General features: G+C 40.1%; 17 protein-coding genes across 25 annotated transcripts; 8 read left to right on the top strand and 9 right to left on the bottom strand.

The window, feature by feature from the left end:
• The first annotated feature begins 8737 nt into the window (after positions 1 to 8737).
• On the top strand, positions 8738 to 25672 carry LOC137605971 (transmembrane protein 164). Its single transcript, XM_068330960.1, has 6 exons — positions 8738 to 9521; positions 18109 to 18158; positions 19745 to 19811; positions 22018 to 22096; positions 22912 to 23012; positions 24295 to 25672. The coding sequence occupies exons 1-6, from the start codon at positions 9084 to 9086 to the stop codon at positions 24499 to 24501; spliced, it is 942 nt and encodes a 313-aa protein (XP_068187061.1). The 5' UTR covers positions 8738 to 9083; the 3' UTR covers positions 24502 to 25672.
• Positions 25673 to 27384: 1712 nt separating this feature from the next.
• ammecr1 (AMMECR nuclear protein 1) lies at positions 27385 to 40562 on the bottom strand. 2 transcript variants are annotated; one of them, XM_068331358.1, is made up of 6 exons: positions 39751 to 40562; positions 35479 to 35589; positions 34323 to 34437; positions 33574 to 33664; positions 33378 to 33474; positions 27385 to 32273 (listed from the first exon to the last, which is right to left on the bottom strand). In XM_068331358.1, exons 1-6 carry the CDS (start codon positions 40224 to 40226, stop codon positions 32159 to 32161), a joined length of 1005 nt encoding a protein of 334 aa, XP_068187459.1. In that variant the 5' UTR covers positions 40227 to 40562; the 3' UTR covers positions 27385 to 32158. The 2 variants fall into 2 exon arrangements, with proteins under 2 accessions (XP_068187459.1, XP_068187460.1); XM_068331359.1 differs by lacking the exon at positions 35479 to 35589.
• A 43-nt stretch (positions 40563 to 40605) lies between these two features.
• On the top strand, positions 40606 to 57847 carry kif4 (kinesin family member 4). 2 transcript variants are annotated; one of them, XM_068331105.1, is made up of 31 exons: positions 40606 to 40789; positions 45757 to 45891; positions 46004 to 46118; positions 46411 to 46601; positions 46720 to 46809; positions 47005 to 47171; positions 47888 to 47982; positions 48092 to 48211; positions 48527 to 48702; positions 48881 to 48942; positions 49042 to 49174; positions 49324 to 49382; positions 49555 to 49660; positions 51813 to 51914; positions 52003 to 52179; positions 52292 to 52395; positions 52523 to 52667; positions 52784 to 52894; positions 53029 to 53112; positions 53263 to 53376; positions 53652 to 53807; positions 53897 to 53994; positions 54089 to 54218; positions 54299 to 54469; positions 54553 to 54669; positions 54774 to 54842; positions 54959 to 55060; positions 55708 to 55866; positions 56065 to 56190; positions 56424 to 56534; positions 56693 to 57847. In XM_068331105.1, exons 2-31 carry the CDS (start codon positions 45769 to 45771, stop codon positions 56894 to 56896), a joined length of 3717 nt encoding a protein of 1238 aa, XP_068187206.1. In that variant the 5' UTR covers positions 40606 to 40789; positions 45757 to 45768; the 3' UTR covers positions 56897 to 57847. The 2 variants fall into 2 exon arrangements, with proteins under 2 accessions (XP_068187206.1, XP_068187205.1); XM_068331104.1 differs by lacking the exon at positions 40606 to 40789 and adding an exon at positions 45141 to 45280.
• Positions 57848 to 64020: 6173 nt separating this feature from the next.
• Positions 64021 to 70489, top strand: adssl (adenylosuccinate synthase, like). Its single transcript, XM_068330946.1, has 13 exons — positions 64021 to 64296; positions 64597 to 64699; positions 65121 to 65189; positions 65321 to 65371; positions 65449 to 65515; positions 65610 to 65717; positions 66205 to 66286; positions 67102 to 67228; positions 67300 to 67454; positions 67965 to 68089; positions 68198 to 68295; positions 69221 to 69370; positions 69474 to 70489. Exons 1-13 carry the CDS (start codon positions 64063 to 64065, stop codon positions 69524 to 69526), a joined length of 1422 nt encoding a protein of 473 aa, XP_068187047.1. The 5' UTR covers positions 64021 to 64062; the 3' UTR covers positions 69527 to 70489.
• A 5836-nt stretch (positions 70490 to 76325) lies between these two features.
• Positions 76326 to 85769, top strand: LOC137606185 (potassium channel subfamily K member 4). 3 transcript variants are annotated; one of them, XM_068331316.1, is made up of 8 exons: positions 76326 to 76396; positions 78257 to 78386; positions 78659 to 78935; positions 81914 to 82028; positions 82139 to 82299; positions 83216 to 83402; positions 84387 to 84526; positions 84610 to 85769. In XM_068331316.1, the coding sequence occupies exons 3-8, from the start codon at positions 78747 to 78749 to the stop codon at positions 85213 to 85215; spliced, it is 1398 nt and encodes a 465-aa protein (XP_068187417.1). In that variant the 5' UTR covers positions 76326 to 76396; positions 78257 to 78386; positions 78659 to 78746; the 3' UTR covers positions 85216 to 85769. The 3 variants fall into 3 exon arrangements, with proteins under 3 accessions (XP_068187417.1, XP_068187418.1, XP_068187419.1); XM_068331318.1 differs by lacking the exon at positions 76326 to 76396 and adding an exon at positions 77932 to 77996; XM_068331317.1 differs by lacking the exon at positions 76326 to 76396 and having other exon boundaries at positions 76405 to 78382.
• A 4137-nt stretch (positions 85770 to 89906) lies between these two features.
• Positions 89907 to 105340, top strand: esrra (estrogen-related receptor alpha). 2 transcript variants are annotated; one of them, XM_068330641.1, is made up of 8 exons: positions 89907 to 90161; positions 91883 to 91982; positions 98135 to 98518; positions 98633 to 98749; positions 98868 to 98981; positions 100614 to 100781; positions 101148 to 101417; positions 102218 to 105340. In XM_068330641.1, exons 3-8 carry the CDS (start codon positions 98140 to 98142, stop codon positions 102469 to 102471), a joined length of 1302 nt encoding a protein of 433 aa, XP_068186742.1. In that variant the 5' UTR covers positions 89907 to 90161; positions 91883 to 91982; positions 98135 to 98139; the 3' UTR covers positions 102472 to 105340. The 2 variants fall into 2 exon arrangements, with proteins under 2 accessions (XP_068186742.1, XP_068186743.1); XM_068330642.1 differs by lacking the exons at positions 89907 to 90161; positions 91883 to 91982 and adding an exon at positions 94771 to 94926.
• A 965-nt stretch (positions 105341 to 106305) lies between these two features.
• On the top strand, positions 106306 to 109184 carry prdx5 (peroxiredoxin 5). The gene is made up of 6 exons (XM_068331372.1): positions 106306 to 106507; positions 107998 to 108132; positions 108223 to 108354; positions 108556 to 108594; positions 108677 to 108741; positions 108834 to 109184. The coding sequence occupies exons 1-6, from the start codon at positions 106412 to 106414 to the stop codon at positions 108937 to 108939; spliced, it is 573 nt and encodes a 190-aa protein (XP_068187473.1). The 5' UTR covers positions 106306 to 106411; the 3' UTR covers positions 108940 to 109184.
• A 522-nt stretch (positions 109185 to 109706) lies between these two features.
• banf1 (BAF nuclear assembly factor 1) lies at positions 109707 to 111685 on the top strand. Its single transcript, XM_068331096.1, has 3 exons — positions 109707 to 109782; positions 110474 to 110638; positions 110737 to 111685. Exons 2-3 carry the CDS (start codon positions 110513 to 110515, stop codon positions 110881 to 110883), a joined length of 273 nt encoding a protein of 90 aa, XP_068187197.1. The 5' UTR covers positions 109707 to 109782; positions 110474 to 110512; the 3' UTR covers positions 110884 to 111685.
• A 144-nt stretch (positions 111686 to 111829) lies between these two features.
• On the bottom strand, positions 111830 to 140597 carry si:dkey-175m17.7 (uncharacterized). Its single transcript, XM_068331679.1, has 7 exons — positions 140290 to 140597; positions 127584 to 129670; positions 126918 to 127220; positions 125088 to 125347; positions 119859 to 119941; positions 115968 to 116067; positions 111830 to 113604 (listed from the first exon to the last, which is right to left on the bottom strand). Exons 2-7 carry the CDS (start codon positions 129652 to 129654, stop codon positions 113476 to 113478), a joined length of 2946 nt encoding a protein of 981 aa, XP_068187780.1. The 5' UTR covers positions 129655 to 129670; positions 140290 to 140597; the 3' UTR covers positions 111830 to 113475.
• Positions 140598 to 148758: 8161 nt separating this feature from the next.
• On the bottom strand, positions 148759 to 164320 carry slc8a4a (solute carrier family 8 member 4a). The gene is made up of 7 exons (XM_068331369.1): positions 163028 to 164320; positions 162354 to 162871; positions 153210 to 153316; positions 152519 to 152637; positions 151419 to 151518; positions 150363 to 150635; positions 148759 to 149416 (listed from the first exon to the last, which is right to left on the bottom strand). Exons 1-7 carry the CDS (start codon positions 164318 to 164320, stop codon positions 149037 to 149039), a joined length of 2790 nt encoding a protein of 929 aa, XP_068187470.1. The 3' UTR covers positions 148759 to 149036.
• Positions 164321 to 175129: 10809 nt separating this feature from the next.
• Positions 175130 to 186720, top strand: cnih2 (cornichon family AMPA receptor auxiliary protein 2). Its single transcript, XM_068332206.1, has 6 exons — positions 175130 to 176676; positions 178826 to 178894; positions 182085 to 182132; positions 183528 to 183640; positions 183718 to 183861; positions 183968 to 186720. Exons 1-6 carry the CDS (start codon positions 176596 to 176598, stop codon positions 183993 to 183995), a joined length of 483 nt encoding a protein of 160 aa, XP_068188307.1. The 5' UTR covers positions 175130 to 176595; the 3' UTR covers positions 183996 to 186720.
• A 6972-nt stretch (positions 186721 to 193692) lies between these two features.
• Positions 193693 to 201810, bottom strand: tm7sf2 (transmembrane 7 superfamily member 2). Its single transcript, XM_068331619.1, has 11 exons — positions 201771 to 201810; positions 200923 to 201005; positions 200614 to 200810; positions 200052 to 200106; positions 199475 to 199669; positions 197790 to 197893; positions 196609 to 196728; positions 196323 to 196491; positions 196156 to 196236; positions 195932 to 196054; positions 193693 to 194087 (listed from the first exon to the last, which is right to left on the bottom strand). The coding sequence occupies exons 2-11, from the start codon at positions 200993 to 200995 to the stop codon at positions 193927 to 193929; spliced, it is 1278 nt and encodes a 425-aa protein (XP_068187720.1). The 5' UTR covers positions 200996 to 201005; positions 201771 to 201810; the 3' UTR covers positions 193693 to 193926.
• A 383-nt stretch (positions 201811 to 202193) lies between these two features.
• Positions 202194 to 207803, bottom strand: vps51 (VPS51 subunit of GARP complex). The gene is made up of 11 exons (XM_068330721.1): positions 207202 to 207803; positions 206703 to 206832; positions 206463 to 206609; positions 206140 to 206359; positions 204938 to 205853; positions 204595 to 204810; positions 204413 to 204496; positions 204145 to 204279; positions 203911 to 204032; positions 203273 to 203360; positions 202194 to 203200 (listed from the first exon to the last, which is right to left on the bottom strand). The coding sequence occupies exons 1-11, from the start codon at positions 207391 to 207393 to the stop codon at positions 202940 to 202942; spliced, it is 2511 nt and encodes an 836-aa protein (XP_068186822.1). The 5' UTR covers positions 207394 to 207803; the 3' UTR covers positions 202194 to 202939.
• A 48-nt stretch (positions 207804 to 207851) lies between these two features.
• Positions 207852 to 216681, bottom strand: frmd8 (FERM domain containing 8). Of its 2 annotated transcripts, XM_068330722.1 has the most exons (11): positions 216300 to 216667; positions 215769 to 215868; positions 215342 to 215509; positions 214965 to 215066; positions 214176 to 214234; positions 213826 to 213992; positions 211367 to 211582; positions 211142 to 211265; positions 210892 to 211041; positions 210109 to 210337; positions 207852 to 209996 (listed from the first exon to the last, which is right to left on the bottom strand). In XM_068330722.1, exons 2-11 carry the CDS (start codon positions 215857 to 215859, stop codon positions 209884 to 209886), a joined length of 1419 nt encoding a protein of 472 aa, XP_068186823.1. In that variant the 5' UTR covers positions 215860 to 215868; positions 216300 to 216667; the 3' UTR covers positions 207852 to 209883. The 2 variants fall into 2 exon arrangements, with proteins under 2 accessions (XP_068186823.1, XP_068186824.1); XM_068330723.1 differs by lacking the exons at positions 207852 to 209996; positions 210109 to 210337 and adding an exon at positions 210346 to 210777 and having other exon boundaries at positions 216300 to 216681.
• A 492-nt stretch (positions 216682 to 217173) lies between these two features.
• Positions 217174 to 220726, bottom strand: rom1a (retinal outer segment membrane protein 1a). The gene is made up of 5 exons (XM_068331493.1): positions 220590 to 220726; positions 220150 to 220383; positions 218741 to 219171; positions 218242 to 218488; positions 217174 to 218010 (listed from the first exon to the last, which is right to left on the bottom strand). Exons 2-5 carry the CDS (start codon positions 220297 to 220299, stop codon positions 217795 to 217797), a joined length of 1044 nt encoding a protein of 347 aa, XP_068187594.1. The 5' UTR covers positions 220300 to 220383; positions 220590 to 220726; the 3' UTR covers positions 217174 to 217794.
• A 1253-nt stretch (positions 220727 to 221979) lies between these two features.
• On the bottom strand, positions 221980 to 229354 carry si:dkey-273o13.3 (hornerin). 3 transcript variants are annotated; one of them, XM_068332027.1, is made up of 8 exons: positions 228816 to 229354; positions 228095 to 228361; positions 225186 to 227988; positions 224807 to 224835; positions 224457 to 224630; positions 223969 to 224029; positions 223725 to 223829; positions 221980 to 223495 (listed from the first exon to the last, which is right to left on the bottom strand). In XM_068332027.1, exons 2-8 carry the CDS (start codon positions 228238 to 228240, stop codon positions 222707 to 222709), a joined length of 4107 nt encoding a protein of 1368 aa, XP_068188128.1. In that variant the 5' UTR covers positions 228241 to 228361; positions 228816 to 229354; the 3' UTR covers positions 221980 to 222706. The 3 variants fall into 3 exon arrangements, with proteins under 3 accessions (XP_068188128.1, XP_068188129.1, XP_068188130.1); XM_068332028.1 differs by having other exon boundaries at positions 221980 to 223402; XM_068332029.1 differs by lacking the exon at positions 224457 to 224630.
• Positions 229355 to 230906: 1552 nt separating this feature from the next.
• zfpl1 (zinc finger protein-like 1) lies at positions 230907 to 234655 on the bottom strand. Its single transcript, XM_068332026.1, has 8 exons — positions 234508 to 234655; positions 233339 to 233446; positions 233139 to 233250; positions 232808 to 233001; positions 232569 to 232647; positions 232279 to 232455; positions 232052 to 232175; positions 230907 to 231932 (listed from the first exon to the last, which is right to left on the bottom strand). Exons 2-8 carry the CDS (start codon positions 233438 to 233440, stop codon positions 231746 to 231748), a joined length of 975 nt encoding a protein of 324 aa, XP_068188127.1. The 5' UTR covers positions 233441 to 233446; positions 234508 to 234655; the 3' UTR covers positions 230907 to 231745.
• Positions 234656 to 244549: the final 9894 nt, after the last annotated feature.

The following is a 244549-nucleotide window of genomic DNA, read 5'->3' as shown; positions in this document are numbered from 1 at the left end:
ACACAACATTTCATTTTTCACTTTCATCCGCTTATCGTTTAGGTATTGTGATCATCTCTCTAGAAGTGATATCAACCTATTTCAGCGGAGTAAAATCTATCCATGTCTACTTTGACGTCTTTCCTTCTGAGACTTTGACACCACGCTTAATCTTTACTCCATCTATCTAAACATGAGATGCTGCCCCTGGTGTACGCTGCTTTTGAGCGATTACTTCTCTTGAATCCTGACAGTTGGGCTGGATTTGTTCAGACAGGCTTTCTTAGCTTTGTCGTTAATTGGGTAGCTCATTGTGTTTACGAGACGATAATATTCAGATTGTCTCCCTATTCAAGGTTAAAGATAAAGACACCTTTCATTTGGTTATCTACTGCTGTAACTTCCAGGAAAAAGTCAGAAAATTGTACGTTTTACTTTGTTTTTTGGGCTCAAATCAAATTTTGTTATCTTGACAGGGGGAAGTAAACATTACAATCTTTTTTGTTGCGTCATCTCTTCTTTGGTCATTTTATTTTACTATTCATTGCACTGTCATTGACTGATGGTGCAAACAAGCAACAAGAATTCCACTTTTACCTCTCACATTCTTGATTTTACCTTTTCACACAACCCAGAGAATCAGCCTTTGATAAGAAAAATATTTTCTTCACTCCGTTGAGAAACTCCAAATGGTGTTCATTCTCCAGTTTCCTTCAGCTGCAATCAGCTTGTACCAGAGTCAGATTTTACAGAGGTGCCTTAAATGGCTGAGGTATATGTTAGTTGTCAAAAACAGTTGATTAAAAGAATCTATTGTTTGTTTCAGTTGTGAAACAAACAATAGACTTGTTCTCTGATGGTTGATGGTTTGTCATTCTATCTGCCGGGGAAGCAATTGCCTGATAACATTACGGTGAGTTATTCATCCTCTTTTCAGCTGTGGGACTAAACACTGCTGCTGGAACAAGCGAAGACCCCCATGGCTTCAGACTATGGATGACTAATAAATTAATTTAGGAAATAAATGATGTCATGATACAAACAAAACTTTGCATGAAGAAATGTTTACTTGTATAAAGTTGCTTCTAATGAGGATGACAATCCAAGGCAAACTTTTTTGTCATTTTCACAGTTGCATAAATCTTTACCTTTCTGGCATACAGACAGAGTGACATTATGCAACTCCACTGAAACCCACGCAAATACTTTACATTTCTTGATAATTTTCCTTTTAGTTTACGCCATGGATTAGTGCTTTGGAATACATATTGCCATGTTTGTGTAGCTGTTAGCAGTCATGGTACATTAGGTTAGCCTGGGAGCCGAAAGCTTAGTTGCCCTGCAGTCAGAATGTGACATCCTTATGGTGAAAAAAAAACTCGACAGCTGGACTCATACTTGTGCAGATAGCTCCATGCGTGCAGAGGAAAGAGAGGCAGAGTAGACATCTTGCCAAGAGAACATTAAGTGCATCATATTGCAGGTTGAATTTCAATACTTCTATCTTGTCTTAACAGAAGACATGTGTCCTTCTTTGCTGTTCATTGGCGGCCTCAGCAGACATGGATGCGATGTGGTTTGGTGAGCTATGTACCAATTTACTGTTAGGATGGTGTCAACAACTTCAGATGAGGTTGTATTGTTTGTGTGCCTGAAGACAGAACACATAGTATCTTCTGATAGACAATACATTGATGTACTTGTCCTATCACCTCACCCCCCTCTTCCTCTACCTCCCCCAGGAGATGCATGGATGATCACACCGATTCTCCTTGTGGGGTGTTCCCCATGCATGACTGATGTTTAGATTAATATCCTTGACCGATTCCTGCTCTGCAGTGGAGAGAGAAGTACAGATGCCCCCTCAGGACTCCATTGATTTTCACACCATTCTTACAAACATAAACCTCCAAGACCAAAACACTTAATTCTGTTGTTCATTTAGACACCATCTCATCAAGCTCAATGATCCACATGCGCTCCTCAAAATAGATTGGATTTTCTGCGTGTGTATTTGCTGAATCTGATTAATTATTGATGTCATTCATGTAGAAATTACCTATTTAAAAGTGTGCCATATGACTGACAGACTCATACACCAGTTAAAAAGTGTGCATATTGCTTAAGCGTTTGCTTTTATATTCATGTTTGTTTGGAGCTCCCGGTAGCTTCTTCAGCATCTCCAGTCTTCCTGCAGTCCACACAGAAAAACATATCAAATCAATATTTCATAACAGAAACTCTATAACATTAAAGATCAGCAAGAAACATAATGAAATAAATGAAAGCAAAATCAAATCAAACAAAATTAGCCCAACCCTTTCTGTTGAACTGCAATGACTTGTATTGATTAATGTATAATGAGAGATCTAAATGTGGTCTCGCAGCTGCATGGTGTTGACTTGGCTTTAAAACCTTTGTGGATTTGCAAAGGTACAATTATTCTGCAACAATAAATTGGTGTTTTTATTCCTTAATATTAGTGCCCATGAACTACATTAAAAACTGCAGACAACTGGTTTGTAATTTGACTGAAATTACAAAGTGCTCTGAGTTACAGTGAAGTGTTGCTTTTCCACCAAATAACCTACCAACAGCCTCACAAAGAATAAATGCTGAAACCCACACAGGGAGGAAAATGGTAACATCGCCCCCTGGTGACAATAACAGCTATGAAAAGAGAATTGCATTGCAGTATGATTCCAAATTAAACCCAACTACAATTTAACAGAGAGAATAATGTTTGATGATTAATCTAACAGTTTGCAGAGCAGCACAGTAAAGATATCCCAGATAGCACCAATAGTGTTCATGGGGATTTTATTCATTTCTATCTGTGTGTTTGTGTCAGACATAACTTATTTTATATTTGAACAGGGCTGACTCCATTGCAGTTACATGAATTTACACAATAAAAACCAGCTTTGGATCCAAACACTTTTTTAGATTCTGATATGACTTGTAATCACATTCCTTGAAGACAACTTGTATTTCATGGGGATATTAAATTTCCCCACTGTGGGACAATAAAGGATTATTATCTTATTTTAGCTTAATAATAAAGTAATCTACAGTTAGTGACTAAACCAATTATTACATCACTGAAGGTACATGGAAATGAATGACACATAAATATGAGTGTTTCAAATATCTTCTAATTATTGCAAAATTACAAACCAATATACTGCAAAAATAAAGTAAATAACAACACAACCTTGTGTGACAAGTGTTTTTGTCAAACAACATTCCTATTGTGTAATTTATACGTACAGTATTTTCTGCACTATAAGGCACACCCTCAATAATTTGTTTTATAATTTATTTAATATATAAGGCGCACCGGATTATAAGGTGCACACAATAAAAATAAATAACATTTATTTGATAAACTGCAGCGGCTGTAGTTGCGCAATCCGTCCACTAGATGGAGCCGCGCTGCTCAGGCAGTCATGATTGCATTCATGACTTCCTGACTACCTTTGAATGGCCCCTATTGTTATGTCAATGAGCCACTCTGAGCCTCATCAAGGAAACCTGATCACTTGATCACTTTGCCATCTTAGAAAGAAGTCAACACGCATATTAAAAAACCTGACATTAAAAACTGGTAAAATTCATTACAAGTGCAGTCAGTGCGAACAGAGCGGATTATTTCCTGATCTGAAGATCGAAGCAGATATTTAAGTTCCGACGTTCGTCTTCCTTTATCAATTAAATATTGTTTCGATCGATCGGTAGTCCAGTCGGAGGTGAGGTGCAGCTATTTGTTGCTGTGTGTCCTAAAAAAAATTTAACTAGTTTTTAATGTCAGGCTGCTAATTTACTGGCAAATGTGACGCTGTTTTACTCCTAGAACTGACTTTAACGTCGGTGTCTCACCACCGTGAATCTCACTGCACGTCGCTGCAGACAGAATACACAAACCTAAATGCGCCCCTCTGCCACCCGCCCAGAGCTATCAACTACATTTGTACATCAATTGCAGCACACCTGTTGGCACCTTTGTCCAGCAGTGACTCTGCTCTTGAAATTTCAGAAAAGGCTGGAACTTCAGCATTGAGGGTCTTTCATTCACCTTTATGCCAGTTTCTCCGTGTGTTTCCACAGACTAATAGAATGGACCGTCACTAGATTCCAGATGACAGCACAATGGCATTTTTAAGACCAATTAAATTTTAAGTGGGTTATTTCCGATGCCAAACAGTTAGGAAATACTGAGATCAGTCAGTCAGTCAAACTTTATTAATAGAATTGTTGAAAGTTCCTTATGTTTTGCTACGTAATCACCGGTGCTCCTACAGTCTGCTCTACCGTCTGAGAGCAGCTCAGTCAGAGCCGGGACTTCGGTGACGCCCCTTGACTACCATTGTTAGGGGGCGTGGTCCCGAGTGCCTTGTGAGGGAGCTCCTCTGGTGGCGGAGTGCAGCATGACTGGCGGCCAGACGGCCGGCTTTTTTTCAGCGATTACGTTTTTAACCAATATTAATATGAATATTAATCCATATATAAGACGCACCGGATTATAAGGCGCACTACGGGTTTATGAGAAAATTTTAGGCTTTTAGGTGCGCCTTATAGTGCGGAAAATATGGTACTTATTCTTAAAGAATCACTTGTATTCTTCTCCAGAGAAAACTGAGTCTAATGTTGAAAAATGTCAGCTTGTATTTGTAAAGGATTGTCAGAAATACTGTATTCTCCACAGACGGTGATCTTCTGTTCTCTCTGTTTCCTAATAAACAACACAGCATTCAACCAATAAGAACAAACATTCGTCTCATAAAGAAGTGAAGCTGAGCTGCTGTTTTTCTTTCCTCAGCTGTTCTTTCCTCTCAATCTTCAGCTAATTGGCCTTTTTTTTTTTTAGCAGGCCTATAGGGTCTTGATTTGACTAAGTTGCTCCTATCTAAAAGGGTTTTTTTTTCTCCAGTTAAGCATCTGGAGCCACAAGACTGACTTGCTCTTTATCCCTCAGGCTCAAAAGCCGAGAGGCCAGTTAATCTTTAGCCCTGCTTCCTTTCCTTTCCACCTCCTGAAGCAGACCCACAGAGGCCATGGAGTGTTTTCCCTTCTGGGAATAAAAGAACATGCTGTACTACCCTTTTAAAAATGCTGAAAGTGGGGTCCGTTTTATTTTCCCAGGCAGCAAGTGGTGGTAAAGAGGTTTGCTGATGAGACACTCTGCTGGGCAAGCTCCTATAGACGAAGGCTTGAATGAATGACTAACCTGTATGACATCTTTTAGACTGACCATTAGACCAACCATAACTTCAATATCCTATTACAGTTATAAGAAGTGCAGTGCAGAGCAAACCTATGATTGGTCAGATCAAATCATGCCACTAATTCTGTGGTGTCACTTGTCCATCTGCCTCTGAAACAGAAGGCCATGGTAATATCAAAATCATTCACAGGCAAGGTTATAATTATTGGACACAGTCTAAATCATGTTTATTTATTATATAAAACTAGTGATCTCTGTCTTAGGGGGCGGCAGCGGCTCCGTCGTATAGCGGACGCCTTATGATGAGACATCGGCGGTTTGATTCCCCCTCCCGCCAGCCATCCTCAGAGAGTGAGCTGACAGTGGGAGGTCTCAGCTCACCTCCCGGTCACTGCCGAAGCGCCCTTGAGAAAGGCGCTGTCCCCCCTACAAGCTGCTCATTTGGGGCGCATCCTGAAGTCGCGACCCGTCATTCTGCCTCCCCATGTACTGCTTGTTTGTACTAATTGCAAGCCTTGTGTTTGTTTCAGGGGCCTGTACACAACAGTGTATTGTATGCATTCTGACACATATGCATGTAGAGTGTAAAGATAATTTCCCTGTTGGGGATAAATAAAGTTGACTTTCTTCTTCTTCTTCTTCTTCATAGGAATATGAGCGTTTGTACGGAGATTTGCTGGATAAATTTGTGGCGCTGTGATTGCATTCCTACCATAAATGTTAATTACAGTATTTATGTCTGTGTTGATTTTTAAATCACCAGATTTGTTGCTTGTGGGTTTTGTTTTTCTTATCAGGAAATCATCATCATCATCATCATGCATTTTCTTGCCTATCCCAGCTGGCTATGGGAGACAGGGGGGGGATACACCCTGGATGAAAGGCCAGCTCACTGCAGGGCAACAGGAAAGAAACAAACATACACACACACTCACACCTATTTTCAATTTGGTGTGTGACCAATTCACCTGTGAGTTGCATGTTTTTGGAGGTGGGAGTAAGCCGGACAACCCAGGGAGAACCCACGCAGACATGAGAACATACAAACTAGGGGGTGGCAGTGGCTCAGTGGTAAAGCGGGCGGTAGAGTGGGTCATCCAAAGATCTGAGATTGGTGGTTCGATTCCCGCTCCCACCCAAAAAATAACACCCGGAGGTGAGCTGACAGTGGGAGGTGTCAGCTCACCTCCGGAGCACTGCCAAGGCACCCTTGAGCAAGGCGTCCCACCTCACAAGCTGCTCCTTTGGGCGCACCACGAAGGAGCTGCCCGCCACTCTACCTCCCCATGCATGCTTACAGGCCCCCTTGTGTGTGGTTGTGTGAATTACAGGGGCCTGTACACACTAACATGCATGCGTGTGATTTGATCGACTAACAAAAACTAGAGTGTGTGTTCTTAATTTCCGTTCGGGGATTATAACAGTGTATAAAATTTAATTAAAATCAAACTATGGGCAGAAAGGAATCGAACCCGTAACCTTCTTGCTATAAATAAACTGTTCATGAATACGTAATTCTTCTTGTGTATAAAGCAGACTGGAAACGGAGTACTTGTCTTATAGATCAGCTTCTCCACGACAGACAAAAATATTTCCTCAATGTGCACAGCAAATCAGTTTTGGACACGATTACAACATTGCAACATCATTTATATTTCACACTCAAAATGCTGGATGTGCTTTCAAACAGACCTCACACCGCAGTAAGTGCTGTACACACCCTAATAATAATGGAATCATGTCAGCTTGTGGTTATTTCAAAAACCTAGTACTGGCCGACCAGCCAGGCATCGTGGGAGAGACATTAGATCTCTCTCTCTCACTTGTCTCACATTTTCTCATCACTGTCCTCCATGCCATTTCCCTGCATCCGTGTTCAGCCCACTCTGTCTTCCCTAGAGCATTTGTGAAAAATATTTGCCAAATATGACGATGAGACTGCCATGAGCCAAATGAACAAGCATGGAACCAGCTTAAAAATGAATCCTCCGAGGACTTTGATATTGCCAAATATATGTTTTGTAATTCACTTCAGTCAAAGTTTGTTGCTTTTTACACAAACGAAGAGATTCCAAAGAAAATGTGCCTGTCAGAGTTTAAATCAGACAGGCTTTGTATTGCTGCGGCCTCTTGTTGTGATAGCACATATTTTCCGGAACTCGTGTGATCCTCCAAAGTCCTGTTGTTCTTTGTTTTTATTTTTTACCTCATAGACAGCAGAGCAGTATGACACTTATTACCTCTTTTTTTCAGCTGCTTTTATTTCAAAAATTCAAAACAATATTTGTTCAAATGACAACACAAACTGACATTGAAGCTATGGCCACCAAAGATCAAGGTCAACTATACGGCATCACTCTCCTCTTATCCCATGATAGTTCAATAGCACATGGATTATCAGAGGATTACAACAATACAGCAAGTGCATACATTACAATGGAATATAGTGACTTCTGCAGCAGCATAGACCTGGACAATTCTGTCTTCAGTCCCATCTATTCTAACTGTAGATTGCTCCATGTACTGTATAGTATAAACAGATATGCGCTATTGGGTACGCACAAGTGAATGTTGGTGGATGTAATGTAATATGCAACTTTTTTTATTGGTTGGACCTTCAAATGAAATATACAGTAAATGCAGGGCAGCAGATCAAGTGAACCTGATGCTCAGGAACACTCTTCTTTTGGACTGACAATTTGACAAAATCATTAACTAATTATAACTGTAATTTAAAAAGTTAATGTAAAAATCATTCACACATTGCAGATTGTTCAATAAGAGAAACGTCTCAAAAAGAAACTTTGACAAAACGCGTAAAATGAAGGTAATTGATGAAACTCATTCTACAGACATCCTGTTTCTGATCTGTGCCACTTTAATTTCATCTGAAAATCGTTTTTATCCAAAACTTAACTGATCAACTGAGTTTCTCCAACTAGATGCAGAGCCATCAAAAACAGTAGAGTTTATTATATAATTATTCCTAGAATGCAGAGTGAACTCACTCAGTTTCCGTCGTTTCCGGACGCGCCACCCCGAAGCACCGCGTGCGTTCAGTGGCCCGCCTTCAAATTGTGGGTTTTTAAGCCCTTATTTTTACCTTTCAGAATAGGTAGAACGCGTCTCAAATAAGGTTTCACTAAATGTAAATACCATCTTTGAATAGCGTTGGTATTAATTTACTCATGTTACACGTAGTCATGCTGATGCGAATCACAAAACAAACTATAATGAACAATAATGTTCATTTCAATAATGACAATGTAAAGTACATGGTTGTAATAATGTAGACTACCAGGGAAAGAAGGAAAACGAGCCTCATTTGCTCATTGTTAGTAGTTATTTGCCCAATTATGAACAAATAGTATTATGTTCTTATTATGTTCGTATTTTCGCGTGTCGTGTACCCTGTGAAGACATTTGGACTCGACCTGAAAGAAAAAAATTTGGGTAAAAATTTCCCATGAACCGCACTTCAGAAAAGTGGGCTTGGTTGCTAAGCTAACCCTAACTATCTTGTATGTACGCTGATGCTAACACACGCAAACCCGTCCTTTGAACTCATTTCCGGTTCGGTATCCATTACGAGCGCCGGTCATGATGATTGTATGCCTAATATAATACAAATATAAATGATAACGTTCACGTTAGCCATCTTAATTTTCGTGTAAGGAGCCTGAGGGAAGGATGCTTTACCAGGACCACCACTAGCAGCCGCGCGTAGTCTCGATATTCCTGCTGCTAGCTGAAGTTCCTCATTTGTCTACGGATGGGGCATGTAAGTGGTTTAGCTAACGCTAGCTTAAATACCCTCAGGTGGTGGATATATGCCTACCCCTCAACCGTGACACACTGCGACAGGAAACGCTAGCAGTTCATGTTTCGCCAAAAAGACAGTGTGACGTCTTTTATTCCATCTTGTTCGTATCTGTTCCAATACGAGAAGAGGAATATGTCCCGATATAATATATACAGCATGTTGGACTGGGTTTACGGCGGGGTGGACCCGAAGTTCGAAGGCAACGGGGGGCCCGAATGTGCCGCCTTCCTCACCCCGCAGCAGCGCATCAGTGAAAGTCTGATCATCGTCCTCATCTCCCTGGTGGAGATTGGCTTGTCCTTAAAGAAAATCAACATCTCGAAAGAACTCAAAGTGCTTGGAAAGGACTGCATAAGAGCAAAGGAGGACAGTTTAGCGAAAAACCTGTTGCTGGTTGCACTTTGCATGACTTTTGGAGTGGAGGTCGGCTTCAAATTCGCGACCAAGACCGTGATATACCTGCTTAATCCCTGTCATATCATGACTATGGTTCAGGTAAGGAATGGCCAGGGTTTGTTTTGGGGTTTTTCCTGTTTACTTGAAATAAACACTCATAAAATGTGTTTTAAGATATATGTTTGTCAAAGTTCAGAATGTGTAAGTTCATTAATAGTTTGTGGACCTGCGCTGTAACTACTGTACTTTAATAGTACATCAACCACGTATTGTCCTCATCCGTAGATAATATGGTCAAAAAGTTTATTTACTTGAAATTAAATTTCATTTTTTAAATATATGAAATTCAAAAGTTACTCAGAAGACAAAGGTGAAGGTAAGTTGTCTTTGTCATGTGAGTACAGTTTTTTGCTGCGTTTGCATATGGTACAAAATATTTTCTTTTTCATTTCCAGATCCACTCAGACAGGGGTTTGGTCTAATTAAAATCAGGATGTAATGACAGAGTTACAAGGAAGGGATATATCTGATCGTGTAGCATGTTTTATGTCACTTTAATTCATGATGATAATAAATAAGAATAACCACAGTAAAAGACTAAAATCAATAAAGAAAGAGAAAAAAGTTTTGCAGTGAATTAAGACCTATTACTTTGGCAGCAGCCCTGGATGTATGAAGCAATAGCTGGTTGTAACTTTTATGATTGTGCGTCACTGGACAAGGAAGTTGTTTGAAAAAGCTTTAAAGCCTCAAGATCTGAATTGATATTTGCACCCTGACTGAGTGATGAAGCGTGGCAAATGAAGTGGACGGTGTAATGTTTTTGTTTTGGCACCCAGTGCCATTAGAACATTGAGTTCGTGTATGTATTTGCATTACATCTCATGGTCGTGTGGCCTTCATGGTACGTGATTGCATACCGTGGGTCAAGGGGACAGGTCATTGCCAACTGTCTTTGTGTTTGTCAGAAACATGATGAGCTATGGAAAGCAAGTATGACTGATGTGTTGTCATCATTTGTCATAAAATGGTAATTTTGTGATGGCAAGACTGATAAATGACTTCCAGTGATTGAAAAATTGAATGATTGTAGGAAAGTATCCTTGCTGTAAGGTGACAAAGGTAAAGGTAATCCCCTGTGTGTATTCATAATGCCTGTGCCTTCAAAAGTTAAATTAAATTAGTAAGCAATACATTTTTTTTCTTTAAGGGAAGAGGTGTCTAAAAGAATTTGGAAGTTTTTTATCTGACGGACTGTTGAAACAGAAATAATTAACTTCCTGAGGAATTTGCACCTTGTTGAGCACATTAAAAATATAGATGATATTGTATTAACTAGATTTAATAACAAATGTTACGCTCACTAGGCCTGTAATTGGCTGGCAGGTTAGGGACTGGTCATTTCATTATTGTTGTGAAACAACATAAAGGACATGAAATAAGAATAGTTGTAAGTTTACTAATTCATATATGAGCTAGGTTGTTAGTCAATGAAAAAACCCATTTTTTGTAACTGAGTCAAGTTTTGTTGTTGTTTCACAAACAATTGCGAGTGTGATCCTATATTTTGTGCAATGGAAATACAGGTTTCCTTGTTTTATGCAATTTATATTAATTTTACGTTGACAGTGTTGAAATTCCATATCATTAAACTGGTTTTGTGTCCAGGAGCTTATTTTTTCAGGGTTGGAGACTAGGACTTGATAATATGTGATATGAGAAAAATATGTGCAACAGGAAGTTATTTTGATGTAGCAAAATGGGCTTGTTTGTGGTCATCATGTTACTAGGATATCTAAATGAGGACTGTATGGAGTTTCAGTACAATACAATACAATACAATATTTGACAGATTAGTTTTAGTGATAGTTCAGAGGAATTCTCTTCGACTTACTGCTTATTGATTAATCATCTGATTGGAGTCCACACAGTCATTAGAGATGTTGGATTTCCACCTTTTGAATCATTTTCATTCCCATTATAGATAAAACCTTTCATAATTAATGCAGATATTGGCCGGTCCCTGAATCCTTTTAGCTTGTTCGCCCAGCATCATTGCAGAAAAATGCATGTCATTGCTGCAAGCTTCCTGTGATGCCTGCTTATTGTGGTGGGAAGAGTCAAGTGTTGCAATTGACATTATTACTGTCTTTGAGTAATCACTCCAGGCATCCGTTTCACCTAAGTGTTACTAAAAAGAATGGAACTGCCTGACCGTAATGGTGTGCTGAAGCAGGTTACTTACCTGTAGTAGCATTATAAAGCTACCTTTTTATTAATTGTCGGTATTTTTGAAACATATTTCAACAGGGTACCTTGCTGAAATATTTTTTTACGCAAAGCTGCTACAAGGGGGGAGCACTTGCAGAATGCATACATTTTAAAAGCATCAGGTGATCAGGTATCACTCATTACAAGGTTAGTGAAAGCCACTCGGGGTGAAGGTTTGAATGACTGATAAGTTGGTACTCCACATCTGACAACACGGTTGTCTGTTTTCCTCCTAGTGGATGGAACATGAGCAACATCACCAGATGTCCAACTGATCGCTGCTCAGTTTACTGCCACGTAGACTTGTTTGTGCATAGAGGATGTGGCTCAGGCTCTGTAAACAAATAAATCAGAGACAGATGTCACATGGTGTTGAAGGGATGAACAAAACGGGATATGCTGATATTAGCTTAGCTCTGTAATTCCACAATTATACCTTTCAATGGATTAATCTTTCAGTTCATAGGTTCATAGTTTAGGTTGATGGGTGATCATATACAATATTATATTAATGCAGAGGGAAACCTTTTTTTGTTGGAATGCAACATGGGAGCAGTGACATGCTAACAAGGAATGCCTAGACTCCCGAAAATGGATTGAATTTCTCGATAGTGCTGTAAGGCAAACAAGACCTCTCTGCTCTGCCTTTGTCTATTTAAACTTTGTGTGTGTATTTTATATAGGGTACACACGTTCGTTCCACAGGCAAAATAACACATCAGCATTTAGTGTGATATTTTTGAGTCGTGCTGTGTAAACATTGGATTAACACGGCTACATCAATCTCCTGATCCCATCTTCTGTTTGGAGCATAAGGAGCTCCTTGGTCTCACCTTGTCTCCCCTTCTGTGATTCATTTTTTTGAGTTAACCACTAATTGCTACAAGCTGCTTGTTAAAATCTCAATGTTCATTCAGCTGACAATTTTTTAAATTTTACTTTACTGCCAAAATGGTGTCCAACACAGTAAAGCAACATGATAGACTAATTAAGCAAACTGAATGTCTCCATAGTGTCTATATGGTGTTCAGATTACATATTCTTCTTTTTTTGACAGGAGAGATTTTATAGGTAAGCTATTGTCAGACACACAACCCTTTTATCAAGTGAACTTTCTTTCCTCGTAGGTCGTACCAAATGTCCTATGAAAATGAATATCATTGAAACTTGATAATATTGACCCAGGTTACAGCAAACAAGAACTTGTTCCTACTTAAACAGGTCACATGGAATCCTATAGCAGCTTTGAATAGGAGTTTAAAATGCTGTTTTTTTGCATGCCGGATAATTTAAACATTAAAAATGTGCTTTTTGTGTTGCGTAGGCTGACAGCCTGCCTATAAATTGAAGTAACTCTCTTTTAATTTGAGTGTGCAGCAAACGTTAGCAATCGATATAACAAGCTACCTTGTCAACATAAGTGTAGCCACTCATATCATCCGTAGCAGTAACACACAGCACAACAGATCGCCCACACAAATGTTCAGTTTATGCTGAAGGCACCACCCTGAATCAGTTTGTGTCTAATTATGTAAAAATAAAATATGAGTTAATGAAGAGGAAACTAGAAATGAGGATTTTGCACCACAAAATTCATTATCCATTCTCACCTGTATTTTTATTTTGAAACAGAAATGTTTTTGTTTAGTTGAAGGTCCACCAGGTAATGAAGTTGATGAGAGGTAACAAATTATATTTAAATGTTTTTTACCTTAAAATTACCCTTTTTTTAAATTCAAACAGAGCATGTCCACTTCCTCAGACTCCATCATTTTTCCCCACAATGTTTCTACAGTAACCCAGAGCAGACAAACAAAACAGTAGCACTTGTATACAATGCTGTAAAATAGTATTTGACCCACTCCTGTTTTTTTTTCCTATTTTCTATAGATTTAACAAAAGTGCCCCTATTTAACCCCAAAAGTCTTTGGGAAAAGACTAGTATTTATCATTCTTTATTTTTGACTTCTGTCCATCTTTTTGAATGACTGCTCATTTTGCAGCCAACTGTCATCACTTGTAAGGTTATGAAATAGTTTTTATTCATATTTAAGATCTCTACCAAGCCAATTACACATGTATCGCCCAAAATTAATAGGAAAGGATGACAGCATTATGTCTCAGCCAGTTAGATTTATATTTTAGCTGAGAATTAATAGGGAGAGACGAGCATCAGAAGTAATGGTGTCTATTATGCTCGTTCAACAGCGTCAAGGCTGGTTTGACTCTCATAACTTTGTTCGTGCGTGTCGAGGCCAAACCATTTACTGCAGCCGTGGAAACCTGAGCACCATGATGAATTTGGTCGACTACTAAAATATTTTTGAATGCTTGTGTTCGTTCTTCACCCTTATCTATTCATCCATCCGTAAGCAAGCAAATGAAAACAAATTTACCTTGAGTGTCAAAAAGTGAAACAAATGGAAAACTTGTCGTCATTACATGTTTATTTTCCACCATGAACTGGTTGGTATCATTTTGAATCACTGACATTCAAGTCCATTTATAAAGATAATTGAATAACACATTATGATATACAGGTAGTCCTCATCATATGAACACAATTGGTTCTGAGAAGCTGTTTGTAAGTTGAATTGTTAGTATGTCGTTATATATTTATTTAAATGCCATTACTACTAGAAAAACAAGAATACTATCCTCAAAGACTTACCAGAAACAATGACAGGTACAGAGACTTACCCTGTTCAGCACTGAACTGGTGACCAATTCCAGCTACAGTGTTAAAACAATTGCCCAGTGACATCCTCTGCGTTATCTTGTCCTCTTTTGCATTTGTCTTTTGATGGCCAGCTGTCTTGTTGTACTTGAATGAGTTTATGATGTTGTAAAAATGCAATATTCTAGAAATCACAGATCTGGACAAAGGACAAAGGTTACCCCTTTTTCCTTTACAATATGTTTCAGTATATATGTAACTTAAAATGTGCTTAAAATGTTCTTTTACTCCTGTTTGAATAGTTTCAAGGATATCAAGCAGTGACTTTGTTATTTCAGAAATTACAGATTGTTCTCTAATCTTGATCTCTAGTGCATCTTGGCATATCTTTTAGACATGGACACAGTCATACCAGAAATACAGATTACATTGAGTCCGGGTTGGACAGGATGGTTTACATGATACAGATTCTCGTAATATCATGTCAGCTAACAGGAATACACTAGACAGTATTCGTGTAAGCCTTGGTCACGGTTGCCTCTCAGCTCATTATTATTATGGGAGTCTGGCCTCTCCCCATGACTCATGTTATCTGTACCTCCAGAGACCAGGAGTCTGTTCGCATAAGTATGCCAAGTGTGACGGACAGTAACCATGTCAGTGCACAATTTAGCATTCTTGTGGGGAGCAGAGCAATACATTCATCTATAATCATAACACCGGCCCACAATAAGGTATTTTAAACATTTTATAACGATATTTTGGGACCTCACACAAATCTTTCCAATATAAAAAAACAAACAAAATAGGTCCTTTTCTTTTTTAGAGAAAACATTTCTTGTGTTCGTTTCAATAAGCTCCATGAAAATTTGAAGTACGACAGATGTCCGTGTTTCACCTGTAATACTCTTGCATTCACTCCTCAACACTTATCAGCGCTGTTAGCCTAATGACAGCTAATTACACACCCAGGTGAGAGCAGTGTTCTCTAACCGATCTGTTTAAAAGAACCACTGCCAACCTATATGACAGTAACGTTTGTTAATTACTTCTATGACTCAATTAATGGAGAGACCCGAACATAATTAACATGTTTATTAAGATTCATGATGCTGAATTTCCTGTATCATTTTAAAGTCAGTTTTTGTTGCTGCTTTAATTCAAGAACCCCCTTGTAGTGAGGCAACAGTGCTAATAAATGCAGTTGGCAGTAACTACGGTATATGATTCTGTCCTGGGACCTCCCTTGTTTTCTACGTGCCTACATAAATGATCAAGCCTTAATTCAAAAGGCTAAGCGTCAATGACATAAGAGATATGAAGTCAGGCATGGCATGAAAAGGAAGAACGGAGGTGGAAGCGGGTTGCTATATGGCTTGCAGAGAAACCAGAAATAATAATACTGACAACAACAATAATAATGGCCGCTGTCTGAAATTTACCAGTTGGATGAATAGAAGGGGAAGTAGTTAAGCCAATTGCGGGCTGATAGCAGCTGATGTAGCTGAGAATGACAACTGAGTTTGATTTCTGTAGCCTGCCCAATCTATCAATACCCTACATCACAGGATTCCAGTTGTGTGCCGTACATGTAGTATTACTCACCAGCAACCCACAAATGCATTAATATGAAGTCTAGCAGTAGGCTGTTGAATCTGGTAACTCCATTCGGTTTTCACAGGTAGCTTTTGGAACGGTCACACATGGATTGTTTGATCGGTTAAATCGTGACTCGGCACACCAGTCAATCAAGAAATGGATGACTCACTCATTTACAAGAGTGAATTTCTGAGTCTTGTACAGAAAAGTTTAAGAAATGGAGAACTTGTTACCACAACTACCCCCAGTAGCAGGATGCCTTTTAAGCATTGCTCCAATTACTTTTTAACATAACATTGGTAAATATTAATGTTAAAAATATGAGTACAATAAACTGTTTTCAAGGTCCAATACATTCAGTGTAGGATAAGCGATAATCATGAATAATGAAAAGACATGAACAGCAGGTGCCAAAGTCATTCTAAATTAAGTAACATGTTGCTGTTACTGACGTGCAGTTTAATGGAGAAGTGACAGGTAGCACAATCACACACACACACACACACACACACACACACACACACACACACACACACACACACACACACAGAGTATGCCAAGGGAAATGCCATTCCCATGAATTTGCATATACTAAGAAGGCACACCAGGCAGCTTTAGCAAATGTTTATATCCTTTCCGGCTGGGCCCGTTTGCATCTCCACGAATACAATGAACACATTTCAACTACATTTGACATTTGTCTTTTAGGGGCCTGAAATGTCTCAGAATTGTTTGGCTCACTTTGATTATTTTTTAGAATTTAGGGCAAACTTGAACTTTGTCATTCTGCTATGATAAAGATTGTAGTCCTTCCACTTAAGCACAAATTTTACCAAGAGTGGTTGCATTCGTGTCTGTGGACACATTTTGTCCTCAAAAAAATGGAATAGGATTTTTTTCAGGTTAGAGAGGACCACTATGTATATGTAGACACCTAAAAAAATGTGTTTTTCATAATAGGACCCCTTTAATGTGTAATTTCATGTGTTAGAGATAAATATGAACATTATTATTTCACAAACATTGGAAGAGTTCACACTAAAAATCATTCTTTAAAATCCATTGAACTGAAGGTTCAGAATTCTGCATGTAACTCATACAATAAAATTTGAATATGTATTCTCATATTTCCTATTAAAAAGAGCTGGAGTGTGTGGTTGGCCATTCCTGAGACATATCTTCTCACCGGTGGGTGGATGTACAAAACATCTCAAAGAAATTGCTTTCTTGTAAAATTGTTTCCAGCCTTTGCTTTTCAGGCAAACCAGCTTTTTCTTGTGTCAGATGGTGTTTGGAACCAATTCTTGTATACAGTCTCCCCCAGGCCTCAAGTGCACAGTCACTGAGCACAGATGAGATAATATGCACATTATTACCTCTTTTTTCATTTAACTGCAGAGCCCACATTAACATGAACCTCTTTGACAGAGGTAAGCAACTGATTAGCTTCTTCTTTGTTCTTATATGCATAAAATATATGGTAAATACCAGCAGTCCTCACTTGGGACTCTGAATTTACAGTCTTATCTAAACCATTTGTGGTTCTGCTGTAAATAAAACTTGATGTCACAAGTTCAAAGGTTGTCTTCATACCGCCGTCATTATCATAAAGTTAATTAAAAAACCAGACTAAAGCAGGGTGGTGTCGACGTTAAGCTGTAGGGAAGCAGCAGTCCGTATCTGATACACATCCATGGACCTAATGCAGAAATTGATTACTGTACATCCCTCCGTCTGTTCAGGGAACAGTGGAGTGGAGAAGGTTTCAATCAACAGCCCCGCTTCAGATCGGGCATCAGTATGCATCAGTACCGTATAAGGACTTATATTCTACACGAAGGACCATATTCTACACGAAGTGTTTCACTGTCCTCCAGGGTGCCTTCTTAACTATGTGGTTTGTTTTTTCATTTGAAGTAAGATGCACTGTACAGTTGCCTGTGGGCTTCTCTTTCCAAGGCTCCTACTGTTATTATATTAATATTAAATCAAGTCAAACATATTTGTTCAGTTTTTTAACTTAAAGCACCGGGAGCTGGAAGCTTTTGAAGTTGCAATGATTGTAATTTTATGTATACTGTGTGTATATATATATATATTTATTTATTTTTTATTTCTCATCTCTGTTTTTCTCAACAGATCTTCCTGTTGGCGTGCCCACCATGTAAAACAGCCATGGTTGTGTTTAGGTACGTTTCTCCAGCTCTGGCTCCTTCCTGTTTTTAGTGTTTTGTTATACAGGACAGTGTGTTGTCATCATATCGATGTCCAGCTGACCAAACTGTTTAATGTTCACCTTTTTTTTTCCCCCGTCAACTTGGTTTCAGTTATGTAGTGCTAATTTACTAGGAAAGGTGTCCTTCGCTCCTTCTTCTTCATTTTTCAATAAGAGTTACCTTTTTTTTATCTAAAAACAATTGCAGTGTATATTGTGACTGCTTGTAGGCCTCATCGGAGTAATTTGAGGTTCCATCATGCTTTATTGTAATTAATTTGTAGGGGTTTATAGCCGCCTCTCCACAAAAACAGGATGGTTTTTTTTTTTTTTCTAATGGGCACTTAAAGTTGAATTTACTCAGAAACAAACAGTGGGAAGATTGTCTTCGGTCAGCCTTCTGGGACCAACTGAGTAGGCGGCTGTAGTGTGCATCAGAGCCACTGTTAAAGCTATCCCTCATAGTATGAATAAATATATTGGGTATTTCTAAAAATTATCATTCATGCAGCTTGAGGAACAGCAGCATCAATAAAAGTTTTATACAATATGAATTATGCAAGAGCAATTAAACTGAAATTCAACAAGCATTGTCTATTTTAATGTAATTATAATAGTATGGTTTTGATATTTTGAGTTTTCCTACAATTACATAGTAAAAAACATACAACAATACAGACCTCTAGTTGTTAGCAGTATAGTACCTAGTGTGTAGAGCATGTGTTTAATGGCAGAGCATACAAAGCAGCGTGCATTCATACCTCTTCAGTATACCTGGCTGGAATCTCAAAAGTTAGAATGAATGCATTTGCATCCATTTACAGATGTAGAACAAAAAAATATTGTCATATTAAATGAAAGGTGGGAAACCAGGCAGAGATTTCTACTGATCAATAATTGAATCTGAATTCGAATGGAGCAGACTTTTTTTTGTTTTTTTTAAGTATCCGGAGGCCTTCGAAGTGACGGCTGGCCTCATTTGATCTGACATTACTTCACCACGACGGTTTTCCCCGTGACCTTGGCTGTCACAATAGTTCATTTAACAAAGTGAGCTGTCAGACGGCCTGAGGATATAGATGTAGGTCCACGCTTTTGACACCTCAGCTCATGGACCGTTCTGTACAATCGCTCAATGGATAATAGTTTAGAAAAAAACATGTTGCCTCATGGTGGATATGCTGACACTCCGTCTATTGGAGCAAGTTGTGTGGATACTGACCATTTAATGAGGATGAAGCTACAGAGGAGTGGATTGCAGCTAGATGGGCACTGATCAGGGATGAATGGCTGGGGTTACGGATTTGTCTGAATCCTGACAGCAACTGGGTGTGACTGCATAATGGATCCTTCAAGTGGTTTCTGAAAGAATTGGTGTCTGACTCCGTACATTCAACACTTCTACCCAATACAGAGCTGAGTCACTGATGGGAGCCAGCTGCTGCTAACGTGAAGGAATATACAGCACTGATGTATTCAGTGTTGAAATGATTGCTTTTAGGATTTATCGCTTCAATGATGTTTTAATTACTGGCTTATGTTTTTCTCCTTATGTTTCAGGCTGCAAGTCCACATGCTGAATGGTGCTTTACTGGCCCTCATGTTCCCTGTAGTCAACACTAGACTGGTACGTAACCAGTACAGGGAGATCTGATGCGAAGCTTTACAAATTAAAATGTCTGCTCTGATCAAGTTCTTGCTCTCTGACAGATGGGATTATGACCGTAGTCCATGCATTGATTTTCTGCACCACAGCAGTGGTGTTTGCTTATAAAGATTCAGCTGTAGGTACTATAAAGCGGAAGTAATGCTGTCTTAAAGATGTCCGCAGATTATTTTGGAATGTCTTAAAATCTCAAAAGCTTGTTTACTTCTGCATAAGAATGAAAGGACAACTGTAATTATGTTTTATTTTGAAGATTTATTTCAAGTATGATACATGATGTTGGACAATTGCAAAGCGGCAAATTAATTTTTGTTTTTTGAAATGATGTTTTTGGGAGAAAGGAAAAAAACAAGGGTGTTTATGTTTCAAAATTATTTTTTGTTTTATTTTGAAAAAAGAAGGACACCAAGAAGATGATCGATATAACTCCGGGGGTTCTTACACATTTTTCTTTTCAAAACTTGTAACCTTTCCAGACTCCTCTGTAGAAACTTCTTACCATAGTTGACATTTCAGTACAGATAAAAACAAGTCCTCCTACTACACTCAAATGTAGATTCAGGGCCTGTCATGTAAATTTCATTTAAATGTATTCTTACCATATATACCTTCAGCCCTGCAGTAACAGAAGGAATGTTCGTGAGGAAAGTAGAAGAGAGACAATCAGTCTTAGATTAAAATCCAAAAGCACTTGTAAACACTGTTGTAACAAATGCCACATGACTAAGTAGAGTAAAATAATACTTCAGTCATAAATTAGAAGAATGCCTGAGGTCTTCACATAACAAAGAAGTTAAAATGAGTTTTGAGAAGGTAAAAACAATCTGCATTCCATTTACTCTTAATAAAACCTACAGTACTTGTTCTGTCAGAAGACAAAGAGCAGTTTGATATACATTGAACACACACACACACACACATCAACTCAAGTAATACATCAGTAAAGTGTTTACAAAAGCTAACATACAGTATAGAAATCTTGGCACTAATACAAATATTGTGGGGTATTCTGAGTCCTGGCAGCATTTCTTAAAGGTCACAATACACACCGATGCACACACTCACATGCAGATATATATGCACTCAAGCATGTAGTGCCACAATGTTTTTAATTACAAGAAAGAGACGGAAAAGATCAAAAAAGATGACAAATTCATTCGTATAGGATGTCTGGTCAGAAAAAGGATTCCCAGGTGTACACTGTTGACAAGAAGCTAGCATTAACGCTACAAGATGTACATAGTCAAGTCATTACTTGGACGATCACTAGTGTTTTTCTCGCCTTTCAGACTTCAAGATAACATTACAGTATTTTCTGCTCTGTAAGGCGCACCTAAAAGCCTTTTTTTTTTTAAAAAAAACAAAACGACAGAGCTCCTTATAATCCAGTGTGCCTTATATGTGAACAGAGTTTTAAAAATAGGTCATTCATTGAAGATGAGTTCTCATGTGTAACCTCAACCCCCATGTTGTTGCTTATCTGGTCAGCAGCCCAGACAGAATACACAAATCTAAGGTGCACCCTCCCCCCCCCCCCACACACACACACAGTTACCTGTTGTTTCAGGTGTCAACCATATTTGCAAATCATTATAGCATGCCAGGCTTTTTTGGCTAGCAGTGACTTAGCTTTTGAAATTTCAGAAAAGGCTTCAGAAAATGAGTCGTGAATGCAATTTCTTAAGTGCAGCTCAATCTAGTGGATGCATAACGCAACCACAGCCACTACAGCAGTTTCTATTCTATGCGTCTTATAATGTGTGTGCCCTGTTCTGGTGAAAACGGTTTTAAAAGGTGCACCTTATAATCCAGTGCGCCTTAAATTGTGTGTACAGCATTTTCCGCACTATAAGAAAGTGTCCATATACAGTATGTACAGCTGAAAAATACTTTAATTAAATTCTATGCTTTACCATAGCGCATAGTCGCCTGAAGTAGTGCATTGTTTTCCTTGTCATTGTCTTATCCATATTGTGCACATCTCTAACATTCTGTTTTGAAAGAGGCAAACATGTCTACTGATCCAAGGCCAGCTGTGGCGTAATAACATGTCCAGACAAAGACTGCAGGAGTCTAAATATTGACATTTTTACTGAAGCCTTCAGAACAGCTGCTAAACGCATTATTAGTGTGTGAACTAAAATGAAGTCATTTGTTCTCTCCACAGCTCCCATTTGAAAAGGAAATCTACTATATCCAGCATTCCATGCTGTACCTGGTACCTCTTTACCTTTTCAGGAAAGGAGGTACGTTTGATCCCTCTCTGTTCACACTGACAGCCATCATGACTTGACACGGCCAAATACGTAAGATTGTAACACAAGGACATACTGTATTTTTTCCTTGGACTTCCCTTCATCATTGATAACCTAACTGTTAATGTCTTGACTGTTACTGCTCATGTTATAACAGATATCTGCAATCAAGTTCAAGAACATTTTTCTGTAGGTTTCCTTCCGATGCTCGACAGGTTATTTAGTATATAAGTGAGGGATCCCACTCCTCCTGGGGGGACGGGTCATAAAAATACAGCTTGACCTTCAAGTAGAATGAACAGCACAAGAAACTCTGCACCAGTGTTCAGGGCATTTATAAGACCTCTGGGCCGTGTTGCCATGTCAGCATGAACCACATTTTGTACCATAACGTTGATCTAGTGTGATACAGAGTAATCAGACCTGTGCCTGCAGTGCCTCAGTGTCCATTAGTTTTGTGATGCTGGAGCCACATGAGGAAATCTTCATTGCTCATGTCCACCTGATATAATCTCCGCACATTTATTGCCTTCCTCTGGTACTTCTCCAGAAAACACCAGCAGCAAACAAACAGGAAAAGCGAGTCTGATACCACATCCTGCTAGGAACCGTAATGTGGTCGCACAGAGTCCAATCCGTTGACTCAACCAGTGTCTTAACAAAAGGAAATGAACTGGAATGGTTTTTGTTTGACTACATGGACATGTCTCGGGTAAACAACTGCGTTTGCACGGAGACAACATCTATGCGTTCCGTCTCCTTTTAACCCCATGAGCTGATTCAGATATGGTGTGTTCTCTCTGCAGGGGTGTACAAGCCTGAACCGCTGGGGGACATGTGGTGGGCGCTGCTTTCCAGCGGCTTACTGTTCCTCTATCACTTCCTCTTCTTGCAGTTCCTTGGCCTGGTAAGACAGAGCCCCCTGCTGGGTGGTACGAGATATTTCATAACGTGTGTGCTGTAATTACACCACCATTAACGTCTATGAAAAAAAACCGTACATAATACAAACCACAGTGTGTGTCAAATAACAGCAGCTACCGTTTACCATTCCAACAGGAGATGGTTTTCTAAATCAAGAAGCGTACATCAAACCACTGGGGTCTCTTGTCCATTTTGAACTGCAATTCATTAAATGTGTTTTGTAGATTAGCAACATATTACTGGTTGATGGAAAAACGAGGCACAAAATTGCCAGATGGTTCTAAGAATATTTCACTCTTTTGTTGAAGTTTTACTCAATCAGCTTTAATGTGTTTTGCTTCCACTGGATTCATACTCTTCAGGAGGCTGCTTCAAAATTAATATCCTGTTTTGTGTGACAGTCACACTGTTATTTTGTCTCCCTGCTGTCCTTTGAATGTAGTGGCTCAAGAATACTAATGAGAAGTCTGAAAGTAAAGGGAAATAAATACATGCATATATGGATATTAATGAAAAATGGGGAAAATGTTGGCTTCCTTTTCAAATTAATGCATGGTAGCTAGACAATGTTTCTATACCATCACAATAACAGAGAGCGATCGCTGTTTTGACAAAGAGAAACAGTGGTCATACTGTATTACTGTAGAACACTCTGAGGTGAGCGTCATCAGCCTCACACAGGCTATACGTGCTGCAGAGCTGCTGCATAATGTCAAAAAGTTTGCTTAGACCAGTGCTGTCAAACCCGTTTGCATTCTGGTTCACATCAGCATTTTGGTCGCCCTCAAAGGGACGCTTTTAATGCTAGGCTATATAAATAAATCTACTTGTCATCATATTACATAATTGCCTCTGCATTCAACTATTTTTGGTTTTTGTTATAGCTCAATAATTAATAACCAGCTCTGAACACAGGAGTAACAGCAGGCAGATATTACCCATGATGCCATCGGTTCACCTTCACCGCTTCAAAAGTCACAACATTAGGATCCATACAGTTATACCGGCCAAATTATGTTCTTTGTGGGCCTATTAAGTAAGGTTGAGGTCCAGATTTGACTGTTTTTAGACAAGTAATTTGACCAGCGTGAGGATTTACTCATCATTCAGGTGATTGAGTTCTAGCATTTTTGGAGCAGAACTGGATGGATGACATCAGCCAGGGCATTTGCCAAACCTCATCATCCAGCTGCGTTAGAGCACTTAAATCTGATTGGTCTCAGCATCATGTGAAGCTTCAGTCTCTGTTTCTTCCCTCCCTCCAGGTGACTGAGGTCAACCTGAACAACATGCTGTGCCCGGCCGTGTCCGATCCCTTTTACGGGCCTTGGTATAGAGTATGGGCGACGGGCCACCAGACCCTGCTGACCCTCCTCCACGGGAAGGCCCTGACACTTCTCTCCCAGCACACTGGCTCAGTCTGCAGATACCTGCTGGATACACTCCGACTGCGTAGCAAGAAGGTCGACTGAATTTCAAAGTAGATGCACTTGGACTTTTTTATTTTAATGGTTATTTTTATTGCATCTTTTAAGGCTTCCCTACTGTGATACTGCAAAGTGAACATATCAGCTTTGGTGAATCAGTCTGTTTTCTTTTTGTTGTTTTTTTTTGTGCTGTAGTTGGCTTGCATTAGCACACATTCTCTATGATGGGCATTGTTGAATGTTAGACTTGTTGATTTGAACAGATTTAGCCTCTTTTTTTTTTATTCAATCTCCTAAAAAATGTGTGAATTCAAGGGGGGGGGGGGTTTCCCATGCTGCCTTTCTGTAGCTGTAAAGACAGAAATTAGGAATCACCCAGATGTGACCACTGATTTGCAGTTGTTACACTTTCATTTTATGTAGTCGTTCTGCTTGATCTGTCAATTGATAAAGCTGCCATTTTATTTGTCTCAAGTGCGTTAAAAAGCTTTTGAATGTGAGCTGTTGTCAAAGTGATTGCTCTTTTGTGTATGGAGGATTTTTTTTTTTTACATGTATGATCAGTTTTCAGTGCAGATAGAACCTTATTTATGGTGTCGCTGTGTTTCCACCTGATACGCACATCTACAGGTTAAGAAATGACTATAATCGTATTGATCTCCAGGCCATTCTGATCATTCCAGTTGTGATAATGAGCAGAGATGATGTATTACATGTTAGAATTCAACAAAGTGAAGGAGATTTTGTGTATCTACACCCAGATGTCATTACAGCAATCAGGGAGTCAGCGTTGCAGTCTTGGCGTCATTTCGGTGAAGTTCAGTGCGTTGTCAGATGAATTAGGATGAAGATGGAATTGATCTTCACAAAACTCGTGTGGGCAGATCTTCATTCTTACCCCTGGACAGGACGTGTTTCATTTCACAACATTGTAAATCCGCTCCAAGTATTGTGGCAATGACAAGTCACCGCCTGTCTTTTATTTCAGGAATGTGTCTTTATGAAGCCGGTCTCTTCTTGGCTAGCTAATGGAAAGTATTATCTTGCTGGTCATTGAGATGTGTCATTCATAGTGTTAATATTTAAGTGTGAGGGATGTGTGCGTTACTGTAGCATATACTGTACCTCATTGTACAGAAGGGAAAGAAACATTTGTTTTCTATGGGATGTATCGTGTGTGCTTGTTGTATGGACAAATAAAAGTGATTTCTGTTGATTCTCTTGTGATGTGAAATCTCTGAATATTTTAATTCCAAATTCCTTTTTAACATTTTGACTGTTCTCAGATTTTATTCCTGTGTGGTGCTGATACCTTCTCTTATTGCATCATTAACATGTCAACATTAATTCTTTTATCTCATTGTTTTTATTGAAATGCTCCCAACCGTGACACTGATAAGAAACTATCAGTTTAAACCTCATTTCATCTGTTGGAGAATCAAATTTATCGAACCATTTCTTTTATGCACACATGACCAGACAAGATGTGATACAGTCGGTGTATTTCATTACATGTGATCACAGCCACACCAGATTAGATAGACGCTCATATGACATAATCTATCCCACTGCCATCTGCTGCTGCTTCGTATTTACTGAACAGATTGTGATTGTAAATGAGTCCTATTCATCTCATCCGACTATAGGCAAACAATTTTCAAAATGTTGAGCCATTCCTCAAAAAAACCCTCCAGTCTCTGCCTGTCTGGAGCGTTTGCATTCGTTTAAGCGGCTGTTCCTGGAAAAGGCTGGGCTGGGGTGAAAAGCTTTAAGTGCAGAATATCGACTGAAGCGAGCTACAGTGTTTTCACAAGCCTGTAGTGCTTCATCATTACAAACAATAAAGACAAGAGGTCAATCTAACACCACCTCAGTGGCTCCAGAGAGGCCTCGATGTGACCGACCCCAGAGAATTATGTTGGGTTATGCTGCTCTTCCCTTCAAGTGTTAAATTCCATTCTTCACAAGAGAGGAGAATCTTCTGTTCAGCATTAACAGCCAGAGTAAATGCTTTGTGATGTGTGGTAATGGATAAAACGCCCAAGACCGTATCAATCTAGGTGAAATAAAGTGAACTGGATGGAAAAGATGGCACAGATATTGAACCCGTTCACCGATCAAAGTTATTGATCCAGACAGATGGAAGCCCAGAAGCCCTGAGTCAGGCATGAAAGCTAAGTGCTCATTTGATCTCAAAGCAGTAGACAACTGAACCGTTCACTGTCTATGCTAGAAAGTCACGCAAGATGAAAAAACGAACTCCAATGAACTTAAACATCTGTCACCCTAAAGGCATTTTAAAGCCATCAAGTTTTAATGAATTTTAATCAAAAGCAATGTTTGTATTTTTAAAGGATAAATGTAAAACGTGCGAGCGTATTTTAACTAAATATTCAATGATATTCATTGAATATCATTGTATTTTACAGTATGCCCAATCATTTTGCTGCTTGATTTTGTTTTTCAAAATCTTTGTTTCAGCTGTTCCAGAGCTTTTAATTATATCACATGATCATCAGCAGATGAAATTTCCCCAAGAAAAAGACAGATTATTATTCTGAGGACTTCTTTTTTTTTAGAACTGAGCTTTTTTATTTCTTCGGTTTGAGCCAATCTCTGAAAAGAAGTTCTCACGTCTTCATTTAATTCTACCAGTGTCCAACAGCAGAGGTGACTCTTATAACTCTCTGCCATCAAATCCATACTGCAGAAGTAAATAAAAGTCCCCGTCCTACTTGTTTCAAGTGACTGAATGGGTAGAAATAAGGTTTCAATCAATTTATATGCTGTGGAAACAATCAAGTGAGTGACTGGCTAAATTACTGTGTTCCAACGATAAGTGGAGACATGACAGAAAATATCTTTCACAATTAAAAAAAAAGTTTGGATGTAAGTGGAGAAAGAAAGTAGGACACATTTTCTTCTGAGTTGCTTTTGTATTTTTTATTGAATAAATGATTTTAAAAGGTAATAACAATGTTTAAAACTACATTATCTTCACATCCATTGCTTACATACTCAGATAACCCATCTATATATTCTTTAAACCCTCCTTCCACTTTTTAATTTTTTTCTGATTTCTTTCATTTGCCTTGTTTGTTTTTTTTTTCTTTTTGAGTTCATACTATCATAATAAATGCCCATTTCAAGTCGTGTCACACTAACAGCAATTCAATAGGAAAGGAGGAAGGGTCTAGCTCTACAGGGGATAGATTTGAAGTTCCCAGTTCATATTATTCCATCAATATTTTTCAAATTACTAAAGCAGAAAAAAAAAACAGATCCAAAAATTGAAAGGAAAAGAAACAGAAGTTGGTATGAGGAGTTACACCAGGCAACCCTCCCAGCCCATCAGGCCACTGCAACAGAAAAAAGTCCTTTTGTACAGTGACATGTCTTAGAAGTCAGTGTGTCAAAAAATTCAGAACATAGAAAACCACTAAAATAATTTTGAAACTAGATCCAAAATTTATTTTGATGTACAAAAACAGTCATTTTCTATTTTTTTTTCTTTTTAAAATATTTTTTTAGTAAAACTTCCAAACACAAGTTTATTGTAGTTCTTTCATTTGTCATTATCATCATTATTATTATCATTATTATTGATTCATTTATTCTGTTTTTTTATTCATCTATCAGTGCGATTGTATACCAGTGCAGCTACTGGATCCAGAATAAAGAAAACAGGCTTTTTTTTTTCTTTAATGGCATAAAAAATAAAGAAAAAATTATCTATTATACAAAGTATAACTGCTGGTCTTTAGGGAAAAAAACATTTATAAACCCATAAAGCTAGGAGGCACACCATGGGATTTTTATTTTTGTAAATAATAGCAATAACAATACTAAAAGTAATAATACTAATCATCATAATAATAATAACAATAATAATAATAATAATAAACAAAAAAATAACAATTCCACCTATTTTTAACCATCCTTGATGCCAGGTATGGCTTCAGAGATAGGCTCAATGAAAAATCATTGAAAAATTGGGTTGCTTATTAAGTCGACAGCTGAAAAAAATCACACAGAAAAAAAAAAAGACACACAACATTATGTCAATTGCAGGGGTGTCTTTTGGAAGGACAGGAAGCCAGGCCTACAAAGCAGCATTTGGGCGTGGCCGCTGGCGTCTTTGGTTCAGTCAAACATACAAAGGTAATATGAGCTTGAGCATTCCATGAAATATGAGAATGACCACAGAGGGAATGCTGAGGCTAAACTCTAACCCTGGTATGGAACCAAAACACAATCTGCTACAACAAACTACAAAAGTTGTTCCGAAATATCCCATGAGGTATCAATGCTTTAAACAGTTTATCAGTACAGAGGCAGGACTATTTTCTGCATCCTCTACGTAAAACATTAAACTCTGCGATCCCCACTGAGGGGGAGACGCTCGCCTTCAAACGCAGTCAAACCGAGGCTGCTGGAGCCTCGGACGACGGGACCTTTTTCGACCTTTTTCAACAACTCAAACTTTGCCATTTCAGAGGTCAGACGATTCAGCAGCTAAAGGAATAACAGCGGATGTGCTCGGAGACACAGCAGCCTAAATTCCAGGGGAGGAAACAACCACTACTACTACTGCCACCGAACGACGCAAATCACACCTTGACAAACGAGTCCGGCCACGGTGTGTGGTTGGGGGGTCGGGGGGGAGGGTGAGGCTATGTATGACTTCTTGTCCTTTCAAACCTGCAAGGGCATTGATTTGCACTGGTAGGAAACAAAAAACACCTGTTCAACAGATCTGCATATATCAAGAATAGTAAAGGTAACATGTAGGATTTTCTCTCGAGAAATTGCTGTGAAGTTAACAGTACATTCCATGCCCCCCCCCCCCCATACGGGTTTGCTGCTGACACTTTTTCCTCTTCATATCACTTCTACGAATATCCATCTGTTTTTCCCATAGGGAACTGATCCCAGAGTCGCTCACATAGGACTTCATGATAGCTCAGATTCATGAGGCTACGGTTTAGCATCAGTCACATCCTTCAGTAGAAAATGGGCTGCGGTACCTCGCTTCACAGCAACACACCCAAGAGTTAATCCTACATGCAGCATCTTTAAGTATGATATGAAAAAAAATGAGTCCGCATGACCAGTCACGAGTTGTGACCACCCCAATATGAGGTCTGATAGCACCATATTTGTTTTTTTAAATCTCTTAAACGTTAAACAAGAGTTTCTAAGCCATAGATCAAGCATATCATGGATAAAACCATAGGTCTCATACTCATACATACATGCAACAAAATGCATTGCATGTGTATACAAAGATATATGTAAAAGAGCATGGTCAATTTGGTTTTGCAGCAGAAAAATTCAGGTTGTGCTGTACTAAATGGACCAGGAAAGGCAGCCCTGACTGCTCCTCTCGGAATCTTCCGATGTAGTGTAGAACAAATGCATACACTTTACCAGACATGAAAGTGTCCTACTGTAAAGTGTGTCTGCTTTCTGCTGAATAAGACATGAGCAAACAGGAGACTGCAGGAGCACAGGAGCCTCTGTATGTCTAAGAAAAGTACTAGCAATAGCACTGAAATGTGGAAAACTTTATAAGGCCCTTTCCTGCACTGTGGCGTGAAGATGGAGGTGGGAAAGAGTCGAGCGAGGAACCCTCAGAGCGTCATCTACTGGTCCACTGCTTATTAAATCATTCATTTAAGGCAACACAACTTAAATCTAGGTCATTTCGGGTTACTGTGGATGGAGTGCCAAAAGCCCTTGACATTTTGCATAAAGAAAAAGAACGTGTCGTTTAGTAAAAGACTGTTACGCAGATATTGGTCAAGTAACAAGAACCTCTCAAATCTTCCAGTTTGCAAAACTTTAAAAAAAAAAAAAAACTGAACCTCAAAACAAGTGGATCTTAAAAGTCGATCCTCATTCGGTGTTAAACATTCTGGAAAAGTGAATTCAACTAGCCTTTGTGTGTGTATATGAGTCACAAGATGTAATATTAGGATGGGACATGGCTTCTTCAAGTTCCTACAAAGCCCTGGCTTTTTATTTGTTGACCTTAACTCCCGGTGATTGGGCCCCATACGAAGATTCTGCTCTGATCCGACTATTTGCTCTCCAGACAGGTGACCAATACAGATCAACAGGTTATAGTTGGACAGCATCAGAAGAAATCCACGGTAGTAAAGTTTCAGCGACTAAACCTATAAGCTGTACCGATAACAAGGACATGCACCTTAAAACGATACTAACATGTTGGTGGGAGCTGTGCGTCATCCGGCAGAGTGTCGCCATTCAAACTGACATTAATGCATCATAAATACTGTGATGAAAAGACAAAAGTTAAGATATATTCTGAAAAGGCCAAGATGCTGTTTCCATTATGACACGCAAAACAGACACGACGTCTGAGGAATGCGCGAGTTTGAAACACGTCACAGATGCAGCCTCGCCTGAGGCCGGCTGGTGTCAAGTTTGCATTCAGAGGTCGAAGCTCCGGTACGTTAGGCTACCAGGTTAGTTGCAGCAAACGCAAACACTTCAAGCCAAATAGCACAACTCTTGCAAAGTGTGGAATAGAAAGAGTATATGGCTTCAAGTGTCCCTGTCAGGTGACTCCCTGCCAATAAACTCAGGATCCCACAAGTTAATTTAAATGGAGGATTGTTCATGGATGTAGGGTTTCTGTTCCCGCTCTCGTGAGCCATGGACACGTCTGCTACTCCCTGTCCAATGCGGGGAGATCAGATCCATTCGTGGTTCAATTTACATAGGCAAAGAGCCACTCACCTGCGCAGACACAATGGCTTCCTCCAGAATTTTAACAAGATAAAGAGGGAGCACTGCGGTAGGTAAGCTCTGATCAAACGAACACACTTTAAGGTTTATGGGTTCCACCAGAAACATGACAAACACCAGGGAGGAGGTTTCCAAAAACAAAAAAATTTCAATTTGTAATTTACTCTATCGGTTTTTCCATCTTGTCGGACCAAACATCTACATCCACACGCAGAAAGACACACACACACACACACACACACTACCAGCAAAGGCTGGCCGAAGGGCATCACAATCCTACTACCTACACTTTGGAGTATACAGATCCCGATATATAGTTTAAACTACAATAATACAAGAGTGAGCGAGGCGACAACAAACTTGACAGTCAACCTTTTTTTTTTTTTTTTCAAGAGGGGTCGGAATCGAGACAACACAGCCTTTGACAGCTGTAGTTGGTTTGCTACATGTTATATGTCTGGATAGGACATAAAGAAAAATCAGAGTAAAAGAAGGTACTTTTTTTTTTTTGGTAAATGTAAAATAAAAGCGAAGCATAAAAATTAAAAAAAAAAACAGGAGAAAGACGAATCCATCATAAGAGACTTCCTTCCATCCACAGAATCAAACACCTGATTAGGTTTGCTGAATAAAATGTAGTATTCAATTTTCAAACATAGAATGAATGGGGGGGGGGTAGCTAAAGGTATAAGTATGCTGCAAAAACTTAACCACAGGCGAAGAAAATAAATTGTGGACTTCTTGCCATTATCAAATGATGCTTCGTTGCCACCCGTTGCCATGTCAACGTCTGGGAGACGGCCAGCATGGCAACGGAAACTATCATCATAAAATGGTACAGTAGTAGAAATAACTAGACCAGGAGGGGGCGGGCTCTCCTGGGAAAAGGTCCGCGGAGAGGTCCAATGATTGGTCATGCGGCTCGCTGTCAGGAATAATGGTTGTAGGGTGGTAGAGGGTGCCCGATGCCGTTCTGGTAGTGATGGTGCTGGCGGTGGGCGATGTACTCTGCATAACCCATTGTCATCTTCTCACTACGGTACCTGGGGATGAGAGGAGTTGCGTTCAAGTTCCTTTTCCGTACAATGTCCTTATTTAACCCCCAGATCCTCCAACAATTCATCTGGAGATGTGGTTGTGACAAGAGAAGCAGTTCATACCAACACCGCCTGGAGGGGCGTTCGTTTCTCTGTTTAATGTGAATCATGGAACGCCTTTTTATTCGGTTACAGTATTTTCCACAATTAAAAGCCTTTTAATTTTCTCAATAACCCACAGTGAGCCTTATAATCCTGTACGCTTTATATTATGACATAGGCCGCAGAGTCGTGAATGCAATCCCTTTAGCACAGCTCAATCTAGTGGGTGCATAACGCAGACACAGCCACAACAGCAGTTTTTTATTCTATGTACCTTACAGTGCTGGGCGCTCTATTCTGGTGAAGTTTCAAAATAGCCCATTCATTGAAGGGGTGCCTTATAATCAGATGTGCCTTATAATCCAGTGCACTTTATATACATATATATTTTTTATTTTATTTATTTTAAATAGGCCATTTATTAAAAAAGGTGCGCCTTATAGTCCAGTGTGTCTTATAGTGCAGAAAATACAGTGCTGTCAAAATGACTTTAGCAGCATAATTAAAACACCTAAACACTGCTGTGTGTGTGTGTGGAAAATCTTCTTTTTTTTCATATTAGGACCAAAAAAATGAAGGAAGTCAGTTCCTACATCTATTTCTGGAACTTATTGATACCCAGTTATCTGTAACAGATCAAACAAATCTGTGATTACAATTACTGCTCTTTACTTTCAATGTAACATACCGGTCTCAGTGGAACGTGTTTCAGGTTAGAGGACATCCATTCCTTGAATGTTTCAGCCCTTGGGGTAAACATTGTGGTTTCAACAGTATGACCAGTTCATTTAAAAATTCATGTTACCTATATACAGTCAGCTTTACCAGTGCTGCTCGGGAACTAAATTCTAACACGCAATGCATTTTTTGCGAATGTTTGGTCCTGTCAGGTCTAGGTTTATATTTAGAGACATGGGTTTAAATGAAAAACTTTGAGCAAACAAAAAGGTACAACGATATCAAATCAATATATCAGAATGTCTGTGGGAAACAGAAGAGAACTCTCACCTGGTTAGCTTTATAGTCTTCCTGAAGTCATTTGTGATGGGAGCTTTGTAACCTCCCTTTCGTAGTAAGGAATCTATGGTTTGAATGTGGTCCCAACCTTCATAAATATAAAAGATAGTATTTAATCTCTTTTCATTCAAGATCTACTTCTACATTCATAACTTTATATCAACACAAAGCTATAAATTGGCCTCACCTTGCTCCTTTGCAACCTCTGGTAGGTAGGTGGCGGTGCGTTTTGATCCTTTTTCATTGAAAAACTCTATCCTAATACCGTGAACACCCACCTAGGATTCACAAAAACAAAACCATGTTATACAATCCTCAACCCAAGAAACAACAAAAAAGATGAGGGCCATGTTTTTCCAAGTGAAAGACAATATCTGCGTTCGTTGCTTGTCATATATTCATGACTGACAAGTTCAGCATGCAGCATTTTGGGCTTCTTAGGCCTTGTTCAGACTGGTTGCCAATATCCGATTTTAGCCCATCTAGATTGATATCAGATGTCTCTTTTGTAGTCTGAACAGTCACGTACCACGTGAGATCCAATTTTCGCGGGACGGATTGAAACCAAATTCCGGAGGTAGTTTCGTATCGGATATGAACGAATGCGTCTCAATCTGAACGGCTCCAAACACACTGATCGGATATGGCGGTCAGTGTGACATCATATACAGGACACAAGAGCAAGGCGCCAGAAGGATCCTCCATGTTCAGCGTTGTTGCTGCCACTGTCGCAATTATATGACCTCACACATCACACTCCGCCCTGACGTCGCAGTTACCACAGCCTGATCAGCCGATAATGTGGCCAAGCCTGAACAGACCCAGATCGCATTTGGACATTTGCTAAAAACAGTGTGAACAGTCAGCCCTAGAAATCGGATATGGATGGAAATCTGATTGGTATCCGATATGCCTGCAGTCTGAACGCAGCCTTACCTCCCAGTCAAGGTAATCACCGACGTCTTCAAAGTTGGTGAGAAGAGACACTGAGCAGAAGAGGCGAGGCAGCTCATCCCTTGTCATTGGGGGGAAGCGGCTGTCTTTAAGGGCACTGCAGACACAGGAGCACATGAAAATCACATTACAAGAGGTGATTTGGAATACGGTTACCGAAGTCAGGTGTCAAAAGCACAAAGGGTTTGACTACCGAGCCTAAAATTTGAATGTGATGCACACAAGACTTTTTGATTTTAAAGGCAAATTTCCACTCGTGTGAAAAAGGACCAACAAAACAGATGCCCTATGAACGTATGGAGGCCAGCGTGATTGCAGCGTGAACCTTGATCTCGGCTTTTCGCCACAGTTCCGAGCCGGTTGGAATGAGTGTCTATGCAGCTGCCTGTGTTTACATGTCAGGTCAGCTGTGAGGTCGACAAACGATAAACGAAGAATTTCTGCACCAGGAATTTACAACAGAGCCTGTTTGCATTCACTCTTTTGAAAAGATGGTTTACTGCCAGGTAGCAGAGTACAGTGTTAGTGATAGGTGCATGAGGTAATGATTAAGTATCAGTATGACTCGCAGTGAATTATAGATTTCTGATTGAAACAAAAGCTATTTAGTCAGCATTGTTAGAGCTACCAACCGGGTGATCCATTCAGCAATATGAGATTAACTAACATGTATTTTTTTCCCCTAAAAATGATATAAGAGCACGGGGTTAGCACAATGTAGCTGCCAACTGTCTGACACATAATGCTAACAGATATACAGTAAAAAATAAAAAAAAAAGAGAGCCTGTAAAAAAAGAGGTCTTTTCAAGACCCTTAATGGAAACACTGAGTCAAACACATTTTTAACATCTTACTTTTGAAGCCTCAGGATCTGTAATCAGAGAAACAGATGCTCCACAGCTCCAGCGTTTTAGAATGTCAAAGGAAAAACTTCAAGAGAAATTGTCTGTTGTAGTCATATAAAGGCAATCTGCTGGCTCTGAGGCTACTTTAGTGATACTTAAAGGAGAAAGTCACCCTTGACATGAATCTTTATTCCAATGCCCAAGTTGTTAATTTGAATTTACAACAAATATTCTCTTTATCAATGATCATTTTCAGTCACTTCATTTGGGCTACAGCTGGAACAATAACTCACCTGGTAAGGGTGTACTCCCTGAGTCCTGAGTGCAGATTCATGGCAGAAAATGTACCTATACAACCCCTCAACCGCTTGTCTCTGCCTATTTTCCATGTGACAAACAGCGGGCTGAAAAAAAACAAGACGCCATGTTAAAAGAAGAGTGATTTTAAAATCAAACACAAAAGCTAATCACATGTCCAACACACAAACAAAGCATGTTCAGGACAAATATGACACATAATGCCAAGCGCTACCCAAAATATCTCAGCAGAGTCAATGGTTTTAAAGTTCATTACTTGGGTTTGTATGAGTAATGTGCAATGAGTAAACAGCAGTACAATACGTGGCAATGTTTGTAGTCATCGCAGTCAATCAAATTGTGGGAAAAGAGAACAGTTGCTCTGACAAATGCAAATCTGAACAAATAATTGCACTTCAACTGAGGCCAACTGTAACCCAAAGTGTATTTCTTATCATTAGCAGCAGAGGATTCCAGCAAAGTAGAGATATTAGCCTTTAAGAAGCCCAACAGTGACAAGAGGCCTTCCTCCGAACTGGGTGTTTACTAGTAAATGGCAGGTCTCATCCTAACTTCAAAGTTGTAAAATGAACCTGGATTATCGGTTTCATTACGAACTAACCAACAGAAGGTGTTGTTCTCACAGAACACTGGAGGCCTACAAACTACCATCCTCTTACAAACAGCATCAGTCTAATTTTAATATAGAAATATTTAGCATGAAATCACACACAGACATTGTGTGCTTTTACAGAACAGTATCAACAAATACCATTATTCTTGGGGACATTTTTAGTTTCTCTCATTACTCATGAGAACGGAACACATTTAAAAATGTATTAAGAGAGAGAAAAAAATATTTATTTTCATTGACAAGTGTTCAAGAACCAATACTAGTTGGTCTACTTTGACATCGTATCATAAACTGTTCTTGTTTTTTTGCCAAGAGTCTCAAAACAAAAATATTCTGTTAAATCAATCTCAAATTCTATTTTAGTTTCTTCACAGATTAAACAACTATTGTACCAATTTCCAATGGAACAAAACACTGTCACTACAGATTAATGAGACACTACAAGAGTTCTAAGCTACTAGAGTTTTATGTCAGAAAATGTTTGCATGGTAACCTTTCGTTGGCTTCAGTTTTAATCGAAACTTTTCATCTCCTCTGCCACTGAAGACAGCAACAATAGCTGAAAGTCTGTGTAGGTTCTCAGTCATCCACGTCAAGGTAAACCAAGAATTGGAATTGAGAAGACTTTCAGTATACTTTAGATGAAGAAGACTTGAGAAGACTTAGAATTGTTAAGGGTGGTTGAAAACAATCTTAAACCAACCAAACAACTTTTTTTTTTTGGTTTAAGATTGGTTGAAACCAAGGTTTAACCAACCATCACAAACCAGGACAACACAAACTTGTACTTTCTGTGGGAGTTTCCACGTTGCTAGGGACGACTCTCTTAGATTCTTGTCTTGATTGACTGGTTTGGTTATAAGTTGGTTTCACTTAGGCAAAGTGTGGCGAGGCTAGAATTTCTGTGCTCAAAATACTGAAACTACATTCAGGTGGGGTTTATTTCTATACAAAATATTTCAATCTGAAGGTTTAAATGTGCTCAAATCAGTCATGATGTAATTATGTGTGAAACACACACTGTCAGAGCCTTTGGTGAACATTTCTCCATGTCTCTGCTTTGAGAAACTTTCTACACAATTTTCCAGGACAGGAGAATACTAAATTAAAAATTACTGCATAAGTGTGCATAGCAGTGAGTGCTGTTGAGCCTGTTTCTTGAACAAAGCCATTATTATGATCAAATGATAATATTAATGACATGAAAGCTATTGAAAGCTTGTTATTTTCTGCATGAGTAGCAAAAACTCAATTTCATCAAACTAGTCTCCTTCACACGACAGCTGAAAAAAAAAAAACATTTTCTATGCTGTCTTTGTTCCTGGAACATAATGACTTTAAAGAGATGTGGTTTTGCATAGCATGCCAGCATTCCTTCACCAAAAAGAGGGGCTCAGCAGCTCATGTACCTTCTGCTATACTTAAGACATACATTGAGCAGCGATTTGAAAAAGTAAAATCTGATGGCAGCAACATTAATTATACCATCCATGCTATATGCCCTCTGTACACAGGGTAAGTAGCTCCCAGACCTTACATCATTTCCAGTTTAAAGAAATTTCAGTTCAATTGCTTGGTGTTTGAGTCAGTTGATAAGTGCTACAGGCTGCTTTTACAGTCATTCTGGTTGAAAGTTGGGAGACATACTACATCTTTGAAATATCACACCTACACCCTGTTGCCATGGGGATTCACCCATTCACATAGAAACCATTACTGAGCCATGACTACAAATTATGTGGATCATGGAACAGAAATTGCTTATACACAAATTGTATTAAAAAACTATAAAAGATATATAATTACACAAGTTACATTTGACATTATCTTAGTATACTCATAACAAATGAATTCAGAGAGTCCTCAGTAAAGTTATTGGCCATTTTGTTCTTACTACCATGTTCGTTTTTAAACTGTCTTTATTTAGTCGGTCTAGCTTACACCAAAAGGCACGATTCAGTGAGTCGTATCCACCATGACTGGGACAAATCAAACTATTTCTCATTATTTGTCACAATACTGTGACTTTGACGGACTCCCACAACTGAATGTGTGAGGGCTTTTACCAAGAGATTACAGATCTGATTTTGACAGGATTTGTCAGCTTGATCAGTTTGGATGATAGAAACGGAAGCTCCATCATTACAGTACATTCTTTGAAAGGAATAAGTTATGAGGTGTGTGTGAAGGAACGTTTCCATAACAGATTGCGATTTTCAAGAAAAATGTTGACCGTGACATATTCACTCTCCATAACACATCACATGCATCTAGAATGAATGCAATATTGTCTTTTTGGGACTTAACGGTGCAAGCCTGATTCACACTTTAATATTAGAAGTTAATTCATCAGATGACAGTGGAAAATCACGTTTAAAAACACAACAAATATCCCTTGTGAGGGAACCACTATCGTGGATTCATCGCCCATAACAGGTCAAAACACTGGAACGGCCGCTTACAGCCGAGATCACCCTTTCTGGCCTCAGATTGTTGGTTCAACACCCATCTAGTCAGATCACATAACACAGCTTGTCTAAGTGGAGGTTTCTATAGTTTCTGTGGAGTGTGGTTACAGGAACAAAAAATGCATTAATTATTCCAGGAGTTAAAACAGTCATTCAACAAGACTTTTATTCAGTGAATAAATTGTTTTTCTTCGTTATGTCTGTTTTGAAGATGCTTAATAATACTACTTTAATTCAGACTTAGTCGTAAGGAATTCTCCAACTTGCCTAACCTTAGTGCTCAACAACTACATTTCCTTTGTTGGTTGATGCTAAACCAGCCGATCCAGTAAGTTTCCCACCATTCGACTGCATATATAAATAAATCTATATTCAAGATATGCTCCAACACGATCGAATAGCTTAACAACTTATCTGGCTGTGACAAAAATGACACTTTTTCATACATTTACCAATAATTTCTGCCAGCTCATTAGCACTTCGTTGCTAAGCTAATGTAGCTTGTAAGCTAACAAAGCTAAGTCTCCAGAGTTCATTGAGGGCAGATGAAAAAATTAAACACTACCGTTAACTCACAATGCGTTGTATTACAGTAGTTTTAGTTGTTTAACCTAACTACAAAATATTAGACTTTGCCAAAAAAAAAATAACCGATTTTAAATTGCTTGTTCCACACTCTCTTTTCGATCAAGTGTTCACAGCAAGCTAATATTAGCGCGTAGCTTTAGCTAACGTTTGTTAGTGTTATTCCGAGTTGGCTAAACAGTAACGCCAAATGTCATTTCGTCCACTAAGGATGAACAATCGTGGTGACAACGGTTCATCATTAATTAATATACAAGTTCGCTTGATAATCTCAAACAATTCATTGTAATATAATCCATTGTTCATTGTAATGTGAAAGTGTTAACTGCGGGCCGGCGGTTGCCACTCTTCAACTAGGCCCGAATTTCAACTTAACTCAAATCAAGCAAAAGATCGGAAGTTTTTTTGCTCACAATTCACAATAAGTACAACATATTTCCACATGACAGTCTATGTTCCTACATCTGAAACATGAATCAAGTGTAAAATCAGTCGAAAGTCCTGTAAAAGACACGTTGATGAATGAATACATCAGTGAGCTTTTGAAATAGAGCAGAACAACAGAAGACAAAAACACTCACTAGGGATCGTTTGTAAACCTGGGTGTTCTCGGAGGTTGGTATCCGTACAGATGGCAATAAAGCACGTCAAAACAGAAGCAGCACATCTCCGCTGAGACGACCATTTTTCTGCCTCCACTTCCCGAGCCGGGACCCGAGCTGAGATTCGGGGAGAGGCCGGATGAAGTGTAACCGGTCGGCGCTGGGGATAGCGCGTTCGTGCCGCTGCTACCGCTACTACTACTACTGCCGCTAACGTTACCCCCAGGTCCCCCCAGGCCGTTGGCTCTGCTCACGTTCGCCGCTCCTGCAACAGACGCCGAGGAGCCAATCCCCAGCTCCGAGCCACAATGTCCGGTTCCTGCCACCCCGCTTCCCGCCCCCACCCCGCCGGGACCCCCCGACCCGGGTGATCCCGACAGTTTCTGCTTCTTCACCCCGCAGCACCCGGCCGCCATCTTGGAACAATCTGCACCGACACACCGCTTCCGACCCATAACCGTCACCGCGGGAAGGGTGGGGGGGGGCGCCGACCAGACGTAGAAATCCCACTGCGTTGAGACGTACGACGGACAATACTCCACTTTCACTCTTTCTCTTTCTTTCTTTTTTTTTTTTTTTTTTTTTGTCGGGTGATGAAATAGCCGATCTGGGGGGGGGGGGAGAAGAAGACTGCAGAGTCACCCTAACGTTGCCTTTAAAAACGCACGACTTCGCTACGCCAGACCCATTTCAGGAGAAGCGTGGTTTTTTTTTGTTTTTCCATGAGTAGTCAACCAGTCCGGCTTTGGACCAACCGTGGATCACCGATAACGCCAAGTTAACCCCCACCCCCCCACCCCCCAAAAAAAAAAAAAAAAAAATATGCACCCCCCGTCTCCCTAAATCAACACCATCCGAAGCGATCTCGGTCACTTCCCCGCAAACATTCACAAGTTCAGGGAGTGAACAGCCGGAACAGGCCGCAGATGACAGTAGCCAGGCGGTCCAGATGTGAAGCCGACAACCAGTGCGCCGTGGCCCCGCAGCACACCTCTCCAAGTGGAAGCCGGGAGCTTGAGTACGCAGGACCCATAAGCTTCAGCACAAATTGCGCACAATATCTCGAGCAGCGTAGCTTTTCATTCCACCAGCTTGTTTACTACTGCCTTCACGAACTTCTAATTATACAACAGGCCCAGTATGTAGGAATTCCAGACGATGGGATAACGCAGAGTAAAATGGCATCTGACAATGCGGGGTTGGCATCGCACAATGAAAAGCGTCAGCGCCGAGCAAGTCATTTCAGCAAGGCTTAGACCACAGTTTGCACCTGCATCATGTCTGTTCTGAGACCTCTTAGGAAAAAAAATTTTAAAAAAAATCCCAATATCAACCCCCGCGTCAAATGGAGAGCTGAAAGTTTTCGGTAGACCTATAGGATTGTTTGGAGGCTGTCATCCGCTTATGGGGATACATATAGAAGCGCATTCTAGTCCGGTCAACCGTGAGAAATCCTCCGGTTTTGTCAACCCTCGCTCCGCACCCCGTCTCTCAGCTGCTACCATTCAGTGCTGTTCGGGGAAAAAAAGCCCTGTGATCGGTCTGTGGGTATCGGTGTCGTCGGCACTCCGGAAGCGGATTCAGAAAAGGCGTTACGCACAAGCTGCTACGCTTTGTGCGTAGCTTCTGTTCTGTCAAAATTGCAATTCAGAAGAAATGTGCGGTGCTGTGGAAAGCATGCGCGCCCACCACGACCAAAAAAAAAAAAAAGTATCGGTGTCTCTCAGCTATAAAAGGCACAGAGTCATCCAGGGTCTGGCCTTTCTTCCCTCGACCCATTTAGATTTTGCAGGCCAGCTTTAGTGCAAATACAGTAAAGGGAATTAATTTTAGAGTGTGTTATATTTCACCGCTTGAAACGAGATTCTCGTAGGACTAATGGTTCTACAGGCTGAGTCATCTCACTTTGAAATGGTTTATGTAAAACTTATTTTAATACAGGTTTGATGATCTTACAGACATAAATATTATGGTTTCTGTTTTTTTATTAAGGTATAGATAGAAATTCTAGACCCCGAACTGCATGACCCTGAAATAAATATAAGCGCTGTCATCCTGTCACAAATATCTTCTGCCCAATCCAGTCCCTCCCTGAATGCTTTTCCATGTCAATCAGCACCACTTCTTTTTCAGTCAGAAATAAATGTGTATTAGAGGAGAAAAGTGACCATTGTCTAATTAATATTTGTTATAAGATCATCTGGAGATGACTTGTCTTTGAGTCATGGTGTTGCAGTGAATGTGATGCCAAATAGAAATATAGTAGACCGAGTCTAATGATCTGAGTAGAAATCTTGACCAGGATGATCAATTCAACACTGAACTTACAAGGGTTTATTTTATTATTTATTCATTTTAATTTATTTTAAGTTTATTTTATTTTATTTCTGTTTATTTTATTTATTTTAAGTGAAACACTGACATTCTTCTTTGAGGTTCATGGTATGCTGCATATTTTGGACAGAAAATAACTGCAAAGCCCCGAATAGTTTGAATTAGTCAAAACACCAGACATAAACCCTCAGAATGTCATCTCAGAAGAATGTTAGTCCAGTTGTGTAACTGTTAAAGCCTGGCTGGCAGCAGAGAAGATGATGGGTAAGTTCAGATTTACAGTGTGTGATAAATTCATTCTTATAACAAGACTGCTGTTATTAAAATTCCAGTAACGTCCATTATATTGAAATGTCAAAACAGGGCAGTGCTTATATTATAGTTATCTGAAGGTTAATAGACTCAGTGTCTACTTGCTTTATCTTTAATCCCATCCAGACATGAATTGACCTTATGAGCTGGAGCAGAAAGCCCTGATCATGAGACGTCGCTGAAATGAAGTGTGTCACGACTGACTCAGCATAAGGCTCCAAACTTGTTTTGAACAGCCAATTATTTTTAGACCTATCTGACTGACTATTTTTCTGCTAAGCGACCCTTCTGATTGTTCTAAATAACTAATTTAAAGCAAGGGATCATCTGAGCGAAATCGTTATTTTGCATTCCTGGAAAATAAACCGACAAATCAATACAGGTCTCTCAGAAACAGATGCCTGGTGTCTGTTTACTGGTTTGAGGCTGAATGTGAGCTTCTATCAGTTGTAATAAATGCACTGTTGTGAAAATCTCATTTGACTAAAAGTAAATCTATCATGCTAAAAAAGTATTCCTCTGCTGAAGACTTCGTGCATGACCGTCCACACATGTCAGCCTCATGTAAGAGTAAGTATTTACCCCTCAGTGGCTTGTTTCTGTATTCAACCAATGCTGTATACTAGAGATCATCTAATTATAGCCAGGACTAATGATATAATATGACTTTCAGCATGCTTTTCATTATCTTAATCAGTGCTAATTTTAATGTCATTGCTAAAGAAATCAAATTAATGTGAAAATACACAACTATGTCTGATGCAGGATGTAATCTGCAGTTTGTTCAAACTGTACAAAATATATATCATGTGTTGACTGTCTTGAGATGAACTAAGATATTTGTCATGCCTAACATCCCATTGAATCATTTTACAGTCACAGAAATTGCATAAGATTCCCTTTCAAGTCAAAAGAAGAGTGAGCTTTGATGCGATACGACTATTCCAATGCAAAATACTTTCATTTAGTCTATTTCATCCACTTTTGTTCACGTTAGATGCTATTTAGCTACTTGAATGACAATTATTTTGATTTTATATCATATTTTCCATATGGGAAGCTATTATAAAATGTTTAAAGCATGAAGTTGGAAAGTACAAATGTCTTAGAACAGCTGAACAGATTGTATGCGCTCCAAAACCCCGCTGGCTTTTAGTCAAGGGTGATGTCATTGCAATGAAATCCACCCAGTTCAAATGATTTTCTGAAACTACACCAGAGAAGGGCTGAATTTCCTTCTTTTCCAGCGACAGTACACAAGTGAGAAATGTTAGGCTGCCTTTTAGAAAATCCAGCTGGCTGAGTTAGGATCGTTCATGCTGGAATTACAATCCTTCTATTCAAAGTCATAAAATCGCACGTGGACAGCCATCATTTCAGGAATATGTATGGAAAGAATAGGTTGGTTTGTTCCATTCATTACTGTCTGTGCTATTCTTGGGAGCAAAGATAATCTGGCGTGTTGTTATTAGACCACGTGGTGGTGTTTCCTGCCACAGCAGGACACTCTTCCCTCTCAGACTCTGTACAGAATTTCACTGAGGACAGGATTCAAGCTATGCCGACAGAACAATCATTTAAATAGAACCGGAAAATTCAGAGGAACTGCATAAGTGCTTTTAAAAGTGACAAAATAGCAAATAACAGCGAAAATGACATTTCTGGTTAAACAAAAAACATTTGAATTAGACTAAAGGAAACTGGCATTCTACTCCCTTGTATTTACAGTATAATGAATAAAAGCAAAAGTAGATTTGAGCAGCCCACAAATTTCAGGATTTGATGTCTGTGACATTTTGCATCACAACATAGGACGTGTTCAGTAAATAACGTGATAGCTGATTGACATTGACAGCTGATTATTTCTGTTTGTTTATGTTATTTGCACATAGTGTCCATCCCAGAGGGGGTGGAGGTTGTGTCGTGTTGTGGAAGATAAGCTCTATCAATATTTCTGCAGCTCCCATTAGTGATAAGGTTGTTAAAGGTCAAAAATCTCACAGGATCCAATTACAATTGTAATGTGGGGGCCCAATTCTCCTGTATGTCTGCAATCCTTTGCAGTATTGTCAGATAATTTTTTAGTCTATGAAATTAATATTTTGGAGGAATTCCTGGAAACATAAATAGTGATTATCAACAACACACAAATTCTAAACGTACTCAGGTCATCTCAAGCACTATATTTCCTCTCTTCCTGGCAGAGACCAGGAAGGCTGTAGTGAAAAATAAAATAAATAAATAAAAAAAAGTTTTTTCGTTTCCAGGCTTGGTGTGGCTACCATCAAAATTACTGAAAAGCGCAATGTTCTCTTTGCAGCATGGGTTTGATTCTAACTCTTTTCATGGTGCTTCATGTTCTTGATTAATACACAGTATTTACATATGCTTCTTCATAAAGTATCAACTTCTCTTATGTTCTTGAAAGAAAAATAATAAGTTATCAGTGTTAAGAAGACTTATTGTCTTTAAAAGATTTTTTTTTTAAAAACACTTTCATTTGGAGTCGCATACGTGTTGTGTACACGTAGAGTAAAAATTAGTCTTTGCTGAAGAATTATCAAAACTGCATTTTTTCTTATTTCCTGTAGAGGTCAGTAGCGCTGCAGATTTGCGTTGATTCTACCGTCAAATAAGAAGCCGAAGAAGACGGAGGGGGCGGAGCTTTGTGTTTGAAACTGGCGGGCTGTTATAAGTTTTGTATTGATGCTTGTCTGTGAACCCGGATAGACAACAGGCGTCTGTTAATTTAGTAGCAACCAGTAAAGATTTGTGTCCGATGTTAATACCAGTCATCATCAAATAGAGCCGCTTAATGTCTGTTTATTGATTTAACACTTTGGTCCGCCAGCCAGCGAAAGAGGTAACGTTAATGTCACCAATGCTAACACCATTACTGTAGCTAGCTAAGGTTCAGTGGTCTTAATTCAATCAGAAAACATTTTTATCCTTTGGTGATCACAGAGTAGTTTGCTTTACAATGCTTTTTTTCATAGGTGATGTTAAATCCAAATGAATCATTGATATCTTGGCTGTACACTTTATGTCTTTTGTCTTTTAAAATGAAGAGGGATAAATTCTACAGATAAATCGAGTTAGTTCATCTGACCGATCGGACATTGGGGAAAGTAATCAACAAACCTGTTGATTGAGTGTTAAATAGCAAGCAGTGTTATTGTTGTTTGTTTTGTTTTGCTTTTTGTCAATGGTGGGTAAAGTAAAAATTTTCTATACAGTACAGTACTGGCAAATGGAAAAGAAATACTGTGCTAAGCTCTGCTTTTCTATCAATAGGTAATCATAGCTGTCAATATGATAACCCCCTGTGTTTCTCTGTAGGAGTCTTACATCATGACAAATGAGGCTGTTAAGGTGATCCCAGTGAGGGTTGCCTTACGATGTCGCCCTATGGTCCCTAAAGAAATACTTGAAGGATGTCAGTCCTGTCTCACGTTTGTTCCTGGGGAACCACAGGTCTGTGTTTAACATTTAAGAAAATACTTGTCTTTGTCTAGTATATCAATGTCTTCAAAGCACGTTGTGCAAAAACAATATGTCTAAAATTTGGTAAATTGTTAATTTGCAGGTGATCGTTGGCACAGAAAAAGCGTTCACCTACGACTATGTATTTGATCCGACTGCTGAGCAAGAGGAAGTTTTCAGTACAGCTGTATCCTCCTTACTGGATGGGCTTTTCAAAGGTGGTTGTCAATTTTAACATGATTGATTGAATCTAGTGGGAGAAATATGTGTTCAATGTTTTTGGTAACAATACAGATTCTGAGACATCAGAACTGTACAAATTTGTGATATTAGTACACTTCATCCGGCAATACTTACCACCAACAGATTGTGAATTGGAATTAAATATCTTATTGACAAACTAGAATTAAATGTACTCTAATTTTAAATAATTGTAATACAAAATATTTTTCAATTATATCATTTGCATTATTTTTATCATTTGACTTATTTTTCATCATTTTTTTGTAGGTTATCATGCTACCGTTCTTGCATACGGACAGACTGGTTCAGGGAAGACCTATTCCATGGGAGGAACGTACACATCAGCTCAGGAAAATGATCCTTCTGTTGGAGTTATTCCGCGAGTTATCAAAAGAATCTTTGAGGAAAGGGAGAAGAAGACAGACATAGATTTCTGTATGTCAGTATCCTACCTGGAGGTTGGTAGAATGTTGTGTAATCTTTTTTTGTAATGTAATGGCATATTCATTTGGTTTCCTTTTATCCATCAAATGTTATTTGATTTGTCAGTAGTAACATACTTTTTCTTAATTGTAGATTTATAATGAAGATATATTGGACTTACTGTGTTCATCAAAAGATAAAACTGCCATCAACATTCGGGAAGATCCTAAAGATGGTATTAAGGTGATTGGCATGTTTATAAGAATGAATTCTCATAGACAGTTACTACATTTCTCTGAAGATTACTATGTATTCATGCATAAAGATCAGATTTCATTAAACAGCATCTGTCAAATTTTATACTGTATCTAGTTAGTGCACTTTAAATCAGAAGTGTCATTTTTGTTTTGTTTTACATAAATATGCTTTTTTTTTCAGATTGTGGGTTTAACTGAGAGGCAGGTACATTGTGACAGTGAGATGGTAGGTTGTTTGGAGCTTGGAAATTCTGCTCGCACTGTGGGATCCACGGCGATGAATGCTGCTTCATCTCGCTCACACGCCATCTTCACCATCACGTTGGAGCAGCGCAAAGGGACAGACAAGTCAGTCTGATGTTTTCTCTCATTTCTGCTTACGTCAGTCCCTTTTTGACTTGAGCATGCAGAATTTTGAGTTTACACATAATGACGCTTTAGTGATGACATGCAAACAGAAGAATACAAGCTTAAGCTCTGTCAGTCATGCCTTTTAGCTATGACTCAGGCTGCATTATTTGAATTACACCATCAGAGAAAAAGCATTAATTTGTTCCTGGCCTGTGGATCTCGCAGTCAGTTGCAGATGCCTTTATGATCAATCACTGAAGTCATCACAGTACAGCCTTCTTTTGTGTTGTTGGGGGGTTTTTTATTTTTGTTTTTTGTAGCCATAAGGATATGAATGTAACAAGTGTTCTCTTTTGGGCTGCACATCTATCATGAGATTTGGATTTACTGGAACTTCCAGGGTGGGACAGCTGAATATCCTCATATTCATTGAAAGAGGAAGCCCAGGGGAAGGGTGGTACAGTAAACTAGGATAGATAAATATAAACCAAACTAAATATGTTTAAAAAAAATTAGAATTTGCAGCTTGATGAGAGAGAAATGGGGAATATAGATTGCAGAAAACAAAAGACATTTATTTGAAGTGATTGCCATGTCAATGCTCCTTGTCAACAAATGCAACATGCTTCTGTACCATCAGGCTCGTGTGTAAATAAGGTCCACATACTATGGCCCACAAAGCACCATTGTGATGTTGAATATTTTTGCTGCAGATCCGACTCCATTATTTCCAAACTGCGCCTGGTGGATCTGGCTGGTTCGGAGAGGCAAAAGAAAACCAGAGCAGAAGGAGAGCGATTAAAGGAAGGTAATGATAAATAATGATATATTGTTTACTTGAGCAGTTCTGTGTTGTCCCTTTGCATTGTAGGACTATGCCTGATGACGGTTTTGATGTAATTCAATTTCATCCTCAGGCATCAACATCAATCGTGGTCTTTTGTGTTTGGGTAATGTAATCGGTGCCTTGGGGGATGAAAGCAAGAAAAATACCTTTGTTCCTTACAGAGACTCGAAGCTCACCCGCCTGCTACAAGGTAAGCTTTGATTTCGATGTTCAAATTGTTGCTGTAGTAAGAATTAGGGTCAGCTTGGATGCCATCCTCACTTTGAGGACCTTCAGAAAGGATCAAATATTATTTAGAAACCATACATTAGTCTCCACTTCTCTTTGATTTTTTTTCATCTAATTGAAAGTTATGTATAACCTTGGATTTTTGTTTTGTTGTTTCACACAAAAAATGATATTGCTGATTAATTTTCATGAAACAGCTCCATACTCAAAGCACCTATGATGCAAAAGAATCATTTCACGATACACTTTGGTGATGGTTTCTTTTTGTTTTCATCAGATTCTTTGGGAGGCAACAGCCACACTTTGATGATTGCATGCGTCAGTCCTGCAGACTCTAACATGGAGGAGACCATCAACACATTGCGATACGCTGACAGAGCTCGCAAGATTAAAAACAAACCTGTTGTCAACATTGACCCCAGAGTCGCTGAATTAAACCGTCTGAAAAATCAGGTAGCGACATTTCTGTTGCCTGAAATAACAATTCTGTAAATTCATTGCAGTCCAGTCATAAATGTTTAGAAATTTCTTTTTATACTGTTGAGGAAAGACATTCAAGATTGTTAGGACCAATAATATACAATATGCACTTCACTTCTTGACATAAATATAATGTAATTTTTTTTTTTAGGTTAGAGAGCTGCAGGTGATGCTACTTCATGCCCGTGGAGGAGTAGCTCCAGTGCTTTCTGGGTAAGATGAATTTCCCATTAGACTGTTTCTCATCATAGAGATGCATTCAAAGTTACCCAAAACAAAATCCATGACAGTCACTCAGCCCCTCTGTCACAGACCAGAGTCGGCAGAGAACGTGACAAAGCTGTTGGAAACCAACCGTGCCCTGCAGGACGAGAACAACAAGCTAAGCAGGGAGCTGAGTGAGGCAGCCGGACAGACGGCAGTCATGTTTGAGAAGATAATAACGGTGAGCAAGTCCAACCTTTACTCATCCTTCCCCTGCAGATAGAAGTAGTCATCTATTCAAAATATGAAATGGTTAAAAGAACTGGAATGACATGCATTCTGTCTTTTCTCACACTTTTTGATAATGTTACTAACATCATGATTATACAGGCAGAACAAGCAAATGAGCAACTGCAAGGTAAACTGGAACAACTACAGCACCATGCAGCGTAAGTTCACAAAGGAATAAAGCCAATCTACCCTTACAAAGCTTAAAGAGACTAATAAATACTTTCTCATACCGGTTCTATATATTCTGATCAAATATTGGCCTCATTTCTAATTCCTTATGTTCATGTCCACTTCATACTGAAGCACATTTTTCATGCACCTTTTCTTTAGGTGTACAATTGACCTTCAGAAATTGTTGGAGTCACTGGAAGACCAGGAGTTGAAAGAGAACATTGAGGTGATGAAAAACCTGCAAGATATCATCTTGGAACTGAAGGTATGCAAGTCAGTGTGTACTTAAACTGGCATGTGGTAGCACTCCACTCGATTGTTGAGTTTGCCTTTTCTGTGTGTGTCGCCCTCCTTTGGGCAGCAAGTAGCAAGATTGGTTACAAAGCAGCAGAGTGCAGACCTTATTGGACTGCATTCAGGAGCAGACTTGCCAATCACTACACATATCGGTCAGTACCGATGCATTCAGACAGCAAAATAGGAAGCTGGTGACACTTTTACAGGTGCACTACAAATGTCCAAATGCAAGAGGCAGCATAATGACTGCAGAAAGCAACGGAAGAACAGTTGGATCATTCTTGGTGTTAAAGCGGAGGTCATTGGTAAAGTTAATTGGCTTCAAGAAATTGATCACAACCATTCAGTTTTATTTCTTTACTCTTCCGAAAGGGATGGGCATAATTTTTCATATATTCAAAAATTCATGAAATTATGCAATTAATTGATTTCAACAATCTTGTCACGTAAAATGTTTTTACCTGCTCCTGATTTTAGTGACTACTACCAGAAGGTGGCGATAATTCACCTACAGGCTATTAACAAAATAACAGTATGACCATCAGGTAGCACCAGCGGGTGTGTTTCGTTTAGTACTTTCACTGATTACCATAATATAGTTTAGTGTGCATAATGTGAAACTGGGCTTCAGTTTCCTTTGAACTGACATCAGAACTTGATGTGTTTTGTTTTTAGTTCCCTCTTTACATGAGAAATAGTTCATTACTGTTTTGTTCCGAGCTTGTTGCTGTTGAATACCTTCATGCGGCGGTGAGTTGGCCAACGGCTGCATGTTCATCCAAGTGAAAGCATGTGAGCTTCACTGTTGTGTTATCATTCTTCTCAACTTATTTTGCTGTATTTTGTTGTTGTTTTTTAAAGAAAAAGTTTCTATTGATAATAGTCTGAGTTCAACTTTTTTTTTTAATCCTCGAGCTGATAATGGAAATACCTGAAGAGCGAGACATCCCATCTCCTTTTTATGTCTGAAAGTCACACATACGCTCTAGTGAAGGGGAGACTCATCACAATGTTACGGCTTCAGTTTCTTTGTGATTTCTGTCTCATTCACACTCAACACTGGAGCTGCTTCAACACAGATGGATGGAAAAGTGTTTATGTGCCAACTTTCGTTTTCAGCAGGTCACAATGTTATGATGGACAATGTATAAATCAGCGTGTTCATGTTGACATCATAGCCAATCAGAGCCTAGGAATAAGTGACATTACTGCAGTGAATATTGATTGTACATTTTCCCATAATATACAGTATTAGTGGGATTACTAATTTATTAATAGTATCATAAACCAACGGAAGCAGATTTGTTTCCATATGATCTTGTCATTTCCAATTTATCCAAACCATTTGAACCTGACAGCTAATTAATTTCCTATTCCTTTAGAATGTTCAGAATAACATTACCACAGTGGTCCAAAAACGATTTGCTGTCTCATAAAGAACTTAATACATTTGTAGTTATTCTGGAGACAGTCCTGCAAACTTTTATGACAATGTGAACCAGGGTGACATAAACATATAAACCTCATAATTCATCATTAAACACCATATTCCGTGTTTTTGCTGCTAACGTGTTGCCATGTGGGGCTGCCTGAGCAAAAACACTTATTTCAGCCGCCTGATCCACCCCCACCCCACACCCCCAACAGGCCTGAGACGTGGTGGTTATCGATGCTCAGTACATTTATTCTCCCTGTGAGACACGATGATTTTTTTAATTCAAGTTATGTCATGCTTTTTTTTTTCTTTTTTTTCTTTTTTAAAATTAAAAATCACAGCCCAGGTTACTGAAAGAGGGACACATTTGTCTGGAGTATTGGAAAAATAACTTGGAAGATCAGCTCTGACGTTACTGAAATCAAAAGTTTAAAACATTCCTAAAAGAATTTTAGGAATTCATTCAGTCAAGTCTTTTTTGACGATGGTGTCATTCATCGTGTGCAGAACTGGTGCTGAAATTTATATTGATCATTATATTTGATATTTTTCTAGATCAAATTGACTAAGGTAAATAATTGATATGGCCGCATAATGCATTTACTTTTTTAATCACAGCTTCTGTGGCAAATATATCTTCATCAAATACTCCATTTTTTATGGTGTTTATTTATTTTTGTCTTAGAATGAAAGTGCAGGCATTGCTGCCTCCATTGATGCAATTGCTGCAGGCGAGAATTCATCGGAAGTGTCCGGTAGTAAAAATGCACAGGATGAAGCCTCACTGGTATGTTGTAAAAGTAAAAAGTAAAATTTAAAAAAGTAAATTAATATGCAAAATTAAGATGCTGCTCACCTCCAACACATTTGAACAGGACGCCACCATTGGCAAGGATTCCCCAGAGGCCTTTACAACCCGCCACGCGCTGCGGCAGGCACAGCTGTCCAAAGAACTGATTGAGCTGAACAAAGTGTTGGTCCTGAAGGAAGCATTTGTGAAGAAAATGTGCCAAAATGACACACAGTTGGAGCCGATGCAGTCGGAGCATCAGGCAAGTACAGTTTGTCTATGATGATTAACACTGCTGCTAAGTTTAAGTAGATTTTTCTGTATAATGATCTTGTCAGCCATGTGATAACCCTCTGGGTGTTTTATCTTTACAGAAAAATGTACATTCTCTTCAGTTGGCAGTGGAGTCGCTGCAGAAAGAGAAAGAGGATCTGGTTTTAGCGCTTCAGTCTGCAAAAAAAGACACAAACCAGGCAAAGTATGAAGTCTTTGTTTCTCTATTTTGAATGTCAAGTCAAATTATCTTTATAAAAAATGCAAAGCGATCTCGATAAGCTTTTACCTCTGGCCTTTTCTTTTATATGTCGTTGTCCATCTGCTCCCAGGCTTAGCGAGCAGCGGAGGAAGAGGCTGCAGGAGCTGGAGGGTCAGCTCGGAGACATGAAGAAGAAGCTCATTGAACAATCCAAGCTTCTGAAACTGAAAGAGACCTCTGTTCAGAAAGTCAGCAAACTCATGCATGAAATCCAGGTAACCAGTGATTTACGTGCACCAAGCATGGATAATCTTGAATGCAGGTTATTACATGTGCGAAACAAAGAGGCCATATTCAAGCATGTTTCCACATTCATCTCATCTTCTCATAGGCTATGAAGTCCCAGCGCACGCAGCTGATGAGACAGATGAGGGACGATTCTGAAAAATTCAGAAACTGGAAGAACAAGAAGGACCGAGAGGTGCTGCAGCTGAAGGAGAAGGTATGAACATTTTGTTCAGCCAGCATTTGGTTGCTAAAGTCACTCATCCAATGTTCTAAATCTGCGAAATGCTTTTCTTATTAATTGTGATTCTTTAGCTTCACAAACCCCATATTTCATCTTCTGTTTTACAGGATCGTAAACGCCAGTATGAGCTACTTAAACTGGAGAGGGACTTTGAGAAACAGGCCAATGTTCTGCGTCGTAAAACCGAGGAGGTGAATCCTGCGATCCCCAAAATAAATATTAAGCATCTTAATAATAACGTGTATTTAAAATTCATGAATATTTTGATTTTAAAGGCGTGCGTGTTGGGAGGATTTCATAGCATCTTATTAGAAGCTTTTTTCTTTTCTTTTTTCTTGTAGGCTGCTGCTGCAAACAAGCGACTGAAAGATGCTTTGCAGAAGAGAAGTGAGGTAGCAGAGAAACGCAAAGATGCTCAGAACAAAGGGATGGGAGGAGCTGCTGCAAGAATTAAGGTAGTAAAACTTGTTTCTCGGGCACGTCTGTAGACATCGAACGCTTTTATGAGGTCTGTGATTAGTGTGAAATGGGCATTATTTATTACTATGGATGGACAGCTCATCAGTAGCTTAACAATTACTGGCTGGAGTGGAGCAGACGGAGTGTTCAGTTGATTGCTTCTGATAAAGACGACCATGCAGTAAACTAGGAATGTCACATAAACCCTGTTAGCTCGAACATTTAGGTAAATAATTGGGTTTTAACACTTTGACTGGGTTTGTGTGATCAGGCTTGGCTTCTCAATGAAGTGGAGGTGATGGTCAGCACAGAGGAGGCCCAGCGTCACCTCAGCGATCTGCTGGAAGACAGGAAGGTTTTAGCGCAGGAGGTCAACAACCTGAAACAACAGATGGAGGCGGGGGACCGACCCGCCGCCAAAATCAGGGTGAGATGTCGACTCTACTGATGAGCACCACAACCTGTGAGAATATGCACAAAACTGTTTCTAACCAATCCACCCCCGCCTCCATGCAGCGCCGGACGCTGATCATCTCTGAGCTGGAGACACGGGGGGCGCTGGAAACACCTCTGTGTAAACAGGTGGAGAACCTGGAGACGGAGATGGGCCTCAGGTGAGACGGCCCGAAGCTCAGTCAGTGTGTTCACAGCCGCTTTACCGTCTCGCTGCAGGAAGTGTTCAGGTTTGATGGTTTTCTATGCGAACAGGAACGCCCAGATAGCCGACCTACAGCAGAAAGTCCTTGTCGCAGACGGCGAGGGGCGTCTGAAGCAACGCATAGATGGCATCACCAGCATAGTCGACGCCAAGTGTGCCCTGAAGTTCCTGATGTCTGAGGTGAAATAAACGATTAAACGTAGCAACCGTACGTTCATTTGTTCCCGCTTTATTTCTAAGACTTTTTTCCTTCTGTTTAGCTGGTTTCTGCTAAAACAGCAGGTTCCAAGCTGGAGAGCGAAATCAAGCAGGAGAAAGGGAACGGGCAGGATTTACGGAAGATGCTGGCCGACGAGAGGAACGTGATGTCGACCATGGACATGGAGCACCAGCAGCAGCTCGTGGACCTGGAGCAGAGACATCAAGAGAAGGTTCTCATCACATTTACTCAGACACAAAGTTGCTCTTTTTGGATAGAATTTACAAAACTTTCAATGCGTTTGTCTTTTCGCAGGTTCTTTATCTCCTCAACCAGCTGCAGAACCAACCCATCAGGGAAGAGTCGGACAAAATGGAGAACGATGAAGAGAGTTCAAAGGAGAAAGAGCTGCTTGAGCGTCTCAAACTCCTGGTTCGTCTCCACCGGTCGATGAGTTTCATCAGACTTTGACTAAGGAGAAAGTCTGCTGAATCATGACAGAAAGTTAATCGTGAATTTGTTTTACTGCAATTTAGGAAGGAGAACTGCAAAAATTGAGTGATAGAAACAAGAAACTGGAAGAACAGAACGAGCAGTACAGACAGGTGAGCGGTCTGACATTGAGGCCCATTGGTTTTTTATGGTTGCATGAAAACTGATCCACTCGTCTTCATTTACAGAATGTGTGTAGCTCAGATCAAACCATTGTTATTTCTTCCAGAAACACCCGTTGCTTCACCTCGCAGGTTCCAAGAAAATCCTTGCACCTACAGCCAACAAGCAAAACGACCCAGATGACTCGTTCGAATACATTCCTCCAAAGGTACGTCGTTACGGGTGTTCTTCCTGCCTGTGCATGATGTGGGGTTAAACTTTTTGTGATATTAATCTGCTACTAGACAATTTTTTTCCAGCTGAATGCCATTAAATTTAACGCTGATAGAATGATAATCGATCGTTTGCAGACAAATCAGTTCTTTACGGAGATATCTTCCTAAAATCACACCTGTTCTTGCCTTTGCTCGAGAGAAGAGTTATTATGAGATTAATTTTTTAAAAAAGGATGATTTTTGTTCACAAACCAAGGATTCATATTACAGAATATAAAACAAAACGATAATGAATATTTTGTTTTTACTAAATGCCAAGGCTTATTTCCTCAGCATCACTGAAAATATTTTATTCAGTGTTTAATGTAAGACAAGTCTTGCAGCTGGATCTTTGTGAACTGAGATGTCATCCTCTTTCCTTTTTTCATTGTGTTCAGAATTTATGTTGTTGATATTTCAACGCTGGCTTGACTAAACCTCTGTAGATATCAGGTAGGGATGTAAGACGTTAGGTCACAAAGTCCCTTTTTAAAGCAAAGACAGTCAAAATCAGTGAAGAAAAATAGAATTAAAAAAGGAAATGCCTCATGTAGACTGTTTTTAATGTGTGGATTTATTTTGCTTGTGTTCTGTGCCAAAGCCTAAAGCAAAACGCTTTACCACGGCGAAAGCACAGAAAGAGATGACCATCGACGTCGTAGAGCTGATGTCTCCCAGTGACGATGAGGCTGAAGGGGAAGAGGAGGAGTGGCGTCCTGAGAAGGAACGCAGAATCTCAAAGAAACCAAAAGCAACTGGGGTAAGACTGGGGATCCGGACTGGTTTATTACACCAGTAAGATCGTAGACCGTCTGGGAGGGTGAGGGTGAAAAGGAATTCTAACCAGGGAATGGCTTCTTCATGCTAAATCTGTAGATGCTACATTTCAAATCAGGATAACAGGATAATTTAGGATCTAAATTTAAAATCCCTGATGACAAACGGGTTCTGTCTTTAGTGTGCATGTCGAGGTCGCTGCATCAACAAGCAGTGCAGGTGCCGCAAAGGAAAGATGGCCTGTGGGGAGAACTGCAGCTGTGATCAGGTGAAATGTCGAAATATGGAAAAGCTGATGCCTGCTGAGGTAAGTTATCTACAGACAGCTTTTGTGTGAAGTTTTGTTCAATCCTACACATTTAATTTAGTGTGTGAACGACTTTATAATGACTTGTGAATGTTACAGTTCCGAACAGTCGTCACATGTGGCTTTGTTTCCCTGGTAACACAGCTGTGATTTACGTTAGTTCATGAAAAGCAATGCAGAAAAACAAACGTCCTTCTGAGTGGTTTTTTTTTTTTTTTTTTTGCTCTTTTCAGGAAACAAGTCAGATAGAAAATGTTTCTAGAGACTCTCTTCAAGATCCAACATCTGTCAGTCCTGACAACACCACGTTCTTCAGGCCGCCATCTTGTACGCCCACTAAGAAGGTGAGTCCGATGCTTCTGCAGTCTGTCACAACATTAAGAACATCACAAAGCCACAACGTCAGAAAAGACAACCTGAGAGTCTATTCAAACTCTTGTCGGTGTTTCTGCTTGTGACATCTCATCTACGCTGCTTCTGGACGTTTCTTTCCGTATTGTAGTTACTCAAAGAGATCGATGACATGGGACATACAACCGCAGACCTGAGGGTGATCAGGAAGCCCAGCTTGACAGCAGAAGAGGAGGACGAAGAGGAGGAGGCGGAGCGGACGACTGTCAGCTTTCTCAAAAAGAAGAAAAAACTCTTGACGAGTTTTCAGAACAGTTTTTTTTCCGGATGCACCCCCATCAGGGAGGAATCATAAAACAGGGCAGAGGAGGCCTTTTCAACACCTTAGGTGTCTCTGAATGTGCCTGAATGTTTATCATGTCTGTGTCGGGTTTTGTTAGACTGTTGTGTGGCTGCTGATTTAAAACATCTTTGTCTGTAGAGGGTAACAAACGGCTGAGAATCACTGGATCTTCACTGTTTGACTCATGCCTGTGGATAATGTAGTTCAAACTACTGTCAGATACTTCTCATAGAGACACAATGTCCTTTACTAATATGTCAGATCGGTTGTGAAGTAATCATAGAGGTCATTTGTCATTTAATTAAAAACATTTGGAGTGTAATTCTGCGTTACACTGACGCTAAAGATGAACAAAGCGAATGGTTCTGTCTGGTTAAAACTATTTATTTCACTGTTTTCTCTTCTTTGTTTCTGTGAGGGCAGCAAAACAGAAGTTTAATGTCCAAAATATTTCATACAGATATTTGAAATCCAATTTCAGTGAAGTGGCTTTAATTTCTTTGTTCCCATTGATCTTGTTTTTTCCCCCATTTGGTTTAAAAAATAACCAGAACCTCAGATTCAAATGTTTTTAGTCAGTTTAACTTCTGTGTTTTTAATGGCAACGTAAGAGTCTCTTAACACAATTAGTAGTCACGTTATGGTAATAACCCCTTTTTAAAAATTGTTTTTATGAAAATAAAAAATTAAATTTTACTCTACATCTGAGCCCTTTCTGTAGATAACTGTTTAATGGTTTATGATCAGATTCTTCTTAAATAAACATTGCAGTCCTAACTGGTTGATGGTGTACTATTTTTTATTGATCCATTTATTCTTTTTCATGCGGAACATTTATTAATCTTTGCAATACTAAAAAGTCACCTGAAAGAAGGATCATTAGTCTGGCTACATCAGTGACGTCACTGTGGTCGCTTCCTTTCCTTTGATGGCTCAGGCTTTTCACAGAGAAGATGTCTGTAGTGTTTTCAAGCTGGGGTGGATTTCACAGATAATAAAGCATTCAAGATATTTTGTTTTTCTGTTTTTCATTGCTCGTGCCCTAGATCCATAGCTCCAGTCTGACCCGGTCCACACAGTTTCCTTCCGAACAAAAACATCCTCACAAAGTTATTTTTATGAATTCTTATCACGGCTTTATTCTTCACTAATAAATTTTAAGCACATGCTGTGAAAGCAGCGGCAACTAATATGAAACTGAAAGGAATCTTTCCAGCTGGGGGTGTGTGATGAGCAGAGCAATAAGCTCTACATGAGTACATGTCTGAGTGTTGGTTGCAGCTGCTAAGCCTTTGAGTGATTTCCAAATGATTAAAAACAAAGGTTTGATATTATTGAAACTCTAATGCTCAAAAAGATGAACAGTCGGCTACTAAAACTGACTGGTGGTTTTTTAGATCTCACAGACACTCACATCTGCGTGCCTTAGAATTATGCACATCTTTTTTTATCAGGAGGTTTTTTTGCTTCATCGCTGCTTAAGCTGCATTAGTTGTCAATTTCAGAACTCCTGGGTAATGTGTTATTCAGTCAGAGGGGCCCTTGTGCTGCTGCTGTGGTTATGATGCGTTGAGGGCACCAGTAGAGGTCAGAATCCATCCTGCACGGCACATACAAATATACCTGGAGGGGTCACCGTGGCTCCGGTGTGGAGGGTCAGCAGTAAATTAGATAGATGGGTCACAGGAGCCACCCGAGGCTACGGGTAATCACAGGAATTCTACCAGCCCTTCCATGTTTGTACTGCAATCACAGAATTTAATGAATAATTAAAAGTTTGGTCCTTTTAACCTGAAACAGTTAAGTCGAGGATTAAACTGCTTATTGATGGAAACCTGATTCTCATTGATCTCATATAAATGTAAGAACGGTAAGACAGTCTCTATTATTTTATTTGGAGTGTTATTCATATTTATCTCCCAGCGCACATGAAAATTTGAATAACCAAAACAACTTCCTTATGAGCTTTTTGTTCCTGTCTACAGCTCAAGTCGTTCACATTAAGTTACTGAGTTCTGATGTTGCTCAGACTTCTTGGGGTTGCAGAGAGATAAAAATTTGTTTGCTTTTATTTTTTCCCCCAGACGTGTTGCTGCTGTCGTCTCAACCGTCTCCTACCTGCAGAATCATCCTTTAAACATGTGGTAGTGGCTGATGTTTGTTGCTGGTGTCTGTATTTGCAGACAAACGACGATGTTTAGTGACTGAATTTAACGCCCGATTCAAAAACTTGGGACAGTTTCATGTGTATTTTTAACAATAAAACTGAAAATTTGGAGAGGATGTTTGACATTCATGCTCCAGTTACTCAGCAGGTCTCTGTTGTGGTTTCTGGATTCCCATGATGTTCCACACATTTCCACTGTGCAGAGAGGTCAGTCTGGTGCCTGAACTCCTTTATTCTGAAGTCACTCCGATGTAATGATATGGCATCGTGTCTCTATTTGTATTTGAAGGTGCAGCTGCAAACTGTGCCAATGTCCATTATACAGTCATGTCAGTTTTCAATGCAGTTCCACCAGAGGGTTCCAAGGTCAGGGGCGTTCATTGTAGGTTTTTACGACCCTGCTTCTTATCCTCTGAGAATTCATTGGACTCTAAACAGTCAGGGATAAACAGCGTTCAATTAGAAACATGCAAGAGAAAAATACGGGTAATATTAAGCACCAGAATGAGATAGAGAATAGAGATTGTTTTGACAGTAAATCAGTAAACTTGGCTCAGACACTGACAGATAAAAAAACATGAACACCCCCAGTGGAGTCTGTCAGAAGGGAGGACGTCATGTGATGAGCTCAGCTCAGATTTGAGGACTCCATGTGACATTTACGCAGATAAATTCATGCTCAGCAGACTGATGTTGTTATCTAAATTGCAGCAGAAATTATTATGACCACGTCAATATAAAGGAGCAAGAAATGATTTTATCTGTGTTGCAGATTCATGCCGTGCACATTCTCTCTCTCTTAAAGACAGTGGACTCTGCACTCAGGTATACCAAACCCTTGAAGAAGATAAGATAGCCCAAGTTTATGAATAAAAGAGCAGGCAGAATATGTAAAAGATGATATTACTTGGAAGAACAATATTGATTTTTCACCTAAAGCAGCGATTCTCATGAATAAATGTCCACACGGTGACAGAAAATCAGATGAAGACTCTTTCATATTGATATACTGAACGTTCTGTTAGAATATGAATCTGTCAGTGAGGCTTAAAATGCTTTCGGTTTTGTCGGCCTGCTGGATGTCACCTCGTTTATTTGCATAAAACAGATCAGGATGGAAAGATATTAAAATGTAATTGATGACAGAGAGGATTCTGATGCACACATCAAGACTAAGAATGAATAAAATATCTTGTATTGATCTTCAAAGATAGCAACTGTTTTAAACTGGATCAAAACAGTGAACTTTAAGTATTAATATTAATTATTAACCTTTTACTGTTGGTACTTTGTGTCACATAAAAGTCATTTAACGGTTGCTTTAGGGTTCATGCAATTAGTGCTCATCATTTAAGCTGATCAGATATTACTTTAAATATTCTCAATTCAGTGTTCAGATCACCTTTTTGATCACCATTATTGGTTTTTGTTAAATTATTAATATTCTTTAAGAATCAAAGTGCAGTCTGCACCCTCTTAAACACACCGTTCAATCAACATTTGATTGTGAGCTGTTCTCTCTGGTTCTGTCCACGCTCTTTCGCTTCCTCCTGCGCTATTGCTTCATCGTCTCAGGAGTCATATCTCCCCCATTCCTGTAGCGTGGGCGTGGGTGTGTGTGTGTGTGTGTGTGTGTGCGTATGGCACAAAAATGAACAGTAAATGCAGAGTGGGCTCACGTGCTCACACCTCATACATCACACTGTCGTTCGTGTCTGCATTCATGTCTAAGAGAAAAGCAAAAGGAAATGATCTGTTATGACACGGACCGCTTTGGATATGATCAGATCGGATGAAATTGATGATAAGTTACCTCTTAGATCTAAAATAACTTGAAATAATTTTTCGACTTGGTGAACCACTCTGAGTTCTAACGCAAATTAAAGTCTGAAGCATACGTCTCGTGGTGAGTTTTTTTTTTTCTGGAGGCCTCACGAGGCTTTGAATACATATTTTCTGCAGGGGACAAAAGGGATGTGCTCGACGCCGGCCCTACCCTCTGTGTCAGTCAGTCTGGAATCAGGATGTTGGACTGAGGGGCAGGGCGCTGTGCCTGTTAAATATTGACCGCGAGTGTAATAATTAACCCTCCACCAACTCCTGATCTCTTAAACTGGCTGCTCTGCCTCGCTGCCATTGCTCCGCAGTCATCGCTGACCTTTACATCAAATTGTGCCTCTTTCCAAAGCTCTTGACTGTCAGTATCAACTTTTAGTGTTTTCTTCTGTCTCGGTCTGTCCTCCTATGCTCCTTCTCCTCCGTGTTTCCCCCCCGTCGCCAGTCGGTCCCGACTCCCCCCCACGCTGCAGCTCTTCAAACCTTTGGCCTCGTCCCGTGGAAGCCAGCAGGCCATCGAAAGGTGAGTGCAGCTGAAAAGTGTGTTCTCTGTGAAATGTACAAGATTAAAGCAATGTACAAGGGCGACAATGTTTCACAAAGAATACCTGACAAAAGTATTTTACTGGTTTTTTTTAAAAGTGAAAATGGCTCCATGTCCATATTAACACAAGATTTTTAATTTACTGAAGAACGTAAAAAGCAAATTTTGAAATATTTGTGTTGATAATTTGTGGTTCAATTATTGTATAAAAAAGAGAAAGTGTGTGATATTCTACTAATTTCCTAAACTTAAGGTTTCTCCCTTCGAAGAGGCAGAAAGCAGTGGCTGTAATCTGATTGGTCAGTTCAGAAAAATAAACATCCCCCGAGTTCAAGCGGAGGTTTAACAGAGCTAATCATTTAATTGCTTTATTTCTCTGTTTCTCTTTGCATCATTAGTACAAGGCAAAGTCTACAGAGATATTTACTCTGCAAACGGAGCATGATGGGATGAAAATGAACAGAATTGAAAAAAACCCAACAAAAAACAACTCTGTGAGGCCCAAACCAATAAAAAGTCAGGCAAACGTTAAAGTCAATCTTTTAGTAGTTATGAGGAGAAATGTCATTGTAAGCAGGAAATGCAGGGCCTGCCCGTACATAGGTCAGACACACCCATATATTCACGTATTGAAAAGCGCCCTCGTGTTGACAGCTACCATAAAGTCGGTGTTATCTATACAGGCCTTGGCCTTTTGGACGTGCTGTTGGAAGAGTGTGAGCAATGATGCCGTTTACTTCAGGCAATAAAACTGGGAGGAGGAAATTGCTGGGTCAAAGTCACTCACGTACTCAAGCTGCTGCCTGAGTTAACCTCTGTTCTCTCGTATTCCATTAGCCTGTCTCGCTATGTTTTTGTCTCAGGTATTTCCGACAGCAGAACCCCTGCATGCAGGGCGACCTGTGAAGAAAGTGACCTCAGGTTTGGACTGGAGACGGATGAACCTGTTGGTGCTCGCTGGATGTAACAGCAACTCCATGTGGAAGCTGTGCCTGTTCCAGTGGAAGTGCTGTTACCTGCAGAGAGCCGCCACAACCCCAATGCTTAGACTCCTTTCTTACTGTATTTTGTTTAATGTTTCCTCATTTCTGAGATTTTGAGGGTCTCGATGGGACACAAGGTGATGACCTATGAATTGACAGCCAGAGACTGCAACATCTGCCTGTCAGTTTTGTAGGCCACTGCTGTGTTTGTCCCTCTGAACGGTACAGATGCTGACAGTCATTTTCTTCAATGGTCGTGTGGTAAGCACGAGCTGAGACTATTACAGTCATCACATTTATTTTACGTCTTTTTTTTGTACAAAGAATAAAGTCTTCATGTGTTATTTGTGTCTGAATGAATCATTTGTCTCATCTTGGTGTCATTTCAGCCTAGTGGAACCACACTGATGTATTATATTTGTCATTTTGTAGGGCCCTAACTCAATAATTAGTCTATGAACCTGACCATGTACAGTATATCTAAAAAATAAACTGCCAAATTACCATCTGATGACAGTGATATTGATTATTTCCACAACAAATTATTTTGCAAAATGATATGTTGCATGGGCTTAATTGAAATGCAACCTGCAAACGAAATCAGAATGTTTACAGAATCATCATTAAATATCATTGATTGATCATGGCCTTTCACACTTACGTTCTGTTTTATGAATAATTCATCATTTTGAAAAATGACACATAATCATCTAACTCTTAAGCGACAGTGAGGATTAATAATTTAAGCAAAAATATTAATAGTTCACAGCAGCTAATTTGTCTTTGAATTATGTATTAGTGTTTCTCAGTCTGGTTTAATGTGCACCAGTGGATAAATAATGATGTAATATGTTACTGCATTTATAAACCAATGCTCAGAAAAAAAATTCAACTATAATATATTCAAAAATTTTAAGTTTCCTGCAGTCAAAAGCATAAGGCAATAAAGTCACCTGATGTAAAAACCTTTGGAAGTGATGAAGATATTAAAATTAAACACTGTGATTTATAGATAGAATAAGTGTTGGGTATCAGAAGGAAAGCACCTGACCCGACACAATAAGGTCAACAAGGTCAGTTACCTAAATTTTAACATAATGACTTTTTTAAATGCCTCTGCCATAGGTGATGTGCGGTTTCATATGGCCAAAATCATAATTTAAAATGAAATTTTCAATTACACAAAATGAATCCATGAAATAAAATAATATGTCGACATTCGGTGAACTAAGGGATGAATTGGTACTAGGTTTGTAAAGACCAAAGAGTATGCAGGCAGAACCAAACCGTACTGTTTTAGCCAAAGCGAAGAAGGAAATGAAGGGCAGTGAATCATTTCAAACGTTCCCCGCTTTTTCTGAACGGTAACATCTTCAGCAGCGATACCGCTAATTTAATGAGCGGCTTGATTTTAAGACACCCATAAAACCACAACGATTATGTATCAGTTAATCAATTATAATCTTTAACCAGGACACATAAAGATAATAGATCGATAATGTCCAGAAGATAAACGTGACTTTGTATGTTCAGCGGAACCATGATCAGAGGGGAAACACTGCCATCTACTGGTGAGGCGACAGACCACCACTTCCCGTGACGCAGGGAGACGCGGTAAAACGATTTTCCGGTTTAAGTGGAGAACGGCATGGCATCCGACGGCACTATGGATAGCGTTAACGGGCAAAAGGCCGTCTCCCTGAACGGAGAGCCGGTGGTGAAGCGGCCGCGGGAGAGCGCCTCACAGGAGCCGCCTCTCCGCGTCCCGAAGGAGCCCCGGAACAAAGTGACCGTAGTGCTCGGCGCTCAGTGGGGCGACGAGGGCAAAGGAAAAGTTGTGGACTTGCTCGCAATGGATGCGGATATTGTCTGCAGGTGTCAGGTGTGTAACAACACGGTTAAACAATCAACACCCGAACCTCTTAACTCACACGATGGCGTAGTTATAAAAGGTCCCGAACAAATAATCCTATTCATGACCTGTTCCCCTCGTCAACAACCTTGTCTGACCTCCCGGAAGTAGACATGCTAAATTAAAGCTAATGATGCTAATCGACCGGAAGTACCCCCCGCGCTGCAGCAGGAGGAGAAGCCGTGATGTTGTTAAGATGTTGGATTACGTGTTTCTAGTGTTATGTCTACCAGGAAGAATAAGTAAGTTTAACGTGTGTTGTGTTTGCAGGGAGGAAACAACGCGGGTCACACGGTGGTGGTGGACTCGGTGGAGTATGACTTCCACCTGCTGCCCAGTGGAGTCCTCAACACGAAGGCCGTCTCCTTCATCGGTACCGGACAGTCCTGGTGGTTTAATCTGAGACAAGTAAACTCTCAGTGAAAACCCGTGTAGTTTATCAGTAATCACATGTATATCTGAAGTATATTAGCAAGATATATATATTTTTTTAAAAATCGAGCTAAAAGTTAAAGCAACCTTCATGATGTTGGTGTACTTTGCAGGGTTGTTGCATTCAAATGCATGCATTGGTTTTTATCCAGAATGTTTCTCATAACAAACTCACCATTGAAATTTAAAGTGGGATTTTGCAGCAATGCTGAAAAGTAAAACCATGACGAGAAGACAAAGAAAGGCTTTTGTATGAGTCAACCCTCCGGGAGAACATTAACTGTTTGTTATTCAAAGGAAATAACGTTTTTATAATGAATGAACTTGTGTCTGATGGTGGTTGTTGTTATTTTATGTTCCAGGAAACGGAGTGGTGATACACCTACCGGGTCTGTTTGATGAGGCTGAAAAGAACCTGCAGAAAGGCAACGGTAAAGTTTGAAAACCAGGAAATATCTTAGAATAACACATTTTGTTTTGTGTTTGTTTTAGTCGTTCGTTTGGGTGTTCATGCTTGGTGTGTTATTATATGATAACATGTGAGTTGCATTCCTAAATGAAGGATTACAAGGATGGGAGGAGAGATTAAAGATTTCTGATCGTGCCCACATTGGTCAGTAAAGATTCAGTAAATCACATTGTTGAGGTAGAAATAGTTTTTTATGGACAGTCCCTTCTTTCCGCCTCCAGTGTTTAACTTCCATCAAGCTGTTGACGGTATTCAGGAGCAACAACGGCAGCAGCAAGAAGGGAAAAAGTAAATCTTCTCTAATGAGTCTGAATGACAGAACTGTTTTCCTATCAAAATTATTATTAAGATAATTAATATTGTATTTTTATTTGCTTTTTAGCTTGGGGACCACTAAGAAGGGTATCGGTCCTGCCTACTCCTCCAAAGCTGCTCGCAATGGTCTGCGAGTTTGTGATCTGGTCTCAGATTTCAAAGTCTTTGAAAACAAGTGAGTTTTTATTCTTTTTATTCTTTTTTTTTACAAGGGGCCACATGAGAAACCTGAATTGTGTCCACTTTCTTCCATTGTAAAATGCACAATATAAAATATTTTGAATGGCCGGAGAGGGACATGCAAAGGGCTGGATGTGGCCCGTGGGCCACAGTTTGTTCATGTCTAGACTAGTGCCACTAGCAGCTGTTTCAAATGGCTTTTTTTTTCCTTCTGAACGTGATTAATAAAATTCCAGGATATATTTTCAGCATCTTGTGGGGGAACCTTATTATATTTTGGTGTGCATGTGATCTCATTGTAAGTGGTTTTATTTAAATCAACTAGTGTCTTTACCTTCTTCGGCCACTAGGTGGCAACACCTAAACGTTATACCCCATTGACACCCTACATTCAGGAGGCAATAATAACCTTTATGTCCCGGGGAGGTATTCGTGCACGGAGGGATGCAGATGCACCTGACTAAAACAGTCTGTCCTTGCAGGTTCCGCATGTTGGCAGAACACTTCCTGACGATGTATCCGAACCTGAACATCAACATCGACGGCGAACTGGAGCAGCTGAAGGTGAGGACAGACCATCTTCAGCCAGGAAATACTGGCAGTCACATAAGACAGTATTTTTGTCTCAGTTGCTTGGCGATTGTTTTGTGACAACAGAAGTTTTTAGTTGAAGACATTCTGGCATGTCACCGCAGCAAATGAGCAGGTGCAAATAGTAAAATAAGAGACGGCTGAGGTTCACCCAGCAGTCTCAGTTTCAGGGTCGCAGTTTTGTTCCTGTCAGCTCTGTGTGGCTGTGTCATGATTTACTGGGATAATAAACAGTCATTTGGAGATTGTGCATTTAACCACTCTGCTCCAGTCAACTGGGACTGCTTCCCAGAGGACCTGGAAGTGTCAGCATTTGTAAATGAACACCGAACATCACCTGTTCCATCTGCCTTTCATGTTTATAATGTCATGCTCAAGCATTTATAGTTCATCACCGTATTTTGCCTTTTCAAAGTATTTATTTTTTTACAGCAGTATCTCATACTGTTCTTTAATTTTTAAAAAAAAATGTATTCATTCTTTATTTTTTTTAATACAATAACTATTTCTTTACATAATTTTTCCTTGAATGGTTATGAAGCACTGACTCTGAACTGAATTGTTTTAAATTTATTTTTCAATTTTATTTGTTTGAAAGGTGCTGTAAATAGTTTAAATTCGTAAAGTTAACAATATTTTGCATGTGGTATCAGTTCATCCACGTAGGTTGATTACTGTGACTTACTGGGAAAGCATATTTAACTTGATGTGTTCATTTTAAAGATACCTAACGGTGATCCAGCTGTTAGTCAGGGATGCTCTAATTTGTTGATAATGCTGTTTTTCAGGCGAATGCAGAGAGACTGCGCCCTCTGGTGACTGATGGGGTGTACTTCATGCACAAAGCGCTTACTGGACCCAGTAAGAAAATCCTGGTGGAGGGGGCCAACGCCGCTCTGCTGGACATTGACTTTGGTGAGCACAGATAAGTTGTTGTTATTCATTTTGAGGATGCTAGAGGCATTAACAGATATTTACCCTCTCAGGGACGTATCCTTTTGTTACATCTTCCAACTGCACTGTGGGAGGAGTGTGTACCGGCCTCGGCGTGCCTCCGTCACATGTTGGCAGAGTGTACGGAGTTGTCAAAGCGTACACCACCCGGGTGGGTGTTGGTGCGTTCCCGACCGAGCAAGATAACGTGAGTAAAGCGATTTGGGGGGGGGGGGGGTGACATATGCTGATATAGGAAAACTTTAATGCATCATAAGCTGCCACAAATTCTCCGTCTTTTTCTATTTCGCCATCCTCTGTTTCCGAACTTGATCAGCCGTCATTACGCTAAGTTCCTTGATTAGAAGCCTGATTTTCACCGACAGGCTCCAGCAGACCGCCCCCCAGCCCTCCCTGTTTAAAAACATAATTGACATCTATAGATGTCATTGGAAGCCAGTGAGTTAAATTGAGCTGAAAAGTTGTCCTGATTAAATTATCAAATTTATCACTAGTGAAGGCTTCAACATTCACAGTTTATAAATCTGAAACAGATCAGAACTGTGGCTTTTTTTTTTTTTACATCCTAAGAAACTTAGCAGACAGATGTGTTTTTGCATTTATTCGTGTTTTACTCAACTTTCCCTTTGCACTCTGGGTGTTGTAGGCGTGATCTGATCACTCAATTGACGGCGCTACTTGTGTGTTGTTCTTTCAGGAGACCGGTGATCTGTTACAGTCGAGAGGGAGAGAGTTTGGCGTGACGACGGGCAGGAGGAGGCGTTGTGGTTGGCTGGACCTGATTTTGGTCAGATATGCCCACATGGTCAACGGCTTCTCTGCGTAAGGAGGAAACCTTCGTACCATTTCAGAATCACGTGTGGGGTTACAGTCCAGGCGTGTGTGCCATCATCACCCTGACTATCTGAACAGAGACTTGTGATTTTGCAGAATCGCCCTGACCAAGCTTGACATTCTGGACGCGCTGCCGGAGATCAAGGTGGGCGTGGCCTACAAAGTCGATGGAAAGCCTCTTCCGAGTTTCCCTGGTAGGTCATTCCCATATAGATTTACAAATGTAGATGTAGCTGTATAAAGCTGTATACGTGTGGACACTGTTAACCTGTGATGTCATAACAGCTGTAATTATGGGTATTTTTCAAACGGGAAAAACAAACACTGAGTGAGATCAGCCGTATAACTTCATCAGTCACACCCATGGTCTTGGACAAGGGCCTCTGTGGCCCCGCCAAGAAGATCCAGCATTTTAACAGTCAGCAGCGAGCATTATCTTAATGACATCAAATAAAGTTTATTGTTGTCATGAAGAAAAGGGCAGTTTGATGACGGTCAACGAACGATTATTGTCATTATCTGTCAATTGTGTTTTACATTAAAACCCTAAAATGTTTCAAGAATCTCAGGTTAACGTCGCTTAAAAAAAGCTTCATGTGTTTGAGCGGCAGCCCAAAGGAAGCTGTTGGACAGTGAAGCTGACATGGAGGGTGTGTCACCTTATATTTACACAAAGGACATAAATGGATGCATTAAGACAGACGTTGTTTGTCTAGACTAGATCAATAACATGCACTGATTCATGTGTGGTTATAGTAAACATGTCATGCTGGGGCCGTTCTGTCAGAGCTTCTTGCTTTTAGTTGAGGAAACTTGCTTTTATGCTCAATAATATTTTGCATCAGTCAGCCTTTACTAGCAGGAAATGCTCCATCTAATGTTTTTTTTTAATCATTTCAGCAGAATGAAGGGACTTTTTAAGTGAAGGATGGTAAAACGACTTCCCTTTTTCTCCTAGATGTGACGACTCAGCTGTTAACATTGATGTCGATCATGTCTTTATCATGTTTTGTTGGCTAACCTGCTGGATGATTGATCTCTGGGTGTCTCATCAATGAAACGTTCGTTTATGAACGAGAAAATGTCTTCGTCTTTCACTGATTCTCGCTTCTATCGTAGCAAACATGGACGTCTTGACGCGTGTTTCGGTGGACTACGAGACGCTGCCCGGCTGGTGCTGCAGCACCGAAGCAGCTCGGAGCTTCGAGGAGCTGCCACCGCAGGCCCAGAGTTACATTCGGTTCATCGAGGACTTCTTGCAAGTGCCAGGTTTGTGAAGAGGCACTTAACATTATGGAGAGACAGGCTGAAGCCAAACTGGTGCTGGCGCTGCCAAAGCTGCCACTCACATTCTGTCTTCTTCTGATTTCAGTGAAGTGGGTTGGAGTCGGGAAGTCGAGAGAGAGCATGATCAAACTGTTTTGATCCCTCCGTGGACCCGTAGTCATCCTCAACAGCAGTTCAGATATTGATCTCAGATTTCGATAGTATTACCAGAGGGATTTAAAAAAAACACCCTTTAACCTAAAGGAAATACTTCACCAGCACGGCTATTTGTAAAACTCAGATTTGCTGCTTGGCTTTTACATTCACAATAATTTTTTTTTGGTCTTTATTCCACTGTGTGAAAATGCATCACATTCCAGCTGTGATCTAAACACGTGTCAGCAGCTCTCCACTTTGCTCTGCTTAAAATGTGTGTGGTGTATTCTGGAGGCGCTGTGTCAGTCCAGTTAGAGTGGACCAAGCCAGACAGGAAGTTTGATGCCGGCTTCCTTCCTGAATTTTCAAAATAAAACTCTCTGATGACACATTTTAAGAATGGATGAGAAAGATGTGAAGTAGCGCTATGCTGGGTGGAATCAAGTCTTTGGGTTTAACGTATTTCAAATCTATGTTTATGTACAGTAATTATCTCCTGTAATTTTATTGATAGCGGTGTTTTTAAAAGTAATGATTTGATGAGCTATCTATGAGATGATGTAGAAAAAAAAATTAATTGTGGAAAAACAGCTGAACTCTGTCAAGCCATTAGCGTGACTCTGAGTTTTTTTATATTAAACAATTTTAAAAGGCTATAAAATATGAATGTTTCCGAGTTTATTCTGAAACCGCTGGAATCACAGCAACATTTTTAAATCGTCCCAGAGGTGGATAAATACAGGCCAAGCATGTGTTTAAATGTTTGTTTTTTTTAATCATGGAAACCTTATTCCTTATTCACAATTTCAGCAGTTTATGTAAATGTAAAGAATATAGGCAATAATGTATTAGCGCACATCTCAGTGTGTTTCCTGTGCCATGTCATTCATTTTGTATGTGAAAGACTTGCTCTGCTTGCTGTTGTCAATAAAAAGAAATCGTACCAGGTAACAGTCTGTTTTTAATAAAACATCCCACTATATTTTTATTTTTAGTCACAGCTGTTTAATTCATGATAGCATTAAATATAAATTCATGCTTTGCCTTGTGATATATTGAAATTCTACTCATAAAATATTTTTATAAGGTTAAAATTGCTCTTCATACTACGTGTGTATAAATCATTTTCACTGTAGTAATGGAGAATACAATTTTACTCTGATGCATTACTGTAGGGTTTGTGTTCATCTTTAGGTGTCCTTTAAAAATTCCAAAATATTCACAGAGCAGGTTTTGGAAATAAACCTTTTGTTGCTTCCTGTGTGACAGATTCTGTAATGGAGATCCACTGGTCACTCACACTAACAGACACTATGTACACATGAACGACTCAGCTAATAAACTACAGATTGATTAATTAAAAATCAGCAGACTGGTAGAGGTTTCGATGCAGACATTTCCAAAATGATTTCCTCTGACAGTCGGCCAGTTCAGCCAGGACTGAACTGCATTCAGCTGTTATTGGTTTAGAAAAGGATGCATATTATTTGCACTTCACACGTCTTTCAGCTTGTAATGTGTTTCTCTCACTCTGTCTTTACACTCTCCTTACTTCAACTTCCTCTGTCAACTTAAAAGCTTCTCAGGAGTGGGAGGGATTAGATTAACGTGTAAAGTGGATTCCTTGGTAGATCGATTGAAGGTGTAACAGTGCACTGGAGCATCTCAGATATTTTAATGTCTTTGTAATGCGCTGAAGGCCTTGAAGCGCCCACGCAGGTGTCAGACCCTTGCTCAGGCAGAGATGTGTTCAAAAATGACTACATGTCATTAAAGCCTGCAGAGCAATAGAAATACCAAAGGTCAGAAGTTGATGCACATGCTCAAAACTGATGGGACAGTGTGTCTGCATCCACACAGGGTAATCAGATGAAATATTAATAATAACTGAATGCAGACAAAAAGGTAGGAGGCCTTCAAACGTCTCTCTTTTTCATACTGTATACATTTTTTAAATTTTTATAATTTTTATAATTTGAAAAAAATCTTTAATCATAAAGACATTGTTGAAGCAGTGTTGATTTGAAAACCATAAATTTTAATGAATTATTGAATGCTATCCAAAGGAAATCCATACAATCATCCAATTCTGCTAAGAAAACAAACAAATGGAAAGAGATTGAAATGAAGGGATAGTGATAATAATTAAAGATACATTTCAGTTTAAATATATTATCTACAAATATAATTTGTACAAATCAAGCTTATTTTTGGTAATCTGGTATTATTGGCAAAGCCTTTTTGTTTTTCTGTCCTTTAGTAAAAAATTTTTTTGCTGTATGTTAATAGTCCATCTAACACTAAATAAACAAAGATGCAGACGCTTGCTTAAACGATCAATTTCCAGTCCAAGAAGTCCCTGCATCATCAAAAATGTCCGAAAGTGGAGCTTACAGTACATGCGTGAATCCTTAATTGAAAATAAAGTGCTCATAATAGCAGCTAGCCAGCCCCCCCCCCCTTCCATATTTCTGTTCTCCTACCTCCCTCCACTACCACCTTCCTAATTGTGAGTACATTTATGATCAGGCCAATCAATTCAGGGTTTTATTCTAGTCTAGCCTCTCCTTAGTCGTTCAGTCTTCTTCAGGTCGCTTTCCAAAATCTTCCTCTTTTTCTCCAAAGGTTGGATGTATTCATTTGATCACAACCGATAAATCTGAAAGTGGGATTTAAAGGACATCTGGATTTGAAACCATCAACCTACAAGAAGTAAGGGTCCACGAATTTATCAATGTTTGTGCATGCGTGCCTGGCAGCTTGATGTTCTGCAAGAGAGATTTTGTTTTATATGGTTTGATATGATCAGAAGACAATAAAGCAGATGACAGAATTAGTATTAAAAATGTTAGCAAACAAAAGTTTCAACCTGGGTGTGTGTGTGTGTGTGTGTGTCACACAGAGCCATCTGGTGAACACTAATGATTCCTTTTCCCGTTTTTGCAAACCTTCCACCAGAGCGACACACCACCTGTTTCATCCTGTTTCATTGTGGTTGGACTGCTCTCACTTTTCTTAAAGGCAGGGAGACAGCAGCTCTCAGATTGAATTGAGGGAAGGAAATGTATTTACCAGTATGTTTGGTAAGTGCATTACATAAATCTGATTCTAGTGCATAAGCACAGGTCAACTTAAAGTATTTGCTGCAAAAGATGGAGAAAAAGGCTTATTTCATCCAAAACATTACGAGGAAAATTATTGCCTTATTACTGTTTACGTAACACTTTTTGCAGTGTTCGTATGCTACATGGCTACACCTTATCAAATTAGAATAAAGCTCCATCAAATGCATGTCAGATGTTAATATTCTTAATGTTTGATAATTGTTCTGAAGTTATTTTTTTCTTTATGACAAATCATTATTTTCAACCAATCAATGTCACTATCTACTGCTGTGCTCCAAATCCAGTAAATTGACCCAGTGATTACACAAAAGTGACTAAAAGCATTTCTGCGAAATTTGGGGGCCAGAGATGACTCCATTAATTTTAGATGCAGCTCAGAATAAAAAGCCAGATCCAGTATTTTTTATCCACTTTCTTTGGCATTGTGGGATTGGATGTCTTTAGTTATTTTCTTTGATTTCCCAGACAGCTAGAATGACACTCATTAGAGTGCATACCACCGCTCAACAGCTTCCTTTAATTCAATCACGGCTTTTTCAAAATCAAATTCATAGTCTGGTAGCTATAATTTACGGGCCAGACTATCCAGTGAGAACATTTTCTGCTCGATAAAGTTTTTAATTTCAAGCTCAAAACATATTGTTAATTGAGATCCACACACTACATGAAATCTGACCTCTTTTTATTCCTGTAAAGCGGGAATAAAATGTTGCTTACTCGTCTCATTGAGGGATGTGTGTTAAAATCAGATGTGATAAATGGATCTGCTGCGCTGATCAATAGAGCTATATATTGTTGGTGATGTATGTCTTGGCTGGGATGTTGTGACTTCACTCCCCAAACAGCTGCGGTTGTAAAAACTTTATGTCAAATAAACACAGCAGTTTATTATTATTATTATTATTATTATTATTATTATTATTATTATTATTATTATTATTATTATTATTATTATTATTATTATTATTATTATTATTATCAATAATAATAATAATAAATTTTAATTGAATTTGATGAATAGAGAACCAATACTACTCATGTAACTAAACATAAGACAGTATAAATAGTTTCTTCATATTATTATCATATGGCAAATTACCCCATTGTAGGAATAATAAAGTCTTTAGTATTTTTTTCAAGTCCAAATTAATAAATTACAAAAAAAAAAATCTTGAATAAACTAACAGTCACTCTACTGGGAAAAGTGAACTGCTAACGTCATTCCACTGATGAAATACTTCAAATTATCAGCCATGAACTTGGAGAACGTGCTAAGAAGTCCTTTAAAGCAAAGTTGTGGTCCTTACTGTTCAGTCCTAACTCAGCTGAAAAGCTAAAAAGCATTTTACAATTGGGTTGAAAATGATTCAACCGCATGTTATATTTTATTGTTGAAATATCCTAGAGAATAGCTTTTTGTGGTAACTATATTAAATGAAAGTTAAAATGGCCTCACAAAACAATATGAATGTGTTAATTTCCACTTTTCCTGACAACTGGAATCTACAACTTATTCAACCTTTGATGCCAACATCTCCAGTACTTTACGGAAAGCATTTAGCTGCTATGAGCTGCTGCAGATGGTCCACATCCAGAATCCAGCTCCTGCCAACAGGAATCTCAGCCCACCAGAGCTAAAAGCCTACAGTTCTGGAATATTCATAGGTTTATGTGCTGCAGCAATCTTTTTAAAATCCCTTGTTTCTTGGATTTCATTGAATTTAATCGAATCACATCCTTTAGCTACTGCATGTTTCCAGTCACCTCTATTCCTCATGCTTCAAACTTCCATTACAAACTTCTGATACAAACTGCTGATCCACAGGCCTGAGAAGTTACAGTTCTGTTTCATGGCGCCACAGAACAGCATTCAAAACTCACCCCGGTGGTTCTGAGGGTAAAGAAGATAAATGTTTTATGCATTTTGGCCAGAAGTGGTTTTCATACATCTTGAGGTTTGGACATGAAGCCCTGATGTAAATCTGAGCGTCGCAGTGATGCAGCAGACCGACCACACACACCTTCATCACCGAACAAGTTTACTAATGAGAGCACTCAGTCCGACCGACCGTGACTTCTCCACAGACGCCACCTCCCTGTAATCAGTACACACTGCAGAATCCTTCTAGCCGATTTCTCATTTTCCTCACCATTGCACAAGTTAATAAAGACGTGTCTGCATGTGGTTTTACAATCTCGAGCTTCACTCCACTATCTAAATTTTGCTTGCGAGAAAGATGACATTTACAAATTGAACATTTTCTCTTGGATAGCATATCTGACTGAACATCACTGAAGGGGAACATCCAGATAGTTAAACTGACTATTGATTAGTTACCTTCATCTTCACTCCACAGCCATCAGTTTTATTCTCAGACTTCTGATCTTGTTTGTGGTCAGAAACACAACATCATTGATTCTGTCTGAGACAACATGGCTTTAAACAAAAGCCTCAATGCGCAGCTCAGGATCTTTAAACAAGAGTGACTTCCATGTTTGATTACACCGATCAGAGCATCAGCTAACCGTTACGTCTCTGTTGGTGTTTTTATTCAGAATGTTTGTAAAGCTGATCAGCAGACTAATGTGTATTGATCTCTGCTGATACTGATAGATGGTCCTGACTGAGCAACATTTTGCAGTCAGTGAAGCTGGAGAAGTTAATTTAATGTTTTACATTCACAAAAGAGTGAGAGGGTTTGACACCAAGACATGTACGGATGAAGAACCTCATAAGAATATGACACTGACTGGAATCGACACGGCAACGTGAAAATTAAATGTCAACATATTTTCCTTGTTTTTGTGTCAAAGGTCAGGACAACCTCACATCCGTCCATTCATTGTCAACAGGACATCAACTTGATGGTCAGAGGTCAAAGTTCACTGTCATCTGAAAGACTATTTTTGTCCATCCTTCAAAAATAGATGTGCTTATATGTCACATAAGTACAAAAGGATTCAGAGTTCATAATTTTTATCCAAAAAATAAAAGCTCGGCTGTGTTCTGATGAGCAAAGACACTTTTCTGGACCTCATTTAAAACCATCTAACATTGAGTTGAGTAGCTGATATGAATCTTTGGCGTCCACCTTAAAACTCCACTTATTGGACAGATATTTAGCGTTGCATAGTCCGTTACAAGATCAACGGTTCTGCTGAAATTGAGGTGATCATGGTTGCACTTGTGTGTTGTATTGATGCAAGATTAACACAGTTATAGCTCACACACCAGCACACTCACACACACACACACACACACACACACACACACACACACACACACACACACACACACACACACACACACACACTTGGATCACAGTGAAGAATGGCTATCACAGCTTCTCCCTGAAGGGTCTGCAGAGAAAAACCAATCACACCTCCATGAATCTCAAGCATTGATCCGATTGACAACATGCAAACATCACTGAAACCAATACTGCTGTGTAAGAGTAATGAGTCACTGGAGGAAACCGTGGAGTAAAACCGGGCCTCTGAAGAAACTGCACAAATCATCATCATCATCATCTCAGCTCCCCTCTCTCTCTATCTAATTCTCTCCCTCTCCCTGAAGTCGGCTTGATTGAGTGTCTTCTTCTCTGTTTTGCGCTGAGCAACAGCCTCTCCCTCCACACCCACAGTCATAACACACACACACACACACCTCCCTGCATGCGGCTTCCTCAACTCATGAAACACTCTGCATGAGGCGATACTGTGGATTCTTATGATCGTTCATTTTGAGGTAAGCACACGGCTGGATGGTCTGGCGTGACGGTCAGTGTGATAAATGTTAGAGACCCTGAAGGACTCTGAGCAGTAATAAAAAAGGATCACCGTGGCTCGGACTTGGCTGCAGCAGCGCTGTTGGCTTTTAATGCAAGTCATATTACAATTTTCTTTTTATAACCTGCCTTGTGTTCTGTGTTAAAGCTGAGGTGGTAGATTAAAAGAGTAGACTAACTGCACATTGCATGCTGTAGTCTGGGTGTATTGTTTGTTATTTGTTGATATGTTGGAGGAACAGCTTACACATTCATATTTTCTTTTTAACTTAGACCAGAATATATGACTATAATACTTTTTTTTACAAACAAAAAATATTGATGACTTTGTTTTTATGTTGTCATTTAAGTCTTTTTTGAGGCTGTTTTCCATATGCATTGATTAAATGCGTTAAATGATCAGTGCAGTAAGTGAGTTGCTTTTTTCTGTCTTCCCAGCAGCTGTAAAACTGCTTGCAGCACAATTCTATATTTTGCTGTCATTGTTTGACAGCTAATTGCTGTAATTTTGGCTGAAGGCCCACAGATCCTTTGATTAAAAAGCTGGACTCAATGATTTTTAGAAGTATGGAGTGTCTTTCTTTAATTCTGGCTCTCAGTCCAGTGACTTAATGCATGTGTTGGGCTTTTGGAACCAAATGATAAAATCCTCCCGTCCGCTCTAAAACTTTCGTGGATGAAGGGTGTGCTTGAAACATCAACCAGCTTCTCATCTAGATTTCTCTAACAAGGTGATGCTCAGTCCTGATGAGTTAGTTTCAGTGAAATAATTCAAAGTAGCCAAAAAATATTTCTAAAAATCCTAAAGTCTTGTAAACAAATAATTTCAACATCAAAAAATATTTGTTTAAAGTAGAGATAAATTAACTAACATAATAATACCGATTCCGTAAAGTCAATTGAAACTAAATACATATTTCCTTAAAATTATTTAGACTTCAGTTATAGATTCCTCGGAATTTAGTGACAATAAACTAAATACAATTTTTTTTTCCACAAAAGAAATTCTTGTGTTCTAGTTGTGACTCCAGTCTCTGTGTTGGTTCCCCTTTTTTTTCTTTTTTCTTTTTTGCATTATACCATTTTGCATTAACGCAATAAAAACACTCATATCTGACAGGACATATCATTTAATCAATCAAACTGAATCGTTTTAGTTGTAACACCAACAACTACGACCCAGGAGGATGTTGATTCAGATACTTAATGGTGGAAAGTGGTGCAGAATGGATTGAATGGTATGTTTGAATACCGTAGAGACTTGATAGTACATTAAGATGGGTCTCAGGTGTGTCAGCTGTAAGGCTCAGCCACGCCCAGGGACACACAACGAGACCAGGGAGGGGAAGGCAGGCTACCATGACAACAAGCCTTCATCTCCACATGATCACCGGTATGTCTCATCTAAGAATCACCGTGTAGCCGTTCAGCAGGGACCTGAATAGACCCCCTACAACAAAATATGTATTAAAAAATGTCAATCTTAAAGAAAAGCCCTTGACCAGGAGGGTTTACGCTCTCTGAAAGGAAATGAGTACAATGGAGTCTGGAATATCCAGGGTAAGGCATGAATATTCATCATGATTTGGAACTGCATCGCTAATCATTATAATGAAATGCTAGTGCCTTGAAAATAACTGGGACACACTTTGTAGCACCATCTTGTTGTCATATTTCATCCTTCATCAAGGATCATCAAGCAACTTTTGCATTTCTGAGAAAGTTGAACTATTGCTGTTTCCTACTATTTGAGAATCATTAACAAAACTCATACTGATGGTGAATCACATACAAAAACAAACATATTTGTCTCTGTCCAGTGTCCCCTCCGTCAGAGTGTGAGGTGGACCGGCTCCCCGTTGGCTACGGATCCAGGGACTCCATCATCAAGCCTGGGGAGAGGAAGGACTGGAAAAGACGAAGACGTGGGCAACTGAGGCGGATTAGTAGGTAAACTTAAACATCATGGTGCACCTTTGAATTCATGCATGTCACAAATGATTCCAGTCTCACAGGCCCTCATGCAGAGAGGCCACATAACACATTTTATTGGGGATGTAGCATTTACCGTGTGTCAGCACTGTGGTGAGGCCTGAGTCCATTTAATGCTTTGAGGTGAAGCAAATGGCCATGCTCCTGCAGACGTGCAGCTGGCTCGCTGTCAGGGGATGTGGTCACAATGAAATCCTTACGCTACGTTTGTGTGGTCGCTAATGTTTCAGTTGCAGCAACTGGGAGTCAGAGCATACCCACGCGGAACCTGAAGGAGGGAAACAGCAGCCTTTGTTCGGACTCGGTGGAGGTGCAGCCATGCGCTGCTCCACCCTGCTCGGCATCCTGACGGGGGTGCTTCTCTACTTGGTGCTCGGAGCCGTGGTGTTTCGTGCCTTGGAGGCTCCGACGGAGGAGGACAAGCACAGGCAGCTGCAGGGAACGCGACAGGATTTCTTGCTGAACTTCACATGCGTCGGCCCAGACAACCTGCAGGACCTCATAGAGGTAGAGCCAGTCTTAAGTGTGTTCCATGGACATGTCAATGTCACAGCAGTTGGATTTATACATGATTTTATCAATGTTTCAGTGACAAATGCGTACTCAAAAAGCTTCATTTTAATTATTCATTATAACAAGATGTTTAAAATTAAACTGGAGCGTTCTTGGCTTGTCCAGCTGGGAGCAGACCTCAGGACAGACCCAGTACCAGGTAGAGGGATTATATCTCGACAGTGGCTTGGGAAGGCCCCGAGATCCCCCCAGTCAAAGCTAGTTGATATGTTCCAGGAAAACGAAGTTTGGGGTTCCCTGTTGAAGCTGCTGCACCCCGCGTCCTGGCCCTAGATGAGTGAATGAAGATGGATGGATGGATAGTGAGACAAAAAGCTGGCATCGATGAGGCAGAACAGAAACACAAGGGCAGACTTGAGAGACCTCAAAACCACCAACACCAAATATATTTCTATATTATATACCTTTATTTCTGAGATTGAACATTTTTGGTATGAATTTTACTGAATATGTAGCAGAAGTGTGTGTGTATTTAGACATTTGTTTTCATGCTTTCTCCCTCTTTAAGTTGAACTTAAAGTTCCATTGAAGTTCATCACAAACAAACCACAGATATTTTAGAAATGACTGTGACACCTCCCCCACCCTCGTACTGAACATCCCACAAGGCTCGTCGATGACAGCGTTCCTCTGAGCATCTGGGATATCGGTGATCTGAGTCATCCGTGGAAATGATGCTCGAAGCCGTATCACGTTTTCCAGCCACGCCCTGCTGCCGTCTGACATGAGATACAGAAGCATCCGCTGCCGCTCCACCAGACCACTCCTTCTTTCCAGCCGGGTGGAGTCTTTTCATCTTTACGTACTGTAAAACCATTTTTGTGAGGCTACAAAGACAGAATTCTTCCGTTACGTAAATAATCCATGAGCTGAAATTATATTATGGACTCTGTCCATTCAACGTATGTTCAGTCTTTTAGGTCTTCAGGATGAAAATCTATCTTGTAGAGTATTTGGCTGAGGATGTGAAGCTGTGTGAGCCTGTGAGGCGGTGGAGTGTGACTGTAGGCCAGGCAACAGGTGTGGGTAGATCAGCTAGGTCAGGGTGGATGTGTCACACACGCACGCACGCACACACGCATGCACGCACGCACACACACACACACACACACACACACACACACACACACACACACACACACACACACACACACACACACACACACACACACACAACACACACACACACACACGTGTGTGTGGAAATGCATGAAAGCTGGTCTATGCACTGGTTGACAGCGACAAGTCAGGTCGTCGACCTGTTTGCTTTATCTTGCAAAGTGACCCAGAGATGCACCGGTTCACATTTACTAAAAGGTTAAAGGTTATCGGTTATCTATCCATAGATATATAGGTAGATATAAAAGATACATTCATAGCTATATCTGTATGTGCGTATTAGGTAGATGGATGGATGGATAGATAGATAGATAGATAGATAGATAGATAGATAGATAGATAGATAGATAGATAGATAGATAGATAGATAGATAGATAGATAGATAGATAGATAGATAGATAGATAGATAGATAGATAGATAGATAGATAGATAGATAGATTGATAGATTGATAGATTGATAGATTGATTGATTGATCTAAACGTGCCGTTCAGAATAGATTATACGAGCTTACACTTTAACACACTTATAAAAACCTGAACACGTGATCGCCCTGTGAGCCAATAAAAGCACTGATGTATTTTAAACCCAGGTATGCAGGGCAGCTGCTGTGCGGTCATTCTTCATATGTTGTTCTGTTTAACAAGCAGCATTATAGCTCAGGTTACACTGAAAAAATGTCAGCAGGTCTTCAGTGGTTCCCGTTCTTGTTTCCTACTTGAGTTATAGAGCTGTGACATCACAATGTCGCCATTGGTCACATTTTTTACTACTTCCTGTTGGTTGATCATAAGTATGTACAGTTATTGTGTGATATAGGAGGTTCTCTTCTCACCCCGATTGGCAGATTAAACTGTTAAGTGAATTAGATGAAACTAGGATACATGAATATTACTCTGTTAACTACATCTTTTCTGTTTAGCGGTGGTGCATTGAAAAATAGCCAGCTTGAAATACTGGTCTATTTTAAGACATGGTTATAAGCCTTAAGGGATTTCACGCGTTACCCCTCTACAGTATCACTTGATTGATTGACAAAATGTGTTTTTACTGGCTTCCAGTTTTTCTCTTGCCGTCTTACAGCCAATGAAATAAAATTGTTATCTTTCTAGTGCACTTTCTCTTGTGACATAAAATAAGTTGTTTTATTACACTTATTTTTTAATTTTAGGATGATTTGTACAACATTTTCCAACATTTACTAGAGAAATTATTATGTCCCATTAAAACTGAACACAAACGTTTCTCTGACACTGTAATGTCTAATTTATTATAGGTAATAATAGCGTCTGTGGAGATGATATTGAATCGCAATTCCATTAAAGTCAGTTTTAAATTCAGACTTGATAAATGTCTGTAAATACTATGAGACACATAACGCATAATTTGATTTAGATTGGATCGGAATCATATTATCTGCGCTGGCAGCCGTTCCACACCCGGGACAGAATGAAGCCTTCGCAGCTGAACATCACCGGTCCCTTCTCTGCTGCTGATGCAGTGACAAAGCATTTTCTACAGTACAGCTTTTCCGACAGAACTGGTGGACCTAAAGCTCTGCAGCTGCTGAGGAAGCAATAAATGGGTGTCCAAAAATATTGAGTAGCTACCACAAAGAAAAGAAAGAGGAACAAATGATGAGGAGATCGTTAAACAGAATGAACTCACCGACAGTCAGTTTTAATCCAGTCAGGCCTCAGGTAGAATCTGTCTGTCTATCCATCTATCTAGACTTGTTTTATATCTATCTACACCTGTTTTATGGTTAACACATGAACCTGTTCTCTTCCCAGGATGTGGTGGAGGCCGTTGGAGCCGGTGTGGATCCAAGCAGCAACATCACGTATGTCAGCCGATGGGATTTGGCCAGTGCCTTTTTTTTCTCAGGGACAATCATCACAACGATCGGTGCGTCTCCAGAAAGAGTGTTCACGGAAACAATTTCTCTGTTGTGTTCGTTTCACATTTTTACACTTCTTGTGTTCCACTCCTCTCTATCGGTTACCCTGCACATACAGGTTTTGGAAACACCTCTCCAAAAACAGAATGGGGGCAGGTGTTCTGTATTTTCTATGCGCTGGTGGGCATTCCAATGTTTGGTATCCTCCTTGCTGGAGTTGGAGACCATCTGGGTACGGGGCTGAGGAAAACCGTTGCCAAAATAGAGACTCTCTTCCTGGTGAGACCCTAAACCAAGCATCTAATACCCTCTTCTGTTATAGTGTGTGTGTGTGTGTGTGTGTGTGTGTGTGTGTGTGTGTGTGTGTGTGTGTGTGTGTGTGTGTGTGTGTGTGTGTGTGTGTGTGTGTGTGTATATATACTGTATATACACATACATACAGTATACAGTACATACAGTATATATACAGTATGTGTGTGTGTGTGTGTGTGTGTGTGTGTATATATATATATATGTATATATATATATACACACACACACACACACACACACACACACACACACACACACACACACACACACAGTATATATACAGAATATATACAGTATATATACAGTATATATATATGAACAGTCCTTCAAAGCTTTATTACAGAATATTCTGGGCACAGGAGGCTTACAGAGCTGAGCAAAGACATGAGAGGATCCCACATCATTTATACTCTGAAAGGCATATCTGTGAGCGGTATGAAACTGTTGTTTAACCTCGAAACATCTGCTCTCAAACAATTCTTCGCAGGTTTCAGTTGGTACATCATGACTTTCAGGCGTTAACACAAAATGTCAAGTCGACAGGTTCACAAAATTATCTGCGAACACAACATAATCAGTCACGCGGACCCCGTGAGGACATATCTGTTGGAAACAAAATTATCTAAGGATACCGACAGTCATACAAGCATTTCCAAATATGGTCAAACAGTAGATTATATCCATACAGAGCCTTCACGACCTCGGACAGCCTGGTGCCACCTTCATGAGCGCTGAATGATTTCACACACACACACACACACACACACACACACACACACACACACACACACACACACACACACACACACACACACACACACACACTCACACACACTTCCTTTCATTTGTCTCATTCCACTGTGTCATTTCACCTTGCTGACAGAGATGGCGAGTCAGTCCAACCATTGTGCGAGTGATCTCAGCTGTCCTGTCCATCTTGTTGGGTTGCCTTCTCTTTGTTGCTGTGCCTATTCTGGTTTTCCAAGAGGTGGAGAAATGGACTCTTCTGGAATCGGCGTATTTTGTGGTTATCACCCTGACAACAGTAGGATTTGGAGACTATGTTGCAGGTATACAATCGTTAATCAATCACCCGTGTGTTTCTTAACATGCCTTGTCAGACATGTGACATGTGAGACCCCCCCTTTCCAAGACTATACACTTTCAGACAAAGAAGGCAACCGGATGATGGCCCAATCACTAAGAAGCCTGAGTCTGTGTGTGCCTGTGTGTGTGTGTGTGTGTGTGTGTGTGTGTGTGTGTGTGTGTGTGTGTGTGTGTGTGTGTGTGTGTGTGTGTGTGTGTGTGTGTGTGTGTGTGTGTGTGTGTGTGTGTGTGTGTGTGTGTGTGTGAGTGTGTGCGTGGCTCTTCCCCGCTTTCATTTACCAAACACACAGACCTGCAGTTCATCATGAAGGACTGACAGCACGGGGAGGAAGGAGATGTAATCTGGTTGTGTTTTAATGGAGTGTATGGACGGTTCTATCAGCTGCCCAGAAATCCGCCTAACACAGCAGAATAAGAAGAAAATACAAAATTACAGCACCCAAATGAACCTCCAGTGGTTTCTAAATGATAACATAAAATGATTAATTCTTCTGTAACCTGCTTTTTAGGGAAATGCTGCATACATTTAAAAGTGTAGCCTGTATTATGTACACACCACTAATATCCTGATATTATGATTTATTATGCAGACAAATGATCTTTGGCTGAGGAAATTCCTCCATTTGATGGGCGTCTGAAAGGAAAACAGTGTAATTTTGAACATCTGACTTTATTATCTGAAATTATTAGTCTTCTGATGAGTTACTGGTATGACTTAATTAGTCCAAAATAGCTGCATACCATTAAGTTCACTTAGAAAAAACATTTTTCATTTACCTCATGAATTATGCAACATTTTATAATCAACAGATGAATTATTCATCCTCTCACCTTCTCTTTAGTGTGTCTTGACGTGGTTTATTTACCTCACAGAACAGATCAGCACTACTGATATGTTGTCTTTATCCATTGCTGCTAATATTTCCTGCCTTTGTGGCTTCTCAAAGGTTCTGGAAACGAGGGGAGCGACCACTGGTACAAGCCTTTGGTGTGGTTCTGGATCTTACTGGGTCTTGCCTATTTTGCATCTATTCTGACAATGATTGGCAACTGGCTTCGGGTTCTTTCTAAGAAGACGAGAGCCGAGGTACTTTTTCTCTTATATATAAGTTTATCATCCTGTCTTCATCACAACGTTTCATTATCTCTGGTTTTATCATCTTCTCTTAGATGGAGGAACTTCGAGCCCACGCCACTGACTGGACTCAAAACATACAGAATATGTCAGTGGATTTTCGTATTCCGGGAAAAATCGACGACCCCTTCAAACGGCGTCGACGAAAGCGCCGCCACGGAACTCGCAGCCATGGTCACAGTGTACCTGCTACCGGCGACCACGAGGGGAAAGAAGAGGAGCATGACAGTCAGACAGAGTCTGGATCTTACTCCTCTTCCTCTTCCTCCTCTTACGAATCAGAATCTGGATCAGAAACAGAGTCTCAGGCCACTCAGACAGAACGAGTACCTGAAGAAAAAGGTGTAGAGAGTGAAAAAGAGAAGACTCTTCCAGATTCTCACCTGTCGCAACCTCTGGACTTCTTTGGTGAGAACCTTGCATTTATTGATGAGTCTTCAGATACCCAGAGTGCTAAACTGCATTTGAATGCTTTGCTGGATGAGGCGCAACCCAACTCTGGACGCTCTCGTCACCCCAAGAGGAGACGCCAAAGAAGACCTGCTCCACAGAGAACCCCTAAAGTCAACTGCTCCAATCACGTCAAGAGGGAACACAATGGAAACACAAAACCAGCTTCAGATCTACCGCAGGAGCCATAGGATCGAAGATGACTTCAAAATGCACTGCTAGCACAAAAATTGACTAAAGAGATACTAGGTGTGTTAATCTGATAGAGGAGTTCTCAGTGTTGCCATTTAGCTATGCATATGTACTGCTTGATGAAAATGTTGCAGAAGCCGTAGCCTCTCGTGGTTTGCATTTATTGCTCTTAGCATGTGGGTGTGTATGCCTCATTCAAAGGTAATGAAATGTGTTTGTTTTTTTTTTTTTTTGCTCATGCTCCCATCACTTCCTGAGGAGTTACTGCTCTCTGCAGGGCCAGGAGAGAAATGCACTACCACCATTTCAACATGAGGCTTCATGCCTTCTGCAAGACCAAATATAGTGCAAGACAGAGCAACCAAATAACATGTGGCCAGAAATCTGCCACAGCAGCATGGTGCTGAAAATGATATTAGTTTGAGACTGTTATTCTTGAATCCTGCCAACAGTTAAACTTGTACCAAACGACCTCTTGTACATTTTGTTATCTAACAAAACTTTTTTAAATACTGTCTACAACAATAATGTTTGCATTTTGATTGCTCAATCCTAATCCTGTTGTACTATATGTATGTAATAAAGATTTTTTTTAAAAGCAGGACAGTTTTTATGAACATGTTTAACATGCGTTTAAGAAATGCTGTTCAATTAATAGGGCTTTCTGGGAAATTTGAATTTTATTATGCCAGATTCTGTCCTGGATTGTAAAGGATAGCCTCCGTTTTCTGAAAGGAATGTTGGGTCAGCATGAATCCCAATGGAAGTCTTAAATATTTCTTCAGAGACCAAAACCAATCATGCATCAAACCTGGATCCCAAACATATCGCAGCGACGTCTGCATGCGGTTTCTGCAGTGCCCAATATGTAGGGACACTTTATAAATACATTACTGTACGTGGAAATTGTCAAACTAGTTTTGGTATCTTGTAATACGTTAAAACATTTTGACACTTTTTGTAATCATTTTATTGTTCACAAGATTTCTATCCAAAATACCCCTTCATTGGTAAAAGATGAAGGGAAACTACTGTTGTATTCGGGAAGCTGTTTATAAAATGCAGCTTGTATTAATAGCTATTATATTCAGACAGTGTGATGTGATCAAGCATTTACTGGTACAATGGAGGCTGTTTCAGCAGCATGTAGCCACAGCAGTGATTTAAGGCCAAAGTTAATAAGCTGTCTAAGATGTTTAAATCAGTTGCTCAGTTGAAAACCAACATAAATATATTTGATGTTTTATTTCTTTGCTTTATCAGACTAAGAAAGTCAAAGAAGATCAATAGCGTTCCAGAAGATCTTTTGTTTTACGTGTGAATACATGCCAGACATACACTGCAGGATGTGAAGACCGTATATATGGTGCTGCATCATGGAGCTACTGTATGAATGCCCTTCAAGTTGTCAATATGGCCCTTTTAGCATGAGCTGCAGGTCCTCAGTTGATCCATGTAAGTGATACTCTACTGGAAACTCGACCTTGGTGTTCCTATTTGAATGTGGCACCAAGGACAAACATGGTGCAGCAGGAAATTATGTCTGTATCTCTATGTTGTCTGTATCAAAACACATCTTTTTAAAGAGCAGTTGATGTACATCTATAGCATGAAATATATAATAGCTGGCACATAAAAACATTTAGCCATGAATCTAGTAAATTTATCAGATTTTCCTCTTAAACATTAACAATCAGATGGCACGGACAGACGCATTTCCCTCTCTATGAGAGATAAAGAATAACTTATACAGAATAGTTCCTTGCATCAAAGGTCTTTTATTACAAATAATTTGAATTTATTTGTTGGTTACCAAGAGAATGACCTGAATTGGAACCAACTGTATTCCGTCTTTTACCGCCCTGGTAACATGCTTCTATTTTGAATATGTTTAAAGGGAGCAAAAGAGCAAAAAAAAAAAACAAAACAGGTAAATATTCGTCTATCCTTTAGGAAATCTGATACTTTCATGAATGATATGTAAAAACAAAACCACTGCATTGAAGTCCTTTGAATGATGTACTGTGGCGGTGGGTGACCTTTTACTGGAGGACACACACAGCTGCTATAACGTCATCAGCACCGTCCCTGCAGTGACTCAAAGCTGCCACTAGAGGGAACTGAACAGAGCTGAAGTTCAGATGTAGGTTACCGAGCTAAAGAGAAAATCGATCCTGACGTAGAATCCATCTACAGTATGTTAGTATGTTCAGCATTTTCTCTTTATGTGAATGACAAACTGTAATAATCATTGGGAGACAGATCCAGGTGCTGCTACATAAATGAGGAGATGTTAACATTCACATATGGATCAAATGGATTAGACAAAACCTTAAAGTTAGACATTTCAGGGGAGTGGTGCTCCCTAAGATGCAGCTTGGTGACAAAACCAAGTACTGTACAGTCATCTTTCTTTCCAAATGGCTGAAGATGGATGACTGACCTTTACAGCTATTATATAAAAAATACAAAAAGTAAATACTATTTTGGTGAAATATATCTTTAAATCCAGTATCAATGCAGTGAAAGAAGATGTCTGAATATAGAAATACACACACACAAAATGCTCTTTAAACCATTTTTTTAAGATAAGTATCCAATTCGAGCCAAATCATTTAATTTTTTGGTTGGGAATCAGACAAGCTGCCACTGAAGAACACTGTGGTGTGTTGACGAGAGGCTACTAGAGTCGATTCTATACCGAACAAGGAGTTTACAGACTAGGTGGAGACTGTTCTACATCAGTGTTTTATCTATGCCTCACTGATGCCTGGTGCTATATCTGTAACACTGCCAGAAAAGTTTCTTACTATGTAGCCATTAACTGACACCTGTCTTAGGTCGGGACCCGGTGTAAGGAGCACCCTGAGGACTCCAGCTGGCGTCCACTGTGCGTTCCGACTCCCCAGCTCTACATTGTTCAACCCTGAGCCACAACACACCGTCAAGAGAGAGAGAGATGGCTGTACCTCCAGTGCATGAATGTTAACACACAAACTGCTTATAGCGAATCCAGTTTTCCGGCTCCAGGGTGAATCTAATGAATTCAGCATGGCCGCCTTCGCCTCTGATGATAATAAAGACTCTGCACCAGTATGATGCAGCCCTGTAAAAATGCAGTGTCTGCAGCAGAGACCGAATGACCTTGCTTCAAGGTCGAACTGACACTGCCGTCAGTGTTTCCTCTCATGCGCGCAACGCGACAGCCCTGTTCCAAGCGCACGGCACGCATGTGACCACACACACACACACACACACACACACACACAGACACACACACACACACACACACACACACACACACACACACACACACACACACACACACACACACACACACACACACACACACACACACACGCTCCTGTCCTGCACTTCTGACACTTCTGACTTCAAATGAAAGGTTTAAACAGATCTCTCCTGAAATCTACGGGCTATTGCCCTTTTTATTTTCTTCTTAATCCAACAACACCCACTTGGTTATTTAATTTTTTTTTTGTTAAAGGTTGTCAACTCCTCAGTGGCAACTTCTGCTTGTGCCAGTTGTCAGCAGGCATGTTCGAGAGGAAGCAGGGGAGCCTATTTCAAGAAGCAGCATTCTGCAAAGTTCAGGAGAGAATTCCTATTCTTTTCTGCTATGTGAAAAATAAATGGGATTATCCAATGATGATAATGATATCATTTTATTGATTCCGTACGCAATTAACGCGTATAGCAGGTCTTGTTTTTTTTTTGTTTTTTTTTTAAATCACAATCTCTTTATTATCGCCTTGATCTCCAAATGTCCTCTTGTTTGGCTCCTGTCCAGTAACGTAGCGTTGGAGGGAGATGGGAGGGAGTCACAAGACCGACAGCATGACTACATTTTCCATAGATGTGTGGTTATAAACGACGCGAAACCTAGTTTTCTCAAACTTTCTGTACAAAACTTTGGCGTAAAAAAAATCCCCTTAACGACAACCCTGGAATTGATTTAATTATATACTTTCTTTTCTTTCTTTCTTATATGTTTTAATAAATGAAAATTAAAAAAAATACATGACAATTAAAATGGTATACCACAGTTAGACAAAGAGGAATTTACAGTAAGTCTAGAATTTATAGGAATTTCATTTTGTCTGTTTCATTGGGGAAGTTTGCTGCTGCAGAAACACCAAATTGCGTCAAGAGTCGCCCCCTGATTTTTACAGAATACACACAGTCTACACTTTAGGAAGCGGGCCACTACATGAACGTAGACTAGGTCATATTTTCTTCATGAGCTGCAAACCCTCGTTATAATGCTGATGACGCGGGTGGAGGGTGCGTGCCTACGTAACGGAGAAAGCGGACGCAAATTGGTCAGAGGGAGGAGGAAAACTACGGCATAGAGTTTACGTCACTGAGTCGCGTAAAGCTAGCGACAAAATTCTAGGCGGAAACCGGAAGTCTGAAGAACACTGCGTTGCAATGTCACGTTAAAATGAAACAAGGTGTTGTGGGTTTTTTTTTTTCGTGTTAATATTATTATGTATACGATTCAAGAGAATGTCCTCATACAATCAAATAATGTAGTGAAGCTTTTGTTGTGTTGGACATCGATGTAACTTACGATGCCAGCTGACCCCAGGAAGGATAAAATTCTAGTCGATGAGTCTTATTCTGAAACTCCTCAAACCGGATATCGTGAGTTCCTTCTTGAAACCTTGACGCTGATGTCCAACTACAACCTCGGTGGTAGCAGTTGAAGACGAGAATTTATCACACCAGCGTACGGAACCGAACCGGACGAATAAGTCGGTGTGTTGCCGGTTGTTTTTAAATCATCGTTTTCATCGTAACTCGTTGACGAGATGTGAGAAACCCCCGGTGAGACGTGGACAGCGCCGTGAAACCGGTTCGATCGCCAGGAGGACTTGGATGACTTCAGAGGAAAACGCGTCCCTTTGATGTTTCTACATTTCCCGTAAGTACCGGTGTTGCCCCTGCAGCAGCCACACAACGGGGGGGCTTTAGGGTCCTTACTGATCCCTTTTTCATCTGATTGTCGATCTGTTTGCAGAGGCGGTAGCTGGATGCACACATCTGATTCGCCTGGTCGCGTTAAGTTCTCCCGGCCACGTTCTTGGTGGGGTGGTGGTGGTGGTGGTAGGGGGTGTAGGGGGCCACCAGCTGCAGGATGAATATTTAGCGGGTCTCTCTCTCTCTTGTGTAATATTTGAGTTCCAAGTTTTCTGTCCGAATCACACGACGCATGCAGATCAACCTTTAACCACTTGACGCGTAAACAGAGCCAGAATATTTCGTGTTTCGTGCTCTTTAACAGCCGAATAAATGCCGTAATAAATAAGACTGCACCGTCATTTTATTGCAGAAGAATATAAAGCCATGTGTGATTGTGATGCATCGGGTGTCGTCCTTCTTCACAGCAGAGTCCTGCATCGGCATGTATGAAAACACCGCGTTTCCCCAGCTGTGTACACTTTTATTGCCGTGCTGCGTGTTTAACCCCCCCCCCTGCCTGCCTTATCCTTTTTTTTTTTGACTTAACACACTGAACTGTGGAAGACCCACAGCCTGCTGGACCGGGATTGAGGTCACTGATCTTAAAGCGTAATCCACTAGGGCAATTAACCTTTCACCGGTCCGAGATCAGTCGGCAAGGTCACCCGTGGGTGCTGTTCTCCCTGCCTCCACAGCGTGCCGCATTTAAAAGCCTCAAACTGAGTTTTATGGACAGGGTGATGCATCGCCGGTGGTCAAAGACTGCCAACAAAAGTACGATAAGAAAGCTGTCAGAGCAGTAAAGACCCGAAAAAAGAAGAAGTGATTTATTTGCGGTGTCTATGTAGAGTGTATCCAAAAATAACCTTTATTGTAAAATTAAGTGCCTTTCAGTAACAAAAAAAAATATTGTTCAATTGTCTGTTTTGATTGAAGTCTAAACTTTATTTTTTAAGTTTTTAAGTCAAGTCTTTTTATTTATTTATTTATTTAATTTTTTATAGAACTGTCACGCTTAAAGAAAGTTCTGATCACTTCCACAAAAGTAGAATAAAACATCATAGCTTGGGTCCAAATTTGACACTAAGTTCAATGTTTGGAAGGGAAACAAACATTTATTTTCTCTTATGTTGTTGTTTAATGTTGTTTGCTTTCGTACAAATCCTGGCACGAATTACTAAAATTATGTTGGTGTAATGCTTCCTTTATTTATGTTTGTAAAATTGGTCTGTCTAATTATTTCACTTCCTCAATAATTAGATTACCAAACTTTGGCTCATGATGTTGCATGAGTGAGCGACAAGGTGTTGGCTGTACTTGATCTGTCCTTCAAGCATTCCTGTGACTGTGACCTTTGGAGTGTGTCACGCAGCCAAGGGGGGGAGGGTTTAGAAACTGAGAGAGATACAGTGAAATATGTATTTAGAGAAAGAGAAGTCAGGCCTTTTAATTGATATGTGATTTCCCTCTAGACAGTTGTAAACATCTCCTGATGTAAAGACTGACACTTTTATTCTTTACATCTTTTTTTTTTAAAAACAGAAATCATTATATTAGTCTGCAACACATTCAAGGCTCTGACCTTTTTAATTTCAAATGGCATTTTGGAACAAAGGGGGGGAAAAAAAAAGACATGGCTGTAAATTCTGTGCTGGCACTCAAAAACATTTGCTTACTTTGCAGGTTTGCTGAGAACTGCACACTTCAAGCGAGAATAGCGTTTCATTGAGCGACCGCTGGGAGTCCCAAACATAAAGGCTTTGAACTCCAGCTCAACATACAGGTAATCTGTTTTCACATCACATTTTATGGTGGTGAAATATTAATATTACACTTCCCCTAGGATTAGCCCCTTTTATTTTTGGACTGTAGCCTAATGCTTCATCTGCCGTACAGTCAGTGCAGGACTTTTATGGACTTAAAGGTGGAAATGTTTGTCTTATTCAGAAAGAAACAAGAAAAACTAGGCAGTCAGAGACTGCAACATCCCGCGACACCCCCTGATTTCATCGACCTACTTCTTTTAAGAATCCCTCCTGACTTGATCTTTCTGTAGTTTATGTGTTTATAACATTCTTTGTTACATCATTCAGCTAGAGCTTTGATCATTGGTCTAACTAACTTGTTACAGAAAACCATGAAAGTGCAACCGTTATTAATCCATGTGCACATGTTAATATTAACAGACAATCTTTTAAGTTCTCCCAAGGTAATGGTCATCATATCATTTTTGCTTCTTTGACCTCTGATTATTTTTATTTAAGTTTTTAATGTCCGTCTCCAGAATGTTGCACCCTAAAAGATACAAAAATGGTAAGTTGACATTGACCTAGTATAAAGGTGAAGGTCATCTTCACATTTTTGTGCCTCTGGATTCCTGAAAATGTTGCTTTTTGTTTAGTGATTAGATCTCATCAGGTTTCCGAGATGTGTACCTAAAAGGGTATAAAAGTGAAAATCTGACCTTGACCTAGTTTTTCAAGGTTGTGATCTAATATTCATCCCCTTGCCTCCCTGAATACAACACCTATGTGTCTTATCCGGTTCCTGAGATATGTGCAAAAGAATGTACAATTGACCTTAACCTAGTTTTCGCAAGGTCATCTATTTTTTTTCCATCTTTACATCCTGTGAATTGGTGATGTAATTGTCAGTGTTTGTGTGTTCGTCTGTCCGTCTGTTTCTCCACCAAATATCTTCACAACCTTTGCAGATAGAAAGATGAAACAAATGAATGAGATGAAAATGAGATGATGACCTTGATCTTGAGAAAACAAGGTCAATGTCAAATTTCAACTTTTGTACTCATCACGGATTTTTGGAAGGCAGTCACGTGATACTGGAAGTCCGCTATGTTCCGTGAGTCTCGGACTTCCGTGAAACACAAAAGTGCTTTCAACAGTCTGTCAGAGTGTGGGAAAAGGTGATACAGATTGAAGGTGGTTTAATATCAGTATTAGGAGGGTTTATAAATGTTTAAATTACTGTGAATAATAAGATAAATAGTTCGTTGCTCTATTGCGGAATTCGTTAATCGCGTGTGGTTCCTGGAACGCATTAACCGCGAGGAACGACGGCGCACTGAATACCTTTTTAGGTACACATCTCTGAAACCTGATGACATATAATCACAAAACAAAAGGAACATTTTCAGGAAGCCAGAGGCACAAAAATGTGTAGGTCAGGGTAAAATGTTGCGTCACAGGATGCTGCAGTCTCTGACTGCCTTGTTGTCAGTGTTTGTGTGTCCGTCCGTCTGTTCGTCCACCAAATATCTTCACAACCGCTGTTGATGGAAAGATGAAACAAAAATGCACATTAACTGGGCGGCAAAGGGGGAAGAAATTGAGATGATGACCTTGACCTTGAGAAAACTAGTAGGTCACGGTCAAATTTCCACTTTTGTACGCTCAGGAACCGGATAAGATAGAACGACAAGATATTTTCTATCCTGAGATATTGTTGCACATATCTTAGGAAGATAAGATACAAAGACGAAACAAAAGCCGTTATATTCAGAGAGGCAAGGCGATGGAAATTATATCACAACCGTAACCATGACAAACTAGGTCAAGGTCACATTTTCCCTTTTATACCATATTAGGTACACACCTCTGAAACCTCATGACAAATAGAATGCATCAGTTACATTTTGGATCATGGGTCTTCTATTAAATGACCCTGACCTATGAAAGTAAGTCAGGGTAAAATTTTGACTTCAGGGGTGTCACAGGATGTTGCAGTCTCTGACTGCCTAGTTCTATCTGTAATAGTTTTGAAGATATTTGGTGGACGGCCGAACACACAAAACACTGACAATTACAATACATCACCGCTTCACGGGATGTAACTACATTAAAGGGGGGTTAGAAAGAAACAAAAAGAGTAGAGAAATGATTTTTAAGGCTTCCAAAACATTTTGAGTGCCTCATAATATCTGCATCTCCTTTGGCTTCTTGGAAGGGTGGGCCGTGAATATGATTTCTCTGCCAACTGGGGATAAACAAGAGACAGTAAATGCATCCGGGGTGGGAGAAAAGGGATTGCTGTTGCATAAATCATGGCGAGTGTGTTCAAGTCCTGCGTGAGCGGAAAGGAACAAACCAGGTACGAGTGTGTGAGCAGCTCGGTAATAACGTCAGTCGGAGCTTCTTGCAGGGATGTCGAACACAGCCTGTCAAAGAAGAAAAAGCAGAGTCAGTCAATTCACGGCCAAATAATCTGAGGAACAAATAAACATGAAATGAATGCATTCATGCATTCTGATTTCTAATCTGTGCAGAATCAGGTGGAATGAGTTGAGACTTTTGATTCGTGACTATACACTAACTTTGCCAGTCTGCATATTATTATACACTAATGTGGGTTTTACAGTCAAAACCAGTCATGATCCCCCATAATATAAAAGCAGGTTTCCCTTCTCATCTTTAGGGAACGACAAACCAGAGTTATATAATATATATGCAAACTATTTTTTTTCATAACCCAGCCTGCAGTGCTGGTTGAACTGGTGTTCTAGCTGCATGCAGCGCTCGTTCACCAGTAGTCCTCTCCCTGCTGCCGGAGCCGGTCGGGCTGAAGCCTCTAGCCCGGCCCATCAGGACGCAGCGCCGACGCGACAGCCAGCAGGCGGCTGACAGACACGTTTAGCCGTCCGTCTGATCAAACCTGTGCCATGAAGCCACACCGATCAGAGACTTAACGTGCGAAACTAGTCACTGTTTCAGGTAAGATGCTGCTAGTCCGAGTTAGAGGGACAAAAATAATCCTCGCTCCCCGGAAAGGAGCGAGCTGGTCAGCTGGGATTAGCGTTAGCCGCCGCTAGCTCAGTTAGCTCCGGTTAGCCTAACTACAGTGTTGGTGTATTAGCTCATGCTAACTCCTTCAGAAACACTCTGTTTCGTTTGGTTTTGAGTCAACACGACACGTGTGAACTCACTGAAACAAAAACAGGGCTTGGTTGCGTTTACGATATGTTTTATCCACCACAATCCAGACATTATTAGCCATATATTTTAAAAACATTCTAAGCGACACCGATGCTGAAGGCTGATGTGGAAGTGGCCAGCGGTGCACATGGGGAAGAGATGCCCATGTGTTTGAACACTGAATCACACCGTTTGATCATCAGTAGCCTTGATTGTTCCTGATCCATTCACAGATTGCAAACTTGGCGCAAGTGAGCTAAACTTTAATCAGGATCGGGTTACTGTGACCCCTTTGCTGCTTGCCAAACAGTTCTACAATCAAATCCAGAGGGGGCAAACTCCAGAGAGAGAGGCAGCAGCAGCAGATTATCTGCTGGAACAGGAACTGTGATAAAGGGGCTCTTGGTTTGCACTGAGATCTGGAGCAAACAGTAATATTCCCCCAGTCAGACCAACAATGTCATGTAGAAAGTCTTTCACCTGGGCCTTCCTATTGTGTGTGTAAAACAAATGCGGTCTGGGATGATTGTGTTTTGGAAGCGAACACCCAGGGAGTGACTGCCTTCATCAAAATGTCTCTGCCATGACTGCCAAACCTGTTTCCATGTCTGATACGAGCACTTCGGATGACCTTTAAATATCATTCAATTTGTGCACTGACTGAAAGACGGAGACTGAAATATGTAACAAGTAATATAGAAAATGGTGCCCTGTTAGTATGTGTAAAAGTACAGAAACCCCCCCCCCCTGTTTTTGTAGAAATTTTCACTCTGGGATGTGGTGCATAACTGGAATTATCAGCTGCAGTCTGCTCATTTCTCGTGTCTGTAAATGAGTAATATGTACTGTAACATCCTGTACTGCATGTTCATAGTCCTGGAAACAAACAGAATCCACCACAGGTCAAGACTTTCTTATTGATTACGTGGCCTAAAACACTTTTTGGCAGTCAGTGATAGTGACATGCCTGTGCTAAATTATATGTAGCTGCTCGTTTCAAGTGTGTGTAGAACGTGTAATGTTGTCATTGTGGGTTTGGTGTGAGATTGGAGCAGTGAATGGATCATAAGAAAAGCTTTTGAAATGTTGCAACACTTTGTAAATATACTGAGTTCATCTGGATTAGCAGCACAACCGATAAATGAGGGGAAAGCAGCTGGTAATGGCAGCAGATTGCTGGTGTGGATGAAAATCACAAATGACTTTCAGGTTTTGGGTTGAAGCTGCAGAGATGTTGTGTCATCCTTTTTGTTTTCTTGTTCTTTTAATTTTAGTGGATTATACGTTACTTTCCAAGGAGTTACTATTTTCAGACAGTATATGAAACATCAACCACTTCTTTGTTGAACTGTACAGAATACATCTGGGTCATTTTTCAGGGGCTAAATTGAGGGAATCTTTCACTCGTGGAAAAGATTTAATGGCTTATCAACATAATTTTTCACAAAAATGTTAACCCGTTAGTTTAAATGACTTGAATTCAAGAAATGTCCTGGGAGGGATGCTGATCTGCTCATTTCATTCATTATAAGTCTAAGACAGTGCTCTGCTTTTAGTTTAACCATTTCATTAATGGCGGGGGCGGTTTGTGATTGACAGTAAGCGATCTGGCTGCTGGGATTAGAAGCTGCATGAAGGTCATGACTGTACACTTAAGAAATTAAATCTTTTAACTGTCATAATGCCTTTTGTCATAAGGAGGAGTTTGAGCAGCGATTTGAATCCATGCAATTTAATCACGGCTTTCCTTGATATACCTTCTGAACTCTGTTGCGCTTTGAGCTTCATGTTTTCAGCAAAGTTAGCGTCAAAACTGAGGAAATGTTGTGACCAAAAATGAAAGATGTATTTAATTACCTGTTATATTTAATGGTTCCTTTCGGTACTGATGGTATCTCATTTAAAAATTCTCACCTATTCGGTATTAACAATTAATTTCCTGAGACTTCTGTGTGCGGCGTGAAGATTTAATCTCATTGCACGAATAAATGTGTCATGTTTGCCTCTTGAGATGAGGTGAGAAGCGCCGACAGCCTCTGGTAGATGAGCAGGTTGCTGCAGTGCTTTTACCGCCGTACTTTAGCATGACTTATGTGTCTGAACAGGAGGGGGGGTGGGGGGTGCGGTCACTGTTCACGAGCGTCACGACCTTCATTCAGTCACCTTGGCTATTTTAATGTCTGTTAATGTCACAGACAAGACTTCACACAGCGGAGGAGGAGGAGGAGGAGGAGGAGGAGAGACCGGTGGAGAACAATGTGGATTTATTTTAGGTGCTGGACGTCGTGTTTTGTTTTTTTTGTGTGAATCTGACGTTTTTGTGAGGTTTTGAAGGAAAAAAGCAGGACTGAGCAGCAGCTTTGTGATGTTTGGGTTTCAAATCTGGGTGATTTACACAATCCGTGCAGGAAGGACAGAGTTTTCTGGAAGAATAGACGCTTTCAGTTTCATCTAGGTTAGTTGGGTTAGAAGTGATTTTGGATTCCTGTCTAAATGCATGAGTACTTTTATGTTTTAAACTGCAGTAAAGTGACATTAATATTCCTTGTCTTTGGTCTCAGAATGTAGAGCATGCATTCATTTTGCTTTCAGGCAGCCTCTTTCCTTTTGATTCCTGTGTTTTCACTCAAACTGTCCCACATGGATACTGTAAAAGCAAAGGTGCAGACGGTAATGACCAGAAATGGTTTGGTGTAAACATTTGGAGAGAGATTCAGGAGATGGAAGCTTCCTCTTGTTGTAATGACTCTAATTTCCATTTGACTCAGAAGATGTCGTAAAACAAAACAACGCTGCACACCAAAAGAACTGCAGCGTTTGTGAAAATGCCAATCGGTGTTTGGATGCCTGCTCATAATTTGGATTGTGCCGCATGCTGGCTGAGTCAGATTGTGGTCTCCTATCACCAGGTGGCATGCTGGTAGTTTAAGTGACGGTGTCAGGTGAAAGGTCACGTGCCTCCGCTCATTTTGACCTTTCTTTGTTGTTTATTTTTTCCCCCCTCCAGACACCATGTCTTCCAGGGAGTGTCAGACAAATGTCTACATAAAGGCAGAACCGAGCAGTCCGGAGGGAGGTGGGGGAGGTCGGACCAGTCCTGGGGGGGCCTCCTCAGACTCGTCTCAAAGCGGAGGTGGAGGAACCAGAGGAGACGGAGCAAAGCGTTACTCTCCGCCGCTTTACACGCCAGCGCTGCGCTGTCACTTCAAAGATGAGGCCGGCGACGGCGCCGAGGAGGGTCCCGCCGGAAACGGAGCGGGGCGATGCAAGTACGCCCTGAGCACGCTGCCCAAGAGGCTGTGTTTGGTGTGCGGGGACGTGGCCTCAGGTTACCACTACGGAGTGGCTTCATGTGAGGCCTGCAAAGCGTTCTTCAAGAGGACCATCCAAGGTGTGTGTGTTGCACCTCCGTCACCTTTTGTGATGCATAATTTTTATGTTTGGAGTGAGTAAATCAGGTGAAAACCAAATAATTTTTTTGCGTCTTTGCATCGTTTCATCAAAGGTAACATTGAGTACAGTTGTCCAGCGTCAAACGATTGTGAGATCACAAAGAGGCGCAGGAAGGCTTGTCAGGCGTGCCGCTTCACCAAGTGCCTCAAAGTAGGCATGCTGAAAGAGGGTGAGTGTTCTTACGAGTCGTTTTTGATTTAAAATTACCGTACATGCAAAATGTATTTTTGTTAATACTGTCATTTAAAAATAACGAATGTAAACCCTTGTTTTTGTTCATAATGCAGGAGTTCGCCTGGACAGAGTCAGAGGTGGGAGGCAGAAGTACAAAAGACGCCCAGAAGTGGAGAATGCGACATATCAGAGCACCCCTCTGCCTCTGATGAAGGAGAGTGAGAAAGGTGGATTTATATTCTCGTCCTCTTGCTGGTTTTTCTTTGTGTAACAGGTCAGAAGATGTGTGATTTCTCCCCCCACAGAGGCAGGATAGCCCTCCAGATACTGCCTCTAAAACAAGTCGCAGTTAAAGCGTTTGGGTGTTTGTCCGTCCGTCCGTTAGTCCACCAAATATCTTAGCAAACGTTGCAGATAAGAAAGATGGAACATAAAGTACATTACTTGGATGGCAAAGGGGATGAAAATGAGATGATGACCTTGAGAAAACTGGGTCAAATTTCAACTTTTGTACACTCATGAACCAGATTAATTTAATTTAAATTTTTTCATTTAATATACTTTAGTAATCCCCGAGGGGAAATTAAGAGCACACTCTAGTTAGTCCAATCCAATCACATGCATATGTGAGTGTACAGGCCCTGAACAAACACACACACACACACACACACACACACACACAGGGGGCCTGTACGCATGCAGAGGAGGTAGAGTGGCGGGCAGCTCCTTTGTGGTGCTCCCCAAATGAGCAACTTGTAAGGGGGACGGCGCCTTGCTCAAGGGTCACCTCGGCAGTGCTCCGAAGGTGAGCTGACGCCTCCCACTGTCAGCTCACCTCCGGGTGTTTTTTTCTGAATCTCTGAACATTGGACGACCTGCTCTACCGCTGAGCCACTGACGCCCCAAGATAGAGAGACGAGGGAGAAGGCCAAGACCGTAGATCAAAGTTACTTTGACCTACCCTGAAAGGTTAAAGCTAGAAACTTATCAGGTACTATTTTCAGGGTATCCTACCCTGGAAGTAGGTCAGGGTAAGTCGAGGGGTGTTGCAGTCTCTGACTGCCTTGTTTAATCTTCGTTTGACGTGGACATAGACAACAAACCAGAAAGACTTTTTTTTTTTTGTCTGTTTTATTCTTTTTCTCCACGAGGCGTCATAACTTTTGAATCGGCATCATCTTAATCACGTATTGGTGATTTTTGCTTTTCTTTCTCTGTCTAGTGAATCCACTAACATGACAGGGTGAACGGTGGGGTGACACCAACGGTCGGCTGTGAAAACCCGTGATTTTTATCATCTTTTTAAAAACTCATTCATACATATCCATGCAGCGAAGAGGAGTCTTGTTCGGTCAAGGCGACGCGTCCCTCGGCTGTTAATCGATTGTGGCCAGTGTGTAGCCTGATGAAAATAAAGTAAACACAAGCAGATCTAGTTTTGTTCTTTGTTAAGCGCCTTCCTGCACCCTCCAGCTTCAGAGGTCGTGAGTTCAGCTGATCTAGAGGGAAACCCTCTCCTCCGCTGTCCATTCCTAGAGATCACAAGTAACGCTCAGAACACCTCAAATCCGCTGGAACTGTCTAGGAAACGGCGCCCTCCACAGTCAGCTCGGTGCAAGTTCTTACCCTCAGGAGTGAAACGCCTCAGCTGATCCTATTCGCACAAATTTAGATGGCTTACATTCTCGCTGCTCATTAGCATAAATTTGAGGATTTCAACAGCTTTAAAGCAAAAATGCTCCAGTCTCGAAAGTTGTCTAAACAAAAGCTTCCATCAGTCAGAGTAGAACGTTTCTGCGTTGATTTAGGTATGGATTTATTTGCACGACATGTTAACCGGTTCTGCGTTATCTACGTAGGTTCCTCCAACATCATCGTGTCCCACCTGCTGGTGGCGGAGCCAGAAAAGTTGTTCGCCATGCCTGACCCCCTGCAGCCCGACACGGCCCAGCGCACGCTCACCACCCTCTGCGACCTCGCTGATCGGGAGCTGGTCGTCATCATCGGCTGGGCCAAACACATTCCTGGTAAGAGATGCAAGGGGGAGTAAAGTATGGGAGCACCCCCGGTGATGGCATGCAGCCGTGGATCAGATGCAGTGATCTGGCCTCAGTGACCTGCAGTCGGGCCGTGACTTGTGTGTTTCACAGCACTAGAACACATTGTGTTCCATACATCCCAGCTGTTACAAGAATCGAATGCTACATTAAAATGTTTAGGTAAAAATGGAATGGAACTTGTCATCCTACACCTCCTAGACCCTCCTGACTGAGTTCAGCTGAAACGATGAAGTAAAATAACTTTTACAAACTGTATTTGACTGCTGTAAAGATATGAAACTGATTGCCAGTTCTCTTTTGCATTTAATTATTCCCCTCTGTGTCTCGTTCCAGGCTTCCTCTCGCTGTCCCTAGCAGACCAGATGTCTGTGCTGCAGTCGGTCTGGCTGGAGGTGCTGGTGCTGGGCGTAGCGTACCGCTCGCTCGGCTGCGAGGACGAGGTGGTGTTCGCCGAGGATTTCGTCCTCGACGAGGAAATGTCACGTGTTGCTGGACTGACGGAGCTAAATGCAGCAATTAGTCAACTCGCTCGCCGTTTCCGTGCACTTAACGTGGACCGGGAGGAATTCGTCATGCTAAAAGCCATCGCACTTACTAACTCAGGTACTTGTGTAGATGATTTATGCCCTCATATAGGTGGGACTCGCTGTTTTGGATGTCAAACATTAATGTTTTTTTTTTTTGTGCCACTCAACAAATGTGGTGTACTTCATGTGGTCTGAGTACATAAATTCTACCATAATTAGATCACACTAAAACGTGCTCTCTCGTGGTGTTAGTGAACCTTCTCTAATGGAGTTGCCCCATCTGCCCTGAATTTAAGAGCTCCTCTAACTTTAAAGGAAAATACACTTTTTTTTAAATGCATAATATTAAATTTATTGCCAGCTTTATGGAAAAATCAAAGCAAATTTTAGTGTGCATTTTATATACTTTACATGTTAAACCTAATGAAATGGTCTGTAGTGAATTTTAATCACTTCTACCATTGTTGCATTTATGATGTCCATTTTTTTAAGAGCTGTCGACTCGACTATCATCATTCTGGAGGTTGTTTTTATTTTATTAACATGAAACCCTTTAAACCAGCTAACATTAGCCTGATGCTACTGCATTGCAGAGCTACCATCACAGAAACTGCTCTAGTAGTCACACAGCAGCGTGTTTATCAGTCGTAATGATAAACACCTTAATTTAACTTAAGATTACTATCAACAGCAGATCATGTGGCCTGTCGTGCTTACACCACAAGTCTACTGTTTGTTTTGCCAACAACACCTGACATTAGTGTGTTTTTGTGGAGAGTTACAGCTCAGGCTTTCTATCTGTAGCAGAAGGTGGGAAATTATTAACACCCTTCACCGTGTCTTAACCTGCATTCCCTGCTTTTTTTTTTGTGCCAGACTCTGTTTACATTGAAGACATGGAGGCTGTGCAGAAGCTGCGAGACCTCCTCCACCAAGCCCTACTGGAGCTGGAATGTCAGCGGCGCCCGGACGACCCCCAACGGGCAGGACGCCTCCTCTTAACACTGCCGCTGCTCAGACAAACTGCAGGACGCGCTCTTAACACCTTTTACAGCATCAAAACCCGCGGTGGTGTCCCCATGCACAAATTATTCCTGGAGATGCTGGAAGCCATGATGGACTCTCCTTAGAGCCTGAAAGCAGGAGTTAACACAGGATGAGGAGGAAGCAAGAGGCAGAAAACGAGAAGCCACAGAGACAACAAAAAAAAAAAAACCCCCAAAAGAATAAATGAGTGGTTTGTGAGAAATGAACTATTTCAAGAGACAATAAACACAAGGAATAAACTTGTATTGGTGTCCATAAATGGGGATTGGTAATTCACAGTAAGATGTGAGTAAAGGGCCCAGAGTGAAAACAAAAATGCTAGAAAAACTCAGTTTCAACTATTTTAATGGTGTTCCATCACAGCATCCACCTGCAGTCGCTAAACCACTGAAGAACAGTTAATGTCCTACAAGAGACTGCAGCCTGGTGGCTTTGGAACCGTTTAGAAACGATGCGAACTCGACTCATGAAAGCCATATCGACACATCCAGAGACAGGCTTGAGGGTCCAGCTTAGAGTCAGAGAGACGCGCACATGGAGTACTTTTCTTTACTGTAGTTTAGTATGCCGTTGTAGGCAAACCCATAGGAATTACTTGCAATATGTTTAAAGCAATATGACTCAAATACTGTCTGTCAAGTGAACGTATAGATAAGAGCGTGAGACATCTGACTTTCTGTGTATATCAGTAGTTCTCCACTCTCAGGACTCCAGGTGTTGATTTTTTTTTTTTTTTTAATATTAGATTGTAGTAACCAATTGGGTTTGGTTGCCAGATGCGTTCATGAAGCCACCAGCACTTTTGGGGTCAAATACTGGAGTTGGGAGCCACTGGTATATGTAAGAGTTGCGGGATTCTTTATCAAAGGTGTGTAATTCATTTATAGTTCAGGAGAAGTGCATATAAAAATGATGTTGTCATGAAATGCTCTTTTTAGAAGGTATTCAGTGTTTTATGTAAAGTCCTATTGGCATAAGAATATGGCTTCTGTAAAGGCAAGCGTGTTGCATTCCTGTGCAGTCTAAACCAATGAGCTTCACTGAGATCAGGGAAAAACACAACTCTTTGACATTAAAGCCCATGTGGCAGTGCTTAGAAAAGAAATGCATACGCCTCATCTGCTTTTTTATATTCTCTTCAGCTAGATCTGACCACTATTTTTGATTTCCAGAAATAATGGTTTGACCTATTTGACCTGTTTTGACTTAGGAGCTAACGTGTCTAACATTGACCTATATGAGTGATAGGTGTGTGATGAGATGTCACTGCAATTTTCTGCAGTAATGATGAAAGTTGCATAAAAGAGCATGTATACCAACGCGAGATCCAACAACTGTGTTTGTCGGTTTGTCAAGCGTTACGTCTTCAGTGGCCATAAAGGGCTCAGGACAACAAGAAATGCAACATCTGTCTTTCTGGTTTCGCCATATGACAACATCCTGAAGGTCCTACTCACCGTTCCAACAGATTTATATGCTTAGAATTAAAAATAATCGCCGTAGGAAGCTTCAGTCGCAAGGCTACCGTGTCTGATGTCAAAATCAGAAGAGTAAATATAATGTATAGCGGCCAGATGGCCTTTAATCTTTTAGCCATGTACAGTTCCATTTAAATAAAAACAAACATGCAATTTATGATTTAAAGCCAGCAAATGTGATGCAAAGTCCCCCATTACAATTATATTTGTGCAGCTGACAGTGTTCTGAGATGTGTAAATACTTGAAATTGCTTTTTTCATACATCCTTTCTAGGATTTGAGGGTATTTTATTTACATTGCGACCGTCCTTGTGGGTTTGGTATTTCCATTCAGGATAACATGGATGCTTTTTTTAAAAGTGGTGTATTTTCTGAAGCTGATTGTCATTAACTTGGCTTTATAGGTTTTGTAGCACGGTGAGACGACGGTGGGTTCCCTCAGGAGGCAAAACGAGGAAGACGGCCATTTGTGAAGATAAATGTTCATGGCTGATCTTTTAAATTGTCCTTTTAAATATTGGGTTTATATGTCCGAACACCTGAGGTCTTTTCTCCCCCCTTTTTTTTTTTGTTTTCTTTACATTACGATGTATAAAGATGGTTGATTTGTGCTTTCCAAAAATGCCCCATGATGCAAAGCGTCTGCCACTAAGCGGGCTGCCCTGTGGTTGTCATGGTTTCACAGGTAAATCGATGCAGCTCCGCAACACTGCAGGTCACTTACAGTAGTCAAACAACACAACTCAACAAGCAGGGACTGATGTCTGATACACCTGTTAAATTTTTACACATTTCTCTTAAAGGTTTTTGGTCTCTGATTTTTTTTTTTTTTTGGGAGGGGGGGTTTAAAAATAAAAAAATGAAGCAAAAAAAAAAAAAAAAGTTGCCTGGGCTGAATACAAGCTAACCTGCTCATGTACACATATGTTGATGTTATTGTTGTTGTTTTTTTTATGAGCTAACAAACATGTTTTATGTTTGGCAAGTTAGGGTGAAGGCGAGGTCATTTGCAGTGTCACTATTCAAATTATACAGCTATTTGTAGTTTTAATATGTGTGCATTAATATAAATAAGCAATACAGTAATTTACCAAACCTCATACACTTCCTTGTATAGTCAGTGTACATTTAACATTGCCAGTAATAAAGAAAAATAGCAACTAAAGGTTATATTATTTAGTTCAAATCAATGTTTGTATTTTGAAAGACTATTTAAATGATTAAATTCTATTTTTTACTCAATTTACTGTTGTTTGTTGACACTGCTTTATTTTTGTGTGTGATATTGGCTGTGTATTTCTGTGTGTAGGCTTTTGTTGGTTTCATTTAGATGCAATAGTTTGATGTCCTTGTCTAACCATGTCCACATAAAAATCACTGTGAAAAAAGTGAGATCTTCCACTGTCTGACACAGCAGGGAGTGGATAATGTAGGTGCTTTGTGTTGTGTAATAAATGGACACACCATCACCATACACCATTGGTCTCATCTCTCCCTGTGTATGTAGTTGTGTGTGTCTCTGTGTGTGTGGTGTGTGTGTTACAACTTCGAAGCTCGGATGTGTTCCAGATCTCCCTCTGAAACCAAGCCCAGGTGGGTTTGAAGCCACCGACATGCTTCCGTTTGTTTGGTCTGTATTCTCTTCCATCTTCAGTCTTCCTCTTCCAGATCTTACAAATGATCAATAGGTCTCGAAGTTCTACTTCAAGCCCCCTCCTCCATCTACGATGAGATGGCTCAGGCCAGCTCTGAAAAGTTTCCTCACAACTTTCAGAACCTCAAAATGTCCCCAAAAATGAGATCTAATAATCAGGATATAGACGGTACTTATTTGTTTTGGTCTGCTATGTACTGTAGTTGCCCTTTGGCTGCCCTGATTTCTCCCCAACCATCAGTCCTGGATGTAGGACAATAGAAACTAGGATGATGGACACCCTGCTGACCAAACTGCAGAGGGCCAAGGGAAGCCTGTTGCTGTGTGTCCAGTGTTTTCAGCCACCACCAGGCCGGGCATGAGCCATCACAGCACTGCACAAGCTACCAGTCCTTAGAGACCTGAATAATTCAGTCAAAACGCTCAATAATTCAGAGTTAAAGGCTTTAAGATCCTGAGCTGAACCTGGGGAGGGACAATTCCTCAGGTGGGGACCGGGGGTCCGTTTAATGCTAACACGTGTAGCCATAAAGCCTGGACAATTTAACGGATATATAACAATCTCCAATTGAATTACAATCTCACATTCTCAGGCTGAGAGTCAAGCTCCTGCGTGTGCTAAAAAAATCACTGTAAACACTTCCGCTTTCGTATTCTTTCAAAATAAGAGCATGCTGCTTCTCATTAAACACCGACACCGTTTATCAGGATAATGCGGAGTAAATAGTTATTTTGAGAGCGCAAAATCTGTCGAATGGATTGTAAAATCTCACTGCGTGATTAGAGTATGTTGATTTGCAAAAAGTTAATAATGGCGACATTTCCAGATTCGAAAATAGGAAGCGGAACACAGCGAATGCTGCTAGGCTAGCAGCTAAACAGTGTGCTACGATGTTCTGCGTAACAGCCCCCCTGGTTAGGAGCATCCGTGCCGCCCGCTGTGTTCGCCTCCTGCACGCTTCTCCAGTCGCTAAAATGCCCATTCAGGTCAGTATTGTTGGTTTCGCATCTGCTAACGTTAGCTAATGCTATTGCGAAGCCGCTAATGCGGTCGTGGGATTTGGTCTTGGTTATAAAGTCACACCGTTACATCATTCACGGTTCTGTCGCTAGCTAGCTAGCTAAGTCGTGGAGAAACAGGTCGCCATGACAGCTGTCAACTATATTATTAGAATGTGTTGTTTTCTGTCGCTAATGCTGCACCATCACCTCCACCTCCACCTGCGCACTTAGCTCTGATGTGTCTGAAAATAACCCGAGAAATACTTCGCTGTCGTCTTGCCCTTGAATAACGCTGACTAAGGTATTCTGGCACAGATTTTAAAAACCGTGTCTTTATCAAACTTTTGTCACCCATTGTTATTTATAACATTATTGAGAATGAGGTCCGAAGGTTACGTGCACAAATAAATTATTTGCAGCTTGTGAACTTGGTGTGTTTCAGACGTCCTTGCAAGCTAAACTTGCTTTATGGTATGTTTAAGGGCGTTGCATGGTTTAATTGTAGCGCGTTTGTCTTATCATTTATTTAAAAGCATTTTCCTCAGTGTGGTATCTGCGTCACTGGTGTGTGACATAATTCAGACATTCAGCCATTTTCCCAGGACCCATCTGTATGGGATTTGTCTCCCTCGAGTGGCCAAAAGAGGGAATTGCGCCTCTTATTAGTTAAACGTCGCTGGTTCAATTCGTTCACTTGAACCAGCGTCTAATCAAGAGGCCTGACTGGAAACTTGATTTGTTTTAATAAAAAACAAGAAACCAATAAATTACAGAATTTTCTGCACTATAAGGCATACTTTCAATGAATGGCATATTATAAACCTTTTCATATATAAAGTGCACTGGATTATAAAGCACATCAGATTATAATTTGTATCTGGTTATGAGGTGCACATTAAATGAATGGCCTATTTTAAAACTGTTTTCATATATAAAATGCACTGGATTATTAGGCGCACTGTTCGTTTTTGAGAAAATTAAAGGCTTTTAGGTGTGCCTTATAGTGCGGGAAATAACGTAATTTATAAAAACAAGTTTTTTTTACAAGAACAAAAGCAGAAAATGATTGTACATCAAATGATCCATTCAAGTAATTTTATTTTAGGCTTACAGTAGTGAATTGATTCACTACTGTAAGTAAATTCATTCCCACCCACTTATAAAATTGATTCACAGTGTCTGTACTTTTGTCAGTAAAAATATCTTGTTTTGTGGTTCCAACTTTTAAAACACAGAAGTCTGTTGCTTTTCATTGCCAAAGTTAAACATCATTGCTTCAGGGACAAAATAATGAATTGGAAGACATCATTCCTGTTCTGTCCATAAAGAGTTGCCTGGCAGAATTAAACTAATTATGGATGCATATATGTAGATTGACTGTGGGATGTCTAGGTTTTCTGAGACTGTTTTCACATACAGAATCAACAGATTGTACAGTAGTTTGTGTTTTACATTATATTCTCAATTCCCAACAGGTTGGTGAACATCTCCCTGTGGTTGAAGTCCATGAGGGTGAACCCGATAAAAAGGTGTCTATGGATCAGCTGTTCAAGGGGAAGAAGGGAGTCCTCTTCGCTGTACCTGGGGCTTTTACCCCTGGTTGCTCCAAGGTTGAGTCCATGCTCTCCGCTGTGTTTGCAGTGACTTGTCCACAATCACTTTGACACAGGCTGACTTTGTGTTTGTCTCTTTGCTTTCAGACTCACCTCCCTGGTTTTGTGCAGGAGGCTGAGGCCTTGAGGAATAAAGGTATACAGGAGGTTGCTTGCATTTCTGTCAATGATGCCTTTGTCATGGCAGCCTGGGGGAAGGAGCAGGGAGCAGATGGAAAGGTATGGGTACCATTAAGACAGTGAGTGATTTATGTGACAATCTGCATCATGTCAAATAGTGAGATAAAGTCTGATTATGTGACATCTCTTCTCAGGATATACTAATAATAATTTTAATGTTCCTGTTTTACATCTACTTTTGGTGAATCAACAATATTTCAGATATTAAAGTAATTGATCTTCCCTCTACTGTCTCTACAGGTTCGAATGCTGGCTGATCCCACTGGAGCTTTTACTAAGGTAAAACTCAATGTCTGTGGGATACTTTTAATGTCTTTATTGTGACTGTATTCTCAGCTGTGTTTTTCTTTATGCTTCATAGGCCGTTGACCTGTTACTTGACAGTGATAAGATTGTGCAGGTACTTGGGAACAAGCGATCCAAGAGGTAATTATCTTTTCTGTTTTTTTCCCTCCTTCGGTGACAGATTGATGCCATGGTTATTAACCAGTGTGTAATATTTTCGTCTTGTGTTTTAGATACTCTATGCTGGTGGATAACGGAGTTGTGAAAAAGCTCAATGTGGAGCCTGATGGCACTGGACTAACTTGCAGCCTGGCTTCCAGTATTCTGTCTGATCTGTAGGTTAATTTAAACCCTTCTACACCAAACTGCAACCAAGGACCTTTTGAAGTTGCACTAAGTCCAGCACCAACTTAGTCAAGCTTCCTCCTTTTGTCATGTGAATTCAAATCCACATGGATGCTAATGTGAAAGAGTTGGAGGATAATTAATGCGCACAAATATGGCATGAGGTGCAGTCAAAAGTAACAGGTATTACCATCTTTATGCTGGTGCATATGAGTAAATAAAGTTGAAACTGAAACCAATGATGACTTTTCTCATTTATTTCTTATAGTACAGTATTTTATTATGCCAGTAACACAAACCATTCATATGAGACATTTTACTGGTAATCATTTTCATTATGAAATGAAAATGGGTCAGAGCTCATTGTATGCCAGAATTATATTTATAAAGGGACTGAAGGGCCTTAAGTTATTTTAGCCCAATAAACCAGGTTTATTTTTGTTTTTTTTATTACCACAGCAATTTGTCATGCATTCACCTGAATGTTCCTGTGCTGCAAGACCCTTGACTAGGATTTGGAAACAAACACTTAACTTTGCACATCGTTGCTTGCATAAGATCTTTATAAAATGCAGAGCTTCTTAAATTGGACATTGAAGGTTAGAAGTTTGTAATTTATAATAAAAAAGATAAGCTGAAGTCATTGCCTTTGCACCCAAACGGGTGGACTGAGCATCCTGTAAGTCATAAATTAGGGAAAAAAAATCTCCACTCTGAACTTCGTGACGTAAGGCGCAAAACGGCTGGCGCAGTGCATTGTGGTCGCCGGCGTTTGAATAGAAACTACAAGACTCCTGTGAACCACGTTCGCGTTCAGTTCGGATTTAGCATTAAAAGGTAACATCAGGCAACATGTCGCAGCCAGTTTGAACGTATCGTTAGCATGAGCTGATTTTAATTGTTCACATTCAGCAGCTTTGAAATATTTAAGCTACGGAAATGTAGCATCAATGTTAAGGCGCCTGAACCCTGAGCTAACGGTTCTGGTGTTACACTCTAGCTTCGAAGGGCTAAAAGCTTCATTGGCGATACTGTGAGCATTACAGTACTGTCACGGATCACTGATGCTAGCCGGAGTACCTCATGATCACGACAAAATGCGACTCGTTTGGAAAGGAATGGCAACTTATCCACAGTTAACACCGTGCGACAGCTATTAGCATGGAAGCTATTAACCGCGCGATTCAGCGCTACCTCATTTTCTATTTATAAGAAAGAGGTGCTCATCTGGGCTCATAACTTAATAACTTAATTTAAAGTCTTGTGAAGTGTCGGTTTCCCTGCGATTAAAAAAACTTTAAAAAAAACAAAAACTGAATCAGTTCTAACTGCTGGCGTTAAGTTAATGCTCCTTTTTCCATATTACTGAGTCTTAACTTGTTTAATGTAAAGCTGTCCGTGTGCATTAAACCCAGGAGAGTTTACCTGAATCCATACAGGTGGACTTGTTATTCAATTGTATTCTGTTCGTAGCTAATTTAGAAAATAAGTGGATAAATGAGTATCTAATGATCACTTTGTGTTACAGATAAGAAGCTGCTGATCTGTGACCTTCTACAGAGCCACCATGTCATCGACATCCCAGAAACATAAAGATTTCGTGGCAGAGCCCATGGGTGAGAAGCCTGTGTTTGCTCTGGCTGGTATTGGAGAGGTCCTTGGCAAAAGGCTGGAGGAGAAAGGCTTTGACAAGGTGATTAGATTCTGTCACTCTTTTATTGTGATACAGGCTCATACATACGTCTTTGGTATCAGAGTACACCATATAAATGTAAATCTGCTCCTCCACAGGCGTACGTAGTCCTTGGACAGTTTCTAGTGTTGAAGAAAGATGAGGAACTTTTCCGGGACTGGCTGAAAGAGACGTGTTCAGCAAACACCAAACAACAAGTTGATTGCTACGGCTGTCTAAAAGAATGGTGTGACGCTTTCTTGTAATGTCTTCAGTCGTCGTTTTCTACTTCGGGAGTCCAAACTGTATATTAGCTTTTCATTGATCATAATTCTGTTCACCCACACAATATATGTGATTGAAGTATAATTGATGCTGTTAGCATAACTGGTTTTAAATGAAAGTAAAACTCATTTGTTTATTTTGAATAATAGAGAAGAATTCATCCATTCTAATGTTCTTGGAGTTGTAGACAGTTCATACTTATTCTCAAAATTCTGGTTATGGATTGTTAAACTGGGTTGATTATCTGTAATGTCTGGGACCCAGACATTCTGGTCTGATCAAATGAGTGTTTAGTTTTCCTATCGTCACTGGATTACTGTACTTTCAATGAGTGAATTTTATCCATTGTTTGTCATACACTGAGGGTTTATCTCTTAATCTGCACAAGACAATTTCAGTTAAGCTCACATTGTACCATGTCTAATGTGATCACTTGCCACGTTCGTCCAGACTAATATTTATACTCAATTTCAAGTAATGGGCCTCTCTCCATATCCATCTGTTTTTATTACCAGTAAAACGTTGATGGTAGCACTAATTTCACAAATTGCACGTTGTCATAATTACAGAAATTTGCTATAGTTTTGTGGAAGAAAAAATGTTCAAATAATACCATGAGTAGGTGGATAATATGAAGTGTCTTGTAGAAGATGAACACATTTATGTGACTGAAGCCAAATCCCAAATCTGTTCTAGTTGTCATTGAGAAGTATTCTGATTTTATATTGCAGAAACTTTAAATGTTTGACATTTTAACCTGAAGATGTAAATAAAGAGGCTACTGCAACAAACTTCAGTGCTTTTGAACCTTCAGTCTACGGCCGGATCCAATACATGTACTTTTGGCTCGTGACCCACTCATCTACTAGGATAACAAAATCAAATATTGGGTGCAGGTAATGATAATGAATTGTTTTGTTTTTTTATTTGCGACTAATAACCTTAACATCAATTACTGACACCCATCTCTCAGCACTTTCATATTAGTTTAAACATGTTTTATCAGATGAGTTATAATTTCTAATGCATGTTCGTTCTGTCACCTAATCTTGTCTTTAAATTCTAGATTCCTGTTATTGTAGAATCACAAATGAGACAAACCCTTTGGTAACACTCGGTTTTATTTCAGTGCCTGATATTCCATGGTTACTTTTTTTTGCCAACGCATCAATGGTGACATTTGCAACATACAGAAAACGCATCAGCTGATTTCCAGTCCAGAGCAGAGGAGGTCTTCCCAAAAATATGTTGTGAGTTGCCATGGAGTTAAATGTGATGAGATCTTGTTAGAGGGAACTCAAAACTGGAGCAGGACGTAATTAAACAACCCGAAATTACCCCACCTGTACTGTAAAAGTGAAGGGATCAATGGACCAAGTCATAAAGAAGAGTTCAAACAAAGTTTTAAGTGTTTCTTGATTCAATTTTTTAAAAAGGCCCCCTCTGCTTTAGAGAACCCATCCGACTTGTTTGGTAAAAATGAAGAACACCTATCTTTAAAAGTAAATTAGAACTGCTGCATTTATTTTTTGCCCTAAAGAAATATAAAATGTTTCACTTGACACATAATAACCGATTAGCTGATTTTGCTTTAATGGCTTACTATATTGAATGTTTGTAACCCCTGGAATGTTATTTTCTGGGTTTATGTGCTATTCAACTATAAAATCTTGATTTGACAGTGATCAGATGTTGCTTAAGTTTCACAGTAGCACCTTTACACACACACACACACACACACATGAACACACACCTCCACATCCACACCACAACAACGGAATAAAAATTAACGAAGACCTTAATAAAAATGTAAATAAATGTATGTCATTATAATCCACTCAAACGGCTCTTGCTTGATGGAAGTAACTGCCAAACCAGGGAACACCTAAGTGATTGAATATAAAATACGAGCAGGGGTCATTTAGCCGAGATCTAAAAGATAATGAAGAAAATAAAGAACCCTATCTGTAAGTAAAGCATGAATGTTAAGATGATATCCACAAGCACCCAGCAAATGGAAACTCAATTAATACCTGAAAAAAAAGTCCCTTTTCAGTTGCCCGATATTGTGTCTGTGGACAATTTATAAGAATCGATGAGCCTGACCCGATCAGAGCAGCATCTGTAGCACCATCATGATCCACAGGGATAATGTGGAAATGTGTCCTTCCAATGCAAAGTTAGCAAATGCTGCAGAATCCACACAAATCTGTTATTGTGACTGGTGAAGCCTATTAAGACACTCGATGCACAGACTATTTGGCAGTTACCTGTGAATATAGTATATGGGTATGAAATGTCTGTTCTGATGATAGCTGATTTTTATTTTTTATTTTGACAAACTGAGTAATTATTGATTGTTTAGTTTGAGTTTGAAATCTCTTGAGACAGACATGAGAATTTAACTAATTTTAGTTGGAGATATTTTCATTATGTACTGTACATCGGCAGCTTTTATGCAAGGTTACTATTGTACATTTATGTCTTATTTAGATTGGAAGTACATGTACACACTGTACATACATGTACATACTGTACAGTTGTACTTTAATCACAACGATCCCTGATTGGTCTCAAAGCAGAGCACAGAAGAATTTCTTCTCCCTGAAAGGGTTCTCTGAGGTGGGCACAGGGGTGATCAGGGGGTCGTCACAGGAGTGTGCGTCACAGTACGCCATCAGGTCGGCGGCTGCCTTTGATACCTGCAGATGAGGATGCACAGATTTAGGGTGGCTCACAGGAACATTAAACTACATTATCATCAGCCATTATTAAGACAAGTGAAAAGTAAAAGATTAACCTTTGATTTGAAAAAGCTATCAATCTCAGATTAGAGGTTATGTTGCATTTAGAGGTTGTAAGAAATTAGGACTCTCCTCTGGAAACATTTGATGTATTTGAAATATTCTCCGTCTTTGTGAGGATTATCACATATTTTTACATACAAGAAACTCTCACTTTTGTTGTTTTTGTATTCTGAAGTGTAACAAGTAGTCTTTTCTGTTAGTTTACACACTATAAATTCATACAGCACATCAAAACAGTGACATACACAGTTTGATCCTGATGAAGACCTTTGGCGTACGAATAAATGATATAGATTATTGGCTACCTGTCTGTAATTAATTATAGCTCATAAATACATAAGACAAGGCCATGGCAGAGGTGATTACAATCTGCCATCACATCATTACTGAAATACTCCTGTTTGGCTCAAAAACTAAAAAAGGCTGTACAATAATCTGGGAAAATTAACTCCCTGGATTAAATATGAGATTACACATTTTGGTGTTAGTTTGGATCCTTGCTTAAATTCTACATTCACATTAACGAGGTAACAAACATTGTTTTCATTATCATGTGAACAGTGAGAGCACATCCAGCAATAATTCAGAAATATATTGAAAGAACAACCGAAAAACGTATTCAAAACTCTGCAGCTCGACCTTTAACCCCCCTAAAAAGAAGAGACAGACATCAGTCCAGTTTTAGCCGTTTTGCTTCTTAATTCCAGTTTGTTCTTTTAACAAACCGGCAGAATTTTGTTCAACATTTTATACAAGTAATTTTATTTAATTGCTTAATTAATGTGATTCTTATTTATTAATATTATTCTTGTTATGCAATTTCCTCCGGGATTAATAAAGTATCTATCTATCTATCTATCTATCTATCTATCTATCTATCTATCTATCTATCTATCTATCTATCTATCTATCTATCTATCTATCTATCTATCTATCTATCTATCTATCTATCTATCTATCTATCTATCTATCTATCTATCTATCTATCTATATATACGCATTTCACTGTAAAAAAAATGGAATCATATATTATTTACTGGTAACTTTCATATTAAGAAGAATATAATCAGTAGTTTCATTATTCCTTCAAAAAGTCTAAGATGTACTTCCATAATTATCCATATTAGAATTTGAGATTATTTGTTTCCCAGTATGTTTTAGATCCAGATAGCTCATTAAAAGTAAGCAGCGTTTATGCTTTCTTGCACGTCACTGCATATGGCATGTTAGAAATCTATTTCATAATAATAATGGTCTTCATTTAAAACATTTCACTGGATAATTTTAAACATTTTGGGTTACAAATATGACCAATCAATAATAAAAAATATAAGATAACATTTGTCCCACAATGGGGACATTTGCACCAGCCCAGATTAAAATGTAATATTTGTAAATATTACCGTGTAAAAAGTTGAAAATGCTTCTGATCATAGAAAATGCAAATGCATATACGACCATAACTAATATTAGTACAGGATGAAATATATTGATTTGCTTAGAGGACAACATGTTGGGAGTTAAAAAGGAAACACAGTACAACAGCAAATTATAAAGTTAAAAATGAGCACTTAAACATAAAATATTTGGATTAAGCGGTTTTCAGTCTTGTTTTTCAGTCTTAGATGTAGAATTGAGTAAAAATGAGTTAATATCGATAAAGAAAGAAATATCTTCCATAAATTCTAAAATAAATTCAAATTTAAGCCCAGAATAAGTTTATAGTTTTTGTAAATGGTATAGAAGCACATTGAGAAGTGACTACGGGTTCATGTTTGTCCCCCACTGTGTGCTGACGGATAGTTCTTTTAACGAATCCACAAAGACACAAAGTGTTTTTGAAGCCATTAGGAACACAACAGAAGCCAGCGGTACTTGGAAACTCTCCGATCACAGGTGCTAAAAGTGCTTCTGAGAAAAGCCTCATTTCCTCATCTGCAAACCAATATGATAATTAAAGTTTGTCAAAACTCTTCAGGGTTGTTCTTCCAACTTTCATACATCATAACGAGGATTTACTGCACACTGAAAGTCAAGCTGAAGGCAGGTTTAATGTTTGTACACGTATTACTGTGATTTATGTGGCAACTTCCATTGACTACACAGGAACATATCACGTCCTGCTTTATTCCAGGTATTATAGTGAAATCTTATGTAATTTAATGATTGATTGATGTTATTCTTTTCGTGTCATGTGTGTTCTATCCTATGACAATATCGTGGCTCACATCTGAATGGAGATTTTCAGATTGTCTTACCTTTATCCTGCAGAAACTAGCTTCTATCTTCAGCTGCTCCACCAGCTTCCTGGCTTGGCCGACGCTCATGGTACTGTTCACTGGGGTGTCTCCTTTCATCCTGGAGACAGCAACATTTATAATGCCACAGTTAGAATTGGAATAAAATAGTTTCCCTATATGGCCATGCCTACCCAGCAATGACTGACCCAGAAATCCCAGGCTTCACCTGAACTAAACTGATTTATTGTAATGTAGAATGAATTTTTTTTGTTTGCAATGCGTGTCACATGTCATATTCACACTGCTGGATTCTCAATAGCAAAGTAGTTTTTTAACACAGAAATCAAGGTTGATCAATAAATTATAGTTATGACCAAAATAAATATATAATAATAATAATAATAATATAATATATACAAAAGCTATTCTCAAATATCGCAGTGTTTGATTGCTTATTTTGATTCTGGCAGCTAACCAAGCAAGCATGAAACCAGTGAGGCTCCAGTAATGAAGTGTAACTATCTGTCAATTTTAATATTATCAATATTATTTCATAGAATTGACACGACTGCTACATTATATCACTTTAAATGGCATCAAAAGCATCAAACAATCTCTTCAATGCAAACCAATACTGTAAACTGGGCCAAATGGTCAGATTTATTCACCATGGCCCACAGACTCTCCCACTATGAGCGAGATAAACCACAGAAATACCAGATGTAGAATGAAACAAGCACTGCAGGCTGTATGAAATCAAGAATATATCTGCATATGACTGGAAAATGTGTCACAGATGTAAAAGGAATTGTGTGAGATGGGTTGTCAACAGGAAAGAAAAAAAATCGAGCAGCAAAGGAACAAATCTATTCAAAACATTCTGGACCTTTCCCCATTGTCTTTTTGCTTCAGCCTCCACCCACCCCCCTTTTCTCCTTACCCGTATAATATTCCTCTTCAGGTGCAATCTTCCCCCCTCTTCTCTCTCTCTTTTTCTGTGTTTCTGTGTCCCTCTGTCAGCTTATGTTTGGTGGTATCAGTGTAGCCGGACCCCACCCCTCACAGACAACAGCCTGGATGCTACGCTGCTCTGTACAGACCAGTGCTCTGCAATTCTGCCACAATAAGCAGTAGATTTATGGTGGATGGATGGGATCACCCCTCAGCAGTGAGTGGTACCTGCCAGACAGAGGAAGGGGGGGGTGTCACTGGTGAGGGTTTTCTTATGAGGGTGGATTGTACCATCACTGTGCCTGTGGTTTTAATCTATGAAACAGGGTGGTTGTGTGTGTGTGTGTGTGTGTGTATGTTTGATTTTTAGTGCTAAAGATGACATAAAGCGCGGGATGTGAACTCTAGAAGGCTGAATCATTATGGCATCAGTGTTGTCCACCCTCTCCTCTGTTGCTATGGGGACAGATGCAGTCTAGTGTACGGGTTCACATCATTGCACACACTGTAAAATGACTGCCGGTTTTCCAATGACAGGACGTGAGCTATAGGTGAAAGGAATGTGTGGTTTGCATATTGGCATACTAAAAGACATGGACGTTCACTAACTGGGTAATAAGAGAACACGGTTACGGTCCGTCGCTCTCGAACCAAAGACTCTATGGAGGAAGAACTCCAACAGCTAGACGCCCACATTAACTCTTTCTAGGTCTGTTAGAACGGAATACAAATCGCTGATTGAACGACGCCATCTTTGCTAAACTAGCATGAGCTCGGTTTTTATGGCGATAAGATTGTTATCCTGCCGATGGCGGACAAATCAACCCAAATACAGACTCCTCCTAATCCCGTTAATTCCACTGAGTTACTGTTCAAACTATTAACGCGGATTAACAATATCAAACGGTGGCGGATTTCGTAGCAAACGGGCTACGGAAGTGACGTCATCAGTTAGCCGAGCCAATCAGAGTCAGAGTGGGGCGGGTCTTGAGTAGCCTCGTGTCGTCTATTGGCGGTGGCAGGTCTATACTTTTACTATCTCTGACAGAAAAGACCCAGTTTCACGCTCGCGCTCATTTGTCCTTCGTCCTTGCCATTGGTGACGTCACCAGCTCGATGAGGCAAACGTCAAACTGCACGGTGTCACATTATGACACGCTATACTGAGAGGACTGCTATGAAAGACAATGTTTTAATTTCTGTTTGGATTAGTATTCACTCAGGATTTATTTCTAATTTTTTTTCCATTTTTAAAAATTTCCCTTAACTGTATTTTTTTTTAGTCAAATAACAAAAAAATTACCCGGATTCTTTCTTTTGTTTATGTCTCTCTAGCTTTCCAGAAAATCTCACAACTTGTGGTCTTATGTTTCTGGAACATTAGAGATGTGTATGTGTGTAAACACTAATTGAATCTATTCTATATATTAATATTTACATAAAATCAATAATTTTAATGAACTCTTTGTATATTGTCTGTTACATCTAAAATATTGCGGTTAATTATTTCCTTACTTTCTTTTCTTAATTAATATTTCTTACCATAATTAAAATGAACTTAATTACTGCTGTGCCACACTGGAGATTTATACCAGGAGACCTCACCGCTGAGGGAAGTTTTCTAAATTGGTTTCCTTGAATACTTACATACATGACAGATTTGAGTGATTTTGTGAAAGATTGTGTTAAAAAACAGAAGGAAGTCATATTGAGGCTTCGATGATCTCTGTGACCTGGGTGACATTTCTAGAAGACTGTTACCCTCTCAGACAAAGAGCAGTTTCATTTTGCGTTGAATCCATGCAGCAGATTTTGCTGCTCTGTGCCTCGAGCTTGATGTCAATATCTCTGGAAACAATGTTAGTGAGTGATTTTCATTTCAGCTCATTTAGCCCATTGATTCCATGATTGGAGCCGATGGCTAACGGATGCAGGAAATGTTTAAAGCTCAATGCAACTGTGGTGTTGATATTGAAGAACATAATACATGCTGCATTATCTGTCTGACTCTGAATGGCTGATGGATAGCACCTACTTAAAACAGCTGCTGTTGCATCTATATTCTCGGAATGGAACATCCGCTTTGTTTTTTTAATTTCCCATAGCAGTGCCTTATCTGCTATTGTTTAAAATGTGAGACGGACTGACCAAGAACATGGGTTGAGTAATAATTAGTACAACTTTGTGGCAGGTCAACATCACCTTTGCAAATATGATAAATATATTTGGAATAATTTAATGATTTTTGAATCTTGCACGGTTAAGATTGTTCTTGCCACAATAATCAACTGTAAAACTTTACTCGATGATTAATAAGTCTACATAAACTTGAGTTAAAGTAAACACGTGGACATTAAATCCCTGATGTGAATTTTTACTGCTTCTGATTTTTTTTTTTTACAGTTGATCAGTCATCATTCAAATCGAGCATCTCAAATTGATGGGCCTGTCTAGTTTTGTAAGCAATTCATCATTAATCAATGTAAAATTTTAGAATATAAGTATTGAACAAACATTATTTTTGACCTGATGGTGGTGCTAGATGAAAAGTGATCACCTCAGAGATCAGAATTCACCCTGAGGTGGAGGTTTGAATCTCTACAAAATCTTCCTGAGTAATCTGACTGAACCAAAGTTCAATCAGAGAAACTTTATTAGACCATCAACTGGACTCAGACGTTCATGTTAGAGGTCAGACAGTCGTTAAAAAATGCAAATCCAGTCCTCACTCTTAAATTCAGTCAGTACAGAGCTACACATGCATTGTATTTGCAGCGGTTATTCGAGGCAGAGAGTTTGCTTTAACCTCTCGCTGATCGATCCATCTGCCCCGGGTGCACACACGCAACTGTGAATCCCAAACCAGCTCTTATGCAATGATGAGCAAAGAAGATTTGGGTGGGGTCATCATGTGAATCATCAATTACAATTGGCTGTTTGTATTGACGGTAATGTTACGGTTCAATACTTTCCAAATAGACACTCCTGATTTCATTCAGAGTGTTGACAATCAGTCGGTTGAGTGAACTGCAGCTGATACACTGCATAGGAAGGATGAAAATGCAAAAAAATTAAAACAGATACTCTTAACAATGATTATTTCTTCTTTTTTTATTTTTATTAAAAGAGCCAGTTCCAGTGTTAACTACAAATTAACATGGAGGACGACTTCCAAATCCAGCCATTAAGGTTTTGTACTGCACACTTTAGGATGCTATTAAGGTATCATATTCATCAATAACCAGCAAAGACAAAACAGTTTAAATCACTTGATGGGAAATCTTTAGTCATGACATCAACACAGGTATCGGTTTCGTTTGAGTCGCTGCAAACCAAATGTAAGAAACCAAAGAGTCACTGTCCAAAGAGTATCCCCAAAAAAACACCTTGTTCTTCTCATTTCTACACAGATATAGAACCTATGCATTTCACACACACAAATAGTCACCTCTAAACCAATGATTCAGTTCCAACCACATCCATTTTCTTGTCTGGGAATTAATGGATCTGTGTATATTTGACATAATTATTTACTAGCCATGGGGTCTTTTAAGAATATTTCAGAATGCCATTTGAGCTTTGCATATTTTGTGCTACATGATGATGATGATAGTGACGTAGGGTCTTTGGAATTTAATGTCTGAAATAACCTCAAAATGAATTTTTCTCAATGCATATTAATGGTACCAATATATTTTAATTGAGGAGACAATCTAATTAGGTCTGAATTTATTCTAAATGTACTTTTCCGTAGACTTTCACATCCAGTGGATGTTTATAACATGTGTTATTGTAATATGTACATGTAATATGTACAACATTAACCTTTTGCCACCAAAATCTACTTTAAAAATATTGAAAATCACATCTTAACATGGATCAACTGCATATAAGATAAATTAATATTTTTTTTAAAACTCATACTACTTAGGTAAAATTGTTGATTACTAAATTTACCAGAGAAGACTTAAAATCTGCTCATAAATATTATTAATGGTTATATTATCATTCCAATGATGCCAACATGTACAGTAAAATCTCATACATTTAAGAGATGCTAGCAGATGTGCTTTGAGCCAAATGCTAATGTTAGTATCTCCACATGAATGTGATCGGCATAACTAAGCTAGCATACTGCTCTTTAACAAATCCACTTTCAATACTTCACAGTAGCATGGTACCATTATAACATCTGTAAATTTACTTGCAGGAATATCAATAGTTTTGCAGGTAAACAGGAATTAAAACCTGCAGATGAAATTTAAAAGTAAGGAAGATTCCAAGATTTTACAATTTAAATTTTTTATGGGGGGTGGGGTGGGGGTGGGGGTGGGCTGGTAATACCGCTAATAGTAAATTAAAAATTAAAACAAATTTTATCTCATGGAACTAAAAGAAACATTTTCGAACACCATTGTTAGTATAGCAACAACCTTTCCAACAACTGTAGACAGTGTGGATCAACCGTGACTGCTATCCGTGGAGCTGTGTCACTATAGTTTGACTTTAATATACAGGTAATTAAATTATTTAGATTTCAGTCATATTGTCATGATGTGCTCGTTTTTATCCATATTATGATAGATAATTGCGTAAATGTTGATAGGTTTCACGTGTCGACACTGCAGCATAAACAAATGCACTTGTTTAGTGGAGACTCATCTAAATGTTCAGCTTTTCCAAGAATCAGTTACAGGAATATTGAATTTAGAGTTATGAAGTAATTTAAGGACAGATTTGACACCGCTGTCAAAAATTCCTTAGTTTGGACGTTTTACTGAAGTCAACATAAAACTGTGCAGCATTTCTGCAGATAAAGCAATGTCACAGTTTCAGTGAACCACAGTGAGCATATATAACACTATTATGTTTCACTGCTACATTAAATTGTCTCTTTTCTCTCTCTCATGCTTATAACGGAAGACCCACAGGAACAGCTACACATCCTCCGGCACAGTTACTCTGAGACTAATGCGCTGCACCGAAACAGCCTAATGGAGCCTGGATTGAATTTGTACAACGTGAACAGGACCTCGGTATTTAAGCCTGCTTTGTATCAGTCACCTTTAACGATATTCACCAGTTTGCATCAGCTGGTTGAGATGTACAACAAAAAAAGGTCTTTGTGATATAGCAGCATTGTATTAGTCACAGTGCATGAGGGTAAAAACATTGTCTAAATACAAGGACCAGTTACTACAATATGAAAATATTACATTTGCTTCAGCGAGACAATTCATTATGAAAAGCAGGAGGCCAACTGAAGAGCATCACAGGTTCAATCACATGAGTTTTTGGGTCTCTGGAATAGGTGGGACGGCAAGTTGGAAGAGCACAGCATTACCTGAAGAGTTCTAACCCTCCCCCCCCACTATAAAGGAAGGAGGTGAGCTGCTTTTACCTTCAATAACATCACAATCACTGCAAAACAGTTTCTTTCAGTTCAGTATTTGGTACAGGACATAACAGTTTTCTTTTAAAAAGAGCAATAAAATACAAACAGGAATAATTAAGGTCCCACAATTAAGCAATGCAGAGATATACAGTGTCCTCAAAATTTATCGTCGATCCAGGAAGTTTCCTCTTTTCAGAAGGATATTTTTTTTCCAGCAACAGTCACAGAGACACTGGCCCTTCAGTTTGCATGAATTATAGAGGAAAGTTTTATTTTTTCCCTTCAAAATGTCTCTGGAATACAAATGTCTGAGGTCAGCAGTAACTGCTTATTAGATCCCTTCAATGTAGAATTGAAGAATTTCTTTCTGCTACCATTTAGCATATAAAGTCCATATAAAAAAAACAAACAAAAAAACAAGGAGCAATAGCAACAGGCCCTCTTCAAAAGTTAATGCTTCATCTCCTGTGAGCTGAGCTGGAGAGATGGGAGGAGTGAATTGCATGTTTAGTTGAAGTTCTTCAAGCTGAAATAAAGGGAAGGGTTTAAAACAGATGTTCACTGAGGTCTGATAACACGAAACAAGGCTGAAGATCCTTAACGCCAACGCAGATGAGATATATGTCATTCTGCACAAACAATTCTCCATACAAAACAAAGATTCACATGAAACTAAACTGTAAATACACTTATATGCATATTTAGCATGATGAAGACTGTAGAAAAAATATAGCCTATATCAACATCACTTAAGAACAAAAAAAAAAAAAAATCCACCAAACAGATTCAGGATCATTTCACAAAGTCACCTTGTATTTATACTAACAATAGAGGATTACTCAAGGCTACACTGAAGGCATTGTGGTTGTAGAGACTTGTAACATATTGAAAAGGAGCAAATAATTTGGAGGAAATTGTTATTTCATTTTCAGTCACATTTACTTCAGTGATTTTGATTTATTTTTTTGGACACACATTGTACTTTCCCTCTTTAAATGAACTCATTTCGTTTCTAACAAATGTGTGACACATTAGAGTGCCCAGAAGTCCTTGTTTGACTGCAACACATTTTATTCAAAGAGGAGAGAACATGAATAAATCAATTTTTAGAGCACAAGTGTCCTCCTCTCTCTAAAGGCTAGCATAAAGAACTGCATGTAAAAACTGCTCAATGCAGGAAAAAAATTCTCTCTTTTTCCTCTCAGCAAATTATAAAATGTATTACCATGTTATAAAAAACATATGGCAAGTGCAAAATAATTTGCATCTTTAGCTAACAGATTAGAAATCATTAGTTCTCAAAAAAATCACCTTTTTCCCCCATGAAGACAATTTGCTCAAGTTTTTATAAAGAAGTTTGATTATTTTGAGAAGCTTTTGAATCAGGATAGGAATTTGTATTGTTGAGATGATTTCCGTGCTGCACAACACAAAAGAAAATCTGCACCAAGAAATATTTTTGCTTATCCCAAATTAGAACAGTTGAGATTGAATGAAAGGAAATATTACAATAATACATAATCAAGAGTGACAAGAAGGATGACGATAAGGCAAATGAACAATTAAGGAATATCAGCACAGTTAAGATATCACCAGTGTCATCAGTTCTCCTTTACAAAGGTATTTAGATAATAAAATAAAATATTTGTTCTCGACAAGATAGCATAATTAATACAATAAAATCTCTACTGGATGTTTTAAGAAGGAAACAGTTTTCTCTTTACACCACTCAAATAAATAAAAAGGATTCAGTTCTCGTATCAATGAACGACAAAATAAAAGGTGCACAGGAAAGTCCGTTGTTTTAAAGCACACAACAGCAGAACAGCATCTGTCTGCTCACACCTCAGGTCACATATACGGTAAATTATCATGTGCATAAAAAACAAAACTCAGAATTTTGCGGTTGAGTTTAGGTGTCAGTTATGTTCTAAATGTGTTTAAAATTGACTTATTTTCACCTGAATATTAAGATATAGAAATTGAACACTTTGTTTATGACAGCTGTAGTTTGATTATATTGTTACTTCAACCTTGTGAACGCCTCATTTATGAGAGGACTTCACGACACAACTAAGCAATATACAGGCGAAATAAAATCAGTTGTACACATTTCCATGAACTGTTTGTTTCTTCTCTGATAGGTTTCCAAAGTAAATGCTACGTATAAGGTCCATACTCCTCTACTGCGTAGTTCCCAAACAGGAGGAAAACTCCATAGGCATGATGGGATGAACCAAAACAGTGACTTGAGGTCTGTGTGACCGATTCATTTGGTGATGATGAAACAAATGCATGGAGAGTAAAGTGCATTGTACTTTCCTGTGTGTTCCTACATGTGCCTGAAACAGTCATGTTGTTGATGACATGTGACAACATCAGCATTACCCTTCCAATGTCTGCATTCCTGCTCTGCATGCATTTATGATCCATTTCAACAGAGTCACTGTATTCTATGTGAGTGTAAACGATGGGAGGAAGACTCATCAGAATAACACAAATGAGATATCTGAGAGCGATGTCGAAGAATCTATACAAAATATTGGCACGTGACTTAATAAACAGCACACTAGATGATGATCATGTTGTCTAAGAAACACACGAAGCATCCAGTCTTTCTTCTCACGTTTCACAGTATTAAAAGTGCACTAATTATTCAACCAAATCGCTTCATATTATGTCTTCTGAAATGTGCTACCCTCTTTTTGACGCTGTTTAATGCTACTTAAAAATTTTGCCTTGTCTTTACCTGCAATGAGCTTATAGCTCTTGACCTCTGACGTTTTTCACACCTGCGTCTCCACACCATTTAGCTTAGGCATCAGGATGCGAGGAGTCACTCCAGAGTTGAGGTCCCTCTCGAACTCCAAAAGTTGGCCCATGAAGTTTAGATTCGGGGACACCACTGGACGCCGACTCCGCACATACTTGTAGGCATCTGTCATTGTCATTAAGGTGTGCTTCATAAGGTAGGCGATGATGATGGTTGCAGAACGGGACACGCCTGCCTGGCAGTGGACCAGCACTCCCTGCCCACTCTGATATGCCTCCTCTGAGGACGAGAAAAACAAAACCGATGAGATGAATTTACTGACGAAAGAGGGGAAAACTGCTTTACCAGGTCGAGCTGCTAGTTTTAATCTAATCGTCTTCTTTTCTGTTTACTTTTATCAACGTTTAACCACCAGCATTATGTTATCATATTTGATCATTTTAACATTATTTTAATTAAAGGAAACCAAGGGGTGTCAGGGGTGTCAAACTCGTTTTGAGCGAGGGTCACATGAGTATGATGGCTGTCCTCAAAGGGCCAGATGTAACTTAAAAATGTAACTAAATGTTACTCAACGTAATCTAAGTCACAAACATTACAGATGTCTCAGAGTTGAGCTAACCAAAGGGAAACTTCGGAGGGAACAAGTTTGCGAACTCAGGTTGGATGATTGTCAGGACCTTGACAAGAGTTTCCTGTGGCTTCATCCTGACCAGACAAGGTTCACCATCTATCAGGTCCTATCAGTCCACGATGGACACAGGCTGGTGGCACCCCCAAGGCAGCCAGGCTCCCACCTCATCCACTGCATTATGCTGCTACACACAACACCTAATGGTATGCTTTCCAAACTACGTTTTAGCCTCATCTTTTTTGACAATACTGGATCATAATTTAGCTTCAGTCAGTGTCTCATGATGTTTGTGTCATCCTGTGTTCGTCTTCATGTTGTCGTGGAATAAAGGTCATTCATGACCATTTAGAGATCAGCAAATTAGTATTTTTAAACAAGTACCTCAGTTGGTGAGAAAGCTGCAACAATACTTTCCTGTAAAATTCACACTCAACAATAAACTAGAACGAACGCAGTCACAGACTGCAACATCCCACGACTTACCCTGACCTAGTTTTCTCAAGGTCATCATGTCATTTTCATCCCCGGGTAATCTGGTTTTTGTTTCACCTTTCTATTTGCAACGGTTGTGAATATATTTGGTGGATTAACGCTCGAACGAACGGAAGGACGGACAAACACAGGAACGCTGACAATTACAATACATCACTGCTTTGAAGTGGAATTTAAATACTTCTGATATTCTGAGCAGGAAATCCAACCAATCCAAACCAATTTGTCCGAGTTGGAGCTTGTGTTTTGCTGTTATCACATTTCTTTTGAACCTGACTCAGGCAGGCAAATGCAGTCTGTAGCTGAAAGTTATCAGGAAATAAAATGGTGGTGGAACGACAAAAGCTCAGAAATTGAAGAATATGAAAATTTTCTGGAGTCAGTGGTCTGAAATCAGTCAAGGTCTGTGGAAAAATACAAAAACTTTTGTGGAATAATTACCTTATGAGAAGAAAAGCAACAGCATCTACATCTTAGAAGACACGGTTCATACTTGAATGCTTGTTTTTAGCTCTTTCAATTGATGTCATTGGCAGACGACAATCATATCTTATCATATTAATAAGACAGTGAGAGCTAATGTACTATAAGAATCAAAATGTCGTCTCATTATTGTTGTTAACAAAAAAAAGGAAAAATATTGAGATGTAATTTTTGTCAATAATTCCTACACCATTCCATAAACAACTAGAATATGAAAATATATCAAAGGTGCAATCTCACCAATAAACTCAAAAACCTCCTCAAAGTACTGCCGGAGATTCTGTTTGCTGTTATCGGTGGCCGGCAGCCGTTTGTAGCGCAGACCGGAGTTGACGTGGTAGAGAGGGAGGTGCGTGGTCACGTTGACCACGTAGCCAATGTTGAGGTGCAGCAGCAGGTCCAGGTCTTGGGCGTCTCTCTCGTTCCCCAGAAACAGGAAGGGCAGAATGGGGCTGACCACTGCGTTCTCCGCATCGGGAGTCATCACACTCTCATCGGACAGGGACGCCGGCAGAGAGGAGGAGAGCGGCAGGGAAAGGTGCACTGAGAAAAAACATAATCGAGGGTCAGTATCTTCACGGAGCAAGATACAGTGAAAGTTAAACTTTAACAGATGTAAGAAGACAAAACTTAAGTAACTAAAATGGCAACGACATCACCGATTCAACAGCGACAATTTGATTGCTATTGAAATAATTTTGACGACTTAAATGGAAGAAGTGTACCGAAATCAAAAGATGGTAGGTGTTATTAAATTTAGCTCATCTTTTAAAACCAACTTGACACTGAAGGTAACCAACAGGGACGTTTTGAAGATCTGATTTGTTTTAAGGGTAGAAAACTACATCTGAATGATACTAGCGTCAGTGATAGAAGTGGAATGACATTGGTTTAACTTATTCTTACTTCTGCTGTTCTCCTCATCCTGTTCTTGATTCAGCGAATTGAGTGCCAGGTGAAGCGACTGAGCAGAAGGCAGAGAATGTCCTCCCTCCCTCTCTCTCTGCCACGGCTTGGGTTTGATGAGTGTGCTCGGGGCGGACGGTGGGGGTGAGAATGACACGGGCAATGGCGGTGAAGCAGAGCGTGGAGAAGGGGAGCGTGGATATGGAGCATCTCCGTCTTGCTCGGGTCCGTCACCCATACCTACGTCTTCAGATTTGTTCAAGAGCCTCTTTAGCGAATTTCGGCCTTCGTCGTAGCTGGATCCTGATCGGCGGCTCATAAAATCGAGGGCTGCCATTTTTCCCTGTTGAAGCCTTCGTCGTCCAGCGTGGTCTCTTAGGTGAGAATGAGTGTATTCCTGGAGGTTTTGTGAGTCCAGGAGGACGAGGCCCGTCCCGTTACTACCATTTTGGGCCTGGCTTTTCCCACCCCCTACCCCTATTCCAGTATAGGGATTCTTTTGGGCTTTAGAATGGGTCATCTTCTTGGCTAGTTCTTCAGGCCAGATGGTGCGCACACTATAGTCATCATCATCAGCTTGGTACATACTCATTGGATGAGTTGCCCCAATGCCCCTTGCGGGAGGTTTGGCTCGTCGGGGGTTGAAAGTCACCACTATGGGGTCACTGCTGCAGTAGCTGCAGGTGGAACTGCCCGTCTGAGAGGCTTTGGGGTTGCAGCCTGTGACGCAACTCTGTATTGCCCGAAGAGGGGCAGAGGAAGACAGTGGTGCACAGGGTAGGCATCCCCCTACCAATTTTTTGCGAAGAATAGCAGGGCTCTCAAAATTTCCAGCCTCGCCAGAACAGGAGGCACAGCGCAGAGGTCGCAATAGACTCGCTCTGCGGTCCGACACAGTGCTGTTAGACGAGGAGGTGTTGGAGGTGGAGGCGGTGGAGAGGCACCCACCCAAATTTCTAAGGCCCATTTCCTTGCCTCCTCTTCTCACTGCTCCAACATTGTGAGCACAGGAAATCGAAGTGGAAGAACTTCCTCCACCTCCTTGGCAGCTATCAGAACGCCCTTTACACCCTCTGCATATTACCAGCCTCCAGCAGCAGCAACTGAAGGGGCGGGTGCAGTCGATGGTGCAGGTGTGGTCGGGGCTGGGGAAACCTCCAGCATGGGAGGAGCAGGGAGAGAGGGGTAGACCATGGAGAATGTGAGGGCGGTGATCCCTGTTGCGGGACTGGTGAGGCTGGCCGAGCTGCTGAAGTGAGATGGGGACATGTGTGGGTTGCGAGGGAGAGGATGAGGAATAGTTGGAGTTTAGGACGGAGGCATGGGGAACAGGGACGGGCAGACTTTGGCTGTTATGACTCTGACGGAGAGTTCCCAGTTTGGAACTCTTCTTGTGACCCAGAGAGGGAAATTCCTGGTTGATTCGGTTCAGAAAACTGTTTCCCCTTTCCTTTTCACTCTTGAATTTATGCAGCTGAGCCTGAGCGGGGACAAACTGCAGGACGCCCCCAGGGGAAGATGACAGCTGACTATGGCGACTTGGCTGTGGCTTGTGTTCTGGTCCACCTGGCCTCCCTGTTGTTCCACTTTTTCTCTCACATTGTCCTTGATCCGACTGTGAAGATGTACATTTCCCGTTGCCACCCTTTACACTTCCATTACGTCCCAAAGAGTTGCTGAGTTCTCCTCGCCGTCCTCCTTTGTCCAACGTCACCTTGATATCAATAGTATGAGTGTGTGAGGGAAGCCGTGGGCCGAGGGTCACTGTACCATTGCTATGGCAGTGGCTAGGGATGTGTCTGGCACCGTTTGGGGTGACAGGCTGATCACCCTTGAACTTCTGTGCACGTGTGGATCTGCGCTTGCATTCCAGACTCAGAGATTTACAGGTGGGGGAGCAGAAGTGGGATTGAGAGGGGTGGACATGATGAGGGTGGGCTACTTGTCCGTTAGACGAGGCATATATATGAGAGGAGTGCTGCGGGATGGCCTGTGGAGAAGGGTCGTACAGGGATAAGTTCTTAGGACACTGGATGACCACTATGCGCTCATCAAGAGGGAGGGGAGGCATCTGGTTTTATGCAAAGCTGTCAAATGTAGAAGGAGAGAGAGGCAGAAAAACAGCAGTCAGGACATTACTGTGATAAGTAAAACACAGTAAATGAGGGGTGAACTTTACATTTCATTACTTTAGAAGCAAAATTAAGTGCATTGATTCATAATCATTAAATATTCATGCTAATTTGTTTCATAATTTTCTTTAAGTATGATGCAATGTCGAGTTATCATCAGTGACGTGTGGTCAGGGGAGGCATGAAAGAAAAAAAGAAAAATATGGAAGAAATAAATTAAATGGTTATATTTAGCCAGTGATGTGTATTATAAAGTTGTTTTCCGTTTAAAATTACCAATTTTAGGTTATTTTTACTCAAAATCACTGAATTTTCACATCTACCGCTGAAGTACTGAGAAAGAGCGGCACATGGATTTCATTTATAAATAAACGTAACATAAAAAACGTGTAGGAAACAACACTTTTTTTTAAATGAAATGTGCTATTTGTGTGTCACAGTTTGTATGTGTAAATAATTCTGCTCTAAGACTTTACAAAATAACCCACAGTAGGTTCATATTTTTGTAAATCTAATCGTGATGAAATCAGTGCCTCACCAGCCATGAACCTCACCGCACGTCACTGGTTGTCATATTTATAAAGACTGAAATGTAAAGAAAAACCCCAAATCCACCACAAGAATGACACTTTGACAACAGATTTTATGTTTTGTGTATACAATTTTTTTCATCTTGAAATATCTTTACACTACCAAACGTAGCAGATGAAAAAAACCCAAAACAACCAGCAATGTTGTATCTCAATTTTCACCTTGAACACGCCACACGACTTTCCTTCACATTTGCCACAAATGGAAGGACAAATCAAAGGAAGAGAAAACCAACTTTGGTGCATGTTTGATTTTAACGGATATCACTGGAGTGATTACTTTCTCCCAATCCATTTAAACATGCACACCAAAGTCTGCTTATTCTAGGGCCCGACATTTAATGCTCATTTATTCAAAAGACCAAACCTGTTTGCAGATAATCCCAGCTAATCCAGCAATGAGGATCCCTGGTAGGTCAATCACCAAAGCCGCATTCAATGATCTGCAGCAACTTTCATACTCTGATCAGACATGGCAGCACAGTGCATATACACTGCTTGCATTGTAACCCATTCATTCTGCCTCCGAAATAAACCAAATGAACAGAATCCTTCAGGCCAACTAGAAACGAGCATTTGTCCAGGCCATGGTATAAGCAGAAGGTCATCACATACCCAACAACACACAGCCGGAGAGAAAGCTTTCTCACCGAGACACAGCATAGACTAGGTAAACCACTTCAAAATATGCACTTGGTAGTAAAATATATTTTTTATCACATTATTAAATTGCCTTAATCGTTGATGTCATTAAACAGCTCGGAGCGGTTATAACATTTCTTGATCTTTTAAGACTTTATACTCATTTTGACTAGTCATTATAAATCTGCTAAAAAATATTAATTTGTCATTAAAGTGAGAGTCCATTGTGATCCACACAATGTTCATCACAGAATCGTGCAAAAACTACAAGCTGCATTTCAATAACATTTAGTGGGAGGATGAGTCTTTGGCCATAGTATAATCTTTTCTCTAACGTTGCAACACCTTCAACATCTCCTTTAATTTCTAAGGAAATTATTCATGGATCTTGGATGAGAAATCAGGTAAGTGTGAGGAATTGTAATCCATATTTGTGTGCACATTTCTAATGATCCAAATTATGATTATGTATCGATGAGTTTGACCTTAGATGAATTAAGAAGGGACTGTTAAATGTTGTTAAAGGTATCTGCTAAATTACTAAATTAACCTCAGCTACAACTTGTGTTTCATGCAAATTCTATTATGCTAACACATGAAACTACAGTTTTTTAAATGATCAGCTCACATCATAAATGGTTCTAACAATATCTGGGCCATGAAGTTGAGTGTGAATGAAATGGAATTTATTTTGGTGCTTTTCAAAACAAAATTAGCTTATAGTATTCAAGGGCAGTGAATATGCATGGTGCATTTTTTCATAAAGAAACGCTCCAACTTGAACCAGCCATTACATCACATTATATTTGCCACTGAAACATAAAACTTAAAGAAAACTATTTAACTTCTCATTGGTGGGATTTTCATTTTAATCTTTAACCATATTTTTTAAGAATCTGTGTGGGATTCAGGGAACACAACACAAATATACCGAACAGACACTCAGAATAACACTGACAAGAAAGAAAAGGAACAAAGAGAAAATACAGGGAGGACAGATTATAACGTGACACTGTAAAGACTTCAGGGGAGTAAGGAACACGTCAAAACAGTACGGGGATGCCTTTGGCCTCAACACAACAGAGTTACCGACCCAGAGAGAAATCAAACCACGCTCCAGTGTCCCCATGCTTATATCCACACAGTCTGGTGATGGTATCCTCAGCTCTCTCTTTTTTTTTTCCTTTTTCAGCCTTGCCTGTGGTAGAGGGGGGTGGGGGATACATTGACCCAGATTTATCATGGTGGAAGTCACTATCACTCTGATCACTTTTCTCTCACACACTGTAAACTGCAGGCTGGCTAGTGGCCCTTTCACTCAGTCATGGCCATCGCTCCAGATAGTGAGGTCTGCAGAGAAACTCTAAAATAAATCTAAAATAAATCACAGCAGCGACGGCCTGCAAATTTTACTTGATAATAGAATATATTACCATACAAATTACAAAAGTGCTGCATTTGATTGGCAGCAAAACCTGAAGCTTTGTGAAATAAGAACTACATTACTTCTGATTTTTGACACCAGACATAATAATTTCTCTTCGGGCATTATTAAAGTACCTTATATAAAATAAAAAATAAAAAATCTGTGCCAGAAAACACTGAGGGACTTCTTTATCTCAGTATGCCGCTTTGTATTTCTACTCTGCTAAACACATTTCCCGACCAAATTTTTCTCACAGCTGTGTTTTCTATTCGATTTTCAGAAATGAAATATTGATTCTCAGATAAAATACCTCAATCAAAACTGAGCGTATTAAATAATTCTTGAGGAGGTTCCAATGAAACAGTGTTTAGTTAAGTGTGTGTGTGTGTGTGTGTGTGTGTGTGTGTGTGTGTGTGTGTGTGTGTGTGTGTGTGTGTGCATGTGTGTGTAATCAGCCCACTTGGCTCTTTACAACACAGCAATGAAGTCAAAAGGCTCTGCCGACATACAGAACATGCTGACACACACATGCTGGGCAGTATTGTGTGTTTGCTGAGACTTTCAAAAATGAGTCTCCTCCATCTGCTTCACTTTGAGCAGCAGGCAGAATGGATTCTTATCAAATGAGCAAACTGTTGCTTTGATGACCAAATTAACAGGCTTCATTTTTGTTGATTCCACTATTACACTCTTCCTCTGTTAACTGGCAGATTCCAAATTCGAGGTTACAGCCAATCTGGCAGCTCTGGAAAGAGAGAGCAGCGCAGACAAAGTGAACAAATGAACAAACTGAGCTCATAACTGACTAATGAACAGATTAAAAAAGGGGGAATTCTATTCAGTTTGATGGCTAAAACTCTGGGAGCACAAGACAATCTGTAACGTTTAACTGCTTTGCTTGTATTAAATCAGTGGTTCTTAACCGGGGTTTGATCGAACCCCAGGGGTTCGGTGAGTCGGTCTCAGGGGTTCGGAGGAGACGGAGGTCAAGACAAAACACCCGACACGATGTGTCAGGTGTTTTCGCCGAACATACACTAATCACTGTGTACGTTTGACACATCGTGTCAATTCGTGATGACATGCCCCCCTTAGCCATCACTTGCTGCAGGTGATCACCCTACATTGATTAGCCTACCTGTGCTACATGGCATTTTTCACACTCAGTTGTCGATTTATGCCTGTCGTGATGGTACCTCATCTGATTGCTTTCTTAATATTTTAATAATAGTAGCTACGTTGAGCTAAAACAGAAAGTGGTCGGACGAATATGTGCAACGTGAATTTACATGTACTGTATAACGGAACGTGATGGGAGTCAGCGTTCTGCATGATTTGCAATGTCAAGTTGAGCAACTCTAGTCTCATACTGGCAAAAATAGAGGATTACTTCCTTAAGCTGCATGGAAAACAAAAGAAACAGACTTTGCTGTGAAAATGACATAAGAGTAGCACTTGAAAAGGTGAAGCTGTGCATATCTGAACTGGTCTCTCAATAACAACAGCAGAAGTCACACTGATTTGCAGGTAGGTCATTTCATGTGAGTTCATGCACTGTCTTGGTTTTGTTCTTTGAAAAAGGTGATATTAATGCACAGTTCATTAAATACACCAGTAAAACATATACTTGTCTTAAATTTGAAAAATAATTTTTTTTTTTTTTTACTAAAGAAGGGTTTGGTGAGTGAGCATATGAAGCCGTCAGGGTTTGGTACCTCCAACAAGGTTAAGAAACACTGTATTAAATGTTGGACTGCACTGGCAAGACAGATAGATGATTGAAAAGAGCCCATTTTTGACAACTTGGAATGAGACTCAGTGAAGAAACTGTAATTCAGAGAAACCAATGCCCCCCCCATGACCTCAAAGATAGCAAAATAATAAAATGTTGTAAAAATAGCCTCAAACGTGCCTAAAATAAGCAAAATAAAGAAACCAATTATGAGATGCACACATTCTTCTTTACAGTTTACAGTTATGTTTTGTTTCTTTATGTTGTGGCTCAACTACATTCCAAGTGCATATGTAAGTGTATGTGGGGCTGCATTATATATCTATATGGAATCCTGTATGATTTCAGAGGAGGAGGGAAAAGTGTGAATAAGTTATGAATCCCTTTCAGAAGTAGTGAGGGGGGAATAGCCAGCGAGGAAAAACAAGTGATGGAGTCAGCTACTGATATTAGACTGAATAAATACTGGAAAAGGGCTGATCAAGGAGAGGAAAACAGAGATCTATATACTTCATATATAACATTTCAGGAATGTATTCCAAGATTGGCATTCCTGTTCGCTGCTTCAGGATTCCAACCCAAGAAAGTTGAAATAAGACTGAACACCACTGAGCAACATAAAAAAACACATAAAATCGATGCAAGTAAAACAGATTATTTCATCTGGAAAGGAGCAGCGTGAGTGTGTGGGACGAGGAGAGGGCATGACTTGTGGACAGCAGAGACGATCACGGTATAGATTTTGGCAGGATGGTGTACGGTGTCTGGTTGCAGGGATGGTGCAGTGAGTGTTTTGGGGTGGTGAGGGAGTGTTTTTGGGAGATGTACGCTGTCTGGCTGGGCTAAATTGATGGTGGTCTTTCTGTTCCCTCTCTCTCCGCCCCCCACACCCCCGTACGCAGCTCCTCCATCAGATTCACCTGACAGCATAACACCCATGCAGCTGAGTGGACAATACCAGGACAAGAATCAATAATATGAGGATTTATGCTTCATTTGGGATGGAGGAAGTTTTGCTCTGCTGCATGAAAAAAAAGGCTTTTTGAGATAGGGGATGGCGGCGTTCAGTGAGTCACTGGTTTCCAGAGGCTGAGGAGCAGGAGGTGTCTGCGAGTGGGTTGTCCACATCTCCCAATCTCTTCTTGTGTTTAGATCTGAATTGGCACAAAATGAAAGAATTCTTGAGTTCTCTATTCGTACGGTCACACTCACTCATAACCCAACTGGCAGACGGAGAGCAATAGCACAAAGGGGGAAGATGCTAAGATGTTCATCATACTCTACCTCACAGCACTGAGGGTCATAGATGCCATAGATCTTACATGTTCTACATCCACATACGCAAACTCAGGAAAAAGATTGGTTGGGATGTTAGAGGAATAATTTTCACACATATTTATTTACTTATAAAAATAGTTCCTAGCCTTGACCAGTGATTGTCAGGAGGCTCCTCTTGTTGGATCATCATCAGGATGTCACTGATAAATACATGACCTTAAAACTTTCACATAACGTTTAATTACCGAGTTTTAAAGGTTTTCTTTTATAGTGCCAGGCTATTCCTCCCCCTTAGTTTACAGCTTTCATGCTATGCTAAGATGTACCTTCATATAAGTTAAGAAATGATAAGATAATCATTTATTCATCCCACATATTTATCTAATAGATGCATAATCATCTTAAATAACTCTTGGCTTAGATTGCTGAATTAATCCTAAAAAATCAGACCAAAGTAAAAAGTATGAGATGAAATATATAATATATACAGTATATATATGTTATATATTTCATTCATATTTTATATGTATTTATATATAACACACACACTCACACACACACACACACACCCACACACACATATATATACTGTATATAAGACCTCAAATTGTATCTTAATCTGATGCAGCTTGAGTCAGATTTGATCTACAGTACGTATCTTCAGACGTCATTGAGCTAGATAGATCTTGTAGAAACACTGTCTCAAATAACTATCGAGCTAATAATGGTGCCAATGTAATTCCAGATTCCAGGGTGTTCTTGTTAGATTCTAGGTATACTGCAAGGGTAATACTCTCACGGGACTGTTGCTTTCAGGAGCAGTGACATAATGGGAAACTGAGCTGCCTTGGCGGGGTTTGGCAATCTCTGAGCGTTGTCTAGTTTTACATGAGAGTCTGAGAGCAGCCAACTGTGAGCAAATATTGGTCTCCTGAATGAAAGGAAAGGAGGCACAAATCATCAGGGAAGCAGCAAACTATCACATTTGTCTAGATATAAGCATTCAGGCATGATTTGGCAGACAATTTTAACAAGACAGATATCAGAGCAGACTCTTGGTGTGTTTCAGAACACTAAAAATACATTTAGGGACAACCTTCCACAGAGGGAGGTGGGAGACAGATAGGAGTACAATATCTGTAAAATGGTTTTTATGACTGACTGAATGTTTATGATTTTATGGGAAACTGTCCTTGAGTATTGACAAATGAAAACTTGATCAACACACACACACACACACACACACACACACACACACACACACACACACACACACACACACACACACACACACACACACACACACACACGCACACACACACACACACCAAAGTGGAGGCGCTAGCAGAACATATTGTAGATGGGAAACAGCAGCAGAGAGCCCGCCTGCTGCACATACCCTATGAATGATAATGATTGAATTCTCAAACATCCTGCACAGATGGCTGCTCGCCAAACTGTGCGAAAAATCCCTTTTAATGAGATTTTGTAACACAAATTTCTACAACAAGTCATTCAGACACCGACTGGAAGAGAGGAATAAGCAGTTTTGCACATGCTAATGTGTCTCATTGTGTGATCAGTTTTATCTGTATTCAGATTAAATAATCACTTGGATGTTAGTCACAATACTTTGGAATTCAAACCTACTCTGAAATCTTACTTGATGATCCGAAGCATGTGTTTTATTTATCCATCAATAAAGTTCTATCGCATCTCATCTCAGCTTCTGTAATAAACTTAAATAAGGGTTTACAAGGGGTAGAAAAAAGAATATGGATTAAAGTCATTATGAGTCACTTTTTAATCAGGCTTACGTTTCACATCTAACGATTTAAGATTAACTTGGAACAAAGGAAAATGACAACATACAATCCTGTGTTTTCAATGACTCAACTGTGACTCAGAGTATTAAGTCAACAATGCCATAATGGCCCAGTAACGGCACGCCAGCATTTAAGTCACAAAACTACTGATCCTATTTTCTGAAAAAAATCCTTATTGACAAATGATGCATCTCTATGTGTAGTGCTAATGTTAGCATGCCTGCCACATTTGCTTTTCACTGGATCTGCCTGGTTTCACAGTGTCCTCAGAGCTCACACTACAGGCTACAGGGGGGAGTCAAAATAATTACATCACTTAGTCTCCACAGACAGAAAGTTATGGAACCAAATGTGCCAATCAGTGGGCAGTATATTAGGAAACATTCAGCCATCTCCTCTTTCCCTTCATTAGCCAAACTGAAGCTGCATAATACATGGTCATCATAGTAATTCCTACATGTTGCAGGGCTGTAGTTTGTGCAGGGTGTTCCTGAATTCCTATCTTTGCCCTTTATTTACACATATTAAAACATCAAATATTTAATAGCACAGCAAAGCAATACTACTTTATTCTAACAATACTCAGCTATGTCAGCACAAAGTAATGACCCGTTGTAGGTCTGAATAATAAAACAGGATCTTAACCTCCAATTTGATGATGAATCCAGAATATGATTATCCCGGAATAGAAGGCTGAGAATAGAAACTGACAAAAGCAGCTCGGAGGAAGGTTTTGCGGGTGATGAGAATTTGAATTCTCTGTCACAGGAAGATAAGGAGAGTAGGAATATGCTGAGAATATATGCTAAGAATTAACTTTAATAGACACACTCATGGCTAGTGACTGCTCTGAAATAATCAGCACTAACAAAATGTAGTCTGATGTAACGACCCGTCCAGTGGACGCCACCCAAACTCTGACAAACTGCATCTTACAGATATAGTGTAAGAAAACACCATCACCCAGACGGACTGGTGAAGGCATCATCATGTTGTAATGCAGAGGCCGGCTCTGTAGCAGTAACCAATCGATATCGCTGAGGCACAGGTCCAGAACTACTACTGTGTATTAGGTCCACAAAACATTTAGTCCCCCGCCGACTATTCCCTGAGTAAAATAACACCAATTTGTTCCAACTTTGCTCATTCTGACACAAGACTGCTCAACTTGAAATAAATAAATAAACAAATAAACATCTGTTACTTGCAGCTGGGTGAAAACAATCTGTATTTGTTTCCCTCTCTGGATTTTATGCCAGATCATCATCGGATCCTTGAAGGAAACCTCGACATGATGACTGTGCATGAAAGCAACAACACCCCGAGGCCGTCACAGCCTCCCCCTCAGCCTCACAGCGGGCCTGCAGCGTCAACACTCAAATGATCATTATTAATGTTAGAGGGACTGGAGCAACACTGGGATCATTCAGTCATGTCCAAAAGAGTTGTAATACTTACAAAACTAAAACAAATCTCACATTTGACCTTTGAAGCGATAAAATCATTATGAATTACTCATGAATTATCATCACATCCCTGTAATCATGGCTACACTCTTCAACATTCAATACAGAAACTCTCACTGAGTTTATGCATTGAATGGATGCATTTTTGTGGACATAAATTTTCAGTTTTGGATGACGTAGCTTAGTCTTTTTTCATCCCAACCTTTACCAGAGTCACCAACATGAGATCTACGTCACTAAAACTGTCGGTGAGGATTGAAACATGTCTGAAGTCAACAGGAAATATGACAGTAAATACATTCTTAAATCTTTGGTTAACAAACTAGCTCAAACAAACTGTTTAAATATAATTACTTTCTTGTTAGAACATGAAGTGTCAGTTAGCACCTCTACACAGCTGTCCAAACTCTAACCACTTAATGTACTCAACCTCAAATACACTCCAACTTTGACTTCCTAATGGAGCTTTCACGTTGCTTTCATCAGTCCATAAGCTCTTGGTAGCACTTAGACCCAAGACAGACATGCTTTTACTTTCCTAACCTTTATTTATCTTCCCTCGCCACCAATGAAATGAGAAGGATATGGGATGTGGAAATGGGTTCTATCCATCCATCTGTCACTGCATTGATGGCTTTTGCCGTTTGTATTTTGTTTTCCAGGGTTACAAGTTGACATTAGATTCATTGTGTGAAAAGGATTTGTCCCCATGAAGGTTTTTGGGCCAAAATTTCACTAAACTATATCTACACATCCCCCCATATAGTGGCGAAGAATCCTTTGATATCTAATAATTAGTTTTAATTATGAAAATTTAACTTTGAACAGATCTTCATTTACCAAGACTTGTCATTCACAGGTACTAGTTATTTCTAGCTGTCTTTCCTTAATGCAGAGCGCATGTGGCAGGCATCCTGAGTCATGTTTGTTGGAGGTTGATTTGTGCAAATCTGACACCGCTGGGCTGGATAACATCAGAAGCATCAACTGTGTCACTAAACCTCCAACTAACACAAGCACATTCTGCAAATGTCTCTTAAGTTGCATCACACCTGAGGCAGTAATATACCAAAAATACAAGCTGATTATACATTTCTCCTCTGCAATGAAAATACAGTACGTGTTGCCATCCTGCGGGACAGTAACTACAAATCTATTCGTGTTTACGCCGCTAGATGGTGGTGCGCCTGATTCGTATGAATGTTTAATCTCTATTGCACATTATTTGAATGATTAACACGAAAGGAAGCTGACGGGACAAGCCTGTCCCCTCAGTCTGTTTAGACGCGTCTAATAAAGGGTTCTTTATTATTAGCCTGCTTCCACATGCGGGCAGTGAATACCCCCATAAATAACGCACTCGGACACACATGACAACAATCCATCAGCAGCAACGTGGACAAATTTATGGTTTTAATAAATGTCACGCTAAAGTTACAAATGAGGCCGTGATCATTCTGTGGTGTGAGCTGGATGTGACCAACACGTAGAGCTGACAGCGGCTTAGCGCAGCCTGATGATTGGGGGGGTGGGAGGGTTGGGGATAGGGGGGGACACAGGCGACAGGCCCGCTCCGACCGTAAAGGACCGGTACCGAAAAGAAACAGAACTTACATCAACAGCCGCAGTCTGTCAGTGTTTGCGTCATTTAAGAGAAATCCGCATGTCTGTTACGGCCCCGCGTAGCTCGACCCGATGCTGTGGTACGATCCAGATGTGTGACACCTTCCCTGCCTGCTCGCCTCCGCTCACAAGTTAGAAACGGTTGGTTTTTTAAAAAAAAAACCCCCAAACAAAACAGAAACAAAAAACAGCTGCTTTGGTAATGAGGTGCTCTGTCCTCATCTAAAATAAACAAATGAATAAATGTAACAGGGGTGCTTGGCTAACTCAGCTGGCGTCACGTCCGAGCGTGTGTCACTCCGAGCTGCGACGCATGTGTGAGGAGACGCTGACGGGGAGGTGGGCTCTATTGTCTCCGCTGTGGATGACATCATCCCAGACCAATGGCGAGACGCACGAGACATTCAGGGCTCGGGGGCGAGCACGCAGCACGCGGCACGTGCGGAGTTGTGGCGGAAGAAGAGGATGAGGAAGGAGAGGAGGCGGGACCGTGTTAGAATTAGAATATAAAATAATACAATGGAATATGAAATAAAATATTTACATCTACGTTATGTTTTTGGGTAAATTGTAGGTTAGGCTTACTTGTAGCCAAGGCTTTTTTTTTATTATTTTTTTTTTACAATGTCCAATTTATTTTAAACAATGACTTTTAATATGCCGTATTTGCTGCTGTCACATGATGAAAGCAGTTCTCTCCTGAATGCCATCATTTACACAATAAGCTACACAAATAAAAAACATTTGTATGTGTAAAAAACATTTAATCAGGATAGACAGCTGAATGAAGTTACTTGTATTTTACTAGACCAGTGGTTCTTAACATTGTTGGAGGTACCGAACCCTGACGGTTTCATATGCTCACTCACCGAACCCTTCTTTAGTTAAAAAAAACATGAGACATGGTTTATCTTTAAAATGTCTTTTTTATATATTAAAAATATTCCTTTATACCCCCCCACACACACACACACACACTGAAATAATCTATATTAGTATGCTATTTCTGGCAAAGCCGTCTTAGAAAACTGCTTGATGATTGGTTCAGTGTCACACTGGCCAGAAATGATCTTCTCATTGTATGAAATGAATGTGAATGGAGTGAGTGCAGTGAGTGGCGACACTTAATCTGATTTCTTTGCATCTTTTTCTTGTGACCCTGTTGTGTATTTTTTTGATGCTTGCAGAGAGGCAGCTACAAAGTCTGTACTCTTTGCCAGTCCCGTCATATTTTACCAAATCATTTCTTTAGCCCCGAATTAAAAGCCCTGTAAAAGAATCCAAGACATAACTGACGCCTAATAACCATTGGCAGAAACTGTATGTTCACCATCTGTTCTTGTCTGTGGATCTTGTCTGCTCTTTATTCCCAGAACTTCATGCAAGCCTCTAAACCACTAGCTGGTCTCTCTTGCTGTGGTTACATCTGAGCTGTGCATTTCCTGTATCCTCCGCTATGCACATTGAAACACCTCCACATTAATAATCACAACGTCACCTCATTTTGCTGCTGTTGCTAAAAAGGCCACCACTTCTTGACAGATTGACTCACCCATCAGTTGGGACACTTCACTCACCCGCCTCAGTTCAGCCACCACCACCACCACCACCTGTGATTGTGTAGTGAGAAGAAAAACTCACTCAGATGCTCAAACGACTGGACAGACATTATACTGTGCGGGTAGGGATATGGAATTACCTGCTACATGTGGTAATGTCATGATGTGTGAATCTGATAATCTCAATCATTGCATTCACCACCGGCTCTGAAATAGATAATGCGAGTATGGTTTTGTGTCATGTGTATGTGTAATCTGCTGTTATAATTCAACATCCCTTTGTGTGTTTAGCCTCATCCTCACGGTTCTTGTACAACACGGGTTTCATTATCGAGTCCTCACACTGTTAAGCTTCACCTCTGGGCAGCAGGCATAGAGGGACAGGCGCTGAATTTCAATGTGTTTCTATCACCTTTGGCCAAAGGTCTATTTATCCAACCTATCTTATAGGATACATAAGACTGTTGAACTATGACTCAGCCGACTGTGTCATTGCCAATGAAGCTTTGTCAGTGTACATGTTAAAGATATCAGAGACCACACACTGAAGATGCTTTACTTCTCATCAAAGAGGTTCTTCAGTCCTGGACGGCTGTTTGGGAATCCCATATTTATCTTAGTTAAATATCTGATGCTGTGTTTTTCATGCCGTGTGCAGCGATTGAGGAATCAACTCATGCTTCAGACTCCAACTGTTCAAGAGCCTCAATCCTATAGACCTTAAGACAAATGGCGTTAAACCTATATGGTTTATGGTTATGCTGATAACCAGATATTTTCTTTACCTGTGTGCATTTGCCTTAGGAGGCTGAGGACTGTCACAGCAGGCTCTTAGCAGCAAGGACAAAACCATCGTAGCCATGAGTATTAAGTCCGTAGCTCATTTCCCGCTCTGTGCAGCACAATGTCAGAGCTAGGAAATAAAGATGACAAGATATAATTAGATATTTGAAAGATGAATGGATTTACTGAGAAATTTTAATCCAGAACAGTGATTTGTGATTTAAACTCATCAGTCCTTATTATAGGCTTTATTCAGTTCGGATGGAAATCCAGATTATTAAGCATATTCATTTAGTTTTGAGACAAAACAGAGTTATAATGAAAACTAATAGAAAAAATAATTTAGTTCTGTAAAGCATGGCAGCAAGTTTGATTCTTATTTCTTATTTATTCTGTCAAACTTACCATCACTGAGGAAATAAGAGCGAGGGAATCCATTAAGATGAGGAGCTCTGTTCTAAACAGACCTTCATCCTACAAAGCATTAGTGTCTCTGGCAGAGACTCCAAAATGTATGGAAGTCATTTTTAATGTTTTAAAAGAATCAATAAAACAAAAAACTATACTTTTTTGAGTTATTGAGTAAAGCAGAAGGTCACTCCATGGTCCACAAATCCCAAGAGTAACAGTGTACCCTCAAGAAATAATTATTATCCTCTGACACAGTGAAGGTTTATTTCCCAATTATTTATTTTATGTCTGCCATAGAAAACCCACAGACTGTGTAAGCTACAACTAGTCAAGTGACTTTTACCCCCCCATCAAGCAATTTTTCCCGTAGGGGATCAATAAAGGACTCTGATTCTGATTCATGTATTAAAAAAATCTTTTTTCTTTGCAGCTACTTAAAAAAAAATCATATCAAGTTCATTTTGAAATACACGAATACATCTAAAATCACCTGAATACAGGATGGATATAATTTCCACATGATTGAGTGTGTAATTTATTAGAGTCATTCCCTTATAAAAAATCCCATGCAATGAGAGAACAGACAGGAGTCCAAAAACAAAGTTCTACAGCAGAGCTTTGACCTTCAATAATTATCTTATGACCCCAGCAATTATCCTGTGACTAGCTGGGGAGGGATCTACTCCGAGGAAGGAACTGTATCAAGAATTAAAAGCACTAAATAATGCATCACTGCCATTTTCTGCAGAGCAAATCTGCCAGTTTACTTCATGTGATTAAAGATAATCTATAGCATCAGAAACCCCTCAGGTAGCACATTTTGGAAGCTGAGTGCATTTACTTTTGCTGGTTTGAGTTTAATAATGTTTTTGCCTTTTTATTAAACAATGGCGGATGCAGGACCTTAATTTTAATTTACATCAGCATACTGGTCCCTTCCTTGAGTGGTCACCTTATCGTGGTGGAGGGGTTTGTGTGTCCCAATGATCCTAGGAGCTAAGTTGTCTGGGGCTTTCTGCCCCTGGTAGGGTCACCCATGGCAAACAGGTCCTAGGTGAGGGACCAGACAAAGTACTGCTCAAAGACCCCATATGATGACAAAAAACACTGACACACGTTTTCCCTTGCCCGGATGCGGGTCACCGGGGCCCCCCTCTGGAGCCAGGCCTGGAGGTGGGGCTCGAAGGCGAGCGCCTGGTGGCCGGGCCTGCACCCATGGGGCCGATCGGGCGCAGCCCGAAAGGACAACGTGGGTCCCTCTTCCCATGGGCTCACCACCTGTGGGAGGGGCCATAGGGGTCGGGTGCATTGTGAGCTGGGCGGTGGCCGAAGGCAGGGACCTTGGCGATCCGATCCCCGGCTACAGAAGCTGGCTCTTGGGACGTGGAATGTCACCTCTCTGGCAGGGAAGGAGCCTGAGCTGGTGTGTGAGGTTGAGAAGTTCCGACTAGATATAGTCGGGCTCACCTCCACACACAGTTTGGGCTCTGGTACCAGTCCTCTCCAGAGGGGTTGGACTCTCTTCCACTCTGGAGTTGCCCATGGTGAGAGACGCCGAGCAGGTGTGGGTATACTTATAGCCCCCCGGCTTGGTGCCTATACATTGGGGTTCACCCCGGTGGACGAGAGGGTAGCCTCCCTCCGCCTTCGGGTGGGGGGCCGGGTCCTGACTGTTGTTTGTGCGTATGCACCAAACAGCAGTTCAGAGTATCCACCCTTTTTGGAGTCCTTGGAGGGGGTGCTGGAGAGCGCTCCCACTGGGGACTCCATCGTTCTGCTGGGGGACTTCAATGCTCACGTGGGCAATGACAGTGAGACCTGGAAGGGTGTGATTGGGAGGAACGGCCCCCCCGATCAGAACCCGAGCGGTGTTCAGTTGTTGGACTTCTGTGCTTGTCACGGACTGTCCATAACGAACACCATGTTCAGACATAAGGGTGTCCATATGTGCACTTGGCACCAGGACACCCTAGGCCGCAGTTCGATGATCGACTTTGTGGTCGTGTCATCGGACTTGCGGCCGCATGTCTTGGACACTCGGGTGAAGAGAGGGGCGGAGCTGTCAACCGATCACCACCTGGTGGTGTGTTGGCTCCGATGGTGGGGGAAGATGCCGGTCCGACCTGGCAGACCCAAACGTATTGTGAGGGTCTGCTGGGAACGCCTGGCGGAATCCCCTGTCAGAAGGAGTTTCAACTCCCACCTCCGGCAGAACTTCACTCACGTTCCGGGGGAGGCGGGGGACATTGAGTCTGAGTGGACCATGTTCCGCGCCTCCATTGTCGAGGCGGCCGACCGCAGCTGCGGCCGTAAGGTGGTCGGTGCCTGTCGTGGCGGCAACCCCAGAACCCGTTGGTGGACATCAGCGGTAAGGGATGCCGTCAAGCTGAAGAAGGAGTCCTATCGGGCCTTTTTGGCCTGTGGGACTCCTGAAGCAGCTGATAGGTACCGGCAGGCCAAGCGGAATGCGGCTTTGGTGGTTGCTGAGGCAAAAACCCGGGCGTGGGAGGAGTTCGGTGAGGCCTTGGAGGACGACTTCAAGACGGCTTCGAAGAGATTCTGGTCCACCATCAGGCGTCTCGGGAGGGGGAAGCAGTGCAGCATCCACACTGTATATAGTGGGGATGGGGAGCTGCTGACCTCAACTCGGGACGTTGTGACTCGGTGGGGAGAATACTTCGAAGACCTCCTCAATCCCGCAGACACGCCTTCCCATGAGGAAGCAGAGTCTGGGTTCTCTGAGGCGCGCTCTCCTATCTCTGGGGTTGAGGTCACCGAGGTAGTTAAAAAGCTCCTCGGCGGCAGGGCCCCGGGGGTGGATGAGATCCGCCCGGAGTTCCTAAAGGCTCTGGATGTTGTGGGGCTGTCCTGGTTGACACGCCTCTGCAACATCGCGTGGACTTCGGGGACAGTGCCTCTGGATTGGCAGACTGGGGTGGTGGTCCCCCTTTTTAAGAAGGGGGACAGGAGGGTGTGCTCCAACTACAGGGGCATCACACTCCTCAGCCTCCCTGGTAAGGTCTATTCAGGGGTTCTGGAGAGGAGGGTCCGTCGGGAAGTCGAATCTCGGATTCAGGAGGAGCAGTGTGGTTTTCGTCCTGGCCGTGGAACAGTGGACCAGCTCTACACCCTCCGCAGGGTCCTTGAGGGGGCATGGGAGTTCGCCCAACCAGTCTACATGTGTTTTGTGGACTTGGAGAAGGCGTTCGACCGTGTTCCTCGGGGGGTTCTGTGGGGGGTGCTTCGGGAGTATGGGGTACCGGACCCCTTGATAAGGGCTGTTCGGTCCCTGTACGACCAATGTCAGAGTTTGGTCCGCGTTGCCGGCAGTAAGTCGGATTCGTTTCCAGTGAGGGTTGGACTCCGCCAAGGCTGCCCTTTGTCACCGATTCTGTTCATAACTTTTATGGACAGAATTTCTAGGCGCAGCCAAGGCGTTGAGGGTGTTCGGTTTGGTGGCCTCAGTATCGCGTCTCTGCTTTTTGCAGACGACGTGGTGCTGTTGGCTTCATCAAGCCGTGATCTCCAACTCTCACTGGAACGGTTCGCAGCCGAGTGTGAAGCGGTTGGGATGAGAATCAGCACCTCCAAATCTGAGACCATGGTCCTCAGTCGGAAAAGGGTGGAGTGCCCTCTCCAGGTTGGGGATGAGATCCTGCCCCAAGTGGAGGAGTTCAAGTATCTTGGGGTCTCGTTCACGAGTGAGGGTACAATGGAACGGGAGATCGACAGGCGGATCGGTGCAGCGTCTGCAGTGATGCGGACTCTGTATCGGTCTGTCGTGGTGAAGAAGGAGCTGAGCCGAAAGGCAAAGCTCTCGATTTACCGGTCGATCTACGTTCCTACCCTCACCTATGGTCACGAGCTATGGGTCGTGACCGAAAGAACGAGATCCCGGATACAAGCGGCCGAAATGAGTTTCCTCCGTAGGGTGTCCGGACTCTCCCTTAGAGATAGGGTGAGGAGTTCGGCCATCCGGGAGGGACTCAGAGTCGAGCCGCTGCTCCTCCGCATCGAGAGGAGCCAGATGAGGTGGCTCGGGCATCTGGTTAGGATGCCTCCTGGACGCCTCCCTGGTGAGGTGTTCCGGGCACGTCCTACCGGGAGGAGGCCCCGGGGACGACCCAGGACACGCTGGAGAGACTATGTCTCCCGGCTGGCCTGGGAACGCCTTGGAATTCTCCCGGAGGAGCTGGATGAAGTGGCTAGGGAGAGGGAAGTCTGGGCTTCCCTGCTTAAGCTGCTGCCCCCGCGACCCGACCCCGGATAAGCGGAAGAGAATGGATGGATGGATGGATGGATACTGGTGCCTCTGCTTAAGTAAAGGATCAATCCATCCATCTGTACACATTTATCCTTGCAGGACAGTCAGCTGGGTAAGGATCTCTGCACTTTTTTTTATCTGTCATCAGGTTAAGCTTAAAGATTTGACTTTTAGCTTTTCCCTGTTTCATTTTAATGAACGACTACATAATTTTTATGAACCTCAAATCTAAATGGTGACATTCTTGGAGTATTTTAAATGTGCACATTGATGTTTGCTTGTACATAATCTTGACAGAACCCACCTTAAGGTTATTTAAAGAAGACTAGGAGGCATCTTGTGGCATTGTAAATCAGCAACATTTATTTCCACTTTTCATACATTAAACGTGCATATCAATAAAACTAAAATTGATCATATAAATACCTCTAAGTTTACAATAAATATGGCTCTAGGGTTCTAGGTTAAATAAAAAACTTCAATATCAACTGCTGTGCAACACAAGTAAACACTCTGAGGAAGTACTGTACATTAATTCTTTTTTTTTGTACATCTGTCACACCACCTTATCATAACCGTACCACCATTAGGTCCTAATAACCCTGCCTAAAGTCATCTGAAAAATGTGCCTTTGCTCTCTGCTGTGCTTTTACTAAAAATGATGTTGGAAAAAATGTCAGTATGAGCATGGCGGATTAGACGCCTGCAGTCCTCTTATCCATCCATCTGACTCCACCTTTATTTGCAATGAACACCTGTAACGATTGTGGAGTGCATGACAAGATAGTGCCTTTCACATTTTTGTGCTGAAGAACAGAGCATTTCACACACACACCCACGCACGCACACACGCACACACACTTCATAGTACTCTGCTCCAGGTTGACTTATGTAATAAAAAAAAAACCCTGGCTATGTCCAACATGACACTGATTGTGACAGCATTGTGGGAAAGGGGATCAGGCAGTGAAAAGTTAATGATACAGCTTTGATTCACAGGTACAGGAACACATCAACACATTAACAGCCATGTCAAAATATCACATAGAGAACCTTAAAGTAGATTACTGAGAAATTCTTTATCTGATAACGTGCAAAAAAATAAACACACCTACTCGTTCACAAAACTCCCACGCACAATGTTCATCTTTCACATGATACACAATGAGTGTATAGTTTGATTAATACCAACACACAAATGTTTTACAGTCACTTCATCCTCAGTAACGTCTTTACTTTCATATAAATGTCAAGTATATTGTTCTCCCCTGTCGTCTTTTATCACCCACTTCAAATTCAAGCAATCTTTTGAATACTTTGTCTCGTTTTGTGCTTCCTTACCACAGAATAAGTAAATTGTCCACACAAATAGAGGACATAATGATAGGAATTTTACATAGGCTATCAAGCAGCAGAGGGTTTGATGCACATTTGGCTCGTAACAACACTTTGATCAATGTCCACTTAAACATAACATTTCAAAAAAGGACGAGGAGTTGAGAAAACGGTTAAATTTCAGTGGCTAATGCTATTCTTCACAGCATAGTGGTGGTAGCAAAGTTATACAGTCCAAAGATTCAAAGTCAATCAGATATTGTGCGATAATAATTAATGTTAGAAATAGATATAAATTGTTGAGAAAATAGAGAGAAATAGGGAGGAAACGCATTCTGTAGAATGTAAACAAGGGGAGGAGCTGCGTCTGTTGGTGTCCCTCAGTCTCAGAAGCCGGGAACGTGGCAGTAGGCCTCCAGGGAGGCCAACAGGATGTAGATGAACCAGAGGGTGAGGAACATGAAGAAGGTGAGGAGTTTGGGTGTCCGTGGGCCCCCCAGCTCTCCGCCCGACACGTTGGCACGCCGGCGGTAGAGCAGCACCAGCACACACACCAGCGCCATGATAGTGAAGAGGGTGACGGAAAAGGCCAGGGAGCCCGGGTTCACCTTGAACACCTTGCCTTTGGTGTGCCAGTAAACAGCGGCGATGGTCCAGGCCACCCCGATGCCCAGGAACACGTTGACGGCGTTGCTGCCGGTCACGTTCCCGATGGAGGCGTCAGCGTATTGGTCCTGGATAGCAGCCACTTTACTTGCAAAAGTATCTGCAAAAGAAAACCCAGACACAATGCAAAAGAGATTGGTGATCAATGCACAGGAGGAAGTATTGTCTTTACAGTCCTTACAGCTACAACAAACTTTAAAAAGCCACAGTCTGGGGCACAGTCTGATCATATATTAGAGTAAACTATGAGATATAAGCAGTAATATTATGCTACATCACAAATAATATTTGATTTTTGTTTTTACTCTTAGTTGCTTGTGATTTGTGCCCTTATTAAATAGAAATACTGTTGCAGAGAAAACTTGGACCGCAATGGCTTTATCAATAGTTCATGAATCATTAATCAATTATTTATTGCTTGGTTAAGACCATAGCTGAGGATGTGTGGTCATTTCAGGTCGTGCACTATAATACAGTTATAAATCTGATTAAAACCTTTGCTTGATTTATTAGTTCTGTCTGGGGGACAGAACTCTCAAATGTAAAACTACATCCAGCAGCTAGTTAGCTTAGCTTAGCCATTGATGATGAACATGAAAAGGTGATTTGCTGAGCTAACTGAAGAAGATTGCTTGGTTTCTTGGTTTAGTTGGTGAAGCATCGCTGTGACTATCACGGCATCGTGTGAGATCGCCGCTGCTATTTAGCTTGTCATCAGCTGAGAGCGGCTAATAACACCTGATAGCTCGAGAATGCTGGGAATGCTACGAAAACCTTTCTAAGGATTCGCATCATCGATTCATTAAATTGTCTGACAGCCTGTGACAGTGGTGTTAAAGACAGAATTCTGTAAAAATTAAGATGTCAATAGATATGGTAGATTTTTATATATTCAAATAGAATAAAAATAGGTTTTAAAGTATTTTCAAAGTGCATTACTAGCTATGCCTCCATATCATAATTATCTGACATATATTTTGGTGTTCCGGGCTGTGGAGAGAGTATTTAGTAATGTACATCAAACTGAGTCTGCTGCAGACACACACCTGGAACAGAGGTACCGAGGGCCACGAACACCACGGCAGTGACCGAGTCTTTGAGGCCGATGGTGCAGCCGAAATGGGAGGCCAGGTCCCCGGTCACGGCTGTCAGAACGCCAATGAGGGAGATGGAGACAAAGAAGCAGGCCCAGCCATTCCAGTACTCAGTAGGTGGGACAAAAGCAAAGAGGACTTTCCAGAAAACCGTCAGGAAGTGCATGATGTAGTCAAAGCAGGATGGCAGGCGTTCCTCCCCACTCTCTTCTTCATCGTCATCACCTGGTGAAGACAAAATAGATGAGTCCAGGTCTGTAAAATCAGCACAGACTTACTGCTGCTGTCTTTTTTGGTGTCAGGTAATCGGAGGATCATATTCCTGTTATCCTGCATTAAATATACCTCATTTGAATAATAATGAATTGCAGAAAAAGACATCAGAACTCCAGCTCGAGTCTTCGATGGAATCAAATCAACCCAGCTGGGACTGCACTAAACCCCGCCACGTTTGAGCTGGTATGTAGGATTTGACCTTTTCGCATCATTACAGTAATCTTTAAATATTGGTAATGGGATAGAGGCAAATATATATGAGGAAAATATGCATTTGATTTGTGCTTTCAGTCTCTCTGCGTGCAAATCTGTGTGACTGAAACGAGAAGGGAAGAAGTTAAGATAATGCTTTGACTCGTGCAGATCTAGAAGGTTCACAAGGCAAGTGAATGGCTTTTGAAAGGGCAAAATAAAATGGGTTCAGCATATTACCTACATCTACATAAATTCTTCAAATGATCCAGGACAAGCCAGCCGTTTAACATTTATGTGAGCGGCGTGAGTGTGAGATCTTTATTAGACTGTCTGAAATATAACTTTTTAAAAATCCAGCCAAACTCAAGCTGATACAGTTGAGAGTTTGTTCAAGTTACACCTCTATATAGAAACAGCTTAACAATGACGCAGGTGAAAAAGCAGCTGCTGGGCTATATCTGGTTGCAGGATCAATCCTCCACAGGTCCGGTCACAGAGGGGTGAACGGATAAGACATTTCGGGAAGCAGCAACTCACCTGCACTGACAGTGACGGCACTAACAAACTGTTCTCTCCAGCTGCTGCTCCCCACCACCAGAGCCAGGTTGGTCTTTTTGATCAGTTTGTCCACTGTGCTCTACAGAAGGATGCAAAGACAAAGAGAGCAAAGATAATGAACTGATGAGAGGAACAGGAATGGGACTATCAAAGTAAACTTAAACCCGGTATATGATACAAGGAATATTGATTCGGTGAATTAAGGAGCTATTAACTCTGCTTTCCCTCCCACTCAGGTGCACATGATGAATTTTTGGCAGCACAAAAATTGCCTGAATTAGGTTAGCTTTATTGCAGTGGAGAAACCAGAGCTCTATGCATCAGCGTATAAACCTGGAGCCCTTTTTAACCTTTTTGACATCATGTCAAAGATCACAATTAGTGTAAAACGAGCATAATATTTTTGCTTTACATTTTAAAATGCATAATGCAAAATGAAATATAGGCTTATCTTTGCGTTTTAAGTCAGGATATCTGGGCCTCTCCTGGATCAGTTCAGAATATTTCCTCGTTCAATCTGCTTCATGCAAGATGTTAAACACCCCGAAATTCAAGGCAGTGCAATAACAAAATAACTGATTACATTACAGCTAAATGATGCAATTTTCTCTATTTATCTGACTGTTTGGATAGAGTGATGAATGACTGCAGAGACATTCCATGCATATCACTGATCATTTATCTACTATTCCGAGCTAGAATGGACATTCACCTTCAACAGTGATACCCAAAATACTGTGACATATCTGATATTGATCTACAATATCAATGTTCCCAGACATATTAAAAAAATAAAGGAGATAATAAAACAAATTGTTCTCAATCAAAGAGTAGAATTGATGTCCTACAATCTGCAGCTGGTGCCCATGCCTTATTTAGTTTAATATATTTCTTTGCCCCACCTTCCGTCACTACCCTCTGTTCTAGTGGAGGTACACAATAAAACACAAGCCAAAATTTGCGAGTGGTCAGTAGAAACTGTTACTCTCATATATATACTGAGTAAATGAATTCATGTTTGTAATATTCTGATATCTGATTCGTTAATGAGTCTCTGGGGTAACGATCTGGGTCCTCACTTTGAATTCGTACGACTCCTCAATGACAACTTCCAGCTTCGTGTGCTCCCCCAGACAGGGGCAGCCCATCTTTGACACGTCCTCCGGTCCAATGGCTGTCTTATTGTCATTGGTGTCTCCTGCAGCAGAAGGAAAGGCGAGCAAATAATCAGCCAGCATTTCCCATATGGGCTTTAATTAGAAAATAAAACTTCGTACCGATAATAAGTTTCCATCTGTGCTGTCACATGACATTAAATATTAAAAAATAATTCTGGGTCGAAAACATATCTGTGAAAGTTGCATTAACCGGTGCACACGCACACACGCACGCACGCACACACACACACTTGATAGCACTTAAAGGGGGATGAGGAAGTGACCACACACTCATTATGACAAGTCAGCTACATTTTTGCCCACATTCCCTGCAGTAGATTTCACCTTACTAAGCAGTAACACAGTGCTATCACTGCTAACAATACATCTAACTTTATTTATTATCCAATTTTATTTCATTTTCAAGCTGCATGAAACATTTTTGTGTGATCGTCAGTGGAAAGGGGAATAGAGAGACAGCAGGACAAAATAAGGTGAAAGGTTTGGTTTAAATATAGAATTAGGGTGAAAAGACTCGATGTAAAATGTATTTTAAGCCACAAAATAATGACGACAATTCGCTGCTGTAGCGAGCAGCTGTGCCCCGTCTCACCGTGTCTCTGTCCCACCTCCAGCAGGATGGGCTCCTCCAGCACAATCGTGAAAGTCTTGTTCTTCTCGTACTCTTCATCATCGATGATCTTCACATTCAAAAGCTTCCTGAAAGGAAGGATGGAGCCAAACAGAGATTGGTCATTATTGAGGGAATAACATCCATCATCTATCTATTCTTCTATCTATTTTATATATCTATTTTATTTATCTATTTTATGTATTTTATTTTATCTATCTATCTATCTATCTATCTATCTATCTATCTATCTATCTATCTATCTATCTATCTATCTATCTATCTATCTATCTATCTATCTATCTATCTATCTATCTATCTATCTATCTATCTATCTATCTATCTATCTATCTATCTATCTGTCGGTTCATCACGTACAGTATTTATTTATTTATTCCCAGTATCCCACAAGAGGGCGGTCTCCTTCTTCATCACTAATTCCATTAGAATAACTTGCATTTAAATGCATTAAAATAGCACAACCTCTTCCTCCACGCTTTAAGCTATACACCATGGAAAATCTGATCATTATTTTGTTCTCAGCGGAAATTAAATATTGCACTTCCAAGACTCACTTGGGTTCAAATAAACTCTCAATTATAAAAATAGTCGGTGTTGTTAAATGTTAGTGCTACCCAAACATGTGAGGATGTGGTGTCAAACCGTGACCGACATATTTGCCTCCTTCATTCTTCTTCTCCTACACTGTCACAGTGTCTTTCTCTCCCTCTCTCTCCGTCTCCATAATGATATGTGGGTGGCTGTCTATTTCTGTCCACACTCATACACTCAGTATTCAACAACATGCAACGAGAGCTTATGCTTGCGGAAGAGAAGAAGTTTATTTTAAACATGAACGATACGTCATCAACTGTCTGATACGAGGGGAAGAACATATCTCCTAAAGTGGACCTTATTTCAGTGTCATGAGTACAGGAACACAAAAGGTCTCCTTTAAGGCCTTAAAATAAAATGTGATAGTTTGGTTGCTATGGAGTGCATTCACGTAGGTGCAATTTTTATATTGCATCACACTTTGGGGCCGATACTATTTGTCCTGCTTTTGTGTGTCAAGAAGAACATGATGGACATTAAATGCTGCAGACCTCTAATTATAGTGCAAGCCAGAAATGAGAGGCTATCACACGCGCTTCACAATTTGCGTTAGGTTGATTGGATGGCAATTCCAAAATAAAATATAATGATTACTAGATATTCATTTTAGACAAAAGGTGGGAGATTGTGAGCAACTTGAAATTGTCGAGAGGCTCTCAGTAATGGTAAAAAAAATAAAATTAATAACAAATTGGGGATTAGCTTTAAACCTTTTAAAATTGTAATTTGTATTTTTAATTACAACCCTCTTCCCTAAAGTGAGAAGAAAAGGAATATTAAGTTGAAAATTGTACAAAGACAACATATCAGATGTTGAACATGAGAAATGTCATTGTATTTGAAAATTATGTGCCCATTTTGACTTCGCGAAACATCTCACAAAAGTTGGCCTAAAAAAAAAGACTGGAAATGTTGAGCACTTGGTGCAACGACTCACAATCAGTTGGATAGAAACATGACTGGTTGTAAAAGGTTTTGAAGCAAAAGATGGGGAGAGGTTCACCACTCTGAGGACATCACTGACATCACCGTAGTAACAACTGACAGCAGTCTGTAGTGAAATCATGGGATCAGGAACGCTTCCTAATGCACTTGACTGTGAACACAGTTTGTTGTTGCTCCATTAATGACAGCTGGAACTCCAACAATGCATATTTGTGAAGGCATCATTAATGCTAAACAATATAACATTGTTCACTTTAATAATCAGCTCACTTGGAACTTTTCATGTGTTATGAATCAATATGATAAATCACCACAATGCAAATGAAGCTCAGGGAGGCTGATGGGAGACTGGCAATCAGCACAATATACTGAATAAAATATTCATGAGCACTAGCTCTACATGTTCCACATATTTTTCAACACTCATTGGCTTTTTTAAAATTACAAATCCAAAAAAATCAATGAGTGTTCAAAGTGTGGGAGAAAATTTCTCGTGGCCTCCTGGGTCTCTCTGAGTTGTCGGATGAGAAATGAAGGTTGTTAGCTGGTAGCCACTGGGTTAATAAAGAGTAAAAGATGTCAGACAGAGTTCAGGCAGTACAGTTGTCATGACTAGATGTGAAATATAAAGCTATAGCTTCAGTTTGTTTGCAAGGAGAAAAAGCTGGAGTGTGACAGTAAAAGAGCAAAACAAATTAATATCCACAGACGCTCCTTTAAAGCTCACTAATTAAAACATTACATCTGGTTTCATCACACAAAGAAAAATGTCAGAGACAGGATTCTTTGTGGTTTTATGGGGTGTTAACGATTTCTTAAACTCCCAATAAAACCACAACTTGATATTTTGGCAAGTCAGTTTATTAAAATGTTCTTCTAGCCTTTATAATTGGTCATAAATTCGTGGGGTGCTTCCTAAATGTGAGTTCATGCGTCCTCTGTCGGAGCCAAATTGTACAGTAGCAGCGGACGGCTCTGCTTCCTCAGCCCTGTGCAGGTTGATGGAACATCTCATCATAACAAGAACAATTAGATTACATTCAGACCGACATTTAACATTTTGCTGTGTATTATAATTTCCACCCGGCGTACTACTTTGTTCCTGGGTATCATTTCTGTGTAACCATGACGATTGCTTTAGTATCTGTTCAAAAACGTGAAGGCCCTGAATGTCCAGAGGACTGATTCACGTGTGAAATAAACTGCAGGCTGCTGAAAAGTCTGGCTCTGTCTCTATACAAAAAAAAAAATTATAGAATGTGCCAATGCTCTTTTTAGTTTTAAATTGCTGTCTAATAAATTAAATTACAGTTTCTGACTGCCAATCGACAGCCAAAACATATGAGTCGTATAATCTGGCATTAACCTGTACATTCAGGGCTGAGAAAAGGAAAATACAGGACCATGAGGGCGGTGTGGCGGCTGTCACCTCTGGAGAGAAGGACTCTGTAGGAACTGTGACCTTTTTTTTTATTCAGGGTTTCCCTCTCCTACCTATTCTGTGAGTGGTTTTTTTTTTAAGGATGCTCCTGTTTCCTCCCACAGTCAGAGACAGTGGTAGTAAATCATGAGGATGGAGACTCCACACTGCCTACAGGTATGAAAGTGAACGTGTTCATCCTGGGAGAGCATTGCACACTTCTAAACTCTGAATCCTGGGAAAAGCTCTGGGCTCCCAGAAAAGCCTGACAGGAATGAGGTCAGTAGGAAGAATGAGTGAATGCAAATGTCAAATACCCTTGAGTGAGCAGAGTGCCCATTATTTTTGGACTATAGATCACTCCTCATCATCTGTCTACCTTACTGCCAGGTCCTTGAGTAAGTCTCCAGCAGATGGACTGTTGTTAAGAATGAACGATAGACCAAAGGCTTTTCAGAATAGCAGATAAAACAGACTGAAAAAAAGTTCTCACTCCTTTAACGCTGCACATTTGATCTGGTTTAGTATCAGAGACTTTAATAGATTAATAAATCCAACCCACGATGAAAACAAAATGCTTTTTCTGATGCATCCTCATTACGTTATGTTAAGCTGTTGCACAAAAGAATTTTATCTGAATCTTAACACACAATTTAATTTATATATGTTTTTAAATTACATTTGCTTATTATTTGAGATGTAATCAATTCATATCTTTGTTTGAGACAGATTGATTTCTCTCAGGTAAGAGCAAACACAAAAATATGTTTAAGATTAATTTAATTTTCAGTCTTTCCCTTGTGCACATGCACTATATTTTTTATTTTAGAAGCTCAGTGAAGTGCTGGTCCACACAGGTGCCCCAGAAAAAGAAGGTTGCTGGGTTGAAACCCATCCTGGGATATTTCTATGTGGTGTTTAGGTGTTCTCCCCACATTGACTTTGATTCTTAAGTGCTCCAACTTTTTCCTACAGTCCACAAACATACAATGTGGGCAAAATTTAAAAGTTTTTTTAATCAATTTTATTTTAAAATGACTAATGAATAACAAGCACATTTAATTTAAGAACATTCCTGGAGCACCTTAAGCTTCATGAGGGATTTTTTTTTTCAACTTGCGACAAAAATAATAATCTTGTGGTCACGAGATAACAACTTGTAGGCATAGGATAAAAGAACTCTTTGTGGATCTTTAGGGACTCTGTGGGTATCAAAATTCAAATTCACATTCAATTCATGTTTATTTTTTTCATTTACAATAATGCATTCAATTTGATTTGAATATGTCCTTTGATCCAATGCACACACGATGCATACGTCGAAATATTACAAGACTAAATTAAATCTGCTGGTAATGAAGTCTGACCTACTTCTATAAACTCCTCCTGGTGTTTCTGTACCGGGGCTGTGCATCATTTTCTAACAACACTCATACCCCAGCATGTTTAATTGAACTTGTTAAGATGATTAAAATTAATTAAAGAAGTGATCAAACAGCATCTGGACTTTAACAACACTGAACACAAGTTAGTTACGGAAGCTCAGAGGGTTGAACAGACTTCACACAGCAAGAGAGAGAAAAAGATTTACACCACACACGACATTTTGTAAAACTGTCCAGTCCCTTGTTAAATCACAAAATTGACTAAATAACGTTTGCACATATAACAACTACATCTACTAAATTCATGCATCTAACAATTTGCAAATTAAATTATTAGCGTTCCATAAAATACAAAAACTTGTTCTGAAAATTAAAAATTAAAGCTCAGTGTGGCATGAGGCCTAATTGCCTTAAAGTTGTTGACTTCAAATAGACGATCAGTTTCTAGTGCATCCTCAGAACTAGTTGTATAATATGCTTTTAATAGAGATGTTTTTGGAGACACACTAAGCATTATACACCAGCTGCCAGACTTGGTTTTATGGGTTCCATTTCTTTTCATTAGTTTGTTCGTTTTTTAAAGTCAAGAGGTGGACAATATAGAAACTGTGTGAGTCTTTATCTGTGTATAACAGTCAATGTGAACATTTACAGCTCATCTTGCAAAGCAGCAGCTTTTATAAACCGAAAGACTTGAACTACACATCCAGTGCAAATCTTAGTCTAATTAGAGTCAAAGGGTCAGACAGCAGCAAACCCTTTCTGAGACTAAACTTAAAAAGTCTCAGGTCAGACATGAACCTGTATGACAGACATAAACAAACGGTCTGGTAAACTTTCCAGAAACTCATTTGGTACAAAAAGTGTTTCAAAGACATATAAATAAACTTTTCTATGTCTACTTTATCGAACTCTCTTGACACAAAGGCGTTATATTACCTTGGTTTAAAAGAATGATCTGGATCGAGATAAAAATGATTTCGTACAACTAATTCAATGCAACAAACCGTTTCTTTTCAGTGTGTGAACATTATGTAGTCTCGACTGTGGAGTGATCTTTTGTTATTATGTGCACAAAAGTTTTGGAGATAATGATATATGACCCTCTCATAATTTGTACTTGCAAATGTTGCATGGAAGCACGGCGGAGGAGACTGCTTAATGATACCTGAACTAATGAGCGCTGGGGGGATGATGAGATGAGACGAAATTCAATATAGAGCACAAGAACTGCTCGCTGCTTCAGACTGCTTGTAGGACGGTCAATTAGTTTCTCAAGCCTCCTCTGCTCACACCTTTTCACATCGATCCCAATCTCTGTTTCTGGAACCGACCAATCAACATTCACACCGGCTGTGTGGCGGCGAGGCAGGAACCAGGGTTCCATCATTAACCGTGAATACGACTTGGGTGATGAGTCCCACCCACGGACTGCCAGTGTTCAGTAGGTTAGCCTCTACACATGTTAGCATTTGCTAATTGTCACTACAGGTGCTGCTAGAAAGACAGGCAACTAGATTGTAAGGATCTTCACTGCTTGCTTTTTAAGCTTCAGTAGGTTAGTGTGTACACATGCTAGCATTTCACAATTGGCATTCATGTTGCTAAAGGAAAAGTCAGTGGGTTAAACACGCTAAGGACTCTGGGATGATGTTGGGTCCTTGCCAGCTGATTGAATATCAATTCATTCATCTTCTACACCCGCTTCATCCGTTATCGCAGGTCGCTGGAGCCTATCCCAGCCAACTGGGGGCGTGAGACAGGGGACACTGGGAGCGATGCCAGCGCACCGCAGAGCCACATATAGACTGACAACCACGCGCACACACACTCACACAAATAGAAGCCGACCAATTAACCTGAAGCGCATGCTTTTGGAGGCAGGAGGAAGCCGGAGAACCCGGAGAGAACCCAGGCAGACATTGGGAGAGCATGCAAACTCCACACAGAGCGGAACGCGAACCTGGAACCGCCTTGCTGTGCAGCGACAGCGCTACCCACTGCGCCACCGTGCCGCCATCTGATTGAATATATGAGTTCTAATTCAAACTTTTCTCCTACTTGGTGAATTTTTAACTATTTCAAATGCATTACCCAACCCCGACTCAACTGCACACCTTCTATCCGTGATTTTCTGGGAGTTCAGGGTATAATGGATCCTGATTACAGTGAGAAATAAAGAAAACTCAAGGAATTGATTTCCTTTTTCAGAAGTGATCTCACAACTCTTTCATCCCATCTTATATAACTGCCCCCATTACCCACCTAAACCTCAACTAGTGTACAAAAAATTCCACACACACACGCACGCACACACACACACACACACACACACACACATGCACACGCACACACATGCAGACACACACACACATAAAACATGACTCGATGAAGCTCCACACAAGCATTTAGGGTTTGTGGGATCTTCCTCTAATCCATGAAGGCAGTAATCTAAAATGGTTCTGAGTGTTAGCCTGTTTACTTTAGCTCAGAGTTCTGTGTCTATACATCATAATCATTTTACTGCAGTGCAGAATTGAGATGATGAACCATTATTCGATCGCACGGCTGGATTTTAAAGCCTTCCTCCATGTCAAATGTGTTTTAGCTCGCCCTCTTCCTCTTTCGCTCCCCCCTTTACCGTTTCAAACATCGACTAGGACAGACAGATGTACAAAGACAAAAAAAACACATCTCGAAACAGACACAAACACACACACAGAGCTGCCTGGAGGCTTACTGCCGACTGTCAGCTCTTTGTCCTGAACTCCCAGGGAAACATCGGGTAAGGAAAATCAACTAGGCTTGAAGGACAAACTTTGGCTGCCTGCTGATCAACAAGGAGCCCAGATGGACATTTAACACACAAGGTAACGGTTATTGATATCTAATACAACAGGTGAAATACGTTAAGATGATGTGGCGAGCACGCAGTGAGGAATTTTCACCTGCATCTTTTAAGAGCGACTCCAAATAAAACAACCTCATAAAAAATTCAGTCTGAGATGAGCTGAGCATAAAGCAGCAGCAAAATGTGATCTCTTAGGTAGACTTAGAAAACAGCTCAGAAACCATTGGGAAACTTTGACTCCATGATTGTGGGAGCCTTGATCTTGATCTTTACCCAGTGAATAGAGATGAACGCTGCTTTTCTCTGATAATAAAATGTTTTTCTCAGACCTTTTGCTAACAGATTAAAGCGTTCCACTCGCTTTTTCAGATAAACAAGACTCTGTGATTTGACCCGAATGGACTCAAAGGAGTCACCTATGCTCTTCGTGCTCCTGCGTCCCTTTTCAGTTCTTTTTTTCCTCTTCAAAGAGGCAGCTGAGCACAGATTTTGTTTTCTCTTTGGTCATATTTCTGCAAGTAAACTGTCTTGCTCTGCTGGATCCTGCTTTTCACAGTCCTCTCCTGCTGCACGGGGAAGCCGGGTGTGCAGATGCTCGTGTGATTGTCAGCTTGCTTCAGTCAGATGAAAAGACTCTTCGCTCAGTAGGTGAACATTTCAGTGAATGCTCAGTCTCCATTTTAATGCAGATAGCAGCCGCCAGCCTCTCATTCCACAATGTTGTTACACGCTGCTGTCTCGTTAACGGCAGCTTCCGAAGGTGTCTGCACTGTGTTGAGAACTTTTGGGATTCCTTAAACCCCTCGTCATTCTATTTAATTGCTTTGGGTTCTACGGAAGCTGATTTTAACTCCCTTTTGGAGCTGCATTTTGTTTCATGTGGGTTTAAAGTAGATTTGGTGCATGAAAGTGTGGATGCACACCCTTCAAAACATAGAGAGATGAACAAAAAGGATCAGATAGAAAGATACACAAGCAAACTGACAATCCTACGAAAAAATATATTCAAACATTGCATCCCATGTAAGAGACAAATGATGTGATCTCTATTCTCATTGTGCTCACCTGCGTTTCCTCCCACTCACCCGACCTACACAATACGCCTACACACGAACCCTGGAATCGTCCTCACACAGACGGATTCATCTGACACATTTTATTCCTTTGTTTTGTCCTTTTGGTAAGCTGTAAATCATTTTCTGATGAGCTAGATGTGGTTAAGAGGTTGTTTTTTTTTTTAATGTGTTGTGGATAATTACCAAGTGCTTTGCTCATCACATCAGAAAACAAACAAGTGTAGCCGTCATTCCAAACCAAGAGAAGAGCTGGAAAAACATCCCACTTACGCAGCTCGCTCTGAACCATTCCTCTCTGCTCTGATTTCATCTGTCTCTGCTGGCACATCTATGAATCTTTTAGTTGAAATTATCATACAGCTTTCATCGCAGCCACCTGTTAAAATGCCTCCCTTCCCTTACCTGCTGGGTAACACACCTGTCTGATATTTTTTCTGTACTCGGTTGCTAACATATGCTTCCTTTGGTTTCAGTTTTCATGGCTTCACATTCCACTGAAATCCCAAAGGACTGCTTATTTATTTATTCACAGGAAGCTGTATCACAACCTCTTATCCTCACACATCCTTTGTAAGGATCTGAACCCCTCAAAGCATCTTTCACACTTGGAAGTTGTTATTTTATCCTTTACCATAAAAAATATCTTTGTGGAGGAGTTTAAAACTTGAGCTTTTAGCTTGAGATGTTTGATCAATTGGTGATGATGAAGAAGAAGAAGAATAAGAATAAGAAGCAGAATAAGAAGAAAAAGAAGCAGAAGCAGAAGAAGAAACGCTTCACGAATTTAGAAGAACAACAAGAAGAAGGAGAACAAGAACAAGAACTATCACTCACATGGTTTCATCGTTCTGAAACTCCAGTTTGCCGGACACTTCCTCGTAGTCCTCCCCCGCCTTGGCGGTGCCCTCGATGGTGTGGTAGGGCACTGCCACCTTACCTCTTGCCCCGGATGTGCGATGAACCTTCACCTGCATGTTGCCGATGCTCTCGCTGACCCTCGTGGAGTTACTCTCAAAAGTAAAAATGCCAGCGTGGTCGTCATCATAGATGGTCACCGTGGCGGTGTGAGCTTTGCCCAACGCTGCCTTTGGGGGAACATGCGATGAGATGCCCACCGTACTGTTGCTGGACGCAATGGAGCTCGGCTCCAGAACAGAGACCTCGGCTCTGTGCACGATGCGTGGATTACTTAAGCGAACATAGAAGTGCTCATCCTCTTCAAAAATATCATCATCAATCACACCAACAGTGAACTCTTTTGTTGTCTCGCCAGGTTTGAAAACCAAGGTGCCCTCAGCAAACTCGTAATCGGAGCCGGCATTGGCTGTTGCATCCTCTGTGCGGTAGTCCACCTGTGGGCAACAAGCAAAGGAATTAACTTCATTAAATATTTACCATTTGGAGTTAAAATAAAATTCTGAATTATTAATGTTTCAATACTTCAAGCTGCACAATTTAATTGAAATTGGCATTAAGTTTTTGCAAAATTGCTGCCATCCCATGTTTACCTTCACGGTGCAGCCACTTTCCCCTCCATGCCGGCTCACCGACAGCTTTAGTGAGCCACAGTTCTCAAAACACTGGTAATGAGAGGGTTCGAATTGCAGGTAGATGGTGTTGGGATCTTCCTCTTGGCCACTGGCCTCGTGGCAACTCACCACCTTCCTGGCCTGGTCAGCGGCGTGCTTCTTTAAGATGTTCCCGGCTCCAATCATCATGCGCGTGGCTTGGATGCGGTAGAAAGCCCGGCTCTTCTGCTGCTGGACTAGCACTTGGTAGTTGGCCATCTCAATCAGCTGCTCCATGTCCTTCTCCGGGTGTCTCTGTTTCAACTCCTTCAAAGTGCGAGCCATCTCTCGGCGGGCCTCTTCTTCTTGATCTTGCTCCGCTGTTGTTCCTCCACCTTCCTCAACCCCCTCCAGCATCCCATCCAGAACCTCTTTGGGATGAGTGTGGGAGTTCACACCTTGTCCATCCATCTCCAGGTCCATTTTAGTAAACATGGCATCGCCCTCAGACTCAATGATAATGCCTCGGTTCTTGTCAGTGCGGTAACGCTTGTGGACATACTTATAGAAGAGCAGGCGCCGATCTGCGATCCAGGCTTGCAGCACACAGAGAGGGAAGAAGCAGAAGGTGAGCACAGCCTCCCAGACGTCCACCTCTCCGGGGCTGAACACAGACAGGATGAGATACAGCCAGATGTACGCAAATATGCTCCAGGCTGCAGTGACAAAAAACACCCGCAGGTGCTTTATCTTGCGGGTTTCATTTTCTGGCACCACGTAGACGCAGATAGCGATAATTATAAACATATTGAAGGCAGCGCTGCCCACGATGGTGCTGGGACCCAAAGATCCGGCCTCGAAATTATGACCGACCACTTCAATGACGGAGAGCAGGATCTCCGGAGCAGACGAGCCCAAGGCCATCAGGGTCAGGTTAGATACCGTTTCATTCCAGACGCGAACAGTGGCGGTCGTCATCTCGCCATTGGGTTTCTTGATGGTGATCTCCTTTTCCTGAGAGGTTATAACCTCAATGGAAGACATGAAGCGGTCTGCGATGATGGACATGCCCAAGAACATGTATATAAGGGCTGCAAAGTAAACTATGGCACGTGCCACCTTGTCGCCCACTGCAGGATTTTGCGGGTTCCACATGGGCAGCACGACACCTTCAGAGCAGTTATCTTCACTGGAGCAGTTGCCTGGTGTGCCGCCAGTGTCCTCATGGCTGGTATTTCCCTGGGAGAACTGAGTGACTCCTGGGAGCAGAACCAGTAGAATGGAGATGAACATACACGGAGTGACAGATGGTGTAAAATTCAGGATAAGCTTGTGCAGAAACATGGCAGGGTGATGATGTTTGGAGTCTTCCGAATCCGCCGGAGTTCAATCTACATCAAGGCATCTATGCAAAACTCTGAAAGTGGGAAGGAAAAAAAAATATATATATATGAGGAGGATGAGATCATCACAGTCTGTGTCAGACATTTATCATTCGGACTTCTATTCTTTAAGAATTCTCTAAAAGCAAACACCTAAATATCACAGAAGCACATGCAGTCATGCTGTTTTGTATGCTAATGAGGTGAGATCCAATGATTTGCTTTTAGTTTGGCCCCTGTGAATCAATGAGTCATTTGTATTGAACTATCCTGTCCAACTCCCACATGTATCATGTGGTATTTTTTTCTGAGGTAGAAACTTTACCCTCTGTACCCGCAGTATTGAGAAAATAATGACTCAGTGCTAGTCCAACATGTAGTGTCAGGATAAATGGATTCCAAAAATAAGCTCCACTGACAATGAGAATAAAAAAAATAATAAGGAGAGCAGCTCAGAACTACTGATAAAGTTACGATAAGATCATTCAAAGCAGAAACAATCTTGCTCTCTTGTCTAAGGGCAGAACATCTCTCAACTCTAGATTGTAATATATATTTTAATGCAAAAAAAAATCTACTGAATGCATTTTTGCCTTAATGCGTAAGCTGTTTCGACTATGTCAGGGGACAACTTAGCGGTTCCTGGCAGCAACAACAAAACTGCCACAGTTTAAGCAACAATGCTATTCAGAGGATTTACATCTGCATCAACAGTGAGAAAGAGAGGAAAGACACTGAGGTATGCTATCTGGTGCTTCTTAATTAAAATTTTAAGACCATTTCCACCTTAAAAGAGGTTGTCAACCTGCAGTAGAAAAGACCTAATAATGCTCTTACATACGACGCATTCTCTCATTGACATGCAGCAGAGAATAGCTGCATGCTTCACTCTGACCTGCATTAAAGGAGTGCACGTCTTCTATCATGGTTACATTTGAGGGTGAAGCAGCACAGCACGGATTAAATGACCATGTTAGAGGTCTAGGATTTGGCTAAAAATGACTGTAAAGGTTGTATTTGTTCAACGATTCTGTGACGGTTCTGTGCGACGACTCATCACCTGTCTGCCGATCAGACAGAGGTAAAGTCCTGCAACATCAACACCTGCAACAGGCAGGAGGAACACAGCCACTTGGGAAACACGTGACCTTCAGGTTGGTTCACAAAAGGATGCCTCATCCATGCTCAACACAGACATTTTCAGAAATTCCTGGTGCAAGGAGCAAGATGCTTTAAAAGCCTTGAGACGCATTAAGCTCAAAACAGCAGCCCCATCAGTAAAGAATGGAGCAAACAACAGAATTTCGGTCAGTGAGAATCAAAAATTTCGTACCATCACACAATAGCATAGAATAGAATACAATAGAATACAACAGAATACAAAAGAATATTCCTTTCTTTTGACACACAAGCCTGCAAAAATTTTGAGTGGGTGATGTTTCTATGGTGAAAGCAAGCTCTCCAGTAGAATTAAATACAGGGATAAGACATGTTTTTAATAATACTATAGAAACGAATCACTGAAATCAGCAGGTAGCGACAAGCTGGCCAGGGACACAAGTTTAGAGGGAGCCTGACTTGTTTCTATGGGGTATAAAGGTGTTTTTTTTTTTTGATAAGCACAACAAAGGTGTAAATATTCACCTAAATATAATTACTTTATACTCTTTTCACCAAATACGTTTCATAATTCTAACCATGTGAACCACCGACTGGGATTGTCCACATCATTGATCATATTTAACATACATATGTCTCAACTGACCCCCTCAGGTCAGCACGCATGTGTGTTTTTTTTATAACTCCACAATTATCCTCATCTAAAAAAGAAGCCAAAATATTTGACCTAAATATAGTAAGAATGACTTAATCCGCAAACATGTTCCTGTTTGGTGAGCAGAGGTTTCATGATGTCAAGTAAACACGCGTACATAATGAGTCACACTTTGATGCAAGCCCTGGTTTGGTGTCAGTCTCGATTTAGAATGGGATTTTTCATAAATGTCATTTCAGCTATGTTGGGAATGAAAAACAAAAACAGTTTCCGATGAAAATGACGCAGAAGATGTCCTAACAAAGACAGAAAACATGTCTTCATTGAGACCCTGTGCCTGATAAATTCACAGAAATAGTCACAGAAATAGAAAAGGGACTATTAAAACATGGAGTGTCCTGGTGTGCATGCTGTGAGCTTCAGAGCGCAGGATGATGTAGAAACATGCGCATGGAGTGTGTGTGGGGGGGATTATGTGTTATGTTTTAGATTACATTTCCTTTTTTCCTTTTTAATATTCTAACATCACTTACCTGGTGCAGACTTCAGTGAGGCAGCTTATCTTTCATGTCCCTCTGTGGAATGACAGGTAATGGATTGTGAAGAGAGTTACAATGAAAACTAGCTGGATTTACACGAGTTACAAGAAACTTATTAAATGACAGGAATACAGAGCCAGGAGCAAGAGGATTTAAAATGCACAGAGAACCTAGTTGCAGACTAGAGACAATTAAAAATTGAAATTACAAATTGAAACAAATAGATTATGACAGATCCAGAAAAGAAAAAAAAAAAGTCCAATATCTCATAAGCAGGCTGTGCACTAATAGATTGGTCCATTTGGTGCGCACAGCAGGCACAGATACTCACAGAAAGCCCAGAATCTTATCCGGACCCTGGCCACAGTGTGGCTACCCTGCACCAGCTCCACAGAAGAACACACTCCGTGTGCCAGTCACACAGCAGACTGGTGAAATGGTGTTGGCTTGTTGCGCTGTTGTCTTGGAAATGACGCGTAGCTCTCCACGGTGCTTCTCTGCTATTTTTCCCCCCTGATCTCTTTCCTACCTCAGCAAACTTAACACTGTGGGATTAGTTGCCTTCATCTATTTATCTTGTTTCCGATGGTGGTGACACCTTCCGCAAGGCTAAGTGATTTTTCCCACAAATTCCACAATGCGTTTTTTTTCCAGCTTTATCCTCTCCAGACTACGTGCGATTGTTGATGCGTAAAATAATAAATTAAAACCCTGACACTGTTCCCTCTCGTCCTGCTTGTATCAGCCCGACTTTTTTTTTCTTTTTTCCCCCAAAACTGACAATATGTGCAAGAATGTAAGAGTGTTTCTTTTATCCGCAAAGAAAAAAAAAAAAAGAAAAAAAAAAAAAAAGAACTGAGACGGGAAAAAATGCTTTCCTGCCTGAGGTGGATAACGCAAAAAAATTCAAACAGTGCTGCACATGAGAGTAGGCGTGAATGGATGAAGGTTTGAGAGGAAGCAAACCACACATTACACAGATCAGGACGAGATGAATATCAAGCAGAGGGATGGTGGCGGACAAGAAAGAGGAGTGTGATGTTATGCAGATGGAAAAAAAAACTGTCTTACTCTTGCGGTGGGCAGCTTTGGCACAAGAAACGATGAGCGAGAAGAAAAAAGCAGTAACACTGCAGAAACAGGGGAGGAGACGTTCAGAAACAGCGCTGAGCGCACGGCCGGTCCTCCTGACTGCGCATCAGGAGTCCAAGAGGGTTGACCATTTCACTTCAACATCCACAGAATCCGCTCATGATCGTTATCGGTGTAATGTGCTGTCAAATGGAAGCGAAAGGTCTGATGTTCGTTTGAAGGCTTTCAGATGCTGCTGGTTGCCTGCAGGTCTGCTGTAGGCTGGTTTGTGCTCAGGATGGAGACTAGAAAAATTAAATCTACACCTATTGGGATAACCTAGTGTTCAAAGCGTCTCCTCCATGTCTCCATATGAGGAGAAAAAACAATCTAAAATAGGCTTAAAGTCTTCTTTTTCTCTTCTTCTTTTGTTTATTTCTTTTTCCTTTTCTTTCTTTTTTAAAAAAAAAGCCATAGTTAGCTTTAACAGCCCTTGGGGAGAGGTTCCTCACACACCAGGTATCAAGATTAAACTTTATGCAAAGAATACAGGGACAATATGCCATTAAAAATATTCTGACCTTTAGTGGAATTATACTGGTGAGTATTTTTTGTGATTAAGTCATTCAAAGCATCAACAAGAGGTGAATTTGAACTGGGCGAACACAAATGGCACAAAGCTGCAAAAGTAGAGTTGAAAAAGTTGACTTTTTTCTCCTGGATGTGTGCAGGATATTGATGACGGAACTGCAAGAGCACGACTGGAGAGTGTTTCCATCCACATGTCCATGCAGACTTTGTATTTCACAACTGTTGTGAGGAAATGCAAATGATCCCATGGTGATTATTACATTAGGGAAGCCAGACCAAAATGTGTTCTGCTTTGGTGTGAACACGCCAGGTTTTAGCATTCAGGTGCAGTTGGAGCCAAAGCTCCCAGATTTAAAAGGGAAGATCATCCTGCTCCTCTGGAGGCCTGCTCAGTCTGTGAAAAGAGTCGTAAATCTCCTGGAGGACCGACGGGGGTTCCTGGAGTTTGAAAAAACAACCCAGATGATGTAATTGTGATGTCATTAAGGTTCGAGCTAACTCTTGAGTTGAGACTTTTAAAATACTTGACAGAAAACCTGTCTCATAAACTGGAGGCTTTAAAATAAAAACTGAAAATCATAAAGGATGCAACTGAGTTGAATCATGGGAAATGTAGGAGTGATGACAGGGACTGGAAGGCCCTTTTCTTCTAGCGTCTGCTTAGGTTATCTTAACATTGCTGTCAGCATGTATATTTACCCTATTCTACATTTAGCACGTAGATATTAGCATGAGCCTTTATCCTGTCAATAAATGCGAGGGTGTTTCAGAATCCTGTAACTGTTGACTCTGGAAGTTTGGTACCAGCACCAGAACAACATTAGCGTCCCCGGAGCCACACTGATAGGGAGGCTAAAAATATATCTTTCATTTGGATACAGTTGGTGGATGATTACCTGTAATAAGGAATGGAAGCTGCAGATTACCCACCTGAAGGGATGATTAGGACAAACCTCTGAGAGCAATAAAAGAGATTATACTGAGATCTGGAGGAGAGAGAGTAGGAGGGGAGGGGAGTCACCTCAAACATGAAGAGGAGGAAGAGGAGCATATTGACATTAGCGTTTTTTCACTCAAACCACCGAACGCTGCACTCAAAATGTGCCCAATAGAATTCCTCATGTTGTTTACTCGTTTGACTTTGTGCATTTTGTCGATTAAAGGGAGAGTGGACCTCTCAAATCACTCCCATTAAAGTCAAGAAGGTCCTCCCATTGGTGTAGTAAATAGATGGAGTCCAGTCAATACACAACAAACAATGCAAAATGCTGCATGTCTGTATAACTACTGTTCGTGGAAACACACTCAAACACTTCAAGTTGGATTAAATATGGTTTTGAATAGGAACATGTGTTATTTTCAGTGACCTACTACTACCATCCTCTCATCTGTGATTCCAAACTGCAATAAAACATTATCTAAAAAAATCTCATCAAAGATCCCTTCCTAGTAACAAACAACCAAACCAACAAACCAACAAACAAATGCTAGCCGAAATGCAGGAAAATTGTAAAAATCATCATCATAACAAAAAATACAACACAAATACATCATAAAAATGACTTCATTTAAAAGCAGTCTATTGAATTACTTTACAGCTGAGCTGTCTGATATTATATTTATCTTTGTGTTTCTGCTTATATTAAAGTTGGAGGCCACCTGAGGCCCGACTTGCAAAATAAAAACCTGCGAGTCGATCTCAAGGTCCAATTATTACATTTTTCCTAAGCCTTTAAAGTAATCCAGTGTCATCACGTGACAGTAAACCTATCAAAGAGTGTTGTCTTTAATGTAGACAAATAGTTTAGTCCATTACAAACTACTGGAGAAAGCAATAAACAAATAAAACAAATTAAAGTGTTCCCGACAAACTTTTCTTTGTTTCTCCACACCTGCTAAATTTAACGTTGGCCTCTCTGAGTTACTTTTTAACCTTTATTAGTCCGTATATATCCTCTGATGAGTGACCACCTCTACTCTAAGAATCCAAAGGCTGGATATTTTTGGTATGCTTGCATATAAATCCCGTTCACTGTCTCCAAACCCTTCTAAAAGTTGTGGAAGCAGACAAAGAAGTGATTATTAATATGAAATCACGGCCGGAAGTTCATGATGAGGCCACAAACACAACATGTGAAGAAGGTGTCTTCCTTCTTTAATTAATATTTATGCACATCTAAAGTGCTATCATGCTGAGGACAGCAGATAAAGACAATTTTCCTTACCAATTTTCTGAATGAACAGGTTGGAATGCGTCCATTAAATCACACGCGCTGCTATGGAGCTCCTGGTACGGAAAAGAAATGCTGAATGCAGCCCGCTGTGTGTTCGTGTCATCAGATCATCAGACACACGCTTAAAGAGCACAAAACATTTGATTCCTTATTGAAAAGCAGCCTTACTGGATTTGTTGTGGTTGCTATGGTAACTGTTCAGATAACTGCATCAGTGGATGTTAGGGACATCTTTGTGGTTGTGGTCCTGTTGAGAATTCTTCTGGCAGGCTCTTGAAAATTTATTTTGAGGGTCATAGAAAAATTTAAATGAAATGGAAGAATGTTCACTTGAACCACAGAGAACCACTTGAACCGTAGATAGATAGATAGATAGATAGATAGATAGATAGATAGATAGATAGATAGATAGATAGATAGATCGATAGATAGATAGATAGATAGATAGATAGATAGATAGATAGATAGATAGATAGATAGATAGATAGATAGATAGATAGATAGATAGATAGATAGATAGATAGATAGATAGATAGATAGATAGATAGATAGATAGATAGATAGATAGATAGATAGATAGATAGATAGATAGACAGACAGACAGATAGATAGTTTTCCTGATTTAGGTACGTGTGTGTGTGTCTGTCTATGTGTGTGTGTGTGTGTGTGTGTGTGTGTGTGTGTGTGTGTGTGTGTGTGTGTGTGTGTGTGTGTGTGTGTGTGTGTGTGTGTGTGTGTGTGTGTGTGTGTGTGTGTAATGTGTGTTGGCGGGGGTCAGCTCCTCATGTCGGTCATCAGGCTTTACTGACATCCAGTGAGAAGGTGAATGTGTCGCGTTCACATCCAGACATGCAGTAAAACCATTGCCAGTGGAATTCAGAATTCAGCTGTGAAAATGAGTCACTTGTAAATCAATGCTCTCCTAATCTGACCATCTGTTGCTGCCTCTCATGTTGCCATCTTGTGGACAAATTAAAACGGTCCAGTCTTCCGTTTCACTAACACACCAATTAAAAATGCGTTTGGAATTCCACACACAGATTTGACACAGATGGATTGTGATCAGTCTTCATGGCTGTACTCTTCTGATCTCATTGTTCTCCATGAAACCCAATTTCAGTCATTTCAATAATATAGATTTTCATTTTATGACTTTATTCTGTCTTAACGAATGTAATCCCCATTTACTTTAATGGTTGTTAAACAAGCCGGTCAATGCGAGGCTAACATTCTCCCTTCACCATGACCATTATAATGATTTTGGAATCTTTAAAATTGATTTAGAAACTTATTAATAGCAGCAATTGAACTTCGATTATAATGAGGGATATTTTGAGAATGTTTCTATAGCTTTTCATATTTACACTGGACCATTTGTGTTCAGATGTGTTGTTCATTTCATCAGCAGAATGCAGAAAGACCACTGGGAATTTCATATCTGAACAAAACTGCAGTTACTCATTATCACCACTAGAGGGAAGCCGAATGCCAGCAATGAGCTGCACTCATGGCTGCAAGTAGAGAACCTAGAGACCACTTAGTGCATGTACACGAAAACACATCTAATTACTTTATTTAGTCATCTGTTTATCAATATATAATCATAAGCTCAAAAATCAATCTGTGTTTGACCCTGACCATATCCATGCTACATCATGAGATCAGCAGGAATAGATTGTCCTCCAGTCAGCCTCTAATTGGGGCTCAATGTTAAAACCAGGGTCATAGTTAACTATAACTTATGTGTTGAATTTAATTTCACTAATAAAGGCTTGTGTTTAAATATAAACACTGTATTAATAATCTAATAAATATATCAAAGTTCTCACTTTGACTCCAAATATTCACTTAGTCTAAGTGAATATTTGGTGACTTAGAACAGTTTGTCAATAAATGGTATAATTTTTCACGATAATTGCCCAAACAGTTTAGGAATATTAATACAAGTTAGAAAGTAAGTTTTTTTTTTCCAAATGACAACACAGTTTGACCAGAATGCAGGGAATCCCTGATCATCAGCGATACATCTGTGTATGGAATAGACCAGAAACCATTAGATGGCTAACACACTAACCCAGATTGCTCGGATCCAGCCATTCCCTGGTCTGTACTATAACCCAGATTGGTCTCTTCACACCCCATTATAATTATCAGTCATATGGACTGCTATGTGCTGCATGTCTGCTCCTCACACTGAACGGCCATTTCCCTCCACATAACAGGCAGATGATGATTCAGAGGTCTGCAACTGAGCTCCATATGCAGAATGTACAGTAACTGTAGCATAGACATTGGACTGCATAACAGTCCACTCTGTTTGTAGTGGTTTAGTCGAACAAGCTGTGTGATTTAAAATCTGACATGCTGGGCCTGAAAATGGCAAAGTCAAATGTTAATGTGGCCGTCTGCAGGAATTAGCTACAGTAGAATCATGAGCATGACAGAAAAATCACTCACACCCTGAGGAAAGCACAAGCTGACACCCGTTAGTCTTTTTAATAAGTCTAGTGCATTAACATAAAGGCTTTCTAACTTTCCAAACCACCTTGACAGCCTGGACCTTGGTTTTTTTTTAATGCTTTTTATTTATAATTCTTCCACCTTTCTTAATTTAATAGCCTTGACACCCGGATAGCAGATATAAACTATATTCTTATATTAAAATTTAATCACTTGACCAGCTTTATCTTTGTGCTTCTGCTCGACAGGTGGGGAACAATTATTGAAGACAGGAAATCCAAAGGCCTGGAAATCCCGCCCCCACTTCAGCAACTACAGGACAATTCAGACTGTAAATTCTATCTGGCCTATCTGTCACCTTCTCTCTCTGTCTACCTCTCTCTTTTCGTAGCCCTGTCTCTATCCCCAGTATATTCCCTGTCCCACCCAACCTGTCAAGGTGGATGAATGCCCTCTAGAGTCTGGGTCCTGCCCGGAGTTTCTTCCTCAATGAGGGACTTTTTCCCCACCACTTTTGCTTATGCTTAATCTGGAGGGTTCTGTTGGATTCTGTTGGGTTCTGTTGCCTATTGGGATAGGACAGGATGGCGGCGCGTGCACACGCAGCGGCTCCTCTCTCCCGCTAGAGTGGTTCTTTTGTGTGCTTTTTTTACTGCCCGTGGGTCTGAGAGGACTGTAATTTCATCTGTGCTGTATGTCGTGCATATATGGTAGATTTTACAATAAAGTTGACCATGACAATGATTATGACTATGCAAGATGTGGTGCTGGTAGTGATAAACTATCACTCTGAGGAGCTCTGAGTCATCATCAGACCACAAATCGACACTTTGGATTCACTCATCAGAACTTTATTTCACCCCAACCGGTATCAAAAGACAAAGTTAATGAACTCATAGATAAACTTTACTCAAAAGTTATTGGAGACCAGGATTGTGCTCTTATTCTGGACAGAACCAAATTAAAAGAGTAAAAGCTGATGTTATGTTTTGAATCTTAGCTTTATTTCATTAATATGAATTATTATAAATGTGATTTTAACCAGTTTATTGGTCAGGTGGGTCTCCAAGAGTCTGGTGGATAACAAGCTCTTATGTTATATAACAGAAGGTTGCAGGAGCTGAGATGATTTATGCCAGCTTCCATCAAAAGAAATTGTTCAAAGCGTCTCCTCTGGGTTCATGCATGTGAAGCAACTCAATTTAATTCTAGAAATAAACCCAAAGTAGAAACAATAAAAATGATTATTTGATGTAAAAAAAAAAGAAGAAGAGATCTCCACATATTTGCATTAAAGCAAAAACGACTAATGGTTGCACAGTTGCAATATTTAGTTTTTTGTGACTAATTTATTGAGAACTGTAATGGATTTATAAGAGCATAGTAGGAAATGAGCAGGGGAGGATGAGGATCTGGTCCTGGAGGTGTTGGGACAGGTCAAAAGTAAAGCTGTCATCCCCGTCCTGAAATAACAGCAGGAAAGAAGAACATTTATCAGACACTGGTGAAGCATGTATTTGTGTATTTGATGCTTTTGTAATGATCCTTTCAGACTTCTGGAACTGGATTATTACAGAGAATAGGATGATAACACAATGCTTTTATTAACAAAAGATGTGTCAGCAGCCCACAATAACCCACAGATGATTTTACATCTATTTAATAATAATTGAGGTTGCTGAATTACCAGAAAAAACGAGCGAAGAAAGGAAGTGAAAGAAATGACAGGTGATTGAGAGCAACACGCTCTGAGAATCAGACAAGATGACTGAAAGCTTCACTGAAAGAAAATCAGGGAATGAGAAAAAAGGCAGACAAAAGGAAAGAAGAAAAAAAAAAAACATTTACCGCCTGCCCTGCCCCCTCATCACCCTCTGGGGAGAGAGGGATTATGGAAATGTATAAATGCAAGAGAGAGGGAGACTGACAGACATGGAGGAGGGCGAGCGCAGTAAAGAGAGGGAGGCAGACAGAGCGATGCAATTGGCCGACCGTTCCAACATCAATAGTGGTGGAAATATTTCTCTCGCAGTCTAAGAAATAGAGGGAAAGGCAGACAGAGGCAGGAGACTCAGGAAACACATTCAGGTCTGTTAGCAGGAGGGGGATTTTAGAGTGGAAGGAAGGTAGAAGGCGATTAGTTGACTCATGACTTGTGAAGACTGTGGGCATTTTTGCTTAACAACTGGAGTGATTTGAGATTCAGAATAAATATGACTCAACATGTAGATGTTCTGCAGGTTCCTGATTAAACCCCCCCCCCTGCAACCCCCCTATTTTTTCCCCCCTTTCCTCAACGTCAGCAAAGACAAAATCTAGATGTTTTTGGAGAAATCTGAGGGATGCGTCTGAGGGGAAGATGCAGAGCAGAGAATTCTCACATGGTGTCGACTCAAACTGAGGAGGACAGAGTGGACTGTTCAGTGGCAGACACGTCTCCAGCCAGACACAGGTATTCTCTACTCGATACTAAGACCAGTCGAGGTATTGATCCATGCTAACTCGAACCATCATCAGTGTTGTAATGTTATCTTTCCATCAGATCATAAGCAGATCTTTCATTTCAAACTTGATCCCATTATTTGAATGCTCGCTGATTTATACCTACTATTCATAACATTTATACTTATATTGATTTATACGTCACTTTATTGCAAAAATCCAGTAATTTGCTTGTATTATCTATATTATACGTAATATAGATAATTTCTAATATTCGAAGCAATATTTTGTAGGTTCAGCACGTGATCATATGATTGTGGAGGATGAATAATTTCTCAAACATTAAGTAATAAAACAAGTAATATATGGAGAGACTTTGTGAATAAATCAAAGCTAATCTAAATGCTGTTTTGTCTGCAAATACATCACATTTAGATCTAGAAAAAAAAGATGCGTCATTAATGAAGCTCTAGGATTTGGAGCAACAGCTGAACTAAAAGCCATACGACAAAACTATTGAACCGTCTCAAGCCATAAGCATCTCAGACAATAATCCTCACTGTTTTTATTATCGACGAGAATCCTGTGCTTGTGTTGTGAGCGTGTCAGTCAAGCACTTTGTGTTGTGCATTATTGTGAGAAGAGGGGGGAGAAAAAAGAATGTGTAGGCTTCGTCTAAAGAGGAACTACATTGAGGAGGTGGAGGAAACGGACATTTTGCCTGACAGAAACTGAAAAGAAGAGCATCAGGCCCACAAGAGACAACTGTGGCTGTGAACAGACACACAAGTGCTTCCTAAATAAAAGCCAGAAAGTGGTCGTTCCTGCTGTGACGAAAGGGACAAAAGAAGAAATGAAGGCTCTGCTCAAGCTGATGATCGATTTTTGCTAAAACTGTTTGCTTCACTTACCTGGATGCCACAGCTTGAATCGCAGGCAGAAACCAGACAACAGTCATCACTAAAAGAAGCAGAGGGCAACAGTCAATAGAGGGGAGAGAGTAGGAGTGGGGGGTTGGGGGGGGGTCTCTTCCTGTCCCTCAACCTTTCTCATCGTCAGGCTGGCTGGATCAGCTATGGCGTTCACCTTTGCGGCCTTCTGCTACATGCTCACCCTGGTGCTGTGCGCTGCCCTCATCTTCTTTGTCATTTGGCAGGTGAGTTGCACCTTTGTGCACACAAAAAAAACCACTGACTGCACATATATAGACACTAAAACCCAGCACCTATAGATCCACGTGAACATCCACCCTGCATCCCACGCAGGCAGACACACATCCACCTCCACACAGTCGCACAATGCTGGCAGGAACACGGCGTGCAGACACCTGGTCCTCCAGAGGTAATGATATGCAGAAATATGTCAGCTGGATCTCAGAAACCCACGGAGTAATTACACCGTGCCCGACTGTGACTGACATTTTGAATTGGCTCTTTAAAGTGACCGAACGACACTTTGTTCCGTTTTATTTCCAACATCATGCAAAAACATATCTAGTTGGATTTTTTTTTAAAAAGTTTTCCACTGCTCGAGTCTAAATTTGTGAGGTTTTTTTCATCCTTTTGCATTCAGTTCATTGAACAAAAATGAGCGACCGGCTCCATTCCGCCACTGTTAAACAACCTATGATCCCAGAAAAGACAGAAAGCAATTCCTCAAAGTGTTCAAACTTCAGCAAACTGCACCGCATACAGTAAATATGTGAGGAAGAAAAACCTCTGATTATAAACCTCACTGCCAGACGGTTAGGAATCAGTCTGCAGGATTTTGAGTTGGAATTTGCTCAGATCTCACTGATGTTTGCTTGGGGTGGACGCGGCGACTCGACAAACACCATTTAGATCTCTCACCTTTAACATTCGATCCCCTGAGGAGGAACGCGGAATACCAAACACACGATTATAAATATGAGGCTTGAAATGACCAACATACCAATTGGCTAAGTGTGTGAGACTCTACTTGTGAGTCAGTCAGCGCTGCTATGTGTGATGGGGAAGAGTGTGTGCCTGGCTCAGAGCTCATCCATGAGATTGAAACGCTTATCAAACTGACTTTGTTCACCCCCCCCTCTCCCCCAACCCCAATCTGCCTCCACTCCTGGGTGCAGCACCCCAATTATAAGTGGATCTCAACCAATCAGGAACATTTGTTCAGTGTTACAGTAACCATGGCACCCGCTGAGGGGTTCACCGTGTCACCATGGAAACTGCATCTGTTTACAATATGTGAAAAAGAAAAACGGGGAGAACCGTATGCACTCATGAGGGGAAATGAGCAGCGCTGATGTCATATTATCAGTCAGTGCGGACACCACTTATCTGCAAATAATGTCTGTTTTTTTATGGCTTTTTAATGAGCCGTCAAAGCGAGGCTTCCACATTAAAGCTGCAGAGATGATAAGCACAGCAGGTGGCCTTTGTTTTGAGAATTATCAGTGTTTTTATGGCTCTATTAATCTGGGCACTAGTGAGTAAATTTGTTTCTCATTCCGACCTCAGAGGAAGCAGTCAGAGAGTCATCGGCGGTGACAGTAACAATGTTTTCTCTTGACTGTCCCGTTTATGATATTTTGATGTTTTACCAGTGAGAAAAAAATCATAAATTAAATTATGCAAGACATAGAAACCTCCAGGAAACCAAAATCCTGTAAAATATTCAATAACACATCAATTTGAAGGTCATTTTTTTTGGAATATTCAAAAGAATTCTACAAAATGACACGAGATGTCCTAGAAACCCATAAAAATTATTTTGACACATTATGAAAAAAAAATATATATACAGTATTTATAATGTGTATAGACAGTATACTGTATATACACAGTATATATATGTGTGTGTGTGTGTGTGTGTGTGTGTGTGTGTGTGTGTGTGTGTGTGTGTGTGTGTGTGTGTGTGTGTGTGTGTGTGTGTGTGTGTGTGTGTGACTTCCTTTCAAATGGATGTCCTGCAGTTTTTATTACCATTCTAATGAAACTATTAGAATAAAGAAGTCAGAATTTCAGCTCTTCACATAAGAAGCCACATATGACAGATGGTATACCAACAGTAGCAGCTCATATAGAACATGAAGATAAAGAGAGAGCGAGGCTGTGAGTAATTATACGCACTCATTCACCATTTAATGACCGGGTGAAGCCATCAGTGCCACTGCAGCTGTGAAGATGTGGTGTGAGCAGCGAAGGAAACTCTGACTGTTCCTGTGCAGCAACAGCATAGCCATCATCTGTAGGTGTTCTTGTTAAAAAACCAACAACTTTACAGTCAATGCATGTGTGTTAATGAACACGTGTGTTATTTTACAGATCATTGCTTTTGATGAGCTTCGCACAGACTTCAAAAACCCCATTGATCAGAGCAATCCCACCAGAGCGGTAAGAACCCTTCCAGCAACAATCTAACCCTCAGTACTGCTTTTCAGTTCCAAGGTGACACACTCACTCTCCAAACTGGTGGTCTTGAGTTTCTGACATCAAGGAGACACAAACTACACAGATCAGACCCCATCTGATCACATTTAGTCTTGCTGTCATCAGAGAAGGTGTTTTTAGGGTTTCTATAAGAGACAGTTTATGAATCTGATGAAATGCCACAAAATACCACAACCTTGGACGATCGTGAACCAGTTTAAATTCACTAGTCTATGTATAAAATAAGGGTTTTGGTACAAAGTGCGCAAAATTTATCATCAGTGTTATAAATGTCCAAAATAGTGTTTTATTTATTTATTTTACAAAGGGTTTAAAAAAAAATTATAAAGGGTTTATAAAAATGTAAAAAAAAAACCAAAAACCTTACAAGGTACTTGTAAAGTTTTTTTTTTACAAGGAACCTGCAGCTTGATGTCATTTAACATCTGCAATCATAATGAAAAGCAATCATTTGCAATCATTGCAATCTATGAGTTTTTTTGTGTGATTTTGGAATTTGAATAAGAGATGAGATCAAGCTTTATTAGTCCCACAGCAGGTAAATTTCCATTATTGCGGCAGCATAATCAGAGGTAAGTTACAGAGCTATGGAAGAATGAACACTCAGCAAATAAGATAAATAATAAGAAGCGGAGAAGTAGCGCTATATGCATTATTAAAAATTTGATATTTGCAATATCCAATATTTGTAGTGCTTTCCTGCTAATCCAAGCTTCCAGGTGACACCATTGTGTCCCAGGCCGCCTTGAACGCTCATCTGTATGCAGATTGAAAGAAGCAACCTTCCTGGTAGACGGTGGCTCATTGGTTCAATCGCTTAAAGTGATTGATGCAAATGGAGCAGCTGTTTGTCCAATAAGATGTGGCGCTGTCGACACGATCAGAGTGCAGATACAAGGATTCCCTGGCTATAACAAAAACACACTTATTCATCTGCAAGTTTGCTCAAAAGTAAAAATATACAACATAAAATGACAATTATAAGACTTTACCTTCTACCTTTGATGTGCTGTTTGTTTGCAGCGAGAATACTGTCTCAATATCGTGCAAAACTAAAAATAAAACGATTAAGAAGCACCGTTATGCATTTAACGACTTCACAGCGACTGCGAATATCCTTTTCACAAATAAACTAATGTTCTAGCAATCATGTGAACCTGCATCTGAACTGTAAAGTGATGAGGAATGGGAAAGGAAACTGTGAAAGCTGACTGTGGGAGTGAGGAGGCTTGCCAGCTACAGGGGGTTGCAAGAAATATCTGCAACACCTGTAAAATAGAATTCAGACCAATACAGTAGCTCAGCAGGAAACACTGTCATGTTCAGCTCAAACAGGATCCCCTTCAGACGTGGATAGACGGCACTTCCTTTGACAAATCATCAACAAATATTTAACATGGCATGCATCAAGGCTGGAGGGTTTACAACCTGCAGGTGTTTGGTTGGTTTTTTTTGTCTCCAATCAATATCAGATATATCATCTTAACTGATATCAGCGTGTCAGATGCATTCAGGGAGAACATGATCAGCCAGAATGTGATGCTCACAAAATCCATAAGCTGACAAAACAACATGGCAACAGCCTCGAAAAATAAATGGCCATCATATGCGAGAGCAGTGTGTGATAGCTCGGCTGATCCGTCTGCCAAAAAGAGATGAGACGTAGATCTCTGTCGGGGACAGAAACTGCAAAAGAACATCACAAGGGAGGTTTATGTGCTCAGATATTAGTCACAATTACAGTCTGGAAGGGAGACATATTGCCATCATAGAGAATGTTGTGATTGTTATCGGCCCTGGGAATGTTCTCAGATTACCGAGCTGCATATTTGACAACCTTGTTTGCTTTGCCTATTTTATGTGTTATGTCTACTGCAGTGTGTCTGTAATGAATGTCTTCAGTCATGTTTCCTATGATGGGACAGTTTGAACCGGGTGACCTGACACTGATTGTAGCACCTCAGGAACCCTCCAGGCTGTAAAATCCAAGCAGATCTGCAATTTATACGTTCAATTACAAACAAAGCAATGATAATTTAAGTGTTCTTTACAGTTTTAAAGCTCAGTGTCATTGGGAGGAAAGGGAGGGCAATTAGATCAACTGCAAATAAATGGTGAAGCCGGAGAGGCAGTGGTTTAGATGCTGTAGACTCAGGCATGCTGGGAGTTTGAATTGATGTCCAGGGATTCTTAAGAAGTGCAGCCTGTTGCTGAAGGCACTGGGAGCACAGGAGCCTCTGTACTGGGAGCGTCATCCTGTAACTGAGATGGTTGCATCAATATGTCACAAATTATTGTGGGCGTCTTTCTGGGTGAAGCTTGATTGCACATCCTGGAAATAAACAGCAGTGTGGTTTACTCATTCTGAAATTAGGCAAGCAAATGCACCATCCATCAGTTAATTGCCTGAATACTTTTACTCGCTTGCTTACCGGAGGGGCTAGAGCAAAACATCTCATTTGCTTTGCAAGCTAATCAATGACTGTTGGAATAAAACGCCACCCTGTGAGGCCACGAGCTGCAGGATGGATGCAGAGAAGATGGATGGATTTCATTTTTTAAACTCCTCCCTCCTGTCGCGAGCGAGACGTCTGCAAATATCACTACATCAGCATCAGATTAAAACTGGGTTCAAATTAAATAGTATTCAGTTTGAGCCAGATTCAGAATAACTAAAGTTTGGATTAAGTCACCTTCATATTAAGTCAGGTTTATTTTAAATCAAAGTCAAATTAAGTCAGATTTTGATTTGAGTTACGTTTGTATTAAATTGGGTTTGGATTAAATCAGGTTTGCTTTAAATCATATTTGGATTCAGTTACCTTCAGATTATGTCAGGTTCAGGTTATAACAGGTTCAGATTAAGTCAGATTTTATATTGAGTTACAATTGATTAATTCAGGTTTGGATTAAGTCATTTTCAAACAAAGTCAGGTTTGGATTAAATCGAGATTGCTTTAGATCAGATTTGGATTACGTCACTTTCAGATTAAATCATTTTCAGATCAAGTCAGGTTCAGATTAAATCAGGTTTGGATTGGTGGCAGTATAGGTTGGTATAAAGTACATCATATATGAAATGGATTACATGAATGCAGACTGATAATCAAACTGTCTTTATTTGCTTCCACAGAGGGAACGGATTCTCAACATCGAAAGAATCTGCAACTTGCTCCGCAGAGTGAGTATCACCTGTTTTCACCTGCTAGCAGAAGACACAAAAAAGATTCCTGTCTCATGTATCCTCTCATCAACAACCCCCCCACCACCACCACTGCTCTGCAGACACAGAGTGGGACGTGGAAAGAAAGCGAGCCGAGTCTCCTTGAAATGACGTGGCTGGTTTGAACAAATGAATTCAAAATGATTGGTAGAGTGTTTTGCAACACAGGCCTTCAAATAAGGTCAAGTTTTCATGTCTGGAAATGCAAACAATAAATCAGTAGCTTTAATTCATTAGGGAAGGTAGCAACCTAAATCCGTGTTACACAGGGAAAGTGCATAATCTGCGGTTTCTCTGAATTTTAAATTTTTGCATCTGCACGTCATCTTTTAGAAGCAATTTGCACACTAAACAAAATGCTGTAAAACACCATTATAAACACTTGTTTTTGGCTGCATAGCACGTATCTTTATGAGCAGCGGTTCTCCTGTGAAAAACCTGGAACTAAATCAAATTAGAAGCTGGAATCCCATGGTATAAGATTTTGCCCCAGGTTCCCCAAGTGAATGAAACCAATGCCCAAAACTGTCTGAGATTCAGTCGGTGATGCATCTTGTTACAATTATTGCAAAAATAAATTTTTCCTCATTTGACTGGGAAACCCCCTGCAAGGACCTGAAGGGGCCCCCGGACCCCATCACTATACAGAATAGAGTGGAGATGGTTTACATTTGTTTAACACCTTTGCTGTGGTGCAAATATGATTTTAGTCTTGATTTGCATAGACTGTATCAGAGGGATGTAACATGTAGAGGTATTTAGCTGAAACCATTGATGATGCATCAAAAAAAATTCTATTCTAATCAGCTGTCAGATGGAAATGTGATCAATCTGGATGTGAATGAGATTAACTGGCAATGTTGATTTCCCATCATTATTCAATCTGACATCAGAGACCCAGGAGTTATTTGTCTAAGTGACCATATTTGTCTCATCAATAATATTTACTGTCAAAAGAGAACCCAGAAGGGTTACCAGGATCTGTTAAATAAAGGTTGCCAATAATAAAGGTGTCAAAAAAAAAAAAAGCAGTTTGGAAAGTTATTACTTCTTTAAAGTGGCTAAAATAAACAGTTATAACAATTACAACCCTGTGGGAGAAATATTTCCTGATTCTTTCATTCCTCTGGGCTGCGGTCGATGAATATTTAATTACCAAACATGTGGAGCTTGCAGCGAACACATTAAATAGCAGAACAGTTGGCTGTGCTGGAGCTAAATCGGAGGAACATGAAGTGTTACGGCATCATTTAGGTTCTGCAAGCAGCTCTGCGGCGTCAGGAGTTTACTAAGGATTATTTACTAGAATGCGTGCAGTCCTGCATCCTGACTCCTCCGTGTCTGTTTTTCTAGTTGGTGGTACCAGAGTACTCCATTCACGGGCTCTTCTGCCTGATGTTCATGTGTGCTGGAGAGTGGGTCACGCTTGGCCTGAATATCCCGTTGCTCTTCTACCATCTGTGGAGGTACGGTCCCGTCACAGATGTCTGATCAGCGTCTGTTTATGCATCATGTGAGAAAGTCAAACCTTGTGCATTTCCAGGTATTTCCATCGGCCGGCTGATGGGTCAGAGGTCATGTACGATCCCGTCAGCGTGATGAACGCAGATATTCTCAATTACTGCCAGAAGGAGTCCTGGTGTAAATTGGGCTTTTATCTGATCTCCTTCTTTTATTATCTCTACAGGTGAGTATAAATCGAATATTTTCAATACGCCTTTGCTCAGTCAGGTTTAAATAATGTCATTTCTTTTCTCTCCATTTTCTCATCTGCTTTCTAAATCCTGCTGAAGTATGGTTTACGCCTTGGTGAGTTTTTAACGGATTTGGAGGAATAAAGGGAAGACACCATAAGAAAGACAGAAAAAAGTTCTCTCTCCCTATTATCCCTCCCATCACTGGCTTGGGTTTTCAAAAGTCTGACTTTGGACCAAAACAAGAAGACCAATCTATGTGATAATGTGAATGTAGGTGTCACCTCCACTCGATTATACCGCTTTATCCCAAGATACTGCTGCCGGACGACCGGAATTATTTTTGAAGGACTGAAAGGACAGAGAAAAGAGGACACAGCAGGTGTGTGTGTGTATGTGTGTGTGTGTGTGTGTGTTGCCTTTGACACATTATCTGAAATATATCTGAAGGGCTGGAGTTTTCCTGTGCTGCTCTTATTGATCCAGTTGCTCAACTCACTGTGAATCTCAAAACACTACGGGCCTGGAAAACTAAATAATACGTATTTATTGTAAGGCTCTGAACAAGCTGGAATCATTCCATGTATTTAAGATGATCGCCTCTCTGCTTTGATCGTGCTACAGGTGCAGGAATCTGTCGGAAACAGGTTGTATTGTAAGATTATAGAATATAACAGAATATGTGCACAGACACATTTAACCAGTCTGGAAAAACCTACAAATGTACCCCTCTCAACCCCAGCCGCTGCCAAATGTCCCCCCCAAAAATTTTTACCATAACTTTGACTTCACTCGGTGCTTGTAACGTGCATTCAGAAACGTTTGCCTATAGCTGTAAGGACATAGTAGAGAAAATGTCAGTCAGAAGTGAAAAGACAAATACTTAGGTTAGAATGTGCAGATCTCATTTCATTCATCACTTTATTTTTTTCTTGGTGAAATAGAAATTAAATCATAATCCTGTATTCAGTGACGGTTCCACATCTGCAGACATACTTTAGTCGTTTTAGCTTTAGTCTGATCTGAGGTAGAATATAAAAATCTCACGTAGAAAAAAGCAATGTGACATGATAAGACACATGCAGATGCTGTGATATTCATCATACGTGACCGTTGTGAGTGGAACACCAGTGGCTCTGTGACAATGTAAGGACGGACAACATCATCAGTATCCCTATAATTAATCTATTTCAGAAGCGTACAGGCGTTAGCTCTGCCACGGATGGCGATTTCTTCTGGAGGCTGATAGGTTGAGACATTTGCCACGCTTCAGCAAGCGTGGAAAAAGGCGGCGGCGACACGTCTGGAATTCAAACTGTGGGGCTCTAAAACATCAAGAACATTAAAAATGTGCTCCTTAACATGAACTCGCAGTATTGATTAATCCTTGATAGGTATGAACTCAATACCTGCTGGAAATACAGAACAGAATATTAGAAGTTTTATAGTAGTACTACAAACATTGTTGCTGTACATTTTGTAGATTAGACGAGGTATAATATTGAATTGGAAACATATATAACCATCACTAATATTGATTACCTAGCAATACTATAGGATAAGTGTTGTTAATGAATCCCATGAAAAGACAAAAAAAAACCCAACAATGTTCACTTTTAAACTTACTTATATTATCCAAGCCTTTTTGTCTTCACAGGACAAAATAAATATTCAAAAACCCAACGTAGAATACTGCATATTTCCTACATAGGTGAGATAATATAAAAAAGCTGCTGCACAAGCAGGAATGGATAACTAACTACCTGGGGACCGATTAAGTGGATTAATGTACGCTGCTCCACCGGTGGCCGTTTGCATTGGCAGGATGGTGAGTGTGGGAATGATCCAGGATAAACTACGGCGCCCGTGCTGATCGTAAAAGCCTACAGAATGAACACACCACTTGTTACAGTGCAGTGTGGTGCGTTTCTAATAGTTTAATAGCTCTGCTGCACATAAAAAGAAAGAATTGAACTTTTGCAATTGAGGTTTTGGTCATTTCATGGTATTTATTGAAAATGGAACAGCTGTTGAATTTCTCAAATCTTATAAATAAGTTGTCATAACTGATAATATGCTCAAAAGATGAATTTCATTCCGAATCCAACAGTGTTTTAAGGGGGTAAAAAGGGGATTTAAAGAACTCATGTTTTACAACTCAGAGAGCTTTTTACACTTCTTGTTGATAATTCCAAGTCTTGAGTGCATTTTGTCAGCAATGCTGTCGCCATAGTTCCGCAATAAGTCAAAGACGTGGGAGAATGTTCTGCGTTGCAACGGATACCAAAAGCCACCAATTAAGAAATCTCTGTGGTGAAGCATCAACACACACACACACACACACACACACACACACACACACACACACACACACACACACACACACACACACACACACATAGACAGACACACAGTTGCATCAATCACATCTTTTTTCTGTAGGGATTCAGAGGGAGCAGCTCAAACCATTTGTGTATTTAAACTATAAGAAAATGGCAAAATCTTGCTTGACAAAAAGCAACTTTAACAGCCAATGTTGTGCCAAACGTTTCCTTTAAAGTATCCAGACCTCAAAACTCTGTCAACAATGTGTAGAGTTTGGACAATCATTTCTAAAGCACAGCAACACAACAAAAGGAGGAGTACAGCCCGGCCGAATGTCATAATGTAGTTGCTCTGAAGAAGCATTTTAGAAACCTGTGTTTCAGTATATCTATTTATATCTGTCTTTTTTACATTTATCATCAATGTATGCTACAGTAAATGTGGTGGATTACTTTATATTTATTAGACTACACTATGATGTACAATTAATAAACAGCAATTCTCATGCCATATTCTAATAAAACAGTAATGCCAAAAGAAGATCCTCTCCAAGTTTCTTGTTTCCTGAGGGGTCGACACTGCGAGGAGCTACAGAGACCACAACAATAGACCTGTGTAAGAGATGGAAAATATGGCCCTAAGGATGATGATGGAGTTGTAGATTAGGGAGAGTGCATGTGAGAAACTCAGATGTTGAGAACTGTGGGAAAAAAACAGCTACATTTACAATGCATGCAGAAGCAGACACAGCTCAAGATGGAATAACACAATTTACCAAAAATGTTTCACCAAATTTGAAAACACCCTCAGCTGGAAGGCAAGCAGAGAAAAGATGACCTTTTGTTCATGTCTGCACATCTTAGAATAATAACATTCCAAATAACAGAGTGCATAGCAAAACATCTCCAAAGCAAAGACATGTCTCTGTGTTATTATACGCAACAATCTTGTCATTTTTATGCTCAGAAATGTCTCCCCTCCCTCTAATATAATTTGCATCTCTGAACCGGCTCAGGGACTCATTTCTCAATTCTGAAAGGGTTGCCAGGTTGTCACTTGTCTAAATAATAATTCAGACAAAAAACAGATAATCGAGCTGGCATTTTCCTTCTGTTTGAAAAGAACAAATTGTTCCCCGCTGTCACCATGGAAACTAAATTGTATTTGAGATTCCTGTTGACTCACTCTGAGGCGCTCACTCAAAGCGCAGAGAGATCCAAATATCCCAGTGTGTTGCACCGCTGCTTTTCTGCAAAAGACATTTTCAATACATAGGTAGAAAAAAAAGTTTAATGCGTGCAGCCGTGAGAGCTGCCATTCTTTGTTTTGTGACACCAGTGACACATACATCTGTTTCATTGTGTCTACCATGGTTCACTCTGTTCACACTCATCATCCCAGGCTTTTCCTTTTTCTCCGCCACCACAATTGTCTCTTTTTCCCATCTCTCTGTGCTCTCAGAGAGGTGTTACCATGGAAACTGGCTACAACTGATGTGCTTGAAACGTCACGATTGGCAGACGCACACACGCGCATTTTGCTCATTCATTATTATGCAAGGCACTCAGATTATGTTGCATACTAATACAGCTGTAGGAACATGAATGTCTATGAAAGTCACAGAACATGAACTTGACTTGTGTTACTGTTCTGCTCAGTGATACTTTTAGCTTTTACTCAATTGCATGTGTTTTTAATTTGTTCTTTCGCAGATCCAGATCTTTAGTCCAAGATCACATCGGCAATTTAATTCTGATTTACTATTGTGCATTAGATAATAAAAGCATGAGTGCCAGGGTGAAATCAAAGAGCTACCTAGCAGGATAAATAAAAAAAAAATCCACCTTTACCTGGTGCAAAATTGTAATAATAATAATATTCTCATAAAACAGAATGATTTCAATGGAAAAACGTCATCAGCATGCTTAAATGGATTTTAGTTTGACTCTATTTTATGTTGTTATTATACTGGTTCCATTATATATTGTCATTATTTCATTTTGTCTGCCCAATCTTTCACAAACTTTTATTGCTCCATTTCTCACAGAGACAATTTCCATCATTTCTCTGCATCAAACACGCTGCAATCATGAGATGAGAGGTTATTTCACTGCTCGTGAAGAGTGAGTTAAATCAATCAGGATTCATGTGTGATCAGTTTGTGATCCTCAACCTGGTGGTCTTTATGTTTCTGTGTCAGTGTTAGCGGGATGAACCATGAACCCAGTGAAGGTGAAACAGGAATATAATGCATTTGAAACAAAACACAAACCAGTGGCTGAGATCAAACATAAGACTGATTGGTTCTTACCTTTTCAGGTAATCAAAGCCACATCATTTTAACATGAGTGAAAAGAAACAGCATTGATACAAACTACATACACTCAAAAAAATATATAAACGCAACACTTTTTGTTTTTGCTCCCATATTTCATGAGATGGACTTAAAGATCTATAATTCATTCCAGATACACAATATCACCATTTCTCTCAAACATTGTTCACAAATCTGTCTAAATGTGTGATAGTGAGCGCTTCTGCTTTGCTGAGATAATCCATCCCACCTCACAGTGTGCCACATCAAGATGCTGATCTGACATCATGATTAGTGCACAGGTTCACCTTACACTACCCACAATAAAAGGCCACCCTGAAACGTGCAGGTTTTTTTTGCTTTATTGGGGGTTCTGGGGACTCAGAACCAGTCAGTATCTGGTGTGACCACCATTTGCCTCATACTGTGCAACAAATCTTCGCATAGAGTTTATCAGATTATTAATTGTGGCCTGTGGAATGTTGGTCAACTCCTCTTCAATGGCTGTATGAAGTTGCTGGATATCAGTGGGAACTGGTACACGCTGTCGTATACGCCGGTCAAGCACATCCCAAACATGCTCAGTGGGTGACATCCGGTGAGTATGCTGGCCATGCAAGAACTGGGACATTTTCAGCTCCCAAGAATTGTGAACAGATCCTTGCACCATGGGGCCGTGCATTATCTTGCTGAAACATGAGGTGATGTTCATGGATGTATGGCACAACAGTGGGCCTCAGGATCTCATCACGGTATCTCTGTGCATTCAAAATGCCATCAATTTATGTACCTGTGTTCTTCGTCCATAACAGATGCCTGCCCATACCATAACCCCACCACCACCATGGGCCACTCGATTCACAACACTGACATCAGCAAAGCACTCACCCACACGATGCCACACACGCTGTCTGCCATCTGCCCTGAACAATTTAAACCGAGATCATCCGTGAAGAGAACACCTCTCCAACGTGCCAGACGCCATCCAATGTGAGCATTTGCCCACTCAAGTCTGTTACGGCGACGATCTGGGGTCAGGTTAAGACCCTGATGAGGACAACGAGCATGCAGTTGAGCTTCCCGAGACGGTTTCTGACAGTTTGTGCAGAAATGGTTTGTTTATGCAAACCAATTGTTGCTGCAGGTGTCTGAGTGGCTGGTCTCAGACGGTCTTGGAGGTGAACCTGCTGGATGTGGAGGTCCTGGGGTGGTGTGGTTACACGTGGTCTGCGGTTGTGAGGCTGGTTGGATGTACTGCCATATTCTCTGAAACGCCTTTGGAGACGGCTTATGGTGGAGAAATGAACATTCAATGCACGAGCAACAGATCTGGTTGACATTCCTGCTGTCAGTATGCCAATTGCAAGCTCCCTCAACGCTTGTGGCCTTTTGCTGTGAGACAAAACTGCACATTTCAGGGTGGCCTTTTATTGTAGGCAGTATAAGGTACACCTGTGCACTAATCATGATGTCAGATCAGCATCTTGACGTGGCACACTGTGAGGTGGGATGGATTATCTCAGCAAAGCAGAAGCGCTCACTATCACACATTTAGACAGATTTGTGAACAATGTTTGAGAGAAATGGTAATATTGTGTATCTGGAATGAATTATAGATCTTTAAGTCCATCTCATGAAAAATGGGAGCAAAAACAAAAGTGTTGCATTTATATTTTTGTTGAGTGTACATTAATATCTGTCACATCCAGGGTGGATTACGCTGGGAGCTGAAGTGAAGCTGGCAGCTCAGAATGTTCAGCTGACCTTTTTCACTGCAGATATATTGACTCGTCATAGCAGGAGCCAACACAACACCAGCAGCCTGGAAATAGCTGACCGGCACTGGAAGCAGTTGTCTGTCCACAACACGACCATCAGGGATGACCTGTTGAGGCCGGTTTTGAGTGGCTGGACTGTGGCTGTGGAAACAGACCCCATGTACCTGATAATACTAGTCCACTTCAGTAGTCTTGGTCTGAAAGGAATAAATCCACAACTTCATGGTAGGAAGGTCTCAGTGTATAAATCCTTGTGGATCAAACTCTGCGAGGATCTTCTTCTGTTTTTATTGATATCTTGGCCTTATCAGTGTTCGTTACCTTTTCTATTTTCTTGCCAGCATCAAGACTCCTGCTGTGATTCTGCAGCGCCACTTTGATAGAGAAGATGGTTGAAGTCACGGCCCTGCAAAACTAAAAAGAAAACCAAATATTGTTAAAAGATTTTCAGCAAGAAAGAAAAAAAAAAATCAATTTAAGGTGACTTTGGTTGGAATTAGAAAAATGAGCATAAAACTATCCACCGTGGGATGAGATTGATGCAGGCTCTCCTAGACAATGATTTAAAAAAGATTAACACATTTCAAATATCATTTTATAGATTTTTTAATTGAAAAGTTTTGAATGAAATGAAATAAACAAAAAGCTCAGTTAGCTGGAATATGTTATAACATTACTTCTATTAATGCTTGAAAAGATAATTTTCTGTCCAGACAAAAAAAAACCAATTTAAAAGTATATTATGAACTAAATCTATTCGCTACAATTTTTTGTTTCATTCTTTACTTTTAATGCAATCAGTTAAAACTGGATCTTCTGTCTGAGAATGTAATCAACTCTTCTTCAGTGCTGGACCCATCCGCCTCCACAGAACTTCACACCATTTTATTACTAACTCATTGAAATATCCTGGGTGATCATATCTACTGGCAGACATAACAGTAGGTCTGATTAAAACTAATGTGTTATAAATTAAATGAGCCAATCATCAGCAGAAGGAGCGCTCATGCAGATTGTCTCATTTCATAGTTTTGAATGCATTACATTCTTTTCTAACAAACTAAAATGACAAGATTACAAAGAGTGAGGAGTGAATGAAACTCAAATATCACTTATTTCATCGAAAACAATTGAATTTATTAGAAAAAAAAAGGAAATTTAGAAAGTAGATGAACCTGTTAAAGCATCTTGATTTTCATTTAAAGCAAAGAAAGAAAATACACCTGAAATTTTAAAAAATGCAGTCATTCATAACAGGTTTGTTTCTGATTTGTCATTGTGGAGATGTTGTGTTTGATTTTTCATCTTCGAGCTGCTGTGATGTCCTCACAGAGACGGTTTGTGTCCAACAATGTGTCAAATCTGTTCACACTTATGTTTTAAATCGGACTGTGGATCCCGACAGAGTTAAGCATGACTCACTCCATCACCTGCTGTCTCCTTTACACAAATATCCATCCCTTTCATCTGTAACTCCAGACTGAGATATTATTTATTATTATTTATAACCAATCGTGGCATTTAGTTTGTCAGTCATGTGCATAAATGACTGAAAAACAAATTACGAACAGCCTTCAAAATGTGATTTATTAAAAAAAGAAAAGAAAAGAAAGTTGGATCAGTGTTCTCGTCATTTGTCTATAGCTCTCCTGGACTTTTTTTTTTTTTTTAAATACATTTGGGCTTTTCAGAACAGGTATGATATGCAGGTCGGAATCATGAGTCCTTTTTATAGCTAATTCAAGCGGAACTGTAACGGCCTTTTTACTCAGACAGGCAGATAACCTTCAGATTAGATTTCAAGATCAAATCACAGTGTATGTTTTATGAATGAGGCCCTGAGGCTTCTACATCTGAGACGTCTGCCATGCTCGTCCTGCACTTAGTAATGATCTGACGGTGATGACAGGCTTCTGAAATATTGATCAGAATGGAGGTTAAGCTCCGGAAAGATTGTGAAAAATCTTTCTATGAGTCGGAAAGACAATAGAAACTTTTGAAACTGACTTTCAGAAAACTCAGACAGATTACAATAATGATAACAGCAACACGTTTTTGTTGACCTTTTTGGTTTGCATGTTGCCCCAGTCTGTGTGGCTATGATTTTTAATTTGTCAATTGTGAACGGCCAATGATTTTTTAAATATTTTCTTTTTAAAGACAAATGAGGGGCAACAGTGTAGAACTAAGCATCAAGTACCTAAATCCTAAATATAAGTAAAAATTAATTATGCTAGCATAAGAATGCTCAACAGAAAACAAAACTCTTACAGTCTAAATTCAAAACAATAGATGAATATCAGTATCAAAAGAAGAAATGTTTCATGATACAGTAAGAGCAGTCCTCATATCCCCTGACTGATCCAACATCTTTAGATTATTGAAGAAGAGGTTGATATATTACTGATGCGTTAAAATGAAGGTAAGATTACCACCTCCATTTGATTTTACACTATAAAGTGATACAAAAGAATCAGAATGAACTCAATGAGAGGATGAAGCCTACTGTTCATGAAACAGTAAACCCAAAAAGCTTAAAGAACTGCAACTTCCATCCAGACACCTCCAGTGTTACACAAGCACATTTCACAGCAGCATTTAGCATCTGAAATACAACACAAAATATAGTTCTGTGTGGGCGTGCTGTACTGTAAATGGGTTTCAAAGGTGAACAATGATGGAGCGGCAGCACAGCGCTCACCTCACTGCATGTGTGATGAACATTATTTGTGGTGGGGTTCTTTATAATTGAAAAGGGCAAATTTGATTTTGTTTCCGGCAACTTTGAAACTTTTAGCTGATGTTTGGCAAAGAATATGTAAACTCACTTCGAGGAGGAATGCTGCTTGCAAGCTGACTTGTGTTATTTTTATGGAATGCATGGATTTACTTTTATTAATATGACTCTTGATAACTTTTGTTCCATTTAAGTAATTTGGAGGAGAGAGAAGTCAAAGCTAACAGATGCCCAGGAAGCCCACAGGCCTGGAGAACGTCAACTATTAAGACCTTTACGCTGGAGGGAAAATCCATTTAGATGATAACAGGTTGGAAAAGGGTATTAAAAAATGACCCAGCTATTAGCAGTCACCGTCTCAGGCTGAGGGCATAGCTGTCAGTTGCTCTTTCAGCTCCATCACACATCCACAGTTCAGCTTCAAATCTATTTACATATACAATATAATACAAATGACATTAAAACACTATCACATTACCATTTTTCAATGATACTCTGAGGAATTCTTATTCATACAAGTTATTCATGCAAGTTATTTCTTGTCAAATGAAGCAAAAAATTTCATTTGTGGGTTTGTATTTATTGAAAATATATGCCACATAAATCAACACAAAGAAAAAACACTGAAAAAGTAAAAAATATTTTTATTACATTAAAAAAGGCACTGATTTTTGTACAGAAGTTAATATACGCTGTTCTTTAAATGATTTCTTCAAGTATACTTCTTGGTTCTACTACAGCTTCAGCTGAATCCACTGACGTGAGCTACTGAGCAGCTCTGTAGGAATCCAGACGAGTTAACAGTGTAGTCTTCCTGCAGGTTTTCAAGTAGCAGCACCTTATCACTCTGAAAATTTAGAATATCAAGGTGTAATGGTTTTGGACCTCTTTCACCGACTTAATTTCAGTAGATATACGGGATGATCCTGTATGGGACACGACGACAGTACGTGTCCCAGGCTAGACCGTATTTGGCTCTGCATTGCCTCTCGTCTCGGTCCTCCCGGTGAATCAGCAAGACAGTGAAATATATGACATAGAAGTAAGGCAGAAGATGTGAGAATCCTGAAGAAGAGAGGCAAAAGTAGATGGTAAGCAGTAATGATTAATACAACCTGTAAGAGACATCAATCACATTTTCCTTTTGTGAATAGCTGTCTAAAAAAAACCTCAGTAATGAATACCAGTTTAACACAGCTCCTCTTAGTCCATGCAGTGCTCGTGTGTCTGGAATAGGCCTCTATACACACACACACACACACACACACACACACACACACACACACACACGCACACACACACACACACACACACACACACACACACACACACACATACACACGCATGCACATGCGCGCACACGCACACACTACAGAAACTACAGCACACTTCAATTATAAAGGCAGCGACACGTAAAGTGACACAAAGCATGAATACCAATTAGCAGAATCTGTTTTCAGGGGAACACGAGGCAGTTTTGAATAGAAGCAGTGAGAACAAACTGTTTCTGCCTTCACACTGCATGAGAATTCAGCAATGATGATAAAGAAATGTGATCTGATCAACATCCTCTACTTTTCTCAGGGCCAGCCGACAGAGGAAGGACGACAGAGGCAGCATAAATGGCTACAAGTGCTCCAGTCTGGCGAGACCAAAGGAAGAAGAACGCCTACCAGAACGGAAGAACAGTGTAGTAGACGCTGCAGCTGTCACTACACGTTAACATTCAGAAATAAGGCTGAACTAAAACTTACAGCACACTAAAGGAACCTATCAATCAAAGAGCTAAACTAAAGAAAAGATATTGATTTCAGAATACGCTGATGAGTCAGAGTTCTAAGCATGCTGCTATTCAGTTTGTGACATTCTGATCATTTGTGTCATTTCTATTCAGAACACGGAAAAAAGTTTGATACAGCGTTGAAATATGCTGATTCACTGTTACCCTTTAAATTCTATACTGAAGAACGTGAATGAGAATCATGTTTCAATATGATCAAAAGTGCTTCTATTATTATGATTACAGTATTACCATATTAATATCATTACTATTTACTATAATTACAAATAATGTCTTACTATTATTATTACAGCATTTACTATTCATATTATTAATATAGAACAGTACTTATTGATTATAGTTATGATAATTCTAATTATGTTTATTAATGTTGTTGATATTATCGGTCCGGTGAGGAGCTGGCATCTCATCTGGGGTGTACCCCGCCTCTCCAGTAGAACCAGTGACCCATAACTTCAGATAAGTGGCCTCGACTTCAAGACGATGACTGCATGAATGATTATTTTTAATATTATTATATATTTTGACCTACATTAACCATGTGGTCACAAAAATGAAGGCAAACAGACGTTGTTGCTGTTCCTAATCTACCGAATGTAAAAATAGATGTATGGAATATGTATAACAGATTTATCACAGGTTTACTTTTCTGTTAAATTTTGAACAGCTGTATTTGTTTGTTTCTCCTGTATAGTATAGTATAGTATAGTATAGTATAGTATAGTATAGTATAGTATAGTATAGTATAGTATAGTATAGTATAGTATAGTATAGTATAGTACAGTTCAACTGCAGGATAAGGACTGTAATGTCTTTGCAGTTTGTTTCTGTTTTTGATCCACTGCAGATATGGGGAGGAGTGACAATAGGATGCACAGAGATGCGTCTTATTGTCATGTTGACATTGTTTACTGTTGACATTGTGTAGTACTGCATGAATAAGTCAGAATGAAGTGATACTGTATTTGTCAGATAAACACATGAAGCACTGCTTTTGAAACGTGTATTGTCATTAGAAACACCACCAGCCCCCTCCCTTCATGACGATAAATGTAACTGGACACAATGCCCCCATATCCACATTTTCTAAATCTTTAAGCATTCTCACCACATGGCAGGGACCAGGCCAGGGCCATCAGGAGGTCGCCCAGGTAGTTGGGATGACGAACAAAACCCCACCAGCCCGACATGAGCAGCCGCTTCCCTGTTGCCGTGGCGATGGTCTCCAGCCCTGCAAATGATGTGTCTGAGCATTTCCATCTCCAACTTCAAGGTGACACAAAGTATTTGACTTGATGTCTAGAATAAATTCAAAGAATTTTATCTACTGACTTGCGACACTTGGGTGTGAAGGATCTCTTCTGAACTGGTTCTTCTGTGAGTTGGATTTTCTGAAAATGTAATACCCCAAACCTGATGGCAAAGAGAATATTAATAAAATCACCATCTTTAACCACAAAATGTAACTTTTAACTCAAAACAGAAAACGTCACGATTACCATTCAGTGCTATTATGGCTGCTGCTCCGAGGGAACTCAGGCTCTGTGGATGGACCACCAGGAAGGCAGCCTGCAGGCTATATGTGAAGGGAACCCAGGCCAGGTCCCCAAAGACCAGCATGAAGCCAAACCCATCATGCACAATGTCCATTGTTGTCAGAACTGCCTCCTGTTGTGACAGTAAGTCACAGCATGTGAAACAAATCCCACAATGCAGGACTAAACAGGACGTCATGTTTCACACTTGGATTCATATCACAGTCTTGAGATCTCCTCGCCCTCTCACCTCGTTCCACAGGGCATCCGACACGTACAGCAGCTGGAAGCTGTTGACCAGCACCATGGCGAGTGACGGAGAGCCCCGAAGCTCCGCCTCTTTCATCAGCATGCCAAGGTTAATGACCACCTGAGAAGAAGAAAACCAGCGGACACTTATTCCCATGCATTTTTCACCTGTTTAGGAGAGGAATTCATTTTCTGATTGAAGTCAGTGTTGGGTTGAAACATCATACAAGACCCTGAAGTGATGCATGAGTTAAATAGTATCATAGGAAATGCATTAAGATTACCAAGATTATTATAACACATACTTTCTAATACCTTCTAATACATCCATAACTGATGGGTTATGGATGTACCACTGACATCGCTAGAAAATAACAACAGCACTCTCTGTTTACCCCACTTTATTATCCCTTAAAGCATTCAAGAGGAAGCAAAACTCTCCCACACACTGTCTGAAGCCAGCTGGTGGGAGTTTTTTCTTTCTTCTCCTACGCACCTGGCTTTAAAACACTCAGATGTGCAAGGGTTTTCTGTTTGTTCTGCAAATACAGACACAAAATTGAATAACTGGACTAAGCACATCAATATTTTCAAGCATGACTTTCTCATTTTGCTGTTTTTGATGTTTTTAGTAAACAGTGAATAAAAAAAAGAGCCTTGTTATTATTAAAGGCATCTTCATTATATTTCTCTTTGGACATTTCTTATTTGACTTAATGGACTCAGACACTCAAATACTGTCCTAAAACAAATGTCTCACTGGGTCAGATCATCAGGGAAAACATTTCTGATTCTGACTGTTTCTGATTCCGAATGTAAATTATTAAGGACCGTCACAGAGGGCAACATCGCCACCTGTTGGCCGAGTGTGTACTTACTTAGGGTGAAACAGTATGTTCGTTATATTTAGACTTTACACTTTATCAAATGAAAAAAACACATATAATTCTTACTTTTATACATATTACAATCTACATGTCACAACAGATCAGATATGTCAGTTAAAGTTTAAATTATCAGGGAAATTAAGTTGCATTTTGTCATTTTTGTTCTTTGCTTTTAAATATTACATTAATTCAAACATGAGAAAACGACCCTGAGATTTTTATTACCTTAAAAATATTTCTAGTTCTTAGACAGATTGACAGTGAACTGATCGTTCGCATCTGCAGATGAACTCACCCAGCCAATCAGACCCGGTCTGAGCTCACAGAAATATTTAAGGTCAAAGCTTCCGATCCGTGGGTTTAGCTCTCGTCCAATGAAGAAGTCATAGAGAGGATTTCCTAGATGGGCAGAGGGGTGAAATTGTTTAAATCAGGAGTCTTCTGGATTTAATAAATCCCCCATAAGAGTCAGTGTGTGATAAGGTCAACCAAGAGTAGTGGCCTTTTTTTTTTTCTTTTTTTACTATTTTTACAATATACCGTATATGGAGAACAACCTTCAGAGTCACCTTGAATCATTCTTCCACAGGAGCTTAAAAAGATTACATTAGAAGAAAACTCTAAATATGGAACACAACTTCTTATTTAAGTTAATTTTTATGTGTAAAATCAGCTAACCACACACACAGCTAACCACACACACAGCTAACCACACACACACAGCTAACCACACACACACACACACACACACACACACACGCGCACACACACACACACACACACACACACACACACACACACACACACATATATATATTTTATTTTTTTTAAAAGCTTACCATGATTACAGGTAATTTAAAGGTGTTGATTATTTATCAGCTTTTTAAAATAACTTACTGGCAGTTCAATTATTTGGCAATTACCTAAAATTAAAGTACAGGTGGTCCTCAAGATACAAACATCCGGTTAAGAACATTAATAGATATGAACAAAAATGCGTCGCCATGTTCAGCTACTGTAGTTGCCATTATTACATTATTTTCTTTCGTTATGTGTTGTTTTTTTGTCCTGTAATTGTTTCTGGAGTCAGTTGTAGGAAATGGTACTTTAGTAGAGTAGTAATGGCATTTAAATGACCTCAAATGTTGACTAAAAGCTGAAATTTAATAAATACGAACAATTCAGCTAATCAAACACATTCTTGGAAAGAATTGTTTGTAGGTTGAAGACTACCTGTAGTTAAAAAGATCTTATGTCTGTTAGCTTTTATATAATCAAATCCACTGTCTGACACGCTCTTTTAGTGAGATGCAGATGAAATTCCTTACAGACGACATGCTGACCTGTCACAGAAATATAACAGCCATAAACAACATTAATTAATGGCTGCATCCTGGAGGGCTTAAAAGTCCAGGATTAACTGGATTTAATGATTTCAGTGAACCATTAATAATGGTAGATGGTAAATGGTTCCACCTTCACTTTTAACGTAATTTAATTTAATTTAATTTAATGTCTCAACTTTATTAGTAATCGGTTTTTCATACATGCATGTGCAATATGTTATTATCACACTAACACAAACACCAAGAAAGTTTTTTTTTAAATCAATTTGAAAGAAATGCCACTGTGTTCCTTTATTCTTCTCCTCTTTTCATCCCAGGATGAACAGCATCATCAACCAGCAGGAGCTGAATCATACCACCAGCTGCTCTCTGGTTTCTTCCTTTGGATGCAGCCGAGCAGAGCAGAGCTGCAGAAGCAGGGTCAGCTTACATGAAAGAGTGTTCCTGACGCCTGCAGGCTCCTGCAGAGCTTGGCTGTTAGATAATTACCCAGAGGAATACCAAAATCCTCCACCGAACAAAAAAAAAACAATAAAAAAAACAGGCCTACAGATGCACGACGTTCCAGCAGTAACCGTGTTTAAAGAGTGTTTTAGAGTGAATTCTTCCCTTCATGATGAACCTACACGCTCACCTGTGTTGCCCCCCAGAGCGAGAGCATGAGCAGGAACCCAGAAGGAGCGGATGTAAAGGCACACGGAGAAGAGGAATGATGCTGCTATTGCACACACCGCCAGAGGTAACAGCAGCTCAAACACACACCCCAGGGGGGCCCCGAGCCCCATGAACAACAGCAGCAACACACCAGTGATGCACAGGGCATGAAAACCTGGGGGAGAGAAACAAACAAAAGTAAACGCCATAGCCTGAAGTGAAGAGATAAAACGACTGACACAGGCTGGTATAAAACAGACAAAAGTTAGATATTTTAGGTTGTGTAACTCTGGTAAAGTTAAGATCAAAGTCAGATCGAGATGAAATGCAAAAGTTTGAGTAAATATGAAATTACAGCAGTTGCTTTGTACTGAAGCAGTACAAATATTAACAAACAGATTAAGCTGAGAGTAAATCTAAAGCGTAACTGTAATATATTACTGCCAATATAATAAATAATCTCATTCATAGTAGTAGAGTATCACAGACAATAATACTCAGCCAAAAAGGGCATCTTCTACCGAATGAATAATCATGAAAACATAAACCAACAGTACCATTAATGGGATACTTGAGACGTGTTCCATCACGCAGCACTAATCCTTCAGACACCTGCAGGTAGAAATACTCATTTTGAAACCAAACACACAAACATAGATGCTTACCAAACCGTTGTAGCTTGCTGAGGATTCAGGCTAATTTGTCTTAATGATTAGTCTTCATGCTAAGCTAACCGGCTTATGGCTGGTGAAAGGTGGATATAAAACAAATAAATAAATCTTCTCTTCTAAGTCTTAGAATGAAGTACATTTCCTAAAAACGGCTGACTCTGTTAACAATGTACAATTTAAATAGAAATGACATTTTAGTTACTTACAGTAATTCCTGTAGGAACAGAAGCCAATATTGAGCAGAGGGCATGTTTAAACATCTCAACTTGATTTTTTATGCAATATGATTGGAAGAATTCATTTAAACCTCGATTAAAAATGTAGATAAATATTTTCATAAATCCCCTCATCGATAATGATTATTATTGGCATACATATAATTAACATTTTAATCAATAATCATGATTTACTTTAAGACCGCAATGTCACCAGAATCCCCAGTACCCACCTTTCCTAATGGCAGCAAATAGAGGAGGGCATGCAGAGCGATCCAGGCCAGCAGGAGTAGGAGGGCCAGAGGGTCCCAGAGCTGCTCAGTGACAGGGGCCGCAGGCGGCCAGTGGAACACACTGGCCTCAGGTGATCGGCTCACACAGATCAGGTACAGCACCGTCAGTGGAAGAAACATGGTGATGCTCACAGCACCTGGGTGAGGATTGTACAGAGAACAGCAACAACTTCACGTCTGACCGGATCAGCATCAGGTGACGACCGAGTGTGTCCAGAGGGTGAAGTGGTCCTGTCTGCCGTGACTCACCCAGAGCTCCTCCAAATTCCCTCTCTGTGTCAGAGGAGGATTTCTGTTTGACTGTTTGACTGTGTGGCCTCATTGCTGGTCTCCTGTGACAGAAGTTAACGCATTTAAATCTAATTAAAGACAATTGCAGAACAAATAACACACAGTAATCATACAGCAGGTGTGACACCAAAGTCTGTTGTAATGATGTTGGATGTTTTTGTTGAATTATTAATGATAATAATGCTAATCTACAGTGACTGACTGAAATTAACCCCTGGATATTTTACACACATAAAGTTGTTCTATAAACAGACCAAACACCTTCAACGTAACATTTTTCAAAATATATTGAAATGAAATTGAAGATAAAATTTTATGTCAACTTTCCAATAAATTATTAGCCACATTCAAACAGAAAAATTAAAACGCTGCCTTTCATTAAACAAGTGAACATAACAGCAGTCATGAATAAATGAATTCGCTTTGAAGCCATTAACACGTAAATACATAATACTTTCCTATTATACATAATTCATGACTTATATAGCATTGCACCGAATGAAATACTAAATAAATGATGAAAATGGGAATGACTGAAGTTTAAAAGATCCTCTAGATTATATTTTTCACTGTTGACACAATAAAACTAGTTTTAATAAAATGAAACTGTTTAAATTGGCTGTCATTTATTATTTAGGTGGCTGCTATGAGTTACCGAGACAAAGTTTAAAGTGCAGAGTCCCTGTAGTAGTTACGCAAAGAACTTGCTAAAATGACCTCACCGCGAGGAAAAGAAAATATACGCGTAAAAAGATGTGCGTAAACATAAAGGTTTTCTGAGTTTTTAAATAAAAACTTCGTCTTACCTGCACAAGGAACAGAGGTGAGGCGTGACTTGGAACACCTTTGTGCGTCTGTCCAGCAGCCGGCAGATGGAAACGCCCTCGTCAGACGCTTGACGGCACGTAAACAAACTCTCAGCCAATAGAATCCCTCCAAAGTCATCAGAAGAGGGTGAAGAGAAAACACTTCAACCAATCAGAGGAGTTCATCTGGTGGCGCGTCAGATTAATATTGCAATGAGGATTGGGCAGTGGATGTTGTAAAATTCACTTTTTGAAAAAAAAAATTTAATTAAAAATGTAAAAATAAATGTAAATTTAATGAATGTAAATAAACGTAAAAGTAACAAAATGTAGTAAATAAAAAACAACATATTTTTTAATTTTTAAAAAAATTTCTACTTCTACTTTTGTGGTAAGCACACCAACACATTTTAATTTTTACACATTTTTATTGGAGACATATATTAAATTATGACAGTGGTAAGTTTTTTTTCTGTGGAAGACATGCACAGAAAACAGCTTAAACGAAGGCAAACATTACAGCAAATACACTGCAGTAACATTTCAGATAAACAAAGATTACATAAATAGCATTCAGACTGCAAATTATTTAGATCTCTAGAAGCGTTTATTAATTCATGACATTTCCACAGGAGACAACAGTTCGTTTTAATCATTCAGTTTTTCATGGAAACACGTTTTCTTTTTGGGGAACACATCCTAAAAAATTTAGCATCATGGATAATACATTCAGTTTCTATCCTCGCAGGCAGAGATGACAGGGGTGTCTCCTCATAATTAATAATAAACCAAAGCATTAATATGCTAATATGTGTTTTCTATGGCAGTGACAATAAACTTGACACCTTCACAGTCAAGTGTTGTACTTTTTTTTTTTAGTGTTGGAAGATCAATTCATTGTTTTACAGTAGTAAAAATGCTATCGCTATACCTTAAACATAAGACAATGGACTGTTAATAAGATTTTCATCAGAGCAGTTTAGCAGACTGAGATCAACACAAGTGTTTATATCATTTCAGTAAATCCATTTTACAGTATAATTTGATTCTCATTTAATATATGTCACCTTTGACAGTATGTAGAGACTTTGAATTTGGATGCCTACCTCTAGCCTGCATTGTTATCCTGTATGTATTTGTAATCGGGTCTTTGCAGAACATGAGCAGCTTTATCCTCTCTCACAGATAACTTCAATGACACTCTGCTCCATCGGTGCAGGATCCAAGCAGCGGTGGGCAGAACTCCCCACTATCTCATCCAGGAGGAAGTGCACGAGGTTCTCATCGGAGACAAACCTCCACAGGTACATCTGCAGGTAGTGGCAGTCCACCTGGATCTGCTGAAGTCCGTAACGGCCAAATGTGCGCAGGCGGACACACTCCAGGAATGTTTTCAAACTGATTTTGATGATTCCTGTCATCACAGAGACCTGGGACAGAAAAAGGCTTTTAGATTTGATTTCCAACGACTACACCAAAGCATATCAGAGACCTGCACTTACTTTGTTGAACTCCACTGAGCTGAAGATGTCAATCCTCTCAGAAAACAGCTTGTGTATGTTACTTAGTAGATTAGTATCCATGGGAGCGCTGCCAGCAGACAACGACAAATGAGTCACGTAAATGCACAATTACAATAATGAACCTACAACCAAAATCAAAAATAACATTCCTGTAGTGGAATACAGATTAACTGCATGTCTGCATGCAAGTCACACACACTTCCATAAACCATGTGTTATTACTTTTCTCAGGCACTGAATGTCATTTTCTGAGATGAGAACATCTGAAAATGTAAACTGTTGTCTATGTTACCTTATGGTCTACTATTGGTCATTTTAAAAATTACAATCCTTTAAAGTCGTAGCTGATCTTTATGGTCATAATCAGTTTCACATCTCATGCAGACATTTGCGAGTCAAATCATGGAACCATCAAATTAATGTTAGTAATAAAAAACAAAACCAAAAACGTGGTGCTGTTTTAGTGCGAGATGGAAGTAGAAAACCACAATCAGAAAAAAAGACAAAAACTCACTAAATTAAATCCAGTATGTTGAAAGGCTCTCATTAAACTAATCCCACCAACACAGCCAGGCTAGTGCTGTTTCCACTTGACCCTCTGGTAACCACTGACTCACCTCGGGGTGTAACTTGCGGCGTAGCGAGCTTGTTGCCTGGAGCTGCTGTAGACCGAGAAAGTTCTTTTGCTGGAGTCGCTGCTGTGTGCTTTCCTCACACCTTCCTCATACAAAAGGCCAACCTATACAAGAGCACAGAGGGATTGTTCATCAGTTCATACATGCCGGTGAAAGCCCAAAGAATGGAAGATGTAATGTAGATGACATATGACATATTTGTGCAAACTGTCCAACCTGCACATCAATCGAGGTGGTGTCCTCTACCACTCTCTTCATCACGGCACGGACATTCCGTGGCTCAATGGTGTTAACCCAGTCTCGTGTTTCCACGCTCTTTCTAAGCATTTGGGAGATAATCAGGCCCTGAACCTGTAACATCAAAACCATTTGAATAATTTTCTTCTTCTAAAGATTATTTGTGGAAGAATTTACCTGCACTGACATCTCTAGTTTCCCAGTGAACTGAAAACATCTTGTTGAATATTACAAGTGAGAAACCCACCTTTACGTAATGGTTCAGTAGTTTCTGTGCTGCCTCCCTGGCTTCTGCACATAAAGTTGTGACGGGCGTTACAGGAGTGTGGTGCTAAAAGTACAAAAAGAAGACGACCTGTATTCATATGGCAGTGAAACAGGTTGCCTCCAGGGATTAAAATGTTATTTCATTTATTACAAATCCTTTACTTGCGCAAGGAACTGCTCGTCTGTGAGAGTGAGAATGTAGGAGATAGTGGAGGTTTCATAGTCCAGGCAGAGATGGGACAGTAATAACAGGAGGGCCGGAGGCGTCGAACCTCCTTTGTCTCCGGCGCTCTCACAAAATTGTCGAGAAGACTGGCAGATAAACTTAATGAAGTTCACCACGAGGCTCTCACGTACACCCTGGCTGCAGAATTCACCCTGTAGGAAGATGGAAACAATATGAAGTCAATATTTCTGTGTTAAATCATGTTCTGAGAAAGACGAGAGTTTTGGCTTAGACAAGATAGACTTTTGAAGTGATTTGCCAAGAAATAAAACAGAAAACCTTGAAATACGCCTTGTTCGAGAATGTGATGTCCTTCGCTGTGAAGAGATGAACTGACGCCAGCACCGACTTAATCTGATTGAGAATAGAGGCTGACAGCGAAGAGAGAAGGTCTGGCAGGCTGGTTGGGGCATCTCTGCCAGAGGCCGTCCCCCCGAGAAGAGCTCCACTTCCAGTCATCGAAGCGTTCGCCACAGACAGTCGAGGCGTCGCCAAGGCCTGCCTCACATCTGTAAGGCTGTCCATGTAGAAGCTCTGCAAGGCGGAAAGGTACTGCTTCACTCGCTCTGTTGCTGCCCGGATCACAATCTCTGTACCCCGGTTCGGCACGCCGGAGCCTGGTAACAGCTTGGACACGGCCTGAAGTCTGCGATGGAAGCGGTCAAGTGCACGGACCAGGAGGGAGTTATCTGCAACACCCTTTTCCTCTTGTATCCTCCGCTCCACAAGCGAAAAATAGCGATCAGCTAGATCATCCACAAAGACATGCAGCTTCCCATTTGCCATCTGAGGAATGTTTTTGGAGGCCAGCTCAGCATTCTGAGCATGGTTGATAAAAAGTTCTTGATAAGATGTAATAACTAAACATAAGCTGCTGACAAATTCATTGCAGCCTCGGTCAATGAATTCCAGGATGTCTGTGTTTGAGGTGGGAGAAAGTATAATGCTCAATTTAGGAGAGTTATCAGTCAGAGATCCAGAGCATGCAGAAGATGATAACCTCTTTGCAGAAGCATCTCTCGTGGCTGAGGCAGAGAGGTTCGGACTTATCTCTGCTTCCAAACCCTGGAGGTCTGACTCCAGTCGAGAATGTGCATGGCTCAGGAATTTGTCACAGAGTTCTTCTGCTGGCTCATCCAACTGTAGCAGCAGCTCCACACACTCGGATAAATCTTTGGCACTTGACCCACCATCTCTATAAGATAAACAGGTTAAAAAAAAATTAAAAGACTTCTGTAGCATAATTATCTGCAATACCACAAATTGTCAATTAAGAAGAGGAAATTCTTGGTAAAATAAAGACAAGAGTCTGAAAGAAAATTTGATGCAGATCTGAATTTTGAGGCTGATCCAAATCAACATGGAGAACTTATTTCTATTGTTCATAAAAATCTTTGGTTCTCTTGCATGTAACGATTCTCCATGGTGACTCTGGACTGTTCAAAGGTCTCTAATCTGATCACAGATCAACAGATTCCCACCTGAACTTCTGTCGAAGCTCCTGCGCCAGCTTGTCCATGATGGCATGACAGTCGTCCTGGATTCCCTTGAAGGAGGGAAGGTGGCTGTACTGTTGCAGCACACAGCGTGCACGGCGGTGGGATTTCACTGCATGAGAATAGGCCTGCAACTCCAAACATTTGTTTAGTCTTGCAGGCAGTTCAAAGAGAAACTGCAGCTTTCTTAACAGAGTGTGAACCCCTGAAATGGAACATGACACGACAAATATATCACAAACAACATCATTAGATATTCACTGGGACTCAAAAATACAAACAAAATTAACTGTTGGTTTAGAACTCACCTGACAGTTTTGTAATCTGTGTGTGCTGGTCTTGAAGAGTACCACTAATACTTGCACTGAACTCGGTGATTGCTGCCATGTTGGCAGACAGGCAGTCCATTTCATCCTCCATCTTTTTGAAATCATTCTTCATTTTCCTTATGGTATCTGGAAAACAATGAATGACAGATTAACTCCCCAGACATTCACAATTGGACATATTTCAAAAGTAACTTAACATTGAGCAACATGTGCCCTTACCTGTAGCAGATATGAACTTGTTGTAGTTTTCATACACTAGTGTCTGCATGTCGCTGTCCAAAGAGCGGATCTGTTTGACCATACAAGTCTCCTGGTCCATCAACTCTGCCAGAGAACACTCCCTTCTGAGCTGCATTTAGACACAAACACACAGTGGTTACAGAAACACCTACCTCCAGCACCTGTATAATACATGGACAATGACACACTTATTTCACCAAATGAACTCCTTGGTCATTAAATCGCGACAATTCTGCTGGAAATTGGAATGCATTGTCTTTTATAGAACTTAATACACTCATTTACAGGCGATTTGTTTCTATAGTGTGGCCAAAAAATTTACTTCCATCATTTGTTGTGCAGATGGCCGTCAGATGCATTACCGTGCATATAGAAAAGCTCCAGGAAACACTTCAATAGACAGCAGAGTTAACTGGACTATCTACAGGCTTTCTATGGCGGTGCAAAACGGTTCACATTGACAGCAATGATCCCAAACCTTATTGAGGAAAAGTTCGGGGTCAAAATGCGGCCCGTTGATATCACAGGGATCCAGGGACGCCGGATGATCCTCGGCTTTTCCTTCCTCGTTCAGACCGTAGTAGAGCTTCAGCATGCCGTGTACCCTACGCCTCCTGTCGGGTCCGGAATCCTCGGACATCGCCTCTGTACTTCCTGACTCGTCGTCCATACTGGACAGCGGTGTTCTATCAAAATGTCAATAAACAAAGACGACGAACGTCCAGCTGTCTCCGGAAACTCAACCGTACAAAGTGATCCGTACTTGTGTAGCTTAGGTGCGTCGTCTGAATAACGAAGACTTTCTAATTAGTAATTAAATATCATATTTACCCCTCAACTCGAGCAGCTAGCTTTTACATTCGAGTTGAGAGCGTTTGTTTCCGGGTTTGCAGCCTATCCGGTGTTACGTCGTCAAAAATTAAACGCGGTGACGTCATTCGGCTTTGACACGTCGGAAGTATGTTACTGCGCATGTCACAGTATTGCGCTGCAATTTCATGACAATGGGCAATGTATATAAGGATTCAGCTACTAAATAAATATGGCTAAGGACTAATTTAGACAATCAATAATTTAGACAATCTGAGCTCTTATAGATCTGAACAAATCAATCATGAATCCCTGACCCACTTTTAACACCCATTTATTAAAAAAAAAAAAAGACATCAGACATTTTAATGAAAGGAGGAAAACAACAGACTGTTCAACAGCAGTCCAGTGTAGTTATTCAGCATTAATTTGCTCACATCAGCTAGGAAAATGAAATGTGTGGTCTGTTTGAAAATGTGAAAACTTAAAAAAACACAATGTTATGTATATTTTTTAACCATAGCAATATAAAAAGCAAAGACTTGGTTTAAATCACCATGACAACACAAACAAAAGGCACTTAATGCTTCTGCAAAGTGATTGCTTTAGAATGACCTAAATTCACTCTTGTGTACAAACATCAAACAGTACATGAAAACAAAGAGTTGAAGTATTCTTTCATAAAACCTATGAAACAATACAAAAACATCAGCAGATTCAATATCTGCAATGTATTAGTGCAGGATCACATAGCGTGTTTCTGTTGGAATGGCTATTCTACAATGTGACATGCATAGTGTGAGTTAGGAACAATATATTGTGCTGTTGCAGTTAGGATACACACCATAGCTGACATAACCATTCAAAACATAGAAGAGTAACAACATTCTGCAGTTTGTATGCTCAGGAGGTTCAGGGAAAATACATAATGTTCAAGTGGAAGGCAGGATTATATAGACAAACCATCTTTCATGTTCGTTGTAGAGGTGAACTAGTTAGTTGATCGTACAGCAGAAAGACAATCTGTCTGCATTGGCATGAGGGTGACATTCAGACACATATGGAGGACCCTGCAAGGTAAGGTAGCGTAGAATGCTGCAGCATCTCAGACAGGATTGGGGTGGTGCACAGACAGATTTCAGACAGGTGGTTTGTGACGTACACACAGAATAGTCTGTGTGAAGTACACACCACTTATCTCACAAATTTAGATTTTCCTCAGCTAAAAGGGTTTGAGAAACATGTCATAATTTAAGTACAACAGAAACAAAAATATGAAAATGCACTTTAAAAAAGCTGAAAACAGGTAAGTGTTTCTCATTTCGTTGGTAATGTGTTTTATGCAACAAAACATACATGTAGGCGCAGTTTGACTGTGTTATTAGTGAGTCAAGAGGTTTAAGTAGCAACAATAACAGCTAAACACATTCTCGTCTCTGTCATGTCAGAAGTTGCACAAGTATAGTATTACATCAGTTGTTGTTATTCAGGTCTGACTAAGGGCTTAGCTAACCTGTGGATGCATGTCACTTGAACCGGTGCCGATTTGGAAATACTGCCATCTTTTATTCGCACATATTCTTAGAGCCTTACTCTGTGAATTTGGAGTATTTTGTCTCCAAATAAACTATTGATATAAATCTCAACTGATAATACCACATTCTTTGAATTTGTAAAATGTGTCTGTAAATGTGTTTATAGTAATTTTACATGTTGAGAACACATTCACATTTGATTTATAAATAAATCTAGGCCTTCATTCATCAATATCCACTTGAAAATATCAGCAAATATGAAGCAGGTCAAGTTCATAAACCATGTGCTTGTAAAAAACATCCACAAGATGACGTTTTTTATAATGGGTCAACATTTCTGCCACTATATTTTCTTCACCCTTACTGAGAACAAGGCACTGGCAGTCAGAGTCTGTGGTGACTCTTCAGTTGGGAATATAGTGAAGTCTTGATGTCCGATCCCTATGCAGTACAATATAGTGGTCATACTTAAATCAGCACTATACACAGGTCCAAAGTACTGCAGAAAGTTCTAGAAAGGTCACAAGATGTCAGAGCACAGGATCACAATATGAGGATTTCTCTAATTTTTTCAGATGAATTAACGTCAGTTCAGTTCAGCCTGAGAACCATCAATGTTACTGGATGCATTTGTTCTTCATGACACTGTACACTTGATGCAAAAAAGATAAATATTACCACTTACATGTCCCTCACTTGGTCCTTTGCTTGTTCATATATTCATTTAGCATTTAAATGTCTTTGAGTTTTTAAATCTCAGTAAAATGTTCAGGTTTGGTCTTTGCAAGGCTTCTGTGGAGATGCTTGGAGAGAGTTTAGCCCTGTTCCAGACTCTCTGCAACCTGCACAGCAGAGTATGTGGCTGCAGATGCCTGTCGGGTGAAAAAGGAGGCAGCTCTCTTCGGCTTCAAGCGTTTGATTTCTTTCCCTGAAGGACGACAGATATAAAAAAACCCCACTCAGATTGAAGTTACTGAAGGATGACAGACATAATATGGTGTTTGTAGGCAAGAAATACTTAAAGCAACCATCACACTCACCATTATCCACATAGCTGATGGTGTTAAGCGTATGGACCCGACTGCACACGACGCTGTTTTGTCTATGTAGCATCCCTCGCCGTCCGCCGCGCCCGTTCTTATTGCTGCCTCCTTGGTCTGGTGGCTGCTGGGGACGACTCGCCTCACCATCCATTTCAATCGCAGCTCCTCCTTCAGACGTGGACTTCAGTTCCACACAGAATTCAATGAACCCGCTCATTAGCTCGGCCTGCCCCAAAGAAAATACAGTATATACTAATGATTAAGCCTCATCCTTGGGTGTATACATAATAATCAGCTGCACTTTACTTTCTAATGGTCCATTAGTTTTGGATTAGGGCCGGTAGTGATTATGTTTTATTGCCTTTGCCATTATGTAACAATTCATCCCCATCCGGTGGCTAACACAGTCTTTTCTGACCCTACAGTCATTGAAAAACAATGATCATAGAATATAAAACATTATTTTAAATCTATTAGGTCTGAACTCTAACATCAAATGCAAGTAAGAAATTAAGAAAATCCAGCACAGCAGCCAACAGAGAAATTGTCAATAACACCAGGTGCAGATCTCGCAAGAGACGGCTGTGTATCACAACTGAAATGAGAAACATGACAGGATGCATCTGTCCCTTTGCAGCCACAAGATGTCCTAAAACGATGTTCTGACTGTAAAACCAAGCAATGACAGGTGTTACCCCAAAAAAAAAAAAATCAAACAATACACTCAAAAATAATGAATATCAAAGTGAATTAACCTTAATTCCACAAACAATTTCTTACTTGTTTAGAATAGATCTTTAGCAACTTATTGACAGGAGTCCCATTCTCCTCTCCATCAAACTCTAGCCACAGAATGTGCGAGTCCCCCTGGTCCTCAGGGTAGCTGTGGTCCCAGGAGAGTTCATTGAAACGCAGGCCAAGCAGCACATGCTGCAAAAACGATGTGTGGGACAAGAGAAAACAAGAGAAGTGTCATGAAAAGAAATCAAAACAAGAAAGCAACATGAAAAGTGGCATTTTGTTGTTTTACCTTCTCTTTGACGTCCATCACGTACACTCCCTCCAAGCAGATGCCGACACTGACAGCTTTGCGTTTTGCCCTTTGCAGAATCCCTTGCACAGGTTTGTCGATCTCCCCCAGGAAGAAAGCACAACTGTTTGTGTAGTTAAAGATAAAAGACATAATTACTATACAGTGATATGAGGTCATAGTTTGTTAACAAAATATAAAACGACAAACAGAACAAATTCTTACCCATAATAAGGCAGAGCATGGCATGTGTTGAGGTACTGATGAAGGAGCTGTGCGGGCTCAAGGGAGTTTCCAGCAGATGTGCTGATTTTTCTGTACGCCTCCAGGAGGTTCTGCTCCAGCTCTGCTTGGCGGCTTGACTTGCCTCTCAGAGTAGAGAACAACCCTCCGCTCCCCATGGCAACATGCCCCGGCACAAAGGAGGACAGCTTCTTCTCTCTGTGGAAGCAGATGCGACAGGTTCACATCCTGCATTTAGAGCATCTAATCTACGTATTTTACAGTTCTTTTGTTTTATTTGTCATTTGCGGCTGGTCTTATCTCTTATTATTAACAGGATGCAGCGCAATCTACATTCTTGTGGTAGAGTGCTGTGTCATTATGAAAACAAGATTTGCATTGCCTTAAAGCTTCTGCTATTCTTCACTCTTGCATTGTACACATGTCAGGTGTCTCCTGTTCAATCATCAGAAACCCTAAATAAAGGAGGATTTCTTTCAAAGTACAAAGCAGGAAAACAGTGAAAAAGGAACACAGCATTAATCATAAAAATGTTTTTTTTTTTAAAAAAGGTCATAATGTGTTATCCGCACCTTAAAGATGAACAGTGCAGTCACAAACACATGAAGGAAAATATCTAAAATTCTCAGACAAATCATTACAATCACGTCTCAAAAAGCTTCAAAAAGACAAAGATATTCCCATGATTATCCCACTCCAATCAAAGTGCAATATCTGGCATTCTTGCAATAACAAAGCAATCAGAAAATAAACACAGATGTCACACAATGAGTGTTACAACTATTAAAAATTAAACCTCATCTAGTGAAAAGAGCAGGACTGACCTCATCCACCAAACCTGTGGATTTTCATAGAATTACCTAACTTGTTGTCACCGGCTGACCCAAAGCACTTAAAGCTGCTCGGTCCACCTGCTGCCTTTCCAAATATGTAGGTTGACAGATGTGAGCCCGGTTGTGCTTTTTTGCTTTGTTCCAGTGCATTAGGCAGAAGTTAGATATCCTCTCACCACTTGACAGAATGAATAGTAAGGGCCATTTAATACTTGATATTCTAAAAAGGCCAACTGAATTTCCCTTGGGATCATTAAAGTATATATCTATCTATCTTGAAAACAACTGTGACCTTCACAAAATGTTCATTTACTGAAGTGCTTGAACCCTTAGAACAAAACAGTCAAGTAGGTGTATTTTTATAAAAGAAAATTGCCCACTTTAAAGTTCACTTCCGTGCATGACTGTTTCCTGCCTCTTTCAATAAAAGTGTTGGGTTTAGTTCAACCTACGGTTACCAGATAGATAGATAGATAGATAGATACTTTATTAATCCCGGAGGAAATTGTACATATCCACTGCTCAGGCATTACATAACAAATAATACTGGATAAACAACAGGAGAAAAAGAAACACTGACATCACAGGACATACCACAAGACATACACTACACTAACAGACAGACACACGCAGCACTAACAGGACTTATATACTAAACTATAACTAAAATATAAACAGTATAAAATTAAAACAGTATAAAATTTAAAAAATATTACAGTATTAAAATATAAACAGTATAAAATAAAATATAAACAGTATAAAATTGAATTAAAATATAAAACAGTATAAAAAAATATAAACAGTATACAATTAAATTTAAATTAAATTAAATCCATTCAACCCCATGCTGACCTCGCCACCTCCCCCTCGCTCCTCCTGAGAGAGTCATTGAACCCCCTGATGGTAGAGAGTCATTGAACCCCCTGATGGTACGGGGCACGAAGGAGGACCTCAGCCTCTCTGTGGAGGCGCTGTGTGACAGCAGTCTGCCGCTGAAGGTGCTTCTCTGCTGGGAGAAGGTGGTGTGTAGGGGGTGCCTGGTGTTGTTCATGATGTAAGGGGTGCCTGGTGTTGTAAGTTATTTCACTTGTGCTATGGATTAAACACTGATCAATCCTTTCATATCTCTTGATATAAGATGTTACATCTTGCAATCTTTAGAGTTGCTCCTGGACCCAGCCGTTGATCTTGCTAAACTAACATCTCCTTACTGCAGCCTTGCACAACATGCCAACACAGTATTTACATATAGATACTTTAATAATCCCTGAGGAAATTGCACATATGCACTGCTCAGGCATCACATAATGAATAAATTTTAATTTTATACTGTTTATATATTATAGTTTAGTATATGTCCTGTTAATGCTACATGTGTCTGTTAGTGTAGTGTATGTCTTGTGGTATGTCCTGTGATGTCAGTGTTTCTTATTTTTTTCCCCTGGTGTTTACCCAGTATTTATTCATTTATTCATTATGTAATGCCTGAGCAGTGGATATGTGCAATTTCCTCCGGGATTATTAAGGTATCTATCTATCTATTTACATTTTAAAATGAAATGTTGGAAAAATAACAAACTATTTTTTCTTTAACCCTTAATAACTCACCTTATAGTACTGCTAAACTGTGGGCCATCAAGACCAGTGCCCTCATCAAGAGCAATAGACAAGGCCCCGAGGCTCATCCAGTGTTCAGGATCACAGGGGTATCGACCTGTGAGGATATTGCTCCTGGCCTCCTCATAGAGCAGCCGCAGCACGGCCTCATCGTCCATCTGTTCAGGAGTCAGACCATGACAACAAACATGAGTCCAGACAACCATAAATAAAACCTAATTAACATTTAGTGTGTGTGTGTGTGTCATCAGGTCTACTAAACTTAGACTGCAAGAGCCCAATGGCAATGTCTGTGTGAGTCACTCGTGCCGTATATTACAGCAGAGAAGTAAGGTTGATACCTGCAGCTCTTTGGATTTAGAATAAAACACATTCCGTCGAAACTGGAGAAACGGTTCATCTGAGGAACAAGCAGAGGATAGAGGCACATTAGGGTCACACAACAATGGATGAGATCATAAAATACGATCATGAATAATTATGATAGTTCTTGTAAAGCATAATTATTGTTGTTATGGGCATTATGACATCACAGAGGCACTTAGAATCCAAGTAATAAATTATGCATGCGTTTGAATGGAATATATCCCTAATGAATGTCTTATGAAAACATTTAAAAAGGATCGGTCTACATTCACAGAAAAAGGTTTGTGGTTGAGTTAGTGTGAAGAGATTGTAACACAAAAAGAAGGAAGCTAAATGTGTTGCTAAGGATTTAAAGGTAAACCTGAATAAGCACTATCTATTCTGTACAGCATATTTATGTCTTACATTGCCTCAATTTAATCAAATTCAATTTAGACTGTAGCTCTCTTTCTCTGAGCGGTTTCTTTGCAGGTTATCAGATTTACCGCGATTAAACTACCAAGCACCTACTTTTCATAAGAACTCCATACAAGTGCAAAGAGAACAGCTGCAGAGAACTGGTTTTTGTTGGAATACAGACAAACTTCTTCTTTAGGAATCCGTTTTGTGAGTCAAAACAGATTAAGGAATAAACTCAGAACACTCCTCTCCACAGAACCCAACTCTGAACCAAATAATAGTGTTATTAGCCGGTCAAGTTTCTTGATTTGAAAAAAAAGAAGAAAAGAATTAAATGTAAGCATAGGGACAGACCAAATCCTAACCTTGGGAAATGTCTTCCTCTGAGGCCTCAGTGAAGCGATACAGCAGGTCCTGCCACTGGCGACACAGTTTGTATGGCTGATGCCTCTGTTTTAACTGTAAATCTGAAGGACGAATGAGAAGGTCAACGTGACACTGAGTGGTTTTGGAAATGAAGTCAGTCTTAAATTCAACATCAGGTCTGATATAATGTGGGTTTGTTTATTTCAGAGACTTAAAACTAAGTTGAGCTTCTTCAAAGCTCAAAAGCTTAAATGGGAACAATGATAGCTGATTATGAAATTGATGTCAGAGGATATCTCTGCCACAAAATACATATATGACTCAGACATAACATTAGTCATCAATGAATCTTAAAAGTGTGGAAATGACTTCTTACCAAGCAGCGGAGAACAAAGCCAGAGGGAGAAAACATCCTGTGCAGACTCAGGAATATGGAGAGCTTCACGAACGCTGCGGCCCAACTCCTGTACATTGACACTACCAAGCCCCTCCACACATAAGTGTACCGCACTCTCACCGAACAGGTATATTATTACATCTTGAGCTGTAAGAACACACAAACAAGCATACTGAAGAAAATCATTTAGAACTAAAAAAAAAAAAAATCATAAGTAAGCTATTGAGAAACAGTCGGAAATCTAAACTTTCTTTTCAGTGCATTTAATTCAAATAAAAATGACGTGCATTAGAAAACACAGAGGAGTGCTATTATTCACTGCTAATAATTTAAGTAGCTCCACAAATATTCCATGTTTATTTGTATGTATTTATATTTGTTATTATTTTAATTTGCAGCCCTGTACCACGTGAAAGAGTTGCAGAGGAAGCAACACTTCCTCTATGCGACTGATCATCCGAGGACTCTGGAGGGAAATTGCAGTCATCTGCGTCCATCTCTCTGATCTGAAACACAAAATCAGTCACATTTCACTGACAATAGTATTCTCCCGGTATCTACACATTTTCAAGCACACATGTAATGACTTTTAACTAACTTTTAACAACAAATAAGCCATAAGTCACAGCCTGCGTGACAGCTTGTTAGCATGGTTTAACCAGGTTGACCCACCAACACAAACAACGGTGGAACTATCACAGCAAACTTTTCAACGCTACTTAAATGACAATGTTAGCCCCGATGTAAAGACGGGCAACCATGCTAAGTTAGCTACAGCAGCGCTAATGCTATCACTGCGATGTTTTGAGAAACAACAACATGATTTTCGACAAGGACTTTGTAATAATAGCTAAAGTAGCTGCTTCCATCTTACCCAACACTCTGGCACGCTGTTAATGAAAAGAGTGGGAACAAAATGTAACTGTGGTCCACTTACCTTCCAGTTGTGGTAAATGTGCCTCCACTATCAGCTAACGCTCTAGACAGCTACTGCTGATTTTATAAATAACGTAGGGCCTGTTGTGGCTACCGGTAAATACATGAACTAACTACATAAACAGCCCGTTGTTATTTCCCTGGCTACGGCTAGCCAGTTGTCTAGCTTTCCGGGCAGCTGCGACAGTGGGACGTTCCGACTGGAGAATGATCCGGTTGTTTTGAACCCATCTTTACTGGGCGTGACGGTCAAGATGAGCGACTTAAAACCCGATCTATTTATTCATGGGTGAACTTGCCAAAATAGGTACGAGGAGATGGTCAAAGCGGTCACCTGAAAACCATAATAATATTAATACAATTTTACATAATACTGTATGAGTATTCTAACACACCCACAAGTGGTTCAGAAATACCAGATCATTGGAACGGGTCAGATACGTCACCTGACCAAAACGTCATCACGTCTGTCACTAGTGACGTACGTAACAGCTCAGGCGTCAGATTGAGTTTGTTGATGTGTTCCAAATTGTTATCCCAGGAGCTCCGGAGAGAGAGCAACACCAAAATAAAAACAATACAATGGTGGCACTCATTCTGTCTCAACATCGAGTAACAAAATCCTCACCAGAACACAACACTGTAAAGCTGTAAAGATCCAGTTACAGCTCAGTATTACAGATATTAACGATGCGTTTTTGAAAATGTGCAGATTGGTGGTTTTGCAGCAAGTGTAGGTGAGAAATCTAAGAGGTCTTCATTTATGTATTTATTCATTTGATCCAAATACGTTTCATACTAGGTGTGCAATGCTACATCAAATGAAAATAACTTTAACAAACCCAAAAAAAAAAAAAGCACTTCAGACTCAACTATGTTTTAAAAGGACCTTTAATAATGCTATTCACATCAGCTGAAATTACAAATAGATCCATCAGGTTAGCCAATTTTTTTTTGTTTCTGGCAATGAAGAAGGAGTAGAAAGAATAATTCAATGAATTAGCTAGAAACTTGTGGAAAAAGCACTTCACATTGCATTTTAAAAGTTGTATTTTATTATCATGCTTTTGTCAGTATTTTGACGCAAACAAAGCCTTGGTGTGGTTCCCTTTGTATATTGTGATCACCTGTCATAGGTGTCTAACTGCAAGGGCAGCAAGTTGAGCATTAACAAATGCGATTAAAAGCTTTAACAGAGGTGTTAGAACAGAGGACACACTTGATGGCTTTCACTGCATTAATGACATTGATTACTCAGCCTTCGTAATCTCATTTCCTTCACTGAGAAGAGGAATATGGGATAAGGAATTGAACATATTGTGATATAGTATACCTTTACCTGTTATGGTCATTTGACAATAAGTAAAAAATACTTCTAAATCTTTGAAATCCATATAATTTTGTGGTATGTACTGTGTTCAAATTGACATAATGATGAATTAGTTGCTCTATCTGTGTCAAGGTTATTTACATGTGTCTGTGTACATTGTCTGGGATTAGGTGGTAGCTGGGGCAGCAGCTGGGGCAGCGCTACCTTCTTCCACCTGGTTTTTGAGTAGAAGGAACTTCAGCACAGGGTCAAGGTATTCCTTAATGGTCTCTTTCACTCCTTTCTCTAGCAAGTACCCCTCTGTCTCAATCTCTGTGTTTTCCTTCCCAGCCACTGCCTCCATTGATGTCTGCAGGAATCTCAGACTCACCAGAACAGAGGCCTGGAAAAGTGGAAAGGAATGAGTTAGGAAATTCCTCAAGAATGCATCCCCACAGACTTCAAAATGAAAGTAGTTCTTAATGAATATTCTAAAAATTACTAATAAGACCCAAAATCTGAAAGATGATTGTCATTCAAGTTGAGATTCTCATCAAATAGTTGATCATATCATACACATACATACAAGAAATCAAAATTGAACTTCTAACCGTCTTTAGTCGTCATAGCTGACCTGTAAGAGGAAGACTGAGAGCACTCCAGCTCCAATGGTGTTCATCAAGCCCATGTAGTAGTTGACCAGGGCCTCTCTGCAGCCTCGATTATAGATGTTGAGCTCCTCACTTTGGTATTCATAGTTGTAGTGAGCAGAGTTGTTGGTGAGCTGGTACTGGATGCATGGCCGTGGAGAGCTGGGGTTGCAGCAGCTAAACGGGACTCCATCTAACAGGTAACGGCCGTCCACATTGCTCTTGATGCGGCTTAAAAAAAAACAAGGGAATTACACGTCTCAGATTATTAACATGAAGTATTCAGATTTTCAGCAATAAAATTTCTGTTTTCATCAAATTACATTTTAGTAAGCAAATTCAAAAAGTGCATACTTTTAAAGTACGTACTTCACAGTGGATTGGAAGTTCAATACTTTAAATAATATACTTATCTACATTCTACCACTGATTACATGTTTCTCCACGATTTTTCATCTGCACTACAAGCACAGGTGAACTCACTCTTTCACTTCCTTAGAGCTGAAATCCAGGTAGCGGTTGCTGATCCACTGGACCTCGAACCAGTCTCTGAAGTCATTGTTTCCGCAGCACTGAAACTCCATCTGCAGACGATCAATGTTTTGTTTCTGGAAGCACCGACCCGGGGTGTCGGTGTCCTTGTAGAAGCGGATTCCGTTCCTTAAGCCGCCCTTCAGAGAAGACTCCAGGCTGCCCTTCATTGCATAGCTCATGATAACACCAAGTAGCATGAGGACAGTAAAGAAACAAGAAACTGCAAAGTAGGGCTTCAAGAAATTCTTCCAGCGAGGAAATCGTCCAGCATCCAGAGCATCCTGACAGATCTTTGAGGCAAAGTAGTTGATACCCAAGGAGGCCAGACCAACAATCATGAGAGTGTTGGGCACGATATGTATGTCTGAGTTATCCATTACCTGCAAGAGAATCACACATTAGTATCATTATGTAATTTCTTTTTGCTCTAAAGTTTGTCATAAACATTTAAAAAATGTAGACATCTGGCTTTAATTACAGATATGTACTGTAAATAGTATGTATTAAATAAAAAAATATCCACATGATTCAGCTTGAATACAGTCTTGATTTTCTCTGGGTTTGAACCTCACAATGCATGTTGATGAAAACACAAAAGATTTGAGAGTTGGTTTTTAATACAATCTAATGATGAATAATGTTGAAATTGTCATGCTTTAAGCCACATGGACTCTGTAGTTTATTATGTAACACATTTTAAATTATAAATCAAGTACTAGCTGTAACATGCTTCTGCAATTAAGACGGTCACTTGTGAAAAGCTTTTATTTTCTCGAACAAGTTGAGATCCGAGTAGCTAAGGCACTTTTTGTTAAAAGTTTAAGTGGATTAAGACAGATACTGGTTTATTAAATGATGAATTATGTTCAAAAGTTAGTCATATTTGATGTATTAAACACCTAATGGCCCTAATTTAATGTTTTTATGGTATCAGATTTAAATTATTCTTTCAAGGCATATTATCACACCTTCTACCACAAACACAAGGTCAGACAGACCCAGACAGCGTCAGCAGAAATGCTGTTCATGTAAACCAGTACATTAGAGTTTAATCACCTGCAGTAATGTGTAAGTTCTAAAAATGTTGTCCCTCAGCGCACCTTTTTGCTATTTCTTTATACCATTACTGTACATTATGTGTATCATCAAACCAAAAGCAACTGGGTGAATTTGTTTTCTTTCCCCAGTTGAACTGTGAGCAGTTAGCCTGAGAAAATAATCCAAATGTCAAGAAAATTTCCAGTTAAACAGTAAATAATTACACTGTTGATCTTTTTGGTAATCACATGCAAAAAAATAGAATAAGGCTTCAAAGTTATGAAGCCTCAATATCATTGTGTGTAAAACTTGAACAGCACCTCTGCCCTCCTGCGCAGCTCCGTCTTGAGGATGCACCCCAGGCTGAAGGTCAAAGCACCGGCCACCGTAGCGCTCCATGAGAGGAGCCAAAGTCCCTGGGCCAGCTTCACCCTCTTTTGAAAAGGGAATTTCATCTTCATCAACACCATGTTTGCAGCAATAGAAACCGAGTCTCACCGGGGGAGTAGGGGAAGGAGAACGAAGAGGCCGCGAGGAGCGGCGCTGCGATTTGTCTGGAGGCAAAAGAGGATAGATAAACATTAATCAAGAGAATTTAAATTCTATGAATATGAAAATGAAGCCAATAACAACAAAGCAAGCACAAATTATAAGCACACTGAGACTAGCTTTGTGTGAACAAACTTTTAAACATGAAACAGCAGAATTATAACAAAAAAAATTCTTTGAGGTTTTAATCTAGTCGTGCATTTAGTTTCACCTGATTTGTTTCCTCAAAAACTTCTGAGAAAAGTTCAGATATTTCCACCGTCCCGCGTGTACCATCCAGTGTGCCACGCAGTGGATTTGGCACACTGGATTTGGCAAACCTGGATGCTGGAAGCATCTTACCTCTAATGCTCGAGTATCCTATTAAAGTGGTCTGTGAATCCAGGCCATTGTCTGCTCAGCACCCGTCACACGTAAAGATATGTATGACAATACAAATTGAACCTGACAGTGATATGGATAGTGCTGTGAGGCATTAAAACTGTCACACATTCTTCAACACACCTTCAAAAGCATGCATGACCTGGATTTCATTTTAGATTTAACACAAACAAAAATGAGAACTGAAGAAACGCTCCATTCTTACGATTAAAGACCTCAGATTGGTTGGTTAATCTTCAGAACAGTATGATTTTGTTGAGGTGTCATCAGGACAGCAGGGAGATGCTCCTTACCCCACTCTGATGTAGGTGCTATACCCTGGAATTCAGAGTAAGAAAACCAAAACCTTCAGGTCAGAGCAGCTACCATTCACAGTCTACTTGTTTTGTGGATAGAATAAAACTTGCAGCCAATAATACAGTATGTAATAGACCTGCATAAACATGACATGAACCTGAAGATGTGCTCATAGACTTAAGCATATGCTCACTTCATCATCATAGTAATGCCTACATCTCAGTTTCATATGTCAACATACAAAACTGAGATGTAGGCATTCTGGTTGATGGGAATGTCATTTCTTTATGCAAATGGCTTAAAACAACAAAATGAATATCTGACCTTATGATGGTTCTGAATCAGGAGTTACGGGATCATCAACAAGTTATTGCCTCCGCCATGAATGTAAATATTTTTGATTTGTCTGTATTATTCCGTGACCAGGATTACACACAACCCCTTGGACATATTTTCATGAAACTTTGTAGGACAGTTTGAAAGGGAAAGACCATTAAAGTTTGCAGAACATCCAGATATATGAGTAGATACAGAATTTTTTTGCTCCCTTTGTTGAGACTTACAAGGTAGAGCTTTTCAGTCCCTTTTGTCAGTTATGAATAAACAACTTGATGGATTGCAATGGAATTGGGAGAAATGAAGAGATATTTTTCTGAAAACAAATCATGAAATTTTGGATTTGATCTCTGACTAATGTACAGTAGTGTGAGTAGATACAGTATCCATCTCTACAGCTACAGTGCTAATATTGTGAAAAAATCATCCTGATTAGCGGAATAATGATTACCGAATGAGGTGTTGCATGCATAAATGTTATAATATGCTTCTCTCACAAAACTACAACAGAATCAACTCTTCCCCAGATCTACTGAACACAACTCTTTCATAGATGAAATTATGTCTTAATGTAGTTTATTGGATAACACATGAATATAGTTACATGGTTTACATTTACTCCTGATCAATCATGTGTTCAATTACAAGTATTTATACAGATAGTTGTTTAAACCAGAGGAAATACATGTTTGACACAAAGACAATTTAAAGGTATTTAAAGGTAGTTCATGAATGCATGTGTAAATTTTACATTTAATACACTTTACTTAATACATGCCTGCTAACAGTACTTAACACCAATAATAGATCATGCTGAACACGAAAGGTTTTACAATTCTGACACAAGAAATACACCTTTTATTTCATATAGTGTATATTGTTCTATGCAATGAGGCAAATTGAAAAAAACAAAAAGGAAATGAAATCCTTAATATGCATTTACACAAGAAAACATAACTTATATCACCAAATCTAATCAGTAGAGGAAGGTACAGGAAATATAGTTTATGTTTAAACACAATCAGTATATAGTTAAATCTAACAGGGCTTATGTTTACATAGATATTTAATAAATTCTGTTTCTGTTTCTTTTTGATCCATCGTAAGGTCTGGTTAGAACTGTGAATTTGTGTTGACTGGTGACATGATCCAATTCTTTATTCATTATATTTATTGTAAATATTAAGAGAGACGAATGAAAGCTCTTGTATGCTTCCAGAAATAAAAAAAATTAAATGGAGGGCTGGTATAGTGAACTCTGAAATTAGAATAAAACATGATTTCAGACTTCTGAACAGAGCCCCTGTGTCTTTGTCACAGCTTTGTTCGCTCCCCTTTCAACACCTCATCAGGAATCCCTCCCACCCAGCCGAGTACCTCCGTCCTCCCCTGATCTTTTGCTCCATCGGGCTGCGGTTCACATATGAAGTGATTGAGCATCCGCTCAGCTGACTGCAGGCTGACCATACTGCTCTCTGCCTCAGACGTTCTGCTATCCATCACGCGCCCAATAGCTGTATCTCTGTCATTGCTCCCTCTCCAGTGATGAATGACCTCATTGTCTAAATTCTCAATGGCATTGAACCCTTGATGGTGGAGGTCCATCATGGCTTCTGTGTCTCTTAGTTCTTTCTGTGTGTGATGGCGCGACAGAGGGATTTCTTCCAGGCTAGCCGACCGCATCAGGATAGCAGAGCCAGGAGTTGGACTGGAGGTGATCCTGTAAGCACCCACTGCTGTCATGCTATCACACAGATTCTCGTTGTGGACACTGAGCTGGAGATGAGATATAGGCAGTGGGCATGGAGAGTGAGGTCTGATAACTTCCTCACAACCTGACTCGCTGTCCTGGTGTCTCCTTGTCTGACCTCTGCCTGCTCCTGTCAGTATAAAGCGAGGGATCTCATCTCCCATCTCGGACCAGTCCGATTCCTCCTCCTCTGGGACTGAACCCAGGGACTGCTCCTGCCCACCGACTTTGGCTATTCCATAATTATTGCTGTCCATGAACTGAATGGGAGGGGGATTGATGGGGAAAACCACCTGGTTATTGCCATCATCTGACTGAAAATGGAGATCAATTGTGTGCAGTAGTGGAGATACCTACAGTAAGCATAGGTAACAATAGATTGGGTTATTGATGAAATGAAGGAAATGCTTTGTGTGAATAAAAATCATTAATATTGAATATTGTTACAATAGTGACGAACAGAAAGGCTAACAGAAACAACTATCACAATATCTATGACCTTTTTCCAGTTGTCGTTCCCTTAACCCTGTTTTAGATGCATCTCTCTACAACTGCCATTGAAGAGGAAGGTAAACATCTTACATTCATTGTTTCCACAATGTTGTCAAACTTTGCATCAGCAAGCTCCCCCCTTAACGCCGAAATGCTCTGGTTTAAGGGTTCAGGCTCTCCTTCCTTTCTCTGAGCCTGATGCAGAAAAACAGGTGGAGGTTATCATAGTGGGATAGTAGTCAGTCGTCCTTAATAGAAAACATTCCTACTTGTTTTTGTGTTTCTAATCATTCAGTGTCAAACACAAGAAATACAGAAATGGCTCTGATCTCACCACCAAGCTATTTGGCTCAAGTAGATTAGTCTGTGGAGTCGGGGAGCAGTTGTCTTGAGGTCTAAAACAATGCAGAGAAAGAGAAAGAGACGTTTTCACTGTACATTTATAGTAAATACTTGATAGATAGACAGACAGACAGACAGACAGACAGACAGACAGACAGACAGACAGACAGACAGACAGACAGACAGACAGACAGACAGACAGACAGACAGACAGACAGACAGACAGACAGACAGACAGACAGATAGATAGATAGATAGATAGATAGATAGATAAATAGATGTACTTAATTGATTACAAGCTGGGAAATTCACAATTAGATGTTGGGACCTTTTGAGTATTAGGCGAATGTGATAACCACTACACTACTGAAACCGCTGCTGCTTGTGATTTAGAATGACATCACAACAAATTGGTTTTTGATAACCAAGACGATTTTGCTTAGTTTTGCTCTGATTTCTTTTTTTGGATGTGTTCCTCACCTCTTAAAACCCTCTGTGAGGTTTTTCGGTTCCATACGAGTTTGCTTAAGTTCTGTCTCCAAACATTTTTGACTAGTCACAAGTTCCTTCCCTAAACACTCCATCCTCACTGTTGACTTCAGGAAATTCTGATGCAGTCCTACATTCTGCTGCTGCAGCCTCTCAGGATAGGCACTTCAGTAGAACAAAGACATTTTTCATGACATTAAATAAAACCAAAAAGGTGAGCGTTTCATATTTATATCCAAAATAATTTCAGTGTGTAACATATTAAAGTATTTATAATGTCATGATGACAGAGACTATGACCTCCACCAGTTAAAACCCCTGAATAATTACGGAACACTTACATGATTCTACTCAGCTCACTTGCCTCTTCCTGTATTAAAGAAATCAAAATTATTTTCAGTAGACCAATGAATCCAAAACATTATTAATGATGCACCATTAAAAACAACAACAAGAACAAATGAACATCGATTTGGGACTGTCAAAAAGTTTTGTGCTAGATAATTATCAACTGTTCTGTAACTGTCTCGCGCATTTCACATATCGACATGCACTCTGGGACCAAAATCAATTACACAGAAAATGAGTGGAACATTATTGCATAATCTGCTAATCAGCATGTACGATGTTGTCATCTATTGACTTTCTAAAAATGACTGCACATTGTAACAAGGGACTTGATCTTTAAATATTATTTAAACCCCAAGAGAGACGTCATACTTTATAAAATGATGGACCGGTGAAGCTGGAATGCTCCTCTTCCCGACAGGAGGTGCTGATAACCCTCATGAGTGAATCCAGCTTGTTGGACTCCTGCTTCTCATGTGAAGGTTGGCTGCTAATGGAATGTCCTGTTAAATGACTGCCCTGGTTATCAAAGTCATGATGCTGGCCTGGACTGAAATGGTCTTCATGACCATAATGATGACTTGGACTGTGGTGGTCTCCATGTTCATGATGATTGTCTGGATTGTAGTGGTCTTCAAGGTCAGAAGGATGACCTGTACTGTGGTGGTCTTTATGTCCATGATGAAGACTTACACTGTGGTGGTCATCATAGTGATGAAAGTGGCCTGGACTGTGGTGGTCTCTAAGTTCATGATGATGGTCTTGACTGTGGTGGCCTTCATGTCCATGATGATGACTTGGACTGTGGTGGTCATCATATTGATGATGGTGGCCTGGACTGTGGTTGTCTTCATGTTTATAATGATGGCCTGGACTATGCTGGTCTCCATAAGGTAGATGGTGACTTGGACTGTGAGGACCTTCATGACAATGATGATGAATTGGATTATGGTGAACTCCATGGTCGACTGGAATTTGGTGGTCTTTATGTCCATGATGGTGAACTGGTCTTTGGTGGTCTTCATGTCCATGACAATAGCCTGGACTGCGGGGGTTTCCATGTTCAAGATGTTGGCTTGGACTGTGGTGGTCTTCAAGTCCCTGATGATGACTTGGACTGTGGCGATCTTCATGGTGATGATGATGGCCTGGACTATGGTGGTCTTCCTGTTCTTGAAGATACCCTGAACTATGATGGTCTTTATGGAGATGATGGCCTGAACTGTGGTAATAACTATGGCATGGAGTACAATGATCCTTTTGGTGCTGATGACCTGAACTTTGGTGGTCTTCATGGTGATGTCGATGGTGATGATCTTCATGGTAATGCTGATGTTGGTCTTCTTGCTCATGATGATGGCATGGTGTTTGACAGTCATCATGGTGATGTTGATGGTGATGACCTTTTTGGTGATGATGATAGCTCACACTGTGGTGGCCTCCATGTTCATGCTGATGTCCATGCCTATGGGGTTCATCATGCTGATGATGGTGGCCCATATTTTGATGGTCCTTGCAGTGAAGATAATGACCTTTCCTGTGGTGCTCTTCATGGTGATGATGCAATGGTTTGCAGGGGTCTCCATGTCCAGGTTGATCTGCTGACCTATGGTGGTCTTCAGGGCGACAATAATGGCCTGGACTGCAGTAATCTCCATGGTAATTCATGTTGTGTGGCTTATGGTGGCCCTCAAGGTGATGGTGATGGCTTGCACTGTGAAGATCTTCATGGTGGTGATGTCCTAACTTATGTCGATGGCCATGGTGATTACGATGGCTTGAATTGTGGTGGCCTCTATGCTGATGTTGGTGCTCTGGATTGTGTTGGTCTCCCTGGTAATGATGATGATGATGGCCTGGATTTTGCTGGTCTCCATGGTTATGATGATGGCCGGCATTACTATGGTCTCCTTGGTGATGGTGATGTCCTGGAATGTGGTGGTCTCCTTGTCCATGATGATGGTTTTGACTGTGGTGGTCTCCATGTTCATGATGATGACTTGAAGCGTGGTAATCTCCATGGTGATGGTCATGACCTGGACTGCGGCTTTCTTTATGGTGATGATGATGAGTTGCACTGTAGTGGACTCCATGATGACAGACAGGACTGTGGTGTTGTCTGTGATGACTTGTTTTGTGATGATGACGATGATGATGACCAAAGGAGTGTTGTTCTCCTTGTTGATGGTGGTACATGTGCTTATGAGAAGGTGAATGAGAGCCATGGTGAGGAGTTTGTGAGCATGAGTGACATCTTTCCAAGCAACTACCATCAGTGTGGTTCATACATTTGTGACATGTATGATGGGTTGAGTCTGGGTAACCGTGACCATGATGATGGTGCACAGACTTGCTGGAGCTGGATGAGTCTACACCTGCAGGACATCTCGGCTGCTGCTTTAGTTTCTCAGTGCTGCTGTTTTCCTTACTGGATCTAACAGAAGCCTGCCCTGGGCTGCAGGGTCTTTGAGCGTCAGTAACCCCAAGAGTGGTGAGTCTCATTGGGCTGAGCACCTGCCGAGTTATCTCATTAAGGAAGGCGGAGAACTTCTTTTTTTCCTTCATCAAATTCTTTATGGCTTCCCCCTTTTTTATCTTGTCTTCATTTCCATGCAGTTTTCTTTCTTTTGGTCCAGTGAGAGCTTCCATTGATTTGGTTTTGCGGACACTTCCGTCATTTACTGAGCCTCTCCTCACCCTCTTTGTGTTCTTTAGGGTGCCCTGAGTCATACCACTGAGAACAGTCGTACCTTTACCGCATTGCTGTTTGGCAGTGAGCCTTTTTGTGCAACGGCTTTTATCTATCAAAGGTGCGGTTTCATCTCCTTCTTCAAAGTATCTGTGTTTCCTGGAAATGTCATTACAGGACTGTGAATGCTGATGCTTCTTGAGAGGATATCTATCTGAACACTCACTGGTAGTCTCAGAGGACAGGCTGGAGGAAGACACAGAAGAGGAGGAAGAAAAAGAAGAGGAGGAGGAAGAAGTAGAGGACGAGGTTGCTGATGAAGAGGAGGAAGAAGACGCAGACAAAACCACTGAGGAACTCAAGGGGGTTTCTGAAAGAGAAGCATGGCGATGGTTTTGCTTGTGATGGTAATGGTGGTGATGATGGTCATGTCGATGGTTGGAGTGATGATCACTGACAATGCTGTCACCGGCTGTTGAACAGGTGCTAATTTAAGAAGAAGCAAACATGGGTGTTAAAAACCAACAGGTTGTTCTATTTTTTTTTTTACCACAGATTTTTTCAAAGTTCAATGGTAAAGAAAAATACTTACTCATCGGTGTCATTGTTAAGTTGCTCCTGATTGAAGTTTTGCTTTTCGTGATGATGATGGCATTGATTTGTCTGAAAATGCTTTATTTGTTGGATTTTTGAGTCAGCAGTTTTTCCTTTCTTGTGGTCTTTTTCTTTGTCACACATTTCAGACTTTGACCTCTGACACCTCTTGTGCCTCAGGGAACACTCAATAGTTTATCTTCAACTGGTTCGGATGGATGGTTCCGCTGCTGTGAGTCATCGTGAAATGGGGTGATATTGACCTCTGTTGGATAAATGTTTTCCTTCTTTAAACATATGAAAACCATTTTGTATAATATTCAGTACAATAATTTTTTTCACAACTTCACAAAATTTCCACATAAATAGAAAAATTCTTTACAGTTTTAACTACTACTTTTTTTAAATTAGGGGAAAACTACAGGACTATAGTTTTATCAAAGCCTACTTGGTTAGTGTAAACCAGTCTAGGTTAATAAAAATCAGTGTGGTGCACAAAATGTCTGAAATATTCCAATGGATCAAAAAATTGTACATACCACCTTTTTCATAAATGCAGTGCAACATGCAGGAAAGGACTCATCAAAAAACTGTTCCATGCAGATTATTTATTTTTGAAAATGCATATTTTAAAGGTACAAGCAATGGTGCAAATATTCACTTATGAAAGTTATTCTCAGTTGCCATTGCAGGTTCATTCAGAGAACTTCTGTACTTACATCTCCATAGAAGCCACACGAATATCAGTCAGTGGAGTTCCTCGAACCTTTCTCTGTGTTGCAAACCTCTAAATGAACTTAAAAGCATGAGAAACTGACTCATGCATCAATATATACTCCCGTGTCATCCAATGACAGACAGGGACAGTTGTGGCACACAGTTACCCTTGAACTGCATTAAACTCTACTGTATGCTGGGGGAGGGAAGCAGGCATAAGCACTGCTAAAGTAGAAAAATGATGGAGTTATCCATGAAGTTATTCCACAGAAATGTTTGGTTTGAAAAATTTGTTAAGACGCTGTATCCCAATGCCATATAGCATATTTTGCTGTAAAAAATGTTCAAGCAAACCATTACCACAATTTGGAATGGCTCAGTCACTAAGAAGCATCTGTGCAGGAGACCCATTGCCATCTTTAAATTTGAAAGTAATATACAGTACATACCGGTACATGCAGACATATTATGGATCCATAGTGTCTATTTGCACAAACAATGCAAACTTTAATCAATATTATAAAGAATGCCAAATATTTCATCAAGTCCACCCAAGAAGATTCTAAATTTTTTTCACAAGCCATTGAACGCATCAAGTATGAACATAATTGCATGTTTTTGCTTGCTTCTCAGCACATTATGGACACATTATTCTTTTTCTGTGCCCTGAGCACACAGTGATGCATTAATGTCATAATGTCTGTGATTCACTGCACTGGCCAAAAACACATTATCTTCCAGCACTCATTAGTCAATCTGTGCTTATGACACCTACTATCATCTTGTGTTATTTGAGCTTTTAGAATGAGTACATAATACTGTGTCTGACTAGTCATAATGTAAAACGCCCACATCACCCCTGATGTCTGCAGCTCATCACACAGGTCATTTTCTACCTAAGAGCGGAGTAGAAGCACATTGTGACTGTGCTGCTTACAATACACGTTAATTACAATGTGTTATTGATTAGAATATCCTCATTATGTCAGTGTGATGGCTAATCGAACAACTCACAACTACTGAGAAATACATTGAACTCCAATAGAGCAACAAAAGCAACTGCACATTACATCGTGATATATTTAATCACCCATGACTTGATCTATTTTCATACGTCAAGAATTACATGAAACAATCCAAACAAGTTTTGTGGTGTGATTTGAGTCCCTGATCTGTCATTCCTGTTGTGATATTGAAGCATACATTATTATTGCCACCAGCAGATTTCCCTAAATCAAGGTTATATGGTTCGGATCCAGTGACAATCAATGAAAAATCCACTCTTGCCATGACGGCTTACAAAAGGCAATGGAAAGTTAGAAGAGGCAGCAAACCACATGTATGCTTCTGACGTGTGGGTGACACTATTTATAACATTGTTCTCATTCAGGAGATCTACTGACGAAGGGGGAAAGTACAAGGAATTCCAAGGGCAGTATGTAATGAAGTTCTATCATACAACATGTCATCATAGACCCAATACAGCATAGTGCTCTTTAAAAGAATGAACACCAGGAACTAGTCTAAAATGATAATTGACAAATAAAATCTGGATCTTTCACAGGGAAGATGTTTTTTCTGAAGGATGTTGAGCAATAAGCAACACAATTTGATGTAAAATCATTTCATAAATATTCAATTAAGTATGTATTAAAAGTAGGTTAATTTTACTACATTCAGTACCTAACCTATAAAACAAATGTGTTGACTAAGAAGGTCTGATGTGTAGCTGGTTCAGAGTGACAATGAAACCACTGAGCTCACTGGTATTCATAGTAATCACGAAGCCGAGTGCCACAGTGAGCCCATTCATCAGGGTTACCTCTGACGTTGAGCCGACTCTCTCACTCATGAACAAGTACAGGATGTTCAGGTACAGGATAGAGCATCTGACATCCAAAATTTCATTTACAACAAAACCACAACCGTATTATCATATTCATATAATACGGTACATCCATGACCTTTAAGAGTCAAACCTTGAAATAAGATAAAAACTTTAATCATCTTTGAGAGTCAAGTAAGTCAACGTGACAGACTAATGTGTGTATATTTTCTTTCACCATAGTTGGAAACTAAATGAATGGTTGCCATCAGCACTGCTTTTTGTAACTAACAATGAGGACATTGATTTATTATTAGTAATTCACCAATTCTAAGAGCATAACAAAGTGCCGTTCTTCTTTGATCCAGTGAACAATGGTCACAATTCTGAGACATAAATAAGAACTTTACAACTGAAATTCCACAGTATTCTCATTTAATAGACTTCGGAAACATCTGGAAAATGTACACCCAGTACGGCAAATCTAAAAGCAATGCACTCAATTTCAAATGTAAAGCAGAGATCCATAAATAGTTTTCCATTAATGCATGGATTATATATTAGGGTCCATGTATTCGCTAGTGAAGAAACAACCAAGGCAACCCATTTCAAAGCAGCAAGAGAATTCAATTTATAAAACATTGTGATGTCACAAAAGGGTCCGTTGCTGATTTATATAGGTTCTAACTTTTCTGCCAGCAAAAGATTTTTTTTTAAACATCAACAGTGTTTTATTTAGTTTTGACTATACTCATGAACAAGTCATCTTACAAAAATCACTGATATGTGAGCAGTAAGTGAAAATATAAAGTCTACTCCTTTTTATTATTGAGTCTTTGTTGCATCATTCAATGAGCAACTTATCGTGGGTTGTTTTCCTTGGATCACAACAGAGTGTTGTGAATTTGTTATAGTATGTGGCCCAATTTCCACTTCCATTTCCACATGTGAATGTGAACAAGGTGAAACGTCTCTTTCTCTATTCAAGTTGGGCAAGCAGCTCCCTCTGTTGGGCTAACCATGTACAGGACAGTCCCACTTCATACACAGTCTTATTGTACAATGTGTAACAGAGGCAAGGGAAAAAACAGAAGCAACGCTTGTAAATCAGTTTTTCCCAACACGGATGTTGGGGTTCAGAAGAGGATCTAAATTAGGATCTGATCCTGCAGAGGCACGTCCAAGTTTCGCCATGACAATTATCAGTGTAAAGAATCCCAGAACACCGACCAGAAGAAGCATGAAGATCCGTTGTTTCAAAGTGAAAGACGTTCGCTTTCCCCCAGTACGATTTCTGAAATTATGAAATTAAGACAGAAAAATCAGAGATCATAATGATGAACAGGGATTTCTTCATAGTGCAGGAACAACAGAGGAGTAATCTGGTCTCACAGTAGACACAGTGCTACTAACTTCAGAATTTGGGCAAACCAACTTAACGCTGGTCGTCGTCTGTATTTGTCATCGTCAAAATCAATCTGTGTGACAGAGCTGTGGCCGACATCCCGAGTGTCGTAGATCTTTCTTGGCGATGATGCTAAAAAAACAAAAACAAATACAGACTGATAAATGTGTAGAATGTGCACAAAACGGTTTTGAATGTTTTACGGTACATACACAGGGCTGTATAATCTCTTTACCTTTGTGTATTGTAATTGTGTCACTAGTGGCAGCAGCAAAGTTCACCACGGAGTGCTCATGGTTCCCGTTCTTATGAGGACCTCCAGTGTCTTCCTGTGCTGGAGGTAACACTGAATGTGTTGGAGGGGCGTGGGTGGTGTTGTGTGAGTGGCTGTGGTAAATGTTTTTATCTTGTGCTAAGGGCAAACAAAAAAAATATTGAACATAATAAATCATACTATCTAAAAAGAAACAAGTAAGTCCGTAAAGGTAATCACATTTTGTGAAAAAAGTAAACATTAAAGCTTACCATCAAATGTGGACCAGTCAGTATAATCAGTGACATCACCGACTGAAGTCTCCTCAAAGACTGCCATTGGCTCCTCAATCTGGCAATCAAAGATTAAATTTTATTCAAGTATGCATGTTTAGCTTTTTAAACACCACCAGAAGTTTTGAATGTGAATTTTCTTCTAAATGAATGTGCAGGAACACTACTGGTTTTGAGACCAAAATAAAAGATGTGATTTTATAATAAGTGTCCCTCACCAGTGGAAGCCCCAACCCAGCTCTAGCCCAGTTAACAGAGGCCAGCTGTTCTTTCAGCACATCTGCAATAGGGCTGGCCAAGTTGGCAGGTGGAAACACTGGACCCTGACAGACAGGACACTGGTATCCTGCTGGAGCCGTATGAAGGGGCAGCCGAGACGCCAAGTCATTAAGACAAGCCCAGTGAAACACATCTGCAAAAGGAAAAAGAAAGTTTAAATACCATAATTATTACAATTGTGCTTTTTAAATTATTTATCAACATCAGGGAGCAGAATTTGTAATCCAATTGGGCAGAATAAGATGATAAAAATAAACTGGATAATCTCACCATAGCAGACCAGTCTGACAGTGTCTTGAGCCGTCAATGGGTTATTACACAAAGTGCAATTGGGGTTGTAATCGCTGTCCTGAAGCCATTGCAAATAAGACTGCACTATACACTGAAGGGGAGCAAATGGAAAAAACATCAAATTTTGATGTGACATTTCTAGTTTTTCACTAAGTTGTAACACTTGTTCACCTACTGACCTTGTTGTGGTTCAAGACAAGGCAATGCTCACACACATTTACTCGGTGCTCAAAGCAGAATAGATTGGTCACCTTTCTCTTTGGACACTTGCAGAGACCCATAGCAACCTATGGTATATTGACAAAAAAATTAAGGATTTTGTAAATGAGAAACTGTACTCTTCTGAATCAAAAGCAAACGCCAGCTGCGGTGCGTTTGCTAGCATAATCATGTGACAAAATTGTTTGAAGTGATACCATTTAAGGTTAGCTGTCTCCTGAATACAGACTTGAACAACAGTAGAATGTTTGCCTGACTTTAGATTTTTCCATTTACTCTACTGGATGTTTGCATAATTTTGCTTGTAAAGACTTTTCATGAATCAAGAGTCCAAACTTACTTTGATTATTGTGTCAAATGCCAATGAGTTTGGACATTAGACCATTGTAATTTACTTCAACGGTATGTTCAAGACAATCATAAATATTCATCATCTGGGAAGGGAAATTGCCCATTAGTAAATAAAAATCCGGTTCATGACATATCAATCAGTTTGTAAATATGGTATGATAATATAGGTCATATCAGGAAAAACACTTGTCGGTGATGTGCGATGTTAGTCATCCTGTCATCTTTTCCTTACCAAACTATCTCGTTTCATTCAAGCGACATTTTCTATCGCTTTTGTTCTTCTTAACATGTCAACACAAGGATGTTTAAACCGTGCTTTTCTCCATTTAACTGATGTTAAGCTGTCGTCTTGTCACTAGTCTAACGGCGCCAGCAGAATGCCATAAACAACAATTTGGATCATCACATTATCGAAGTATACATTCTATTGGATTGACAGATGAGGTCTGCTAGCATGCTTTCAGTGACGCCCAGTACTAAAAGCTATTCATTTGATCCGTGACGTGATGCTAAGACATTAACTACAGATATTTTAGATTCTGGCGTTCGGGAAGTTCGGAAAAGTTAATATACCCATTTTGGTAGGTCTCAAGTCAGTTTTTCATACAAAATAAGTGTTTCATAACAAAACACCACGTACATGAGCTTAACTTGTATGTAAGCTAATATTAGCTGCTGCATTGGCATAAAGTTATCAGGTGAGTTATCGTTCGCTAGCCAATGTAGCTAGCTGCTGGAGTTTGGAAGTTCTACCGTAAATTGTAAATAATATAGTTACCTGTCACATGGACTTTACTCAAGCCCTGTCGATTTCAGGTTACGTTGTACGATATTCATTTAACCTCTGCTGTCAGATTCACACTGAAGGTAGCTTCGCGAACTGTCAGAAATTGCTACTTAGACGGCTTCTTCCTCTCGCTGTGTGCCACGTCTCTTCCGGTTCTGCGTCTTCTTCGTGTGTTTTTAGATGAATCCCATTTGTGAATTCTGCCACCTACAGTGCTGGAGTGGAAGTTCATTTAGGTTCCTTTTTGAAATGAGTTTCTATCACGTAATTCCCATACGAGTATACTGATTACATATAATAACACTCTAAAAAATGTCACCCATGGTACACAATTCGGCTGTATACAGAAATAAACAAGAAGCTGAGTGTTTAGCATCTTAAATACCGCCATTTTGTTTTCTTCTTCACTAGTAACCTTATAAAAAATCAGCATGTAAAAAAGCTCAAGCTACAGGGAAGGAGGCTTCTCTCTATTTTACACTTACAGCTGCCTGTGAAACTGTCTGATTAACCCTCAATGTGAATGAACATTTCTTTGACACTATGTGTTTACCCTTTCTTGAATTTTATTAAATGTTTACTACATTTAATAAAATCTAATTTTGCCACCCTTTGTCATAATACACTACCACCTATAAATCTGAGTTTGTCATACATCTTTTGCATCGGACATTCCTGCATTTTCTTGTGTGCAATTTATGTAGAGGTGCTTTACTTCAAGTTTCCTTACTGCCTCTATTTTTTTTTACCCACTGATAAAAAAAATAGAACCAAAACACTTAGATCAGAAGAACCTTTTTAAAGAATACTGTATATGTATGTTTTGAATGACTGAACAGGTACACAATTAACTGCGAAAAAAAAGTGCAATAATTAATCCTAAATAGTGTGACAACGCTGAAGAAACAGGAGACAGGCATCAAAGTGATGAAACGGTCATGCTTCAGTTATTTATTAATGTGGCTCATTTTTCCATGCAGGGCAGCAGGAAAGAGGGCTCCTTGTTTAGCATATTTATTATACATGGTAGGTTAGTGTCAGATTGCAGTTAGTTTGTTTAGTCAGCAGATGGTGTGCAAACTGATATATGATGAAGTATCAGCAATTAAAAACAGAAAATAAGTTGGGTTCAGTTATCCACCAGCTAGCACTGTCTTGTAGATAGCACTTATCTGTGTAGATAAAGATAATGAACGACGCTATCAAGGACATAAATTATTGATCCTCTATAAATATGTGCGGATCTTTAAAATATTAAGTGATTGCAGAAGTTTATGATAGTAAGTTTGTGAATTGCTGCGATAATATAATTAGAGAACAGATGTTATGAACGACTACTGTTGCTCTTGCATCACTTGAGTGATTTGATTGCATGGAAATATGTGTCATCATTTAATTTGGTGGGGCTTTCTTAATGAGCAATATTCTGCCACACTCTAGTGGAGAATGTTGGAATAATGTCATAATTGTAAACATAAATAGATGCTAAGATCTGGTAAGAGCCACTAAATGTCAAAAAATAGTTGCAAATCCTTAGTCATCCTTGGCAAATATGAGCAGTGTTAAGATTTAACAGCTGGCACGTGCAGCAATGATAGCTCTCAATCCAGCCGTGACAAAAAATAAATGAATAGTAATGACACTGGCATCAGCATGATGCAACCTGTTCATGCATAATAATAACTTTTTGTCTTTACAGTATGCATGTATGCTTGCGTGTGTAAATGGCCGTGCATAGATCTGAGAACGAGGGCACCATTTTTCTCTTTTACAGTTCACTGAACATGAATATTGCCTATAGATGGAAGCGTCAAGCCAAACTAGAAAAAGAAAAGCATCCACCGTCAAAGGCTTGGAAAGGAGAAATTTTCTACAGACTATAGCACTGAAATGCTGAGTGAAGCCAAAGTAAAATGTTCAAGGCTGTCAAAGTAACCACATTTGAAAACTAGAACCAAGGCAGATAGAGACTGCAACATCCTGTGACTTACCCTGACCTACTTTCAGGGTAGGTCAGGGTACCCTGAAAGTAGTACCTTACTAGTGCATAGACTAGTGCATATGGTGAAGGCCAGTGTGACTAAGACCATAGATCAAAGCTAGTGCATCAATATATCTAGCACTAGCTTTGATCTATGGTCTTAGCCACACTGGCCTTCTCCCTCGTCTTTCTATTCTATCCGTTTCCTGAGTGTACAAAAGTTGAAATTTGACCGTGACCTACTTTTCTCAAGGTGAAGGTCATCATCTCATTTTCATCCCCTTTGCCGCCCGAGTAATGTGTTTTTTGCTTCATCTTTCTATTTGCAACTGTTGCAAAGATATTTGGTGGACTAACGAACAAACGAACGAACGGACGGACGGACAAACACACGGACATGGAAATTACAATACATCACCGCTTTGAGGCAGGATGTAATTAATGTAACTAATGTAATTTCATGCTTTAATTCTTTTAACAAAGGTAAATATAACACTTAAGAATACTGTTTGTGTAAGGAGCAAAACTGAAACTGAAACTTTGGCCACATGTTCATCACCTCACTGGAAGTAAGATGATTAATATGTTAAATTTAGACCCTAAATGACTGCAAATTAGCCCTAACTTGTGGCGTCCTCAGTGATGACCAGGGACACTTATAAATCACTGACAGGGGTAAGGGCGTATGGAAAGGGCGTCTGAACAGCACCAGGGCTATCAGATGGAAATGGAATTCAAAGACAAGTGACAAAGACACTGGAGGACAAATCAGCCCTGAAGCTGAGGCAGCTGGGTGTGAAGTGACCAGAAAAGGTTGGCGGGTTGGGGTGCATTGATTTGAGTCTGGCAACTATTGATCAGCTATCAGCTCTGTCTGTGAGAGAAAGCATTGAGATTCAGTCACTTTAAATGAATCGCTTCCCTGTTGTTACAGTAAGGAGAATAGCCCTAAATCAAGTGTGCAGAAAATCACATAAATCTGTGGTGGAAAATGCTGACTTCAGCTATGATATTTTAAAATGCTAACATTGCATTGATTCAACTGAAAAAAGATTGTATAAAGTGAATTACTGGTTTGATATAAAAAAAATATTGTGTTTATAAATCTCATCATGATTATGTCTTTTACACAAATCATACTATTTTTTCTATACAGCCAACCCAAACATATTACTCTTCACAAAAAACAGATTTGCCTGTCTTAAAAATTTAAAACTACTTAAAATCCTTGCATTTTTAATTTTGCGTAGTATCTAAAAGCTCTGTGGCACAAGATATGTAAATTCAGTTTTACTATAACAACTTCTTTTTCTCAATATTTTCATTGCTGCTGTCTACATCACATTTTTAATTTCATGTAAAACATTTTGCTTTTAATGTTGATGCATCTTCCAGTGATGATTGAGGAAATAAATATGTTGTGTTTTTCTTCTAAAAAGATTTTGATGAAAAAACATTTTCACTGAGAATAAAATTGTTGTACCTGAGCAAATACCAAAAATGACGCATGTCAACAACAATTTTAAATATTTCACTTTTTTGCAGATTCTAATGAAATTGAAATTCATGCATTGTAAATTTAACTTACTTGATATGAATTTAGTGCATTCAAGAGAAAAAAACTCATTCATGTTTCAATAGAGAGCTTTGACAGAGTGCAAAGTATCAGCATTTATCTGAGCAGAAATATATCAGATAAAATTTACTGTAGAAATGTGGTTTCCTTTAGTTCAATAAACATTTCTACCACTTGAAACTATATATGTTATAGGGACCCCCCCTCTCCATCTCAGCTCCAGCATGAGTCTAAGAAATGCTTCTCTGTATGATTGTATTTGTTTATTTTTCTGTTTTTGCTCTTCTATTGCTTTTCTGTGTGATGACTGTAAATGAAGCAAAATGAAATCCACGGTCATAACCACATCAACTAATTTGTGAGGTAATTACACTGTGACTTTATCAGGATGATGGCTCAGAAGAAAATACTGCAGGCTTTGCTCTGAACGAAATTGGACTGACTGATTGATTTATGTATGTCAAGTGAAGGGCAAAGAGACGGACAAAAGGAAACCACAGAGTGTGAGAGCTGCCTAACCCTTTTTTTGGGGGGGAGGTGGTGGTGGTGGTGGTGGTTTTGGGGGTTGGAGCAGATATATGGATGAAGCACAGGCCCCTGATGGGGAAAGGAGAGTATTGAATCAGACAGAGATAAATGAAGTGTGAGAGACAGAGAGAAAGAAATTCAGACATATGCCTGCTGACCTCAACCCTTTTTCCTAAATAATCAATATGGGGAAATGCATACACGTTTGTGTGTGTGTGTGTGTGTGTGTGTGTGTGTGTGTGTGTGTGTGTGTGTGTGTGTGTGTGTGTGTGTGTGTGTGTGTGTGTGTGTGTGTGTGTGTGCTTGTTTAGAGGGAGGGGTTGCTCTGTCTGTGTCGCCCCCAATAAAGTTCAGAAACACAGTGACATTACCTCAGCCCCGTTTGACTTCCTTCTGGCCCCCCGACCCTTACACATGTCTCGATTTAATTTTGGAGACTGTAATCCAATAAAGGACTGAGAGGTCTGGAGCACTTAGACCATCCTGGTCACAGAGTGCGGTGGGGATATCTGGAGATAAAACACAAATCATCACTGCCCTACGAAGGAAATACGACACTCTCAGTTTGTGTATAAACAGCTTATTGGTGTACAGACTTCCCTTGGATTTAATTGGGTGTAACAATCGAGAGGGTTGCATTTAATAACACGATAAAACTGCAATTAAAAATTCTATGAATGGTTTATTATAAGTGTTTGTATCTGAATGCTACAGATCCTTTCACACACAGATACACGTCAGGTGACAGGAAGTAGTAAACAGTCTTTTTTCTTCATTCGCCTGCTGTTTACCGTATGTCGCTCTGAGCATTTCCCAGCAGATAATTCTCCAAACTTTCTATTAATCATCTAAAATGTGTTATATTCCACACAGGATCCCCCCACCCCACACCCACTCCATCAGACTTATTAGGCCCATCGGTTCCTCCTGCCGTTTAATACTGAAAACATATCCACATACATCTTCAGCTAATTAAGAAGAAGCCCCGGCGTGGCTTTCCTCCAATCCAAAACCCGTAATGACCAGACTGATCCAGCATCAAATTATCCGAACCTTTTCAAATGGCAGACAGTAAATGAAAATGCCAGGTTTTGAAGGTTAAAAAAAAAAAAATCCTTCTGTTGCTGTCTGATTCTTTGTGTGAAATCAACTCAAGCCGCTCGACAATAGCAGCCCTGATCAGCCGAAGCAGTGCCAGGTGATTACAGAGGAGCTTCCGTCATGAAGACAGACAGCATGCAGGCAAGGATCAAGTGCTCCGGCTGAGAGGGAGTGCAGCTGTGTCGAGGATGAAGATACCCTCCCCATCCCTGCACTCAGCTGTTATTGGTTCTCTGGATGGCCTGCAATCACCATTAAAATCTCAGAGGGCTCCGGTTTATGAGACAGTAAATTAAATTGACACTCCCCAACGTGAGATCCTCAGTGAGTACACGATAAAGCTCACTTGAAGATCTCATGATGGACCAAGAAATATTAAAAACCTTGAGGAAGGTGTCACGTCGTGGGCTCCGCCCAGAATGTGATGGATTGCAAACAGAACAGGGCATAAAAACAGTTGATGCTGTTTGGGTATCATCAGCAGATCTATAATGAGACTGGGAGCAGCCATGTTGGCAGCGGGGGGCTTTGCATCAGTGCGGCTTTGAGCTACGTTAGCAGCGTGCTAACATCCTCACAATGACATGTCAACACGACTATGTCAAGATAGCATTAATCCTCACTTCTTCTTCACTGTTTTAGCTTATCATGATAGTATACTAATGGAAGCTAATTAGCAATAAACATGAGATGCTCTTGATATCATCACACTGAAAGAATTCAAAAATAATGTAAAATTTGACCTGATAATGGTATTATTTGTAAAATCAGGGGATTATTGAAGATTTTTCTCACCATAATTAAAAAATGTGAGATGCTTTATTCAAACCAATGAATAAGAACCACATGATGGAACTGGATGAAAAGTCAGTGAACCCTAAAAATGTTAATAATCCTCTGAATAACATGAATGTCTGTTCAAACACTGCCGATCGTGACGCCATGGCTAACATGGTTAGAAATGAAATATAAAAACAGGTGCAGGAACAACACCATCTTGGTCACCTATAATTAGTTTTTGTGAAAAACACCATTTGGCTACTTCCTTTATGCACTGTTTGATAAACCTATTGGTCTCAGAAAAATATATGAGAGGAACTGATCCAGAGTTGATACTATTGGTTGATTTCACACTGTGCTAATTATGCCTGTGAATCACACAGGATGCGTCGGAGTTCGCCAAAAAGAACTCTGGATTTCTATTTGCTGCTTCGATAGCGTTAATTGGGCCAGATGAATCACACTTTATATCTGTATCTAGCAGCTGAGTGCTGAACTTGAGTCTTTTATCTCAGAAATACGCTAGAACAGACGCCGATCACTGCTTCCAAAGACTGACTTTTATATCAATAGAATCACAAAATTAATTCATATCTGCTTGTTTACTGTTTCCATTCAAACTCATTTGCCTCCAAATTCTTTGTTGAGTTATCCCTACTTTTCACTGAGACAGATGGCAAACAATTCTCACAAGAAGCTGTTGTTTGTGCGCTGACTCCCTCCTGTAAGCATGATAAAACCGGATCTAACCTGCAACCAGCATTCGTAGTCAGATGCCATCTATTTCTGCCTCTGACACACGGCTGACTAACAGAGCCCGGTTTAGCAGATTGCTCACCAATTGTTTCTCATGAGTGAAGATGAAGACTAGTGATAAAACGTATTGATCTATGGCTTGTACGCTGGCTGACTTGAGCTGCTGACTCTGATCTGTTAACTGTGGGCTGAGTTAGTGAGCCATCTGTGACCTAATGGCCTGTTCAACCGCACTTAAATCACGTTTGATCTTTCAATGTCAAATTGCAGTCAAAGACACCAAAGGCATGTGTAGCGATATAATTCTGGTTCATTAGGTGATATAATGCGTCTCTGAAACATCATTCACTCCTTCATGTGTCAAAAGAAGGATGAGAATTAGAACTGAGTTGTTTAGCGCGTAGGGAGATGAACAATTAATGTGTGGTGTAGGTACTACCTACCTTTGATCAGAATGACTTTGTAGTCAATATCAGCACGCCGCTCAAGAGTCAAGTGATTAAACACCGGATCTGTTGTGGAGAGGAAATAACTCTTGATGTTGAAATGAGCAGTCACTGTGAATTTGTCACAACAACCTCTCTGACTCATGGCCTGGTAACAGTTCATCCACCGAAGATAAAACTGTTCAAAGACAAATGATGGCAGATGAGACGGATCAGATTTGGCTTGCGCTGAGCAGGATAGTTTTAAAAGTTGGCCAGCAGCCCAGAGTCATAATAAATTAGCTAATTCAAACAAATGGTAAAGAACCTGGACTTAAATGCAGAAAGTGGCGTCCGCTCCTAGATGTCCAGCAGCATCGCTTTCTATGCAGACAGATGTCATTTCCTCCACGAACCCTTAAAAGCCACGTAAAACAGCTTCTCTTTGTAAGACTATTCCTGTCTTTGCTGCTTCACAGCAAACATTTCCCATTAGCCTATCCTTCTATTGTTAAATTAGTTTATTTTTTTAAATCTGATTTTTGTGCATAAATGAGACAATCTGGCATGAATTGTGGTTCATAATCTTTATGAATACAATGAGAAAGTAGAGTACTTACATTTACAACAAGTGCGTGGTGAGGTCATTTGTTGTTTCAGCATCAAACGGCAGCAGAGAGGAGAGGTTGAAATCAACGAGGCATAAAATATATTACTGTGCATTTAAATACATTAATTAGTCATCATTTTCCAAGGCTGAGAATCTATGATGGTGTTTCTATAGAGCTAAAGAATAACACAACCATGTTGACAATGATGATGCTAACATGCTGGTGTCAGGCATAATTGGGCTTAATGGTGACCACGTTGACAGTGATCATTAAGTAGATTAATTTGGCCATTATTCGAATAAATGTATCGTCATTGATTATCAGTCATTCAGCGAGGGAAACAGAGAACATCCCAACGTGACGGAGCTAGAGGAGGACCGACTTTAAAGAACACAAGAATACAAACCGGTTTTAGAGGAAGGTTGTTAAACAAAGCTAATAAAGAGTCATGAAGAGGTTTTTTTTTTTTTTTTTTAAATAGGCCCCATGTTGAATCCTTTTTTCACTGCTAATCACTGTCCTGAATTTCAAGTAACCCTGGTATAAGTTAGAAAATCATCAGTTCCCACATGTCTCCTATAATCACATAGCAACAAAAAAATCCTTTGTACAAAATATTTATTCTCCTCCGCATCACAGGGAGTGCGTGATCATCCAGAAGCAAAAACACCCAAGTAAATAATGTCACACAGGAATAGACAATAAATCTCTGTTCATTATGGATGACTATGACTGTTTTTGTTTTTTAATTAGAAGAAAAACAGTATTTATGAAAACCACATGGGGGTGATGGTATGTTTTCCAAGACACTGATTCCAGGAACATTGGTTATTTTTGCTCTCGGTGCGTCTTACCCCTGACCAGACAGACACCATCACCACCACCTGTTGACAAAGAATATGCACAAACCCAGCTGGCATGCACATGAATTCTTCCTCAATGCTATTAGTATTATTAACTGACTCCAGTAGAATGCATCTGCGATCCCAGCCCATCCAGAACAAACACATCAGCGATACCCCCTTGATCTAATTGTAAAACAGCTTGGCTAAATTGGTTTACAAAATGTAATTTTATTCCAGTTTGGAGCACCACCTCAGTAATTTGAGTCACATCACAGTGATTACTACCTCTTCAGAATAAATAGCACACTTCGTACAGATGTCAGAGAGCTACAGTAGATTTGTGTTGCAACATATTTTTCCTAGGTAATACTCTAACCCTCTGTTGGCGAAAGATTCTCACACCTCTCCACTATTTCTTTATCACATTAAAATAAAAAAGGAGGATGCAGGATAAATAGCAGCAAATAATGATAATAAAACAGTGCATATTCACCTACACAAAACAGAATGCATGTGAGATCTTTCAAGACATTATAATAGCATGAAGAGGTTTATATAATGTTTATGCAGATAATGATGTCATTATAAATGACTGAAAGTGTGGAATACTGAAAAATGAACATTAAATCTATTACCTCAAGGAAACTTACTGATTAAAAAAGAAAAATATACACTACGACACTTGGATCGCTTTCATTTACTTTTCTAAATCAGATTGTCGGATTCATTTTCATGTTTTGAAAACAATTCACTTGTTTTTTAATATTATTCTACTCATTTCTAGGTTGAACTGATATATTTCCTTTGTAATTATACTGTGGGGCAAAACTGTCCACAAATTTAGCGTTTATTTTTCTCGTATTTGCATCTCTTTTTTGCAGTGTAGCAATTAGAGCCCAGCTGAAGGAAAGGCAGGTCCAAGAACAAACAGTGTAAAGAACTGTTGCACAATAGACAGCATCAAGTTGCACTTCAGGCCACAGACGCACTGTGAGGTGCAACTAACAAGCATCTCTCAGGAATGGGGATTATGTCTAGCTCCCAATCTGCAGCTGTGTTTCTGGGCATGGTTGGAATCAAAAGTGACATGGGAGTCAAAGACGGTGACACTTCAGACTTTCCTGTGCCATCGCCTGATCAGCACTCAAGATACAGACACTATTTATTAGATTTTATGTTGAATTCTGTATTTATTTTGCAGAACTCAAAGTCCCTTCATTAGATTTTGTGACTAACAAGAGAAAGAAAAGGCCTTAACCTCATAAGAAGCATTGAGTTGCAGCTTCATCGTTGAGCGCCAGGACCGCTCTATAATGATTTCTAAAAGGGGAACAATTAATAGAGAGTTTATTCTGCTGCTCAGGATCTCAAGGCGCCAGACGAGGCCCTCTATATTCCAAACAGCACTAAATACATTTTATCCAAGATCA

Source organism: Antennarius striatus, chromosome 13, assembly GCF_040054535.1.
Source record: "Antennarius striatus isolate MH-2024 chromosome 13, ASM4005453v1, whole genome shotgun sequence".
Lineage (NCBI taxonomy): Eukaryota > Metazoa > Chordata > Actinopteri > Lophiiformes > Antennariidae > Antennarius > Antennarius striatus.
Note: the sequence above shows the minus strand (reverse complement) of the source record. Positions and strands in the feature narration are given on the sequence as shown.

Coding starts and splice junctions, on each gene's coding strand:
- LOC137605971 (XM_068330960.1), top strand. CDS start 9,084: ATGTTTCGCCAAAAAGACAGTGTGACGTCTTTTATTCCATCTTGTTCG. Junction 19,812..22,017: donor CTGTAGTCAACACTAGACTG/GTACGTAACCAG, acceptor TTCTCTCCACAG/CTCCCATTTGAAAAGGAAAT. Junction 22,097..22,911: donor TTACCTTTTCAGGAAAGGAG/GTACGTTTGATC, acceptor TTCTCTCTGCAG/GGGTGTACAAGCCTGAACCG.
- ammecr1 (XM_068331358.1), bottom strand. CDS start 40,226: ATGGGTCGGAAGCGGTGTGTCGGTGCAGATTGTTCCAAGATGGCGGCC. Junction 34,438..35,478: donor AGGGAGTACACCCTTACCAG/GTGAGTTATTGT, acceptor CTGTGTCTGCAG/TGCCCTTAAAGACAGCCGCT. Junction 33,475..33,573: donor AGAGGTTGCAAAGGAGCAAG/GTGAGGCCAATT, acceptor ATATTTATGAAG/GTTGGGACCACATTCAAACC.
- kif4 (XM_068331105.1), top strand. CDS start 45,769: ATGACAAATGAGGCTGTTAAGGTGATCCCAGTGAGGGTTGCCTTACGA. Junction 51,915..52,002: donor CACAGGATGAAGCCTCACTG/GTATGTTGTAAA, acceptor ACATTTGAACAG/GACGCCACCATTGGCAAGGA. Junction 56,535..56,692: donor CTTGTACGCCCACTAAGAAG/GTGAGTCCGATG, acceptor TCCGTATTGTAG/TTACTCAAAGAGATCGATGA.
- adssl (XM_068330946.1), top strand. CDS start 64,063: ATGGCATCCGACGGCACTATGGATAGCGTTAACGGGCAAAAGGCCGTC. Junction 65,516..65,609: donor CAGCAGCAAGAAGGGAAAAA/GTAAATCTTCTC, acceptor TTTGCTTTTTAG/CTTGGGGACCACTAAGAAGG. Junction 65,718..66,204: donor TTCAAAGTCTTTGAAAACAA/GTGAGTTTTTAT, acceptor CTGTCCTTGCAG/GTTCCGCATGTTGGCAGAAC.
- LOC137606185 (XM_068331316.1), top strand. CDS start 78,747: ATGCGCTGCTCCACCCTGCTCGGCATCCTGACGGGGGTGCTTCTCTAC. Junction 78,936..81,913: donor ACCTGCAGGACCTCATAGAG/GTAGAGCCAGTC, acceptor TTCTCTTCCCAG/GATGTGGTGGAGGCCGTTGG. Junction 83,403..84,386: donor ATTTGGAGACTATGTTGCAG/GTATACAATCGT, acceptor GGCTTCTCAAAG/GTTCTGGAAACGAGGGGAGC.
- esrra (XM_068330641.1), top strand. CDS start 98,140: ATGTCTTCCAGGGAGTGTCAGACAAATGTCTACATAAAGGCAGAACCG. Junction 98,982..100,613: donor GATGAAGGAGAGTGAGAAAG/GTGGATTTATAT, acceptor TTATCTACGTAG/GTTCCTCCAACATCATCGTG. Junction 100,782..101,147: donor CTGGGCCAAACACATTCCTG/GTAAGAGATGCA, acceptor GTCTCGTTCCAG/GCTTCCTCTCGCTGTCCCTA.
- prdx5 (XM_068331372.1), top strand. CDS start 106,412: ATGTTCTGCGTAACAGCCCCCCTGGTTAGGAGCATCCGTGCCGCCCGC. Junction 108,355..108,555: donor AGCAGGGAGCAGATGGAAAG/GTATGGGTACCA, acceptor CTGTCTCTACAG/GTTCGAATGCTGGCTGATCC. Junction 108,742..108,833: donor GGGAACAAGCGATCCAAGAG/GTAATTATCTTT, acceptor CTTGTGTTTTAG/ATACTCTATGCTGGTGGATA.
- banf1 (XM_068331096.1), top strand. CDS start 110,513: ATGTCATCGACATCCCAGAAACATAAAGATTTCGTGGCAGAGCCCATG. Junction 110,639..110,736: donor AGGAGAAAGGCTTTGACAAG/GTGATTAGATTC, acceptor GCTCCTCCACAG/GCGTACGTAGTCCTTGGACA.
- si:dkey-175m17.7 (XM_068331679.1), bottom strand. CDS start 129,654: ATGCCTCCCCTCCCTCTTGATGAGCGCATAGTGGTCATCCAGTGTCCT. Junction 125,348..126,917: donor GGAGGTTTTTGAGTTTATTG/GTGAGATTGCAC, acceptor TCTCGTCCTCAG/AGGAGGCATATCAGAGTGGG. Junction 113,605..115,967: donor CTAGTTTCTGCAGGATAAAG/GTAAGACAATCT, acceptor CCTCATCTGCAG/GTATCAAAGGCAGCCGCCGA.
- slc8a4a (XM_068331369.1), bottom strand. CDS start 164,320: ATGTTCATCTCCATTCTACTGGTTCTGCTCCCAGGAGTCACTCAGTTC. Junction 151,519..152,518: donor AGGAGTCGTACGAATTCAAA/GTGAGGACCCAG, acceptor ATCCTTCTGTAG/AGCACAGTGGACAAACTGAT. Junction 150,636..151,418: donor TGCCGTCACTGTCAGTGCAG/GTGAGTTGCTGC, acceptor TGTCTTCACCAG/GTGATGACGATGAAGAAGAG.
- cnih2 (XM_068332206.1), top strand. CDS start 176,596: ATGGCGTTCACCTTTGCGGCCTTCTGCTACATGCTCACCCTGGTGCTG. Junction 178,895..182,084: donor AGAGCAATCCCACCAGAGCG/GTAAGAACCCTT, acceptor TTGCTTCCACAG/AGGGAACGGATTCTCAACAT. Junction 183,641..183,717: donor CTCTTCTACCATCTGTGGAG/GTACGGTCCCGT, acceptor GTGCATTTCCAG/GTATTTCCATCGGCCGGCTG.
- tm7sf2 (XM_068331619.1), bottom strand. CDS start 200,995: ATGAGGCCACACAGTCAAACAGTCAAACAGAAATCCTCCTCTGACACA. Junction 196,492..196,608: donor CGGATGCCCTGTGGAACGAG/GTGAGAGGGCGA, acceptor CTGTCACAACAG/GAGGCAGTTCTGACAACAAT. Junction 196,237..196,322: donor AGCCATAATAGCACTGAATG/GTAATCGTGACG, acceptor CTTTGCCATCAG/GTTTGGGGTATTACATTTTC.
- vps51 (XM_068330721.1), bottom strand. CDS start 207,393: ATGGACGACGAGTCAGGAAGTACAGAGGCGATGTCCGAGGATTCCGGA. Junction 206,833..207,201: donor CCGAACTTTTCCTCAATAAG/GTTTGGGATCAT, acceptor GTCTAAATGCAG/CTCAGAAGGGAGTGTTCTCT. Junction 203,201..203,272: donor GCTCAGTGGAGTTCAACAAA/GTAAGTGCAGGT, acceptor TTTCTGTCCCAG/GTCTCTGTGATGACAGGAAT.
- frmd8 (XM_068330722.1), bottom strand. CDS start 215,859: ATGGACGCAGATGACTGCAATTTCCCTCCAGAGTCCTCGGATGATCAG. Junction 214,235..214,964: donor AGAGGAAGACATTTCCCAAG/GTTAGGATTTGG, acceptor CTTGTTCCTCAG/ATGAACCGTTTCTCCAGTTT. Junction 211,266..211,366: donor CATGCTCTGCCTTATTATGG/GTAAGAATTTGT, acceptor CTACACAAACAG/TTGTGCTTTCTTCCTGGGGG.
- rom1a (XM_068331493.1), bottom strand. CDS start 220,299: ATGGTGTTGATGAAGATGAAATTCCCTTTTCAAAAGAGGGTGAAGCTG. Junction 219,172..220,149: donor AGCTGCGCAGGAGGGCAGAG/GTGCTGTTCAAG, acceptor ATTCTCTTGCAG/GTAATGGATAACTCAGACAT. Junction 218,011..218,241: donor TCTCAGTCTTCCTCTTACAG/GTCAGCTATGAC, acceptor CCACTTTTCCAG/GCCTCTGTTCTGGTGAGTCT.
- si:dkey-273o13.3 (XM_068332027.1), bottom strand. CDS start 228,240: ATGTGTGACAAAGAAAAAGACCACAAGAAAGGAAAAACTGCTGACTCA. Junction 224,631..224,806: donor AGTGAGCTGAGTAGAATCAT/GTAAGTGTTCCG, acceptor GTTCTACTGAAG/TGCCTATCCTGAGAGGCTGC. Junction 224,030..224,456: donor CTCACAGAGGGTTTTAAGAG/GTGAGGAACACA, acceptor GCATTGTTTTAG/ACCTCAAGACAACTGCTCCC.
- zfpl1 (XM_068332026.1), bottom strand. CDS start 233,440: ATGGGTCTCTGCAAGTGTCCAAAGAGAAAGGTGACCAATCTATTCTGC. Junction 232,648..232,807: donor CTGGGTTGGGGCTTCCACTG/GTGAGGGACACT, acceptor TTTGATTGCCAG/ATTGAGGAGCCAATGGCAGT. Junction 232,176..232,278: donor CACAATTACAATACACAAAG/GTAAAGAGATTA, acceptor TTGTTTTTTTAG/CATCATCGCCAAGAAAGATC.